At 44.9% G+C, this 235,222-nt stretch overlaps 3 protein-coding genes, 1 long non-coding RNA gene and 1 other non-coding gene across 10 annotated transcripts; 2 read left to right on the forward strand and 3 right to left on the reverse strand.

Annotated features, from left to right (window-relative positions):
* Positions 1 to 9,829: 9,829 nt before the first annotated feature.
* On the reverse strand, positions 9,830 to 18,084 carry LOC132685929 (uncharacterized). Its single transcript, XR_009613351.2, has 4 exons — positions 16,773 to 18,084; positions 14,901 to 15,027; positions 14,510 to 14,569; positions 9,830 to 10,237 (listed from the first exon to the last, which is right to left on the reverse strand). It is a non-coding gene; the product is annotated as an uncharacterized LOC132685929 (long non-coding RNA).
* Positions 18,085 to 18,249: 165 nt separating this feature from the next.
* Positions 18,250 to 97,161, forward strand: AHCTF1 (AT-hook containing transcription factor 1). Of its 6 annotated transcripts, none has more exons than XM_078440528.2 (37): positions 18,252 to 18,593; positions 21,734 to 21,833; positions 30,907 to 31,031; positions 32,841 to 33,094; positions 36,891 to 37,068; positions 41,878 to 42,085; positions 43,947 to 44,063; positions 48,812 to 48,896; positions 50,452 to 50,602; positions 51,956 to 52,088; positions 52,175 to 52,356; positions 53,014 to 53,075; positions 53,947 to 54,075; positions 56,912 to 57,002; positions 58,270 to 58,359; positions 60,580 to 60,720; positions 61,345 to 61,449; positions 62,346 to 62,439; positions 63,792 to 63,915; positions 64,054 to 64,110; positions 64,919 to 65,065; positions 65,609 to 65,796; positions 69,772 to 69,916; positions 69,993 to 70,124; positions 71,033 to 71,183; positions 71,679 to 71,829; positions 72,655 to 72,753; positions 75,219 to 75,411; positions 77,730 to 77,933; positions 78,563 to 78,977; positions 80,253 to 80,376; positions 82,285 to 82,370; positions 85,056 to 85,264; positions 87,037 to 89,032; positions 93,563 to 93,696; positions 95,796 to 95,878; positions 96,697 to 97,161. In XM_078440528.2, the coding sequence occupies exons 3-37, from the start codon at positions 30,914 to 30,916 to the stop codon at positions 96,884 to 96,886; spliced, it is 6,966 nt and encodes a 2,321-aa protein (XP_078296654.2). In that variant the 5' UTR covers positions 18,252 to 18,593; positions 21,734 to 21,833; positions 30,907 to 30,913; the 3' UTR covers positions 96,887 to 97,161. The 6 variants fall into 6 exon arrangements, 5 of the variants coding, with proteins under 5 accessions (XP_060499311.3, XP_078296654.2, XP_078296657.2 ...); XM_078440531.2 differs by having other exon boundaries at positions 50,452 to 50,590; XR_009613350.3 differs by lacking the exons at positions 95,796 to 95,878; positions 96,697 to 97,161 and adding an exon at positions 91,255 to 91,387 and having other exon boundaries at positions 18,250 to 18,593.
* A 128-nt stretch (positions 97,162 to 97,289) lies between these two features.
* Positions 97,290 to 178,835, forward strand: LOC132686905 (kinesin-like protein KIF28P). The gene is made up of 24 exons (XM_078440532.2): positions 97,290 to 98,236; positions 100,986 to 101,180; positions 114,704 to 114,907; positions 119,471 to 119,506; positions 125,033 to 125,257; positions 139,970 to 140,124; positions 150,561 to 150,672; positions 152,307 to 152,374; positions 154,552 to 154,661; positions 156,169 to 156,266; positions 157,588 to 157,678; positions 159,105 to 159,159; positions 160,601 to 160,724; positions 162,083 to 162,227; positions 163,332 to 163,450; positions 163,957 to 164,064; positions 167,078 to 167,352; positions 168,510 to 168,644; positions 169,602 to 169,768; positions 170,240 to 170,348; positions 170,591 to 170,739; positions 171,234 to 171,424; positions 176,282 to 176,410; positions 178,017 to 178,835. The coding sequence occupies exons 1-24, from the start codon at positions 98,153 to 98,155 to the stop codon at positions 178,128 to 178,130; spliced, it is 3,198 nt and encodes a 1,065-aa protein (XP_078296658.2). The 5' UTR covers positions 97,290 to 98,152; the 3' UTR covers positions 178,131 to 178,835.
* Positions 178,836 to 179,138: 303 nt separating this feature from the next.
* SCCPDH (saccharopine dehydrogenase (putative)) lies at positions 179,139 to 205,993 on the reverse strand. The gene is made up of 12 exons (XM_060643329.3): positions 205,644 to 205,993; positions 203,693 to 203,805; positions 197,980 to 198,060; positions 196,225 to 196,354; positions 191,689 to 191,738; positions 185,394 to 185,524; positions 184,425 to 184,542; positions 183,538 to 183,657; positions 183,379 to 183,435; positions 182,375 to 182,486; positions 181,287 to 181,368; positions 179,139 to 179,762 (listed from the first exon to the last, which is right to left on the reverse strand). Exons 1-12 carry the CDS (start codon positions 205,831 to 205,833, stop codon positions 179,657 to 179,659), a joined length of 1,290 nt encoding a protein of 429 aa, XP_060499312.1. The 5' UTR covers positions 205,834 to 205,993; the 3' UTR covers positions 179,139 to 179,656.
* Positions 195,298 to 195,401, reverse strand: LOC132687021 (U6 spliceosomal RNA). The gene has a single exon (XR_009613962.2). It is a non-coding gene; the product is annotated as a U6 spliceosomal RNA (small nuclear RNA).
* Positions 205,994 to 235,222: the final 29,229 nt, after the last annotated feature.

Below are 235,222 nucleotides of genomic sequence, written 5' to 3' on the forward strand. Positions count from 1 at the left end.
AGGAGATCAGCAATGCTGAGCAGAGGGACAATTCTGGAGTTTAGAGTGCACCAAGCATTGTGTAAAGAGGTTCTTCGCTTCTAATTAAATAAAATTACATGTATGCATTTTGTCACTTAATACTGGCTAGTTTTGGCATTCTCAGTTATTATCTTTCTAACTATTTAATAAGCAAGGAGCCCACATCACAACAGAGACGGTGAGGCTCACAGGGGTCAGGGTTCCTCGAGGTCATCTGATCCAGGCTCTGCACTCTGACAGATGATCTCATCAGTGACCCTTGCCGAGGGATTGGCTTGACCATGAGGCTCTAGATACACTTGGTTTCTATGCACAGAAGCCCAATTCCGAAGTCCTGCAATTAGATAAGATTGTCGGCATCTTCTCTTCCCAGGATCTATGCTCCTCATCTTCCAGTTACGTGAATTTTTCTGACTGTCCTGTGACGGCTGAACCGGGAGGGTAACCTCGGGGTGACGGTGACTGCCAGTCTGGAGATTGGTCTTACGCCACCAGAAGGGTGGGCAGACTTCTCCGGCAAGATGGGCTGAATGTAAACAAAGTTGAGTGTTAGATCATTTTGGAGCCTTTCCCCTGGAACAGCTGACGACAGGCATTGCCTGTTTCTGCCTTTGGCTTAAGCTGCCAGGCCATGTGGTAGGGGAGCGTGTGCCATATTGGGGGATTTCATTCTCCCTGTTTAACGGTTCTTAATGCTGTTGGCTCTCAGGGAAATTCAGGACAAGTTCCTTCTGTGGCTTCAGGGTTAGCCTGATTGGCAAGGGAGTCTGTCTGGCCGAGCACAAACTGAAGCCATTTGTTCTTTTGTGTGCTAGTAACCTTGTATTCAAGCACAGTTGTTCTAAGGATGGCAAAATGGAGGACTTCAGAATTTCTCATAATGTTGAACGGCTCTCCTCTTGGGACTCCTTAGGGTCTTAGCGGAGTCCCGTGTGCCACACTTACCCCCAGTTTTAGGCTTCTTTGTTTTTATCAGTGAGGATATTATGCAGGTTTTCTTAAAATGCACAACGAGCTTCTAGATCCAAACTTACAATTTTTGATGGCCTTCCAGAATTTGTGAATGAATAGAACAGCAGTTAACAATGTCACTCACATTAACCCATTTACATCTACTGGAATCTGCCAACCTTCTCTTATGCTCCTGTCCAACGGAGGCCTGGCATGTGAGCATATGATGAGGAAACATTTAGTACAGCAGAGCAAAGCCAGTACTGAACCAAGATTCCAGGAATGTGATAAAACCTGGCTATTGGGGACTGCGGGGCTTCCAGTGGGGACATGCCCCTTCTTGTATGGCCCCGGCCTGGCCAGATCCTTTCGTTGGGTTTCCTTCAGCATGGCTGAGAAAGGCAGTACTTTCCAAAAAAGAAGTTACTGAATACTGGGGGGAGGGCAGGAGCGGGGAAGGTGAATTACACACAGAGAATATCGTAATATCATTTATCCAATGATTCATTCAAAAAATGTTCAGGGGCACCTGGGTGGCTCAGTCGGTTAAGCATCCAACTTTTGATTTCAGCTCAGGTCATGATCTCACCATTCATGGGTTCGAGCCCCACGTCGAGTTCTGTGCTGACAGCTCAGAGCCTGCTTGGGAGTCTCTCTCTCCTTCTCTCGCTGCCCCTCCCCTGCCCTCTCTCTCTCTCAAAATAAATAAACTTAAAAAAATATTCATCAAGAATCTAGTATACACTGAAGACACAAACGGTGAATGACACTTTAAAGAGAGCTTGAGTCCCCACCACCAGCCCCTTAAGCTTATAGTTTTTAATACCCTTTGCTGATTTAAAAGACAAAAACTGGGGCACCTGGGTGGCTCAGTCGGTTGAGCGTCCAGCTTCAGCTTGGGTCATGATCTCAGGGTCCGTGAGTTCAAGCTCCACGTCGGGCTCTGTGCTGACAGCTCAGAGCCTGGAGCCTGATTCAGATTCTGTGTCTCCCTCTCTCTCTGCCCCTCCCCTGCTCTGTCTCTGTCTCTGTCTCTGTCCCTCTCTCGCAAAAATAAATAAACATTAAAAATTTTTTAAAAAATATAAAACTATGTGCAAAATACAGGGAGACACAAAAAACTAATTTTTTTTACAATCACCTGTGTACAATTACAGGGGGGCACAAAAGAACGCTTGAAAAATATTCCTTGTGGTCCCTGTTCTCGTGGAGTTTCCGTTCTAGTTGTAGAAGCTGTTCTTGGGAAGTTAGACAGGAAACAAATAAAGGTGACGTGTGTCGGCTGGTGCCATGAAGACAGGGCAGGTAAGAGGACAGAGGGAGGGAGGGTGAACTCTAGGCAGGGGGTGGGGGGTGGGTCAGGGAACACCTCCCTAAGAAGGCCCGCCAACCTCATTCTATCTCTTTCTAGTCCCAAAGGGCTGGCTCAACTTTGCAACACCTCGCTTCCCAGGCTCAAGCATCCCCAAGCGATGGACCCGCTTCATGGAGGCTGGTTTTGCAGACAACTTGGATTCCTACAGCGAAGGGCTGGCTCTTCTCTTCGATTGACCGGAGACTTGCCTGTTGGTTCTACTTTCCGGTCTAGGAGCCTGTATTATGCCCACAAACTGAAACTTACTCTCTCCCCATCATGGAGGCTAGACGTCCAAAATCACCGTGTCACAAACAGCATCATGCCTGTTCTGAAGCCTTCCGTAGAAGATCCTCACTTGTCTCTTCCAGCTTCTCGCGGCCCCAGGAGTCATTCCAGTCTCTGCCTCTGTCTTCACATGGACATCTTCCCTCCATGTCTACGTCTCTTCTCTTCCTCAAGGACACCAGTCATGTTGATTAAGGGTCCATCCTACTACAGTATGACAAGGAATTATATCTTCAATGACCCTTTTTCCAAATAGGGTCACACTCTCAAGTACTGGGGTTAGGACTTCACCACAGCTTAAAAAATTTTTTTTTATGATTTAAGTACGGTTGACATACAATGTTACATTGGTTTTTGCACAACATGGTGGCTCAAGAATTCTTTTGTTTTTTTCTTATGAAGGCTCCATGCCCAATGTGAGACTAGAACTCCCAACCCTGAGATCAAGAGTTGGACACTCAACCAACTGAGCCACCCAGGTGCCACTGTGACTCAGCACTCTATACATCACTCAGTGCTCACACAAGAAGTATAGTCACCATCTGTCACCATCCAACATTAGGGCAAAGCTTTGACTATATCCCCTATGCTGTGCTTTTCATCTCCATGACTTACTGATTTTATAGCTGGAAGTTTATACCTCTTAATCCCTTTCACCCATTTTGCCCATCCAACCCCTCCCCTGGGGCAACCACCAGAGTCTGTTTATGAGTCTTTTTCTCTTTTTGCTTGTTTGTTTTGTTTTTTACAGTCCACATATAAGCGAAAGTATATGCTATTTGTCTTTCTCTGACTGACTTATTTCACTTAGCATCATACCTTCTAGGTCCATCCATGTTGTTGCAAATGGCAAGAGTTCATTCCTTTTTATGGCTGAGTAATATTCCACTGGGTGTGTGTATATACAGCACATTTTTATCCATTCATTTACTGATGGCCACTTGAGTTGCTTCCCAATCTTGGCCATTGTAAATAATGCTGCAATAAACATGGGGGTGTGAGTTGTAGAAGTTCTTTATATATTTTGAATATTCACCCCTTATCAGATAAATCATTTGCAAATATCTCCTCTCTCGTGTTCAATAGGTTGCCTTTTCATTTTGTTAGTGGCTTCCTTTGTTTTGCAGAAACTTTTTACTTTGGTGCAGCCCTTACAGTTTATTTTTGCTTTTGTTTCCCTTGCCTGAGGACATATATCTCAAGTATGTTGCTAAGGCTGATGTCCAAGAGATAATAATGCCTGTTTTCTTCTAGGAGTCTCGTGGTTTCACGTCTCACATTCACATCTTCAATCGATTTTGAATTCACTTTTGTAAATGGTGTAGGAAAGCAGTCTAGTGCCATTCTTTGGCATGTGGCTGTCCAGGTTTCTGCACACCATTTGTTGAAGAGACCACCTTTTCCCCTTTGTATACTCCTGCCTCATTTGTCATAGATGAGTTAACCATATATGCATGTGTTTATGTCTGGACTCTCTGTCCTGTTCCATTGATCTGTATCAACATATCTTTTAGGGAGGACACAATTCAACCAAAAACAGAGACCAAGGATGCAGCCCTTCTTTTCTTCCCAAAACAAGTGACTGGGTCAGGAGTGACTGACATCGTGATAAATGAGCACACACACTGAGAATTTCTTTGTGCCTCCATAGGAGGCTGGTTGTATGGCAAGCCTTTGTGTGGGAAGCACGATATTCCTATAATCTGAGCAACACCATTCAGTCATGGGAGAACGATGAAGGTCAAACTCTTGGTTTATTACTAACTACGTGTTGATTGGTAGTATACAAGGGAATGTCGATCTGAAGAAACTAGAGACTTCTTGTTTCATTTTCTTAAATTTATAGTGATCGTAAGAATAACTAAACACTTCCTGAGCACGTTAGGGGCCAAGTACAGCTGACCCTGGAGCAACATGTGGGTTAGGAGAGGAACCTTCTACAATAGTCAAAAATCCACGTGTAACTTTCGACTCCCCCCAGACTCAACTACAAATAGACTACTCATGACCAGAAGCCTTACTGATGACGTATATAGCCGATAGACACATATGTTGCATGTTATACGTATTTTTTCCCATATTCTTACAATAATACTAGAGAAAAGCAAATGTTTTTAAGAAAATAATAAGAGAAAATACATGTACTGTACTGTGGCACATTTATTTTTAAAAATCTGCATATAAGTGGACACGTGCAGTTCACACCCAAGTTCAAGGGACGACTGTACTATTCCAAAGTGTTTTATACAGGTTAAGCATTTCATTTCCCAGAGAGCACTACAGCATAAAGCTACCGTCTTTTTGTATATTGCAAACGAGGAAACAGAGGCAAGGAGTGGTTACGTAACTTGCTCCAAGCTGTGTGGGGCAATAACACGTAGACAACTTTGCAAATCCCTATAACTTTTTTCTGCTTTTGTACCAGAAGCATTATTTTAATTTTTTTTAATGTTTATTTATTTTTGAGAGAGAGAGAGAGAGAGACAGAGCATGAGCAGGGGAGGGGCAGAGAGAGGGAGACACAGAATCGGAAGCAGGCTCCAGCTCTGAGGTGTCAGCACAGAGCCAGACACGGGGCTCGAACTCACGAACCTCAAGATCATGAGCCGAAGTCAGACACTTAGCCGACTGAGCCACCCAGGTGCCCCGTATAGGGTTGTGTATAATCACAAAGGGTAACAAATCTGAACCTCTTCGGTAATTATTTTTAAACCACTCAGGACAGGGGTCCATCTTAGGTATACGTTCATTCTCCTGATTGTAAGCAAACACCAGTTAATAAAATTAAGCAAAAGCAGGAGGTGACTAGATAAAGGTGGTGAGCGCAGAGCCTTTCACGTTGCATTATGTGAACATCTCCTTCGCTCACCTGGATTCCAGTAACTGAAACCTGGTCTGTGACTTTACCACAATAACTTAATTTTTTTTTTTTTTTTGTAAATGGAGAACACAGCCACTTAACAATAAAACACAAATGCCCTCCCTTCTTGTGGCATGAGATAAAGAAACATGACTTACATGATAAATTTTAAAGCCGAATTGCTTCGACTCACACGTTTATCTGTCATAAAATGTACTGTCTCTATATTTATGTTAAGAGACACGTACACGGTTGTTACTGTTTACTGATGGTTGCGGTATATAATAGAGCAGTAATGGGTCTTTTCCATGACTTTGTAATTTGGAAAAGGTATCAGCAGTCACACTGACCACATACTCAATGTCAAGAAGGCAGGCAGAGGTGAAGGACCTTTGAGGAGGGAGGGATCAGTCAGTCTGGGGACATGTAAGAAGAACATTCAGGGGGCGCCTGTGTGGCTCAGTTGGTTAAGTGTCCCACTCTTGGTCAGGTCATGACTCACGGCTCGTGAGATCGAGCCCTGTGCCGGGCCCTGCGCTAATAGCCTAGAACCTGCTTGGGATTCTCTCTCTCCTTCTCTCTCCGCCCCTCCCCGAGCTCATGCTCACTCTTTTCTCTAAATAAATAAATAAATAAATAAATAAATAAATAAATAAAAGAAGGAGAACATTCAGCTCAGTCAGAAAGGAAAGCCCACAGTTCAAGGGAGAGAGCTTTACCGAAGACAGTCATCTCACGCTTCCAGCACGGCCATATTGAGCCAGCCAAAGTTCAAGTTCACCTGCTTCTCGCAGCATTAAGTTAGAGAAAAACACCACAATAATGGTATGCCGATTTTCATTCTTACGAGCAGTGTCCTTCCACTTTGTTCCTATCTTGGACTGTTTTTTTCTTTCTTGAGTTCCGGAGTTACTGTCACCTTTGGAAAACTTCTGCGTGTGGTTGTTTCTCTGAATATTGCGCTACTATTCATGAAAGCATCTACAAAGCCAGTCAAAACGAAGGAGGAAAACTAGCATTTATTAGACCCCTCTGACGTGTTTGGCACTATTCTGAGTGTGTTACTCGGGCTGTGAACTTTAGGCCCCAATAACAACTCGGTGTGTGTGGGGGGGACCCTATTATCATCCCAGTGTCCAGATGAAGGAGTAGATGATGAGAAAGAGGCGCTCTGGGGTCTGCAGAGTCGTGAGGTGAATGGCAGTTTGTAAATCCTCGGCCTCTCCGTTCTCTTCCCCTCTGTGAGCCTATTGCTGCATTACCCTTGCTAGAAAATTCTGCTGTCAGTGCTAAGCTACAATAATAACAGAATAAAATAACACAACAGACAACTATGCATTGTACTCCTGGCATGGATCTTCATTTTTTTAAATCAATTCTTTGAATTTTATTTAATTAATGAATTTATTTTTTTATTATTATGTTTAAGTTTTTATTTTGATAGAGACAGAGCATGAGCGGGGGAGGGGCAGAGAGAGAGGGAGACAGAGGATCCCAAGTGGGCTCCGTACTGTCAGCACAGAGCCTGACGCAGGGCTGAGATCACGACCCGAGCCGAAATCAAGTCTCGGACGCGTAACTGTCTGAGCCGTCCAGGCACCCCTAATCATGGATCATCATTAAGTGTGCCCCTAGAATAGCAGCTCTACCAGCCTCCGCGGTGTGTTCTCTGTCCTGTTCCTTGCCACAGTTTGACAGTAAATATGTTACACTAGAACAGGTGCTTTCGTAAAGGAGCTGTTAGAATTTTGGAAGAGTGTGATATCGGTACATAGTAATTCGTGGAAGAGAGAGCAAGATATCCCCCAAGAAGATAAAGGAAATCAAATTGTCTCCTTTGAGGCTCAGTCTGTTAAGTGTTTGACTTCGGCTCAGGTTGTGATCTCATGGTTCGTGAGTTCGAGCCCCACATCAGGCTCCATGCTGACAGCATGGAGCCTGCTTGGGGTTCTTTCTCTCACCCTCTCTCTCTGTCCCTCCCCCACTCATGCTCGCACTGTCTCTCTCAAAAATAAGTTAATTAACTATTAAAAATATTTTTAAAAAATAAAAAAATTGTTCTTTCAGGGCGCCTGGGTGGCTCCGTCGGTTAAGGTCTTCTTTATCCGGCTTCGGCTCAGCTCATGATCTCATGGTCTGTGAATTCGAGCCCCCCGTCGGGCTCTGTGCTGACAGCTCAGAGTCCAAAGCCTGCGTCCGATTCTGTGTCTCCCTCTCTCTCTGCCCCCTCCCTCACTTGCACTCTGTCTCTCTCTCTCTCAAAAATAAACATTAAACACATTTTTTAAAATTATCCTTTGAATGACAAAGGAATGAAATTCACCCATGTCATGGGTAGACTTGACCATCGGTGGGAGTGAACTGACAGACCGTGCATCGAGAAGTTGGAAACACCCATGTATCGCTCGCAGTGACCCGGAAGCAATCTCAAGAGAGCCAGCCTGGTTGTAGTTTCACCAACAAAAACCCAGTCTGCTGTGCTGGGCCCTGCCTGGACTGACCTTGCGCTCCAATTGGCAGCCATGAAACTTTTCTCCCTGGGAAAGGAATTCAGGGACAGGGAGCCCGCAGTGTTTGTCTCACACAGACTGTCCTGTTGTGAGGCAACTGTGAGCCATCAGGCGTCTCAGGCTTGGATGAAATCTCTCTTCAAACAATTCCCGCCCTTCAAACTTCGACTTAGTGTTCATCAAGCAGTCTTTTGGTCATTCCATTTCCCAGATACCTCAGCCTCGGAAAAGGGGGTGCTCTGGATAGGAGTCACGGGGATCCTAGCAAAAGCAAGGAAATGTCCAGGACTGTAAGTCAATACATTAGAATTGAGGTTTGTGTCTATAAACTTTTTACGAATGTGCTTCCTACAAGTTAGTCTCCTGGAGACGGATGAGCGCTGGGGTCCTGGCACGGCTCAGTTTCTGGACTAAGACTACAGCCAGGTTCATGGTGCTGTCACCCTGAGCGTGTCTGAGGGGCTGCCGGCCAGATGCCTTTGCTCTCAACGCTTTTCTTTCCAACCTTCAAAAACAAGCCCAATGGTTGGCCACGTAAATGTCAGGAAACAAGTAAAAAGTCCGAGAAGGTAAGCAAACTTCTCAGAAGGCTAAAAGTGAATCTGATGGCACACGACTTGAGAGAATAATAGGAACCACATAATTCAGAGAAGTGACAAAGAGGGGGGCGCCTGGGTGGCTCAGTCGGTGGAGCGTCCGACTTCGGCTCAGGTCATGATCTCACGGTTCATGAGTTCGAGCCCCAAGTCGGGCTCCGTGTGGACAGCTCGGAGCCTGGAGCCTGCTTTGGATTCTGTGTCTCCCTCTCTCTCTGCCCCTCCCCCGTTTGTGCTCTGTCTCTCTCTCTCTCTCTCTGTCTCTCTCTCCAAAATAAATAAACATTAAAAAAAAAGTATTCAGAAGACAGCGTCAGAGAGATGTTGTAACGCACAGCCTGAATACCTTTGGGTTTCAAGGCGGCCGGCTTCTCAACCAGTGCGAATAGCACCATTGCTCATTCGCGCCCCTTATCTGGAGAGTCCCTTCCATTAACTTGCTGCAAACACATGAGATAATGGCAGCAATTATGGGGGAAGGTATTTTTTATTCAGGTTCATGAAGCTGGAAACGCTTTGTTTCTCTTTCATGTCGCAACTGTGTTTTGTTTCCTGTCTAATCACCCATGTTGATGTTTTAAAGTGGCCAGGAGAATAGGTTTTCCTTATTCTGCTCGCAGTTGTGTCATAAAGGGTAATTAATTCCCTTCGGGTTGAAGTGGATGGGACACAGGAACTCGGGAACCCCGCGGGCTGTTTAGGTTTGCCAACACAAGATGTCACTTTGAGGAAAAATCCCGTGGAAACACGCTGGATTAGGTCATTTCGAAGGGCCCTCTGACTTTGGTAATCTGTGATTTATATATGAAATTATATAGTAGATGGGTTAATATTAAAAAGTTAATGACTAGCTGGGGCACCTGGGTGGCTCAGTCGGGTAAGCGTCCGAAGTTCAGTTTCGGCTCGGGTTGTGATCTCATGGTTTCGTGAATTCGAGCCTGGCATCGGGCTCTGCGCTGACGGTGCAGAGCCTGCTTGGGGTTCTCTCTCCCTCTCTCTCTCTCCCCCTTCCCTACTCACACTGTCTCTGTCTCTCTCAAAATAAATAAACTTAAAAAAAAAATCAACGACCAGCAACTTAAAAGAAAAATCTTACTGCAATGACGGACCGTAGCCCGATATTCACGTAGAACAATGCATCCAAAACGATAGAGAAACATGTTCCGTGCTATCACTCATTGTTCTTATCTACCCAGCTTAAATAAGTCATCTGATGTCCAACAAAACATAGGCAATAGCAAACACTTGGTAGAAGTTTGAAGTTTACTACATATTTTTACACATAGTCCTCACAACAGATGGAGAAACTGAGGCTTGGACAGTCTGAGGTCTTTTTGCACTGATACCAAAGGTAGCCCAGTCATCAGGATTCACATGTACATCTGCTTCCTGTGAATTCAGTGCTTTTGTGTTTCAACACGCCGCTTCCCAAAGTGTTTCACACATTTGAGGAAAGTCTCAGAATGCCGCCTTCAACCACATGCTGTAGATACCTGCCCTCCCTTGTGTGTGCGTTGAGGCTGGTCTAGAGTAGGATATGACTTGGGCTGACCTGGCCTGTGGGCCTGATGGTCTGGGGGGACTTGAAGGATGACCTAAAGTTGGGAGTTCCAGATCTCCTCTTCTCCAGGAGGCTGAGAATATGCAGGTTTGAAGTCTGCCAGCAAAAATAGCAAAGGAAAGAAAGGATTCTAATTAAATACCATTAACAAAGCCAGTGGGTTCTTAAGGACCCTGCCTGCAACTGTCTTTGAATGGCTTATGGAGATTTATTCTACGTAACAGATGGTTTCCAGTTCAGCTGGACTCACACCCAAGTCGACCAAGGTTGGTTTCCGTGCATCTCTTTGTCCTTCGTGGTTCTGCCTCATGACTCCACCCAAGTCTTAGGGTGTCAGTGGGACTGTAATTACTTCTTTGAAACCTTCATGGTCTATATTTATTATTTTGGGGTGAGGAGGGGGAGAAATCTGCATGATGTTTAAACTGAGAGACTCTTGATTTTCCAATCTTTGGGTTTTTTAAATTTATTATTTTTAATTTTTTTTATGTTTATTTATTTTTGAGAGAGAGACAGAGACAGAGAGAGACAGAGTGTGAGCAGGGGAGGGGCAGAGAGAGAGGAAGACACAGAATCTGAAGCAGACTCCGGGCTCTGAGCTGTCAGCACAGAGCCCAACTCGGGACTTGAACTCACAAACTGTGAGATCATGCCCTGAGCTGAAGTCGGATGCTTAACTGACTGAGCCACCCAGGCACCCTTCCAATCTTTGAACACTAACTCAAAAAGACAGAATCTTGGGGTGCCTGGGTGGCTCAGTCGGTTAAGCAACCAACTCTTGATTTCTGCTAGGGTCATGATCTCACAGTTTGTGAGTTCGAGCCCTGCGTCAGGCTCTGTGCTGACAGCATGGAGCCTGCTTGGGATTCTATCTCCCTTTCCCTCTGCCCCTCCACCCCCTCAAAAATAAATAAATAAACATTAAAAAATATTTTTTAAAAATTAAAAAGACAGGGATTCTTACACTATGGCTCTGCTGGCTCTCTCCTCGCCCTCTTCTTTTTAGAGTTAAGGTTTCCACTGTCTACCCTGCCGAGGAGACACTACCAGCTTTATTTACTAAAGATTTTTCAAGTGTCTGTTTCCCGAAAGTTGCCCCATTGAAGAGGCAACACATGCTTGTCTTAGATGGGATTAAAAGAGCCAACGAGTGTTGTGCACGTCCCCCAGAAAACGTAAAAACCTCCCAACCATACAAAAACATAAGTGCTGTGGGAACGGTGTAGGGTAAGGGGGTGTTTTCTATTTGTACTTTAACCAAAGTCGTCGACTATATTTAACACCTGAAATTTGCCAAGTGTATTAAACCCTCATGTCCACCATCTGTGGCAAAGGTAAGGAAGGGTAGTCATCTAACTTTAAATAAAGAGAATTTATTAAATTCTCTCTTAAAATAAGAGAATGTAGGGGCGCCTGGGTGGCTCAGTCGGTTAAGCGTCCGACTTCGGCTCAGGTCATGATCTCGCGGTCCGTGAGTTCAAGCCCCGCGTCGGGCTCTGGGCTGACCGTTCAGAGCCTGGAGCCTGTTTCAGATTCTGTGTCTCCCTCTCCCTCTGACCCTCCCCCGTTCATGCTCTGTCTCTCTCTGTCTCAAAAATAAATAAACATTAAAAAAAAATTAAAATAAGAGAATGTAGAATCGTACAAACAAAAGAAATCTGAGAGATTTCTATTATTCAAAAACAGCCAAACATAAAAGTGGCAGGCCTTCCTTAAAAGTGCCTTTTGCCCACCTGGTGGGAAATGAGTCTGTGATCCAACCCATTCTTTTGAATACATGGCTTGACCAAAACCAGAATGGGAGGCTAGAATATTCCCACGACTGGCTAGGGCACTGAGTGTTCATTATAATTATCAGTAACATATTTGAGAAAGAGTTGTAGCTCTCTTTGATTTGAAAGGAGGTTTTATAAAAAAAAAAAAATATTTCAAACGAAAGTTAATTTTTCCTTTCATTCTGTTCTCCTGATTGCATTGCTGAAGGACACAGGTACTGGTCTTATCAAGCTTTGTATCCCCAGTGCCTTGAGTAACAACCAGCCTATTGAAAACACTCAAATAATATTTGCTGGAATGAACAAATGAATGAACGAATGACGGAGAACAGGAACAAAACTATACTGAAAAATTCGATTTGACAATTATGATTTAGAATCTTAAGGATGTGGGGCGCCTGGGTGGCTCAGTCGGTTAAGCCTCCGACTCGGTTTTGGCTCCGGTCATGATCTCACACTTTGTGAGTTTAAGCCCCACATCAGACTGTGCGCTACCAGCCCAGAGCCTGCTTGGGATTCTCTCTCCCCCCCCCCACCCCCCACCCCCCGCCTCTGCCCCTCCCCCACTCACACTCTCTGTCTCTCTCAAAATAAATAAATAAACGTAAAAAAAAATTTCTGTGTTTTCTTCACTAAGCAGAAATTATGTGGTCTACTAATAATTCACTTCTGAACCCTAAAGGTCTTCTACGTTGAAACTTATCTTCAGGAGGAGACTGCCTTAGGCTATGCTGAACTTTATTCTGGACATTCCATTGCGGCTCTATACATAGGGCATCCTGGTGAACATCTTGCTTTGATTTTCCCAGACACTTCATGGTGAAAAACTGATCCATGTCACCTACACCTTTCTCCAATCAAATCCAACAAGTCTATTTATTAAAAAACCAGACAGAGGACCCCAGGAGGAGTAGAAGAAGCAAAAGGGAAAACAAATCCACAGTTTTTCATCTAAACCATGCAGAGATATTGTTTTGACTAACGATTTAAAACACTTCAAAAACTGAAAGTACCATGCAAATGCCACGGTTGATAAAGGACACGTGCGCCCAATGGGATTAAAATACGTTTATGAGAAAGAGAGGCTGAGGATCTAATGAACCAGGCACGAAGCAATTGCTAAAACGGGTGACCTCTTCCCTCAATGGAATATCAGATTTGGCCGTGCTCATTTCCATGACTTCTCAGCTCTGCAGAGCCGACTTCTCTGAGCTGGGTTTCCTTAGAGGCCAGGAGCTTCAGACAAGTGAGGGATCTGTGACTTCAGAGCAGTATTTGCAACACCACTGACTAAAAGCAGCTTGTTAACTATTACGTGCCCTCTGGAATCTGGTATAACAGCGCTCTAAGGCAATCGCGAGTCTTGAAAAGACAAAGGTTGAAAACAAAAATGCAGTGATATGTGCGTGGCAGAATTTCAAGATCTGTCATTAATGGTGTTTGCTCAGGGGGGGGGTGTGGGGGCGGGATTAAGGAACAGAGAAATCAGAACCTTGACAGTTTAAGTTAAAATGTATAGATTTGGGGGCACCTGGGGGGCTCAGTCGTTGAGCGGCCGACTTCAGCTCAGGTCATGATCTCGCGGTTTGTGGGTTCAAGCCCTGCATTGGGCTCTGTGCTGACAGCTCGGAGCCTGGAGCCTGCTTCCGATTCTGTGGCTCCCTCTCTCTCTGCCCCTCTCCCACTCATGCTCTGTTTCTCTTGCTCACAAAAATAAATAAACATAAAAAAATTATTCTTAAATGCATAGATTTTAAGAAGTAATATTGGGAGAGGAGAATGTGAAAGAAAGGGAGAGGCAGAAAGGGAAATAATTTTTAAGAAGAGATTAATTATGATATCATGTTTATGACAAATACTATCATTGTTTAGAGAAAGAAAGAAAATATGTGGCTTTTTTGGGTATCACTCATTTAAAACATTTTTCAGGTGCATAAACACTATTTTAATGACAGAAATATATTACTTTTCTTCTTTAAAAACTGTAGATTTGATTTAATGTCTTTTTTATTTTTTTTAATGTTTATTTTTGAGAAAGAGAGAGCGTGAGTAGGGGAAGAGCAGAGAGAGAGAGGGAGACAGAATCCGAAGCAGGTTCCAGGCTCCGAGGTGTCAGCACAGAGCCCGACGTGGGGCTCGAACTCACCAACCATGAGATCAGGACCTGAGCCCAAGTTGGAGGCTTAATCGAATGAGCCACACAGGCGCCCCTGATGGGGAGTGGGAGGGTGGGTGATGGGCATTGAGGAGGGCACCTGTTGGGATGAGCACTGGGTGTTGTACGGAAACAAATTTGACAATAAATTTCATATTAAAAAAAAATAATATCTTTTTTTATAAGGAAAACAAATAAAATCCATCCCAAAGTATTTGTGGAAAATCATTTGACCATCCGTTTCCCCATCTATAAAATGAGTTGTTTGGCCTAACTATCTCTAGGGTCCTTTTTAATCTAATATTGCATATTTTGCTTCGAATGGTGAAATTGATAAAGACATACTAATTCACTAAACAATTATCTTATTTACATGTTGGCATTATACCATCTCTGGAGATGTCATGCGGAACAAGAAAACTAAGATTCTTCACTCACCAAGCTGATTGTCAATTGGAGAAATCCAGGCTGGGCCCTGCTGGTTATAACCCATAATCTCTACAAAAATGATGAAAATGTAACTGTTCAGGGCAAATGATCGCCTCTCTTTCAGCCTGGAAAGCTCTACTCGTTGTTGTTAAAGTAGCAAAGCTCCCTGCCCCCACCCATTTCTTTGTAAAACAAACCAAAATCTAAATCACAATACTTCAACGAGATTCTAAAAGTCCCTGAAATCAGATGGTCGTTGGTGGCTCCCAGGATGCTGGGCTAGTATTGAAATATTGCCTTTTAAATAAAACATTCCAAATGGAAGCGGGAGGGGCCATGTCATTATCATTTTCTAGGCTTTCTACCGAAAGAAACCCCCTGAAAAAAACAAAAAACCAACCTGTTGACCATTACAGGTAAAGAGGGAATGAAGTTCTGAGCCAGGCGCATACTTCTCCTTAATCTCTGCAACAGCCCCGCAAAGGAAGTGAGCAACATCATCCTTTCTCCCCAGATGAGAAAACAGGCTCAGAGAGCGAAGAAATTCAGTTAAAGTCATGTTGCCAGAGAGTAGCGAAAAGGATTAAAAACCCAAGTTTTTCTGGCTCCAAATGACCATAGTCTTTTCACTACACAATGCTTCCTCCAATAAGGGAAAGCTTTGAAGCTGCCTTTACTAAGGTCCATTCTGGGGAACACTAATGAGGCAAGATGATCCAGGAGGGAGCCTAGATGGAATCCACGGTCACGTAACTCCGGGAAATGCCAAGCACATTAAAGGCAGTAAAATACTACATGAAGGAAATGTGTGATTTTGTTTAATCAGCTTTTCCCCAAACTCATTTGACTACCAAGCCCAGATTGTTTTTTCCATTTAATACACCTTGTTTGAGGAAAGCATCCTCGAGACTTTTGACTAGAAAGCTAGGGCTTTTGGTGAATGTGCCAAGCTCTGCCTCTAGACTTCTTCCCAGCCTGCTCTTAACCTGCAGGTTAACCTCCAGCCCAGCCATCCCTGCTGCAGACTGGCATCCCCCATGGCCACATCCTTCTATCCTGGCCGTTTCTCCCATCTAATGGCGTTTTGTGAAAATACGAGTTTTTCATAAACATTCATTTATATAGACTTGAGTCAACCAGGAGATTGTTGTAGGAGGAAACCAAGGACCTCCCTTCAGTCAACAGGTTTTCACTCTGATTCCAACCCAAAGTTTCATGCATCTTCCTAGTTTACTACTCACTAAATGTGTGAGTGCCTTCACCCATTCATTATTCTGCATTCTTAAAGTCCTAATTTAGCTTTACACCTCTAACAAGGTGAAACTACCAGTCAATAAAATAAGAAATAACCATGAAAAAAAAATACATGTTATTAGTTCTTGAAGCTAACAAATAATTTGGCATATGCTTAGTTCAATGAAAAGAGGGAAAACGATTGAATGAGAGCTTTGAAGTGAAAATTCTGTTTTCAAATGAAATTAAAATAAACAACTAGCAGTTATAAGGGAAGCACTTAAAAAAATGTATAAGATTGGGGCACCCAGATGCCTCAGTCGGTTGAGCAATCGACTCTTGATTTAGGCTCAGATCATGATGTCACCGTTCATGGGTTCGAGCCCCGGATAGGGCTCTTCACTGTCAGCTCAGAGACTGCTTGGGACTCTCTCCCTCTCTCTCTGTCCCTCCCCCCCCCCCCCCCAATAAACTTTAAAAAAGTAAGCCATCTCTCAAAAATAAATAAACATTAAAAAAATGTAAGGTACATTCTGCTTTCATGGTAGCTGGGTGACAGGGGTGGTGGATGGATGGACAGAGTTGGAGGCAGATAGGGAAACAGACATAAAATAATACAATTAGCATATTTTCACTGCCAGTTCTTAATAATTCATGCGGGCTGACCCTGAAGGGAGACTCAGCCTCGGGAGAGAGAAAAAGGGACGAGGGAGAGAGAAAAAAGGCTCGAGCTGGGCCCTGAAGGATATTGAGGTTTAGACAGGCGGGGAGGCTGGGGGACAGTGAAAGGCAAAGATACGTTTGGGGGAGAGTCGATATGGGATCATACAGGGTTTTCTACCCTATGGAGGTGGAGGTGACTAGGGCTCCAGGAGATTGAGTCCAAGGTTCCTGGAGGTCTGTTATTAAGATTGTGTTTTCCTTGTAAATCATTAAGACAGTTACAAACCGTAGCGGAGTTTCAAGCCCTACATGACTGTGATCTTTATCGGTCGACCATTCGTTCTTCCTTTGCTTCGTTCTTAGCGGTTACTGGTACCTGATGAATCCCCCCTCAAGGGGGTGGGTTGTGCAGTGTCAGGGCCCGCTTTGCCCTCAGTTTGCCTTTTGGAGGCTCCCATCAGAGTGAAGAAAGGATCCTCACAGCTACAGAGGGAAATCAGGAAGGACAGGTAGGGTTGGTCCAGATTTTAGATAGCCATACAGAAACCATCCTGCTGGTAAGGACGGAAGGAAAGGTTAAAATCTGACTTAGGAAGTCCATTAAACTGCATAGTAAGTAGGAGGAGATAGATTTTTGAATTTTACAACTGGCAGGGCCCTTAGAGAAAAGCTAACAGATGTCTGTGTAACCCATCAGTCAATCCTCTAATCCAGTCCCCCTTACTCTACACATCTGATAACTGAAGCCCAGAGAGGTCACTCGATTTTCCTAACGTCACAAAGCTTCGGGAGCAGGAAACCATTGTTTAGAACTCCTGTCTTCCGACTACCAAGACGTTTAGTAAGTCATGAATGTAGGTGCCAAAGAAAGGAAGTGTAGGACAGGGGCAAGGCCCCGACACAGGCACATTTGCCAAAGGGGTGGTTTCTGTTTGAAAAAGTCTGTTTAAAATAATTAAGACAAACAACCAAAGACCCCTTTTAACTGCTCCGCCACAACTTAGCCCAGCACCTTTGCAAACAAATACGTGATGTTCAGAGGCTGCTGTCAGTAAAGACACCAAAATTACAGAAAAAAGGAAATTATATTTCTACAAGGCAGCATATCTCAAAAGACATACGGGAAAGAGTAACAGAAAAGGATAAACTTTCCTGATTAAAAAAAAGCGGCCTGCTAGGATCTTCCCTTTACGCCACGTTATGATCCTTTTATTGTTTACGATTAGGGACATACTAGGCATCTAATCGCTTGAAACGTGTTTGGGCACGAAAACCACCACAAGCTGAGGCGCCTCCCATGGGGGCAAAGACGGTCACGCGGCCGCTAGCAAGCGGGGCCACCTGCTAACGTGGCGACGACTCTCCCGCCACAGCGGCGCTCCCTCCCCCCGCCCGCGGGGCGGTGAGGAGGGCGGGTCCCGGCCGGCGCCGCGGACCGCGGGCAAAAAGACTACCACTCCCGACTCCGCGCGGGCCCGCGCGCCCGGCTGCCGCAGGCGTGTGGCGCGCAAGGCATGGCGGGACTCGTAGTTTCCATACACACACCCCCCGCCCCCGCCTGGACCCCCGACTCCGTCAGAGCTTTGGAGGCGGGGAGATCCCGTTTTATGTAAATGACCGGCCCTTCCCCAGCCGGCTTCCCTTTCCTCCCTTACCCTCCCCCCACCTCCTCCTCCGAGAGTTTGAAAATTCCCGCGGAGCAGGCGCCGAGGCCTCTACGCTCGCGAGAACTCAGGCCTCCGCGCCGCCATCTCCTTCCCCCGCCGCCCTCCCTCCGCGCCCCGCGCCCCGGCACCCCGCCCCTGCCCCCTGCCCCCCCAACCCGGGTCCCGCCCCGCCCCTCCCCTCCCCTCCCGGGTATATAGGACTCGGTCGGTCGGCCCAGGGTAATGCTCAGAACAGGGCTGGCGGCGTCGGGGACGCGGAGTCGCGGGGAGGAGGACCCGGAACCGCAGCGGCGTTTGAGTCGCTGAACGGCGCGCCGGCCTGCAGCCGGCGGAGGCGCCCGCAGGGCTGTGGGGCTGCCGCGGCCGGCGAGGTCGCGGGCGGAGGCTGGAGGTTCGGTGCGGCGGCGGCGGCGAGCGCGCCCTGCCCGTGGCGGCGGCCGTGTCTCCCGGGAGATGCTGTGACGGCCCCGCGCGGGAGGAGCTCGCGCCCGGCCTCGCGCCCCCTGCACTCGGCCGTCCGCCCTGCGCAGGTAGGGGAAGGGCGGGAGGGGCCGGGCCGGCGCGCGAGGGCGGGTCCGCGCGGCCTGGGCCGCAGGGCCGCGGGCCTCCCCGCGCGCGGCCGGGGCGGCGGCCGGCGGGCGGACGCGGTTGGCGGCGGGGGGCGGTGCGTTCCGGGTCGGGGGGGGGGGGGGCCTCCGGCAGCGGGTTACATAACCACCTCCCGGCAGAGCGGCAGCACATGGCGGCGGAGAGGCGTTGCGGGGTCCACCCCCCACGACTTCGCCGCCGGCGTCCCGCCCGCGCCGTTCTCCGGGGCGGTGGAGACCTTGGCCGGCCTGTCCCCGGCCGGGCCTGCGGGGCCGTGGGGCCGCTCCTGCGCCGGCGTGCGCTCCACATGCTCCTGGGCCTGGCTCGGGTGAGTGGGGCCGCGGGGAGTGGAAAAGTGCGGCGTGGAACCGCAGGACATCTTGGAGCGGCTGTTAATCTGCCTTCCGTGTCCCCCCTGCCAACCTGAGGACCGTCACTTTGTTACTAGTTGACTTCTGCGGGGCGGTGGGGGCGTCGGTGTGTGTGCTCAGCGCCAACGGGGTCCATGCTCGCTGTTACCTTTTTTCAAATTGGCAGTTTGAGAAGTGTTTGGAGGAACCCGGGTCCTTTAGGATAAAACCCAGGTCTCTCGGCAACTCTGAACTTCAGTTGATTCTCAAAATATGCTAAAGAACCAGCAGATTTTAAGAAGCTCTCGTGAGCTTTGACTGTCTGGGTCCGTGACCGGGGGATGTCAAGCCCAGCTCAAGTTAATGCCCGCGGGATGCTCTAAGTGCGTTAAACGCCACCGGAGAAGTCTGCGTTCTCTCCATCCTGTAATTTTTGACCCCTTGTTTTTCCCCACAACCTACTACCGAAGTGTTCCCAGGTCGCAAGTCGGCAATAATTAAAATGCATTTAAAAAATATTGTTCTTGGGGGATAGACTCCTCTTGATTAAAGAGGAAATAAACATTGTCTTCTGACCATGAAGATGTTCAGGGACTCCTCATTTTTCTTGAGAAGGAAGACTGACTTCCCCAGGTTAGGTCAGCGGTCTCTAGAGTATACGTCTGTTCTGTCCAGACTCAACTGTGCTTCAGCTCTTCCAGAAAGCTCCCCCACTGCTGGGCCCATTTTCTTGGAAATGTATTTCTTGCTCTTTTGCTTGGAGCCTTGGGCGCGGTACCTGCTTTCTTTCAAGTTCTCAAATTTCACACCTTCCTCAGCTTAAATGCCATCTTTTCTAGGGACTTTTTCATTTCCCCTTCTCCCACATCATTTATCTTCTCTTGTAGCATTTATTTGTGTCTAATATTCTGTCCTTGATTATGTATCTCCTAGAACGCAACTCTTTGAGGTCAGGAAGCGGGTCATCTCTCTGCCCTTGCATTCCCTTCCCGGCACAACTTTTTAAAAGTGCTTGGAGCTTCAAAAATGTTTGAGTTAACTTTGAAAGAGCAGCCACTACAAGGCTGGGGATTTCAGAGTCCACTGGCAGCTTCTATGTGCATCATAATTCTTAGTCTTTACTGAAAAGAGCCAAAAAAAGTAAAAATGCATACAAAATGTTCTGTAGATGTTTGTTCAGTATATGTTACACTAGAATTACTGAATTTTTTGGTGGAATTCAGCTGCTTTCGAGCATATGTATGTTTTCTACAGAACTGATTTGTGGTATTCTGTTGCTAATAAAATCTTTCCTAGTAATTTTGTGAATTTTGTTTTGCTTCTTAATGTGGAGACAACATGTGTTTAAAAATACTTAAAAATAAGTTGGATCCAGCACTGGAACCCAATATTGAGCCTTTTCTTTTTAAAGTCATTTTTTTTTTTAAGTTTATTTTTATTTTGAGAGAGACAGAGACAGCGCAGGTGGAGGAGGGGCAGAGAGGGAGGCAGAGAATCCCAAGCTGGCTCAGCGCTGAGAGTGCAGGGCTCAAACGCACAAAACCATGAGATCATGACCTGAGCCGATACCAAGAGCTGGACGCTTAACCGACTGACCCACCCAGGTGCCCCGTGAGCTTTTTCTTTTTAATAGACTTCATTTTTTAGAGCCGTTCTGCTCACAGAATTGAGTGGTAGGTACAGGGAGTTCGGTACACTTTCCCCCATTAGCAACATCCCCCGCTAGCGTAGAACACTTGTTACCGTTGATGAACCCACATAGACACGTCATTGTCACCCAAGTCCATAGTTTGTATTAGGGTTCACTCTTGGTGGTGTGTGTTCTGTGGGTTTGGGACAGGTGTATAATGACATAGATCCACCATGCTAGGAGCATTCAGAGTAGTTTTTACTGTTCTAGAAATTCTGTGTGCTCTGCCTCGTCCTCTGCTCACTGCTAACCCCTGGCGACCACTGCTTTTTTTTTTTTTTTTTTTTTTTTTCCGTCTCCATAGTTTTGCTTTTTCCAGAATTGTCATGTAGTTGGAATCATGCAGCGCAGTATGAGCCCTTTCAGGTTGCCTTTTTTCACTTAGTAAGAATTCATTTGCGTTTCCTCCATGTCCTTTCATGGCTTGATAGCTCATTTCTTTTTCCAAGTTTTAGTTGTTTGGTTTTTTTTTTATTTATTTTTGGGACAGAGAGAGACAGAGCATGAACCGGGGAGGGGCAGAGAGAGAGGGAGACACAGAATCGGAAACAGGCTCCAGGCTCCGAGCCATCAGCCCAGAGCCTGACGCGGGGCTCGAACTCACGGACCGCGAGATCGTGACCTGGCTGAAGTCGGACGCTTAACCGACTGCGCCACCCAGGCGCCCCAGTTGTTTGGTTTTTAAGTAATCTCTGTGCCCAATGCGGGGCTCCCAACTCAGGACCCTGAGATCAAGAGTTGCATGCTCTACTAACCGAGCCAGCAAGGCACCGTGCTCATTTCTTTTTAGTACTGAACAAATTCCATTGTCTAGATGTTCCACCATTTAGTCAACCCTTCATTCATTCTGAAGGACATTCAAAAGGACACCTTAGTCCTTAGTCCTCATACCTGTGAGGAAAGCTGTTTTAACACCTTTGTGTCGTCTCTTGTGTGGACATAAGTTTTCACCTCCTTTGAGTAAATGCCAAGAAGTATGATGGCTGGATCGTATGGTAAGAATATGTTTAGTTCTGAAAGAAACTGCCAAATTATCTTCCAGAGTGGCCGTTTCCACCAGCGGTGAAGGAGAGTTCCCGTTGCTCCACACCCTCACCAGCATTTGGTGGTGTCAGTGTTCCGGATTTGGGCCCTTCTAAAAGGTGTGCGGTGGTATCTCATTGTTTCAATACGCATTTCTCTGATGACATATGCTGTGGAGCTTCTTTTCATGTGTTTGCTATCCGCGTATCTTCATTAGTGAAGTGTCTGGTAAGGCCTTTGGCCTTTTTAAAAAAATTTTTTGTTCTTGTAAGGTTTGTTTATTTTTGAGAGAGAGCGAGTGAGCGCGCACGGGCGAGCAGGGGAGGGGCAGAGAGAGGGACACACAGAATCTGAACAGGCTCCAGGCTCTGAGCCGGCAGCACAGAGCTCTGTGGGGCTCGAACTCACAAACTGAGATCAGGACCTGAGCTGAAGTCAGACGCTTAACTGAGCCACAGGTGCCTCTGGCCATTTTTTTAATTGGGTTGTTTTCCTGTTGGTTTTTCAGAATATTGAGTTTTTAAAAATTGATTTTATTGTTCAACATGTCTATTTCTGTTCCCTGCTAGTATCTGGCTGTCCTAACCGTGTTTTAGGTCTGTTAGTTGCAAGGCATTGTGACTGTCTGGAATTCACAGGAACAAGATATGCTTTTTGACGTGTAGGAATTCATATGATGATGGGGAAGACCGGCAAACATAAGTAATGAATTTCAAAAATAATATTTATGATTGCTTACCTAAAGGTGGAAAGGAGCGAGCTCAGAGATCCGATTAAGTGGGAAAGGATGGGTCTATCCAGACCACGCTGGGAATTTAGCGTTTGAGTGGTGGACAGGGTCTTGGCAGATGGAGATGGAAAGGGTTCAGCATAAAAGAGGGAAAGTACAAGGCTGTAGCAAACTGATGATGGTTTGGGGAGGCAACACTAAAGATAGTCTGGGGCTGCCAGCTTGTAGAGGACCTTCATTGCCTGAGGCTGAGGGTGTCGGTTTTTATTTTTTTTTAATTAAAAAAAAATTTTTTTTAATCTTTATTTATTTTTGAGAGACAGAGTGTGAGTAGGGGAGAAGCAGAGAGAGAGGGAGACACAGAATGCGAAGCAGGCTCCGGGCTCCAAGCTGTCAGCACAGAGCTGGACACGGGGCTCAAACTCACGAACTGTGAGGTCATGACCTGAGCCGAAGTCTGACGCTCAGCCGCCTGAGCCACCCAGGAGCCCCGAGGCTGTTGGTTTTTGTATACGTAGTAGGGAATCATTGGAGGCTTTGGAGAAGGGAGTGACATAACCCATCTGTGCTTTATCAAAAAGATGAACAATATCTTTAGCTCATTGGCAGCCAGCACCACGTCATGCTCTGCCTACCTGGCCCTTGAGAAGGTGTTTAAACTTTCTAAATTCCCTTTCAGAGGCTGCCAGTGCTGGCATGTCACGAAGGCCGGGATTCTACTTAATCTTGTACGATACTGAGCTTGGCGGCTGAATGTGTGTTTGTGAACATGCATGTCTATATGGGATGTTCTTTCTAATTGTATAATTTTTAGAAGTTCTCTTCACTGTGCTTAAAATGTTAAAGTTCACACTAAATTTGGGATTCGAAAGGGCTTGCTTGAAACCAGTTTTTCCCCTGTAGATTCAAAGGCTAACTTGTAAATTTGAACAACTTTCTCTTTCATTCACTGAACACCTTTTCGAACTCCTTCCACATCGGGCACTATGATAAGCTAAGAGTTGGAGAGAGAAGTATTCACCTTTTCTAGAAGCTTGGGTGTGACATGAAGACCGTATAGAAGTGCAGCATTGCATGCACCAGTGAGTGGTAGGACTTGGACTTAAAGCCATTCGAATTCAAAGTTCCTGCCTTTTCTAGTACTCTGCATGGAACCTGTGATTATCGTTCACCTTGCTACTTCTCCTTGAGAAGCACCTTGAGAGCTTTGAGAAATTCTTTTTACTCTTGAGACAGGCATCAGTGTAGGGTGGAAGTTTGAGAACCCTGCTCTAATTCCGGACTAAAGGCTTAAATTCCTGTAGGTAGGTAGAAGCTAAGTGTAATTAACTTGCAGGACCAAGAAGTGGATTTTAATTGTTACCTTAATCCTGAGAAACAATTGAATAAAGAGGGGACATGGTGAGATGAAGATAGAAAAAGACTTAGGAGGAAGCTAGGATTTCAGCATTTCATTTTTGTGCATTTTAGCATATGGTAAGCATTTAGTCTCGGTTGAATGAATTAAGGAATAGATTCAGAATCGATAAACTGATTATCCCTTGAGTGTGGGGGGTTAAATAGGATCACTAAAGAAGTTAGCACCTTCAAGAATTCAAAGTTCTAGAGTCTTCACATTTAATTTCAAGTTTCTAAGGATAACACTAACCTAACATTGTTATACTGTTAACCTTTTGTGGAAATTTCTGGGCCGTAGGACAGATCTACAGTGTATTTGGGATTGCTGTAAAGGAGCACCTGTTGGGTGTGCTTGGATGTATGGTGTTGAAGTGGCTGTAGGCTGTCTTGTTACCAGCCTGAGTTGAAAGGCGTTCGGTTAGAGCAAAAGTGGCAGAGCTTTGGAGAAGTATGGCTGCACCCTGGATGTACCTTTACAGAAATCTGTCCGCATTATGCACTTGTGACTGGGCCCAGCAGAGAGAACATCATAGATCAATTTGAGAGAAGTACTTTTACAGAAAAGCTGGACCGCGAGTGTGCCTGAGAACCGGTGTGGCAGGCCTCTCCCCATGAAGACCAACACAACCCCACCACCCCCACCCCCTCACGCTCCACCCCCATGTGCCACGTCTACTGACAAGAGTGTTGCAAAGCTTCAGCTCTAGTGGAAACAGCATCAGGTCTCTCTTCGCAGGCAGACCAGAGTGGACCCTAGTTGAAACTCGCCACACTGTGACCAAGGTCCAAACACTCCCCACTCAGGCGAGGAGAAATTCTGCAGAGGACTGATTTGAGAGAGCAGCCAAAACACAGCAGCCAAGTGCACACAGCATACACCAGAGACGCTTCCTGAAGTGCCAGGCCTTGGATAGTATATGACCTCTTCTTAGGATAGGCATTACTCTAAGGAGCGGTGTGTTAGGCTTTCCTAACACAGAGAAGACAGAGCCCTAAGACAAAATGTCAAGATGGAGGAATTCATCTCAAAAGAAAGCAAGAAAAGGTCATGGCCAGGGATCTGATCGAAACAGATACAAGTAATATGCCTGATCCAGAATTTAAAACAATCTCAAGGATACTAGCTGGGCTTGAGAAAAGCATAGGAGACACCAGGGAGTCCCTTACCCCAGAGATAAAAGGTGTAAAAACTAGTCAGACTGAAATAAAAAATATTGTAACAAAGATGTGAAACCAATTGGATGTGATGGAAGAAGATGAAGAATGAATCGGTGATACAGAAGATACAATTATGGAAAGTAAGCTGAAAAGAAGAGGGAAAGAAAAAATACTGGATCACGAATGTAGACTTAGGGAACTCAGTGACTCCATAAAGCATAATAACATTCATATCATAGAAGTCTCAGAAGAATACAGGGAAAAGGGGGCAAAGGTTTATTTGAAGAAATCATTGCTGAAAACGTAAGTAATCTGGAGAAGGAAATATATCCAAATCCAGGAGGCACAGAGAACTCCCAATAAGATCAACAAAAGCAGGTCAACAACAAGACATATCACAGTTAAATTTGCACAATGAGATAAAGAAAAAAATTTATTTTTGTCGTAAGTGAAATAGTTCCGTCTCTGGTCTCTCACTTTTGTTAATCTATTTCTTTATGTTGGTAGTTTTTTTGTTTTTTTGTTTTTTTGTTTTTTAATTCTTAGCAACCAGCTTTTGATTTCATTTCTTTTTCTTTTTATTATTATGATTTTTCTGTTTCATTAAATTCAACTCTTTTATTCCTTCTGCTGATGCTGGGTTTAATTTGTTCCTATTTGTCTAGTTTCTAAAGGTGGAAGCTTAGGTTACTGATCTGAAATCTTACAGAGGTTTGGTGCTATCACTTTCCCTCTAAGTACTGCTTTATACTGCATCACACAAATTTTGATACGTCATGTTTTCATTTTCATTCAGTTCAAAGTACTTTCATTTCCCTTTTGATCTCTTTGATCCATGGCTCATTTAGAAGTGTGTTATTTAGTATCCAGATATTTGTAAATTTTCCAGATGTTTTACTGCTTTTTAGTTTCCTTGTGAGCAGAGGAAAGGCTTTGTATGATTTGAATCCTTGTAAATTTGAGATTTCATGGCTCAGGATATAGTCTATCTTGGTAAGTCATTTGTGTGTGTTTGAAAAGAGTGTGTAGTCTTTTGTTCTTGGGTAGAATCATCTATAAAAATCAATCAGGTTGGCCAGATGTGTTTAGGTCTTTTGTGTCCTTACTGCTCTTCTGTTTAGTTGTTCTATCACTTGTGGAGAGAGACGTGATGAAATCTCCAATTACAGCTGTGGGTTTTTATGTTTCTCCTTTCAGCTCCTAGTTTTTGCCTTATTTATTTTGAAGCTCTATTCAATATAAATGTTCAGGATTGTTAATGTTCACTTGGTGAGTTAAACACTGTATCATAATGAAATGAACCTTTTTATCCCTGGTAATATTCTTTGCTCTGAATTCTACTTTGATATTCATATGGCTGTTCTACCCTTTTTTTTTTTTTTTTTAAATTTTTTTTTCAACGTTTTTTATTTATTTTTGGGACAGAGAGAGACAGAGCATGAACGGGAGAGGGGCAGAGAGAGAGGGAGACACAGAATCGGAAACAGGCTCCAGGCTCCGAGCCATCAGCCCAGAGCCTGACGCGGGGCTCGAACTCACGGACCGCGAGATCGTGACCTGGCTGAAGTTGGACACTTAACCGACTGCGCCACCCAGGCGCCCCTACCCTTTTTTTTTTTTTTAATCAGTGGTAGCGTGATCTAGCTTCCATTTTTACTTTCAACCTAGCTAGCCTTTTTACTTAAACTCTTGCTTTAAAAAAAAAAAAATTCAATCTGACAGTCTGCTTTTTAATTGGAACGTTAAAGTCATTTCATTAATGTGGATGTAATATGGCTAGGTTTAAATCTACCATCTTCCAATTTTTTTTTTTTTTGTCCCATCTGTTCTTTCATTTTCCCTCTTTTTGTGCCATCTGTTGGATTAAGTTTTTATGGTGATATTTTATCTCTTTCATTGGTAAATTAGCGATGTAGTTCAGTGCATGTGTGTGTTCAGTGGTTGTTCAAAGGTTTACTGTGTACATCTTTAAATTATTGCCGTCTGCCTTCAAACAGCATTAGAGCATTTGACATACAGTATAAGAACTTTGTAACTGTGCTTCCATTTCTCCTCTCAAAGCCTTGTGTTATTGTCATTTGTTTAACTTGTAAATATGTTATAAATTACATATATTACTGTCATTTTTGCTTCAAATAGATAATTGTCTTCTAAGGAGATAATTGCCAGTTTTGGGTGGTCTGTATTCTTTTGTGTAGATCTAGATTTCCATTTAGTATCATTTTCTTTCGTCCTGAAGGAATTTCTTTAACATTCCTTATAGTGCAGATCTACTTTATTTTACCTTTTTTTTTTAAATGTATTTTCAAGTTAGCTAACATACAGTGTAGTCTTGGCTTCAGGAATAGATGCCAGTGATTCATGACTTGTATATAACACTCAGTGCTCATCCCAACAAGTGCCTTCCTTAATGCCCATCACCTTTCCCCTCCCACCCCCATCAACCCTCATTTTGTTTTCTGTATTTAAGTGATGTTTTCACTGGATGTAGAATTCTAGCCTGACAGCTTTTTTTTTTCAGTTCCATTGTTTTCTTTCAGTTATTGTTCCATTGTCTTCTGGCTTGCATCATTTTCCACAAGAAGTCTCCTGTCATTATTACCTTTTTCTTCTTTGCAGTGTGACACTTTTAAGATTTTGTCCCTTGATGAGGATGTATTGGGGGGGAGTTTCTTCGTGTTTCTGGTGCTTGAGGTTTAGCGACCTTTTTGATGGTGGGTTTATAGTTTTCATCAAATTTGGAAAATGTTGGCCAATAGTTTTGAAATATGCCTATTCTCTCTTTTTGGAGATTGCTTTTGCATATATTAGGGTACTTAATATTGTCCCACAGCCCACTGATGCTCTGTTCTTGCCCTTTCTGCCCCAGCCTTTTTTCTCTTGGTGCTTCATTTTAGATCATTTCTATTGTGGATGTTAACATTCAGTAATACTTTCTGTGTCTGTCTATGAATCTCTTTCAGCATATTTCTCATCTCTAGAAGTTTGACTTAGTCTTTTTAAATATCTTCTGAGTCTGAGTCTTTCCTTGATGTGCTTATGCTTTCCTCTGTCTTCTTGGACATGGGGATTATAGCTAGAATAACTGATTTCGAGTCCTCATCTGGTAATTCCAACTTCTGTGTCACTTCCTGGTCTGTTTCTATTGGTTAGGCCCCCGCCCCCCCCCCCCCCCCCTTATTATAGGTCATATTTTCCCACTTCTTTTGCATGCCTGACAATTTTTGACTGGCTGCCAGATACTGTGAATTTCACTTTCTTGAGTACTGAATATTTTTTTGCATTCCTTTATATATTCTTGAGGCTTCCTTGTTCTAGGGTGCAGCTTAGTTATTTGGAAACAGTTTGATTCTTTTGAGGCTTGCTTTTGTTTATACAGGACCAGAATGAGTATTAGACAAGGGCTAATTTCACCCCCCCCCCCCCCCCCCCCCGCCCCCACTGAAGCAATCAACACCATTCCAAGTACTCTACTCAGTCCTCATGTATTATAAGGCTTTTCCATTCTGGAGCTATTCCTGGCCTTCTGTAAGCTTTAGGGACTGTTTCCCTTCTGTTTTTCCAGTGATCCATTCCTTGGCCTCTGGTGGTTTCCTTACATGCTTACGCTGATCATATAAAGATTCAGGGAACCCACTGCAGATATCTGCATCTCTTTGCATCTCAGATCTTTTATCGGATCACCATTCTACCTGAAGCCTTCTATAGATAATCTTTTCAAACTCTCGTTAAGGGAGAGTTTATTTGTGGTGAACTCTGTTTTTCTAAAAACGTGTTTCATATCTAACGATAACTTCAGTGATCTATAATTATATGTTGACAGCTATTTTTGCTTAGAATTTTGAAGATATTCCAGACTTCTGGCTTTCACTGTTGTTGAAAAGTCATTTCTTTTTATTTATTCTGTATAGGATTCACTGGTCCTCCTGATTCCAAAGAATTGGTGTGTCCAAGTCTGAGAAGTATCTTTCAGAATATTGCTTCTACCTTATCATTTAATGTTATATTCTGAGGGATTTGGAATAAACATATGTTGGCCCTTCTCCCTCTCTCGTTTCTAACTTTTTTAAGACTTTATTTTTAAGTAATCTCTACCCAATTGGGGGCTCAAACTCCCAGTCCCAAGATCAGGAGTTGGATGCTTCACCGACTGAGCCAGCCAGGCGCCCGTCTTGGCTATAACTTCCAACTGCTCATTTCTTTTTCTCTGTCTTAGGTTCTGCAAGAGTTTTGGGGCTCTCTTTCTAGTATGCGATGTTACTTATTTTTTGATTTGGTTTTTGTTGACTTTAGGTACAAAAGGACTATTTGCTGAGTGGATATGACAAAGAATATTTGTAAGTTACAAAGAATCTTGGTGCAGTGAATACGTGTCTGCTCACCGTGGGGTTTTAGAGAAAGAACATTACTTTGGAGTCCTTGCGTTCCTGTCCCTTTCCCTCTTAAACTACTGTTGGGTTTTTGTGTTTATGGTTTCCTTGTTTTATTCATAGTTTTGCTATACATGTTTGTATTCTTAGGTATTATTTTGCTTAGTTTCACAGCCTTTTTAACTCTATGTAAATGTAATCATTCTGCGTGTATTTTCTCCTTTTATTGTTTAGTGTCGTACTCTGGCGTTTTTCCATCTTGTTGCATATGCCACAGTTCTTATAACTCCATTGAGGTTTTTTCTCCGTTGACTTCTCAATTTTACTTAATTTTTTATTCCATAAGTTCTCTAGTTTTTGTCAAATCTGCTTGACTACTTTTCATTATTTTTGTGAAGTTTCTTCCTCATTAGCAAGCTAGAACTTTGATTTCTTTAAACCTATTAAACGTAATTTCTGTTCTCTGATCGTTTTCAACATCTGAAGCTGATTCTGCTGGCTGTTGATCATGGTATCCTTGTTACAGTTTGTTATTTGACAGTGAGCTCATTTTCTTGGAATTTCATCTTTGAGATTCTGGAGACTGTTTGGTGGTTTCTGTGGATTGTGTGGAGCATTACCAACCTGAGAAAAATTGATAAGAAATCCTTCCCTGGGTGTTTTCAGATAACGTAGCTTGAATTCTGGCCACCAATTTGTGTGAAGGGAAATTTTCTGAATAGAGACTCACAGTCATGGTCAAAACGGGCAGCATTATTGCTCCCGTCTTGCACACTGGGTGCTTTTCTCGCTGGCCTTGGTGCCGATGATACAGCCTGTGGAGTTCAGTGGGGGGGCTCTTAGCTTGCCTTGGCTCTGCCAGCCCTTGGCTTTACCTTCTGCCTCCGTGGATCTCAAGAGTCTCAGAAGAAGATCACAGTCACCGGCAGTGGATTTGGTAGCTAATTTCCAAAATTCCTGCCGTCTCTTCGTGTTTGACGTTGCCGATTTCATTCAACAAGTGGTATTTTAACCATTATTTTTGGTCGTTGACAATAGAAGGGTCATTCCAGCAATCTGATCTTCTATACGTTGGAAGTGAAAGATAATTTTCAGTTTTTTTTCTATCCAGTTAAAGATCTGTCCCAAACTCAATTCCTGAGATTATTGTGTATTTGGACTCTTTTTGGGGACTTTCTCCCCCTTTCCCGTAGCAGTAGTTTTTGTAAAATTCATCAGCTTTTCCTGTTTGTGTGTGAAGTGTTCTTTCAGAGTAAGTCAGGCAATAAGATTAATTGCACAGAACCAGGCTTCAAACAGTCTGGGGAATCATGTATATCCTTAGGCCATCTGGCTTAATAAATCTTCACTCCAAAAGCCGTTGGGAAACATTTTATTAGGAGGGAGTACCTCAGACCCAGAAGCACATAAAATGTGTTTTATGATCAGATTTTAGTTTTAGTTTATTTACTCTCGTGTGGTGGCTGTTTCTTTTTTTCTTCTGGCTTAGGCATATTGTAGTACGAATATAATGTTATCTCTTACAAATACTTACAGTGAAAGCATGCGCGGCCTAACAGCACAGGTGACGGCTCTCCTGCGCTTGCCAGAGGTGACCGTGCAAGCCTTTGCGGAAGATGGAGTGACGTCAGAATGTGTGCTTCATGGCAAGCTCACTCCAGGTAAAATAACGTTACTGAAAATTTACTGATGTGATTGATTTGTAAGAGAATAATAAGCACGTATTGTAATTTCCTTTAACGTGGGAGAAAACCGCGACACCCAGTTGTAGTCGTCTTACGTAAACATCTAGCAGCTACAGCTGCATGTGTGATAACACCCGAATACTCGAGAACACATTTCCGGTGAACCTTGGGTGGGTTTTTCCTTATTAAAAATGCTGTGCGTTTTTTATCTCTACACTACGTATATGCTATATCTTTTAGTATTGAATGTTTAATATCGAGTGTTCATATTTAGAAGGCAGAAATAATACACAGCTGTTATTTCTTTATAATCAGTAAGTTTTATTGGTGATGAATTTGGATTAGAATCTGAATAGTCTTAGAGTAGAAAAATCTGATTGTAGGGCCCCGAGTAGTATCCAGAAAGTCTTACTTATTAATTCCATTAACTTGAACAAGATATTAATAGATAGTTTTGGTCATATAATAGAGCAGAAAATCATACCGGAGTAGCCATCAAATTGTGGATTTCAGTCTAGCGAAAGATGCTGCAGGCGCCTTTTCTGAAAATGAATTTCACAGCCATCCATCCTGGCGGGTAGACAGTAAGACATATGGGTCACGTGGCTATTTACAGTGCCAACCTCTTGAATATTGACAGTAGTGACGGTACTTACTGTCGTGCCAGGCACTGTAACAACTTCAACTGAGATATTAGACTCTTCTAAGTAGACACTCTTCTGTGCAGCTAAGAATCCAATAGGTTAAGTCACCTGCTCCCAGTTGGGCCGATAGCAAGTGGTGAAAATTATCTCTGAATCCATGTGTTCTGGGTGCCCGTTGTGCCACGCTGTTTCCTTAAACCGTAGAGGCTCCCATAGCTGTAACCTGGCTTATCCAGCTGTGTACTTGGATGCGTGGTAGACCTCACAGATTTACAAGTTACCATTGACCCAGCTGCTCAAGGGAAAATTCGAGTCTGTTCTTGATTCTTGTTTTACTTCCTCCCCATATCTTCATCAGCAAGCACAGCCTTTTAGTCCTGTCTCTAAGATGAATCTCTAGTCAGTCCATTTTTTTTCATTCACGGTCGCCGACCAGGCATAGGGTGTCGTCTCCGCACCTGTGTCCTGTGCTCCTTCTTGTCCCTTTTCTGCTTAGCAGCGAGGGTAACATTTGAAAACAGGAATCAGATAGGTTAAAAAGCTCCGATTACTTTACATTGTGTACATGATAAGATCCAAACATGGCTGGCGAGGGGTTCAGAAGGGCTCCTGGCATTTCCTATTGTTATACTGGTTATGTCTTGTCTTCTCAGTTAGATTTTGAACTCTTCGGGGATAGACTCATGGGTTACGTTGTATGAGCCTCGGAGCGCCTCGTTTAACTCTTGAGGTATAACGTATTGAAAGTGTGAGCTGTGGAGTTAGGCTTGTGATGCACTTCTGGCCGCGGTATTTGTAGCCATATGGCTGGGGACACGTTAGTTAACCGTGTGAGAGTCCAGGTGCTTTTTCTCTGTATTGGGGTGTGACAAGGACTAAATGAGATGGTCTGTTTTAGCATATAGCGTGGTGCCTTTACCCAAATGTTCACTTTATCATTGAGATAATAGTTGTCTAATACATTTTACTCATCTTTGGACCACTGTGTTCTATAAATGGTTAGATTTCACTTTAGAGATAATGCGTCAAGTTATACATAATGAGCTACGTGTCATATGTGTAAAACATCTAACTTCTGTCTAGTTACGCGGTGTACCTCGAAATAAGCAATGTTTTTGCTGTTTTCTTCTTCTTCTTCTAGGGAGAAACGCACTTGCTTGCCTGGCTTGTGGTCCACAACTTGAGGTAGTAAACTTTCTCACAGGAGCGCGGTTGTCTGCATATCGATTCAATGGAGTGAGTCAGCAGCCTCCCGTCGTCCTGGCTATGAAGGAGTTCTCTTGGCAGAAGAGAACCGGGTTGTTAATCGGACTAGAGGAAGCAGAAGGGAGTGTTCTCTGCCTTTATGACCTTGGTGTGTCCAGAGTGGTTAAAGCCGTTGTTCTTCCTGGAAGGGTAGGTATTGTTTTTTGTTTTTAATAATTTTTTTTTTAACGCTAATTTATTATTGAGAGAACATGAGCATAGGAGGGGCAGAGAGAGGGGGAGACACACAGTCCAAAGCAGGCTCCAGGCTCTGAGCTGTCAGCACAGAGCCCAGTGCGGGGCTCGAGTTCACAAACCGTGAGATCATGACCTGAGCCGAAGTCAGACGCTTAACCGACTGAGCCACCCAGGAGCCCCGGGTAGGTACTGCTTAAGATTCATGAGCATTCTGCTTTCAGAACTAAGCCCCTGCTGGTCACACAGGTGTGTTCGCTTTGTGAAAATTCATTGAGCTATACATTTTTATAATTCATTTACTTTTGTGGAATCGTTGTTTTTCATTAAAAGTTCAAAATACAGAGGTTAAAGGCAGTATGTTATCGAAAGAACATTAATTTCTTGGGGCGCCTGGGGGGCTCAGTCGGTGGGGCGTCCGACTTCGCCTCAGGTCATGATCTCACGGTTCGTGGGTTCGAGCCCCACGTCGGGCTCTGTGCTGACAGCTCAGAGCGTGAAGCCTGCTTCGGATTCTGTCTCCCTCGCTCTGCCCTTCTCCTGCTCACGTTCTGCCTCTCTCTCAAAAATAAATAAATATTAAAAAAAAAATTTAATAATGCTGTGGACTAGATGTCTAGATTATCATGGAGCCATTCAGTAATTTATGCAATTACTTCATGCAATAATACAAAAATTGATAATAATATAAATTCCAACATTTGAGGTATTCTTTTAAATTTCCCCTGACTACTCAATATATGTCATTCATTTACTTTTTTATCAATAATAAAAATTAAATTTCTCTACAAAAAAAAAAATTTAAGAAAGAACGTTAAGTTCTTTTCGATAACAAGTAACAAATAGAACTTTTTATACTTGGTTAGAAAATTGCAAAGTGAAAATAGGGATGACCTAGTTGTTCTGATGCTCTTTTGTATGAAGAGGGTCATCTGTGTCTTGTCGTCTTCACTTGTGTTTTACGAGGACACTGGAAGTTTATATTAAAATATTCATTACTATAGTGTTTTTTCGGTTTGTTTTTTCTTTTTAATTTGAGACTGTAGCCTTGGAGCAGTGGGGGAAATATGTCTTTACTGTTGTTTAAGAGTTGAATGTTTGTTGTTGCTTTTTTAAGAGTCAAATGATATTTAAATAATGGATTCATTTAAAAAAATTTTGGGGGGCACCTGGGTGGCCCAGTCGGTTAAGCGTCCGACTTCGGCTCAGTTCATGATCTCGCGATTCGTGAGTTCGAGCCCTGCCTCGGGCTCTGTGCTGACAGCTCGGAGCCTGGAGCCTGCTTCGGATTCTGGGTCTCCCTCTCTCTCTCTCTCTCTCTGCCCCTCCCTTGCTTACGCACTCTCGCACTGTTTCTCTGTCTCAAGAATAAATACTAAAAGAAAAAGAAAAAGAAATTTTTTTTAACATTTATTCATTTTTGACAGAATGTGAGCAGGGGAGGGGCAGAGAGAGGGAGACACAGACTCCAAAGCAGGCTCCAGGCTCCGAGCTGTCAACACAGAGCCCGAGGCGGGGCTCGAACTCACAGACAGGGAGATCGTGACCTGAGCCAAAGTCAGTCCCTTAACTGAATGACCCAGGCGCCCCTAGAATAGAATTTTTAAAGTTAAAAGGGAGGTAAATGTCAAAATACTCTGTTTTCACAGTTTGAGGAAACTGATGCAGTGGGCAGTGTTGGGGTCTGAAGTGGTCATAGCCTGGTATCTTAAATGTACTTACTTGCCAGTGTTGATTTTAAAGTCAGAATTAATTTAGCAGTTTATTGAGTGCTTACTGTCAGTCAAGCTGTGTCCTAAATTTTGGAGATAAATAGAACTTGGTCTATGCTGTTGAAAAAGCTAGTCATCTAGTGGGAAAAGACAGGTAATAAGATTACAGCCTAAATCCAGTAAGTATTTTGTTTGATAAACTCAAGCACATGGAACATGGAAACACCTGGATGATTTCTGCTTATAGAGGTTGGACATTTTAGACAAAGAGACCAGCATGTAAAAAGTCCTAGTATGTGGAACATTTAGGAACTGGGCTTATTTAGAATGGCTGCGGGAGGGGACAGAGGAGGTGGGGTCTAGGAATGGTGAGGGTTGAGAGAGTGAATGGACGTGTTGCAGTTAGTGACCTCCACCTGAAGTCTTTGGTGAAGTCATTTTAAGTGCAAAGCAGAACTCTAGTATCAAAAGCTCGTTGGATCGGAGTAGTTCAGGTAGCTGATGATAAGGAACCGGACAGGGAAATGACCGTGGATGTGGAGAGGACGGCACAGAAGTAGAGTACACTCAGGAGGTAACACGGACCGGCCCTGCCGATCACTTGGATGAGAGCACTTGAGAAGGAACAAGCAGTGGGTAGGTTCCTGGTGGCTCCCTTGCGTGGATGCTTGGTGTCCCATAGAAGAGGGAATACAGAAGGGAAAGATTGGGAGGGGAGTGATAGATACCTTCAGAAGCATTTGGTCAACTAGTTGATTTGGGGCCAGGGCACAGTATCCCCTCTTAAATTTGTTTGCTTTTAAGTGTCTCATTTTAAAATTAATTAAGGTACCATTATCAGTTAATTCACATGGTATTTGTATGAGGAACGCAAACTGAGTTGGATTTCTTGACCATTCTGAGAGGATTGAAGAGACTGGGCTTTAGTATTTGTCGACATTATTACCAGAAGTTAGACGAGAAAGACAATCCGTGAAATCACAGCTTTCAGAGTTAGAAACTCTGTAGAATGTTCTGTATACCAATGAGCTACAGACAGCCAGGCTTTTTCTGTAATAATAAGTTACAGCCTGAAACAAACTTTTCACTCTGACATGAATGCATAACCCATTGATAGTAAATTTCCTCTTTTCTTTCTAGGACATTCATCAGCGTTACAATAGAAATCACTAAGTACTCAGTTTTCATATGTCATACCCAATTTTTGTGAATTAATAGGAAACTGAAAGGAAGTGAACTAGCAAATAAAATACAGACTATTAGGTACAGACATTTAAAATTTGACCATGAGGGGCACCTGGGCGGCTCAGTCAGTCGAGTGTCTGACTTCGGCTCAGGTCATGATCTCACGGTTCGTGCGTTCGAGCCCTGCTCGCTCAGAGTCTGGAGTCTGCTTCAGATTCTGTGTCCCTCTCTCACTCTGTCCCTCCCCTGCTCATGTTCTATCTCTTCTGTCTCTCTCAAGAATAAATAAACATTAAAAAATGTTTAAAAAAATAAATAAAAATAAAGGTTAGACCTCTTCAGGCTTTAAGGCATAAACAGGACTTTTATTTTTAAAGAGTAAACCCGTAAATTTTTCTTGATCAAGATTTCTTTTTACTCTTCCTCAGGAGAACAGGCTATATGATGAAGGAGTAGCTGGTTGACAGTTTTAAAGAGAAAAATCTAGGTTGGAGTTTAAATAACCCAAGTTAAACTTTCTAGGCTTCAGGGTGCTTCATCTTTAACAGGTACAATTATGCAGAATCCAATATCCAGGGTTACCGTGAGTGTTACGTGAACCAGTTAGTACAAGGCCTGGCCTGTAAGTTTTCATAAACGTCGACTATTATTCCAGCTGTACATTTTATATGGTGAAATGATGGCGTCATTTCTATTGTACCTGGAGTTTTCATTATGTTACTCAGGTCCACAAGTCAAATACAAATTTATAATTCTCTGTTAGAAAATGTTTAAATCTATTATAGCTAGTAACCTGCTCCAACCTCCAGATTTTTCTGTTGTTTCATTGTATTTTTTCACTTTCTGCTTCCAAGGTAACTGCCATCGAGCCTGTTATTAACCACGGTGGAGCCAGCGCGAGCACTCAGCATTTGCACCCTGGCCTGCGGTGGCTCTTCGGTGTGGCGGCTGTGGTGACGGACGTCGGACGGGTCCTCCTCATTGACTTGTGTTTGGATGACTCGTGCGGCCAGAATGAAGTGGATGCGTCAGGTAATTATTTGGAACCTCGGACTGAGCGCCTGCATATTCTGATGCAACGGACCGGTTTTCCTTTTTCTTTTTTGTTTTTAATGTTTATTTACTTTTGAGAGAGAGAGGGACAGAGTGCCAGCGGGGGAGGTGCAGAGAGAGAAGGAGACACAGAATACAAGGCAGGCTCCAGGCTCCGAGCTGTCAGCACAGGACCCGACGCAGGGCTCGAACCCACGAACCGCGAGATCAGGACCTGAGCCGAAGTCGGAAGCTTCGGACCCAGGCACCCCTCACGGACCGGTTTTTCTTAAACAGTGAAAAATATTTATATAGAAGCTTCTGTGTACCTTTGTTTCTTTCACGGCTTGGACCTATTGTATTAGTGTTTTGGGGCACTGTGGAGACTTTTGCGTGAGTTACTCTGTTTATTGGTGAGCTACTAAAGTAGGTCTTGAAAGAGATTGAGGTCCAGATTTGCTTTAGATACACACTTGAACAATAGGTGTTATTACGTATACGCCAGGAGGAGGGCTGAAGGTATAGAATCTTGATTGTAATCAGACAGTATAAAATTATCCAGTGTGTCGGATCTAGCACACTGTTTTTGGCACACTGATTACGTGTCTGCGGTAAGACCAAGGCAGAAATAAAGCGATATAATAGGAAATAACACGGTAATTGAAGGTTTTCTTTCACAGAATGACATCCTAAAATAGAATTAATGCTACTCAGATTTTTAAAAAGTGAGGAGAGACAATTTTTCTCCTTTAATACTAATGTTTTTCTTTTATAAATCTCTTCTTTATCAAGTGCTTTCAGTTTTTTTATTTTTTTATTTTTTTAATGTTTATTTATTTTTGAGAGAGGAAGAGAGACAAAGCATGAGTGGGGAAGGGGCAGAGAGAGAGACACACACAGAATCCAAAGCAGGCACCAGGCTCTGGGATGAGAGCAGAGAGCCTGATGCGGGGCTCGAACCCACAAACTGTGAGATCATGATCTGAGCCGAAGTTGGACGCTTGACCGACCGAGCCACCCAGGCACCCCTCTTTGTCTTTTTCTGGAGCTTTTATAAGATTGGTTTATGCAGGGAGGAGAGCTAATCTAAAAGCCTTTTAAAAATGTATGTATTATAAAGTTTCATGAAAGGACCATTTAATCTTGAGAACATTCTTGATTTTTAAAGCAGTCCTGTATTAGGGCAGATCTCTGTCTATGGATCAGCTAAGAAAGATACAAACGATCATTTTTTTTTTTTAACTTTTTTTAATGTTTTATTTATTTTTCTGAGAGAGAGAGACAGAGCATGAGGCAGTGAGGGGCAGAGTGAGTGAAGGACATAGAATCCAAAGCAGGCTCCAGGCTCTGAGCTGTCAGCACAGCGCCCAATGCAAGGCTCAAACCCACAAGCCGCGAGATCATGACCTGAGCCGAAGTCAGATGCTTAACCAACTCAGCCACCCAGGTGCCCCGAGGTCTAATCTTCTTTAAAAGGACTTACTACTACAAACGATCATTGTTTTATCCCAATTTATAATGAGCATAACTAATAAAAATTGTCAGTGTGTAGTAAAACTGATTGTAACTGCAAGTAGTAAAAATTATATTTAACCAGAAATTTAAAAGCCAAATCAGATTTCTGAACATTTTAAATTTTACCAATTTATGTAGTATGACTTAAAAATACTTGATTTGGCAGAAATAATGGCTACATGTACACTTAAAAAAAATAACCCTGGGGGTGCCTGGGTGGCTCGGTTGGTTAAGCATCCAACTTCAGCTCAGGTCATGATCTCATGGTTCATGAGTTCAAGCCCCACATCGGGCTCTGTGCTGACAGCTCAGAGCTTGGAGCCTGCTTCAGATTCTCTCTCTCTCTCTCTCTCTCTCTCTCTCTCTCTATCTCTCTCTCTCTGCCCCTACCCTTCTTGCACTCTGTCTCTCTCTCTCAAAAATAAATAAACATTAAAAAATTTAAAAACCTCACAATGATAAAAACTGTATCTGTAATTTTGATATGTACAAAGATCTGATAAACTCTGGGTAAAGTTAATGAAAAGAATTGACTCGCAGAAATCATAGTAACTGAAAGTGAATTTATAGAATATTAGAAATGCTTAAACTGCTCTTTACAGAAAATTGGTAGAGAAGTTAAATGGTCTTGATGGGGTTTTGTTTCAGAGTTTTGTAGATAACATCCTTCTAGATGTGAGGCTAATCAATATGATTGTATTCATAATTAAAGCTCTCTTCAGACCAAAATAGTAAAGTTAGAACATCCTTTATTTCAGAAGTCCACAACCAGTAGTGGAATTCAGGGCAAGGATAGTTTTTATAATGGAATTCTTTGGATCGTGATCAGAGATCGGAATCATTTCTCAGTTACAAGAATTATAAAGCCATTGAATAAAAAATTGGGGTTTAATGCAAAATTGTTTTTTTTGCTTATGAAAGATAAATAGTTATGATTATAACTATTTGGACTTCATTGTATACACGTAACATAGAAAATGAAATTCCTGATGTTTATTATACTATAAATACTGTTTTATAATATTTTCAACCTTAATGGTATTGTACATCTTTCCACATCAGTACAGTAGAGTCTATCTTACTCTCTTGAGTAAGAGTAAGTTTACATTATTCCATTGTATGAGCTATTTATTTTGGCAAAATTTAGTCACTTGCTCTTTGGAAAAATAATCAGAAGTGGAAGGGATCAGGAGGGTAATCGTTCAAGTACAATACGTGATTTTTCCCCTCTTCATAACAACAGCATGAGGGAATCTGCCCTTGCACAAGGGTTATATCACTACATGGGCCTGAGTATTTTTCCTTTTTATGAAAGATTTCAGACATCTTCTGGTAGATAGAAGAATATAAGAATTTCCACGTCCGTCAACCTAAATTCAAGTTTGATTTCAGAACTTACCATGAGTGTCTTTTTTTTCTTTTCCTTCTCCCCTACCTTTGCTTCTGAATTAATTTAAAGCAGATAATGGCTGTTTCACTGTATAGTCACAATGCCATTACCAGTCCAGACTACATTAATAATAACTCCTTGGTGTAGTCTAGTAACTAATCCGTAAGTCAGATTGCTATGATGGCCTCTAGGGCAACTTTTTGCATTTGTATTGTTTGAGTCTGGATCTAAACAAGGTCCATGCATCACATGTGAGTTACGTCTCGTATCTCCTTGAACATAGAGTGGTCCTCCCTCTTGCCTCTCCTTTTCTATTTGTAGTACCACTGCCTTGCTGAAGAAGTTAATCTGGTAGGATGCCCTACATTGTTGAATTATCGGAGTGTTTACACGTGGTGTCATTTACATTTTGCATTTTCTGCAAACGTAAGTTAGTTCTGACTAGAGTGAGATGTGACATCTGGCAGGGATACCTCAGAAGTGCTGGGTGTTTCATACTGTGTCCCGTCAGGAGGCACGTCGTGTCTCGTTTCACCTTTAGTGATCAGTAGGTCCAGGGGATGACCGCATGATTCTCCTTGGTAGAGTTTCCCCTCAACCTTTGTACCGGTGATTCTCAACCAGGGGTGACGTTTGCCCTTTAGGGGATCTTTGATGATGTCTCAGGACATTTTTGGTTGTTGCTCCTGGAGGGAGATGGTGTTAGTGACATCAGGTAGACAGAGGCCCGGGATGCAGTTTACCATCCCACAGCGCATAGGACCGTTCCTCAGCAAAGACTGATCTGATCCCGAGCGTCAGTAGAGCCAGTGTTGAAAACCCTACTTAAATTCATTGTTTCATCCATTTATAGAGCGTGTTTTGTTTTGTTTTAATTTCTTAATGTTTATTTTTGAGAGAGAAACAGAGTGCAAGCTGGGGAGGGGCAGAGAGAGACAAGGAGACACAGAAACTGAAGCAGGCTCCAGGCTCTGAGCTTTCAGCACAGAGCTTGACGTGGGACTCGAACTCACAGGACTGCGAGATCATGACCCGAGCCGAAGTCGGACACTCAGCTGACTGAGCCACCCAGACAGCCCTCATCCATGGAGATTGTTACCTCAATCTCTTCATTCATTAGGGGATACAAAAATGATGATTTTGAAATTCTGTTAATCTAAGGAAGAAGTTTCTCATTAACCAGGGCTGTTTGTTTACCCTGAAATACAGTTTGTACAGAAAAGGCAGGATAAATGCTTACTATTTCTTTAAGTACTAATTTTCAGAGTAAGGAGCTGGTACTCAGGGACTTAAAATGGTTTATAGTAAGGTCTTTTGTAGGTGAGCAGGATAGGAACTCATGAAGTTTTATGAGTGTGTGTTTACTTAATGTGTTTCGTTCATTCATTTTCATTGTTTTTTTGATGTTCAAAATGTTATTTTTTACTAATGAAAACCCCTTCATTTAGTCTGACAAATCCCCTTTAGACTATGATAGCTTCCTCTGTTTCCGGCACGAGATGAACTAGGCTCATCTTACGTATTTCCTGCCCCAGACCTGGAACCGGCCACTGCTCCAAAGGGAATATTTAGGTTCTTAGTTCTAAATTTAAATAAAGAAACCATCAGCTTTGTTTCTGATTAGTAAGGAAATCGTTTAATACTTTAAAAAGAAGAGCATACTTTTGAGAATATTTGAAAACGTACCATGAGATTTTTTAAAAAAATTACACAACTAAATGTATTTTGAAAATCGTAGCGTTTGAACAGATACAGGTGGCTGTCGTATAGTTCAGCCTGCTTTGTCATCATGGATCTTGTCGTAATTGACCACAGTGGTCTTCAGCTGAAGCTTGCCTAGCAGGTGACCCGTTCGCTTTTGTGCTCTTTACGATTTGTTAATCTTACTCCCTTTGTGTCTCCAGACCTTGAAGTCGTCACCGGCATCCCAGCTGAGGTGCCGCACATCAGAGAGACCGTGATGCGGGCAGGGCGCCATCTGGGCCTCCAGCTCGCAAGCCCGTCCGGGACAGCTGCGTCGGCGCTCTGTTACATCGGCAGGACTAACCAGCTGGCCGTGGGCTTTTCCGATGGCTATCTAGCTCTGTGGAATATGAAAAGCATGAAAAGAGAGTAAGTACAACTTTTTTCTCGTTTGTTCATTGGTAGCTGCTTTCTGAATATAGCTTGTACTCAGGTATTACTATTTTAAAATTAGCGTAAAGAGAAAAAGGTAGGATAGGTGACCAGTTGAGTGTGAATAATTTCTTACTGCATGAAATCACAGCTTGATATAAAGGAATGATTTAGCACGTGAATTTAGGTCGAGTCTTTTGGTGTATATTTAAAAGACATTTCAGTTATTGTGTGCCATTTGCTAGTAAAACACCACTCTGTAAAGGTAAACGATATATTTACGGGGTGCGAATTCTGTCCAGAGTACTTTCCTTATAACCACACGTGTAAAGCTAATGGTAGAAGTTCTTGGTTGACAGAAAAACAGAGTTTGTTTTTTTTTTTTTAATTTTTTTTTTTTTTTAAGTTTATTTATTTTTGGGACAGAGAGAGACAGAGCATGAATGGGGGAGGGTCAGAGAGAGAAGGAGACACAGAATCCGAAACAGGCTCCAGGCTCCGAGCTGTCAGCACAGAGCCCGATGCGGGGCTCGAACTCAGGGACCGCGAGATCATGACCTGAGCCGAAGTCGGCCGCTAAACCGACTGAGCACCCAGGCGCCCCAACAGAGACTTTTTTAAAATCAACGTTAAAAGATACCATGTTTTGAAATTTTTATCCTGTTTAAATTTCCCTCAGTTGTATCGATACTTTTTAAATTGGTATTTTTGGCGTTCAGATTGTTGAAGGCACGTGGCTGGCTCAGGCAGTAGGGCGTGCAGCTCTTAATCTTGAGGTTGTGAGTTTGAGCCCCACGTTGGGTGTGGAGATTATTTAAAAAAAAAAAAAATTCATAAAAAGTCCTTAAAATGCTGTGGAATTGACCCTTTTTTGAGGGAAGTAGCCCTTTACTGAGGAAGGTAGCAAATAGGCATTACAGACTTCTAGTCTGTATAGAGAGTTAAGTGGATGCCCATTTTTCTCCCAAGTTGTTAATTTGGTATTTTTTCATTTTTTTTCAAGGCCTATTGGAATATTTTCTTGAGTAATTTATCTTGCCAAAAAGTCAACAGTAGTCACTCTTCCAAACTTTCTGTTCCGTTATTCTCACCAAGAAATTGGTACCTACCGGGCTCTTCTTGGTAATCAGTGTATGCCCTATGCCACGTTTGAAGCGGACGAGAAAAGAGAGGAGGAAACTAACGAGGTTCTCTCATCTCAAACCAGGCCCTTTGCTCACTGTTGCGTTCTTTGATAATATCAGAGAATGACAAGCCCTTGAAGTAACTTCCGTCCTTGAACCTCCTCAGAGCCCTTTCTTTTGGTCTGGGTTTTGCAAGGTACCCGTGATGAGGCGGTGGTGCTGTCGCCTGGTGGCCCCCGCGGGAAGGCCACCTTGGCTCTCTGCGCGGAGAACCTTTTCCCAGCTCTTGTCTTTGAATTGCTCCCGAGAGCCTGGAGGATCGGCCTCTCTGGCTCTTCCCCAGCGCCGGCCAGCCTCTCGGGGGTGATTTCTAGGTGCTTTACGGGAGCCCCTCGGGCTCTCGCCGCCCCGGTGTCGCGATGGGGAAACTGGCCCGGGGCGAGCAGCCGAGGTGACGCGCTGTGTCGGGGTTTCAGCGCCCACGGCTGCCTCCCTGGGGAGCAGCACACGGTGGCACTCGTGGGGCTGGAAGGTGCCCTTGTAGTGGTTTTAGCCCTTCCAGCGCCGCGCCCACGGTCGGCCGTGACCTGGTACGCCCTGTGTATCTTTGAAGATGAGACGATTGCGTGAGCGGCAGTTGCTCTAACCCGAGATTGTCCCAAGACCCCTGATTCTTTCTTCAGGAAACCACCGGTTAACAGTATGACGCAGACCACTTTTTGTGCCTGTTGTAGGTACTACACTCAGTTGGAAGGTGGACGAGTTCCCGTGTACGCACTTACTTTTCAAGAGCCGGAGAACGACCCTCGTAATTGCTGTTACCTGTGGGCTGTTCAGTCTACACAGGACAGGTAAGCGTGAGACGTGTTTTTAAAAACATTTGCCAGCGATGCGGCAGCAGTTAATTTCTATTGGAAAGTTTCGTAGTACGTTGTCTCCGTTCGGTGCAAACGACATAGTTCAGTGGATTAGCAAGTGGTGGTTGAAATGATCTTGAAGGTGAAGGGATTGTTTCCAGGTGGTTGAGTGAGTTCTGAGGTGGCGGTAAGGACACTGTGCTCGTCTGTCTGCCTGCCGTACCCGGGAGTGAGCCAGTGCGCTGAGTAGGCAATGGCCTCGCTGCCTTACACCGGGGTTTGCGGCCTCCCGTGTTCTCACGTCCCACCATCTTTCTCTGTTGTGTGTGCCTCTCGTTTTTATCGACCCCGACTCTGTTCTCTGGTCCTCCTGTTTGCCTGGCCCAGTGTACTCCTAGCATTCATTTGGTTAGTTTTCACTCTGTCACAGGGTCTAACTTTGTCCCAAGTATAGCTCATGAGAAACCTTGCAGCTGTATTCCATCCGTTCAGCTTGCTCATTTCCAGGGTTAGAGTGGCAGAAGTATTGATTTCTTTGTCTTTTTCCTTGATGTTTCATTCCTTCTTGGATGATCGATGAAACAGTCAAGCTTGTGGGATAAAGCCCATGACGGTGGTGACCCGTTGTTCCCGGTACTTTCTCCCAAGTCCATCCCACCTTGGGCTCTAGGTACCTGAATTGGGGTCTCTTGGGGTTTTTGTATTAGACATCCCCACTTCGTGGTTTTGTCTTACCTTCTTACTCTGTGGTAAGTGATGGAAACGAAGAATTAATTTGCCACTTTTGTAATTTGTCCATCCTGAAAAAATAGTGAAATGAAAATACAGAGACCGCTATTGGGCTCTCCCTCACGGGGTCCGGTCCGTGTTTCCATCCATCTGAGTGCAGTGGGGGCGGCAGCAGTTTGATGGGCTCACAGTCTTCTGGGCTGTTCAAGCAGGGCTCTGGGGGATGGGGAATGCAAGGGGACTGTCATCTAAATGATCGTTGTATTTATTTTTTCCTCCTAGGATTGTCTCTTAGGATGAGTTTGGTTATTATTCTTTAAAAATTTTTTTAACATTCATTTTTGGGAGAGAAAGAGAGAGCATGAGTGAGTGGGGAGGGGCAGAGAGAGAGGGAGACACAGAATCTGAAGCAGGCTCCAGGCTCTGAGCTGTCAGTACAGAGCCCAACGCAGGGCTCGAATTCACAGACCAAGAGATCATGATCCAAGCTGAAGTTGGATGCTTAACCAACTGAGCCACCCAGGCACCCTGACTTATTATTCTTTATGTGGATTTTTTTATTTTGCTTTTTCTGAATTTCCCACACTAAGGTCTAGAGTGTTTTCCTCTTATTTTGGAACTTGGTGAATAAGTCTGCGTTCTTTTTTACCATACCACTCTTGATTCTTGTAGTATTATCAGTAGGTGATGCCCCCTCTGTTCTTATAATCAGGAAGCTGTGTGAATATTCTCTGCTCCTGATTTTCTTGTGTAAAATCCTCATGAACTGTATGCACTTCCCTGAGTCCTTTTTTGACGTAGTTTTCAGACCTCTATAGTTGACTCTTCTACTCACCCCCACCCCACCCCCACCGTCAAAAATCCACCTATAACTTTTGACTCCCCCAGAACTACACTACTAATAGCTTACTGTTGACCAGAAGCCTTACTGATAATATCAACAGTCAATTAGCACATATTTTGTGTGTTATATGTGTTACATACTGTATTCTGGTACCAGTGTCTAATTTTTGGCTTAATTTTTCCAGTATACCTATGCTGTGTGGTTCATCTACGTTTTTTTCAAATTGTCACAGATCTCCAAAAAATCTCCCTTTGTATTTATTGAAAACAATCTGTGTGCAGATTGAAAACAATCTGTGTGCAATCTGCACAGTTCAAACCCATGTTGTTAGAGGGTCAACTGCATTTGCACTTGAAGCACAAATGAATCACAGTTTAAAATGTGGGCAGAATATACTGTTTTCTGTTTCTCTTAGGGTGATGCCCTGCATTTACTTACCTTGATTACCCACAACACACTGAGTAACACATGGGAATAACTCTCTAGTGACTTTTAAACCACTGTCTAGTAGTCTGTTCCTTTAATAGGACAGGGTTAATTTATTTGGTAATTTGGATTATTTGTTCCTACATGATTTACTTTGCATTTGTCAGTATTACTGATGTGAGATATTTTTGAGAATGGTATTTTTGTGGTCTTCTGGTCTTTGACTTAATCGGTCGTGGGCCTCTTTGAGAATCTGGTGAAGGCTGTGATATATATTCGTATGTGTGTGTGATATGACTTAAAGCAGGATTCCTGACCTGAGGTCTGTGGGGAGACAAAGAGCAGTCTGTGAGCTCCCGTTGTAAACAGGATTATTTACATTTGTTTATGCGTGTATGAGTATTACATACGCTCTGTGTGTAGAGGTGTTGTTTGTACGTGTGTGATTTGTGTACGTATACGTGTACCATTTATATGTGTGTACATGTGTGTCTTTTTTCTGTATTGTTCACATACACGTATAAACAGATAGAAATAATCTTGTTTACAACTCATGGGAGCTCACAGACTGCTCGTCGTCTCCCCGCAGACCTCAGGTCAGGAATCCTGCTTTAAGCCATTCTTAGGCTACTCTCTCACTTTACGAAGGTGTGTGATTAATTTAACAAAGGCTCTTCTTCCATCCCCTGGTCATGGACTTTACCAACATCTTACTGGTATTATAAGTAGATGAAAATAATACAAATTTAGATTGAAAGTCTAAATCGAAAGGACAGATGGTATGGTCCTTCCTTTTTGCCCCCAGAGTGATTACTTAAACAGGGTAAAAAAGGGAAGAGAAGAATCACTGTGGAGTGACTGTGCCACCATGGGATGACACGGGCGTAGGTCTTAGCTGTTGCCACAGAGCTCATCGATTATGATAAAAGCCACGTTAATTTTGTAATATGGAAAATTGAATGGAAAAACTGTGCGGTGTCCCTTTAATGGTGGTTGTATCCAGTTTATCCTGTTTAGTATTTGGTCTTTTCGAGGTTATTTGTCTTTGTTTCACGTCTGCGTGTTTATTCATTCAACATAATTATCGAGCATTTACTATGTGCTGGTGACAGTTGGAGATATGTAGCGATGCATAACCAATAAATCTCTGTTCTTCTAGATGTTATATTTCAGTGAGTATATTTCGTAAGTATATGAGTGCGCATATTTAACATAATTTCAGGTAGTGATGTTAAATACAGAAAAATAAAGCTGGGAGAGGAAATACAGAATGTGTGTGATGTAGGGAACTGCTATTTCAGATTGTGTAGTTAGGGAGATGTGGACGAAGTGGGTTGGGACAGGGAGAGAGGAGAGCCATGGGAAGATCTGCGGGAAAGATTGCAAAGACCTTAGAAAAACGTCACAAGGAAAAGCAACAAGAGCAGGAAAGGGTAGAACGCAGAGCCGTCACGGGCGAGGTCAGAAAAGTAGAACTGGTCTCTAAAGGGCCATGGAGGTCAGGATAATGGGACTATTTGAGTTTGGTCTGGCTGTACCAGACCAATGAAATCTCTTTCTGGTGGTAGGGTCTATCTAAGCATTAGTAGTTTTTCAAAACTCCTCTGGTGATTCTAATAATAAGCAACCAAGGTAGAGAACCACTAGCCCAGAGTGAGACTAGCTAGAGAAAAGAAGAAGCTGGGAAGCCTTCTGCGCTCAGAGATGATTGAAGGTTGGGAAGCAGGGGGCAGAACCGCCGGCAGAGGACTACGGGTAGTGTAGTGTGGGGACCATTAAGACAGTGTGGTATCCTTGGAAGCCAGGTAAAGTAGGCGTTCTAAGAAAGATGGGCCCGAGAGAAGAAGAATTCAAATTCAGACAGTATGGAAGTCTGTGCTCTTAACATTTACCGCGTGCTGTACTTGAGCAGTGCACAGCTGGTTCGGTATCTGCTTTATGTCCTTACCGTGTAGCCCTCCTGCTGTGGTACAGGGCAACCCCGTCATTTCAGACAGAAGCCTCCCAGGATGGAGGGAGAGACCAGGAAGGAGGAGCAGAGGACGTGCTGTCCCGTGCCGAGGGCTTTCTGTGGTTGCCGTGGGATAGTTCTGTTTACATCTGTTGCCTGGAACTTGGGCCTTCTGCACCCAGCCGCAAAGGAGGCTGGGAAATGTGGCATATTTTAAGCAGCCATGTGCCTAACGAACACTTCCCTATGAAAGAAGGGCAGAGGGAATGTTGACCCAACAGCTGTAGTCTCCACCACGTAAGGGGTCACCTAAAGTTTGCAAATCACATCAGTTTGAGCTAATTAGAATTAGTTAAAAATAAAAATCGGGCGCCTGGGTCGTTCAGTCAGTTAAGCGTCCCACTTAGGCTCAGGTCATGATCTCGCGGTTCGTGAGTTCGAGCCCCACGTCGGGCTCTGTGCTGACTGCTCGGAGCCCGGAGCCTGCTTCGGATTCTGTGTCTCCCTCTCTTCTCTCTGCTCTGCTCTCCGCCACTCACTCTATCCTCCTCCGCTCACGCTCTGTCTCTCTCAAAAGTAAATAAAAGATTTAAAAAAATTTTTTCTAATAAAAATAAAAATCAGTTATTGTTTCAGAGGACTGCATTTTGTGAAAACGACCAAGTAAAAGTAAGTTCTTCACATTGACCTTAGTTTTGTCACGTGCAGCGTTGCATACTGGACAGTAAGAGATGCTTAATGTTTGAATGTGATATTTAGCGTTTCTTCTCAGTTAATCTCTGTTTCTTCCAGTGAAGGGGACGTTTTGAGTTTACACCTGCTTCAGCTGGCCTTTGGTGATAGAAAGTGTTTGGCATCGGGACAAATCTTGTATGAGGTAAATGGTACTGGGGATACGGGTTCGTTATTACCGCTTTGTCACCGTTTTGCCTTTTTTAGTCTTTGTCTAAAGATATTAACATATCGAAAAGTTATTCTTCTATTCAAGTGAATAATGTATTCATAATATAACAGAAAGAGTGTTAGAGTAGGGATCACAAGACTAGCTGTTTTACCCGGGTAGCACTCTTAACTTGCCCAGGTATCGCTGTCCCCTAAAATGAGATTAGACAAGACTCATCTTGTGACCTGATTGGTACCAGAGAAAAACAGCTCCCCCATGTTGCACTAATACCAAAGCAGTAAGCCATGAGGTGACTTTATAAACGGTCTCAGGGCGCCGGCCTGGCTCAATTAGTAGAGCACGCGACTCTTGATCTCGGGGTTGTGAGTTCAGGCCCCACGTTGGGTGTAGAGATTACCTAAAAATAAAATCTTAAAAAAAATAAATAAAATTTTTTTTAAATGTTTATTCTGGAGAGAGAGAGCAAGTGAGGAGGGGATGGGGGTGGAGAGAGAGGGGGACAGAGGATCCAAAGTGGGCTCTGCGCTGGTAGCAGCCAGCCCGATGCGGGGCTCGAACTCAGACCGTGAGATCGTGACCCGAAGTTGGACGCTCAACTGACTCGGCCACCCGGGCGCCCCAAAATTAAAAACAAATTTTTTTTTAAACGGTCTTGCCACTTAACAATTGTAAACGCGGGTAAACGCATTGGACTTTCAGATGACTGTTTTTCCAGTTGAGTTCTAGAGGAAGAAGGGCCGTGCTGCCGACGGCAGTGTGGTCAACCCTCGCGTTCCTTTCTGTGGAACAGGCTTTCTTAACCTCGTGTTTGAGGATACGTGGACGGGCTTTAAAGAATCCACGAAGTCTCTGAAATCTGTGTGACATTTTTGTCATCAGTGGATGTTTCTGGGGAGAAAGTCTCATAGCTTTTGTTAGATTCTTACAGACATTGACGGGCAAAAACAAAGTGAAGAGCTGCTCTAGAGCGAGAATTGCACTGAGAACACAGGAACACGTTTGCCGGCCTGGAGCGTGTCTGTGTGTAATTCTGATGGTTAGTCCAGTTTACGCTGCAGCCCAAAGTACAGGGTTCCCACGTTTGGTAACGGCTTTAGATTTGTTGGTGACTATTTTCGAGACACTAAATTTAGCCTCGTGTGTCGTGTGCTATATAAAATTTCAGAGCCCTTTTCAGTGATTTGTTCTCTCTATTCTTTAACTTTTTGTGTTTCCTTCGTATTGTGTGAAAAATGTTTCAATTTGGAGAACGTTTATTTTTTATTTTTTAAAGTTTATTCTGAGAAACAGTGGGAGGGGCAGAGAGAGAGGGAGAAAGAGAGAATCCCAAGCAGACTCCGTACCGTCAGCACGGAGCCTGATGTGGGGCTTGAACTCACGGACCGTGAGAGCATGACCTGAGCCAAACCAAGAGTCGGCTGCTTAACTGACCGAACCACCCAGGCGTCCCAGATTTGGAGAATTCTTAACTTCTGGATGACTTTTTGCCTAGAATTCTATTAAGGTTTGCGTACGTTTTATCTTTCAGGGGCTAGAGTACTGTGAAGAGAGATACACACTGGACCTCACGGGTGGCATGTTTCCTTTGAGGGGACAGACTAGTAATACCAAGCTGTTGGGCTGCCAGAGTATAGAGAAATTTCGATATCATGGCGACAGAGAGGAAGGTATGAGTGAAGGTCAGTTAAAAAGTGCTCTTAATATATATCATGTGCAATGCCTGATTTTAAGATTTATCTTGACGTAAGATTTATGACAGTTACTGCTTTTTAGAGTTCATACTCCTGGCAGTTAACAAATTGAGATACTAATTATGGAAATTTATTTAGGTCTGTCTGAGCTCCTAGGTGTTTCTTACTCTCCACATTGCCGTACGGAACTCAAGAATGGAGTAGATTCGGAGACCCTTAATGAAGGAGCCTTGTATTTTCGTCCACCTCTCTCTAAATGGACAAAAATGGCCTCTGGTTCTGACCAGAATGAAGAGGCTGTGAATAATGCTTCCCTCTGTGTATTTTTGAGACCTGCCTTGGATGCCTTTAATTTTTCCGTTTCCTTTCGTGTCCTCCCTTCTTCCTGGTAAACAAGCCTTGCTTAGTCACGGTTGCAGAGGGTTTAGAATCCAGCGCGGATTCGGATCCCAGCTGTGTCACTAGTTGTGACCTTTGACAAATTATGTAACATTTCTGAGCCTCCCTCTCCCCATCCGTGAGTGGAATAATACAGTTGTACGTTCTGCAGCAGGCAGTCGGGAGGATTGATTGGGACCGTGGGAGGGGTTCGTGCAGTCCCGGGAATTGCACTAGGGCCGTATTTGTGTCGGCGGTCTTACTGGGGTTCATCCTCAGGGGCACTTCATCTGTCCTGAGCGTGTCTTCTTTTCTTGTCCCATGTCTGTAGGGGGTCCAGTCATCACATCGAGCTACAAATGCCCCAAGCAGAGCTCTCCACCTCTTCTCACTGTCCCCGCCCCTCTTCCGCTTTGTTTCCTGTTTGTTGGGTCTCAGACGTTGGCTTCTTTCTCTCCTGTTGTTTTCTCTCACTTTGTTTCTGACTTTCCATCCCACAGCTACCATCCAAGTCCTTGTCTTTCCTCCCGTTACCGTACGGCTGGCTCAGTCCTTCTCAGCTAGAATTCCTCTGAGGAATTAAGCCCAGCGCCTAGGCCGCCCGTCGTGGCTATTGAGATTCTCTGGTACTGTGTTCCGTTGTTGGGACAATACTCATCCAAGTCATTTTCTGCTTTCTACCTCCACTGCATCAAAGTTGCCAAAGCGTTAAGCGAGAATAAGCCAGGATAGAACTTTTCTGATGCGTACTTCTTAATAAGATCTTCTTGAAATAGAAAAACAGTTAAGATACAAGTGAATGTCACTCTCCTTACAGAATGAACGATAGAAGTGTGCTCTGGTATATCAAATAGCAGTTGAGACTCCTTAATTTGTGAGAAAACGTTGCTGAAATTTTATTCGGGCTAATCTTACTTTGCAATGATTTATTCCATTTTTTAAAACTACGTGCTTTTCTTTCAGCGCTGTCTCCTGACACCAGTGTTTCAGTCTTTACCTGGCAGGTGAACGTATATGGACAAGGGAAGCCTTCTGTGTACCTGGGGCTTTTTGACATAAATCGTTGGTATCATGCGCAAATGCCAGACTCGCTAAGGTATGGTTTCTCTCTCTTTTTCTCTTTCTCGTATTTGTATGTGTAGCCGCTCGGTGACTTAATGGTTTTGTAAAATTTTCTTGTAGATCAGGAGAGTATCTGCATAGTTGCTCCTATTTTGCATTGTGGTCACTGGATTCTGTCGTGAGTAAGGCTTCCCCACACTACATCTTGGATGTGCTGGTGCACGAGAGAAGCTTGAGTCGAGGAGTGCCTCCCTCGTTCCCGCCTCCTGAGCAGTTTTTTAGCCCAAGTACTTACAATTTTGGTATGTATTTCCTTAACATGACCTTTCAAGAAAAATCACACGTGTCTGCGTGTTGGTGCGAAATACGTATATGTATAGTACGCGTGTGCATATACATATGGTACATATACAGTGTGTGGTATGCACGTGTATGTAATTACCTGCTCATGTCTCATTACCGATAGTTAATATATGGGCAGCTGAGGAAATTCATTTGATACGTACATGAGAAATTTAATACTTAGATGTTTTATAAAGAAAGTATCACTATTTTGAATTTGTTAGAAAAGATAACTATTACTTACGGTGCGGCTTGGTATCTTGCCAGGATAGGAGAATTATTTTATTTATTTATTTTTTAAAGTTTATTTATTTTGTGAGAGTATGCATATGCAGTCAGGGGAGGGGCAGAGAGAGGGAGAGAGAGAATACCAGGCAGGCTCCGTGCTGCTAAGAGCCCAACGTGGCCCACGGACCGCGAGATCATGACCGGAGCCGAAATCGAGAGTCAGACACTTAACCAATTGAGCCACCCGGGCGCCCCGTTTTTAAATTTATTATATGCAATGATTTTGATAACCTTGCCTACCAGCCTCTTGTTAGGATAAATTTTGTTGTATTAGTGCCATCTAAAAATCTAATATGTGAGCGGATATTTTTTCATCTTTTTTTTTTTAGATGCCACTTGTTTATTAAACTCAGGAATTGTTCGTATAACTTGTAATGGCTTTCACAAGGAGGTAGGTGGCAACTAACACTGGACAGAGTGTGTCTGATCGGGCTAAAGTCCGGTCGTGGATGTCAGCTGCATTTAGTGTTAATTGTACAGACTGTCGTTTCAGCTCAAGTGGTAGGTCCTGCTAGGTTTGTGATGTTGGCAGCTAGTGCCATTAGTTACCGACAGCCTGTTCTGGCAATGTGCCAGAAGAGGTGTTGGGTTGTTTTTAGCAGCTTTGTGTGGATGTCAGCCACTTGAACCTTAAGGAGAATAGCGAAGTAGGTCAGTGCCTTAACCACATCCCTTTTTGTCCATCCTCTTAATTCTCCTCTTTCTCCTCAGGAAGCTTATGAATAAATGAAGTAACGCAAAGAAGGTACCTAGGACAGTGCCTGGCAGAGTGGGCGATAACTGATGTTGAAAAATACTTTTCTGGGGAAACACAAAATGGCAGATTTTTAAATGGATAATCAGCTAGATGTGCATGAATGCCGTATTTATACTTGATATTTGATCCTTTTACATCAGATCAGGAGGAACAAACTGCCGGGGGCAGTGAGGGGGCCTGGGCGGGGGGGTGTTCATTTAGATCTGTCACCAAGTCTGTCAGCTTTAGGGAAGGAATAGGGTTATCTTTCATAAAAAGAAAAAGTGACCTACAATGCCCTCATCAGTAATATTATTTATAACTAATAAGCATTGGTTTAGCTCAAGAACCTTATAAACCCTGTTCCTTGCCAGAAGTGTAAAAATGGAGTCTTTTGCAATTTCCATTCAGCGTCTTTTAGTCTTATTCAGAATATTAAGTGTAAACTAAGGTGATTAGCTTATTAATTATTCTTAAATTTGATTAAGTTGTGTATTTTTTGACGTTTATTAATCGATCTTTACAGACTTTGACTTTTTTAAAGAAATCAGGACCATCTCTCAGTGAATTCATACCTGATGGTTATAATCGATGTCTTATGGCTGGCCTTCTGTCACCAAGACTTGTTGATATTCAGCCTTCCAACTTAACTCAGGTGAGGTGATTTCTAACTCTTGTTTATTTTGGGTCATAGATTATTAGCTTCTATTGTAATAAAAGTCTACTAGATCATTTCTGCGAAGGTAGGTTAGGTGATGTAACGCTCACGCTGCATGATCAGTGGCTGTGGTCTTGGCTGTGGCTTACGTCACATACTCCCAGGACTCATTAGCCGTAACTCGGCCCCGGGTTCACTTAGCTGTATAGGAGGACACGGGACAGGAGGCACCCCATGGCGGCCTCAGGCTTGTCCTGAGGGGAAGCTGTTAAAACAGACTGGGGGCCATTTTCTGGCCCCTGTGAGAACAGCACTGGTGCAAGAGCGTGAGCCCAGGTGAGTCAGGGATTGAAACTGCCTTTCCCTGCCAAATGCTCCAGCTTGGTGATAGCAGAGAGCTGTTCGTCATCCTCAAGGACTTGGGTGCTCTAAGTGCTCCATTTAACCCTTTTACTTTAGGAAACTTCATACTGATTATTTTTTTTCTAGTTATATACTGTCAAATTAAGGCAATAATATCTTAAAACTTTGACATGAGATGAGGTGCCTGGGGGGCTCAGTCGGTTAAGCATCCGACTTCAGCTCAGGTCATGATCTCTCACAGTCTGTGAGTTCGAGCCCCATGTCATGCTCTGTGCTGGAGATGGTAGGGGGAGGTGGGACTTGCTTCTGATCAGGGAGGAGGAGAGGGAGGTTTCCAGGAGGCTGGCAGTCGCCTCCGTCTAGATCCGGGTCATGGTCTGGGTCATCATCTGTTTGTGTATATGGTTATGAGGACTTTTTAACTTGTAGCCTTTTCTTCGTATATCTCTTTACATATCCTTTAGTATACATGCAGTATACAAATTGCATGATGTGTATGCAATTTCATATTATTGGCTGATCATTAGTTACATATTTATAGGTTTTACCGTTTTTTACTGTGCTGTCTATAGAAATTCTTTATGAAATACACATTTACCCTTTTTGTCAGAAATTTTACAGGTATTTCCCCTGCTGTTTTCTTCTCGATTGTCTTACAGTGTCTTTTGCTACATACAAATTAATATTTTTGTGGTCAAATGTATTTTATAGCTCTGGCTTAAAAAAAAAATCTTCCTAACACTTAAAATGTCTCTTTAACATTTAAAGCTTTAATTCATCTTTGTGTATCAAATCACAAAGATAGGATTTTTTTCTTTTTTCCCAGATGTTGTTTAGTCTAGCTGTCCTATACCACTTATGAAACAGAACACAGAATGTCCTTTTCGCATGCTACTGAAATACCACATTTATTTGATTTCCTATGTCTGCATGTACTGGGTTTTGTTTCTGGGTTTTAATTTTGTCCTATTCATTTCATTTATTTCTATGCCATTTTAATATACTGCTTTAATACTTGCTAATGCAGCCCTTTTTTTTTCTGTAATTTTTGGTCAATTCATAGGCAGTTTTTTGTATTAGTTATAAGATGATTTTATCCAGTACCTCCATTGGAATTCTTTTTGGAAATTTATTATATTCGCATACTAAATTTAGAGAGAATTGACATCTTTATCAGATCCAAGTCTAAATGGTGCATCTTCCCATTTATCCACGGTTTGTTTTACATCTATGAGCAAGAGTTTATGGTTATTTTCCTACGGACTTCTTTCTGTTTTCATCCATAAGTGTTCTCTAGTTTTGCTCATTGTGAGTAGAACCTTTTTCCTATATTCATTTCCAAATGGTTGTTGCTAGCACATAAAAATGCAATTGACTTTTGTGTCTTCACTTAATAACTACTTAACTGAATTAGAATCTCTTAGATTTTCAAGGTACACAGTCGGCAGCAAATCTAGACTCCATTTCTTTTCCCACTCTTGTTTATTTTCTCATACTTGGTAGAACCTCCACAGACTGGGAAAATAATGGTACCAGCAGACATTCTTGTTTTGTCCCTGATTGTAACGTAAATGCTTTAGTGAGTCTCCTTTTAGAATTGTGCTTTTCTTCATTTGGGGGAACCTTTATCATATCGTAGCCCCCTGTATTCCTGTGTAACTCATCTGTTTATTCATGCAATTCGTTGTTAAAAGAACGGATGAATGAAATTCATCGAGTTCTTTGATCTTAAACGTGACTTACGATATTTTAAGTAACAGATTTATTAAGACATAACGCCTATACTTTACGTCACCTGTTTAAAGTGGCTAATTCAGTGGTTTTGAATAAATTCCTGGAATTGTGCGCCCGGCCCCACATTCGGTTTTAGAACATTTTTGTCGCCTCCACAAAAACCCCCATACTGTTTCCTTGCCCTCCGTCCCCCAGCCTTTGATAACCGTTGATCCGCTTTCTGTCTTTGCAGACTTACTTATTCTAGAAACTTCACATTTGTATGAATTTCAGGTTCACTGTGTGGTAGCAGACACCAGTACTTCGTCCTGTTTGATGTCTGTACAGGATTGTGCCACATTTTGTCCATCCATTCTTTAGTCGGTGGGCATTTGGCTTGTTTTCAGTGTGGGACTATGACGAGTACCGTGTCGTGTACACTTTTGGTGTGGGCGTGCGTCTTCATTTCTCTTGGGTGTGCAATTGCCGGGTCGCGAGGTGACTCCGTATTTACGACTGTTTCCCAAAGTGGCTTTTACCGTGTTACATCCCCGCCACCGGTGTGGGTGAGGATGGTAGTTAGTTCACGTCACCAGCTGTGTGTTCTTGTCTGGCTTTTTGTTTAGAGCCACCTAGTGAGTTAGGAGTTTTTAAGCCTTTATCCGTTTGTATTATTGAACTTGCTATCTCTGAGTCTGCGGTCAGTGGTCCTTTATCTTCATTTCTTCTTTCTCTTCTTTTAACGTGTGTGGTTTAGGAAGAACAGTTAGAAGCTATACTGTCAGCAGCAATCCATACGAGTTCGCTGGGACTTTTGACTGGATGTATCAAAAAGTGGATAGCAGAAGGTAAGATTGCAGTTTTTAACAAACAGAAAATTCCTTTTGTATTTTAAAATTTTTAAATTATTCAGTTTGGGGAGGGGTGAAGCTTTATTTTGAGATAATCGCACATTGACATTGTAGCTTTAAGACATTATGTAGAGGGCCCATGTACCCTTTCGGCACCACCTTCCCCCGGCAGGGTCTGGGAGACCTCTGGTACAGCGCCTCAGTCGGGACCCCCACGTTGCCCTTTTCAGAGCCTCGCCTGCCTCCCCCGATCCCCATCCCTAACCCCTGGCAGCCACCAATCTGTTCTCTACTTCCATAATTTTGTCATTTCAAAAATGTTCATGGGGCGCCTGGGTGGCTCAGTCGGTGAAGTGTCTGACTTTGGCTCAGGTCGTGATCTCAACGGTCTGTGAGTTCGAGCCCCGCATCGGGCTCTGTGCGGACAGCTCGGAGCCTGGAGCCTGCTTCGGATTCTGTGTCTCCCTCTTCTGTCTCCCCACTCGTGTACTCTCTCTCTCAAAAATAAACATTTTAAAAAAAGTTCATAAATGTAATTATATAGTACATAATCTTTGGGATTGACTCTTTCACTCAGCAAAATTATCTGGAAATTTCTTCCCAGTTGCATGTATCCCCCTTTTTACGAGCATATACGCCACATACACATTATTTTTGTTCTGAATCATTTGAGAATAAGTTGAGGACATCATGTTTCTTTACTTGTGAGTAACATTTCAGTATTATTTCCAGAAACAAGAACTTTGATTACCAAACCACTTTGTACTTCTAAAAATCAGGAACACCTTGATACGTGCGATTATCCGATCTCCAGACCTTACTGGGATCTTGTCAGTCATGTCAGTCACGTCCTTTGTAGCACTTAAAGGGGTAGGGAATCCAGAATATACTCTGTGTTTAGGTTTTGTGTCTTTTTGTTTTCTCTTTATCTTGTATAATTAATTCCTAGGCCTTTATCTTTGAAGAAAAGACTTTGACTTCTTTAAAAAATAGAAGCCTGTTATTTCATAGACAGCCTCCCAATGTGTATTTGTTCATCGTTCCCCAGGATTAGATTCAGGCTCACATGTTTCGCAGCAGCACTCCATAAATTGACGCTCTCCTTGCCGTTTCATGAGGGTGTGGCGCCACTTTGTCTCTGTTGCTGTTGAACTTAACCTTGCTCGCTTGGTCAGGGTGGCTGCTCTCTTTTCCCACTGAAGTTACTAATTCTTTGTTTGTAATTAATAATTCTTTATTTTTTCCGTTGATATTTGCAACTAAGAACAACCAAATTCTGCTGCTAATCTGCGCTTTGTGCTCGAATGGACATGGAATAAAGTGATTTTCACAAAAGAGGAATTTGACAGACTATGTAAGTATTACATTAAAAAATTAACCTTGGTTTATGTGTTAAGTACCTGACAACTTTTCATCAGTTTGAAGTTGTGAACTTTTTAAAGAACTGTCTGAAGAATAGTATTTCTTTTTAAATTGGGGTGACAATTACTGTTTTTGTTTGATTTTTAAAGATTTTTGGGGGGGGTGGCGCCTGGGTGGCTCAGTCAGTTGAGCTTCCAACTCTTGATTTCGGCTCAGGTCACGATCCCAGGGTTGTGGGTTCGAGCCCCGTGGCAGGCTCCACGCTGACCATGGAGCCTGCTTAGGATTCTCTCTCTGTCTCCTCTGCCCCCTCCCCCACTTGCACTCTCTCTCCCTAAAACAAAAATGTTTTGAAAATTAAAAAAGCTCTTATTTTTAATTTCCACACCCAACGTGGGGCTCAATCTCACAACCTCCAGATCAAGAGTCACACGCTTGCCCCAACCATGTCGGGCTCTGTGCCGTGAGCTCGGAGCCTAGAGCCTGCTTGGGTTTCTGTGTCTCCCTCCCTCCCTCTCTCTCTCTCTCTCTCTCTCTCTCTCTGCCCCTCCCCCACTCACACTCTGTCTCTGTCAAAAAATGAATAAACGTTAAAAAAGAAAAAGAGAGAGGGTCACACGCTCCATCACCACTGCACCAGCCAGGTACCCCGACAGAATTCTTTTTGAGCAAGATTTTGCAACACATTGTCAAACTGGCAGCACGTTAGTATGTGTACGGTACCAAGTTTCAGGATTATATCTCATTTTTGATCTTACAAGATTAATTTATAAAACATGCTGATGATGGAGTTAGAATATGCCAGGTAACTTCAGAAGCTCCTCTGTTTTTTCATTTTCCATGTAAATATATTTATGACTATAAAAAGGCTGAATAGGAGGGCAAAGAACTCCTCTGTCTTCTACGAGCAGATGTTTTTATCAGTCGTTCAAAGTCCTTTTTCTTAACAGTTTTGCGTATTCACTGTACACTGAGTTGTGAGGTGTCCTGTGAATATCAAACGCTGCTATACCTAATTAGTGCAAAAATAATGGAATAATGTGATTGCCCTGTATATGAAAGTAAAATTTAAGTTTTAGATGTATATGTCTTTGTTATTTGTATCATCGTGTTAGTGATGAATGAACAAATGGACTTCTTAAGTAAATCACTCTTCGTAGAAGATTTTTAAGTTTTTTCGGAAGACGTGAGGTTCTATAGTATTTTTAGGGCATATTTAATGAAATAACAAACATGAAATAATTTTAAATAATTTGGCAATCACTTAGTATAGTTGAAATGAGGGACAAACACTGGATAATCCAGAGTCAGGGTAAATGTACTTTTTTGAAAGGAAAATGTTTTTAGAACTCATTATGGTTATGTAATTCATGTAAAAAAATTTCAAATCAGTTCACAAATTGTATGCCTTCATTATACTTAGAGTATAATGTGGTGCTTCAGGCTTGAACTTGGTAACTCAGCCATTATTGCTGCCTTCAACTTCCGTTATTGGTTTAATGGGTTGTTTTTTTTTTTTTAAACCTAATGTAATTAAAATACAAAACATAATATTTTAAACATTGGAAGTAGAGCGTATCATTTGAGGAAGGGTTTCTGCTTAAGATACTTGTTGCGTGGTTAGTCACCCATGAAATATTAACGAGATAAATTTTATCTAAAAGATGTGACCAGTCGCAACTAAAATACCCATTTTTTCCCCAAAAAATGAATTTATAAACTCCATCTTGAGTTTGAAATGAAAAGACAGCCAAATCTACAACGAATTGTAACAAGCGTGCAATTTATCGTCATAAGTCTTCATCTGAGGCTCCAGTTCGCTGTCTCGCTTCTGAAGACTGGAGGTGGAAGGAGTGCTCTTACAAAATACTAGTCACAAAACAACGCTGTACGTAAAAGATCTGCTATAAAGGACTTACTTGAAGGAGAAGTGTTTAATGAACTAATTTCCAGTGAATCTGAAGTTGACTCTAGATCACCTTCCCCTCTTCACATATTGCTTATTACCCCGTTCTGCCTCTTAAAAAAATAGTAATTTGGATTTGTCTTTTCTGGGGTTCTTGAGGTCGTGTGCTGTTTCAACCTTGTGTTTGGCGAATCTCACAATGTACAGACTAAGTCTGTGGCCGATACGAGTTTGAGAAACCTTGCATTTGCGATTTTAATTCATACTTATTGTGTCAAAACGCATCTTGTATTTTATCCTTGGAAGGTACACCATTATTTGATGGCTCGTGTCGCTTCATCGATTCGCAAACCATACAGTCCCTCCAGCAGTGCCGTTTGCTTCTTAGCAACCTTAATTCGGTCTTAAACTGTTTCACGAGAGAGGCCCAAGACATCACCGAGAGAGGTGTGCGCTTTATCTTTTGTAAATGAATTTTTATTTCAATTTTACTTCTTGGCTTCGAGAAAGAATAAACCTCCGTGTCTTAGATACATCATTGTGCAGAGGCTCTTGTTTTGTAACAAAAACTACAGAATGTTATTCGACGTGCCGTGAGCTCCTGCTTAAATAAGCTTGGGAAATTTGGGTTAAACTTTCTGATTGTTGAGGCAGAGTACATACTGACGGTAGAGTTTCGAATTCTTATTTTTATTCACAGAGGTCATTGTAAATTTTTTGTCTCTGTTTTGCCATTTAAACAAAACACGCAGTTTCATTTTAAAGGCCTGGTTTGAGCAGCCTATGTTAATATTACTGTACTAGTTTGTATTAATGTCTAAATTTGGCTTCTGAAACTAGGTAGATGGAAGCATAGCTAAGGTGGAGGCATTTCCCTAAAATGTCTGCTTAGTTAGTTACTTATTTTAGCATTTTGGAGATTACTCGTTCAAGCGAAGTGTGTTCAGAAATACACATACACCGTTAAAAGTCTCCGAATCATTAGTTTTTGAGAACCGTCGAGTGTCTTGATTTTTCGTTTGTGATTGACAAATTGCAAGTTGCACATCTGGTGTTCGACCTCCCCTGCAGGCCTTCTGGACCTCCACAGGAAGTGCCTGGTCACCCGGCTCATCTGCCGGTACACACAAGTGGTGCTTTGGTTCTGCCGCTCCGGGCTGCTACCAGAGGGCTTAGGTAAAAGATTTACGTAACCCGTGGATGGGCGTGGACGCGGTCTTAAATCCTTATAACTTGCTTGTTCTGGGGTTTCAGATTTCCTTTCTCCCACCACCTCACTTACGTTTTCTCCTGTTCTCACCTCCGAACGTTCTTCCTCACTTTGTGTCTGGAGAGCCTCGCCCTGTGCCGTTCCCAGGCGTCCACACACTATTTATTGGGCTGAATGACACGAAACTTGGCTTCCGAAAAAGGGTCCAGCGATATCACCAGCTCTGTTTAGATCCATTCACCCGTGGGTTTTCTATTCTAATTTGCTGATCTTTTCCTCCTTAAGAGTTCTTTTAATATGGTTATTAACCAGTATTATTTGCCATCTGTTCAATGTCTCCTTTTAGCTAATAATTTATGCCAGTACCAAGAATTTGAGGATTTGACTTTTGCCATGTTTGTCTAGAGCACTTCCAAAGCCTCTAACTTCTTGCACGTCCGGGGCACACGTTAGATTCTGTTTAGAAGTGCTTCTGTCCTGTGCGTAATTGCTTTGATCTTACTCTTTCTTTATGCTCTTTGATTTTTACTTAAATAGTCGCCGTTGCTGGCTTTCAGATGATCATTTGTGATTAAGGGAGTAGAATCATTTTCTGGAATAGCTTTTCCAGAGTTTTAAGCCAGCACCCTTGTTTTTACAGACTGTCACGAGAGACTCTGTTTTCTCATTTGTGTATCTGCTAATTTATTTACTTCATTTAAGTAAATTTATTACTTAAATTGAGGAAACCTGCAGATTAAACAACATCATATGATTTTAGTAAAACATTAATGTGTGTAACCTTAAGTATCGTTGGGAAGTTTTGGAAATCTTACCGGCCTTTCCCCCCCCACCCCCCGCCCCCCGCTTAACCAATATTTAGATGATGCCGTGCACCTGCCCCGCTTATGCTATAACTACCCCGTCATCCAGAACTACTACACCAGCCGTCGACAGAAGTGTGAGCGTCTGTCCAGGTACAGTATATCCGGAACCTTCCAGAACATTTTAAGAATCGCTTTTGTAAGAAGTCTCCCTACCTCGGAACAGAATTAGTCACGCTACAAAAGCTGAAATCGTGGGATTCTTAAGTATGGTGACAGGATTTGTTGCCAGCCTTGTTATTTTAGTTGTAACGTTTGCTTGTCTGCCTTGACCTAAGGGTTACCACCTTTACTCTATAACTCAGTATTTCCTAATCTAAAGTAGTTCCCACAATTGGTTTATCAGAGGAGATTCTGTAGTGTAAGCGTGTACTTTTCCTGAGAATTCGTATTCAGGAAAAGACTAGAAGCTCCGAGTCCTCAAAACATAAAACATACCACCAGTTAGGCATGTTATGTTATTTCCACTAACAGCTGTGGTTCGACACTTCACCCACTTTTTTCTGTTTTTCTTATTTCCTCATTTCTTTTGAAAACACGTGACTGTTCGCCTCATTGGTTCCTTTGAAATAAAGGAGTAGAAGTACTAGAAGCAAGAGCAGCGAGTGAGCCTCGGTTCTGCCTCTGGACTTAGAGCGCCTTCTCCCTTGGGCCAGAGCGGCTCCGTGGTAGCATAGCCCGCAGCACTGACCGCGCTGGCTCACGCAGGCACAGGCGCAAGGTCACGGTCGCCCAGAGATCAGTGCCTTCGGTGCGTGGCAAGTGTGGAGTCCGGTGCTTAAGAACTAATCTTGGAGACGAGCGCGGACTTGGGAGACTCACTAGGCATATCTGAAAATTCTGGATCTGTTATTGCTAAGAGTGTGTGTCCCTGAGCGGGTTTGCTAAGCTTTCTGGTCCTGTTTGTCACAAAGTTACGCAGTCAGTATGGCTGCAGACTGAGCAGCTGCCCGCCCCCAGGAGCAGTGTTGTTTGAGGAGGAGGCAGGCACTGTGTCTGCCTTTCGCCTCGTAGGCGCACAGCGAGGCAGTGGTGAAGAGATCGCTGGGGCCAGAACCCCCTGGGTGATGAAACTGAGGGCCTGGCTTTTTGACCCTGAACTGCAGCACATTTTCACCAATGGGCTGCCGTGCTCTCTCTCGGGCTGTAAAACCCAGAATCGCTTCAGGCACCTGGCGGGCGGGACCCGGTTCTCTTCGGGACCTGACCTTCACGCACTGGCTTGCTGGTGCCCCAGCCAGAGGCGTCTTCGGGGTCTCGCTGGTTCTTGATGACTAGAGCTCACCTGGTGCTAAACGGGGCCCTGTTGTCGACTCTCTGGATTGTTGGGATCGTGATGCTTATTGTTCTGATAATACTAAGTAATTATTTAGATAAAACTAAATTATTTAGAAAATACTAAATAAGTTAATACTAAATAATCGTGAATGTTGCCCTTCTTGCAGAGGGAAGTGGAATCCTGATTACTTGATGATTGACGGAATGGTTTCTCAGTTAGGAGATGGCGTGGAGAAGCTGTGGAAACGGGATGAAGGAGGCACAGGAAAATACCCCCCCACCAGTCTACACGTAAGTGCCCGACAACAGAGTTGTGGGGGAGGGTGGTCGTGCTTAGCCCTATATTGCACACCCGGCACAGGCTCGGGAAACCAAGGAGCCTGAGTGAACGAATATATAAAGCTCATCGGATGTTTTATCCTTTTGTAGGCACTGCTGGACATATACCTCCTAGACGACGTTACCGAAGCGAGCAAACACGCTGTCGTATCCTTTAAGCGCTGTCAAGTAATTCACGCGTTACCCGAATCCTCAGATTTGAGAGTGGTGGGAACCTCGCACATCTAAAACCAGTCTCCGGTTCACATCTGAAACTTCTCTAAAGGAAGGTTTCCTAACCCAGGGTCCGTTGGTTGGGTTCAGAGGGTCCGTTGCGGACCTGAAACCATGCAGAACTGTGTTTGGTGTTCAGTTTTCTAGGGATAGCGTCCACAGCTCTCCTCGACTGGACCATGTGTCCCAGACGTTCCCAGAGTTAGAACAACGGCTCCAAAACATGGCCGGCCAGATGCTCTTTCTTAGTGAGGTCAACTTCTGTGTTCAGTACGAATACATGAGAAGTTAGCTTAATATTACCTTAGGTATTGGCTGGCTTGGAGCCCGGTGGTCTTTGCAGTAATATTTTTGTGCTAACGTCAGTTTCTTTATCTAAAAACGTGTAGTTCCATTTGTGATTTATAACAGATGATGCGCTTGCTTAAGCTGCTGGGTTTTGCTGCCTAACTGGAATTTTGTCTGTGGCTCTGCTTCTTCAGTTTGCCCGTAAGCCACTGGCTTCCTTAAGCAAGGGTGCTTTAGTTCATCTCCTTCGTGGTGGTACTTGCTGTTGAGAACGAGTGAGGTCGGTTGTAGGACTGGCTACACCCACGTTTCATAAAACTGCCACGGTTGGTTATCCGCCCGGGCTTTCCGAATGCCAGATGCAGCCCCTTCGAGCCTGTTTGCTGTTGCTGCCTAACGCAATTAGACGTGTGGGAGTTTTCTTCTTTATTGCCCTTAATCCTCTTTTTTAAAGACCATTTATTTGTTACTCGATATCATGTATTCCTTCCCCAACAAAACAGATGCTTGCATCGAATCATTTCCGACGGCCTTTGCCATTTCTTGGGGCCAGGTCAAACTTATCCAAGGGTTTTGGCTGATAGATCATAATGACTATGGGGTAAGTCTGTTCACTTAGAATGTCAACGTTCGTAAACTATTAGGATTTGAGAAAGAAATACATAGCTGGATTAAATGTGATGTTACAGATACGATACAGTCTGCTTTTAGAGGTAATTTAAGGACTCCGTTCAATCAGTGCCTTTACCAAGCACTATTTATCCAGTGAGGATACAAAGATAAAACAGTTTCGAACCCCAGGTTCCGTACTATCCAAAGAAGGAAAGAAATAATAAGCGATGGCTAGTAGCGCAAATACGGCGCTTGTTCCGTCGGAGATAAGCTAGGTGTGTTGCTGTAGGAGGCAGACTTCGGCATTGATGCGTGACGGTGGTGGTGGGAAGCTTTTTATAATAGCTTAAATGAGGCCTCAAAAGAATGAAGCTTTTACTTAAAACACACCATGTGTTCAAGTAGACCTTTACAGGTTGCATTTAAACGCTTTTTGTGGCTGTAGCGTTGCCTGTCTTTGTAAAGGTCGGCTACCTTGTCTAAATGCAGCGCGTCACGTTTGTATTTACCGACTGTCATGTCCTCTTTGCAGAGCGGCTTGGATCTTCTGTTTCACCCAAGTACTGCAAAACCTGTGTCGTGGCAGCATTCAAAGATTATTCAAGCCTTCATGAGCCAGGGGGAGCACAGACAAGCCCTCAGGTACATTCAGACCATGAAGCCGACGGTGTCCAGCGGCGATGACGTCATCCTTCACCTCACTGTTCTGCTTTCTAACAGGTGAGTCTGCATTTTGAAACTGCAGTCAGACTCTGGATTATACGTCAGTAAATCAGCAGTATATAATCTCGCTTTGGTCGCATCACGTCATATTCATTCTCAGGGTTCTTCATCTCTTGGCGTTAGGAAGAAATGTGAAAAAACCTTTTGTCATAGGAAAGGATGAATAAGGAGTAACGGGAAACGAAGCTGAGGTTTAAAGTAGCATCTGTTGCCGGGGGGCGCCTGGGTGGCTCAGTCAGGTCGTGATCTCACGGTGCTCCATGTCGAGCTCGCCACTGTCAGTGCGGAGCCTGCTGGGGAGTCTCTCTCTCCCTCGCTCTCTGCCCCTCCCCCACTCACATGCATGCGCTCTCTCACACTTGAAAAAATACTTGACTAAAAAAAATTATATCTGTTGCTAATTGGCTGTATTGGCAGTCGGCCACATGGACGGTTGGGGTTTGAGTAGCTGAAGAGGGGCCTAAAATAGAGAGGAAGGATGAAGTCATCCTGAGTTGTAAAATCAGGTTGGGTAATCTTACGTACTTGAACCAGATTTGAGCACGTGATATCTTTGCATTGCCTCTTCCCTTTGCCTTATTTTAACGTTCTCTAATCAGTGTGGTATTTGCCGTTTATATTACAGCAATATATGTATATATTGCTGCAGTTATTTGATCTGTCACATTTGTAACAACAACAAGTTAAATGGCATGATTGGGAAATACAACGATCTCATTGGGTTTCCTTGTTAACCAAATTAGTTGGGCGAGTTGCTGGGAGCTCATGTTTCTTACTTGGTTGTAACTGTTTTACACAGCTCTTTTTTTTTATTTTCCAGTTCTATCGATTGGCCGCTTTTATGTTTTTAGAAAATGGTCACTTCACTCACCACAAATTGTCCTTAATGAACCAAACACCACTTCAGTGCCAGCACTCTGAAAGTTAATGTTTTCTTTGTTCTCTTGGGTTAAACAATGCATCTCTGAGAGGAGAGGGTTGAATCTCTGCATCTCAGATAGAAGACAAGTTCGGTAGCGTAATCGTGGGTTGGTTAGACAGGTAGAAACTGCCAGTATCCTCAAAAGTAATGAATTAGGAAGTACTTGTTGAAATGAAATAACTTGGGTTAGCCGGAAGCATTTGGCTGGCTGAATAAATGTGGAGTGAACATTAGAACAAAAAGAAAGGGTTGCCTGGGGGCTCAGTCAGTTAAGCGTCAGGCTTTGGCTCAGGTCGTGATCCCACGATTTTGTGGGTTCGAACCCCACGATGGGCTCCGTGCTGACAGCTCAGAACCTGGAGCCTGCTTCGGAATCTGTGTCTCACTCTCTCTCTCTGCCCCTTCCCTGCTTGTGCTCTCTCTCTCAAAAGTAAACTTTAAAAAAATTTTTTTAAAAAAGAAAAAAATTTTAAAAAGCTAACGGTGATAAATGTTTATTCAATAAATGGGTTCATTATATGCTGACAAGTGCTTTTCAAAAGGGGGGGGGGGGAGGGCTTAAGTAGGGGTGGGAAGAAACAGATACGTGTTTGCTTGTGTGTGTCCAGAACTTCTTAGGAAGGATACATGAGAAATTGTTAGTGATGATTGGGCACCAAGAAGCAGCTTAGGAGGCTGGGAGTCCACTGTGTATCCTTTTGAACCTTGTCAAAGCATGTAAATATCTTACTGTTGAAAAACAAAAAGCCCCATATTCTCATGACCCTCCCTCCACATGGCTTCGAGCTGCCGGGACACAGGCTCCCCACGTGCCCTCACTCTCCTCCGCAATTTTACTGAAGAGTTTGGCCTTCACTGTGACAGGCTGTTTCAGGAGCTTTCCCTTCCCCCGGAACCTTGTAGCAGTCCTGTCACTGCAGCAGTGAAGGGGGCCGCTCCAGGCTTCTGTTGGGCAGTGTGGACCCATTGAACACCCCCCACCCCCTTTAAAAATACAAGTGGCCTACTATACGTCTTTCTGCAACATACTTTTATCACCTAGGTCATTTGGAACTTATTTCAGAATAGTACAAAAAGAGCTTCCTTATTTTTGTTGCATAGTAATTCGGTGTGATGGACCAGTATTTATTTAATTTCCTCCCCTTAGTGAACACTTACGTGTTTTGCCATTTTAAACATTGCTACGAGTAACTGCACGTTTTGCACAAGCACAGATGCAGCTTGTGAGGTGTAAAATCCTGCAAGTGGGCTTGCTTGGTGAAAGGACATTTGCAGTTACAATTTTGGGAGATGTGGCACGTTGCCCTCCGTGAGGGTTAGGCTGCTTTACCCCACGTCACCTTACCCTGTGTCCTTTAGTTTTAAGGGGGATGAAGTTTTAAGAAAATTATTTGCTTGACAGTCATATTCCTGTGTCCTTGCCGTGTTTTTATTCTGCCCGCCTCCCCCCACTCCAGTCCTGAAAGCCACCAGCCCCTCCAAAAATTCCAAGTGCTGGATTAATTACTGTCAGATTTAGTGCGGATCTTTCAAGACGTTTTGTTATCTTAGTAAGTACGAAATAAGTCTGTAAACGTTTATAGGCTTTGTTCATTGGTTAATTTTTTTAAATAATTAATGTTCATACTGTTGTAAGCTTGCTTTTTTTTTTTTTTTTTTTTCACTTAACAGTATATCATGGGAAACACTGCTTATCCAATGGTCTTACTGCCCTTGGAAGGACAGCCTCATGACCCCCACATGATGTCCAAAACTGCCTAGTTGAACCCATGTTCTCTAATCAGATCTTTATCGATCAGTCACAATATTTTTTTACTGAGCGAAGCAAGCCCATCACCGGCCCATAAACACTGTTCCATGGTCCCACTGCTCTCATGCTGGGTGTCTGTTCCACGGGAGCCAGCTTTTTTCTGCCACACCACACTACTCTTCTTCTGTCCAGACCACATTAGCTTATGTCTTCTGACTCCTGTGTACTTACTTAGCTTTTTTATTTTACACGTAAGTAATGGTCCAGAACAGCATCACGTGAACCCTTCTCGTTGATATTAGCAAACTTCATTATATAATGATCAATTTTTTTTTTATTAACTTGTTTTATTTTTTATTTTTTTAAATTTACATCCAAATTAGTTAGCATATCGTGCAGCAGTGATTTCAGGAGTAGATTCCTTAGTGCCCCTTACCCATTTAGCCCAGCCCCCCTCCCACTACCCCTCCCGTAACCCAGTTTGTTCTCCATATTTATGAGTCTCTTCTGTTTTGTCCCCCTTCCTGTTTTTATATATATTTTTTGTTTCCCTTCCCTTACGCTCATCTGTTTTGTCTCTTAAGGTCCTCCTATGAGTGAAGTCTTATGATTTTTGTTTTTCTCTGACAAATTTCACTTAGCATAATACCCTCCAGTTCCATCTACGTAGTTGCAAATGGCAAGATTTCACTCATTTTGATTGCCGAGTAAAACTGCATTGTATATATATCCCACCTCTTCTTTATCCTCATCCATCGATGGACATTCGGGCTCTTTCCATCCTTTGGCTCTTGTCGATAGTGCTGCTATATAAACATAGGGGTGCACGTGTCCCTTCGAAACAGCACCCCTGTATCCCGTGGAGAAACGCCCAGTAGTGCCATTGCTGGGTCGTAGGGTGGTTCTCTTTTTAGTTTTTTTGAGGAACCTCCATACTGTTTTCCAGAGTGGCTGCACCAGCTTGCGTTCCCTTCTTTTTTTTATGAGAGACCAGGAGGGTGAGCAGGGGAGAGGCAGAGAGGGGGCAGAGAATCCCAAGCAGGCCCTCTGCTGTCAGTGCAGTGCCCATTGCAGGGCTCAAGCTCACGAACGGGGAGATCGTGACCGGAGCCGAAACCAAGAATCTGACTCTTCACCGACTCGGCCACCCAGGTGCCCACCGTGATGAGTATTTCCTAAAAGCTTAAAGTACTTGCAAATTATACACACAGAGCGTGATGAGGTTCTGTGGGTGGAGCGCTTATTTTGAATACCTCACACAGCTTTTCTAACACGGAATCGTGCTGAACGCCGGTTTCAGGTACGTGGTGGAGGCCTGGACTTTCCTGCGGCAGCACTCCGCCGGCCTTAACGTGGAGGAGCTCCTCAGGCACGCGTACGAGGTCTGCCAGGACGCAGGCCTGATGGAGGATTTGCTGCAGCTGCCTTTCACCGACACAGAGCAGGTGATGACCCCCAGCAGCAGCTCGGCAGAAGTTCCGGATATGCTGGCGGCTCACGACTGTGTTTGGTTCTTCCTAGGAGTGCTTGGTGAGATTTTTGCAGTCCAGCGCCAGTGTTCGAAATCAGGAGTTCCTTCTAGTTCACTACCTGCAGCGTGCCAATTACGCCTCTGCCCTGAGGCTGAACCAAACTCTGAAGGCCAATCTCACGGTATGGTTCAACTTGTTTCATCATGGGGGACAAGAGAAGAAGGAAGACTGGTGACTTTGTTGTATAAGAGTTTGTACTTTGGGGGCGCCTGCGTGGCTCAGTCAGTGAGGCGTCCGACTTGGGCTCAGGTCACGGTCTCGCGGTTCGTGAGTTCGAGCCCCGCGTGGGACTCTGTGCTGACAGCCTGGAGCCTGCTTTGGATTCTGTGTCTCCCACTCAGTCTGCTCCTCCCCTGCTCACACTCTGTCCCTCTCTGTCTCTCAAAAATGAATAAATGTTAAAAAACAACAGAGTTTATACTTTGGTAACCACTGGGGTTTTTATATAACCTTGAGCTTGGAGAATTCCTCTTGTTACTTCTGTAGCAGATTGGGAGCGGGGAATTAGTACTTACCTGATTCTCTAATAAGTACGTCGTTTCTCTTTGGCTAACTACCCACACTTCTTGCGAGACTAACCACCCCACTCAGAGAATAGGAGGCAGAGGTGGAGGGGCAGTAGGAGTTAAAACCGTGCAAAGAGCATGGGCCTTGGGGTCCGATTGATTCTTCTTTGTGCTCTGTGCTTGAAACACATTCTCTGAGCCTTGGTTCCTTACCTGTAAAATGTGAAGGTCTCTTCGTGGGGATGCGCAGAGGTGTGTCTGAAGGGACATGGTGCCTGACCCACGTAGACCCTTGGTGAATGATAACCATTGTTTTAGTAGTTGGGAAGGATCGAGGCCAGTGGACAGGGACTGCTCATGCAGTTAGGTGTGTGTCAGAGGTCCTGGGTTGGGAAGAACGGATATGACGGGAGGAGGAAGATACTCTTAGGTATGCAGAATTTATTTTAAATGCTAAATACGTAAACGTAACACTTAATGTTTTTGAATTTTAAATTTTTACCAATTACGGCATATTCAATAGAATGATCGGGATCCTCTTTTGCGGGAGAGATCAGAGGTTCGGAATGCTATAATAGACCAATATGGGAAAGTCCTTCCTAAAATCCAGCGAAAATTAGCCTTTGAGCAAGCCAAGCCTTACCATCTGTCCACATCACCAGTTCTTCAAGAAGGTAAGATTTCATTGAAAACTATCAGAAAGTATCAGGTGAGAAAGGATATCAAATGATTACCTTCTGAACCATTGTTAGCTTCTGTTTAGCTCACTTTTGCTTTGATTCGTTACAGTAGTTTTTTTTTGTTTTTTGTTTTGGTTTTTTTTTTTTTTACTGGCCACTCGAGCTGCCCCCCCTGCTCCCCATGCCCCAACATAAAAGTTTTCTTGGAAGTTTGTATAGTTTATTTAGCAGTGTAGTACAGAGTAAAAGAACTCGTTTTATTTCATTTGGACACTCCTATCCAACTTTAAGAGAACATGTCAGATAATATTTTTACTGCCTCCTAAAAGCCCAAGTTGTTGAATCTCGCTGCATAGATGTTGTTAAACTAAGTATAACCCTGAACTACTCTTCTCTCATGACCCCTGTTTTCCAGTCACTCTTTCATTATTAGTCAAGTAAAATCCTGGCATCAGAGATGAAATTGACCTTGCGTTCTTTGTTTCACAGTTTCTAGACCCAAACCATTATCGACTGTCACAAAGCAGACCGGAACAGGGACTGTGTTAACAAGATCTACTTTCATCAGTAGCGTGTTGTCTAAAATTGGAGAGGTTTGGGCAAACAGCGACCCTAAAGACGGCACATCAGCCTGCAGCAGGTACTCTCTCCTCACGCCCCGTGACAGCCTGGCTTCTTGTTAATCCTCCCTGGATGTCAGAAGCTGTCATCAGCAGTCCAGCCTTAGCGTTTATTAGTGTGTTTAAAAAGGAGAAACTTGGGGCGCCTGGGTGGCTCAGTCGGCTAAGCGTCCGACTTCAGCTCAGGTCACGATCTCACAGTTCGTGGGTTCGAGCCCTGCGTCGGGCTCTGTGCTGACAGCTCAGAGCCTGGAGCCTGTTTCAGATTCTGTGTCTCCCTCTCTCTCTGACCCTCCCCCGTTCATGCTCTATCTCTCTCTGTCTCAAAAATAAATAAACGTTAAAAAAAAAAAAAAATTTTTAAAAAAAAAAAGGAGAAACTTGTATGTTGACTATTTTTATTGTAAGAAGAATTCTTTTTGTCTTTAAATTGAAAGGCATTTATATTTATTATTATTTGTAACTGAACGGAAACGTACAGAGTAAAAAGCAAAAGCCCTCCTTTCCTATCTAATCCCCTCTTGTTTTTTTTTTTGAGTTTATTTATTTTGAGACCGAGAGAATGCGTGCAAGCATGGGAAGAGAGAGAATGTGTGCAAGCGTGGGAGGGGCAGAGAGAGAGGGAGAGAGAGAATCCCAGGCAGGCTCCGCGCTGTCAGCACAGAGCCCGACACGGAGCTCTGTCCCATGAACCGTGAGGTCATGACCTGAGCCAAAATCAAGAGTCGAATGCTCAACCGACTGAGCCACCCAGGAGCCCCTAATCCTACCTTCTTAAAGCATATTTTTAATGTAATACTCTTTGTAATACATAATCCAAAGTTAAATTTTTATTTTCTTTGTAGTCCTAAAACAGAAGGACCATCTCCTCCTCTCCCACATGCAAAAATGCCTGAGGCATTTGTTGGAACACCAATTTTAAAAGCGTCACAAAAAGTTTCTAGGTAAGACTTAACTGAATCATTTTTAAGTCACAATGTTAGACAATAATTGCACTGTAATTTTTAATTAACTTTAAAACTTTACATGATTTTAAATTCTTGAATGAGTTTTTGTGCATGCTTCTAATTTTTTTCTAACTTGGTAAGTTGTGTAGTAATTTTAGGAAACTTTACACCAGCTGCTATGCTAGCCTACTTAGAAATTGTGCTGAATGACATCAGACTGCTTAAAGAAGCAAACTTTGTTTTATTACAATCATGAGCTAAGTAAACTGTTAACTTGCTTTCTTTAATATAAGTTCCTGATTGATCTGTGACTCAAAGTCGTTATTATAATTTGTGACTAATTCGGTTGGCTCATTGAAACTTTCTCCTGTATAGCAGAGCCCACTAAAATGCCTTACGTGGCTTCAGATGCAATCATATTTGTACATCTTCACCTGTGGTATTAGGAAAGTAAATAGTTAAGTTGAAGTTTTGCATCCAAGATGAAATTGCGATTGTATTTCATTGAAAATGTTGGATTGTTGGAAAAAGTATTCATGTCCTCAAGAGTGGAGAACAAACAGGTGTCTCTTAATGTTTGATTCTTTGTCTTTAATACACCATGCTCATGATTGTTGCAAATTTCTGATCGTTTACATTTTATCAGGAATAGAATTACATTATTTTAGGAGAATAAAATGATCTGAATTTAAGGTACTCAGAAGAAGTTAGTAATTTACAAACGGGGCCTAAGCTATTTATAATAAAGTGGGCATATTTTCAAAGCTTGACCAGGGTTTTCTGTTTTGGGGGGTTAGATTTAATTAGGTGGAGGTGGTGGTCTTTTAATTACCGGGAAGGTTATCTCAAATAAAAGTCATTATTATTGTCATTCTGTTTTCCTATCAGTAGTTCCACTTTTTCCCCCACAAGTCAACTTTTTCTCAGCCCCTTTGTACTTTAATAGATCTGGGGTTCAAGAAGGGAGCAGTAATAAAGGTTTTCAGACTCATGACTAATGGCCTAACGACCTAAAGAAAAAGAAGTATTGAGACTCCTTCAAAGCTATGATTAACTCAGAAGGAAGAAAGTCAATTGAGGTGTGAATACTTATTTTTATAGAAACCATTCCATTCCCTAATTCTGTGTTTCAAACTGGTTTGCATTAGTGGGTAGTGAGTAAATTTAACAGATTGTGACTAGCATTTCTTTCAACGAAACAGAAGAGGTCATATCAGTGGGCACTGCATATAGCGAGGCTAAGTGCTAGTCTATGTAATTTATGTTTTGTGTGTGTGTGACCTGAAATGCATTACTTATTTGTATCATGGTAAAAAATTGTGGAAATCCTAAGAACTACATTTTTAAAGAAAATATCATAATCAAAAAATGCTTTTTTTTGATAACTGTTTTAGTAGAATTTCAATATATTTGGTCTTACACTTATTAGTATAAGAATTTTGTATTTACTCAGTAGGTAACTTTGTTGCACAGGCTGTGTTTTTGAGAATCATTCATAAACAGGCACCTCGAACATAAATATTGACACAGTGCAAAGGCACATAGCAAAAGATCTATGTGGGATAGTTCAGCATAAAAGTGAGCAAACAGTTTACAAATAAAGATTTTGAATACAAATGAGGCAGAGAAGGAAAAGAAGAATTAGGAGAGGCAAGAAAATGTCTAGTGGCCTGACTGGGCATTTTTGATTTGGTGGAAATCTCAAGGCTGTGCTTATTAGTAAGCATTATTTATTAAGCTAATACTTCCGAATCCAACAAATGTTTCCCACAACAGGTTGGGTCTTAAAGCCCCATCTGTGAACTATGTTCATCTACCATCACAGTCATGAAAGTCTCACTTGAATGTAGAGGACAGAAGGGCAAGGACGGGGGTGGGTAATTCCTGGGCACCAGACAGGCACTACCTTTCCAGTTCTTCTCAGCTGAACCACAGAGTCCTTTGGGGGAATTAAAAATGTTTTCTTTTTATTGCTACAAAATATAACCATCAAATAGACTGTTGACGAGGAAATTGGGGAAGGAGTGGCTGATGCAAATAAATGGTCTATCAGAATTTGTAACCTGAATTTTCACTTTTGAATTTAAAGTCTTTATCTGTAAATTAAGTTTTTAAGCTGTTGGGACTATGCGTGCTTAATACAAATTCTTGGTGAGATTAGCTTTATCATTTGTATAAACTATGTCCAGGACATCACAGAAAATGATTCAGCAGAATCTTGAGATTCCATTTTGTCACTGCCCTCATTAATTTGAAAAAATAAGGTTTTTGTGTGTGTTGGTGATCATTCTTGCGTTGCAATAAAAACCAAAAAGGTCAAGCAAACCAGTGTTCATTATGTAGGTCATATGTAGAGAAAAGGAATTTTTACGTGTTCATAAAAATGAATTCTAGCAAATGGATCTGTCTGCAAGTTAGTTATCCGGATCTTTCTGTGTACTGTGTGTGTGCTGTGATTACAGACCACCGGATTCGGTCGTTCGTCCCGTGCCCCAGCCGTCTCAACATTTGGGATTTATTCAGCAAACCCCCACAAGGTCTCCTTTATACCGAGCATCCAGTTCATTGCCAGTAAGGTCACAACAGAAAGGATCGAGTCACAGCTCTCCCAGGGCTTCAGAATTCCGCATACTTGAAACTCCCTTTGTAGTGAAGGTGAGTGTTAGGTACCTCGCATTTGCATTTGCGGGGAAGCTGGGAAGCTTTCACCATCCAAGTAGAAGGGAGAAGGAAGCTGTTTATAACTGGTATCTCTGGGTAATTGACAGCTTTAAATCTTTTGGGGGGAGTTACCTTTCCAAATTATTATATTTTTACATCTCAAACAGACTTTTACTAAATTTACCTTGTGCGCTTAATTGAGGTTAACAATTACATTGTTGTTCCGAGAGTAACGCAAGTCTCTGTGGTTATTAAAAGTTGAAACCTGTAAGTTAAAACCTCTGAAAAAGGTTTCACGTTGTTGGGTTTGCTCCCCCCACCCCCGCCCCCTCCACTCCTTCTCTGCTACTGTTTGCTCTTTTTCCTTATATCAGATGCTTTTAGTTCTTAGGTTTGTTTTTATTTATTTACATTCTCTCCTTTGGTGAAACTGTAAATTGTTACTCCTTGCTAGTGGCATATCTGCCTTAAATTCCTTTTCCCCCACATCTCTGTTAAGTCATGAGTTGGGAAACCACAACAGTAGACCTGCGGTGGCAGGGAACGGGCACCTGCTTCCGTCCCGCTGTCACAGTGGTCAGCTGTGTGCTGGCACCTAGCCCATCATCCTGCCGAGTCCCACAGGCTCCCTGCCTTTGTTTTTGTCAGTTGTTTCTGGATATTCCACATTGAGAGTAAAGCCAGGGGATTCTTAAGTTTCAAAGTGAATAAAATAGTTCAATAAATGCCAGTCCAAAAATAGTTATTAAAAGCAGTTGAAAAGAAGGTGGATAAGCTAATTAAGTTCCTGACATTTAATCTGTAGGATACTGTGATTCTTGTTTTCTTTCTTTCTTTCTTTCTTTCTTTCTTTCTTTCTTTCTTTCTTTCTCTCTTTTCCTTTTCTTTTTTCTTTTCTTTCAATGTTTATTCTGGGAGAGAGAGAGCGTGCACACACGAAGTGGGTGAGTGGGGTGGGTGGGGGTGGCAGAAGGAGGGAAGAGAGAGAATCTTAAGCAGGCTCCACGTGGAGCCCCCCCTTGGGACAAACCTGAGACCATGATCTGAGCCAAAATCAAGATTCCAACGCTCAACTGAGCCACTCAGGTGGCGCCCCCCCCCCCCCTTTGTTCCCTTAAACTTGTTTTTGTTACTTTGTTTTTATCCATAAAAAAAATCACATTTTGGGGCACCCGGGTGGCTCAGTTGGTCAAGTGTCTGACTTCGGCTCAGGTCACAATCTCATGGCTCATTAGTTCAAGCCCTGCGTTGGGCTCTGTGCTGACAGCTCAGAGCCTGGAGCCTGCTTCGGATTCTGTCTCTTTCTCTCTGTCCCTCCACTCATGCTCGCTCTCTCTCTTGGTCTTGCTCTCGCTCTCAAACATTAAAAAAATTTTTGTTAAAAATCACATTCCATATTCTATCATGTAGTTATTTTGTGCCTGCTACCGAAAATAATCTAGGAAAAAAAATCTATGTAATAATTGAAATAGATCTGATGGAATTCAGTAATCTAATGGGATACAACAGTTTGCTAGTCCTTTAGAGGAGAAGTTAAGTGAAGGAATTATTTCTGCTAAACAGTTTCTGTGCTAATTATTTTTATTGATTATAGTAAATCCTCAGAGGATTCTCAGAAGTAATCAGTTACTGTTGGATTCATGTGATGAAATTATATTTTTCGTGAAACAGTCTTAAAGTCAGGCTCATCTGTATTAACTTGCTGTAATCAAACCTGGTTCTTTTCATTGCACGCTGTCATTTCTCTTCGCCTAGCTAATGTTTTGTAAGCAACCACTAAATAATTTATCTCTACGCTGTATTTTTGTTTTTAAGTTTATTTATTTTGAGAGAGAGAGAGCACGTGCATGCGGGGGAGGGGGAGAGAAGGAAGGAGAGAGAGAGCAAGGGAGCGGGAGTAGAGAGAGAATCCCAAGCAGACTCCACACCGTCAGCGTAGAGCCTGATATGGGGCTTGAACTCACAGACCGTGAGATCGTGACCTGAGCTGGAATCGAGAGTCGGACACCTAATCGACTGAACCAGCCAGGCACCCCTACACTGTATTTTTTAAGTGTAACTTAAACTGGGAATAACCAAGGCCTTTAGAATGATTGTGGATGCAGTTTTATGTCTTGTAGCCTTATGTATAGAAACCTCTGAGTAGAATTTTGTATTTTCTTCCCAGTAATCCATAATAAAAGTTTTCATTGATGTATTTATTGGAGATGAGCATATATAGCCACTGCTGTGACTTGGTTGACCCTGTCTGTCCTTCTGTAAGTGTCTTTTACAAATACTAACGGTGGAATCCCATTTGTTTCTTGTCACAGAAAGCTAAAACTCTGGCCATGTCAGTCGCTTCCTCTGGATTTGCCGAGTTCACTCCTCAGTCCATCCTAAGGTCTGGTCTTCGAACATCACCTTTACCGTCTCCGTCTCTGTCGCCTGGAAGGTCCCTTTCCCCTCCTCTGCGACTTAAAGAAACTAGAATTTCATTCATGGAAGAAGGCGTGGCCACAAAACGGACTGCTGAAGTAAGCCTGTTAATAGTTGGAACAAAAAAGACTTAATAAGAATGTATTAGCTTTTACAAGTAAAACGATAAATCCATTTAAATAATACCACTCCAGAGTTTTGTATGCACTCTCGCAGAGTGTCATGAAATCAGAAAACATTAGTTCAGAAAGAAACTCATGGTATTGGCCGAGCCAAACCCATCATTTACAAGTGAAGAAAATACAGCCCAGAAGCACCAAGTAAATTGCCTAGAATCAAATAGCTATTTGGCGGCAGAAACCTCCTAATTCTTAGTCCATGTTTTGTTTCTTACCTTATTCATCCTCTCTCTTACTGAGACCTTAATTGGTTGTTTAGGCGGGTATGTTGTCAGACTTCCACTGTGGCTGATAGGACACCATTTGGCGGCAGTGGGCCATCTTGCCTCCTGTGTTTACTAGTCTTTTGGAAAAACTGCCTTGTTACCAGTTAGGGAAACTTTCACAGCCACGTATCTGTATCTGGAAAGATGGATTTAGAGCGAGTGTTGACTGAGGAGAGAATCTAGACAAATACCAAAATTGGAGAGCGTGGCGAGCTGAGACTCGACTGCGACTTCTTTTTACTAGTCAATATTTTCTTTTTTCCAAAACCTCTTACTTGACAGGGGGCAGACGAGAGCAGAATAAGACTATCTTTTACGTCACCTTTCCATAAATGTGGAGTTCCGGCAGAAAACAGACGGCTGAAGAGCGAAGACAGGACAGCAGCCTTTTCCCCGAATAGTCCCGAAAAGGACCATCGAGAAATGGACGTGAGTTTGGAGGACACGGCCTCACAGAGTTTGGAGAAACTGGACACGAGCAAAGAAAGTAGCGGTACCTCAACCAGGTCGGACCAGACCACCTTGGAGTACCAGGACGCGCCATCCCCAGGAGACTTGGAAGATCTTTTTGTGGCCTCAAAGCCAGTGAGCCCTCCTACAGAATTAATTGCTAATTTGACTGAACAGACAGAGAAGGACAGTGATCCAGACGTTCTTGAATCAGAAATAACTCCTCCAGACCTGGAGAAACAAACGGGTAAGAGCTCATTTCCCGATATTCACAAGATTTGTAATAGAATTCTTCCATTGTAAGAAAAGCATCGGGATTGAACAGTCACATGATCACAGCGGACTAGCTTGTAGGCACAACGCACACAGGTGACGTCAGGCCCTCTTACGGCTCTGAGAAGTGACAATACGAACTCTGCAGACTAGATTGGTACGGTTTTTAACTTGTCCAGCACCCTCAACTTTCTAGAAAGCTGCTCAGAAACCAGGTCGTTCGCTCGTGCTCTTCACTGTCCCCACTGCCAAAATAATCTCTGGGCCCATGAATTTATAGCTTTATGTTTATCCATCGGAAAGATTTTGAGCCCCTAACGCATGTGCAGCAGGTGGGCTCTTTCTGTGTGGGCTCATTGCTGAGAGTCAGATAGTGAGGCAGACATGGCCCTGCCCATCGGTAACTTAGAGCCTAGTGGACTATAGATAAATGAACAAGCACTTAGACTTTTGTTTGATACATGCTATCGTAGGTGGCATGGAAGGGGCCGGGGGAGAGAGGAGACAGACTTGGCTTAAGATTGCATCAGAAATTTAGCCCATTTTTGTATGTTTCGACCCCCTGCGCATTTAAAGGTAACTCCTGACTTTAAAACTGTTAATCTAAATACTTCTATAGAAATCTGTGTCCTAGTGGTTTCTTTGGGGCTCTGATGTCTGTTTCACAAACACAGGCATTGGCAATTGCTCTAAGGGCCTAGGGCTGTCCCCGTGAATAGCATCTGTCACTTTGGATGTGCTCGGTTCCACTAAAATATCTGAATGATAAAACATGAAGATGTTCATGGCAGTATCTTCATCGATGATTCCTGAAAAGATCAGGCAGTCTCAAATAGAAACTTCTGTTCTCATGGGGGATCATGAGGCACAAACTGTAGAGTAAAACTGACTACATTGGAATCTCGGCTCCTTACTAGGCCTGGGATAAGATGTGACCTCATGCCTTTGTTTCCTTCTCTGTGAAGTGGGGGGACAGTTCGACCACTTTGCTGAGGACTAAGTGCGTCGATCTGTGTACAACACTTGCACTTTAAGCCAGAAGTGAGAGGTGTGGATTAAGGGGGCTCTTGGACTGGGCTCAGAGAACTCGAAGGATCTGTGGCATTCTGATGCCGGGGAGTAAACCTAACGGTATAAAAAAGCGGAGCCACCAAACGTGTTCAAAAGTAATCGTCCAGGAAGGACTGTGAGGGATCGCTAAACATTTGGCATAAATCATTGTAAGTGTTCTCCACCGTGTGATTTCCAGGCCCTTTGGAAGAGGCGGAGACACAGGACCTCTTAGTCGCAGAGGCGGAACTTTCCGAGTTCAGTCACTTGAGCCCCGTTCAAGGAGTCGAAGCTTCCCTCGGTGTACCAGCGGCCCACGAAGGGTAAGTTAGTGGAGAAAAGTTCCCGTGTTAACAAAGTGTAATAAAACGGTGAACCGGTCGTTTAATATTCGTGCGTAGATGAGCTTTTATTTTAGATCTTGGACATTCCCATTTCAGTAACGGTTTCTGTTAGGAACGACGTTCTTTGGGTCCAGTGTGTGCTACTGGGTAGTTACCGTGAATCTTAGAATGAGACTCCACGTTACCTGAATTTATGAAGTCATGATGAATTGAGGCAGATCTCCTCTTACATGCTTTGGTGATCCCATTTTTGTTGAGGACCAGAGTTGGATTTCCAGCCGTGCGTTCCTCCACACCCTCCCATTTCTGGTGGCTTCAGGCCGATGAGGTGCGTCTGCTGTAGCACAGGATGGAGTGTAGGAGAGGCAGTGCTGTTTTTGTCGTCCGGTGAATCCGAGACTCCGCCGGCCGAGTTTCTGGTTTTGAATGACTGCCTGAACCACCGTGCCCCCCCACCAGTTTTGTTCGGCGTTTGCACATTTGGGCAGCGTTCCTAGATGGTGTCGGGGAGGGTGGGGCGGTGTCCTAGATGGTGTTGGGCAGTGGTGCTCAGTGTGCTCCAACAGACTGACGCCGGTTCCCAGTCGGTTCACGGTCTGTGACGAGACAGACAGGCAGCTTGTATGAGAATATCGGTCAGTGCACCACGTCCCTTCTTGGACGTCACCGAACTGACCAGTGAAGTGATTGATTGACCTGGCAGAAGCTCTTCATCGGGTCGCAAGGCGGACACCTTGCACATCAGGTCCCTGAGCAACACTGTTACAGAAGAAACAGAAAAGTGGCAGCTTTGATCTCGAAGTCGTAAGGGTGAATTAGCGTGCACACAGTGTGATTATGTCATGCTGTCCATGGTTCATCGCCCTGTCGGGCCTGTTAGAGTTCACAGAGCACCCACGAAAATCAGTATCATGAAGGTCGCGTCTCCTACGTGACCTCAGTCGCGTGCTGCCCTTCTGAGAAGAGAAATCCTGATTAGCTGGAATCTTTGCCAGGCTTTCATAGAAAAATGGGAGGACATAAGATGAAAGGATTATCTAGATTGTCTCATTTCATTCTCATGTTTCTTGAGTTTTAATGAAAATATTTATTGCAGTGGGTTAGATGGTTAATCGCAACAGTTACAAAGCAAAGCGCAGTCACGTGACAAGAAACTTTGTGGTCGCCGTGGGTAATAATCTGGGCGGATAGTCCCCATCGTGACAAGCTGTGTCCTTTTTAAATACAAATTTATCAGCCGTTGGTTCTTGGTTAGCTTAACGTTGTGAGATGAGTCTTAAAAATACACCTATGAAATAAATATATATAATATTCCAAATGCATGCTTTTTCTTGCATTTATTTTTTAATTTTATTTGTCCCCTCTTACAAAGGCAGCATGCTTTAGTTGGGTTTGGGGGAAAGGCCAGCTCAGCATAGGAAGGGATCACTGTCCCCATATTTCCAGAATTAACTTTCATCAAGTGATACAGGTCCCATCGGTCTCCCACTGTTTTATCCTCCTCTTTTTAGATGACACTAAAATACCGAACCTGACTTTACTGAGTATATAGGAGATACTCCATGATACCTGGTAGACTTATTTAAGGATGTGCCCACAGTAATTTAAAAACTGGCATAAGTGTAAATTTATATTGGTCGGCATGCCACTGTTGCCAGCAGAGTAAAATATTAGAAAACAGGAATACCGAATCCAGCACTGCTTGTTTCTGAATTCGCCTACAAATTTTACAGTGTTCTTCAAAATGAACTTGGGTGGTATTCAGTTCTCTGAACCTCAGTTTTCATTACCAAAATGACATGTGGCAGAGGGAGCAGGATTATTAACACAGGTAAGAGCAGGTGGGGGTCTTCGTACACGCTCATGGACGTACTTCTGTTTCTAAAGGAAAATCGTCGCCCTGAAATCCCGGGTACCGGTTCTAGACGAAGGGGTAGTGTCTGTCGCGGCCTGTTCCTCTTCACTCAGAGCAGGTAACAGTACACGTGTATATTTTCTTGCCTTCAGAATTCTTTTGTTTTCGTGTTTTAGGAGTGTCCTAGAACAAAGGAATCTGTTATCTAGATTTTCTTATCACAGTTCTTCCTTTTTGGTCAGATTCCGTAGCTAAGGGAAGTGAGTCTCTCTGAAGGCATTCTGTGGTCTGACAGTAGAAGTCTTAGAATGGTTTCTGTGGACATATTTTCCTTCAGAACATCAAAGAGAGGAAAATAAGTTCTCAATCCCCAGCCAGACTGCATATCTGCTTTTTGATCTCCTGGGACTGAGGTGTCTACACAGGGCAACTTCTGGTTTTGTGTTTGTAATAACTTAAGGCCACAATTGGCTTTTTACTATTAGAAAATAATCACAAACAACTGCGTTTACTCTAGGGAAGTTAACGAATATATAGACTTCATTTGATTTTTTTTTTAATCCAATGACTTTTTTTTTTTTAAGTGCCTCTTCTTAGACCCTGGTTGTATAGAGATGAGAGAGGAACATTTTCCTCAGCTTCCAGCTGGGTTTGGGGAAAGCAGGCATCTTGAATGGCGATGCCCAGAACTTAGCATTTTGCGTGATCACCTAACAGTACAATGTTATGATGTTGCTGCTGACTCTGGAGCCCATGCTGTTAACTATAATACCGCCTGCCCGTCTCATTATGAATAGGGATTAGGACAGACTTGAATAAACTTGTTTTTTTCCCCTCATTAAGAATGTAATATGTCTTCTTTTAAGTTTATTTTTGAGAGAGTGGGGGAGGGGCGGAGAGAGAGGGAATCCCAAGCAGGCTCCACACTGTCAGTGCAGAACCTGATATGGGACTCGATCCCACCATCCATGAGATCATGACCTGAGCTGAAACCAAGAGTCTGTCCCTTAACCAACTGAGCCCCCCCCAGGTGCCCCTAGGATGTAATATACTTTTATTGTAAAATAATGAGGAGAGCACAGCCAAGTAGAAATCCCCATAACCTGGTTATCTACTTTAAGGACCCATTATTGGCAGTTTAAAGTATCTTTCCTGGATTTGTGTGTGTGTGTGCATATTTTCCTGCGTATGTGGGAAGAAAAGGTAAATGTGGAGGCTTTGCTTGGATTCATAACCTAGTTCCGCACTTAATATGTAAAGGCTATGGGCTGTACCTCCCATTGCTTTGTCTATAAAATATCTATACCTTTAAGTGTTAATAAAAGCTCAGTTAAAAAATGAAGGCTCAATAAATGTTGTCTATAATTATAAATCATCACCAGTTTATTACCAAAACAACTTTCTTTTTCAGTTAGCACTAAACTTCTGATTTTTTCCTATGTCATTAATATAGATTAACCCTGTCCTTTTTAACAGTCGTGGTCGTGTTCCCTCGTATGGATGTTCTGTGGTGGGCTTAACTCGTGCTTATTGATGAACATTCGGGCTGATCGCCATTTCTGTTTTGCCATTTCATTTCTGCCTTGAATTTTTTTGTGTGTCCATATCTTGGCACATTTTGTGTCAGTGTTTCTCTTCAGTAGTTCCAAACCATGAGCTTCCCAGGCAGGTCAAGGATTATGCACAGATTTCTAGGATTTTCTCCAGGGAAGGTTATTCGCGCTTTCACACACCTACCGTTGGAAGGTAAAGTGCATGCTTCCCCCATTCCTCTGCCGGGTGGACAGGCAACAGCTGCCTTCATTTCGTTTTATAAGCTGTCTTTGCGTCTTTGGGGTACTGCTGGCCCCATTATCTATTAAAAGTGTGAAAATATTTTTTTTTTTTTTTAAACCTTTTTATTGATTTTCGTTAAATTCTAAAGGCTTTTAAGTTAGATACCCCCCCCCCCCCCCCCGCCCACCTGACGCAAAGTGTTTGGGATTTTGTGTCATTCACAAACCCAAATGGCATATAAATAATTATGAGTGCTAGTAAGTCTTTGGCAAAGATAAAGAGGATTTTTGTTTTGTTTTGTTTAGATGAGCTGTCGCCCTCCCTCAACTCCCCTCTAGCTTTTCTAAGTGGTAGAGTGTATTTGTGGTCATTTGGATGCTTTCTGCCAAAAGAGATCTAGTCTTTTTCCAGCGAGATAAAGCCCTGATTGCATGTCCCTCGCGTCATTCTGTAACCGCTCGGCGGGGATAGCTGGTTGCCACTAGTCACCTGACGAAGTTTCCAGGCTAATTGAATGGAGAACAAACATCTGAGCCCCTCAGAGCAGTCGTGTTCATACTGAAGTTTCAGAGTAAGAGCAAGAATTCTATCCAAGTTGAAAAGAACCCGGGCAGGGGCACCTGGGTGGTTCACTCGGTTGAGCGTCCGACTTCAGCTCAGGTCGTGATCTCACAGTTCCTGGGTTCCAGCCCCACGTCAGGCTGTGTGCTGACAGCTCGGAGCCTGGAACCTGCTTCGGATTCTGTGTCTCCCTCTCTCTCTGCTCCTCCCCACTCCCGCTGTCAAAGCAAGTCTGTGTTGTTTAAACCGAACGGATACCGAAGAGATGGGATTCACATGTAAACCCTCACTGGCTTTTCCCGTCAGATGTCAGAAGCCATGTGGCAATATGTCTGGTTTTCAAGGAAACAGTCTCCAGTGCAACACGGCCCTAACCTTTCTGTGGCTTCTCACATAGTGTGGTGTGTGTCTTTCTGGTTTTCTTTCCGTCTAAAACCTGGAGGATTAACTCTCGTTTGTCTTTCAGCTGCGTCTGACGTCCATGGTGACACTGGGGACCTGGGGCTTGTTGCCTCCGAAAGTCCCGTTACCTCTGGTCATAAGTCTGACCAAGAAATAGCACTGACCTTAAAAGAAGATCATGAAGTAGCAGCCGATGTGCTGAAAGCAAGTGTTGACTTTCCAGAAGAAAAGCCTCCTGTCTCTGACGGTCCTCCGGATACTCAAGAAATTCATGTAAAAACATTAATTTTTTACTTGTTAGTTGTGGTTTAGTTAGGTTTCAAACCGTAGTTTAAACCTAATGTATACGTTTACCTGACTGCTATCTAAAAGCCTCTTTATAATAACGTGCGTGGAAAAAAAAAAGCGTGACTGTTTTGTGGAATATAAAAGAATAAATCCTTTAAGTGAGAAATTGTTTTTCATGAAAACCAAAAGGCTATGTGAAGTCACAATTTTAACAATTTAAATTAAAAAAAGATTTTTTTTAATATTTATTTTTGAGAGAGAGAGTACGAGTGTGGGAGGGGCACAGAGAGGGAGACACAGAATCCGAAGCAGGCTCCAGGCTCCGAGCTGTCAGCACACAGCCTGACGTGGGCTCGAACTCATGAGCCATTGACATCATGTCCTGAGCCAAAGTCGGACGCTCAACCGACTGAGCCACCCAGGCACCCCTAACAGTTTAATTTTTGCTTAGTATCTGGTTCAAATGAAAGGTCTTTTAGCCATGAGAAAACAGACCCTGGCTTCTCCAGAGACATATGGCATCAAAACTACTCAGAGCCTATATTTGAAAATAATTGAATACAGTTAAATAGAACTTTTTCCCCCATGCATACTTGTAGGAGAATGATAACCAATTGGCTGGGGTTTAACCTCTATACCCTTGAGAAAGGATTTCTTTTTTTTTTTTTTTAATTCTTTTTTTTTTTTTTTTTTTTTGGTATTTAATACGACTTGCTTTCTAAAAATTCCGTCACGTTTCTTTTACAATCAATGGGCAACCTTTGTACGATAAATGAATTTAAGGTGAAGCAAGAACACCTCTAATTTATAGAAATGTGACTGGGTCGTATTTGGGAAGTTTCTTAACTCACAATAGTGTGGTGCTTATCCGTATTCGTATTCGTGAGTATTCTCACTGTAACATAGGTGGCCATAGTTCCCATTCTGTCAGCTGGGAAGCTAATAAAACTGGGTGTGGTGTGAGTGGGAGCCCGCGTCTCTGGGTACTTGCAGTCTCTCCTCGCTGAATGTTTGGGGAGTGGGAAAATGTCATTGTCTAGGTGGGTGGGAATGTTCTACCTTCTTGGTCAGGAGATCTCTCTGTTACTTTCTACCTCCTCCTTTTTCTCCCCTTCCCTTACCAAAAGGTAAATGCAAGGACCATTCCTTCTTCCACCAAACCCTTGCAAGAGAGGTACTGAACTTGAAAGCCTTAGGAATTTCATGGTTTATGCAGCCCCAGCAAAGGCAAGAGGATTGAGTCTAGCCCAAGGGAGCTTATGTAGGTGAACTCTTCTTCAACCTTATGGGGATCGTGCTGTTTAGAAAAAGTGTGGCTAGTTAGGTAATGTGGGGATTCCCATTAAAATGCGATTTGGGGGTTGTTTCTTTCTCTCTAGTTAATTTTTTTTTTCCTTGGGTGAGAACAGAATAAGTCCTTTAAATTCTTCTCACAGCTGTTGTTAGCATCGTGATAATTTTCAAGGTTTTATAAAGACTGTCTTTTTTTAGCTAGGGAAATGTGGGATTTCTATTTTAATTCCATTCAGAATCTCAAAATCTTTTTTTGTCTAGTTATTTTGACTGAGTAATAATGTCTGATGGCTTAAATGGACGTTTTATAAAATAAACCCATAAGCATAGGCCAGATTAAATGTAGTTTATGTTTAACAGCTCATAAACCAAGGGTGAGATGATTATTTAAAACCTTTGTGCTTTAGCTTCAAATAAATGCGTGAAAATCCTTTAACCCTTCTCTTATCTTTAATTCATTTTAGGTGATTGAACATGAAAAGCTTGGAGTTCAAGATTCGGGACACGAGGCTAACGATCTTTCATTTAATGAGTTGTATCCCTCAGGGGCCCTTAAGCTCCAGTATAACTTTGATACCATTGAGCGGCAGTTCTGTGACTTGCCTGATAATAAAGACTCCGCTGAGTGTGACGTTGCCGAAGTAGATGGGGAACTTTTTGGGGCGCAGAGCAACTTTACCTTGATACTGGAAGGTGAAGAAGGAGAGCTTGAGACAGGTGATTCTGCCGCATCTAACGTGTTAGCTACAGCGGCGAACACGGCAGCGGAGGAAAAACCCGCGTGCGGCGGGGAGAATGGTGGTCGCGGACACGCCGCAGATTTCGTGTCTGTCACCGCGAGTGACCGGGAGTCCCAGAAGCTGGAGACATTACCATATGTGCCTGAACCCATTAAAGTAGCCATTGCAGAAAATTTATTAGATGTGATTAAAGACACAAGAAGTAAAGAAATTACTTCAGATACAGTGGAACCACCGTCCATTCACGACAACTTACCTTTAATAAGCCAGAAGGTAATGTGTCCCGGCAAGGTAGTCAGATCTACGCCGAAGACTGTGCAGGAAACCAGTACACTGACCGTAAGCGTGAGCCAGACGCAGGACATGATTTCCTCTAGAACGCGCACGAGAGGACAGCGCGTCCAAAACCTGAGTGTCAGACCAGCTCAGCAGGAGGAGTCCGCGGATGTCGCCACCCCTGGCACCCCGGGGCTTTCGGGCGGGAGGAGAGCGAGGAGAGCGAAGGGCCTCTCTGGGGCTTCCGAAAGTGCCTGTTCTGACGTCAGAGGAGCGTCTCCGAACCAGCAAGTACCCCAAAATTCTGTTACTCCTCGGAGAGGACGGAAAAGAAAAGATCACCGAGACACTTCAGAAAGTGATCATCCTATGGCACGGGAGCCACCGGCCACTCCGGGTGGCTCACTCGGGAGGTTAAAATCCTCTCCGCTGCTGGAGCCGGCAGCTGAGGAAGTTAAGGTTTCATCTGTCACCAAAAAGACCCCTAGAAGAGTTAAAAAAGCGGTGGAGAATGACGACAGTGTTGAAATGGTAGATCTAGGTGTAAAAGTTAGTAAAGTAGCACGTTCTGGCGGAAGCACCAGAAAACTGAGAAGTGCTAAACTAGGGGCTTCTGAAACCACGGGATATAAGCAAGATGGAGAAAGTAAGCTTTCACCTGTTACAAAAAAGACTCCTAGAGGCATTAAAAAAGCAGTAGAAAATGCCGACGGTGTTGAAATGGCCGATAAAGATGTAAAAGTCAGTAAAGGAGCACGTTCTGGCGGAAGCACCAGAAAACTGAGAAGTGCTAATGTCAGCTCTTCCAGAAGTGTAGGATACAAACCAGATCCCATGTGCATTGAAGAGGCACTGCCTGTTGAGCACAACAGCAGGGCCAAAAAGAGAGAAGTCAGCACGCCGGATGTTCTGGAAGACTGTCAACGTGACACATCCCAGCTGGCTCTTGAAACCGAATCGGATCTGCCTAGGAAACGGGGTAGGCCGAGAAAAAAACCACCTGAAGATGTGGGATCTAAGGCCGCTAAGGAAGTGAGGAGTCCCAAGAAGACGCAGACTCCCAGCCGCCAAAGGAGGTCCGCCAGGAGCACCCCAGCCAGAGGTGGCAAGGCTGATGCCGGGAAGACAGCTTTAGAAAAGTCCGTTTCCGTGCCAGCGGAGGAACTCGCCACAGTGACCAGCGCAAAGAGGAAGCTTACAAAAAGGACCGAAAATCAAAGCCAGACACGTGCATTACGCTTAATATCGGAAAAATGCACGGGCGAAGACCCAAAGGAACCAGGTGACCCAGAAGCCAAAGTGCCCGCCGCGGTGGCCGTGACCCAGTCCGCGCGCGGCAGGAGGACTAGGGCCAGCAAGGCCGTCTCACTGCTGGACGCTTCGGAACCAGAAACGGAGTTTGTCTTTTCTCCTCCTGTGTCAAAGGCTCCAAGGAAAGAGAAAGGTACTTTTACTTGTGTTCAAAGCACAATTTTCATCTCACACAACGTCTTCTATTTTCAGCACAGTTCAATTCAAGACTGTAATTGGTTATTTCTCCTGAAAATGATTAGTAGTTATAGAGAAGTCCTCCCTGTTCCAAAGAAGAAAACAGTCTTGATCTTTTAATAGTAAAATTTAAAGATTTTCTATTTCAGGGTTTATCTTAGATTCAAGAACTTTCTGGTCCAGTAGGACTCTTTAAATCCTATAATGCACTTGTCATGGGTTTTATCTTCTGGAATAGTATCCTCTCGTCATTCTGCCGTCAGTGACTTAATTTCTCCCCCCATAGAATCAGCATTTTTCATCTAAGTGCAGCCGTGTTTGGCTCGTGACCCAGCTGATATCTGTAACTTCAGATTGTTTGGAGGGAGGGGAAGGAAGGAGTGGTAACATTTTGTCATTTAGGACGCAGATTACCTAAATGCGTGCTCCCGGTAGCCACCCCCCCAGTTGGCTCGGCTGCCTGTCCAGCCTGCCTCATTGCGCCGATGAGGCACTGTTGGGTTGGTACAGGGCACACCTTCCCAAAGGGGTGATGAGAACCTCTTACTATTTAGGTCTAAAGCATAGGTCTACATAGAATAACAAAGAGATTACCACGTCTCTGTGCTGTTAAGATTTGGAGGGGGATTTTTCAGTAAAGCGGGCAATCAAGAAAAAGGATCTAAAAGGTGCTGTGGCCCGACAGACCGGGTGCGGGAGTTCTTTGCAAATGTGATAGAAGCGGTTGTTTACCTAAGGTTTAAGATGTTAATTTCAGCAAAGCAGCTCAGGGACTTGTGAGTGAAGTAGGTGACTGTGTTGTTGTATTTATTTAAACCTTTTCATACAAACACAGTGAGGAACGACCCATATTGTTAGACGCCTCCTGACTCGAGGAAGGCCACGGGGAGATAAGCCATTTAAAAATCTGCAAACTGAAATTTTCTATATTCAGCATTCACTGCACAAGCACTTCTTTAATTTCCATATTTATGCAGTAATCCATTATATTAACATAGCTTGAGCCCAGGAAAGGGCGCTTGTCCTCATTTTTTAAAAATAATTTGAGGGGTGCCTGGGTGGCTGTCTCTGTTAAGCGATCGACTCTTGACTTTGGCTCAGGTCACGATCTCATGGTTCGTGAGATCGAGCCCCGCATTTGGCTCTCTGCTGACAGCATGGAGCCTGCTTGGGATTTTCTCTCTCTCTCTCTCTCTCTCTCTCTCCCCCTCTCCCCCCTCTCTCAAAATAAAGAAACTTAAAAAAAAACATAAAAATAATTTGTGGTTGGGGCGCCTGGGTGGCTCATTCTGTTAAGCATCTGACTGGCTTGGGTCATGATCTCACGGTTTCTGAGTTGAAGCCTCACATTGGGCCCTCCACTGTCAGCATGGAGCCCGCTTCGGATCCTCATCTCCCTCTCTCTGCCCTTCCTCCTCTTTCTCTCTCTCTCTCAAAAATAAATAGACATTAAAAAAAATAATAGTTTGTGGTTGTAAGAGGTCTCCTCTGCCCCCTCCCAGTGTTTTAAAGTCAGATCTTTGATTTTGCGGTCCTGTGTAATTCAGTTCTTCCTGGTGTTAGGAAAGGTGGGCCACACCCATACTCTGCCCAGAACAGAACCGAACGCTCATTGCAGCTCACGTTACTAAGCTGCTCTGTTAGAGCTCAAATTACTGAAAGGCAGCAGTGTGGGAAGCAGAAGGTCATTAACACAAGTCTTTTCTGCTTTCCTCGTGACTTAGAACAGTGCAGCCAACACCGAAGTTGTGTGTTGTTCTGGTACAGACGGCAGACATCTCAGGAATTCTGAGTTTTGTCACCTTTGCAGAGTCATCCTCCCTCCATGTGCCCATTAACTGTAACTTTTTCTGTAATAAATTCATGCCTGCCATAGAAAATCAGAAAAGTCATCTAGAGGACCAATAACCAGTGTTCGCAGTCTCTTCCCGTTGTAGGTATAGTTTGTTTTTAAATGCTTATTTATATTTGAGAGAGAGAGGGCAAGTGGGGGAAGGACTGACAGAATCCGAAGCAGGTTCCAGGTTCTGAGCTGTCAGCACAGAGCCCAATGCGGGGCTTGAACTCACGAACCATGAGATCATGACCTAAGCCGAAGTCGGACCCTTAACCGATGGAGTCCCCCAGGTGCCCCTGTAGTTTGTTTTTTTAAAACCCAACAGCCTGATGTGTGTACAGCTGTGTATTCTGCTTCCCCCCTCGCTCGCTGAGTATCTTCAGATGCTTGTGTGTTTTGTCACTCACACACTGAGGGCTCCTGGGTGGCGTCGCATCCCGCTGACGGGCCACAGGCTGCTCACGATTTCTCCTGGTAGGTATTTGAATGGTTTTCAGATTTTCTAGTAGTAAAAAGAGACCCCTTCTGGTGAGAAGTGATGAGAAATGGGGGGGGGGGGGGTGCAAGATGTCATTTCTGCCACTTTACTAGCTGGGCGGGTGGGGGGGAGGGGGCCGCATAGCCCTCCTGAACCTGCTTTTCCTCCGTGTGCAGTGAAGATGCCAGCGCCCCGCTCTGTCGCTCCTTCACTGGGGTGGCCACCCCCCACGGAGGCTCTGTCCATCCTTCTGCCCTCTCACTGCGCCTCTGTCCCCAATGCTGACTTAAGTTGTATTTTGAAAGCTCTTCGGGGAGGGGTTGGAAGTGCAGGGAGCAGATGCAGAAAGTCCTCTAATCGAAACCCATCAAAGAAACCACCGCTCCGAATGTAGTCAGAAGTGTTTCACTGGTCGGAAGAACGCGAAGCGTGGCGTTTCAGTGGACTTTGTGTAATTTCTGTTGCTAGCAACAGTTACTGAAGAGGGGCACGCCGTCTGCCTGAGGCCGGAGTGGGTGTATGTTCGCCGGCTGATCTGACTCTCCGCAGCCCGGGGAAGGGTGCTGTTGTCTGCGGTGGGAGACGGAAGTTCAGGGACACAGAGCTTCCCCCCACCCCCCCAGGATAAGTGTCCGTGGAGCCAACTCCTGCTGGCTGCTCACAGTTGTTAAAGCTGCTTACCAGTACGTTCCTGGCTCTGAAGCCAGGACTTTGGAACTCCTCAAGCCTTAAGTAGCGCTGGAGAGAGATGGGTGAGGAATTCACATGCCGACAGGTAGAACAAAGTCTTGTCTGGCTGATACAAGCGCGTGGAAGGCGTGGTGGAGGCCGGATTCTTTGGCACGTGGTAGTGTAGGTTTCTAGTTCCTGATCGCCCTCTGCAGTGCAGGGGGAACCGGAGGTGAGAGCGTGAGCTGGTCTTTGAAAAGGCAGAGCCGCTGCAGAGAACCGAATGTTTTCATTTCCTAAAAAGAATATAGATACATTTCTTTTTAACATCAGAAGGGGAAGGGCACTACCAGCAACCCCAGCTGTTGCCATTTCTGCCCGTTATCAGCAGGCAGCAGAGAGGACTTTTGGTTCTGACCTCACCTCTGTTTTCTTTTTAAGAATCCTAGGCTTTAAAAAGCAGAATTTGACGTCTTACAGAAGTTTTGATTGTCCCGGTCGGTGAAGTAACGTTGAACCAGACTTTGAGAATCTTATTTTATGATTTGTAAATTCTGAAAGTCATGATTCCGTGACCAGTGCAGACCTCCACAAAGCACTTGCTGGGCGCCCCACTCTTGTAACCCTGTAATCTTCACGGCGACTCCGTAGGTCCCGATACAGTGATCCCATTTTATAGACACTGAGGCAGAGAGAGTTTTATCTGATTTGCCTTTGGCCCCACAAGTAGAGGATCCAGAAGCTGGAATCTAACCTGTGGCAGACTGGTTTGGCTGCACCTGCCACGTCCATCGTGACTTTGCTAATTGCCTTTGATACGGAGACCCGATGGTGAATGTAAATCTGAGAGAACGCCTATGATGTTTTTAGTTATATGTTCTGGGCCAGTTCTTAATTAAACCATTTTTATTTATCTATGGAATATCTTCCAATCAATCAGCCTGTTTTTTCCTGTACTAGTTACCTTCAACTGCTTCCATTTTCCCTTTATGACATGAACTTTTCTGTTGTTCCTTTGGCCAGAACCACTAGTTCAGAATGATCTGGAAAGAAAAAAGTTTTGAGTCTCTTTGAAGATAAAATTACTTTTATAAATAAAAACGTCATCTTTGGAATAGTAGGGATTATGAAGCAAACTAGCTCAGGTTATATAGAAGATTGATGTTTTCCTTCCCCAGAATGTATGAGGAGCAGTGACGGTTAACACTCCTAGAAAAATAGTTCCGGGTTTGATTCTTTAATTTTTATGTCGTAGCACTATTTAGTTTGGGGCATTAAATGTTCTGCACGCCGGATTTACCCAAATGGTGTTGAGATTTTCCCCTGCGTTTGTCTCTCCTCAAGTGGCCACCGTGTCCCCGTTAGTGTTTCCAGGCTTGGAAATGTTCATGTCTTTCCAGCGTGCATCCTCTGTTGCAAGCTTTTAGAAAAAATAGATCTGGAGATACATATACATAGACCTGGATTACAATGTGTGTTTGTTCTTTCCTACCTTTCTTCAGCTAAAAAAATAGAGGCTCCAGCACAATTGCAAGAACTAGTTTCAGATTTATCTTCTCAGTTTGTCTTCTCACCGCCTACTTTACGGACCAGGCAGAAAAACACATCCAATACATCCAGACTTGGAGATGAACTGGTAAGAAGTGTGTTTTATTCCTTTGTATGCTTGTTTAAACATGCTCTTGGGGTGCCTGGGGGGCTCAGTGGGTGGAGCATCCGACTCTTGATTTCGGCTCAGGGCATGATCCCAGGGTCGTGGGATCGGGCCCTGCATCGGGCTCCGTGCTGAGCATGGAGCCTGCTTAAGATTCATTCTTTCTGTCTCTCTGTCTCTGTCTCTTCCTGTCTCTCCCTCTGCCCCTCTCCCCCAACTCACTCTCTCTTCAAAAAAAAAAAAAAAAAAAAAGTGCTCTTTACTTTTTTAAGCAACATTTCCTAAATAAACCTCTTTTAGAAGAGCAGACATTTGGGGCACCTGGGTGGCTCCGTCGGTTAAGCGACTCTTCACTTTGGCTCAGGTCATGATCTCACAGTTCGTGAGTTCAAACCCCGCATCCAGCTCTGTACCGACAGCACAGAGCCTACTTGGGATTCTGTCTCCCACTCTCTCTCTGCCCCTCCCTTGCTCTCTCTCTCAAAAAATAAAATAAACTTTAAGGGGCGCCTGGGTGGCGCAGTCGGTTAAGCGTCCGACTTCAGCCAGGTCACGATCTCACGGTCCATGAGTTCGAGCCCCGAGTCAGGCTCTGGGCTGATGGCTCGGAACCTGGAGCCTGTTTTCGATTCTGTGTCTCCCTCTCTCTCTGCCCCTCCCCCGTTCATGCTATGTCTCTCTCTGTCCCAAAAATAAATAAAAAACGTTGAAAAAAAAAATTAAAAAAAAAAATAAAATAAAAAAAAAATAAATAAACTTTAAAAATATTTACAAGAGCAGACATTTATACTGAAAGCCCTGGGGCGCCTGGGTGGCGCAGTCGGTTGGGCGTCCAACTTCAGCCAGGTCACGATCTCGCGGTCCGTGAGTTCGAGCCCCGCGTCAGGCTCTGGGCTGATGGCTCAGAGCCTGGAGCCTGTTTCCGATTCTGTGTCTCCCTCTCTCTCTGCCCCTCCCCCGTTCATGCTCTGTCTCTCTCTGTCCCAAAAAATAAATAAATGTTGAAAAAAAAAAAAAAAAAAATTTTATACTGAAAGCCCTAAATTGCCTTCTCTGCACTTTGGGGCGCCCTCCCTCTGACACGTCTGTGACGTGTCGCTGATGGTGTATTACTGGCAGCTGAGGTTTAGATTACCTATTGGGGAAGAGGTTTTTAACTTTTAGCATCTCATCAGAATTCTCTGGATGTGTTTATCTAAAATAGAGGTCCCTGAATGAACTCCCGGGGTGTCACCCGTAGACCACACTTGGACAGTGTTTCAGAGTTGTGCAATCACCTGACTGCGCATAACCCTAAAATGAAAACAGCTCATGGATTGAACTAGTTAGCAACATTAATTCAAAAGCGTTTCTTGAATTATCTGCTATGACCAGTCACTATGCGAGGGCAGAGACGCCCATGGAAATCACTTGGGCAAACGCCTTGTCTTTCAGGAGCTCAGTTTAAAGAGGCTAAACCACACGTAATTATTTCACAGCCTGGTAAGAATCATTTATACCCAAGTAGCCCTCTAGATAGAAGGTGAAGGAAGCAGGCCTTCCTGGAAGGGAAGACTGTGGACTGCAGAGACCCAGAATGTGGCCGTGCAGGGGGCGGGGGCTCCTTACATACTGCTGCCCAGCCACGTGCATATTGAAGGAAGGATGAAATGAATTCTGGGGAGGAAAAGTAGTCCCTGGTGACCTGTTCCTTCATGAGGTGAGGAGAGCTTGGATTTGGACAGAGGGCAGCGGACAAGGAAACGTGTGCCTTGGAGACACATTGAACGTATGGATGGGGATGAAGAGTGCCCCTGAATGACCAGAGTTCCTACTGAAATCTGTGGGTTGGAGCCCCGCGTCGGGCTCTGTGCTGTCGGTGCAGAGTCTGGAGCCTGCTTCGGATCCTGTGTTTCCCTCTGTGCCCCTTCCTTGCTTTCTCTCAAAAATAAACACACATTAAAAAAAAGTCCATCTGGGACTTGTTGCATCTGAATTCATTAGCACCGTTTGGCGGTATTCCTTGACTCAGGATAGAATTCAGTTTACGTTGCGGATATGTAATTACTGAAGATTTCTCTCTCCAAACTTGTAACCCATAGAAAGATGACACTCAATCAACAGAAACTGTGAGAAAGCAAAAAGTGAAAACCACCAGGACTGCAAAGACCAGACAAGCAAGCAGGTCTGACCTTTTTTGTGCGGTAATTTTTATCCATTTTGTTTTGTGAATTAGATTTGATAAAGAGTCTTGTCTTAGAGAAATCAAGCTCTTCAGAAAAGGGTAATTCTTAGGAGAATCTGTGCGTACCGGCTCCTGGTGATCGCTGGATTTCACGGCGGGAGGACGAGGCGGGTCTCCACAGGGCGGTGAGAGCCCATTCAGCCTTCAAAGCTGGGCTGTGGGGGCGGGGCGGGGCCCACTGGGTCCTTCTGTTCTGGCAGCAGGGGTGGGGGCTCGGCGGCGGGATGTGTCATCCTCTCCTTAGTAAAGGTAGGTAACAGTTAGTAAAAATAATTACAAACTTGGCAGTAAAACTTCATTCGTGGGGAAAGTTCCTCCAGGTTTATTTGTGCTTAGGCATGGTTGAATTTCATAAAAGCATAAAGTAATCCATTTCATCTTACTTTAAAAAACGACTTAATGTGTCTTTCGACCGTAGATAATAACACCATTTATATGCATCAGTTGGCTTTGTGACCTATGTGGGGCACTTGCACATTATGGAAGTATGCACAGAATTGCGAACTGTGCGGTTTGAGGGTTGCCGTTTCTCTCCAGTTCACGGGCCTGCCGGGCTCTCAGCCCATCCAGGTCACGTGGGCCTTTATTCTGCCTCCAGTTACCTTCATGACATAAAGCTCCTTCGCTTCTCTTATAAAATCAGAGCACCAGGAAAGGGTACCCGCTCCTTGAGGCTCTTTTCCGAATACAGTGGGAAAGTGGATTCTGTTTTATATTACAGTGTGTTTATTCTTACTTGAATTGTTTTTGGTTTTCAGAAACAAAGAAGACGACCCCTGGTCCCCTCCTCCAGTGAAGATCAGGCTGATTTCTCCTTTGGGAAGCCCGGTTGACGATGTAAAGAACAAGCCTAGAAAAGCTACTGCGGTACCGACGAGAGGTCTGGGAAGGAGCAAGAAGAAACTGTCTTCCTTTCCAAAGCAAGTTTTACGGAGAAAAATGCTGTAATTTTTTTTTCAAGTTTTTAATGTACACCAATTTGTAGAGTCATCAGAATTGTGTGGATTATTAAAAATCATCTAATTTGGAAGAAAATGATTTGTATAAATTACTGTAAATTTTTGTAGACAGAAGCTCTTCAATAAGCAAAGTAACTCCATAAGGAGTGTGATTCTTTTAGTCCAGGCAGTTTTTTCTATTTTATATTAAGACTTCATACATTTATACAGTATGTAAATATGGCTTATTATTGGAATGTTAAATAAAGTGTATACTTCACAGTAGTTTGTGTCTGTTAGATTTTTGAGAGGGGATTTCTGTTTTAATCATGACTTTCTAATGCTAGTAGGCACTGGCCCCATTTCTTTCTCTGCAGTTAATGGTGTTAGGCCAGTCTTAAAACGAGGATGACTGAATAACTGTTGATTCTTTTTCAAAGTTGCTATTTTATAATTTATGCACTTTGCTTCTATGATTGAGATTTCTAATCAAAAAATGTATTTTTTTTTTTTTTTTTTTTGCTTGTTATTACTATGTTGAAATCAAATTATGGGCATGTAATTTTGCCGCGTTTTGTAGTCTAACACATTTTGTATATTCTACCTCAAATGAGTGATTTTCCAAGTAATGCATTGGTTAAATATAACGTTGGCATTCCTTGTTCAGCAAGCATAAAGGCTATTTGTCCTTACGGTCTCTTCATTATTCAGAGACTAATCATCCAGGTTAGATTGACCGGTTCACTGCTCACTAGCAACTTCTTGGAAAGGTTTGAGAAGGGGGAATGTGAAACAAGTCCGTTTCGTGACTGTTCGGCACACCTTGTATGTGTGCCTGCTGTCGACGGAATGACGAGTCTGAACAAATTTTTATAATACTCTTGCTGTGAAGGAGCTTGCTATCAAATTACAGAAATCCCTTAACATTCAGGTTTTAAAACTGACACATTTTCATAGGACCTCAGGCACAGACTATCAAGGATGGGCCAAGAGTGTGAGTAGAAGTGGGGAAGGGAAAAGGGAAAAGAACAGGACTCTGTCCTCCGCAGTATGACTGTGTGCAATGAAGCGGAGATACTTGATGTGGGCTGTAAAACTCATCAATAAGTAAGTGTTGCAAAATAATTTATAACAGGTCATTGATAGTGTGTAACGAATGGACCGTGAATAATTGATTGTCTAGAAACAAACTGCTTTTGTTGGCTAAGCTTTTAATGTTTTAGTGTGAAGCATAAGCAGCGCACTTTCTACCTTATTTTTCTACCAAATAAATAACATGAGTGACGGGAAAATGGTGAAGATGCCTATGCCACGTGTGGACAGTGTGACAGTCGCGGTGCGCGTGCGGCCTTTCAGTCAGGTCAGTGATGAATGTTACATCGCCTTGTTGAAATTTTGACTATGACTCATTTTATTAACTTTTTAACGATAGTGATCAAATGTGTAAGCTGCTTGTCATTTATGGAATATTTAAATGAACTTGTTAAATGAGTAACTTAAAGATCTGAACATAATTTAGTAAACACGTAATTTCATTCCTTTGCACAAGTAGCTCAATAAAAAAATTGATGAGAGAAACGTACGTACTGTCAAGTTAATAATTTTTTAAACCAGTGCGGTTTGGTCAATGTAGACGTGTTGTTTTTAGTAAATGTACTTCTCCCCTCCTCAGTAATAGCAGATCATAAGCAAATAAGTTGCCGGTTCGGGATGAATTCTGTAGATTTTAAGTGCATTTACGCATACACATATTTATGTAACTACCGCTGGTCATTCAACTGTGTTGCTACAACACTAAGATACAGATTATACTTGTTCTGGGACCCTGCATGCTGATTATCAGTGCAGTAGTTAGGTTTTAAGAGAATTCTGAACAGTTGGCCCATTCGGCACACTTTTGGCTGCTCTGGATCAAACACCACTAAAGCGTGCAGTCCTGTGTGAGTAAATGGTAGTAGTTTGTATCGCCATGGTAAGGCAAGCAATGTGGCCCCCCAGAGACAGATTGGGTCTAGTGAAAACTCCTGGAGATAGAAGCATTCAGGATGACCCAAAGAACAAGATTTGGACAAGGGTATGCTAGAGGGAGCAAACACGCAAAGGGCGTACCGGACGGTAATAACTGGTCCGCAGCGGCAGACGACGAACGTGACGGAGACCTTACAGGAGGTCTTGTTTTCCTGCTTGGACCTTGTACAACCCGATGCTTTTCCTCTCTTGTCCCATCAGTGTTCAGTATTGTCCTGCACGTTTTCAGTTTGTGTCCATTGTTTCCCATCTCTTAGCATTCATCTGTGTCACAGAAAATATTTTAGCAGCCAGGCAGATATGTAATTAGACGGCTTTAGGGAGAGAGAGAGCAGTGACCGAGGCAGTGTGATACTGGCATGATGACAGACCTGCAGGTTAATGTGTAGAAACAAATCTTCCCAGGCCTTCACGGCCAACTGATTTTCAACAAGGCTGCCAAGCGGTCCTGGAAAAACTTGGTAGCTACATGCAAAAAATGAACTTGGGGGTGCCTGGGTGGCTCGGTCGGTTGAGCATCCGACTTCAGCTTAGGTCATGATCTTGCGGTTTGTGAGTTCAAGCCCCGCGTCAGGCTCTGTGCTGACAGCTCTGAGCCTAGAGCCTGCTTAGGATTCTGTCTCCCTATCTCTCTGCTCCTTCCCTGTTCACGCTCTGTCTCTCTCAAAAATAAACATTTAAGAAAAAAAGAAAAAAGAACTTGGACCCTTACCTCACACCATGTACGAAAATTAACACAAAATGGACCAAAGACCCAAATATAAGAGCTAGAAGTACAAAAAAACACATAGTAAATATTCGTGACTTTGGATTCTCCGATTCCTTTAAAAGGAACCGTTTCTGAGATCAGTGGCATATTTTTCATGACTCCAGGTGGGTTCATCCCAGCTGTCTTACTTCCCAGCACTCCCTGCACCCCCACCACTTCTGCAAACTAGAAGGCCTATAATTTAACCATTATCAAGACAGACCTCCTCCCCATCGCCTTTCATCACACCCTCTTCTGAGTGTGCCATTACGGCCCACTTCTGTAAGAGAGGAAATCAAGCCACCTTTGAGAAGAGAGGAGTTGCTATACCCCTAGGCAGCGTGTCTAACGCTGCGCTCTGCGTCTGGAGGTGGGAACAAGCAGCTTCCGTTTTGGAAGCCCCAGCACGTGAGGAATGTGGGACAGCAGTCTGAGATCCTCAGCTGATCCCCACCCCTGGCATGGGATCACCACCTCGGGCCGAGGCAAGGACAGCCAGCACCCTTGTATTCTCAGCATGACATAACAAAGTGGAGCCTCCCTGCATGCGTGGGCACTGGGTGCAAGAAGGCATCCCACCTCTCACCAAGACCCTCCCCGCACTTAGCCTCCGCAACAGGCAGATGGGGGCAGGACGTGAAATGCTGATATCCTGCTCCTGCCGGGAAGAAAGCCCTGCGACTGGAATCTGGGGGGAGAGGGAGCCTTGTGGCCGGGGCTCCAGCAGTCTGGAGCAGAGTCTCCACCTGGCTCAGCCGGCAGGGGGAAGAAGGCATGGTCTCGCTTCACACACCAGACTCCACCTTAACAATTTTGATACAATTCCTTTGAATAGATGTTTTGTCACTGGCTGTTTGCCCTTAGGCCCATTACCAGAGTCTTGAAATGGTTGTTTTTCCATTTTCATTTTTTCTTTAATGATTTTCACCAGTCTCACTGGGGCGTGAAACAGGGAAGAAGCTCTCTGTTGCTATCGTTATCGCCATTAGTATAGTTGGGTGTTAGGCTACTCTCAGAAAATTAACATGACTAGAGATAAGACTCAAAAATTCTGAGTGAAAGAGTCACTATTTGTCATAACGGCTGCTAAGAATAACACTAAAAACAACCCCTTTCTCAAAATTAGGATTGTGAACTTATTTAAATACACAAGTTCAAATGGCACTTATAACAAAACACTTCACCAATGTTAAAACACACACACAGAGAACAAAATGAATCGATGGTAAGTTCCTGCCTTAATTTTTTACAAGGTGTGTATAAAGACTTGCAAAACAGCTTGGAAGACAAAGAAATACTACAATGATTGACCGAATTTGTAATTTGACTGTAGAGAGAGAAGAATTCTGGGAGCAAATGTGTGATTTCCATGCATTCCAGAACCACCACAACCATACAAGACCCTAAGAATCCAGAACATAGGAAGACGTTTACTTTTGACCTGGCCTATTGGTCTCACGATGGATTTCAAAAGGATAAAGATGGTGTGTTTATTTCAACTGATCCTAGCAGTAAATTTGCAAGCCAGGTAAATTGCTTTAAAACACAACTTCAAAGGAAGTTTGTTTTTAAATAAAATGTTAATAGGACAGTACAATTTTGTAATACAAGCATGGTACGATATATACTTCCATTTGAGAGTTGATTTTAAATTTATTCCTTTTTCATGCTAAACATGGGGTCCAAAAGTGCAGCTATTGTCTAAATAATTTTTAGGCACTCAAATCAATGGATTTCCCGACATATTGGCATATTTTGAAAAAGAAGCATCAGTTATATTTTGCCTGAGATAAAATAAGCAAAATATGTGATGCACTCAGCATTTAAGAACACTTGTTTTATCAAGTATTTATCATGTGCTTTGCATTATTCCATAATAAAGTTGCCCACAACTTGGTATGGGGAGACTTATGGTGCATTAAAAAATGTTACATGTTCTGTGATAGGAATATGGGTTATGATGGGGTACAATGGAGAGGTGGTCATTTCAATCTGGACAAAGCTCATTAAGTTTCTTGGATCTGGGTGTGTATAGTTTCATTCAAATTTGGAACACTTTCAACTATCATTTTTTCAAATCTTTTTTGCCCCCCTGCCGCCCACCTTATTCCTTCTGTGATTCTGATCGCCCTTGCCCCACAGGTCACTGAGACTCTGTTTATTTCCCCCAAAACTTTTCTCTCCATTCTTTTTTTTTTTTTTTTTTTTAACGTTTATTTATTTTTGAGACAGAGAGAGACAGAGCATGAACGGGGGAGGGTCACAGAGAGAGGGAGACACAGAATCTGAAACAGGCTCCAGGCTCTGAGCTGTCGGCACAGAGCCTGACGCGGGGCTCGAACTCATGGACCGCGAGATCGTGACCTGAGCCGAAGTCGGACGCTTAACCGACCAAGCCACCCAGGCGCCCCTCCATTCTTGTCTGCCTAGTTGTCTTTCAAAGACAGCTGAAAGCTTGCAGATTTATTAAACCGCTCCTAAAAATAGCCTCTATCAAGTAGCTCTGACTTCACAAACTCACTGAAAGGGCCTCATGGCCCCTCAAATGCACTTTGAGAACCACCATCCTAGATAAATCAGTAAAAATCAATTAAAAAATCAAACGGAATTACAACTAATCAGTCAGTTGTGGGGAAATGGGATCATGAAGCTTTCAAAACAGGGCAGGAAAAGTGGGGAAAAGTTAAAAGGAGATGGGATAAGTAGAATACAAATAGCAAGACGGTAGACTTAATGCCAGCCATATTAGTTATTACACCAAATGTAAATAAACATGCCAACTAAAAGTCAGATGATCAGATTTGATAGGAAAAACGAGATCCAACTACATCTGTCTGTCGAAACCCAACTTAAAAATAGATACTACCATGTAAACACTATGAAAAGAACACTACAGAGAAAACTACTCTATCACATAAAGTAGACTTCGAACAAGAAACATTCTATAATGATAATTCATTAAGAAGACATTCCATTATGGGGTGCCTGGGTGGCTCAGTTGGTTAAGCGTCCCACTATTGATTTTAGGCTCAGGTCATCATCTCACAGTCCATGAATTTGAACCCCACATCGGGTTCTGTGCTGACAGCATGGAGCCTACTTGGGATTCTCTGTCTCTCTCTCCACCCTTCCCTGCTCACATGCTCTCCCTCAAAAACAAACATTAAAAAAAAGTTTTTAAAATAATTCATAGATCAAGGAATAAACCACAAATTAGTAAATACTTCGAATAAAAATTTAAGGGGTGACTGGGTGGCTCAGTCGGTTGAGTGTCCGACTTTGGCTCAGGTCTGGTCTTACCATTTGTGAGTTCAAGCCCCTCAATGGGGCTCTGTGCTGACAGCTCAGAACCCGGAGCTCACTTTGGATTCTGTGTCCCCCTCTCTCTGCCCCTCCCCACTCGCACTCTGTGTCTCTCTTTCTCAAAAATAAATAAACATTTTAAAAACTGAATAAAAATTTAAAAATTTATCAAAGTTAGTGGAACACAGCTACCACAGGGCTTAGAAAAATTTTATAGCATTAAGTTATTAGAGCAGCACAATCTTGAGTCTTCCACCTAAGAATTTACAAAAAGAAGAGCAAATTAAACACAAAGCAAGCAGAGGAAGAAATAAGGATAAAAACAGTAATTAATGCAAAACATTAAAATAATAGGAAAAGTCTATGAACTTTGTCAAAGCTAATTCTTTCAAAAGATGAATAAGGGGCGCCTGGGTGGCTCAGTCGGTTAAGTGTCCGACTTCGGCTCGGGTCATGATCTCACGGTTCGTGAGTTCAAGCCCCGCGTCAGGCTCTGTGCTGATGGCTCAAAGCCTGGAGCCTGTTTCAGATTCTGTGTCTTCCTCTCTCTCTGACCCTCCCCCATTCATGCTCTGTCTCTCTGTCTCAAAAATAAATAAACGTTAAAAAAAAATTTTTTTAAAAAGATGAATAAAATGGAACCTCTACCCCAATTGGTTAAGAAAAAAACATAACAGTACCAAGATGAGAAATGAAAGAGAGTCATCACAACAAATTTTACAGACATTTAAAAAAATGGGACTACTGTGAAAAACTTATTGCTAATACATTCAACAAGTTAGATGAAATGATACAAGCCACCAAAGGTCACACAAAAACAGATAATTCAAATAACCCTCAAGAAACTGAATTTATGGTTAAAACCTTCTAACAAAGAAAATTCTAGGCCAAGATGCCTTTCCTGTGAATTCTACCAAAGGAAGAAATAATGAGAAATCTTTAAAAAAAAATCTTAGAGCTGACAGAAGATGGAACATTCATTTTTTTGAAGACAATATTACACCAAAAACAGCCAAAGATTACAAAAACACTGCAATGTCTATCATGAAGACAGACACAAAAATTCACAAAATTTCAGTGAATAGAATCCAACAAAAGATTTAAAAAACTATATATATATATAATATATATATATATAATATATAAATATATATATATAATATATATAACTATATATATATTATATATATATATATATGGTGCAAAAGTACAAAGGGTGTATCTATATATAAAATCAATCAAGTGGGACTTTTCCTGGTAATTTAAGACTGGCTTAACATTTGAATAGCAAGGTAATTCATCATAAGAACACAATACGGGGGGGGGGGGGGGGGGAATATATGGTCAGATGCAGAAAAAGCATTTGACAAAATTCAACACCCAATCAGAATTAAAACTCTCAGTAAACTTAAAATAGGAGAGAACTTCCTGGAAATAAAACTTCCCTGAAGAGAGGGTAAAGATGGCGGAGGATTAGGGTGACCCTAAACTTGCTTCCTCCCCCGATCAGCTAGATAAATATCAAATCGTTCTAAACACCCAAGAAATCGATCAGAAGTCTTAGAGAACAAGGTTGCACATCTACAAACAGAAAAAAAGTACAAACAAAAAAAGTGCAAACAAAAAAGGTACAAACAAAAAGTACAAAAGTCTACAAACAAAAAAAACCGTAGGAACTGTGGAGAGTTGATTTGTGGGAGAAAAGAGCCGGTGGGTGCTGCAGGGGTAAGGATCCCTGATGACAGAGAGCTGAGTTAAGAGTGAAGAAAAAAAAAAAAAAAAAAAAGAATGAATGAAAACAGGCACAGGGAATTCCATAAGAAAACTCCCCCAAAGCCATTGGTGGGGAAAAAGGAGAGGGTTTCTATACCACCAGTTTTCTATAAACAGTGGAACACAGAGTCTGAAGTTTCAGAGGTCAGTGCTTGGCAGTACTCCAGAGAGGTAGCAGGGCAGAGACAGGGGAGTGGGCAGCATCATCTGATGATCCCCTGGGTCACCCAGGGAGAAGCAGTTCCACTGCTTGGTGTGCATTTGGTAGAGGCCATAGGGCCTCTCCATAGGCAAGACCAGGTGGGCACAATCAAGCTGCCCCATTCACCAGTATACAAAGACTCCAGCTAAGGGCAGCAAACCTGGCACCTTACCATAAACTCTGAGCCACTGCCACTGTGCGGTCACGCGACTATTTCCTGGGACAAGGTGGTACGCACCATGGTATGGCAAGACCCACCCCTAGAGGATTAGCATGGGCCCAAGTAGAGGCGGCGGGGGGGGGGGGGGGTGTCTCTGAAGTGTGGGGTTTTGAAATATAGCCATGCCTGAGATAAAACTCTGGAGGGAGGCACCATCTGGTAGGTGGACAGCTAGGACACAGAGAAGGGGAAGGCAGGGAGCTGATGGAAGTGGGAGACACAGGTGGGGTGATGGATCGTGCATGTCTACAAGGGTGTGAACTTCCCAGTCTGGAGACTAGATACCAGAGTGAAGCCACTTTCACTCCTAGCTCACTCACACAGATCCACCCCAGTGAGCTAAACAGCGCCACCAAATGGAGAATGGAGCCATTTCACCTAGCCCTACCCCCTGCGCCCTCCAAACACATCTCCACTAGGGCAAGTTGACCTGAGAATCAGAACAGCAGCCCCCCAACCAACCACACAGAAGACCAGCACAAACCCCTTCCACACCCTAAGTCTACTGACTGTAGACTACTGCAAAGCTTCAACTCTAGAGGAAACAGGATCTAGCTTCCTTTGGGATTTTTTTTGTTTTTGCTTCTGGTTTTGTTTTTTCTTGGATACAGAAAGCAAATTTTTCCAAAAAAATTTTTTTTATCTTTGTTTTATTTTTTTCTATCAAGTTTCTCTTACCATGCAGCCCAAAACACACCTACGACCTATCTTCCTTTATTATTTTTAAAAATTTTTTTAATTTAAATTTTATTTTATTATTTTTTTTTCTTTTTTCCCTCCAAAATGAAAGCCAGCAATTTAATTAATACAGATATAAGTAAGATGTCTGAACTAGAATTTAGAACAACAATTATAAGGATTCTAGCTGGGCTTGAGAAAAAGCATAGAAGACATTACAGAATCCTTTAGAGATAAAAGACCTAAAATCTTGTCAGGCTGAAATTAAAAATGCTATAACCAAGATGCAAACCCGAATGGATACCATAACAGCGAGGATGGATGAAGCAGAGGAACAAATTAGTGATACAGAAGATAAAATTATGGAAAATAATGAAGCTAAAAAGAAGCGGGAAACAAAGGTAATGGATCACAATGGGAACTCAGTGACTTATTAAAACAGAATAACATTTGAATCATAGGAGTCCAAGAAGATGAAGAGAGAGAAAAAGGGGCAGAAGGTTTATGTGAGTAAATCATAGCTGAAAACTTCCCTAACCTGAGGAAGGACAACGACATCAAAATCCACAAAGCACAGATAACTCCCATTAAATTCAACAAAAGCCAGCCAACACCAAGGCATATCATAGTCAATTTTACAAAATACACAGACAAGGAAAGAATCCTGAAAGCATCAAGGGGGAAAAAAGTCCTTAACCTACAAAGGAAGACAGATCAGGTTCGCAGCAGATCTGTCCACAGAAACTTGGCAGGCCAGAAGGGAATGGCAGGATATATTCAATGTGCTGAAAGGGAAAAATATGAAGTCAATAATACATTATCCAGCAAGGCTGTCATTCAGAATAAAAGGAGAGATAAACAGTCTCTCAGCCAAATAAAAACTAATGGAGTTCATAACCACTAAACCAGCCCTGCAAGAAATATTAAGGGGGACTCTCTGATTGGGGGGGGGGGGGGGGGGAGGTAAAGGCCAAAAACAACAAAGACTAGAAATAAATAGAGAACATCACTAGAAACACCAGCTTTATAGGTAACACAATGGCACTAAACTCATATCTTTCAATAATCACCCTGTATGTAAATGGACAAAATGCTCCAGTCAAAAGACATAGGGTGTCAAGACCCATCTATGTGCTGCCTACAGGAGACTCATTTTAGACCCAAAGACATTAGCAAACTGAAAGTGAGGGGATGGAGAACCATCTATCATGCTAATGGGTGCCAAAAGAAAGCCAAACTAGATTTTTTTTTAAAAAAGACAGTAACAAGAAATAAAGAAAGGCCCTATCTCACAATAAAGGGGTCTATCCAACGAGAAGATCTTACAATTGTAAATATTTACACCCCCAACGGGGGCATATTTGTGCCCCCAAATATATAAATCAATTACTAACAAACATAAAGAAACTCATTGATAATAATACAATAATAGTAGGGGACTTTAACATCCCACTTACAACAATGGGCAGATCATCTGAGCAGAAAATCAACAAGGAAACAATGGCTTTGAATGACACACTGTACCAGATGGACTTAACAGATATATTCAGAACATTCCAACCTAAAGCAGCAGAATATACATTCTTTTCGAGTGTACACAGAACATTCTCCAGAACAGATCACATACTGGGTCACAAACCAACCTTCAACAAGGACAAAAAGACTGAGATCATACCATGCATATTTTCAGACCAAAACACTATAAAACTTGAAGTCAACCACAAGAAAAAACACTTGGAAAGAACACAAATACATGAAGGTTAAAGAACATCCTACTAAATTGGGGTGTCAATTTTGGTGTCAAAAATTAATGATAAAGAATCTAAACAACAGCAAGAGAAAAGCAAATGGTTATATACAAGGGAAACCCCCATAAGCCTATCAGCTGATTTTTCAGCAGAAACTTGGCAGGACAGAAGTGAGTGGCAGAAAGGAAAGTGCAGAAAGAAAAAAAAAACCTACAACCAAGAATACTCTACCTGGGAAGATTATCATTTAGAACTGAAGAAGAGATAGTTTTCCAGGCAAAAATTAAAAATTAAAAAAGTTCATCAGCACTTAACCAGCCTTATAAGAAATGTTAAGAAGACTTCTTTAAGTGGAAAAGAAAAGGCCATATATAGAAGAAAATTATGAAAGGAAAATTTTCACTGGTAAAAGCAAATGTATAATAAAGGTAGTAGATCAATTACTTGTAAGGCCCGTATAAAAGTTAAAAAACAAAAGTGGCTGGGGCGTCGGTTGAGCGACTGACTTTGGCTCAGGTCTTGATCTCATGGTTTGTGAGTTCGGGCCCCGCATTGGGCTCTGTGCTGACAGCTCAGAGCCTGGAGCCTGCTTCTGATTCTGTGTCTCCCTCTCTCTCTGCCCCTCCCCCACCTGCGCTTGATTTTTGGCTCAGGTCATGATCTCATAGTTTGTGAGTTCAAGCCCTGTGTCAGGCTCCACAGTGACTGTGGAAACTGCTTGGGATTCTGTCTCTCCCTCTCCCTCTGTTCCTCCCCCACTTGTGTACTCATTCTCTCTCTCAAAATAAATAAATAAGCATTAAAAAAATAATTACTTTAAATGTAAATGGACTAAATGTTCCAATCAAAAGACATAGGATGACTGGGTGAAAAAACAAGACCCATGTATATATTGCCTACAAGAGACTCCACTTTAGGCCCAAGGACACAAAGAGACTGAAAACAAAAAGATGGAAAAAATATGCCATGCAAATGGAAGTGGGAAAAAAAAGTCAAAGTAACAATATTTATATCAGACAAAATAGACTTTAAAACAAATACTCTAAGAAGAGACAAAGAAAGTCATTCTATAATGATAAAACAAACAATCCAACAAGAGGCTATAACAGTTGTAAATCTGTCTGCACCCAACATAGGCGCACCTAAATATATAAAGACAATATTAACAGACATAAAGGAAGAAATTGACAGGAATACAATAATAGGAGGGGACTTTAACACCCCACTTATGTCAGTGGATAGGTCATCCAGACAGAAATCAACAAGGAAACAGTGGCTTTGAGTGACACATGGGATCAGATGAATCTCACAGATGCATACAGAACATCCCATCCAAGAACAGCAGAATACAAATTCTTTTTGGGTGTACATGGAATCTTCCCCAGGGTAGAGTGCATGTTAGGCCACAAAACAAACATCAATAAACTTAAGGAGTTTGAAATCACATCAAGCATCTTTTCTCACCACAAGGGTACGAAACTAGAAATCAATTACAAGAATAAAACTGGAGAAAACACCAACATGTGGACACTAAACAACCAATGGGTCAAAACAAAGGACAGCAAAGAGGCAATTAAAAAATACATGGTAAGAAATCAAAATGGAAACACAATGGTTCAAAATCTTTGGGATGCAGCAAAAGCAGTTCTAAGAGGAATTTAGGGGCACCTGGGTGGCTCAGTCAGTTGAGCATCTGACTTCAGCTTAGGTCATGATCTCATGGTTTGTGGGCTCGAGTCCCACATCGGGCTCTGTGCTTACATCTAGGAGTCTGGAGCCTGTTTCAGATTCTGTGTCTCCCTCTATGCCCCTCCCCCATGTGTGTGTGTGTGTGTGTGTGTGCACGCGCGCTCTCTCAAATAAATAAACATTAAAAAAAAAAACTTAGGGGCACCTGGGTGGCACAGTGGGTTGAGCGTCTGACTTTGGTTCAGGTCATGGTCTCGTGCTAATGGGTTCAAGCCCCACATCAGGCTCTGTGCTGATAGCTGAGTGCTTGGATCCTGCTCTGGATTCTGTATCTCTTTTCTCTCTCTGCCCCTCCCCTGCTCATGCTCTGTTTCTCTCTCAAAAAATAAAACATTTAAAATTTTTTTTAAAAAAGAGGGAAGTTTATTATTGTAATAGTGATAGAGGCCTGCCTCATGAGACAAGAAAAATCTTCAACAACCTAACCTTACTCCTAAAGGAATTATAAATAGAAAAAACAAAAGCCAAATTTAGTAGAAGGGAGAAAACAAAGATCAGAGCCAAAATAAATGAAATAGATCCTTATAAAATAGAAAATATCTATGAAACTAAGAGCTGCTTCTTTGAAAAGATAAAAAAATTGATAGATCTTTAGCCAGACTCAACAAGAAAAAAAAGAGAGAGAATTCAAATGCATAAAATCAGAAATGAAAGAGAAGTTACAACAAACATTATGGAATTACAAAGGATTATAAGAGACTAGTAGAAGAATTATAGGTTAACAAATCGGATGACCTATAAGAAACGAATAAATCTCAAGAAACATACAACCAACCAGGACTGAACCAAGAAAGAAATAAAAAATCTACACAGACTGATCACTAGTAACAAAATTGAATTAGTAATCAAAGAATTCCCAACGAACAAAAGTGCACAACCTAATGGCTTTCTAGGTAAACTCTACCAAATATTTAAAGAAGAGTTAATATCCATCCTCCTCAAATGAAAAATACACAAAGATCAATGGCACAGAATAGACAGCCCAGAAATAAACCTATGCTTATATGGTCAGTTAATCTACAACAAAGGAGGCAAGACTATATAATGGGGAAAACAGTCTTTTCCATAAATGGTGCTAGGAAACTGGACAGCTGCTTGCAAAAGAATGAAACTGAACCACTTTCTTATACCATACAGAAAAATTAAGTTGAAATGGGTTAAAGACCTAAAAATGATAATAAGCTATAAAAATTCCCAAAAGGAAACATAGGCAGTAAACTCTTAGACAATGGTCTTAGCAATATTTTTATGGATCTGTCCCCTCAGACAAGGAAAACCAAAGCACAAACAATTGGAACTACATCAAACTAAAAAGCTTTTGCACAGCAAAGGAAACCGTCGACAAAATCGAAAGGCAACCTACTGAATGGGAAAAGATATTTGCAAATGATATATCTAATAAGCGGTTAATATCCAAAGTACATAAATAATTTATACAGCTCAACACCAAAATGAAACCAAAACCAACAAAATCTCAAATTACCTGATTTTTAAAATGGAGAGAGAACTTGAATAGACGTGTTCCAAAGAAGACATACAGATGGCCAACACACGCATGAAAAGGTGTTCAACGTCACTAATCATCAGAAAAATGCAAGTCAAAATGAGATCTCACTTCACACCAGTCAGAATGGTTAATGTCAAAAAAAGACAAGAAACAACAAGTGTTGGTAGGGGAGTGGATAAAAAAGGAACCTTCATGCACTGTTTGTGGGAATGTAACCTGCTACAGCCACTATGGAAAACAATACACAGGCCCCTCAAAATGAAAAACAGAAATCCCACTTCTGGGTATTTACTCAAAGAAAATGAAAACAATAATTAAAGGAGATATATACATCACTGTGTTTAATGCACCATTATTTACAGTAGCCAAGATATGGAAGCAACCCAAATGTCCATCGATAGATGAATGGATAAAGATGTGTATATGCTCAATATTACTGAATATTACTCAGCTATATAAAAAAAAAGAATGAAATCTTGCCATTCTCAACACCAGTTTGAGTTAGAGGATATTATGCTAAATGAAGTATCAGAGAAAGACAAATACCAAATGACTTCACTTGCATGTGGAATCAAACAAAACAAATGAACAAACAAAATACAAAGAGATTCATAAATACAGAGAACTATATGTGGTTGCCAGAAGGGAGGGGGTACAGGATGGGTGAAATATGTATAGGAAATTAAGAGGTACAAACTTCTAGTTACAAAATAAGTAAGTCACAGGGATGAAAAGTATAGCAAAAGAAATATAGTCAATAATATTGTAATCACTTTGCTTGGTGACAGATGTTAACTACACGTGTCACGGTGAGCATTTCGTAACATACAGAATTGTAGAATCACTATGTTGTACACCTGAAACTAATATAATATTGTATATCAACTTCAATAAAGAACATGAATTTTTTTTGAAAAATGTTATTTTTTTGAAAAACTTGTATTTATTTTGAGAGAGAGAATGAGAGCATGTGTGCACACATGGCAGGGGCAGAGAGAGAGAGAGAAAGAGAGGGAATCCCAAGCAAGCTCTACACTATCAGCACACAGCCTGATGCAGGGTTCGAACTCATGAACCATGAGATCATGATGTGAGCTGAAATCAAGAGTTGGATGCTTAACCAACTGAGCCACCCACGTGCCCCTAAAATGGCATATTTTAAATGGATGAATATAATGTGTGTCAATTCTGTTTTGAGTTTTTTCCAAAAACAATAAGATACCAAGTAATACATTTAACAAAGGAGGTAAAAGACCTGTACATAATACGTACCTGTACATAAAATGATGACACTGATGAAAGAAATTGAAGAAGACACAAATAAATGAAAAGATATTCTGTGCTCATGGCTTGAAAGAATTAATATTGTTAAATTTCCACACTATCCATAGCAATCTACAGATTCAATGCAATCCTCATCAAAATTCCAGTGGCATTTTTCACAGAAATAGAATAAACAATCCTAAAATATGTGTGAAACCACAAAATCTCCAAATAGAGCAGCCTTGAGAAAGAAGGACAAAGCAGGAGGCATTACACTCCCTGATTCAAACTATATTACAGAGCTATGGCAATCAAAACAGTATGGCACTGGCATAAAACCACATAAAGATCAGTGGAATGGAACAGAGAGCCCAGAAATAAACCCCTGTGTATATAGTCAATTAATCTATGACAAAGGAGCCAAACATAGACGACGGGGGAAAGGACAGTGTTTTCAATAAATGGTTTGGGGAAAACTGGACAGTCACATGCAAAAGAATGAAACTGGACCCCCACATCACACCATTCACAAAAATTAACTTGAAATGTATTAAAAACTTGAACATAAGGGCAAAACCCATAAAACTTCTCGAAGGCAACATAGGTGGTAAGCTTCTACATATCAGTCTTGGAAATGATGTTTTGGATTTAATAACAAAAACAAAAGTAAGTAAGTGGGACTATGTCAGACCAAAAAGGCTTCTGTACATAAGGAAATCATCAGCAAAATGAAAGGGCAACATACAAAATGGAAGAAAATATTTGCACATCATATATCTGGTTCATATCCAAAATAGATAAAGAACTTATACAAGTCAATAGCAAATAACAACAACAACAACAACAACAACAACAACAAACAACCCAATTAAAAAATGGGCAGAGGAAATGAACAGTTTCTCCAAAGAAGATATGCAAATAGCCAACAGGTACAAGAAAAGATGCTTAATGTCACTCATCATCAGGAAATGCAAATCAAAACCACGGCGAGACATCTCCTCACACCAGGTAGAATGGCTATTATCAAGAAGACTAATTCTGGTAATCAGTTCACAATATGTACAAATATCATATGTTGTTCACCTGAACCTAATATAATGTTATATATCAATTACATCTCAATTTTTGAAAAGATAGTTTTAAAAGACTGCAGGAATTGTGCTGTAAAGAATTCACGTGGGGATGAGGACCACCATCGAGCTTTTTTGACCACCTGTTACGAGATCGCAGAATTACTGTTTCACACACCGTAGTGTAGGACAATGCTTCGTATATTTGATGATAGGATGGTGGGTAGGAAGAAATTAGAAATGTAATTCTAACTCCAAAACTAGTTACTTTACTAAGCCTAGTAGGTGCTCCTTAGGTTTAGCTAATCGCTCTTAAGGTATAGAGTAGATACCCTTTGTAAGAACACATTTCTCTGGGAAAAGTATAATTACGACAATTTCAGAAACCACTGGCCAAATTCTACATCTTAGGCCTGAAGCTCCCCTAAACGTTGTAGTGTAATAATTTGTATTCCTTTCTTATGAGAAATGAACAGTATGAGAAAATCGGTTCCTGTCTATTGTCCACATATAAATCATACTATGTTGGTATGTGCATCTTTCCCAGACGTAAAAATTATATAAATTATACAAAGGTACCTACTGCAATGGAGGGATCATGTAAAGCTTACTATTTTTTTGTTTGTTTGTTTGAGAGAGAGAGAGTGCACATCCATGTGTGCATTAGCAGGGTAGGGGCAGAGGAAGAGAGAGAATCCCAAACAGGCCCCACACTCAGCACGGAGCCGGACACGGGGTTTGATCCCATGACTTGGGATCATAACCCCAGCTGACAACAAGAGTCGGATGCTCAACCAACTGAGCCTCCCAGGCACTCCAAGCTTACTTATTATTTTATTGATATTAGAGATCAGAGAAGAATGTGCTTTTTGAAACAGCCTCAAATAAGAGAATATTGCTGGCTGTGGTCATGGCCCAGATAACGAAGGAGCCAGACCACATCTTCTCTTTCAAGCAGTTGTGGGCACAGGCATCTGTGTCTCCCACTTAAAAAAGGGAGTGTGTGCCCATATGTATGTATGGCACGTATGTATGTGTGTTGTAGAAATGCTCCAGAACCACTGGGTCTTGTGGCCACACACACACACACACACACACACACACACACACACACAAAAGAGCTCAGCAGCAGAGGACTAAAATCAGTGCAGGGATTTTGTGATGTTACTGTTTGGAGTCAAGAACAAAGAGAAAGTAGGAGACACTTTGACTAGTCTCTGACACCTTGAAATTTTTGTCTGATTGCTGAATTTTAATGACCTAGCAAGGCTAGGTTTTGGCAAGGCTGTGAGAAGCACAGATTTGCTATTGACGGACACCAGCTAGTTGAAGATTCACGATCATCAGTGTTTTCCAAATGGCCAAATCTCATTTTTGGTTTCCAGCTTTATTTTATTGGTTCTAAGAGAGCATCAGAATTTTATTTCAAGTAGGTCATAGGGTACTAATTAAGCAAGTCATCAAAACCAGAATATTTATGTTTTGAGAGTATTGTGAAAAGCCCGAGCTGAACACTGTGCCTGTGATCTTCTTTGCAGAAAGATGTTTTCCATGATCTTGGCAGGGGAATTCTGGACAGCGCTTGGCAAGGCTATAATGCCACCCTCCTAGCCTATGGCCAAACTGGCTCTGGAAAGAGCTATTCCATGGTTGGGCTTGGCGCAAACAAGGGTATCATTCCAAATGTATGTGAAGAGCTCTTTCAAGCAATTGAGGAGCGGGAGAGAAATCAGGAATACCAGGTGTGTACTCTCCTAAAATCCCTTCTTGGAGGGATTTCTTCTCTCATTTTGGAAATCCCTGGCCCCGAATTATCAGCATCTCTATTGGGGGATAATGTTAATTTTCCATAGCAAAATGTTTTCAGGATCACAAAATCAAGTTGCAGATAACGAGAATGTAGAATTTTTCTGGTCCTGAGGCAAACCCAAGGAAATATTTTTTTAAGGCATTTTGAATATCCTAGAAGCAGCTGTCTTAAAAGCTAACACTCCAAGGGATCGATCATTGTTGGGGTTGCTCGACAAGACCGCCACTGACTCTCCTACAGTCACCTTTACTCCCCTCTTCTGCTAAGACTGTGGCTGTGTCTTCATCTTCATTTATGTATTTTTATTTCTTTACAAAAATTTTTTTTAACGTTTATTCATTTTTTGAGAGACAGAAAGAGACAGAGCATGAGCAGGGGAGGGGCAGAGAGAGGGGGAGACACAGAATCTGAAGCAGGCTCCAGGCTCCGAGCTGTCAGCACAGAGCCCGACGTGGGACTCAAACTCCTGAACCATGAGATCATGACCTGAGCTGAAGTCAGACGCCCAACCGACTGAGCCACCCACGTGCCCCTATGGATTTTTATTTCTAAATAAGGACTTTTATTTTCTTTCTCAGTTTCCCCAGCAGAGTTTCTTACTTGCCCCAACATAGAAGGCCCACACTAAATTTTAAATTCACTGAAGGTGGGCAACATCACCACAATGGACAGCAACCATTAACAAATGTCTTTAAAACATGACGGTAAATTATCTACAAATACCTGTAAGCAGAGCTTGTGTTTGTTTCCTCTAAGTGACAGGTGAAATTTATGTCATGAAAATTCGACAATGCATCACCTTTTTTTAATCTCAATTTTCCTCCTGATTTAAAAAGCAATGTGCTCAAGGCAGAGAACAGAAACTGCTCACAATCTCATCACTTAAATACTGTCAACATTATAGTATATTAGTAATTTTGTAATTAATTTTTTTTTCAAAGTAATACAAGCATAGTTTAAGAACCCAAATTACCTAAGGGAAAGGAAGGCCTATGTCCACATAAAAAACATATACATGAATGTTGCACAGCGACGTATTTGTGAAGGTCAAAAAGTGGAAACAAGCCAAGTGGCCATCAAGTGATGAATGGATGAATGGAAGGCGGTATGGCCACACAATGGAATATACTCAGCAGTAAGAGGAACTGTAGCATCTGGCACCTGCTACAACATGGATGAAACTTGGGGCACCTGGGTGGTTCTGTTGGTTGAACGACTGACTCTTGATCAGTTCAGGTCATGATCCCAGGGTTGTGGGATTGAGCCCCTCATCAGGCTCTGCACAGGGCATGGAGCCTGCTTGGGATTCTCTCTCTCTCTCTCTCTCTCTCTCTCTCTCTCTCTCTCTCTCTCTCTCCCTCTCTCTGCCCTGCCCCCACTCACATGTGCTCACTCTCTAAAATAAAGTAAAACAAACAAAGCAATATTTAAAAATGGATGAACCTTGAAAACATTATGCTGAGTGAAAAAAAGCCACACAGGAAAGATACCATACCGTTTGATTCTCTTCACATAAAATGGCCAGAATAGGAAAAGTCTATATAGACAAAAAGTGGGTTGGTGGTTGCCTAGGGTTGGGGCGGAGCACAGAGGAACAGAGAAGGTCGAGTGGAGAGTGACTGCTAATGGGGTTCTTTTTGGAGGGGACAAAACATTCTTAACTTAGGTTGTGGGGGTAGCTACACAGCTCTGTGAATATACTCAAGACCATTGGGTTGTACACTTTTTTTTAAAAATGTTTATTTTTGAGAGAGAGAGGAAGAGAGAGAATCCCAAGCAGGCTCCATGCTCAGTGCAGAGCCCAATGTGGGGCTTGATCTCACGAACTGTGAGATCACGATCTCAGCCAAAACCAAGAGTTGGATGCTCAACTGACCGACTGAGCCACCCAGGCGCCCCAGATCATACATGTGAAATGGAAGGATGGTACAGAATTGCACTGACAGCCTTGTTGGAAGCCACCAGTGTCTTGCTGTCCTTCCTCCCCTCCTTGCCCATCGTGGCCCAAAGGTTACCATCTTCCAAGCTTCGCCATTTGCCCTGGTATCCATCTGCATGTTTTCAAACAATGCTGGTTTTTCTCCTCTTAGTAAAAATGTCTGAAATTGCTGTTGACCTTCTTGCCACAGTAAAAGAATTTATCCCCATCACACCCACACCATACACCACGATGCTTTCTTGCCCACATAACCCCTGCGTTATCGTAAAATTTGGTTAAATCAGTGGTGTTTAGCATTTTAGCTCTGCAACTATTAGTCACTGCTGAACCAAGGAATACATAAACACCTTTCTACACTGTTTTTCTTCAAGTATTTTTTAATTTTTTAATTTTAAAATTTGTGGGGCTTGTTTTTCTTTGAATTTTTAATTGCCTTGTAGGTGTGTATGTGTATGGTATTCTATAAATCCCTCTGCGGGTTTTTTCTCAATGCACTGTCACCTACCTATTAATCCTATTTCCAATACATTCAAGACTTATCAGCTCCATTAGTCAGGGGTGGAGGTCTCCTTCAGCAAGAGTCTTCCATTTTCCTGCTGTGATTTGGAGCAGTATTTCTCCAAGGCCACTGCAAAGTGTCATTTTAGAACTCTATTGCTACATCCTTCTCTGCTGCCTCCTCAGACTACTAAATGCAACATGTTTCTGTTTCTTAGTTTACACTCTCCTTTTGCTGCAATTTCCTCAGGATAGGTGGATCGGGTATACTTTGCATCTTTGCATCACTGAAAATACCTTTTCCTCCTCCCACATTGATCGAAGTGTATCCAGAACAGAATTCCAGATTTCTGAGAATAATTGGCAACATTATTCATTTTCTTTTGATTTCCAACTTTGCAGCTGAGAAGTCTGGTACCAGTCTGGTTCCCAATTCTTTCTATGTGAACTTTTTTTTTTTTTTTTTTTTTTTTTTTACTTTTAGCTTCTCTCTCAGCTTTTAGGATCTTATTTTCACCCCTGATGGTCTGGTGTGTCTTAGTGTAAGCATTTTTCATTCATCGTGCTGGACACTTGGGGGAACCTTTTCAATCTGGCAATCTTTGTCTTCAGTTCTGAGTAGCTTTTCTTATGTTATTTCTTTTATAATTGTTCTCCCTTCTAGAACTCCTCTTAATTGGATTTTGGACCTCTTGTGCTAATGTTCTAATTGTATAATGTTTTACTTCTTGCTTTCCACTTCTTGGTCTTTTTTCCCCCTTCATTCTAGAAGATTTCCTCAACTATATCTTATAACTCTTCCACTATACTGTCACTTTGGCTATCTTTCCTCAAGTTTAATGTACAAACATTCTTACTCTCTTTTTCCTTTGTAATAGCATCCTGTTTTTTCATGGATAGAATTCTTTCTCTCTCTGATGCTAGGAATTATAGGACTTTTTTAAAATATATTTTTTAATGTTTATTTATTTTTGAGAAAGAGGGAGACACAGTGTGAGCAGGGGAGGGGTAGAGAGAAAGGGAGACACAGAATCCAAAGCAGACTCCAGGTTCTGAGTTGTCAGCACAGAGGCCAACATAGGACTCAAATTCACGAACCATGAGATCATGACCTGAGCCAAAGTTGGACACTTAACCGACTGAACCACCCAGGTGCCCCTATAGGACTTTTAAAAGTGTTCTCTTCTACTCCGTGCATTGTCTGCTTTCTTGGAGTTCCTTTTTTCTACAGTTTGTTTGCTCTCTCATATTGGAGGCTTTCCTGGTCTGCTAATCCTAGGCCATTTGTTTAAAACATGTGACACTCAAGTTAGTTGGAAGCTCTGGGGACAGGAGACATGACTGGCAAGACCCACGATGGGGTAATGAAATGCACAAGCCAGCCTTCCCCTTGGTAGAGGGGTGGTGGCAAATGTCAGTATCTTGGGGTCTTTTCTTTATGCTAGAGCCATTCAGAGCCCTCCAGTCTCCCGCTTAAGGGGTGCTGGCTTGTCCAGCAATATTCCAAAAGCACAGTAGGGTAAAAACCACCCTTTTTCTGTACATATGTTCAGAGTGGGGGTGAGCAATAAAGAATAACCTTTTTCTAGCACACCTGGGTGGCTCAGTCGGTTAAGCATCTGACTTTGGCTCAGGTCATGGTCTCACAGTTCGTGGGTTCAAGCCCCACGTCAGGCTCTGTGCTGCTTCAGATTCTGTGTCTCCCTCTCTCTCTGCCCTTCCCCCACCTGTGCTCTCTCTCACAAAGAAAAACATTAAAATTTTTTTAAAATAATCTTTTTCTGTTTCCAATTGAGATTGAAAGACACACAAACACACACACACACACACACACACACACACACACACAGAGGTGTATATCTGTTTTTCATTTATATTAATAACTTCCTCCAGATCATTAAAATTATGCAAGAATCTCTTACGACATGTGAAATAGAGCACTGGTATATTTAATAGCCTTTCCCTTTGTGGGAAATTTTTGTTGTTCCTACATTACTTTTTTTTTTCCCCAAAGATGACTTTCCAAAGAATATTTACTTTATGTTCTTTTCTGTACAGGTTACATTCAGTATGCTGGAAATTTACAACGAGCAGGTAACAGCGATTCTATTCTCTGACACACAAATCTGGGTGACTCTGCAGCTTAATCAATATCAGCTTAATCAATATTAATAATATCAATATCAATCAATATCCCCCGCACTACAGATACAGTCAGAACTCTGTGGCCTGGCATTGGCTAGTCAGCTTTGACCCACCTCTCCGGCTCTACGTCTTGTCCCGTTATCTCCACACACCCTATGCTTCAGCCGCATAGACTTCTCCTTCCTTTTCAGAACACGTCATTCCGTCCTGCATCTCCTGTTCTCTCCCTGGAACGGCCCCCTGCTTTCTCCGCCCTTGAAGAAAGCACTGCCTTTGGAGGTACAGCTCCGGGCTCAGGGCTCCCACACATCCTGCAGCAGTTGACCTCAGTCAGCATGTGGGGTAGAGGAGGTGGCAGCAAATTTATTTTCAAAGGGCCAGTCTCTGCTGCAACTACTCACTTCTGCCCTCGTAGAGCAAACAGTATATGCGTGAACAGGCACAGCTGTGTACCCATAAAATTTGATTCCTGGACACTGAAACTTAAATTTCACATAAATCTTGATGTGGGGCCGTGAGCCAACAGTCAAGAAAGAATTCTTGAGATATTTTCGGTGCAAAAAGGTGCTTTTATTATAGCACGGGGACAGTACCCATGGGCAGAAGGGGCTGCATTGGGATCATGAGGAGTGACTGATGATATATTTTTTAGTTAGCGGGAGTTAGCGATAGCGGAGGTCTCTAAGGAATTTGTGCACGTTAGAAGCCCCCTGGGGGGGCAACCTATTGTTCAGATAAGGCCGCTTTTAGTCTTTGATGAAATATCAACATTAAGGCGGCCGTGAATTCCTTGAGGAAGGTCATGCTCTGCACATCTCAGGGATTTATCAGTGGGCTGTGGGGTGTAAGGAGACTTAATTTTAGCTACATTTCTCTTGCATTTGTTCTTCTCATCAATTTTCACATACCACAAAATACCTTTTGATTTTTTTTTCAATCATTTAAAAATGTGGAAAACGGTCTTATGTCAAGGATCATACAAAAACACGTGGTAGGCTAAATTTAGCCCCCAGGCCATGGTTCGCCTGTCCCTAAAGGAAGGGCATGGTCTCAGACCCCAGCTCTCTCATGGACTAGCCATGTGACTTTGGAAAATCACTTTAACTCAGAACTCAGTCTTCTCACTTATAAAGTAGAGAATTTCTAATAAGACAGTACCCATTGAGATGTACTGTGGTCTCACTGCCCTTTCCCCATGAACTGGTCATATTATACTGTGAACTTTAATTAAATATTTGTATCTCCCAAACAGACCATTTCTTTGTGAACACCCTTCTACAGGAAATACCGTCTCAATAGCCAATACACTTTTAGGCCTAAAAGGGGTGCTCCTGAATATTTACAGATGGTCCCCTCTGGTAACTATCAGTTTATTCTCTGTAGTTAAGAGTCTGTTTCTTGGTTTATCTCTTTTTTTTTTCCCCTTGGCTCATTTGTTTTGTCTCTTAAGTTCCACATATGAGTGAAATCATAAGGTGTTTGTACTTCTCTGAATGACTTATTGCACTTAGCAGAATACACTCTAGCTCTATCCATGGTGTCATAAATGGCAAGGTTTCCATTCTTTTTTTATGGCTGAGTAATATTCCAGTGTGTGTGTGTGTGTGTGTGTGTGTGTGTGTGTGTGTGTGTATACATCTTTTTTATCTTTTTATCAGTCAATGGGCACTTAGGCTGCTTCCATAATTTGGCTATTGCAAATAATGCTGCTATAAATATTGGGTGCATGTATCCCTTTGAATTAGTATTTTTGTATTTTTTTTTTAGTAGGCTTCATGCTCCGCATGGAGCCCAGTGTGGGCCTCAAACTCACGACTGTGAGATCATGATCTGAGCTGAGATCAAGAGTCAGATGCTTAACCGACTGAGCCACCCAGGCAGGCCAGTATTTTTGTATTCGTTGGGTAAATACTTAGTAGTGCAATTACTGGGTCATAGGGTAGTTATGTTTTTAACTTTTTGAGGAGCCTCCATACTTTTCCACAGTGGCTGCACCACTTTGCATTCCCATCAATAGTGCAAGAGGGTTTCCTTTTCTCCACATCCTTACCAACACCTGTCGTTCCTTGTGTTGTTAATTTTAGCCATCCTGACAGGTGTGAGGTGGCATCTCATTGCGGTTTTGCTTTGCATTTCCCCGATGATGAATGATGTTGAGCATCTTTTCAAGTGTCTGTTGGCCGTCTGTATGTCTTCTTTGGAGAAATGTCTGTTCATGTCTTCAGTCCTTTTTAAAATGGATTATTTGGTTTTTGGGTGTTGAGTTTGATAAGTTCTTTATAGATTTTGGATACTATCCTTTTGATGTGTCGTTTGCAAATATCTTTTCCCATTCCATGGGTTGCTTTTTAATTTTGTTTATTGTTTCCTTTGCTGTGCAGAAAACTTTTACTTTGGTAAAGTCCCAATAATTTATTTTTGCTTTTGTTTCTCTTGCCTCAGGAGACATATTTAGAAAGAAGTTGCTAGGGCTGATGCCAAAGAGGTTATTGCCTGCGTTCTCCTGTAGGATTTTGATGGTTTCCTGTCTCACGTTTAGGTCTTTACCCATTTTGAATCTATTTCTGTGCATGGTGTAAGAAAGTGGTCCAGTGTCATTTTTTTTTTAATTTTTTTTTAACGTTTATTTATTTTTGAAAGAGAGAGAGACACAGCATGAACGGGGGAGGGGCAGAGAGAGAGGGAGACACAGAATCAGAAGCAAGCTCCAGGCTCTGAGCCATCAGCCCAGAGCCCGACGCGGGGCTCGAACTCACAGACTGCGAGATCGTGACCTGAGCTGAAGTCGGACGCTTAACCGACTGAGCCACCCAGGCGCCCCTCATTCTTTTGCATGTTGCTGTCCAGTTTTCCCAACACGATTTGTTGAAGAGACTGTCTTTTTCCCATGGGATATCTTTTCTGCTTTGCCAAAGATTGACTGACCATATAGTTGTGGATTCCAAATGGGTTCTCATGTCAAGGTCACTGGTGAAGTTTCTATTTCTTTCAAGTTGCTAAGACTTGGAAGATAGTATGGCTCCTTTACCTTACACCAATAACTTTAGGAAGACAATTTAATTTCCTTTATTACCAACTTCTGGTGGGCATCTCATTGTGGTCTCCCTACTGATATCTGTTTATGATGATACGCTGTCTAGAATTCTGTCTTCTTGTCTCTAAAATGAGAACACAGGACATCTTAGGAACATTTCCGTTTCTCATATTCCATGAGCCTCTGGTATTTTTCCTCTAGGTACTTAAAGTGAAGTTTATTAGGTACCTGTGATGTTTCAGACATCATACCAGACTCTGAGGACGAGTGAGTCCCGGGACTTAACTCCCGCCATGGAGGAGTCTGGTGGGAGCTTAAAACACCTCTCCAGACAGTGATGCCTTACATGTGCGGCATGAAAAGTAAAGCGCAAGGGGCAGAGAGGAGGGAATGTGTGACTGCCTGGCATGTTTGGCAACATCGGTCAACGCTGGACTCAGACTGGGCCTCGAGAGACGTGTATGAGCTTGGCGAGGCTGCGGGAAGCCTCGGGGCACAGATAGGGGCACTTTGGGCCACGATTAGTTTTCACCAGTCGAAAAATACCGGAAAGCGCATGGCACTGAAGGGAGCAGTGAGTAAGTACTCTGGGTAGCCGGAGTTGGATGCACGGTGGGGACGTCAGGAGATGAAGCCAAAGATAGGCCCTGCCTGAGAGCGAGGGGCCTTTGTCCTGCAGGCAGTGGAGAAGCCCAGTGGAGGATCTTACAGGGAAATCGGATAATCGGACTGGGATTCTGGGAGCGTTCTCTAGCAGCAGAGGCAAGTTGGATTTGAAGGCGTGCCAAATAGAGGCAGCGTTAGGGGAGTCCCGGGAAAGCCCAGGTGAGTGAAGAAGGTCTTATGAGAGTCACCCAATTCTGATCTCCAGAAACTCCCTGGAGGGCGCTGGCACCAGGATCTGCCCCTGTCTCTGGCACCTTATGTCCACTGTCTTAGTTTGGCTTGCCTGAGCTTCCCTCTGCGATCTTGCCTTGGTTCTAGGACGCAGAGCTGTGGAGCAACAGACCTGGGGGAGATCTCAGAGATCGTTTAATCCGCCCCCTCCTATTATGAACCCTAGGAAAATAAGAGATTTTCCAAAGCACTCCCAGGCCGGAAGCAAAACAAGGACTGAGAACCCAGGTCTTCAGGCTCCCAGCCCAGACGTCTCGGTACCATAAGACACCGAACCACCCCTCTGGGGGCCTCTGCCTCTACCAGACTCCCACAGCAGGACCTACTTGGCCTTGTCCGAAGTGGCTTTTCTTGGGTGAGAGGCAACAGGGGCTTGCACCCGAGGCCGTGGTCTAGGTGTGACAGCTCACGAATCTCCGACAAGAAGATTCAAAGAATCACCCTCATTCTCTTGTTAGACTTGACTGGCGCAAGTACCGTCGGGATTGAATCAGTTTCTCTTGAAAGTAGGGTTCGGGGTGGTGGCATTTGGGGACGATGATCCCCCCCCCCCCCAGGTGCATCAGGCCTTCTGGTGACCTTGGGTACTCAGCACGCTAGTCTCTGCTATTTATTTTTATTTTTAGTTGTCACTGTTTTCAGTAAAATGTCATCACTTTGTAATAGAGACTCTGTGGTAATTCAGACCGGGGCTAGGATGGTGTGTTTCTATGTTATCCCCAAAGGAGTTGCTAATCAAATAAAACGGTTAACAAGGCTCCTGGGAGAACGTTCATGGCAATAAGAGAATAAGGGTTTCAAGCATAAATGTTTTAGAAGCACCTGTTGAAAGCCAGACGCCCGTGCACACCCACTCCAATATTTCGTCATGCTGTAGAAGTGGTTCCAGACGCTTCTAATGCACAACATACAGTGTGTTAAACATTATTCGTTAGCCTCGCTCTGATTACACCGTCCCGTGAAAAAGCATTCACGGAGTGCCTCTCCTATGTCAGGAACTATGTCAGGATCTACTGGTTCCACAGGAAGGGAGTTCACAGGCCGGATGGGCTGCCTGAGGTACTAGAAAATACTGGAACTGAGTTTCAGAAAACTAGGCTTACGCCAGCAGTTACAACAGATTTCCCTCGTGTTGGCTGTTCCCCTATTGCTTACTTACCTAAATTATGAGAGTGTCCAGTACCTACCGAAATTTAGCATCTATTCGTTCAATAAATATTTATTTATTTTTAATGTTTATTTATTTTTGAGAGAGAGAGAGAGAGAGAGAGAGAGCGAGCGCACGAGCAGGAGAGGGGCAGAGAGAGAGGGAGACACAGACTCCAAAGCGGGCTCCGGGCTGTCCGCCCAGAGCCCCCTACACGGGGCTCGAACTCACGAACCGTGAGATCATGTCCTGAGCTGAAGTCGGACGCTTCACCAACGGAGCCACCCAGGGGCCCTGATAAGTTTTTTTTTAATTTAATATAGCCTAGGCAGAGGCGTAAGAGCGACGTAAATGGAAATCCCTGGCTTCCTGAAGTTTATACTCTTTTTTTCTGCAGATACGAGACCTGCTGTCTAGAACCAAGCAACCCGGAGGACTAAAAGTAAGGGAGGATCAACACCTGGGCTTTTATGTGGACGGCCTGAAGTCAGTGCCCTGTGGGAACTACGCGCAGATTGAAAGGCTGATGGAGCAAGGGACGAAAATAAGGACCACGGCCTCGACCAACATGAACGCCAGCAGCAGCCGGTCTCATATGGTTATCACCATTCAGTTCAGGCAGGTGAGATGTGCGGGAAGGCAGCCGTCCCGCTTCCCCACCAGGCGTGGGGTCTGCGGGGAGGGTTCCCGAGGGCACGAGGAGCTGGTGGGCGTTCCGGAATCCTTTCAGATTTGACCTGTGGATTACGGTGGCTGCTTCCAACCAGGGGCTCCGGGGTCAGGAACAGGAGGAAGGGAGGCACCTTGCCTCTCTCCACCCTGGCTCCCCAGTACGATGGTGACCAGCTTTCAGATCCCTGAGCCTGGAGGACACCAGATACTCAACTACCTTTCCGATTCATGCAAGTTGCAAGATAAAGCCTTCGAAACTAGCTCACCCATGTAACTCTCCACTAACTGGCATCTCTGATAAAACCGAGCACATTTTTCCCCTCCGTACTCCTCGGTAGATATCAGAGAGTGAACTCTAGATGGTCACCGGCCGGATTCAGAAACAGTTATTTACAAAGCCTGGGCAATCGGTGCAGGGAGCTGGGATTTCACCATCTCTGTTCCCTACGCCACAGCCCGAGTCACAGACAGAATGGGAATAAATGAAGGTTGCCCTGCTCTGATCAGGAATAGTGGGACAACACTGGACTATACCTGACCCTTTGTTTACCGGCTTTGAAACTTCGGGAAATAACTTCCTTGCCCTCAGTCTCCGTTTCCTATTCTGTAAAATGCGATCCTGCAGGAATGCTGGGAAGCTTAAATAAGAGCCTGCATCTTTTTTTTTTTTAATTGTTTTTTTAATGTTTATTTATTTTTGAGACAGAGAGAGACAGAGCATGAATGAGGGAGGGTCAGAGAGAGAGGGAGACACAGAATCTGAAGCAGGCTCCAGGCTCTGAGCTATCAGCACAGAGCCTGACGCAGGGCTTGAACTCATGGACTGTGAGATCATGACCTGAGCTGAAGTCGGTCGCTTAACCGACTGAGCCACCCAGGCGCCCCAGAGCCTACATCTTAAAGAAGTTTGAGGGCAGACTGTGAAGATGGCGGAGAGGGACCTGAGCTCATTTCCTCCTCCTCACACACAGAGGCAATGACTACGCATGATCCAGCTCACTATGGAAATGACTCGAAGACCAGCAGAACAGCTCTTCCACAGCTAAAGACACGGAAAGGTAACCCCATTGAGAAGGGTAGGAGGGGTGGAGACCTAGCTGGAAAGCAAAGCCCAAGCATAATGACGCCCAAGCGAGAAGGATATCCCAGGCACCAAGATTTTCCCTCACGAGCGAGGGTATCAGACTTTACCTCGGGCACCCCCTGCTCTGGAGACCTGCATCGGAAAGACAAGCCTTGTCACACCTGGCTTTGAAAATCAGTGGACTTAACTCTGGGAGAGGCAAAGCGCCATAAGAATCCAAGAGTCAGGGCCACCTGGGTGGCTCAGTCGATTAAGCACCTGACTCTTGGTTTTGGCCCAGGTCAGGATCTCACCGTTCGTGGGATCGAGCCCAGCATTGGGCTCTGCGCTGACAGCTCAGAGCCTACTTAGGAGTCTCGCTCCCTCACTCTCTCTCTCTATCTCTGACCCCCCCCCCCACTCACTCTCTCTCTCTCAAAATAAACAAACTTAAAAATATATCAATTAAAGAATCCGAGAGTCCACTCTTAAAGGGCCAGCACAGAAGCAGTGATTTTAAGACATGTGTGAGAGGATCAGAGATCTGTAGGAGCTTTCTCAGGGAACGAGAGTGCTGAAGGTGCTGTTTTCCTTGACCTCCTTCAGCCTAGCTGGTCAGTCCTTGTGGGAGTCAGTTCTGATGCTCTCCATCCACCACCTGCCTGTCCTGACCCTGTGTTCCACCCACCCATCCATCCAAAAAGACTCCTGCCCCAGAGGAGGGGAGCCAGCCTTGACCACCGGCACACCCACAGCTGCCACGGCCAGTCACACAGGAGGGAGCACGCAGCCCACACAACTGACCTCCCTGGAGTTCCTGGTTCTGCTGACCAGGGGGGATTGTGCTGCTGGGCCCCACGGGACACCTCTACATAAGGCCACTGCCGTCATCACCAGGAGACATAGCTGACCTAATACACAGAAACAGATGAAGGCTCAGACAAAATGAGAAGACAGAAAAATATATTCCACGCAAAAGAACAGGACGAAACCTCAGTAAAAGAACTAAGCAAAACGGAGATAAGCAATCTGCCTGATAAAGAGTTCAAAGCGATCATCAGGTGCTACACAGACTGGAGAGAAGGGAGGATGAGCTCAGTGAGACCTTCAACCAAAGAGACAGAAATATAGTGGCTGAGTGGCTTAAGAGTCTGACTCTTGATTTTAGCTCAGGTTGTGATCTCATCGCTCTTGGGTTCGAGCCCAGTGTCAGGTTCTGTACTGTCAGTGCTTGGGATTCTCTCTCTCCGCCCCTCCCTGACTCACCTTTTCTCTCTCTCCAAAATAAATAAACGAACAACAAAGAGGAATTTCCTACTCTGTTTAAAGAAAAAAACAAAAAGAACTAATCACAACTGAAGAATATACTGAAATGAAAAATACACTAGAGGGAATCAACAGCAGATTGGAGGATGCAGAACAAAGGATCAGCAATCTGAAAAACAGGGTGATGGAAGGCAGCCAGCTGAACAGCAATTTAAAAAAAAAAAAAAAAGAATTTTTTAAATGAGCATAGCTTGTACTAACATTTGGATTAGAGGGGTTCCAGACAGAGGAGAGAGAGAAAGGGGCAGAAAAGTTATTTGAAGAAATAACAGTTGAAAACTTCCCTAACCTTGGGAAGAAAACAGACATCCAGGTCCAGGAAAAACAGAGAACCCTAAACAAGATGAATCCAAGGAGGTCCACACTAAGACACATAAAAATTTAAGTGTCAAAAATGAATAACAAAGGGAGAGTCTAGAGAACAGCAAGAGAGAAGCAAATAATTGCATACAAGAGAAACCCCATAAGGCTATCAGCTGATTTTTCAGCAGAAACTTGGCAGGCCAGAAGGGAGTGGCACGATATAATCAAAGTACAGAAAGGAAAAGCCTACAATCATGAATTCTCTACCCATCAAGGTTATGATCCAGAATTGAAGGAGAGATAAAGAGTTTCCAGGACAGGGGTGCCTGGGTGGCTCAGTCAGTTGAGCATCTGACTCTTGATTTCAGCTCAGATTATGACTCCAGGATTGTGGGATTGAGCCTGGCACCTGCTTAAGATTCTCTCTCTCCCCTGCTCAAGTGCTCTCTCCCACTCTGAATGAATGAATGAACGAATGAATGAATGAATAGCTGGCTAGCTGGCTAGCTAGTTAGCTTCCAGGACAAACAAAAGTCGAAGGAGACCATTACCACGAAACTGGCCTTACAAAAAATGTTAAAACAACTTCTTTAAATGGAAAAGAAAAGGCTATAACTAGAATTAAGAAAATTACGCAAGGAGAGGCACTTGGGTGGCTCAGTCAAGCATCTAACTCCTGGTTTCCGCTCAGGTCATGATCTCACAGTTGGTGAGTTCAAGCTCCACACTGGGCTCCACACTGACAGTGCAGAACCTGCCTGGGATTCTCTCTCACTCCTCCCTCTGCCCCTCCCTCGCTCGTGTGTGTGCACGCCATCTCTCAAAATGAATAAACTTTTTTTTTTTAAGAAAATTATGCAAGGAAAAAATGTCACTGGTAAAACCAGACATAAAGGTGATAAATCAATCACTACTAAAGCTAGTATGAAGGTTACAAGGCAAAGGTAGTAAAATTATATATACAAAAGTCAGTTAAAGGATACATAAAATTTTTAAATGTAAAGTATGACACCATATACATAAAATGTAGAGGGGAAGGAAAAAGGTAGAGCGTTTAGAATGTGTTTCAACTTAAGCAATCATCAACGTAAAATAGACTATTATTTACACTGAATTTACATGTGAACCTCATGGTGACCACAAACCCAAAACCCATAAGATACACAAAAAATAAAGGGAAAGGATTCCAAGCACAACAATAAAGAAAGTTATCAAATCACAAAGGACAAGAGCAATAAATTTTGTTTACTAACAAAATAACGAGAACTATATACTTATCAATAATTACTTTAAATGTAAATGGACTACCAGCATTTTTCACACAGCTAGAACAAACAATCCTGAAATTTCTATGCAACCGCTAAAGACCCTGAATAGCGAAAGCAATCCTGAAAAAGAAACGAAAAGCTGGAGGCATCACAATTCCAGACTTCAAGCTGTATTACAAAACTGTAGTCATCAAGACAGTATGGTACTTGTACAGGAACAGACACACAGATCAATGGAACAGAATAGAAAACCCAGAAATGGACCCACAACTATATGGTCAACTAATCTTTGACAAAGTAGGAAAGACTATCCAATGGAAAAAAAGATGGTCTCTGACAAATGGTGTTGGGAAAACTGGACACCAGCATGCAGAAGAATGAAACTGGACCACTTTCTTACACCACACACAAAAATAAATTCAAAATGGACAAAGACCTAAATGTGAGACAGGAAATCACCAAAATCCTAGAGGAGAACATAGGTAGCAACCTCTTTGACCTTGGCCGGAACAACTTCTTACTAGACACATTGCCAAAGCAAAAAGGAACTATTGGGACCTCATCAAGATAAAAAGCTTCTGCACAGCAAAGGAAACAATCAACAAAACTAAAAGGCAGCCAATGGAATGGGAGAAGATATTTGCAAATGACATATCTGATAAGGGGTTAGTATTCAAAATCTATAAAGAACTCACCAAACTCAATATCCAAAAAAACAAATAATCTGGTCAAGAAATGGGCAGAAGATATGAATAGACATTTCTCCGAAGAAGACACCAGATGGCTAACGGACACATAAGATGCTCAACATCACTCATCATCAGGGAAATACAAATCCAAACTATGATGAGATATTACCTCACACCAGCAGGAATGGCTAATATTAACAACACATGAAACAAGAGATGTTGAGGAGGATGTGAGAAAGGAGAACATTTTGCACTGTTGGTGGGAATGAAAACTGGTGCAGCTGCTCTGGAAAACAGTATGGGGGTTCCCCCAAAAGTTAAAGATAGAACTACCCTATGATCCAGCAATCGCACTACTAAGTATTTACCAAAAGGATCAAAAAATAGATTCAGAGGGGTGCATGTGCCCTGATGTCTAAAGCAGCACTATCAACAATAGCCAAAGTATGGAAAGAGCCCCAATGTCTATCAACTGATGAATGGATAAAGAAGATGTGGTATGTATGTACACACACACACACACACACACACACACACACACACACAATGCAATACTACCCAGCCATCACAAAGAATAAAACCTTCCCATTTGCGACAACGTGGATGGAGCTAGAGTGTATTATGTTAAACAAAATAAGTCAGTCAGAGAAAAGACAAATACCATATGATTTCACTCATAGGTGGAATTTAAGAAACAAAACAGATGAACATACGGTAAGGGGGGGACAAAGAAAAGGAAGCAAGCCATAAGAGACCCTTAACGACAGAGAACAAACTGAGGATTGCTGAAGGGAGGTGGTGGGGGATGGGTTAGGTGGGGGATGGGTATTAATGAGGGCACTTGTTGGGATGAGCACTGGATGTTGTATGTAAGTGATGAATCACTGAGTTCTCCTGAAACCAATAATAACCTGTATGTTAACTGATTAGAATTTATTTATTTATTTATTTATTTATTTATTTATTTATTTATTTATTTATTTTAAGACAGAGTGAGAGTGCCTGAACAGGGGAGGGACAGAGAGAGAGGGAGAGAGAGAATCCCAAGGAGGCTCCGCGCTGTCAGCATGGAGCCCGATGTGGGGCTCAAATTCACTAACTGGGAGATCATGACCTGAGCCCAAACCAAGAGTCAGACGCTCAACTGACTGAGCCACCCAAGCGCCCCTAACTAGAATTTAAACCAAAACTTCGAAAAAATGAACGTAAATGGACTACATGTTCCAATCAAAAGAACATAAGGTGACTGAATGGAATAAACAAAGAAACAAACAAGACCCAACTGCAGACCTAAGGATACATACAGACTGAGAGTGAAAAGATGGCAAAAGATATTCCACGCATGTGGAAGCAAAAAACAAATGCTAGGGTAGACAAAATTGACTTTAAAACAAAGACTGTAACAAGAGACATCATTACATAATGATAAAGGGATCACTCTAACAAGAGGCTATAACAGTTGTAAATCTGTCTGCACCCAACATAGGAGCACCTAAATATATAAAGACAATATTAACAGACATAAAGGGAGAAATTGACAGTAATACAACAATAGGAGGGGACTTCAACACCCCACTTAAGTCAGTGGACAGATCGTCCAGACAGAAAGTCAACAAGGAAACAGTGGCTTTGGGTGACACATGAGACCAGATGGATCGCACAGATACATATCCCATCCAAGAACAGCAGAATACAAATTCTTTTCAAGTGTACATGAAACATTCTCCAGGGTAGATTTCATGCTAGGCCACAAAATACACCTCAAGAAACTTAAGGAGTTTGAAATCACATCAGGCTCTGCACTGGGATTGGAGCCTGCTGGGGATTCTCTCTCTCCCTCTGGCCCTCCCCCACGTGCACACACTCTCTCTCTACAAAGACTACTACAAAAGATTATACACCAGCAAATTGGACAAATGGATAGAAGAAATGGATAAATTCCTAGAAATGCACAAGTCCAAGTCTGAATTGGGAAGAAATAGAAAATCTGACCAGACCAATAACCAGGAACAACACTGAATTGGCATTCAAAGAGCTCCCAGCAAACAAAATCGCAGGACCACATGGCTTCACAGACGAAGTCTACCAAACATTTAAAGAAGCGTTAATACCTATTCTTTTCAAACTATTCCAAAAAATAGGAAAGAAACCTTCCAAATTTTTCACAGTAGGAGGCCAGCATCATCTTGATGCAAATTAAAAAATGTTAAAGATTAATATCCTTGATGAACATACATGCAAAAATCTACAAACCAAATTCAACAATACACGAAAAGCATCATTCCCCACAATCAAGTAGGATTTATTTCAGGGACGCAAGGGTAGCTCAAGATTTGCAAATCAATCAACGTAATGTACCACATTAACAAATGAAGGACAAAAATCATATGATTCACAGATGCAGAAAAGAACATTTGACAAAACTTAACATGGGTTCATCAGGAAAACTCTCAATAAAGTGGATTTAAGGGGAACATAACTCAATGTACATAATAAAGTCCACATGTGAAAAACCCACAGCTAGCATTATACTCAGTGGTAAAAAAACTAAAGGCGTTTCCTCAAAGATCAGGAACAAGACAGGATGTGCACACTTTTATTCAACATGTGGAAGTCCTGAAAAAAAAAAAATTAAAATTAAAAAAAAAAACTTAGAAAAATAGGGGCGCCTGGATGGCTTAGTCGGTTGAGCATCCGACTTCAGCTCAGGTCATGATCTCACGGTTCGTGAGTTCGGGCCCCATGTCGGGCTCTGTGCTGACAGCTCAGAGCCTGGAGCCTGTTTCGGATTCTGTGTCTCCCTCTCTCTCTGACCCTCCCCCGTTCATGCTCTGTCTCTCTCTGTCTCAAAAATAAATAAACGTTAAAAAAAATGTCTTTTAAAATAAATATTTTAAAAAAATTAAAAAAAAAAAATAAAACAAACATGTGGAAGTCCTAGCCACAGCAATCAGATGATCAGACATGAAAAAGAATATAAGGTATCCAAATAAGTAAGAAAGAAGTAAAATTTTTCACTATTTGCAGGCGACATGATACTATACATGGAATAACCTAAAGTCTACCAAAAAACTACTAGAATTAATAAATGAATTCAGTAAAGTTTCAGGATACAAAATAGGTATACAGAAGTCTACAGATTCCTATTTCTACACATTAATAACAAACTAGTGGAAAGAGAAATTAAGAAAACAATCCTATTTATAATTCTAGCAGAAAGAATAAAATACCCAGGAATGAATTTAACCAAGGAGATAAAAAGAAATGTCCTCTGAAAGCTATACGACATCGATCAAAGACATTGGAGAAGACACACATAATTTTTTTTAACGTTTATTTATTTTTGAGAGAGAGAGAAGGAATGAGAGTGCATGCGTGCAAGCAAGGAGGGGGTGGGCAGAGAGCGAGGGGGACAGAGGCTCCAAAGCAACTCTGTGCTGACACATGATCACGAGATCATCACCTGAGCTGAAGTCGGACGCTCAACTGACTGAGCCACCCAGGCGCCCCAAAGAAGACACAAAGAAATGGAAAGACATTCCATGTTCAAGGGTTGGAAGAACAAATACTGTTAAAACGTCTACACTACCCAAAGCAAGCTACAGATCCCATGCAATCCCCAACAAAATACCAGTACTGTTGCTTTTTTTTTTTTAATAGAACTACAACAAATAATCCTAAAATTTGTACAGAACCACAAAAGAGCCCAAATAACCAAAGCAGTCTTGAGAAAGAGGAGTAAAGCTGGGGGAATTAGAATCCCAGATTTCAAAGTATACTACAAAGCTATAGCAATCAACAGTATGGTACAGCCACAGAAGCAGATACATCGATCAATGGAGCACAACAGAGAGGCCAGAGATAAACACACACTTTTATGGGCAATTAATCTACAACAAAGGAGGAGAGAACATGCAACGGGAGAAAAGACAGTCTCTTCAATAAACCATGTTGGGAAAACTGGCGAGCTGTGTGCAAAATAATGAAACTGGACTGCTTTCTTTTAAAAAAAAAATTGTTAATGTTTTTATTTATTTTTGAGACAGAGAGAGACAGAGCATGAGCAGGGGAGGGGCAGAGAGAGGGGGAGACACAGAATCTGAAGCAGGCTCCAGGTTCTGAGCTGTCAGCACAGAGCCCGATGTGGGGCTTGAACTCACGAGCCGTGAGATCATGACCTGAGCTGATGTCGGACGCTTAACCGACTGAGCCACCCAGGCACCCCGAAACTGGACTGCTTTCTAACACCATACACAATAAACTCAAGATGGATTAAAGACCTAAAAGTGATAACTGAATGTAGTAAATAAAAAAATAAATAATAAATTAAATTAAAAAAAAAGAGGAGCGCCTGGGTGCTCAGTCGGTTGAATGCCCAACTTCGGCTCAGGTCATGATCTCACAGCTCATGGGTTTGAGTCCCGCGTTGGGCTCTGTGCTGACAGCTCGGAGCCTGGAGCCTGCTTCGGATTCTGTGTCTCCCTCTCTCTCTGCCCCTCCCCCACTCTTACTCTCTCTTTCTCTCAAAAATAAACAAACATTTAAAAAGTGGTTTAAAAGGTCTATTTAAAGAAAGAAAGGAAACATAGGCTATAAATGCTCAGATAACAGTCTTAATATTTTTCTGGTTTTGTCTCTTCAGACAATAGCAACAAAAGCAAAAATAAACAGTTGGGACACATCAAAATAAAAAGGTTTGCAGAGCAAAGGAAACCATCAACAAAATGAAAAGGCAACACACTGAATGGGAGAAGATAAATGCAAATGGTATATTCAATAAGGGGTTAGTGTCCAAAATACATAAAGAATTCATACAACTCAATATCAAAAAAAAAAACAAAAAAAAAACCACCTCAAATAATCTGATTTAAAAATTGGGCAGAGGGCCTGAGTAGGCATGTTCCAAGTGTGGCCACTGTGGAAAAGTGTGGAGTTTCTTCAAAAAATTAAAAATATAAGTACCATATGATCCAGCAATCCCACTCCTGGGTACTCACCCAAAGAAAATGAAAACACTAGTTCAAAAGATATACATACATCTACATTTATTGCAGCATTGTTTACAACAGCCAAGATATGGAAACAACCCAAGCATCGGTCAATACCACGTGGTATATATCCTCAATAGAATATTACTCAGCTATAAAAAAGAATGAAATCTTGCCTTTCGGGACAATGTCAATGGACATAGAGGGCATTGTGCTACGTGAAATGAGTCAGAGAAAGAAAAATACCACAGGATTTCAGTTATATGTGGAATCTTAAAAAACAAGACAAATGAACAAACACACAAATAGAAACAGACTTAATAAATACAGAGAGCTAGCGGTCACCAGTGGGGAGGGTTTGGAGGGATGGGTGACATAGGTGAAGGAAATGAAGAGGTACAAACTTGTAAAATGAGTAAGTCACAGGAATGAAAAGTACAGCATAGGGACTAGTCAATAATATTGTAATAACAGTGTATGGTGACAGACAGAGACTACACTCCCCGTGGGGAGCATTTTGTAACATACGTAATTGTCAAATCACTATGCTGCCCACCTGAAACTAATATAATGTCGAGCCCCAACTGTACTTCAATTAAAAGTAAAATAAGGAACTTTGTAGGCTTTTAAGGACTATTCAGATATTTTCCAATTGTTAATAAACTTTATATAGGTTTGCGCTATTTTTGTAACTTGATGTTTTATTTTAGTTGTTTTGTGTTTTCTTCCATTGTTGTTTTTTTTTGTTTTGTTTTCTTGGGCGGGGTGGGGGGCGAGACAGAGGATCTGAAGCAGGCTCTGTGTGGAAAGCAGAGAGCCCGACGTGGGGCTTAAACTCACAAATCCTGAGATCTTGACCTGAGCCAAAGGCAGACCCCTAACTGACTGAGCCACCCAGGTGCCCCTTAATTTGATATTTTAGAGTCAAGCGAAGAAATCCACTGAAAAATATATGTGTAGAAACCGAGCATTACGCTCTGCTTATTGGTGTCAGTAATAATATTAACACCTGTTACTGTATGCCAGGCATTGTTAGAACCAGTATTTCTTTTATCTGTTGCCCTCCTAACACCTAATATGCTATTATCCCTGATTTCCAACTCAGACAGTTGAAATTCTGACAAGCTATTTCTCACATTCATGTAACCAGCAAGGTGAACTACCATATTCTAAAATCTATGTTCTCATCCCTTCCGTGCATGACCACACCATCCTGAACGCTTACTCATTTTGTAGATTTCCCAGTATCTTCTATTTAAAATATTTGATCCAATAATAAGAGAATATTATGAGCAATTATATGCCAACAAAATGGACAATCTGGAAGAAATGGACAAATTCCTAGAAACATATATCCTACCAAAACTGAAACAGGAAGAAATAGAAAATTTGAACAGACCCATAACCAGTAAGGAAATTGAATTAGTAATCAAAAATCTGCCAAAAAACAAGAGTCCAGGGCCAGATGGCTTTCCAGGGGGATTCTACCAAACATTTAAGGAAGAGTTAACACCTATTCTCTTGAAACTGTTCCAAAAAATAGAAATGGAAGGAAAACTTCCAAACTCTTTCTATGAAGCCAGCATTATCCTGATTCCAAAACCAGACAGAGACCCCACTAAAAAGGAGAACTACAGACCAATTTCCCTGATGAACATGGATGCAAAAATCCTCAACAAGATATTAGCCAACCGGATCCAATGAAACATTAAAAAAATTATTCACCACCACCAAGTGGGATTTATACATGGGATGCAGGGCTGGTTCAATATCCGCAAAACAATTAACGTGATTCATCACATCAATAAAAGAAAGGACAAGAACCATATGATCCTCTCAATAGATGTAGAGAAAGCATTTGACAAAATACAGCATCCTTTCTTGATAAAAACCCTGAAGAAAGTAGGGATAGAAGGATCATACCTCGAGATTACAAAAACCATATACGAGTGACCCAACACTAATATCACCCCCAATGGGGAAAAACTGACAGCTTTCCCCATAAGGTCAGGAACGAGACAGGGATGTCCACTCTCGCCACTGTTATTCAACATAGTATTGGAATCTTAGCCTCTGTAATCAGACAACACAAAGAAATAAAAGGCATCCAAATCAGCCAGAAGGAGGTCAAACTTTCACTCTTTTCAGATGACATGATACTCTATATGGAAAACCCAAAAGATTCCACCAAAAAACTGCTAGAACTGATTCATGAATTCAGCAAAGTTGTAGGATATAAAATCAATGCACAGAAATCAGTTGCATTTCTATACACCAACAATGAAGTGACAGAAAGAGAAATCAAGGAATCGATCCCATTTACAGTTGCACCAAAAACCATAAAATACCTAGGAATATATCTAACCAAAGAGGTGAACAATCTATACACTGAAAACTATAGAAAGCTGATGAAAGAAATTTAAGGCACAAAGAAATGGAAAAAGATTCCATGCTCCTGGATAAGAAGAACAAATATGGTTAAAATGTCGATACTACCCAAAGCAATCTACATATTCAATGCAATCCCTATCAAAGTAATATGAGCATTCTTCACAGAGCTAGAACAAATAATCCTAAAATTTGTATGGAGCCAGAAAAGACTCCGAATAGCCAAAGCAATCCTGAAAAAGAAAACCAAAGCAGGAGGCATCACAATCCCAGACTTCAAGCTATACTACAAAGCTGTAATCATCAAGACAGTATGGTACTGGCACAAGAACAGACACTCAGATCAATGGAATAGAATAGAGAACCCAGAAATGGACCCACAAACATATGGGCAACTAATCTTTGACAAAACAGGAAAGAATATCCAATGGAATAAAGACAGTCTCTTCAGCAAGTGGTGCTGGGAAAACTGGACAGGGACATGCAGAAGAATGAACCTGGACCACTTTCTTACACCAGACACAAAAATAAACTCAAAGTGGATGAAAGACCTCAATGTAAGACAAGAAGCCATCAAAATCCTTGAGGAGAAAGCAGGCAAAAACCTCTTTGGTCTTGCCTGCAGCAATTTCTTACTCAACACGTCTCTGGAGGCAAGGGAAACAAAAGCAAAAATGAACTACTGGGACCTCATCAAAATAAAAAGCTTCTGCACAGCGAAGGAAACAATCAGCAAAATTAAAAGGCAACTGACGGAATGGGAGAAGATATTTGCAAATGACATATCAGATAAAGGGTTAGTATCCAAAATCTACAAAGAACTTATCAAACTCAACACCCAAAAAACAAATAATCCAGTGAAGAAATGGGCTAAAGACATGAATAGACACTTCTCCAAAGAAGACATCCAGATGGCCAACCAACACATGAAAAAATGCTCCACCTCACTCATCATCAGGGAAATACAAATCAAAACCACAATGATATACCACCTTACACCTGTCAGACTAATGTTAACAATTCAGGCAACAACAGACGTTGGCGAGGATGCGGAGAAAGAGGATCTCTTTTGCATTGTTGGTGGGAATGCAAGCTGGCACAGCCACTCTGGAAAACAGTATGGAGGTTCCTCAAAAAACTAAAAAGAGAACTACCCTACGACCCAGTAATTGCACTACTAGGCATGTATCCAAGGGATACAGGTGTGTTGTTTCGAAGGGACAGATGCACCCCCATGTTTATAGCAGCACTATCGACAAGAGCCAAAGTATGGAAAGAGTCCAAATGTCCACTGATGGATGAATGGATAAAGAAGATGTGGGGGGTGTGTGTGTGTGTGTGTGTATATATATATATATATATATATATATATATATATATATATATATATATATATGATGGAGTATTACTCAGCAATCAAAAAGAATGAAATCTTGCCATTTGCAACTACATGGATAGGACTGGAGGGTATTATGCTAAGTGAAATTAGTCAGAGAAAGACAAAAATCCTATGACTTCACTCATATGAGGACTTTAAGAGACAAAACAGATGAACATAAGGGAAGGGAAACAAAAATAATATAAAAACAGAAAGGGGGACAAAAGAGACTCATAAATATGGAGAACAAACTGAGGGTTGCTGGAGGGGTTGTGGGAAGGGGGATGGGCTAAATGGGTAAGGGGCATTAAGGAATCTACTGAAATCATTGCTTCACTATACACTAATTTGGATGTAAATTTTAAAAAATAAAAAATAAAGTTAAATAAAAAAAATAAAAATAAAAATAAAAAAATAAAAATAAAATAAAATAAAATAAAATAAAATAAAATAAAATAAAATAAAATAAAATAAAATAAAATAGTTTGATCATCGGGGCACCCGGGTGGCTCAGTCGGTTAAGCATCTGACTTCAGCTGTGTGTCTCTGTCTCTCAATAAATAAACGTTAAAAAAAATTTAAAATGTTTGACCATCAAAATACTTGAGAGCAGCAATTGGTATCTAATAGATCACTGGGAATAGCTCTGCAAAATTGAGAGGGAGTAACAGAGATATTTGGGCCTGGTGGTGTATTATTGTAAAATGCCATTGTAAAAAAGATGGCTTTTTCATTTTCATTATATGTTTTAATATTTTATATGTTTTAAATTTATAATATTAATTTTTATTTATAATATATATTATATATTAATTTGTTTTAAATTTAGTTTTAAATTTATATTTTTTATTTATAATATATATTACATACATTATATATTACATATTAATGTGTAATATGTTTTTTTTTAATTTAATGTTTATTTACATTTGAGAGAGAGACAGAGTGTGAGCGGAAGAGGGGCAGAGAGAGAGGGAGACACAGAATCCGAAGCAGGCTCCAGGCTCCGAGCTGTCAGCACAGAGCCCGATATGGGGCTCAAACCCACGAACCGGGAGATCATGACCTGAGCCCAAGTCGGTCACCTAACCAACTGAGGCACCCAGGCGCCCCAGTAATATTAAATGTTTTAAATTTTATTATATGCTTTTGAGTGTGAAGTACAAATAGAAAAAAATGTTTTAAAATGTGAACTGGACTGACTTCATCTGTAGCCTGCTACCACTCTGATAACATGACTGTGGTGCTCTCCCACACAGGTTTTCCTGGACAGAGACCTCACCAAGCAATCCACGATTAATTTGGTGGATTTAGCAGGAAGTGAAAGGCAGAAATCTTCAGGATCTGAAGGAGACAGACTGAGGGAAGGATCACAAGTTAACTTAAGTTTAACCAATTTAGGAAATGTTATCAGGTAAATAACCTGTGCATGGGTATTCATTTCTATCGTAAAAATGACCCCAGATATCAAAAATTAGATTAATCATAACCCTTGAGTCATGACCCACTGTCACCATTGGTTCATACCTGGTCCTCCTATTTATTTTAAATGAATTGCTTTTTAATAAAATTAAAAACACTAATAAAGCCACCACCCAACCCAAGAAATCGTTGGTATTTCTCTACTGTGCTCCCCTTGGAGGTAACCGCCATCTTGAATTTTGTTTACCCCTCTCTGTCCCTCCCTCCCTTTCTTCTTTCATCCTTTCTTGTTTTTATCACATGTGAATATTATTAGTTAGTGGCACTCATTTTTGAAATGTTTACAAAGGGTATAAAATATTACATTGTTTTCTGGATCCTGTTCTTAAGTGATTAAAATATAAACTACAAAAAGTGTGCAAATCTTAAATGTTCAGGTCAATGAATTTTTATACATATATATCTGTGTAATTACCACCCAGCTCAAGATATAGAACATTTCCAAAACCCAGAAACCTCCCTTGTACTTCCCTCCTAGCTTTCACTTCCACCAGAAGAAATTGACCTTTGCCACTACAAATTGGTTTTGCCTAACTGTATAGATTTTCATATAAATGTGACCATTTATAAGAGGCCATTGTTTTTTGTATTTGGCTTCATTCACTAAGGACTGTGTCTAGGAGACTAGGCCATGTTTCTCACGTAGCAATTATTAGTTCTTTTTCATTGCTATGTAGCATTCCATTGTGGGAATGTGCCACAATCATTTATCCATTCTCCTATTGATGGACGTTTCCTTTGCATCCAGGTTTTGAGTATTCTAAATAAGGTTGCTATGAACATTCTTGTATGTGTGGTTTGGGGAAAATAATTTCTCCTTCCTCTCAAGTACACGCCCAGGAGTAGAATTGTCGGGATTGGCTTTTAGATCCAACATTATTAACAGTATGTGTCCATGCTTTCCGTGGCTATAGTTAATTTACCTTCTGTTCTGTCACTAAACATTGTGCCTATGAGATTCCTTTTTTTGTAGAAGTTGTTACTTCTTTTTCCTTATGATGTAGTATTCCATGGTGGGAACATGCCATAACTTCTTCATTGGTTCTCCTGTTGATTGGCATTTTGGTTGTTCCCAGGTTTTGGTTTTTTTGCTATTACAAACGGCGCTATTATGAACATTCTTGTACAAATCACAGGGTATCAATATATTAAAGTTTCTTTTGAATATAGAAAAAGGACTGAAATTGTTGGATTATATATAAGTTGTGTACAATACCTAAGTTTTGAGGGTGGTGACAAGTTATTTTCCAAAATGGTGGGGCCAATTTACACTCCCAACAGCAATGGATAAAATATCCCATTGATCCACATCTTTTCTAAGGCTTGGTATTATCACACTTCTTGATATTTACTAATTAAATGGGTATGAAGATACCTTACCGTGGTCTTGATACTCTTGGTTTTTAGCAAGTTTGAGCATCATGTGATATGTTTACCGGCAATATGTCTCCTCTCAAAACGTTCTGTTTTTCCCATTATTCTATCCAGTTACTGTCTTTTTATTGATTCATAGGCATCCTTTACGTATTTTTATTACTCTTTTCTCAGGTATATAAGCACCTTCACCCAGCACACAGCGTGTCTTTTCAATGTAAGGTGTCTATTGATGAGTAGAAATCATGGTAGTGGTTTTTGTTTAGCATTTCCTGAGTCTTGTTTAAGAAAAGTAGCGTCTGAAAGCCATCTCCCTAAATTTCATTTAATTTCCTGTCCATCTGGACTTGATTTCTGTGTGTAGTATAAGGTAGGCGTCCTTTTCATTATTTTTACCTTATAGATTGCAATTTTTCAGTTACACTGTTGAATAGTTCCTCCTCTCCTCAGGGGATCTTCTATGCTATCTCTGTCATAGATCAAAATTGAATATACGCTTAACCGTTACTTGCCTTTTTAATCTGATTGGCCAAAGTCTGAACAATAGTGAATGCTTTATCCTCTTCCTGAATACTACAAGGATCTCCATCCTCCATATGTAATTTTGATATGTATTTTAATTCTATTCTTCTTTAACCCCAAAATACATTATTATTTGTTTGACAGTGTTCGTTTTTTAAATTCTTCACTTTTCCCTCTCGAAATCCTCTTTCTTCATTAGTGCTATTGATATACTAGATTTCTTTCTGTCTCTGAATTCATTTTTTTATTAATTTTATTCATTTATTTTTAAATTTACATCCAAGTTAGTTAGCATATGCAATAATGATTTCAGAAGTAGATTCCAGTGATTCATATCCTATGTATAACACCCAGTGCTCATCCCAACAAGTGTTTTCCTTAATGACCCTTACCCATTCAGCCAATTCCCCCTCCCAGGACCCCTCCAGCAGCCCTCAGTTTGTTCTCTGTATTTAAGAGTCTTTTATGTTTTGTCCCCCTTCTTGTTTTTATATTATTTTCGCTTCCCTTCCCTTATGTTCATCTGTTTTGTATCTTAAATTCCATATGAGTGAAGTCATGTGATATCTGTCTTTCTCTAATTTTGCTTAGTAAAATACCCTCTAGTTCTGTCCATGTAGTTGCAAATCGCAAGATTTCATTCTTTTTGATTGCTGAGTAATACTCCACTTTATATATATATACGTATACATATATATATATATATATATATATATATATATATATATATACCACATCTTCTTTATCCATTCATCTGTTGATGGACATTTGGACTCTTTCCATACTTTGGCTATTGTCAATAGTGCTGCTATAAACATTGAGGGTGCACGTGCCCCTTTGAAACAGCTCACCTGTATCCCTTGGATAAATACCTAGAAGTGCAATTACTGGGTCCTTGGGTAGTTCTATTTTTAACTTTTTGAGGAAGCTTCATACTGTTTTCCAAAATGGCTTCATCAGTTTGCATTCCCACCAGCAGTGCAAAAGAGATCCTCTTTCTCCACACCTTTGCCAACATTGGTTGTTTCCCAAGTTGTTAATTTTAGCCATTCTGACTGGTGTGAGGTGATATCTCACTGTGGTTTTAATTTGTATTTCCCTGATGATGAGTGATGTTGAACATTTTTTCAGATGTCTGTTAGCCATCTGGATGTCTTGTTTGGAAAAATGTCTATTCATGTCTTTTCCCATTTCTTCACTGAATTATTTGCTTCTTGGGTGTTGAGTTTGATAAATTCTTTATAGATTTTGGATAGTAACCCTTCATCTGATATATCATTTGCAAATATCTTCTCCCATTCTGTTGGTTGCCTTTTAGTTTTGCTGATTGTTTCCTTCGCTGTGCAGAAGGTTTTATTTTGATGAGGTCCCAGTAGTTCATTTTTGCTTTTGTTTCCCTTGCCTCCAGAGACGTGTTGAGTAAAAAGTTGCTGCAGGCGAGGTCAAAAAGTTTTTGCTTGCTTTCTCCTCGAGGATTTTGATGACTTTCTGTCTTATGTTTAGGTCTTTCATCCATTTTGAGTTTGTTTTTGTGTCTGGTGTAAGAAAGTGGTCCAGGTTCATTCTTCTGCATGTCCCTGTCCAGTTTTCCCAGCACCATTTGCAAAGAGACTGCCTTTATTCCATTGGATATTCTTTCCTGTTTTGTCAAAGATTAGTTGGTCATATGTTTGTGGGTCCATTTCTGGGTTCTCTATTCTTTTCCATTGGTCTAAGTGTCTGCTCTTGTGCCAGTACCATAGTGTCTTGATGATGACAGCTTTGCAATACAGCTTGAAGGTCTTGAATTGTGATGCCTCCAGCTTTGGTTTTCTTTTTCAGGATTGCTTTGACTATTCAGGGTCTTTTCTGGTTCCACAAATTTTGGGATTGTTTGTTCTAGCTCTGTGAAAAATGCTGGTGCTATTTTGATAGGGATTGCATTGAATATGTAGATTGCTTTGAGTAGTATAGACATTAATTTTATTTTTAAAAATTTTGTTAATGTTTTATTTTTGAGAGAGCGAGTGAGAGCGAGCGAGCACACAAGTGGGGGAGGGGCAGAGAGGGAGACACGGAATCTGAAGCAGGTTCCAGGCTCTGAGCTGTCACACAGAGCCCAACATGGGGCTCAAACTCACGAGCTGTGAGATCATGACCTGAGCTGAAGTCAAACGCTTAACCAACTGAGCCACTCAGGTGCCCCAGGTAGTATCAGCATTTTAACAATATTCGTTCTTCTAATTCAGGAGCACAGAATATTTTTCCACTTTTTTGTGTCTTCAATTTCTTTCATAAGCTTTCTATGGTTTTCAGTATATAGATTTTACATTTTTGGTTAGGTTTATTCCTAGTTATTTTATGGGTTTTGGTGCAATCATAAATGAGATTGATTCCTTGATTTATCTGTTGCTTCATTATTGGTGTAAGAAATGCAACTGATTTCTGTGCATTGATTTTACATCCTGAGACTTTGCTGAATTCATGGATCAGTTGTAGCAGTGTTCTGGTGGAATCTTTTGTGTTTTCCATATAGAGTATCATGTCGTCTGCAAAGAGTGAAAGTTTGACTTCCTACTGGCCAATTTGGATGCTTTTTATTCCTTTGTGTTGTCTGACTGCTGAGGCTAGGACTTCCAATAGTATGTTGAATAACAGTGGTGAGAGTGGACATACCTGTCGTGTTCCTGACCTTTGGGGGAAAGCTCCCAATTCTTCCCCGTTGAGGATAATATCAGCGGTGGGTCTTTCATATATGGCTTTCATGATCTTGAGGTATGCTCCATCTAGCCCTACTTTATTGAGGTTTTTTTTTTTTTTATCAATAAAGGATGCTGTATTTTGTCAAATGCTTTCTCTGGATCTATTGAGAGAACCATGTGGTTCTTCTCCTTTCTTTTATTGATGTGATAAATCACATTGTTTGTTTTGCAGATATTGAACCAGCCCTGCATCCCAGGTATAAATCCTACTTGGTAGCGGTGAATAATTCTTTTAATGTATTGTTGGATCCGGTTGGCTAGTATCTTGTTAAGGATTTTTGAAAGCATGTTCATCAGGGAAATTGGTCTGTAGTTCTCCTTTTAGTGGGGTCATTGTCTGGTTTTGCAACCAGTGTAATTCTGGCTTCACAGAATGAGTTTGGAAGTTTTACTTCCATTTCTATTTTTCTGGAACAGCTTAGAAAGAATAGGTGTTAACTCTTCTTTAAATGTTTGGTAGAATTCCCCTGGAAAGCCATCTGGCCCTGGACTCTTGTTTTTTGGCAGATTTTTGATTACTAATTCAATTTCCTTACTGGTTATGGGTCTGTTCAAATTTTCTATTTCTTCCTGTTTCAGTTTTGGTAGGGTATGTGTTTCTAGGAATTTGTCTATTTCTTCCAGATTGCCCCATTTATTGGCATATAATTGCTCTTAATATTCTCTTATTGTTTCTATTTCTGTGGTGTTGGTTGTGATCTCTTTCATTCTTGATTTTATTTGGGTCCTTTCCTTTTTCTCTTTGATCAAACTGGATAGGGGTATCAATTTTATTAATTCTTTCAAAGAACCAGCTCCTGGCTTCATTGATCTGTTGTTTTTTATTTGTTTCGATAGCATTGATTTCTGCTCTAATCTTTATTATTTCCTGTCTTCTGCTGGTTTTGGGTTTTATTTGCTGTTCTTTTTCCAGCTCCTTAAGGTGTAAGTTTAGGTTGTGTATCTGAGAACTTTCTTCCTTCTTTAAGAAGGCCTGGATTGTTATATACTTCCCTCTTATGACCACCTTTGCTGTGTCCCAGAGGTTTTGGGCTGTCATGTTATCATTTTCATTGGCTTCCACATACTTTTTAATTTCCTCTTTAACTTCTCGGTTAGCCCATTCATTCTTTAGTAGGAAGTTCTTTAGTCTCCAAGTATTTGTCTTTCCAATTTTTTTCTTGTGGTCGATTTCAAGTTTCATAGCATTGTAGTCTGAAGATATTCACGGTATGATCTTTTTTGAACTTGTTGAAGGCTGATTTGTGTCCCAGTATGTGATCTATTCTGGAGGATGTTCCATGTGCACTCGAGAAGAATGTGTATTCTGCTGCTTTAGGATGAAATGTTCTGAATATATCTGTTAAGTCCATCCAGTCCACTGTGTCATTCAAAGTCATTGTTTCCTTGCTGATTTTCTGATTAGATGATCTGTCCATTGCTGTAAGCGGGGTGTTGAAGTCCCCTACTATGATGGTATTAATACCAGTGAGTTTCTGTATGTTTGTGATTGATTTATATATTTGGGTGTTTTGCATTGGGGGCATAAATGTTTAGATCTTCTTGGTGGATAGACTCCTTAATTATGATATAATGCCCTTCTTCATCTCTTGTTGCAGTCTTTATTTTAAAATCTAGATTGTCTGATATAAGTATCACTACTCCAGCTTCCTTTTGTTGACCATTAGCATGATAGATGGTTCTCCCACCCCCTTACTTTCAATCTGAAGGTGTCTTTAGGTCTAAAATGGGTCTCTTGTAAACAGCATATAGACGGATCTTGTTTTCTTATCCATTCTGTTACCCTATGTCTTTTGATTGGAACATTTAGTCCATTGACATTTAGAGTGAGTACTGAAAGATACGAATTTATTGCCATTGTGTTGCCTGTAGAGTTGGGAGTTTCTGGTGGTGTTCTCTGGTCCTTTCTAGTCTTTGTAGCTTTTGGTATTTTTTGTTTTGTTTCATCTTTTCTCCCCTCAGAGAGTCCCCCTTAAAATTTCTTATAGGGGTGGTTTAGTGGTCACGAACTCCTTTAGTTTTTGTTTTTGTTTGGGAAACTTTTTATCTCTCCCTCTATTTTGAATGCAGCCTTGCTGGATAAAGAATTTGTGGCTGCATATTTTTCCAATTCAGCACATTGACTATATCCTGCCACTCCTCTCTTGCCTGTCAAGTTTCTGTGGATAGGTCTGCTGCACACCATATCTGTCTTCCCTTGTAGGTTAAGGACTTTTTTCCCCTTGCTGCTTTCATGATTCTTTCCTTGTCTGTGTATTTTGTGAAGTTGACTATGATATGCCTTACTGATGGTCAGTTTTTGTTGAATCTAATGGGAGTTCTCTGTGCTTCCTGGATTTTGATGTCTCTGTCTTTTCCCAGGTTAGGAAAGTTTTTTGCTATGATTTGCTTACATAAAACTTCTACCCCTTTTTCTCTCTTCATCTTCAGGGACCCTTATGGTTTGGATATTATTCCTTTTTAATGAGTCACTGAGTTATCTAATTCTTATATCATGCTCTTTTGCCTTAGTTTCTCTCTTTTTTTATGCTTCATTATTCTCCATAAGTTTGTCTTCTATATCGCTGATTCCCTGCTCTGTTTCATCCATCCTTGCTGCCGTGGCATCCATTCAAGATTGCATCTCAGTTATAGCATTTTTAATTTCGTCCTGACTAGATTTTACTTCTTTTATCTCTGCAGAAAGGGATTTTATGCTTTTTTCAACCCCAGCTAGTATTCTTCTTATTGTGATTCTAAATTCTGGTTCACACATCTTGCTCCATTCTCCACTAGATAGGCACTTAGTTTACTGGGGTGGATCATTGTGGTGAGTGTACATGTGTATGTGCATATGTGGGAGAGGTGAAAATGGCATCACCCAGCTACCCAGTCTCTAGTATCAGAACTCTGTGCTCTTGCCAACTGGCAATCAATCACCCCTCCCTTGTCTCCAGCTCCAGTCCACTCCCTGCTTTTACACTTTCCATGACCAAGCCATCAGGCTGCCAGGTGTCACCTCCCTCCCGAGTTTTATCTCAGATGGGGTTGTGTTTCCAAACCCTTCACCTCTGAGGGACCTGCAGCTTTGACCCACTTAGACTGTCTGGGGGAAGGTGTTGCCAAGCAACGGCTGGGTGCCAGCCCACAGCCAGGAACATTCACATGACTGCACTGCTGCAGATGCCCAGAGACTGTAGCCAGGTGCCAGCCCACCCCAGAAAAAGTTCACTCAATCATGTAGCAGCAGTGTTTCAAGAATTATGGTAAATCACAACACACATCTGGTGCCAGGCTTCACCACCCCTTAACATCCTTGTTCCAACACCAGCAAATGTGGCTGTTCTCTGGGGTCCACTGAGACCTTTGCCTGTGGGAAGGCCACATAGCCTCTGCCAAATGTCCTCTCAGCAGAGGAACTGCCTCTTCCTGTGTGGCCCGAGGACCCCTCAGACCTCACTGTCTGCTCCTGGGGATTCACTCTTCCCACCAGAGCTCTGCCAGGTATAGAGCTGTGGAGTTTCAGACTGTGACCCCTGTTTATAGACTCTCAATGGTATTTAAACCCTCTTTTTTCTCCTTTCTCCCCTTCTTGTTAAGTCCCTTATGGGTGTTTCCACTCTTTCTCTTTCTCTCCAGCTGCTTTCGGGGGGAGTGCTTTTCCTGTACTCTCCCCCATCTCCATCCTCTTTCCGCAAGTAAAAACACCTCTCTACCCTCTGTGGCTTCTCTCTCCCCTAGTTCACCTCTCCACACTGCTTATCTGCTGAGTTCTGTGGTTCAAGTTGTGCATACTGTTGTGTTAACCTTCATATCAATTTTTTAGGTTGGCAAGATAGTTTGGTGTTGATCTAGCTGCATTTCAGGGATGAGAGAAGCAAAAAGCTTCCATGCTGCTCTGCCATCTTGACCCCTCCCCTTCACTTCTTTTTTCAAATGTTTACTTTGAGAGAGAGAGGAGCAGAGATAGAGGGAAAGAGACAGAACCCTAAGCAGGATCCATGCCATCAGTGCAGAGCCTGAATCAGGGCTCAATCTCACCAACTGTGAGATTGTAACCTGAGCCAAAATCAAGAGTTGGACACTTAACCAACTGAGCCACCCAGGCGCCTCAATTATTTACTCAGAGTTGTATCTAAGATCAGTTTCCTCCTGGTGGAAGTATATTCTGTAGAATTTCCTTCAGTGATCACGTGCTGATGACAAATTCTGTTTTTGTTTGGTTGAAATGTCTTTATTTCACCTCATCCTTGGAAGATAATTGTGCTGGGGATAGAATTCCAGAAATGTAGTATTTTCTTTCAGCTCACGAAGGATACAGTCTCCTGTTTTCTGCTGGTGGCCTAATTGCTATTTCCTTGAAGTCAATCAGTCTTTGCCCCCTGGCTGCTTTTGAGCTCTTCTGTTTTGATGTTCTCCAATTCGGTTATGTTACATTTGAGTGTGAATTTATTTTTATTTACTCTGCTTGGAATTCCCTGGTCCCTATAGTTCTGTAGATTAGTGATTTTCACCAGTACTGGAAAATTCCCAGCCATTACTTCTCATGTACCATCTGTGCCCACTTGTTTTCTTTCTCTTCTGGAACTTCAATTTAGATTATTTAAATCTCACTCTGTCCTCCATGTCTCATAACCTTCCTGGCTTGTTTTCCATCTCCATGTCTCCAGGCTGCAATCTGATTAATCTCTTTTGACATATCTATTTCACTAATTCCAATAATAGCAGTGTCTAGTTTGCTGTTAAACCTGTGCAGTGTGTTTTTAAAAAAAAAATTTAAGTTTATTTTGAGTAGAGAGCAAGCGAGCAGGTGGGGGGCGGGGTGCAAGGGAGAAAAGGGGAGGGAGGGAAGGAGGGAGGAAGAAAGAGAGAATTCCAAGCAGGTTACATGCTGTCAGCACAGAGCCCAATGCAGGGCTCGATTCCATGAACAGCAAAATCATGACCTCAGCTGAAATCAAGAGTTGTACACTTAACCAACTGAGCCACCCAGGCACCCCTGTCTTGTGTGTTTTTAATTTCAATTACTGTATTTCTTTCTAGCAGCTCCTTTAGTTTCTTTTCCAAATCAGCTAGAATACCTTTATAAATTCCTTTTCACTTTTTGTGATCATAATTTCTCATAGATAGGCTTGCCTCCCTCCTCCCCCCTGCTCTCATCAATGACAATGCTGTGATCTTTGCAGACCCTGGAGTTGGTGGGGAGGGGTGGCACATTTACTTCTCACGTACAGCTTCTGTGCTGCATTGTTATATGGGGTCCTACCTTTACGGGTTGCTCTGAAGGAAGTTGGGGTCCTACCTTTATGGGTTGCTCTGAAGGAAGTACGGAAGAAAAACAAGAAGAGGAATTAACCCCCTCCCCACACTGGCCGGCACACTGCTCGTGGGGCCACCCTCTTCCTCGGGTTGAAACTCTTCTCTATACACAGATTTACAATAGCCTGCAGGCTCTTTGGGTTTTCCTTACAGGGTTTAGGGTGTTAGAGCCTCAGATCCGGACTTCCCTCTGTCTGTCATGGTGTCTCCAGGGTTGATTTCAGAGAGGGAGCCACTGGCTCATGTGGTTAGCTGTCTTGCTTCCGCATCTTCGTCCGGCAGATGTCTCAACTCTTGGATATCATTAGAGTCATGTCTCAGGTTTATGGGGTCAAAGAGGAGACATGAAGGGTATTTCTGACTTATCCCCCGGGAGGCAGATTTCTTCTTGGCATATATATTTTTTTAAATCTGATGTTTCTTTTTCATCCAGTGCTCTGGCTGATGCAGCCACGGGGAAGAAAGTCTTGCACATTCCCTACAGAGATTCTGTCCTGACCAAACTTCTCCAGCCAGCTCTGGGCGGGAACAGCAGAACCACTTTGGTAAAGTGACTTTCTTACAACACAGCAGACTGATTTAGCTATTGTGTTGTTGTCACTGTTATTATTAAAATCACGCTCACTGTATGTACCACGATGCCACATTTTGCATTCACGTCACACATTCTTACGTACGTCAAGACTCCTGAGACTCTTTCCGCTACAGTGTTCAAATACCGCCAATTTTAATTTTTTATTCATTTCTGTAGGTTTCAGATTCTTATTTATTTTTTTTTTAATTTTTTTTTCAACGTTTTTTTATTTTTATTTTTGGGACAGAGAGAGACAGAGCATGAACGGGGGAGGGGCAGAGAGAGAGGGAGACACAGAATCGGAAACAGGCTCCAGGCTCCGAGCCATCAGCCCAGAGCCTGACGCGGGGCTCGAACTCACGGACAGCGAGATCGTGACCTGGCTGAAGTCGGACGCTTAACCGACTGCGCCACCCAGGCGCCCCTCAGATTCTTTATAAGGAACGTACACCACTATTATTGCCAGGAAAAAATTAGTACACATTTTAAAATAACACTGATAACGTCGTACTATTCTAAATCGGTGGTCATTTCGTGGCAAGACTGGAAATCAATTTGACCATGTGAGACACCAGGCAGCTGTTGAACCTGGAGAGTAGCTAAATCGTGTCATCTCAGCAAAGACTCCAGACTCTTAGTATCGCATATTTGCCAAGGGGGTACAATGTGGGATGTGTTAAAATCGGGACTCTCTGCTCTTCAGCTCCAGGTGCGAAAAGGAACAGACTGGCACATTCTGCCGGCAGGTTCATACGGGCCTCCGGCCTGCTGTCCCGGTTAGGAGAAAACTGCTCACCGCTGGGCCTGCTCTGTGCACTCTTTCCCAAATTCACAACAAAACACAATCTTTACTCTTTACTATTTAATCTTGCCTAAGAATCTACAAATATTTCATTTTGAAGCTGGCCTGTTGGCCTCATGGGACCTTCCCTGCTCCCCCTGAGGACCTGGGATAAAAGAAGGCCCATTAGATGCTCTGAATGTAAGACTACAAAATCAGATGTAACAGGTCTGAGCAGGGGTGTGCCTGTGAGAGAGGAGCCTTTCAGGCCTGCAGGCTAACGTCCCGCCTGGGGCACTACCACGCTTTAACAGAAAAATATGTGGTGGAGAGGAGGTTAGGGGGCGGGGGGCGGAGTCACTGGTCCTCTCAGAAAGCAGAAAGAAGAGAGAATCTGCAAGGCCAACATTCAACTGTCACTTGAATCCCCATGCATCTTCTGGGGACTTACTCCTGAGGACAAGGGCCTGAGAGTAAGTCAGGCCCGGCTCCAGGCCCAGCTCTGCCAGCGATTATCAGACAGATCTGGAACACATGGTTTTTCTCCGGGCCTCAGTGTGTGTGTGTGTGTGTGTGTGTGTGTGTGTGTGTGTTGTGAAATTGTGGTGTCTGTGTCCTGAATCTGCGGTGTCTGTGCGCTGCAGAGGTCACGTGTGTATGTGGCACACATGGGGTGAGCACGTGCTATCAATGTGTGTCTGCGCCTTCTGAGTTGTAAAGTTCGAACAATACCGTAAATGACAAGAAATGCTATGAACCTTAGCGTATCCGCAACGACAAATCCGTCTAAAATTACAAAATCTGAAAGGGATGTTCTTTTACAGATAGCGGCCATAAGTCCCGCTGACATCTGCTACGAGGAAACTTTATCCACGTTAAGATACGCCGAAAGGTACGTTTGTGGATACGTAGTATCCCTAGGGGTTCTAAGTCAGATTCTTCTGGTCCCACTCTACCCAATGGGCTGGCAGTTGGGGGGAGAGGTCAGGAGAAGGCAGAACAGAATGTGAGAGAGAGGTGGGAGGAAATAAACAAAAGGAGACAGAACTGGGGACTCAGGCCCTAATGTCACCCCTATTCTGCATGGGAGAGGCCCCGTGGGTTCCCATCGATGGGGGAAGCCTGGGGGCCGATCCCATGCTTGGAATCCTTCTTCCTGTATTTTCCTGCCACATAGCTGCCCATTCACGTGTTTCTCCCTTGTCACATGGCACACGGGTGGTGTGCGGGGGCAGGCAGGGGACGTTTATGCCAATAGGTGAAGACATGCACATGTGAGGCACTTCCCTGGGCTGTCACCCAGCCTCCGGCTCCACACTTTCCTCGGCTTTGGTCTCCTTTGCACAGCCCCCGTGCACACGGGTTCTACTCTTGGGGTGGCCTGACGGTCTAGGCTCCTCTTTCCGGGGGCGGGGAGGGCTCTCCCCGCCAGCTTCCTTCCGTCCAGGGGGCCAGGGAGGCGAGCCTGCATACTCAGCCCCGGCACGAGGCTGCCGCCGGGACACGTTCCAGGCATCTGGATCCTGCTTCTCCTGACCCTTTTTAAAAATTTTTTTAACTGTTTATTTATTATTTTTGAGAAAGAGACAGAGCACAAGCGGGGGAGAGGCAGAGAGAGAGAGAGAGAGAGGGAGACACAGAATCCGAAGCAGGCTCGGGGCTCCGAGCTGTCAGCACAGAGCCCGACGTGGGGCTCGAACCCACGAATCGCGAGACCATGACCCGAGCCAAAGTCGGATGCTTAACTGACTGAGCCACTCAGGTGCCTCTCTCCTGACCCTTTTGAAAAAGATAAGGGTGCAGGCAGAGGGGACCTCTAAGCAGGGTAAAAGCCACATGCTGCCACCACCCTTTCCCTTCGCGTGGCAGAGTCCGGAATCCACCCTGAGGCCCACCCGCCGGGTTCGGACAGGAACCTGGAATCCTCGGGCCTGGTCCCAGGAAGCTGGAGCTGGCGTGTGAAATGAAACTGCCACCTACCGTGACACGTCCCTGGTCAGGTCTACGGGCTTGCGTGTGGGTCAGAATCTGGCCCCACCAGCCGTGTGACCTTGGGCGACACGCCGTACCTCCCTAGCCCTCAGCTCTGTCCCATGTCGAGGGAGGTGATTTCTCATCAGAGTTGGGGGGGGGAAGAACACAACAGATCCTGCACGAGCCCGTTCCCGGCAAGGTTCTGACACGTGCTGAACGCTCCGAGATGGTGGCTGTCACTGCACCACCGAGCAGTGGGCTTCCCTTTGGCCCTGTCCCTGGCAGGGAGCCCTGGCATTTTAGGGACACGTGCCAGCAGGCTCTGCAACGGTGCAGCCTCCGTATCGTTTTACACCGTTAGATGTTTCTTTCAGCATCTGCAGCGCGAGCTCGGATCTTTCCGTCAGTTCGGTCTCTCTGCTTATCAGACGCAAATCTGTCGCGAGCAGATTTCCCGTTGAGAGACTAGGGCTGCAGAGGAAGGAGAAAACAGTAGCCCAGAGTCCCGGGCTCTGAGCCCGGAGCTGCCACGGGCTGTGTGACCCCGGGGCAAGCCCTGAAAACCCCGTTTCCTCAACGAAAGGAGTAAGGCGGCCGCAGTTAGCAGACACAAAACACAGGCTCCGGGTTAAACCTGAATAGCAGGCGAAGAGCAAGTAAATAATGCGTGGGCAGAAGTATGCCCCGTGCAGTGCTCGGGGGCATCTCGTATTTTCTCTGGGACACTAGAAGGCAGGGAAACAGGTGACCCCTAGGTGCCCTTTCCAGCCCGGAACACCCGCTGACAGCCTCCAGGGTGGGGTTACGCCTGTCAGCAACGACGCATAGATGTTTCCACTAGCGGAGTCGGCCGATGGGCGAGTGGGTTCAGGGCCCGGGTCGCGTCGGGGCCAGGCTGTGGGTCCGGCGGGGCTGGTCGTGTTTATTTCAACCGTGGACATCACTAAAGTCCCTTTCGGCCTTCACCGTTCACTGGCGCCCAGCCTGCTGGCATCTGGAGTCGCCTGGACCGAAAGGTCCCACTTGGCTGGTTTCTGGCCTGTGCTCCCCAAAGGGGTCCGGGACTCAGTGCGTGTTCATCTTTGCACATGGAAGGGCTAAAAAGATCCGGAACAGAGCCGTGGTCAACACCTCGACGCTGATGAGAGAGTCAAAGGCAGAGAACGACAGAGTGCTGCTCGCACGCGGGAATTCCGGAATGGCAGGTAAACTGAGTCAGGAGCAATGCCGGTCCAGGCCAGCAGCAGGAAGGCCGGGAGTGGGATGGAGGGAGGGACCGGCTGCAGGCTCAGCCTGGGGCTCGGCGGGGAGGTGGGGAACCCCTGCTTGGAATCGCCGGAGTCTGGCACAGGCCAGGGGCACCCTCTGGGGACATTTAGGCCCCGGCCTCGGGAGAAAATACTTCATTTGGAGACAAATGCAGATTCGCTTGCAGTTAAGTGGCCCTGCCCGTTTTGAATGATCATTTTAGTCTCATTTTTATCGCCATTTTTACTTTGAAGCCGTCGTTTCTGCGGAGGCGGAGGCCACTCCGTCCTTCCCAGGTTTGCACGGTGGCCATTTTGACGTTCGCTGGGCTGATGGCCTCACGCAGTTGCATGATGCTTGAATCTCCAGAGGCCTCAGAGGCAGCACATCACAGTCACCTGGTGAGCGTCACCAGGCCCACTGACCGTGACTTCTGGGGGCAGCGCCCCGGCTGACTCCACGGTGCCCCAGAACCACTGCTTTGAAGGAAGGCCTAGGATTTCAGTTTGGCAGCATGGAGGGAGGTGCCTACAACTTGGCACCCGTTAATAACTTAAAACGGGATGAACAAGAAAAGGGCAAATTGTAAAAGTGTCGAAGTAAAACTGGAGGAAGTGGTTTAAAGCGAAAAGAACAATGCCAGGAGGTCCAAACCTCTGGCGCTCAGGGCTGGTTCAGGGAGCGTGAGCTCCAGTCACCAAGCGGCCCGGCCCCCGTGCCCCCCGCCAGCTGGGCTCCCTCGTTCCAGAGGGGCTCTCGGGTACTGGCAGCATGTCCCGCCCCAAACCAGGCTGCCCGGTGGGGGGACAGAGGCTCTGTGGGCACCCCTGCAGGCTCCCGCATCCCAACTCGCTGGGACTTCACGACAAAGCCCTTCCCATGTTAGAGGCAGCGCCTGCGGCCCGTCCAGGTATGGTGGCCTCGCTTAGCCCCAAAGTTCGTGTCGTCGCGAGCTGGACGGATGTAAGCATCGAATGCCCGCCGTGCGTAATAAGCGCAGACACAAAATATGTTCATGAGCCTGCGATGCTGTGAGTCCCCTGGCCTTGTAGGAATGACCAGTAACCAGGGTATAAAACAGAACACTCTCACGTGCCCGCACAACGAAACAGAAAGTACGGAGCGTCGTGCCTCCTCCCCTAAAAGGCCTTCTTGCTCTACGTTCTGAGGCATTAAAACGACAGCACCCTCTGTAGAAACGACCGGTGACTTCTTCACCCGTGAGCGCAGCTCAGTTTCCCGCTCCGCCCAGCATCCCTGGCTTCGGCTGAGAACAGAGTCAACCTGACTCTTCTATCATAGTTATTCTATAGTCTTCTATAGAATTCTATGGTTATTCTATAGAAGACTATAGTTATTCTGTAATCTTCTATTATAGTTATTCTATAGTCTTCTATTATAGTCATTCTGCTCCTCACCCTCGACACAGCAGATCCGCTGCTTAAGCCCCCTCCCTCCTTCCAGAGCAGCCGGCCCGCCCGCTGGCAGAAGCCGGGCCCTGGGCGCGCCAGCTGGAGCAGGCTCGGGAAGAGTGGCGACGGCACCACGTGGCCGTGGCCAAGGTGAGCTTCCTTCCGTCCACCTGCCGAGGCCCACACCTGGCAGGGAGCCTCACACTCTTCCCACGTGCGCACGGCCGCCTGGGCTGGCGTCCGGTGGATCATCGGGGTGGCTCCCCTCCCCAGCCCCCCCCCCCCCCCCCCAGCGAATGGGTAACACATGAGATGTGGCATGTGATTAAGTGACAAATGACTTCTGCCGATGCCGCTGGTGGCGCTAGGGGAGAGGAGGGCGGGGCGTGAGGCAGAAGGAAGTCGAGAGGCCTCGATGAGTCAAGGCTGCTGATAATTACAGTTTGGGGAGAATTCGAGGACTGTGCACCGTCTTCCGGGGACCGTACGGCGTGACCCTGAACCGTAGTATCTGCCGGAGCATACGTGGGCTGTGATGCGAGTTTTATACTCGGGTCGGGGAGATGCCCTCTGGGCCCCCCATCCACAGCGTCCTCCCGCCATGACCTGACTCCCCAAAGCCACAGCTCTGCACAGACCCCAAGTCGTGGGCCAGCCTTGGAGCACTTCCGGAGTGGCGGCAGAGACCCAGACTGGCTCCCGAAAGGCTCGGGAAGCCTGAGATGGAAGTGAGCCTCGGGCGGGGGGAGCGCAGTGGGGCCGGGGGCCTGTGACACCAGGAGGCCAGGACGCGTTAGGGTCCAGGGATTCTAGAAGTAAGGACAGGAGCAATGGAAAAGACTCTTATCCCCCTTACTCGTTATCAGAATTTCAAGACTGAAAAGCTTTCTTGTGCCTGAACAATTTACTCCAGTTCTGATTGGCCGTCAATCCTCTATAAGTTCAAGACCACCAATACCGGGTTGAGGGATGAGACACACTCGGGTAACCCGGACAGGGTATATGGCACATGCCACATTTGATCACCAACATCGGGTCACCAGTGAGCTAGCCTGCAGGACCTGAGTTAGTGAGCTAGTCTGGGGGAGCCTGCGATGTAGGGTAGCGGGTTTAGTGGGAAGGGGGACCCAGGTGAGGCACCCGATGGGGCACCAGGACGGCTGGGACGCGGGGGGACCTGAAGAAAATAGTGGGGTAGAAGTCAGGGTAGAAGGGGGGACAGAGACGGAAACTGGCCACGCTTTGCAACAGTCCCGTCCAGATGAGCTCAGGCCCCTCGGCTGACCCGCCGCGGGTGGGGTCTCACCCACACTGTGAGCAGGGCCTCCCATCCCAGTCCCACTGGGCTTTCCTGAACGATCTGACAGGACGCACAGACAAGTGGCTTTGGTAGGACATGGATAGGAAAGGAATGCTACCGCCTTGAACGTGCTGGCCCTGTGTGGTGACAGGACTCCCGTCTCTCCCCCAGGAGCAGTGGATAATGAAGACCCTCCCTCACCTTCTCAACGTCAACGAGGACCCGCAGCTCACGGGGGTCCTCAAGTATTTCATTCAGGCTGGTACTCACCCCTCCCGACCCACGCTGGACCTGCTCAGGCTTCTTGCCTTGTGTTTCTTTCTCTTTTGAATCTTTCTTTTTGCGGTAAATAGGTGGAACATAAAATTCACCATCCTAGCTTTTTAAAAAAAATTTTTTTTAAATCTTTATTCGTCCCTGAGAGAGACAGACAGAGCATGAGCAGGGGAGGGGCAGAAAGCGAGGGAGACACAGAACCCGAAGCAGGCTCCAGGCTCCGAGCTGTCAGCCCAGAGTCCGACATGGGGCTCGAACTCACAGACTGTGAGATCGTGACCTGAGCCGAAGACAGATGCTCAGCCGGCTGAGCCACCCAGGCACCCCACCATGCCAGCTATTTTTAAGTAGACGGCTCAGGGCCATCAGCACATTCACACCGTGGCGCCACCATCACCCCCACCCAATCCCAGAACCTTTCTTTCTTCCCAAACCGACATCCGTCCCCATTCAACACCAGCTCCCCCAGCCCCAGGCACCCTCCGTTCTACTTCTGTCCTACCTCCTATCTCTACAAATGTAACTACTCTAGGCGCCCCGCATCATTGGAGTCACACGGTATTTGTCCTTCTGTGACTAGCATATCTCACTCAGCATAGTATCCTCAAGGCCCATCTACGTTGTCAGCAGGTGTCAGAATATCCTTCTTATTTCAAGTTTATTTTATTCGAGAGAGAGTGAGCGAGCACAAGTGGAGCAGAGAGAGGGAGAGAGAGAAAATCCCAAGCAGGTTCCGCCCTCTAAGCACAGAGCCTGACGTGAGACTTGAGCCCATCAACTGTGACATCATGACCTGAGCCGAAACCAAGAGCTGGACGCTTAACTGACAGAGCCACCCAGGCACCCCAGAATTTCCTTCCTCTTTAAGGCTGAATAATATTCCGTTATATAGGTATACCACATTTTGTTTATCTATTCAGCCGTTGGAAAACAGCATCGGTACTGTAGTAACACGAGGCTTTCTGCACCCCGGCCCTGGGCACACCCGGACGGGAGAGGGCTTGCACTCGATGGAGGTAGGGCCCGGGTGTGGGGCGGCCCCCGGAGGGAGCCGACGTGGTGCTCTCGGTGCTGTCTGGGTCCGTCACTGCACAGACCAGGACCTTCCCTGTGGCCGGGCTGCAGCACATCTCCTAAGCCCCAGACTCGACAGTTTCTTCCTCCAGAATCCCCACGAGTAAGGTGGAACTGGTAAAAAGTTAGGCAGCCCACAAAAAAAGGGCAGAAAGTAAAACAACCATCCGTAAGGGCGGGCGGTGTCCAGGTACTTACGACTGAAAATCCCAGCAGCAAAATCCCTTCACACGATCCTCTTGGAGAGGCAACGGCCCTACCCAAGCATCAGACACGTTCGCTTGTTAAGGTCGAATCCTGACAAAGTTTGAAAAGAAATTATCCTAATTCTTTTCAAGGCTCATGTGATGCCGGTCGGGCCGCTTCAAATGCCATCCGCCTTCAAGGTTTGGGGTAAGTTGACGTGAACCGTCTTCGTCCACGAATTGTGACCACTCATTCCGCGGGAGGTTCTCAACATTTGTCTGGGCCTCGCCGGGTGGGGCCACAAACCCTGCAGGACAAATTCCCAGGCCATCCTCAGGGACCCGCTCGGGGCTTCTGGAAGGAAGGGCTTTCCTGCTCCCGCTGAAATCCTTCCCACCGCACTCACTTTGCTTCCTGGGCTCTGACGTCGGGAGGAAGGGAAGGCCCGTTGCTAGAGCCCCGTATAGTGACTCGGCACAAGGAGACACACAAGTGGACGAGGCCAGCAAATGAAGACAGTGAAGAGAGAGCCCACCACAAGGCGCCCACGTCCTTCGTGGTCTTAACCACCAAAAGCAATAGCATCCTCAGATCTCCGCCCTCAGAGCCCTCACCAACTGGACGAAGGGAAGGCCCAGGCTTTGGGTGACCCCTTCTGCGAGAGGAGGCCCTGTGGCACCCTATGGCGGTTCTCACGAACTCACAGCCGTCTCCTACCTCCGTGGCCTCTCTGCTCTTCTCCCCAGTTCCAGGGTGTCCTGACCGCCCACAGATTTCCAGCCCGCAGGCTCAATCAGCTTGCCGACCAGTCCCCCTGACGTACCTCAGCCCTCCTGCGCCAAAGCACAGGGACGGGAGGGGAGGGGGCCTGCGCTGACCGGGGGGCCAGCTGACATGGCTTCCCCCTGCACCGCCAGCCTCTGGGCCCCTTCTCCTGACTCTTCCTGGGAATTCCCCTCATCTCCCTTTCCAGACACTTCCAGTGGGGACCTGTAGACGGCCGAACTCCAGATGAGCTGAGGGTATAGCCTTTCCCACGGCATCCCTGGGCCCCACGCACACAAGGGATATGGACGGACAAGTGTCTCAACACCCAGAGCCTTCCACAGCAGCCAAGGAGTCTAGGAACATTCTAGAACAGTTAGGAAGCTGGTCACTCAGGGCAGCCGGATGATGTCTAGGGGGCCGCCAATCTGACACTTCTGACATCTGTCCCCCAGTCTTTAGCATATAAAGTCTGCCGTTGTATCATGGAGACCCAGACACCGCTCTGACCTTCTCTGTGGCATGTACGTTATTATCTGTCAGCACTGGTCACCTGTCCCAGCATCCCTCTGAAACATCTTTCTTTCCATTTCCCCACCACTCAGTCTTGCGGCCCGTGAGTCTTGGAGGACCCCAGCGATGACCCTGCCTATGCGGGCTCCTTGTAGCTGTCGGCCCTCAGCGGGTGCTGGTACTGTGGCTACGAGAATCGCTTTGTTGTCCTTCTCCGGCTCCTATCTACCCCGACCCCCTTGAGCCGCTTCCGGCCACCCCGCAGCATCCATAGGTCTTACTTACGCGTGCGAGTGGGGAGCAACCACCAAAACCGTGTGCGCTACGGTCACGATTATTTTGGCTACTAGACGACCTCTTGTCTTTTTAGAATTTCAGATAAACACGCTTCCTTCACAAATTCGGATGGGAAGGTGACGGTCACGCCACACAGCAAATGCAAAGTTGTCGTTAACGGGGTGCCCATCGTGACCAAGACAAAGCTGCAGCATTTGGTAAGCTTTCCTGCCTGGCCGCAGAATTTCCGCAGTCCCGCCGGAGAGCTAGGAGAGGGGGTTCCCGTGAGGTGCCCCAGGCCTCCACGCCGTGGCAAGCACCGGGCAGGGTGGGGGCGCCAGCCACCCCATGTCCCCCTGCTACGACCGACATGGGTCAGAGCTTGGGGTCGGGAGATCTGATATGAACCCGCTGTGTGTTCCTGGGCAAAAGCCACTTCACTCCTCGGGAATTCATCTATACATTGCTTTTAAGTTTATTTATCTTGAGAGAGTGAGAAAGAGGGCAAGCAAGCAGGGGAGAGGCAGAGAGAGAGAAGCAGAGGGAGAATCCCAAGTAGCCTCTGGGCTGTCAGCACAGAGCCCGACGTGGGGCTCAAACCCACAAACCGAGAGACCACGACCTGAGCCGAGATCAAGAGTAGGACACTTAACCAACTGAGCCCCCCAGGTCCCCCATCGGCACTTAATAAAACAGAGATGAGTGAACTAGAAGTTCACCAACACCCTTTCCAGCTCTGACATTTCATGATATCTTAGACTTCTTAAAAGATCTGCCATTGGGAGGGACCACGCAGCACCTGGCAAACACTAGGCTCTCTGTCTCCTCCACACACCCCAGCCTGGTTGCCCATGACCACAGGGGCTCCCGCCAGCCTCCCTGCTGCCCAAGCCCCTCTTCAACCCATTCTCCACACTGTAACCACAGAGAGCCTTCTAGACCAGCTATTTGGATTAGGCCACGCCCTCCTGGAAATCCTCAGTGGCCACCCTTTCAGGGCCCCCGTGTGAGCTGCCTCATCTCCCCGCCACCTCCCGCCTCACTGCTCTGCACGAAGGTCACACGGACCTTCTCCTGATTGTTCAAAACACCCCTGGCTCTGTTCGGCAGCCCTCTCTGCCTTGCCGAAACTGACCACCTTTGAAGTCGTAAACAGCGCACCTTGAGAGAGGACCGCTCTGATCCCCAGTGCAAGTGAGGCACCTGTATTGTACCTTCTGCAGAAGCACCCCCATTTCATTCAAGCATCTCTCTCAAGCTATTGCACTGTCTATAAAGTCCTAGAGGGGAGGGCCCGGGTCTGTTTGGTGCCCACTGGGATCCGCAATGTCTGATGGAGAGTCGAAGCTCCGTGTGGGATAAAGGAAGAAATAAATGAAAGCATGCACACAAAAGCAAAACGTCAATCTCTTCCTCTGCATTCAGGGGTCTCTTCCCTCTCTGGGGACCTCGTGCAGGGTTTGTGATTTACCACAGCTGGACTGCCCATGGGGACTTGGTCCCCCCTGGAGCAGGCTGGTGCCACACCCCTGCTGAGGGCAGCGTGCTCCCGCTGAACCTCCCGTCTCCTCCCTAGGACCGCATTATCCTGGGATCCAACAGCGCCTACCTCTACATTGGGTTTCCGTCAGAGCGAGGCAGTGAAGACCTGACCAGGTTCGACTATGACTTCTTCCAGCTGGAGAGAGCAGCTGCGGAGGGAGTGAGTGTGGACAAGCTGGGTGAGCAGCTCAGGGCCCTGCCTTCCAGCATTTTCCACATGCTGATCTAAAAGCAACTGCTTTCACTGTGTGCTCTCCTACTTTCCCTAAGAAAATAACATCTTGTTTCAAAGGGAAATGTTTAGAAAGTTAAATTAGGATTTCCATATTGTAGAGTGAGCACATGTCAAAGATTTATTAAACTATTTTGTTAATAAACGGAGAAGAAGGCAATAGATACAGTTGACCCTTGGACAACATGGGTTTGAACTGTGTGGGTCCACTTGTGGTGGTCTTTTGTTTGTTTTTTATAAACACAGCAGAGTCCTATAAATATATTTTTTTCTTTCTTATGACTTTAACATTTTCTTTTCTCTAGCTTACTTTATTATAAGTATATAACACATAGAACATACAAAATATATGTTAATCATCTGCTTATTGGTAAGTCTTTGGACCAACAGAAGGCTATTAGTTGTTATGTTTTGGGGGACTCAAAAGTTGAATGGATTTTTGACCGTATGGGGCATCAGGGTCCTAACCCCTGCATTTCCCAAGGTTCAACAGTAAAGCACAAGAGGGAAGAACAGTGAAATAAGACTGAGTTAGACAAAGCCGGTTGATGGTTTTGGGGGCAATAATCTTCTACTGGACAAAAGTCATTTTAAATTGCGAATCTTCTACAAATCATCTCACAGCTCAGAGTCCAGGCTCCAATCAATAGCTGAATGAATGCACACGGGTACATCCTCCTAGGGAACCAGAATCCCTACATGGGACTCTGCTAGGACCTTTAATTTTTTTAACGTTTGTTGATTTTTGAGAAAGAGACAGAACAGGAGCTGGGGAGGGGCAGAGAGAGAGGGAGACACAGAATCCAAAGCAGGCTCCAGGCTCTGAGCTGTCGGCACAGAGCCCGACGGGGGGCTCGAAACCATGAACCGTGAGATCATGACCTGAGCCGAAGTCAGATGCTCAACCAACCGAGCCACCCAGGAGCCCCATGTGGACATTTGGTGAACCATCAAATAACTGAGTACATAAGCATATAAATAAACCCCTTCGTGGCTGACAAGTCTCCCAGAACCAGTGACCGACCTTCACTGGGACCCTGCTGGTTTCCAGGGGCTGCGAGCCACGGCGATGGGAAAGCGGACCCCGGCATGCTGGCAGTGTTCCAGGACTACGTCAGACTGATGCCCCTGGTGGCAGAAGCCAATCAAATGGGTGAAGAGCTGAAGAAGGTAAGGGCTGGAAGACGGAGTAACGCTGGGTCCGGAAGGACCTCAGGGAACAGGGTCCACGGCCCCTCACCCCCACCGCCCCAGCCAGCTTTGCCGTACCGGCGAGGGCACGGGGCCTGGAGAGGTGAGGGGCTCCACCCAGGACCCCGCAGTGAGCCAGTGACAGAACCCAGGCCAACCCCCAGGCCTCAGCAGTCCCAGCCGCCAGCGTCATGCCTACCAAGGCCCCCACGGCCCCCACGGCCCTCCAGGCTCCCAGACCGATGCTTGCTTGCCAGGCCACCCCTCCCAGGTTGCCCTCCAGAAAGGGCTTCCCCGGGTCCAGGACCCTGAAGCCTTCTAGCCACAGAGAAGACCCGAGCAGGGGGTGGCCCCCCCGGTGACCCAGGATCCGATCCCCAGGACACGTTCAAGACACTTCTGCGTGTTGGGAAGGTGCGAGGAGGAGAAGGAAATGGCGAGGGCGGTGTGGGCTGTGTGCTCAGCGAGAAGGGTCCCCCTTACAGGGACTCAGAATGGAACTGAAGGTGAAGAATTTAGCGGCTTCAGACTCCAGGGGCCACGAGCTACAGAAGGAGGTCATGGTGAAGGTGACCAACCAAAGGACCCGCGAGGTGAGGATGCCTCTGGGGACGGGGTTTCTGAGGGCTCTCACGGGGACAGACTGTCCTGTGGAGACCCCGTGAAGGCACTGCGTGTTCCCAGTGTGAGCTGGGCTCTGGGGACAGACTCTGGGATGGACCCCCCGCCTCCCCCACGTTTCTCTCCTGGTCCTCTCTCCCACATGGCACCAACCCTGGGATCGCTCCCAACCACCACTCTCCATTTATTTATTTATATTTTTTTAATGTTTATTTGAAAGAGAGAGAGAGACAGGTTGAGCATGTGCGAGCCAGGGAGGAGCAGAGAGAGGAGGCCGCAGAGGATCCCAAGCAGGCTCCGCACTGTCCGTGCAGAGCCCGACGCGGGGCTCGAACTCAAGAACCGTGAGATCATGCCCTGAGCCGGGGTCGGACACTCAACTGACTGAGCCACCCGGGCGCCCCTCCCTTTCTGCCTGGTCTCTTCCTCTGACCGGTGCCGAGGTGGCCTCCCGTGTGTCCCCTGGCGTGGGGTGAAAGGGCAGAGGGGTCTCAGTTCCTTCGTGTTGCTACGGCAACACCACAGCTTGGAGGCTGGGAGCAGAGGTCGTGGCACAGGCACATTTGGTATCCGGTGAAGGACACCTTCTCGCCGGGTCCTCACGTGGCGCTAGGGGCCGGGGAGCACTGAGGCCTCTTTCATGAGGGCAATGAGTGCATTCGTGAGGCGTCCACCCTCACGGCCCCGCCTCCTCGTCGTCCCGGCGCACTGAGGGTCAGGCTTCAACGTACGGTTTGGGGGGACACATCTTGTGACTCAGGAGGGTCTCCTGGGAGACCCCCACCCTGGGAAGTCGACCTTGACTTCTGCGCGTGTCCCACGAGGCCTTTGGAGCTGAATCCTCAATGCGTGTGTGACCGTGATTTTGTCTTTTGCGTTTTCTGGAAGGAGCCATCAGGACAAAGGAGCTCTGGTGACCCAGTACTTTGCCTCTGGGGCCAGGCGCCCCGCCAGGGTTCGGTTTGGCCATTTCCTACTGTCTTGTCAGACCTCGTTTTAAGGAGATTTCATGTTCCTCTGTATTTCGTTGCTCATTATAGTTTAAGGTGAATTGAAAAGGATCTCGTTCAGCCTTTCCTATGATTAGCAGAAACCAGGTTCTCTTTTCAGGGGCTGCGCGGTAATTGCTTTTACGGTGATGTCGCTCGCTTTCCTCTTTCCTCGGGCAGAGACTAAGCTTACTGATCCGTCATCTCCAAGGCTGTCCGTTTTTACCTTCCGAGTGGATCAGTGGCCTCTCCCCGGATGAAGTTACGCCTTCCCCGGGGGCCTCGGAGATGCTGGCAGTCCCTCGGCCCTTCCTGGGAGGTTTCGTGTGTGAGGCTGGGAAGGGCGAACAGCAGCCTCGGCACTTTTGTGGCGGTCCGCCTCGCAGATGTTCGCCCTAGACCGCTGGACCGTGCGCGCACAGGGCGGAGACGGGACCCCCCCCAGGCCACTTCACGTGACCGACGAGAGACACGTCGGGGGCGATTCGGGAGCAAGCCGGGGCTTGTGAGGACAGGGAGGGTCTCAGCCCTGACTTCTCAGCGGTGTCTGTGCAACAGGCTTCCGGCCTGGGAGTCTCCGTGCTCGGCTGAGGCCCCGCGGGGGACGGGAGGGTCAGCAGAGACCCCTGCCGGTCCCGCAGAGCCCCGCTGAGCTGTCACAGGGCCCAGGGCCCGCCGTCCGCCAGGAAGGATGCAGCGGACTGAGGACGCCGATTCCCCCCGTCTTGGTGCCCCAGCCTCAGGGCTTGAAAAACCCACCTGCTGGAGCTCGTGCTGTGCTCTGCCAGGGTCAGGTTCACACGCAGTCTTTACCCCGCCTCTCGGGGGAGAGGACGGGTTTCACTCGAGGCAAAGGAGGAAAGAAGGAAGTCTTTGTAGTGTCTGGAGGGGGATCTTTTTCTTTGAAGGCACGTAACACTCAGAGGGACAGCGACACATCGGTTGGCTCCTTGTGCCCCCATCACCTCACCGTATGTCCTCTCAGCAGCCCTGTCCCTCACTCAGGGACAGACAGGGGCAGGTTCTCGGGGGGGGGGGGGGGCGTGAGCGCACACATTGTCACCTTACGGCCCCGCCCGGGCCTCCCTGTGCCACAAGCGAGGTGCTGGCACAGCTTTCCTTTCTGGGGGCCTGAGGGTCTGAGAAGCTGTTTCCTTGCTTCTTGAAGCTTCCAGAGGCCCCCGCTTTCCTGGGCTCCATTGTGCTCCATTTCCAAAGTCAGCCACTTGGCGTCTCCCTGACTCCCCTTCCGTCGCCGTCTGACCGTCTCTTCTGCCTCCCCCTTCCACAGTTAAGGTCCATGTGGGGGCGCCTGGGTGGCTCAGTCGGTTGAGCCTCCGACTTCGGCTCAGGTCACGATCTCATGGTTTGTGAGTCCGAGCCCCGCGTCGGGCTCTGTGCTGACAGCTCGGAGCCTGGAGCCCGCCTCGGATTCTGTGTCTCCTTCTCTCTCTGCCCCTCCCCCACTTGTGCTCTGACTCTCTCTACCTCTCAAAAATAAATGTAAAAAACTATTAAAAAAAAAAAAAGGTCCACGTGTACACTGGACCCACCTAGACAGTGTGAGCAAATCTCCCCATTTTAAGGTCAGCTGATAAGCGAACTTCATTCCACCTACAATCTTAATTCCCTTTTCCACATAAGGTAACATGTTGGCAGGTTCCAGAGAGTGGGACACAGACATCTTCGAGGGCCACTCTTCTGTGTTCCCTGAGTCCCAAACCGTCATCTCTCCTGGGACAGTGTATTGTTTGATCCCTTCGTTATCTCCTCTAAGTTATTAGGCCCCAGCAGCCCAAGAAATGCTGGAGCCGTGGGTCAGGAACGAATGTGGACTCCTGGAGGACCTCACCGCAAAGCTAGGCTTGACGAGAGTGTTAGGGGGTCCTGGGTGCCCCAAAGCCGGCCCATCTGGGGAAGCATGCTGGGAAAAGTCATGGGAACGAACTGTGAACAGGTGAAATCCAATCCCGGTGACCTATCTTTGTGCTTGTAGGTGTGGATTTGGTCAAAAGCCAAGTTTATCAACAGGAAATTTCTCATGGAGGAACTTTACCGGCGCTTTCTGGATGGAGAAGACAGCCACGTGGCTCAGGAAGATGACCCCTTCTGGGATCCTGTCGAGGTTGTCCACTTGGGCTCAGCCCACATCTGGCTCCAGTCGCTGGCCTACTCCATGAAGCTGGAGGAGCAGGTGGAGTTCATGAACTGCGAGGGGGAGGAAGAGGCCGTGGTGCACGTCTGCGTGACTCCCTGCTCCCCGGCGGGACGGTGGGTGTCCCCTCTCTACCCGCCCCCCCCAGCCCGGCCCGGTCCTGGCAGAAAACTCCCAGCACGCCTGCGCTCTCCTGGATGAGCTGGTCAGCACGGTGTTCCCGAAGAGCTCATTCAGTCACGATTTGGCCCCAGCAAATCTGATTTTTGCCACGGCGACCAAATCGGCGGGCCCGGAATATCTCAGGTCCTCGCTGATGCGGCCCGAGGGCTGGAAGAAAGCAGAGTTTCCAGCTCGTCCCTTCTCCATCCGTGGTGTAGGCTCCCATCGGTTTTCTGTCCCTTCCCTCAAGGCAGGGACTGAGGTGTCTTCGTCCCCTGACGTGGCCTCCTTCTGAGTTTTTTGCCGACCTTCTGTGGGGACGGGCGTTGCCATAACTCTGCTACACTGCCCTTCACCGTCCTCTCAGGGACCCCCTCTCTTCCCTCTCTCTAGGCCATGGGCAGTCCACAGCGTTTTCACAAAAGCCCAGGTCTCTCAGCAATTCTAAGCAAAGAGGTGGGCAGGCGGGGGTCTGGTCTGGGTGCAAGGTGCTCTTAGGCACCCGGGACGGCCTCCCTGTCTTTCTGAAGAGGGAACCAGCTCAGGGCCGCGGGGTCCTGGCACCCAGAGACCAAGCCGACCATCGACTCACTGTCTTTACTGGGAGTCTCAGCAACTTTCTGGTCACTTGGCCACCTCGGGCTTCTCGGCTGCCGGACGGTTTCTCTCTCGTTGCAAACTCCTAAGGCACATTCTAGCTTATAGGCTCGATGCGAGGTTGACGTGACAGACGCCCCCTGTTGGAAAGCTGTCCAAACTGGTTCGCGAACCTGTAGGCCTGGAGTTGATTCTGGACTGTGCAGAGCTCACCAAGGAAAGGGTCGCCATGAGAGGCCGCATCCTCTACCCCACTGGGAACCCGCCCGGGGCTCCAGGGCTGGGTCGCGTATTACACGAGGCGGTTACGTTGCGGCCTCTTCCTCCAGGAGGCTGGGAGCTCCTTGAATGCCTGTTGCGTGAACGCGCTCCACGGCTGGCAATGCTCCTCGTCTTTTCTTCAGAGAAGCTGGCCATATCTTGAGGAGTCTCAGGAGTGCCCTTTGACGACACGACCCTCACCTGCTCGGGCCCCGGCTGACCTGTGATCTGCCCTGTCCTCCTCTGTTCGCAGAGCGTGCGGCGAGGAGGACGTGGTTATCGACCCGTCGGAGCTGCTGGGCAAGAGGATGGACTTCCAGGTTGGCCTCGTGCGGTGCCTTGGGGTCAAGTGGCTGAAGGAGGACACAGGGCGAGGCATTCAGATGGGGTACCGGCTGCGCACACACCCCCCCCCTCGCGGGCCTTGGCGGGCGGGAGTCTCTCCTGGCGCTTGAAAAACGAGTTCATCACGAAATTTTCATACGTCTCTCTGCTTGTTCAACCCCAAAATGCCTATTTCCCCATCGGTTAATAGAAGTCCCACATCCTTCTAGGTTGCTGGACTGAAAGCCACGTTTATTGATCCTCAGTGATTGAAGCAGTGGTCAGAGATTCTAATTATCTGATAGAATATCAAGGGAAGCTGTACTCTCTACATAGAATCATGGTTTTTTTGTTGTGTTTTTTGTTTTTTGTCTTTTTGAGTTGGAAATGAAAGGACTGTTATCACAATATGGAAGAAACACCAGATAGGCTTAGTCAGGCTAAGAGACGGTAAGAGAGAAAGCAATAAAGCAAGGGAAACTTTGAAGGACAAAACCCAAAACACCACCTCACGTGGAATATTAACAATTTTAGGGGCGCCTGGGTGGCTCAGTCGGTTAAGTGTCCGACTTGGGCTCAGGTCACGATCTCACAGTTCGTGGGTTCGAGCCCCGCATCGGGCTCCGTGCTGACAGCTCAGAGCCTGGAGCCTGCTTCGGATTCTGGGTCTCCCCCTCTCTCTGCCCCTCCTCTGCTCACACTCTGTCTCTCTCTCTCTCTCTGTCTCAAAAATAAACATTAAAAAAATATAAATAAATAAAATTAACAATTTTAGATGATCAAAGTAGAACGTATTTCTCAAAATCCATTTCCTTTTTGCTAGACATTTAATACTGTCCATGTAGTGGTGCTACTCGTGTTAAATAGCAGAGACGTTGGGGGGTGGCAAGCACGAGGATCAATTTCAGGTCGTCTCGTATCAAGTAACCAAGCCAAGCCATCATTCTTTGGCTCATCTGATCCATTTCTTTGTAAATGTGTCCCTTCTGGCATGCAATGCTGTTTTATGTTCTTTTCTCAGGTACAGAATTTATGACCTTTCAAGCACTTTATATACCAAGCCTGTATGGAAAATGGTGAATCCCCAAATAGAAGAAACTGTCCAATTTACGGCCTTAAATGCATCTCAGGAGTTTCTGAATTATTTACAAACAGACGCTCTCATTGTTGATTTATGGGGTCTTCAAGGTACCACGTTTGCTTCCTCTTTGGCACGATGCATTCTTCAATCAGATATCACGTCAATATATCTAGGGTTGCCAAGGATGTGGAGGAGGGAGGGGGTCAGGGTCTTAATAGCCCAGAGCGGTCTTCTCCTGGGTCCCTGGGCTCTAGTCCACAGGGGATTAAATGGCTTAAACCTCTTCATGTAGGGGCGCCTGGGTGGCTCAGTTGGTTAAGTGTCTGACTCTTGATTTCGGCTCAGGTCACGATCTCACGGTTCGTGAGTTCGAGCCCTGCGTGGGGCTCTGCGCTGACCGTGCAGAGCCTGCTGGGGATTCTCTCTCTCCCTCTCTCTCTCTCTGCCCCTCCCTTGCTGGTATTCTGTCTCTAAATAAATAAATAAACAAAGGAACATACATTTAAAAAAAAATCTCTTCACACAACACTGGGCCTGGAGGTGTTTCTTTCCTTGATGGTGTCTCCCTCACATTACAGAAGGCTGCACCCAGCTGGACTGCTCTCAGTCGGACCTCATGGTCACAAGTGAAGGCCACGTCATGGTGGACACCAAGAAAATGTCCACTCTGATGGATCCAGGCCAGGTGTGCCCATTTATGTGACATTCAAACGGGCATCGCACGTGACAGCTGCTTAGGGATCATCGGTGTTCCTTCCACTTAACAAATGTTTTCCTTATTTACTCCTGTGTTCCCCCAGGGGCTTCAACCCTGCTCACCACACCCTCACCCCCACCCCATCTAGGGGGTTAAAACTGCCAGTCCCAAAGGGTATGCAGATAACCCCGCGAAAGGCTAACCTGACATGTTTTTTGTAGACGCCATCAAGTCAGATATCGGAACTCTACATGAAGCTGCTCAAGTTAGAGCAGGAGACAGAGCTGCTCAGAGACACCAACAGAGCCCTGAGAGAAGAAAACGTGTTTCTCAAACAATCACTTGAGAAGGTCGGTTCTACTCAACAAGGTGAGAGGCTATGTAAGTCTTGCTTGTTAAGTTTCTCTCTAAACTCCTACGTTTGAGACGTATATTTATATATATATATATTTTTTTTTTTTTAATTTTTTATGTTTATTTTTGAGAGAGAGAGAAAGAGAGATCAGGGGAGGGTCAGAGAGAGAGGGAGACACAGAATCTGCAGCAGGCTCTAGGCTCCAAGCTGTCAGCACAGAGCCCAAAGCGGGGCTTGAACTCACGAACTGTGAGATCGTAACCTGAGCTAAGGTTGGATGCTTAACCAACTCAGCTCTGAGATGTGTATTTGTATTTCAAAGAAATTTACTTTTTAATGAGTTGATCTATATCTTGTTTCATAAAAAAAAAAAATCTGAGAATTTTTTCCCCTTCTGCCTGGATGTGTCTCAACCTGTGCTTGATAAATGCTGGTGTAGATTGCCACCAAAATAAATATGTACATAGAGACTTGGGAGAGCAGATGTTGAAATAAATGTTCTGTCTCCTCACCGCCTCAGCACAAAAGCCTTCCAACACCCTGAAGCTAACTTGGACGGCAGCACACCCTCCAGCAGCCAGAGAGATGAACCAAATGTACACTCGGCCAGCCAGCTCCGACAGAGAATTTGCCAAAGCCCTTAAGCTGTTCTACCACAGCATGAACCAGGCAAGAGGGCAGCTTCTCCGACTGAGACAAGAGAAACCTCCTGTAAGTAACCGGAATCCTGGGAGCAACGGGGTTCTTCTCCCATTAGATTTAGGCATTGGAAAGAACTGCATTTCTTTTTAATTTTTTAATATTTATTTTTGAGAGAGAGAGAGAGAGACAGAGCATGAGTGGGGGAGGGGCAGAGAAAGAGGGAGACACAGAATCCGAAGTGGGCTCCGGGCTCCGAGCCATCAGCACAGAGCCCGATGCGGGGCTTGAACGCATGAACCATGAGATCATGACCTGAGCCGAAGTCGGTCGCTCCACCGACTGAGCCCCCCAGGCACCCTGGAAAGAACCGCATTTCTTGAGCTGGGGGATGTGTGTGTTCAACAAAAGAGGAGGCGGAGGCCTGAACAGTGTGTCCGCTGCTCTCCTGGGCATCCGTCTCTGCTCTTGCTTTTTTATTCAAGTGCGCTGCTGGCTGTTTCCAGGTAGTGATATTCATTGACTTTATGACTTACACAGTATCCCAGAAACACAGATTTGGCTTACTGTTATAAACCAAATAAATACAATTCATCACACTAAAATGCTAGAGGAGGTGTCCCGGGTGGCTCCGTCCGTTAAGCACCCAACTCTCGATTTGGGCTCAGGTCACACATGATCTTGCACACCGTTTGCGGGTTCAAGGCCCGCTTGGGATTCTCTCTCTGCCCCTCCCCTGCTCACGTGCTCGCTCTCTCTCTTAAAATAAATAAGCATTTTTTTAAAAAAGGATAGGAGAAAAATCAAGGTTACTTCAACAGATTCAGAAAAAGCAGGTGACAAAATTCAGCATCTTGCCATGATAAAAACTCTTAGCATATTAGGAATAGAATGGACATCCCTCAATCTGAGGAAGGCAGACTTAAGCACAGAGCAAGCATGATCCCTAATGGTGTAGCGCTGGATGCTTTTTTCCTTTTACATCAGGAAGAAGTCCGGGATGCTAGCCAACTTGACTTCTGTGTGACACTGTACTTGAGCACGAAATACAGGAATAAAGTTGAAAACGGGAAAAAGTAACAGCAAGAATAGCATATGTTTATACAACACTTACTAAGTGCTTTACAGTTACTCACTTCTCACAGCCCGATGTCGTCGGTACCATCATTAGCCTTATTTTACAAATGACGGGTCTAAGGCACAAGACAGGTTAAGTAACTTGGGTGAGGACACAACCAGTTGACTAGCAGGACCAACCTCCAAACCCAGCAAGGGTCCCTCCACAGTCTATGTTCTCTCCTACTACCCCCATGCTGCCTCTGTTATTATTCTCAGATGACCTGTGTATGCAAATTAAAACTCCAGAAGAATTTATAAATTAACTACTAGAATGACAAAGTTGCCGGAAAGAAAATCATATATACACACACACACACACACACACACACACACATATTTGTTTTGTTTTGAGAGAGAGAGAGCGTGCACGGGAGGGGCAGAGAGAGAGGTAGAGAGAGAATCCCAAGCAGGCTCTGCACTGTGAGCGCAGAGCCCGATGTGGGGCTCGAACTCACAAACCGCAAGATCGTGACCTGAGCCAAAGCTGGACGCTTAACTGACTGAGCCACCCAGGCGCCCCAAGAAAATCAATATTTAAACATTAACTGGGGCGCCTGGGTGGCTCGGTCGGTTAAGCATCTGACTTCGGCTCAGGTCATGATCTCACGGTCCGTGAGTTCGAGCCCCGCGTTGGGCTCTGTGCTGACCGCTCAGAGCCTGGAGCCTGTTTCAGATTCTGTGTCTCCCTCTCTCTCTGCCCCTCCCCTGTTCATGCTCCGTCTATCTCTTCCTCAAAAATAAACGTTAAAATTTAAAAAAAAAAAAAACATTAACTGCATTTGAGGGGTGCCCGGGTGGCTCACTTGGTTGAGTGTCTTACTCTTGATTTTGGCACAGGTCGTGCTCTCATGGTCCGTGGGCTCAAGCCCCGTGACAGGCTCTGGGCTGACAGTGCAGAGCCTGCTTGGGATTCTCTGTCTCACTCTCTGCCCCTCCCCTGTCTCACAATAAATAAGCGAACGTCAAAAAAAAAATTAACTGCATTTGAATATAACAGCATCCAACAGCACTGCCTTGTGTAAAAGATGTCATTTATCATTGCATCAAATCCGTGAAGTACTTAGGCCTATAGCTAACATAAAACTGTGCTATAAAGCCCGTAAAACTATGGCCTGGTATGGAGAAAATGTTAAACTTCGCTTGAGCGATGTTAACGAAGATCTAAATAAATGGTGAAACGTGCTAGGTGTCCACAGTTTGGAAGATTTGCAATTGCAACTCTTTCGAGTCCCCCTGAGAGTCACTGTAACCCAACCAAACGTAAGGGGATCTGACGAGATGATGCTATACTTGAGATGGGATTGCGAAAGCAAAGAACAGCCAAGACCCAACACAAGCGTAGGAAGCCTCGCCCTACCTGATGCCAAGGCTTACTTTAATGCTATGGTAACAGACAGCAAAGTATCAGCCCAGTGTGGATAAGGTAACCAAAGGAGAAAGACAGAAGGCCCGGAAATAGATTCACCCAGGACCAGAGACACGCTATGTGACCGATGAGGGACTGCGGTGACGGCAGCAAGGGTGGATTTTACAACAAACGGTGATAGAATTAAGAATACATACTGGGGCGCCTGGGTGGCTCAGTCGGTTAAGCGTCAGACTCTTGATCTCAGCTCAGGTCACGATCTCACAGTTTTGTGAGTTCGAGCCCCGTGCTGGGTTCTGTGATGACACTGTGGAGCCTGCCTGCAATCCCCTCTCTCTTCCTCCCACTCTCTCTCTCAAAATAAATACATAAACTTTAAAAATTAAAAAAAAAATGCATACAAATGCATTCCAAAATGAAATTGGAATCTTACCTAAGACTATAGCCAGAAACCAATTTCAGGTGACAACTAAGGACTCAACCGCAAAAGGTAAAAGCCTAGAGATGATCGTGACCATGCGGTGACAGGACAGGACAAAACACCCGGCTGTCAAGGGAAACACCGATAGATGCACCCGCACTAAATGGTACACTTTGGCCCAGATACCAAAATAAAGGCAAAAGAGGCCAGGAAAGGTTATTTACACACAACACGTTTAACATGTAATGAACTAAGATCCAAAGCAAAGAACTACACAAACCAAAAAGAAAAACAGCCCAACAGAAAAAAAAAATAAAAAAAAAAAAAGAAAAGGCCAATAGACACATCAAAGGGTGCTTAACCTCTTGAGTAGTTCGGGAAACACTAATTGAAACCACAGTGAAACGGTATTATAAACCCACCATGCTGGCAAAACTTAAAGGTCTAAAAATACCCAGCTGTGATGACGGGATGAAGCAACAGAAACCCACGCATTGCCGGGAGGAGTTTAAATTGGTTCGACCACTTAGAAAAAAAAATTTTTTGCCACTTACCTAATAAAAGTGGGAAAATGCATCAACCCTAGAAGCCTGCGACTCAGCTCTTCGCAGAGTCAGCTGGTTCTGCAGAGGATTCGGCCCCAAGGCCCCCAAGCAGTGGTTCTCAGAGGGTGGTCCCCCTGCCTAGCAGCTCCAGAATCATCTGGGGTCTTAGAGGTCCAAACCCCAGGGCCCCTGCCAGACCTGCTAAACCAGAGCCCTGGAGTGAGGCCCAGGAGTCCGTGCTTTAACGAGCCCTCCAGGTGATTCTGCCTGGGAACTGAAGTCCGAGAACCACCTCACTAGGCTCTCAATGCACGGATTTGTCTCCCACGTACTGGGATGATTCTAGTTATACACCATTCTTGAGAGAATTGAGAAAATAGCCCCTCGGATCATTTCCTATTCTGTGGTTCAGATGAGGGACCGGCTGAAAAATTCTGCAGAAACCCACGCGTGTATGCCCCAGCTGCTCTTAATCCCCCCTCCTCCATAACAACCGGCACCGGAAAACCCCAGCGGAAGAGAGGTCAGGGAAGCACCCCCCACCCCCCGGACCGGGGAACCCTAGCCACATGCCAGTCGATGAATCTCAGCACCACCCGTCAGCGCTGACTTCCAAGTCCACCAAAGATACCATCCAGTAGGATTCCGTAAATGGACAGGAAATGGGCAAAATATACGGTTCAGGCTGCATTCCAGGTGGCACAAGAAAATGATGATCACGGAAGTCAGGCTAGTAGTGGTTGTTCCTGGGGGAGAGAGGGTGTGACCTGCGGAGGTCTGTGTTGCGCAGGTGTATTCCCTTCAACACATTAAGGGTTCTCGTGTGCGCCTGTCTCTCACAATTGCAGAGAAAGAAAAACTGATGAGGGGAAAGACACTGTAAACAAGGCTAAAAAAAAAAAAAAGCCACACCCCATTTGTATTGTTTTTCATCACAGAGTAGTATTCAGAAAATATAAATGACGACGTTTAAGAGAAAACCAGGATGGAAAACACACTGGAAGCAATGGCCTAAGTATCCCAGCTGCCATCTCACTAGTGATCCGGGAACCACCTACAGGGACGCTCGGTGCCCTCTGCCGGCTCCCGACTCGTGAGCGCGGTCACCCTCCGCTCCACTGTCGCACGCGGGCACTCGGGCCCACCCGTGCCCCTGCACCTGCCTCCCCGGGGTGGGGCCCGCAGCAGGCAGCCCACACTCCGCTACCGACGGGCGCACCCCCACCCCCACCCCCGCGCGGTCCTTGGCAAACCCCAGAACTCCCCCCGGTATTAAAGGCATCCGGGTCATTCCGATCTGAATGAGCCCTTCTCTCCAGCAGCGGCAGCCGAAGGCCGGGCCGGCGGCCTTCCCCACGCTGGACAGGCCGCCAGGGGACTCACCACCTCTGCCGGCAACTTTCCCACGAAGCTCGTCGGCAGAACTTCCGGGCACCCCCCTGAGGCTGCTATCCTTTCCCCCGTTCCTTCATTTCCAGGAGGAAGATGAAATGCTTCGACCGTTCGTACAGCAACAGGCACAGAAGTTAAAGGACTTTGGAGACGTGCTGGAGTCCAGCTTGCGGAGGCTGAAAAACGATGTCGCCGTCATCGTGAAAAAGAAGAGAGCGAGTTTGCCGCACGCAGAATAGCGCGGACGCAGCTGCTGACAACCCCTGAGCTCTGGGCGAAGCTCCCCCGCGCAGCCGGATTAACTCGGCCACCAGAGCTGCGCTGTGGGCGCAACGCACTCCAGTCATTTCTTGTGCCGCTTCTGTCCTTCAGTTTGATTTACAGTCACGTAGAGATGAATCCACACCCAGGGCGAAGGTGGGCTGGGAGACAGGAGGTCTTGGGGGTGGGCGGTTCGCAGTCTGCGCGCTGGCCCTGGACTGTCTGGGGCTCAGTCCTCTCATCTGTCACTTCCCGACTGTAGCTGGAGGCAAACGCCCCCTGCCCCCCTCCAGCCTTTGTTCCCTGTTAGGTGGAAATGAGAGCAGCACTAACTGCAGATGGGTAACGGATGCAAAGCACCTGTAAAGCACTTAGCACAGCACCCTGGGCTGGGAAAAGCACTTAGAATAGCACCCGGGGCTGGAAGCACTCAGCACAGCACCCTGGGCTGAGAAAAGCACTTAGCTCAGCACCCGGGGCTGGGAAGCACTTAGCACAGCACCCCACAAACCAAAGCAGCTGATAAGCATCTGCCATTGATATTTTGATGGTAAACAGTTTGAAAGTTCAAATAAAGCTGTTGTGATGAATTTCTTGCTGTCAGACCTGGAGACTTAACAGTTATTTCAAGCCTCTCCTTTGTTATCCTTGCTCTGAAAACATCCACTTATTTTGCTGCCTTCATGAGTTTATCTGAAAATGGTTCAGTGCTGTATCGTGCACCCATGCAATGCGGGTCCGCGGGGCCAAGGTTGAGACCTTCGGGAAGATCTCCCGACAGGTAGTCAATCTCAGGTGACCCTGGTTCTGCAAAGAACTGCCGGGTGGGTCTCCACCGCCGAGGGCTGACGCGCTGGGCGCTCCGGCGGGGGTGGGGAGGGCTGTAGAGAGACCTCCTGTGGCCAGAGAGCCCCTACTGGTAACAGCAGCACTAAGGATACTGAGACTCCGTGAGCATGTACGTGTGCCGGGCACCAAGCTACGTGCTCAACGCGTTAGCCCATTTCACTCATTACCATCCTATGAGTTTGGCACAGTTATCTCCCCCGTTTTGAGGTTTTAAATAAGCAAGGCCTGTGCGCCTCTGAGTGAGCAGAAGTCTGCAGGTGGCGTTCTGGACCACCTGTGGCCTGTGCACAACTGTCCCAGGTTGGGGCGGCGGGAGGGAAGCTGGGCTGATTTGTGTAAGAAACCAGGACGGAGGAAATAGACGTGACAGCCCCAATCCTTGCCCCCTAAAGTATGAAGTTAGGGCGATCAAACAGGATGAAACAAACTCTATGGCAGGACAGCTATCAAGGCCTCCAAGAGGAGCCTCCAAAAAGCAGGGAGTCTGGGCTGGTGATTTCTGCTTAATACTAGGGACCAGGGGCTAATCGAGGAGGCCTGGGCGGGGAACCAGGGGCTCTGGGGCAGGACCAGTATATGCACACCAACTAAAAAGTAACCTGAAACAGTGAAGCCCAAGTGTGGAGCTCTGCGTGCTGATGGCCGCAGGGACCGGGTCTGAAAAGCAGCAGGGAATCCTGGAAAGCCTGGCAGAGAGGCCGAGGGAAGCAGGAATGGCTAATACCTCGTGGACTGAGCCCCGGCGTTCTTCGCCAGTTTGCAGAAATAATTGCAGAAGGAACAGGCTTTCTGCAAAAGGGTGGCGGGAGGAGCCTCAAGGTTTAAAAGGATACTCTGGGGGTGCCTGGGGGGGGGCTTAGTCAGTTAAGCATCTGACTTCGGCTCAGGTCATGATCTCACAGTGCGTGAGTTCGAGCCCCACATTGGGCTCTGTGCTGACAGCTCAGAGCCTGGAGCCTGCTTCGAATTCTGTCTCCCTCTCTCTCTGCTCCTCCCCGACTTGCACTCTGTTTCTGTCTCTCAAAAACAAATAAACGTTAAAAATTTTTATTTAGATAATCTGTATGAGACACACTTGTATCTCAGGCTGGAGGAGGCCCACGCAGGTTGTGCGCACCGGCATCCACCTCAGAGCAGGACACGGCCCACACACCACGAAGCTGGAGAGAACACCTAACAACGTGCGGCCTCACCCAGCGGCTCCCAGATGCACATCTAACCCGGATCAGTCGGCTCCAACCTGCAGACCCCCTGAATGCAAACTGCTGGGGGCCGCCGCGGACCCCAGTGTCGTTCTAGGATTCTGGCACGTGGCCACTCTGTTGCTCCCGAACACCTTCCTGATTTGGGAGAAGATAAGAACTTAGTTCAAGGTCCCCCAAATTAGGGCAGAGCTGAGGGCAGAGGATGGGCAATACCCACACCGCCAGCATGAATCTCCGTGTTCACTTAGACGCCCTCTTCTGTACAGGTAGCACAGAAGGGCTGCTCAACACCATTAATACTCCTCTCAATACCACGCTTCTCCCTGCAGAGCAGAAGCTTCATGAAGGCAGCGGCTGCCCTCTTCGTGGCACAGAGCCCCAGGTATGTGTTTATTTTACGCTTATTACAAAAGGAAAAGTCTCTGCCTTATTTTAGGGCTTCAGAGGACAACCTGGTTAAATACGAAAAATCCTGGTTAGGCGGTGAAAGTGGGTGGAAACTTACCAGCTATACCCATGAAACCAATCACAGGTTGGGAAGCAGAGAAAGCTGCGGCACAGGCGAGACCACTTGGGGGGGCGTGTCTGCCACCACCTCAAATACTTAGGTCCAAGCACAAAACCACCGTTCCATTGACAACCCTTTATTATTCAACTTAGGTAATAGTCAAAAACTCAGTTAGTGTGGATGGGCGAGAAACTAGGCTACCACAGCAAAAAGTGCGTTTCCTTTGGCAAAGGCCCAAACAATATGTAGAGTCACTCATCAGAAGGGGAGATCCCACTCAAAATCAAGGTGAGGAAGACAGCAGTTACTGCCTTACAGGAACACCAGCCCGAGTGCCTCATCGGGAGTCTGTCAGCAACACGGATCAAGACACCCCCCCACCCTCTAGGCCGCCAGCTGACTTACAAGCATCGACGATGAACTCTTCGATGGAGAAGTCAAATATCGGTTCTGTTCCACGAGCAATAAAATCACAAAATCAACAAAGATTTGAAATTTAGGGCAAGCTAGTACAACTTCCTGCTTTTAATGGGCACGTATTTTAGAGCTGACAACTTTTTCACGTGTAGCATTTCAAATTTCAAACAAAAAAGCCATGAATTCATGCATGTCCTGCCTTCAGTCAATTCTTCCAATGTCTAGACTTCAGAGCTGCTGATGACGCTAAATTCGATGCCACGTTGGTTGAGTCTGTCAATCAACTTTGTTCTGAAGAAGGCGGCTCCTGGGGTGAAGACCCCGCCCCTGTAAGACAGAACAAGGAAAACGGTGCCCGAGGCTGCTCTCCAGGCCTCCCCTCTGCTAGCATGACCCGCCACCGGAGAAGCAGCTATTGAGCCAGCAGAACTCCTGAAACCCTTGTTCCCTCATGGACACGTCTGGGTTCCATTCTGAAAATGAGCCAACGAACAAAGGAGCTACAAAATCGGGACGAAGCTAGCAGCCCCAGCAAACCCGTCCAGACTGGCCCAGCCCCCAGGACACGGCTGTGTGCTCGAGGGGCAGTGAGGGCCGTCAACCCAAGGGACTCCTGCTGCTCATAAAGCCAGTCCTCGGAGTCAGGAGGATAGAAAAAGGACCTGAGTGAAATAAACTTAGGCAATAAATTATTATGAAAGCATAAATAAGGCTTAAACTGGACGGAAGAAGTTTCTTTAACTATAATGACTAACATTTTAAAAAATATGTTAAATGTTTTCAAAGGGTATAGAGTTGACGCTTGAATAACATGGGTTTGAACTGCGTGGGTCCACTTACACGTGATTTTTTTACAGTGTGGTACTATAAATGTACTTTGTCTTATGATTTTCTTAACATTTTCTTTTCTCTAGCTTGCTTGGTTGTAAGAATGTAGTATAATATATGTCAACAGTAAGCTATTAGTTAAGTTTGGGATGAGTAGTTAAAAGTTACACATGAATGGGGTGCCTGGGTGGCTCAGCTGGTTGAGCGTCCGACTTCGCCTCAGGTCACAATCTCACGGTTTGTGAGTTCGAGCCCCACGTTGGGCTCTGTGCCGACAGCTCGGCGCCTAGAGCCTGCTTCGGATTCCGTGTCCCCCTCTCTCTCTGCCCCTCCCCCACTCACACTCTGCCTCTCTCTCAAAAATAAACGAACATTAGAAAAAAATTTTTAAAGTTATACATGGATTTTCGACTGCCCGGGGGGGGGTCAACTGTAGAATTATTTGAAAAAAATCTAATGAGACTTCGCTTTATACACTGTTTATGTCTGTCACTTAATACCGTTTCGGGTCATATCTACATTTATTTGTTTCTGAGTCTGCGGGCCGATGGCTCATTTGTAAAGCTGGCCTACTTCTACAGGAACAGTTAAAGGCTCCGGTGACAGAGCCCAGTCGATAATCATCTAGCCAAGCTGCCATGAATGAATCCACACATGATATCGGGGCCGCCCATGGCCAGCTGGGTATCATCAGCACTGACTAGAGGCTCCTGATAATACTATTTAACAACGAGGGCCTTTATAGCGTAGCTGACTCCAGACCTGAGCCGTTTTTACAAGGAACTAAAGTCAACTTACGTGACTCTCACACTTCCTGTCTCCTCTCATTTATCTATCTCTGCGCTGTTCTCAGAGGCCACTAAGACACGGTCCTTCTTACAAATTTAATTTACCTCTATCTTTGGTTCAAAGGGCACGTGCATGCTTATGTGCAGACCCACTGCCTGAAAACAGCATCAAAAGAAGCGAAAATATAACACGGATGACAAAGGCCTCTTCGAATTAGAAGAAAACCAGACTTACATGCTAGGAAGATCAGAGGCGTCATTTAGAAGAGTCATAGCTGCCTGGACCATGGCTATGGGGGTAGCCACATAGCCAGGCTCTGCGGAAGACAGATGATTGAAGAAAGATGTTAATGCATTCGGCAACACTCAAAAATCAAATGGGAGGTTTTATTCTGACACTTGATTTTGGCTCAGGTCAGGATCGCACAGTTTATGGGTTCAAGCCCCACATCGGGGCCCGCGATGACAACGCGGCACTGGCTTAGGATTCTTTTTCTCCCCCTCCCCCACTAAAGCTCACGCTGTGTCTCTCAAAATCAATAAACTTAGAAAAAAAAAAGATTCGATTTCTTAAAGAAAAACAACTGAGTAACTTTAAAAAAAGTTTCTAAGCAAGGGGAACCTCAGTGTTTACAGTTCGGTCAAATAATAAAAATACAGTCAATTTATCTTAAGAAGCCTGGTGGGAATTTGAAAAGAGGGCAAGACACAACGATATCTTTGCCATCTGGCTTGACTGAAACTGCAAAGCAGACCCCCTTTGATCTACCAGAGGTGCTGGTAATTACACTTATAATTAGGCTGTAATTCACAAGCAGAAGTGTCTCCGCACCGCTCTGTAAAATTGACAGCGAAAGTTCTTGAGCTTTTTTGGGTGACAGACCCTTTTAGCCACCCATCAAAAGCCTGCATCCTCCCCAGGAAAACGCACATAGCACACACATTTTACAAACAATGTAGGGCTGTTCAAAGACTGCAAAGAAACCTTGGCCCACAGCTTTATATTACAATTATACTGCTTTAAAATGACCCTTGAGTAGGAGAATATATATCAACCAGCCCCTTTTCTTATCAATATTAAAATATGCTGTTCAGAAAATTATTAAATAATACTAAAAAAGAAAACCAGGGGGAGGGATACACTAAGACAATTAGATTATAACAATTTCAATCCTTCCTTTAACAGAATAATTTATATTGTTACTTAAATAACTTGTGCAATTTATTTCTAAATAATTAAGCTCTAAGAAAAAAATATAATACTGCTTTATACCTTAGGACAACGTAAAACGCCCCAGCACTCTTATGTCATATGTGAAATACCTGGTCCTTTCACCTGAGTACAAATTCTCGTATTTGGTTTGCCCTTCTCGGGATCAAAGCCTTGGCTGTATCCTTGACCAAAGAATCTCAATGTAAACGATGAGCCATCCATCTGAGGAAAAAGCAAAGGCCTTATTTACTAAAGATGTCATCTCCTTCCTAAACACAGTAAACATTCTATTTCGTATGAGACATTTTCAGCAGGTGAAAACATCAGTATTCTGCCAGAAGACCCTATCATCCTTTAAGCATGGGGCAAAAATCAGTTCTTTGAAGACACAAGTTTTGATGACGGGTGTGTTGCCAGGGGAGGGAGGTGGTGAGGAACTTGGGTGCGGTACAGACGGTTCGGTTCCTAGGCTGTGGCCTAGACAAGGACGGCACCACTGAAATAGTCGTTTCAGAGGACAAGCTGGAGGCAGTTTTTATTTTAGGACGGGGGTAACGGCAGAACGTGGTAATCTGGTTTCACATAGCTGTTTGAGGAGACAAGACAAAAACAGCCAACAAGTAGGGGCACCTGGGTGGCTCAGTAGGTTGAGCATCTGACTTTTGACCTTGGCTCAAGTCATGATCTCATGGTTGTGAGATTAAGCCCCGCGTTGGGCTCCACACTGGGCATGAAGCCTGCTTAAGATTCTCTCTCTCTCTCTCTCTCTCTCTTTCTCAAAAAAAGAACAACTAGCCAACAAGTAATGGAAATACAGGCCAGACAGAATTGCCCCCCTTGGAGATATAAAAACCTGATTCAAAAAATTAAATTCTGCAAGGTTCTTGGCCCCTGTGCCTCAGTTTCCTCATTTGTAAAGTGGAGATAATACCTACCTTAAGGGGTGTCTGAAAAGACTAAGTGATCTAACTTATGAAAAGAACATAAAAGCACTTGTCAACATGGTAAGTGCCCCATCAAGTCTTATCTGTTATTGTAAATGCACTGAGGAAAAGTAAAAACAAATTAAGGAAAATTACTATTTTGAAGACCTGTATACAAAAGGAAGGGTTACCTGTTTTTGTGTTGGGCCTTGTTTTGAAAAATAACCAAAGGAGAAGAGCCATGGGAACTAAGGGGAAAAAAAAAAAAAAACAAAAAACGCTCAGTGACATTTTTTTAAAACTCACGGAAAATACTACTAAAGACCTTATTTCGTTAAAATATTACTTACCTTTATGAGAAGTTGCCTTCCAATGCCAAACCTCACAAAGAATAAAAAGAAAAGTCCCGCAAACATCAGCTTAATAACAGAGGTGATGCCTCCCATGTTTATATAAGCAGCGTACTGAACCTAGGAGAGGGACAAAGTCAGAATGTCAACCCTACGTCTGCACACTCAGTAACACAAGCGTGTCGGCTACTTGTAACTTACTCTGTCCTCAAAAATGCTGAGCAAAAGCACTCTCCGCTTTATGAACGTGTTACGTTCTAAAAGCTTGTTCAGAAAGCAGACATTGGGAGCATATTTTTTAAAGAAATTGTAGCTTCCTCTGCCTGAACACAAAAGTCCACAAGAACGTAGCTACATTCAGTGATGACACATTATAGGATGTAGATATGTGAATGCTACTTACAACCCCTCCCACGAGAAAATAATCCTTTAACTTGAGATTCACTGTCTCCTTCAAGTCTCAAAAGTGGGAGCAGCTCCCTCACCAAAAGGAGTAAGACGATACCCCGGGGTGGGGGGGGGGGTGGCAGTGAGGCCAGAAGAGCCCAGACGCGTCCACAGGCAGGGGAGACTCCCTCCCAGCAGCTAAGACTCTAGACAGGGTTGGTGGGGGTTCGTGACCCCAGCGTTTCTGGACTAAATCTGCTGCTGTTCTGTTGCACTGACAAGGTACTCGGCGGGCCAGGTCTGAACTGTGGGGAGGCTACCTCCACTCCCACAATGCAAAGTGCTCTCCGCGCCCCATTCCGTGCACTTCCAGAAACTGAGGCGCGCCTTGGCTGGCCTTCCTGTTTTGCTTTACACACCTAAAGCTCCTACGTTAAACAGCGAGGGGGGCTGGAACGGACGCAGTGCTCTTTGTCAGGAGTTAAATCGGGCACACTTACGGGAGACTGCTCCAAGTTCTCGTGCAGGTAGCGCTGGGTCCGCCTCACGACAGACACATCCGCTCCCAGGAAAGGGACCGAGTAGCTGCTGAGTTCTCTGCAGTAGGAAAGTGGCCACCTGCAAGGCAGACCCGTGACCGCGGTGCGTTTTCTCCACTTATGGCTAACTTGGTGACTTTGTGAACCAAACAGTCAACTTTTCTTGAAGCAGGAACAACCGTGAAGATGGCAGACCTGTCCTTCATTAAAATGTCCGCGTTCCCCACTACACCAAACAAGTGACAGGTGGGACAGCATTCCGAGGGCGCGGAACACAGTGCAGCTACGTTTGAGCCCACCAGTTTCCCTAGACGACACTCCTTTCAACAGCCAAACTCTACGGCCAGTTTAGAGTTCTCACATACAAAGTTTTCACAGAAGAGTGCTATTAACAGATAATCTCCACAAGATCATCACCCTTTAAAATGGAGGTTTTGGGGCGCCCGGCTGGCTCAGTCGGTTGGGCGGCTGACTTCGGCTCAGGTCATGATCTGGCGGTCCGTGAGTTCGAGCCCCGCGTCGGGCTCTGTGCTGACCGCTCAGAGCCTGGAGCCTGTTTCGGATTCTGTGTCTCCCTCTCTCTGACCCTCCCCCATTCATGCTCTGTCTCTCTCTATCTCAAAAATAAACGTTAAAAAAAAAAAAAAATTAAAATGGAGGTTTTACTGCATAAAATTTAGCTGATGTTTGATTTTGATATGGAAAAGTCACAACATTCAAAAAATTTTTCCCCGAGTCCAAATCTATTAATATCAAAGTACTTAAGCTTAGAATAATGCATTAATTGTATTTTATGTAGCTATGAAGACAATCCTGAACTTACTATAGAACAGTCTCAGGATTTTCTAGTAGCATACTTTATTAATAATCAGATCAATGACAATATACTGAGACCAGATGTACCAAAGAACAGATTTTGAGTCAATATACCTTCTTTTCAATTTCGGACCAATAATTGGGACGGGTTTCAGATTTGCTTCATTTCGTAGTTTTTTCAAATTACTCTGATCTCCAAAACCGTAAACTGCTGACTTCCAGGTACCATCGTGAATACACAACCCCTGAAAAAATAATTCAAGAGTTAAAGAAACACGTCTTAATACCCGACTCCCTTTCGGCTCAGGTCACGATCTCACGGTTCTTGAGATTGAGCCCCACGTGTCAGTGCAGAGCCTGCTTGGGATTCTCTCCCTCTCTGCCCCTCCCCCATGCTCGCTCTCTCCCTCTCTCTCTCAGAACAGATGAACATTAAAAAAAAAATTCTGTTCTCTAAAAAAAGAAAGAAATAAACACATCTTAAGGGACAATTACTAATATGTAAAACCAAGGAACTTATAAGTATTTACAGAGAACATTTCACCTCTATTTGAGCAAGCCATAATCCCTTATTTAACAATCTTGAGATGAATTTTCAGGCAGCATGAACACTCATTAGCTTGATCATATTGGATATTTACACCAACACGTGCTCTTTTTGCCTTCCTACCATCACTTATGCTCTTTTTAATATGCCACCGAGTTTCACTTCATTTTCACTCAACCAGCTGGCCATATTCTTTCAAAATTAGCCCTAATTCATGGGGCGCCTGGGTGGCTCAGTGGGTTAAGTGTCCAACTTTGGCTCAGGTCATGATCTCACAGTTCCTGGGTTCGAGCCCCGTGTCAGGCTCTGTGCTGACAGCTCGGAGCCTGGAGCCTGCTTCATATTCCGTGTCTCCCTCTCTCCCTGACCCTCCCCCTCTTGTGCTCTGTTTCTTTCTGTCTCTCAAAAATAAACATTTTTTTAAACAAAAGGAAAAAAAAAAAACAAAAGGAAAGAAATGCCCAGGGTGCCTGGGTGGCTCAGTCAGTTAAGCATCTGACTTCGCCTCAGGTCATGATCTCATGGTTCAGGGGTTCAAGCCCCACATTGAGCTCTGGGCTCTGTGCTGACAGTGTGGAGCCTGCTTGGGATTCTCTCTCTCCCTCTCTCTCTGCCCCTCCCCTGCTCACTCTCTCTCTCTCCCTTTCAAAAATAAAAAATAAACATTAAAAATTTTTTTTAAAAAAAGAATTAATACTGATCCTTTGCAAAAATCTCTTCCCGAAAGACCAGTATTAATTACCCTGATACTAAAACCAGACAAAGACATCATGAGAAAACTACAGACCAACATTCCTTATGAGTATAGATGCAAACCCATCAACAAAATACTAGCAAACTAAATCCAGCAATACATAAAAAGGATTATATACTATGATCAAGTGGGATTTACCCCGGCAATGTAAGGTTGGCTCCACATAGGAAAATCAATCTTAAGTGATGCAGTGTAAGAAGATAATAAAAAACAAAACCACGTGATCGTCTCCATAAATGCAGAAAAAGCATTTGATAAAGTATAACTCTTCACGTTAAAAACACTCAACACACCAGGAAAAGAAGGAAATTTCCTCAACCTGACAGAGGGCATCCATAAAAACGCACAGCTAATATCATACTTAGTGGCAAGAGTCTGAAAGATTTCTAAGATCAGGAACAAGACAAGGATGTCTGTTCTCGCCACTTCTGCTCCCCAGTGTCCTGGCCTGGAGAGTCTAGCCAAGGCAATCAGGTGAAAAAAAGAATTTTTCCAGTAGGTGATGAAACTCATTTACTAATTCTAGTAATACTACCTGCAGATTTCCTTTGAATTTCCTACATTCACAATTACATCATCTGCTGAAAATAGTTTCGTTTCTTCCTTTCTAACCTCTATACAGTTTCTTTCTTTTTTCGTGTGTTACTGCTCTGGCTAGAATCTGGCTGGAGTAATGACAGAGGGCTCCCGAGTCATTCCTGAACTCAGAGCAAAAGTTTTCAATGTTAAACACTGGGTATCATATTTGGTATAGCTTTTTTAAAAAAGATCATCTTCCCTTCCACTCCTAGCTTGCTGCAAGTTTTAATCATGAATAGACACATTTTATCAAATGCTGTTTCTCTATTTATTGAGATGATCCTATGACCGTCCTCCTTTAACCTGTTGGTGGAGTGAATCAAAGTGACTATATAATGTTAAACCTCACATTTCGTATGTAAAATTAACTTGGTCAAAATGCGCTATTTGTCTTATGTATTACTGCTTTTATTTTTTTTTAATTTTTTTTTTTAACGTTTATTTATTTTTGAGACAGAGAGAGACAGAGCATGAACGGGGGAGGGTCAGAGAGAGGGAGACACAGAATCTGAAACAGGCTCCAGGCTCTGAGCTGTCAGCACAGAGCCCGACGCGAGGCTCGAACTCACGGACCGCGAGATCATGACCCGAGCTGAAGTCGGCCGCTTAACCAACTGAGCCACCTAGGCGCCCCTGTATTACTGCTTTTAATCTGCTAGTATTTTATTTAGGATTTTTACCTCTACATTCCTTTGAAACCGGACTACACTTTTACATTCTGGAATTACTCCCACAGAGTTTTGGAATGAAGGTTAAGTTAGCCTCGTCCACTCAAGTCAGCCAAAAAACACTTACTGAGCTCCTACTACGTGACCAGCACTGTTCTAGGTGCTTGGTGAATTAACAGCCAAGGATCCTTTTTTGTGGTGCTCACATTCCAGGGAGAGTGATAAACTCAATAAAAAATACGATATATGAGGGCGCCTGGGTGGCTCAGTCGGTTGAACGTCAGATTCCTGGTTTCAGCTCAGGTCATGATCTCACCGGTTTAGTGAGTTCAAGCCCTGCAAGGGGCTCTGCTTGGGATTCTCTGTCTCCCTCTCTCTGCCCCTCGCCCACTCATGCTGTCTCTGTCTCTCTCAAAATAAATAAATAAACTTTAAAAAAAAAAAAACAAATAAATGAAGAAGAATGAATGAGGGGCGTTCTGTAAGAGAGGAGGTTGGAGACTAACCAGGGCCAGATCAGTTATCACTAACCGGAAGGACGTTTGGCTTGCACTCCAGATGCAGTAAGGAGCCACTAAAGAATTATGAGCTGAGGAGTACGTGATCGAGTTATGTCTGGAAAGGACCAGCCAGGATGTTGTGTCGAGGGAGGACTGTACAGGAACAGGTGGTAGCCAGAACGGGGTCGTAGGAAGAGACATGGTGAAAAGTGATCGGATTCTGACAGATCTCAAAGGCAGAATCAACAGGGTTTCCTGACAGACCGGACTTGGGGTTCAGGAGACAGAGATAGCAACGATCCTACCATCTGAGCTGAATACGTGGACGGACGCATCGCGACCAGCTGAAATTGATACAAATAAGCTGAGGTTGGCGCCCGTTTGGAAAGGAAAAGAGGGAGGTCAGCTATGCACAAAAAAGTACAGTTTGCGGTATCTATCAAACGTTCAAGTATAGATGTCAATTAGTGATGGGACGTTTTAAGTCTGAGTTTAGAAGAAAGCTCTGGGTTGATGACATAAATTTAAAATACATTTCATAATACCCAAATGCACAGGGCTTTCCACCTCTTCATTGTCCTCTATCGAGGGGAAACATAAGATAAGGAGGGGCACGAGAACAGCTAAGTGACTCGGGGTGCACGGAATCTCCCCGTCCCTGTAAAAGTCAGGCTGTGGACTCTGCCTCGGGGGAGCGAGAGGGGGCTGCACTGATATGGATGCTTCAACTCTGCTGTCCTGAGTGAAGCCCCAACTTCAAGTTCTAACAACATTAATAAAAATAATACTTACTGACACTAGTTGAGGGATTTGCCAGCTGCCAACCACGGCTCTGATGTACATTCGCTGAGTAAGTTAACCCTCGTAACGACCGTATGGAGCAGATACGACGATCGTCTCCTTTAGAGATGAGGGGAAGTACGGCCTGCTTGGCCACGGGCACGTCACTGGTAAGTGGCAGAGCCAGAATTCAAGCCCACGCAACCCAGTTTCGAAATCTGTATGTCCTAGGAGGGATTCCTGACTCGACTCCTAAGAACCATCCACTCAGGGGCTCCTGTATTCCTCACGGGAAGGGAAGACGCCTTCTTCACATCCACCTCGCCTTTCCCATCCCATCTCCCGCTGCTCTGTCAAAAGAAGCCTCTTGTCCGACTCTCCCAGTCAGCAGCTCCCTGCAATCCTCGGCTTCTGAAAGCCTCCTTCCCATCCGGAAGTCGTTCCATGTGGTGCAGAAGAGACTGACTCCAAGGGTCTCCCTCCAGGGGCCCGTGACCACCTGGGCAATCTGCCTACTCATGACACCGGTCACGCTGACTGGCTCAAGAACAGCCAGATGGCCCACTGCTTCCCGGTCACGTGATACATCGGCTCTGCTAGCTGTTCCCCGGAAGTCAGGAACATTAAGACAATGTGCACCCAGGACTGCCAGCACCTTCTCGGGCACGCTGAGAGCCTACGCAGACGAGTCCAGAAGAGATGGAAGAGACAGAAACAGAGGATATGGGGGGCTGGGGGGGGCGGAGAATAACCATCCGAACATCCAGATCCAGCCATACTACTTACTTGCAGTCATTTGGTTACACGAACCTGTAAATTCATGTTTCGTTCTGCCGGTTTCAGCCGGTTGAGTTGGGTTTCCACACCCGCTCCCCACAGATCCAGGCACGTCCTTCATGCTTGTTCCTGACCTTCCACAGGCTACCGACTCTTCAAGGCTGAACTCGGTGAGGCCTCTAGGAGGCCTTCCCAGTTCCCCAGGCCCACTACCCCTTCCCTTTATTCTGATACCCTGTGGACATCCTCTTTACCCACGAATTTTAGCATGTTTATGTAATTCTTTGCGTGTATTAATCTGAACCCAAGATCCAGATGACTGCAGCCATTATCCTACCTGACAGGCCCTGTACCGTCCCACAGCCATGTCCTGACTCTACTGCTCCCTCTCCCTCATCCAGGCTCCACAGCATCGACCTCTAGAAATTCAGTCCACGTCACGGCCTCTAAAAGCTCTTATCTCCGGGGGCGCCTGGTTGGCTCAGTCAGTTAAGCATCTGACTCTTGATTTCAGCTCGGGTCACGATCTCACCGTTTGCGAGCTCGAGCCCCGCGTGGGGCTCTGCGCTGACCGTGTGGCACCTGCTTGGGATTCCCTCCCTCTGCCCCTCCCCTTCTCATACTGCCTCTGTAGCTCGCAAAATAAATAAATACACATTGAAAAACAAATATAAAAAATAAATAACTAAAAGTTCTTATCTCTGGCCTCCCAGCTAGATTTACTCTCTGTTCTCAGAATCCGATGGTATTTCATCTCATCTTTTAATTTTTTTTTAATTTTTAATGTTTATTCATTTTGAGAGAGAGACAGGAGCGCAAGTGGGGGAGGGGCAGAGAGAGAGGGAGACACAGAATCCCAAGCAGGCTCCAGGCTCTGAGCTGTCACCACGGAGCCCCACGTGGGGCTCAAACTCACAGACGGCGAGATCATGACCCGACTTGAAGTCGGACACTTAACCGACTGAGCCACCCAGACGCCCCTCAAGCTAAATTTTTATGTCTTTAAGGACAGGTTTGCATCTGATTCATTTATGTGTCACACTACACAGTGTTTGTTGAACGAATGTGTTTTAAAGACAACAATATTTATGAAGCCTCAAGTGTAGACCCGGCAATAAAAGTGCTATCAAAAAGCATGGTCCCCCCCAGAAACACAACTGTCTTAGGTTCCCAAATAAACTATAAATTCAGTAATTACATCATGTATTTTTTTACGGCCACAACAGCACCTAACTCCAAGTGAAGCAGATAACAGAAGTGCCCTGACTTGCACTAAGGTGACAATCGTCTTGGCTGACAACATTTATTGCACAACAACAATATATAATTTGGTGTTCGGATGCTGGTAACTCATTCTAACAGAATGGGCTATGCAGTTGTTTTTAACAAAATTCTATTTTAAGTCTAAGTAATTCCCAGCAATCTACCATACACTTTTAAAAATTAAACACAGTGGGGGCACCTGGGTGGCTCAGTCGGTTAAGCACCTGACTTCAGTTCAGGTCATGATCTCACGGCCGTGGGTTCAAGCCCCGCATCGGGCTCTGTGCTGATGGCTCAGAGCCTGGAGCCTGCTTTGGATTCTGTGTCTCCCTCTCTCTCTACCCCTCCCTAGCTTGCACTGTGTCTCTCTCTTCTTCAAAACTAAATAAATATTTTCTAAAAATTAAACATAGTAACTTTCATATACTAAAAATTACAAATAGATATAAAATTTTATTAATCTAAATATTTTTTAGGAGGCATTTTATCATTTCCAAAATGCTTTTTAACTATAAAAATCACCTGACAAACAGAAACTAACCTCAGGTCCAGAATGTATAGTCAGGAAACTTTCCACAGCCGTCAGCATACCTAAAAGAGTAGAATAGCAAAAGTAAATCGAGTAAGATCTATGTAACCAAGACGTGTAGTAATAAACTATTCCTATTCCATTAGGGACCACTTTTACTAAGCCTATAGCCGATACAGTCAGAAAATCAATACTGGTAACAGTTCTAGTATGTTACTGGAAACAGACTTAAGAAGCAACTGAAGCCAAGGAAATTGTCAGAAAGAATCATTTAGAATAAACTCCAAGTGCTAGTACTAATAAGATCTTTTCTAGTATTCAGACTGAAAACACTAAAAATCTCTTCCAACAAGGCAACAAGTTCACTCACTCTGAAGGCAACAAGGCAACAAGTTCACTCACTCTGAACACCCATTGGGACACAGTTCTCAAAATTACATCTGTGGGATTAATTCTGTTTTCCAGTATGACTGCTTTCAAGAAGGCTTGTTTGTACTGCTTTACCATGAATAAATGCACAGAAAGCCTATCAAAATGGCCTGTGTGATGGCTTATAAAATACTTAAAGCTGTTAAAATGAAATAAATAAATAAGCATAAATAATAACAGAAAACCAAAGCTAGAAAAAGAGGGAGAAATCATGTAACCATGGGGACTAATATATAGGCATAGTAGTTACATAATTGTTGAATTTCTCAAGAGCAGTAAGACAAGAGAAAAACGTAATGCGCAAATTCTGAAAATCTGATCATACGAAATATATCAAGGGGCGCCTGGGTGGCTCAGTTGGTTAAGTGTCCGACTCTCGATTTGGGCTCAGGTCAAGATCTCGCAGTTCATGACTTGGAGCCCTGCGTTGGGCTCTCCACTGACAGTGCAGAGCCTGCTTAGGATTCTCTCTCTCTCTCCCTCCCTCTCTCTCTCTCCCCTCTTTCTGCAACTCCTGTGCGTGCATGTGCTCTAAGTAAACTTAAAAAAAAAAAAAAGAAGTATATCAATTTCTTAAGAGGACAGTTTTCCTTGTTTTAATTCCAAGAGAGGACCAAATTACGGGGCCCTAGAAAGCTGACAAAGAAAGATAATGAATAACCACGTCATCCAGACTGATGAGAACTATAGCCATATAAATATCGCTAGGGGGCCACTGACAAAGCCCAAAACAGATCATTACAGTACAAGTCACTGAGAGGATTCTGCGGGTTGCTAAGAGAACGCAGTCGGGATTTATGGCTCTGTGATCTAACCTATCCACAGAAAGAACATGGACCACCGAAGGCAATATGCAATAAAATGCAGCCCGCTGTATCAAACAATCAGCTGGGACACTTGTTAAAACACTGACTCAGGTTTCAGTATCTGAGAACAAAGTGTTTTTGTTTTTTTTTTTAACATTTATTTTTGAGAGACAGAGAGAGACAGAGCAGGAGTGGGGGAGGAGCAGAGAGAGAGAGGGAGGCCTAGAATCCAAAGCAGACTCTAGACTCTGAGCTGTCAGCACAGAGTCTGACAAGGGGCTCAAACCCACAAACCCTGAGATCATGAAAACAAAGTTTTTAAACAAGGTGTAATGTTTTCCCTTAAAAGGAAAAAAGACCTATTCAAAATAACAGAAACTATTAAATATTTAAAAACAAGTTTAGTAAGAAATATGCAAAACTATCACGAAGATGTCTAAACTGTATAGATTTAAAAGAAGATTTTTGAGAAATGAAGACCAGGTTCATGATTGCAAGACTGAATGCTTTAAAGATGTTCAATTCATGTTCTTCTTTTTATCAGGAACAGTTCTAGTGTTTCATCACCGAGTATGATACTGGCTATTGCCTTCCGACATTTTTATGTTAATAAAATATTCTATTCCTAAATTCCTAAAAATCGGAATCAGCACATGGCAAGAATTTTCAGATGATTTATTGAGATGGTCATACAGCTTTTCATCTTCGATATTCTGATGTAATGATCACATAACTTCCTAAAAAACCTTGGTGTTGATATATGATTCTCTTAAAATGCCATTGAATATTTACTAAAATTTTATTTAGCATTTTTTTACTACTAATTTCACTAAGCAAGACTGCTTTGGAGCCTTTTTTTTTGGTGCTATCTTTTTAAGTGCTATCTGTCTGGGGCTTTGGTTTCAGAGTTACGTTAACTTTTTTTTTTAATGTTTATTCTTGAAAGAGAGAGAGAGAGAGACAGAGGATGAGTGGGGGGAGGGGGAACGGGCAGAGCGAGAGAGGGACACAGAATCCGAAGCAGGCTCCAGGCTCTGAGCTATCAGCACAGAACCCGACGCAGGGCTCAAACTCATGAGCTGTGAGATCATGACCTGAGCTGAAGTCAGATGCTTAACCGACTGAGCCACCCAGGCACCCAGAGTTACGTTAACTATTTAATATAAACTGAAACACTTTCCACCTGGTCAAGCTCTAGAACAGTTTATAGGACATTGGAGTTACCTATTTCATGTCATTTTCTAAATGGACCCTTTTAAAATAAGCGTGGCATTAGTAACTTCCTGTTTACCATAATATTTATTTTTCTCATTTTTTTAAATAAAGGGTTTTTAATTCTAAGCTGCTATTATTTGCATCAAAAAGCTTTCAAGAGCATAACTGTTAAGGCATAGAACTTTGTTCATTTCTCAGTGGAAAGTAGAGCTGGCATTTCTAGTCGACTTTGGAAGGTCAGTAACCTGCATTTTTTACTTGTGTATCTATTGCTGTCATCCATTTCTTTTTTTTTTTTTTCAGGTTTTTATGTTAATCACCCAGCACTCATCACAAGTGCACCCCTGAATCCCCATCACCTATTCAACCCATTCCCCATCCACCTCCCTGACCATCATTGTGTTCTCTATAGTTAAGAGTCTGCTAGGGCGCCTGGGGGCTGTCAGTTAAGCGTCCGACTTCGGCTCAGGTCATGATCTCCCGGGTCATGGGTTCAAGCCCCACGTCAGGCTCTGTGCCGACAGCTTGGAGCCTGCTTCGGCTTCTGTGTCTCCCTCTTTCTCTGTCCCTCCCCTGCTCTCATTCTGTCTCTCTCTGTTTCTCTCAAAAATAAATAGACGCTAAAAAAAAAAAAAAAAAGAGTTCAATTCTTAATTTGTCTCTTTTTTTACCTTTGCTTGTTTCATAAATTCCACATACGAGTGAAATCACGTAGTATTTGTCTTTCTCTGACTTACATCTCTTAGCATCATACTCTCTAGCTCCATCCATGTCATTGCAAATGGCAAGATTTCATTCTTTTTTACGGCTGAATAATATTCCAGTGTGTGTGCGTGTGTATGCACACACACAGATATGGATATATGTGTGTATACACCATATCTTCTTTACCCATCAATCAGTGGACACGGGGGCTGCTTCCACATCTTGGCTGCTGTAACTAGTGCTGTAATAAACAGAGGGGTGCACGTATCCCTTGGAATTGGTTGGGGTTTTCGTACTATTTGGGTAAATTCCTGGGGGTGTAATTGCTGAATTGCAGGGTAGCTCTGTTTTTAACTTTTTGAGGAAGCTCCCTACTGTTTCCCACGGTGGCTGCACCAGTTTGCATTCCCACCAACAGTGCACAGGGCTCCTTTTTCTCCACATCCTCGCCAACACCTCTTGTCTTAAAAATATGGAACGCTTCACATATCTGCGTGTGTCATCTTCCCGCAGGGACGTGCTCATCTTCTCCGTATTATTCCAATTTTAGTATTTAAAAAAAATTTTTTTTAACATTTATTATTGAGAGAGAGAGACAGAGCATGAGCAGGGGAGGGGCAGAGAGAGAGGGGGAGACACAGAATCCGAAGCAGGCTCCAGGCTCCGAGCTGTCAGCACAGAGCCCAACAGCACAGAGCCCGACGCGGGGCTCGAACTCACAAACTGCGAGATCATAACCTGCACCGAAGTCGGTCGCTCAACCAACTGAGCCACCCAGGCGCCCCCAATTTTAGTATTATGTGCTGCCCAAGTCAACATGATTTTTTCCACTCTTAAATTATTGGTTCCTTTTACAAATGGGGTGAAATAGAAACCAAAAAATTTGTTCAATACTTTTCAGCTTTGTTGATTAAAAATTTTAAAACTTCAATTATAATAGCTATATAAATCATATTCTTAAAGGTATTAATTCTGAAACCAAGCAAGTTTGAATTTACAATGACTGTCAGAAATTCTATTTCCGGAAATGTTACAGCTCTAACCGTAACTAAATTGAGACAATGGATAATTCCTCACTTTAGAACATGCATCTCAAAAAATAGCGTCAGTAGTATTTTTTTTTTTTAAGTAGGCTTCATGCCTAGTACAAAGCCCAACATGAGGCCTGAACCCACGACCCTGGGATCAAGACCTGAGCTGAGATCAAGAGTCAGATGCTTAACCGCCTGAGCCACCCAGGTGCCCCGTCACATTTTATAACAATTACCGCTATATTACAAACAAAGCATCTGTGTTCACATTACCCACAGAAATAGTTCTGCTTCTCTTCCACACTACAAACATGAAGCCTTTCTATTGTAAATCCACTTATTGCTTCTTGATTGATAATTACCATTCATCTTGTTTTTGGTATATATCACTCCCAGGTCTGCTGGAATGGAATCAAAGCCACTGCTTCCAATGATATAAGCTCCCTTTTCTGCAGCTTTCTCGTGATACTTCCAATACATTAGTTCCAGAAACTAAAAAATCCAGGACAAAAATGTGAATCAGAGCTATTTAAATCAGAAACATTTACATCAGTATTCGATGAGAGACCTTAAAAGACAGAGCAATTGCATTTTGAAAATGCTAACCGGTATGGCTTTGTAGTGAAATATTAAGTGTCGAAATGTTTTTCATTTATTCAGCAAGTATTGACTGGATATCTACCCGATGCCAACTAGTGCAGGAGATAAGCTGGCCTGACTTAACGACACTATTAATTTTTTCAAAATGCCTTTTAAGTGTCAGAGTCACATGTATTATGAAAAATTAAATTAATATACAAAAAAAATACAAAAAAAAAAAAAAAAAAGCAAGAAAGCCTAACCCAAACCTATTACTCAGACGGACACGATTACGGACATGTATCTGTGCATATATACAGTTAGAGTAAAACAAGTGGAGGGAAGGAGAGATGGAAGAGGAGAATAATGTCTGTTCAAATCCTCTGCCTGGGTTTAACAATTACTTCCAGAACAGTGTCGGATTTACAGAAAATTTGAGTAGCGGAGAGTTCCCATGCACCCCGACCCAGTTTCTCCCGTCGTGACAGCTTGGACACGAACATTTGTTACAATTAAGGAACCAATGGTGGTAACGTTATCATTAGCTACAGTCCATCCTTATCCATCCTTTTTCTCTGCCAGGATCCCACATGACATTTAGCGGTCATGTCTCCTTAGGCTCCTCCTGGCTATGACGGTCTCTCAGAGTCTCGTTTCTGAGGACCTTGACAGTTTTGAGGGCTTCTGATGAGGTACTTTGTAGACTGCCCCTCTACTGGAATTCTTCTCAAGACTAGACTGGGGTGACGGGTTTGGGGTGGAAGACCACAGGGGTAAAGTGTCACCTCACGACATTCTATCAAGGGTACATTGGTGACGGTGATCAGCAGAGACTACAGGGACATGAGGTACAGTTTAAAGGGAGGCAGCCGAGCTCGGTGCTCACTAACACTCCACTTCCCACAATCGGGCAAACCTCAGTTCGAGTCCTCGTCCTTCTACTTACTAGTTGCATGACTTTGAGCTGCCTGACTTAACCTTCCTAAGCTTCGATTTCCTCATCCACAAAAGAGGAAAGAGGATACCTACGGCGCAGGAAGGTTGAAAATTCATATGGCGTAAAATGCTTAATTAGCATAGCGCCAGTGTGGTAATAAGCACTCAACAAGCGGCAATATCTAACATCTTTAGGCGGAGAGGACTTCGCACGTACTCTCCTTCAATGTTGTAAAGGTGTCTGCTCACAAAAAGGGAGTTTGTTACGAAAAAGTGCCAAAAGCGCGATTCCAAAACTCTGCGCGCGCCCCACCGCTTCAGTTCATTCCATTCACGGCATGCCGGACCTATAAAAATCAGCACAGCCTACCTACAAGAGACCTGAAATCAACGAGGTGGTAAGGAAGAAAAAAATTCGAGAAAACGGAAGAAGAGACCTTCCCATCGGGCTCTCCTGTGAGCCGTCCACAGAACACCATCTGTCACCACGAGGGAGGGGGACATCGAATTCTAAAATAGGTCTGCGAAACTGCACTAAGTATCGTCCACGCTAACAGAGAGTTGTGTCGCTAATTCCATTCTTTCCTTTGCATTTTACGTACCTGAGGTTCTCCACAGATGTCAATACAGCTCGTTCCATTTTCAACACACGCTTTTACTACAGGTTCTCCGTAAAATCGATACTGGGGGGGAAGGATAAAGAAAGCCAGCAGTTAACTCGTACTTAGCAAGCTTAAATGAATGAAATGCCACTGAGTTTTATAAGTACAGTCTTGGTTACCATGACTGAAATATTAAGGGGCGCCTGGGTGGCTCAGTCGGTTAAGTGTCCAACCCTTGATTTCAGCTCAGGTCGTGATCTCACAGTTTGTGAATTCAAGCCCTGCCTTGGGCTCTGTGCCGACAGCTCAGAGCCTAGAGCCTGCTTTGGATTGTGTGTCTCCCCCTCTCTCTCTCTCTGCCCCTCCCCCACTCATGCTCTGTCTCTCTCTCTCTCTCCTTCAAAAATAAATAAAATATTTTTTAAAAAATCTTTTAATTTAAATATACATAAAATAGAAATACAAATTAAAATGAAAGAGGTCAAGCCCAAGTTGGGGCTTAAACTCACAACCCTGAGATTGGGACATGAGCTGAGATCAAGAGTCAGGGCCTTAACTGACTGAGCCCCCAGGTGCCCCAAAGCTCTTTTTTCCTCTTGGGTAGTCCTTAAGATTTACACACATCCACTTTGAAACTCATTTGGAGCCTCTTTTGGCCTTTCTCTTGGTTATCTTCTCCCAAAGTTTCTCAAGTTGGCCAGGTGTCCACCTGTGTTAAAGTCACCTAGGTGACTCGTTAAGTATGTTAAGTATGGATGGTGACTCCATCCCACCCCAGAGGCCCCCTAAATCAGAGTTTCTGGGGATGGAGCCCAGTAACACGCATGTCAACAGGCAGGGTAGACTCCAGTGACATTCCTCATGGGTGATTCTTCTGCACGCCAGGGCTGCCGAATCTCCCCGGAAAATTTCTACCTTCCTGATGTCACCTACAACAGGTATCCTGATGACATTCAACGTCTATCTCCAGAACTAACAGACGCTTCCGTATCTTTGGTTTCTGTTAGAAAGTTCAGGACCAGCAAGAGCACAGGACACAGGGCATGATTCGTGCGTAAAACTGATTTTACTTTGGCTTCGTTGTCCCTCCCCTATTTTCTCTTCACCCTGATTTCCTCACTTATTAAAAAAATAATAATTCGACTGTATTTTATGTATTTCCTGTCTTAATTCCAGAATGCTCAGGGGCATGGCGGGGGGCGTTGCCAGGGTGGCTTAGTCGGTTGAACATCGATCGGACTCTTATTCTTGGCTCATATCTTGATCTCATGGATCGTGGGTTCGAGCCCCGCATTAGGCTCTGCACTGGCAGCACGGAGCCTGCCTGGAATTTTCTCTCCCTCTCTCTCTGCCCCTCCCCTGCTCACGCTGTGTCTCTCTCAAAATAAATAAATAAAACATTAAAAAAAAAAAAAAAAAAAAGAATACTGAGCAGACAACCCAAATTCAAATCCATCATCTTTCTTACAAACCTGTTTTCCTCCTCTACTTCGTAACAGAGGTGACTAGGGTGTATTGATTAGAAGCGTAGGTGGTGGCTCAGACCGCCTGGGCCCCACTCGCCATTCCTGTCCTGACCTGTTGCAGGTAGGGACCTTGAGGAGACAGAACTGTGCAAACGGCCGACCAGCAGCCCGTCTAGGGCACAGGTCACAGGCTTTACGGTCGGGCCTGACTGAGTCCATTCTGTGCACCCACCGGCTGTGCGAACTTGGGCGCGTACTTCACCTTCTAAGCTTCGATTTCTTCATCAAAAGAGATGAATAATCACAGCACCTATGTCTCAGGGCTGTAGTCAGGACGAAATAAGACGACACAAGCAGCTTAGCACAGAGCACGCAGTAGAACCCACCCTTGGGTGTCATGATTAACCGCATCCTCAAGTGAGAAACCCAGAAGCTGTCTCTGACTCCATCAACCCTGGAAGGTACCACGTTTCATCAAATCAGTCCCCTCCCCTCCACGCCTCCGAATGCGAGGTCACGCCTTTGCCCCCTCTCATGCAGTTTACTACAGCGACTGGTTTCGCTGCAGCCAAACCCACCCCATCGCCAAAGAAACACCAAATCGTTATTCTAGAATAAAAAGCTGAGGTCACGTGTGCTCCTTCTCACACACACATGCATCACTAGCTCTCAGTGCCTGTATCTCCAGACTTCTTAGCATGTCACACCACCAGCCCTTAGTCCCCATGTCGCAGAAGTTCGAAACACCTCGTAGTTTCCTAAACCTGCTATTGCTTCACCCTCCCCTGCTCGCGGCTGCCAGGCTGGCTCCAGCCCCAGCCTTCCGGGTTAGGTAACCGCAGCTCCTTCCAGAAACAGCACGCCCACCCCCCTTCAGCGCAGCGCCCCCGGCCTCACACTGCACTCTGGCACAAGTGCTACGAAGGCCTGTGCACTGACACCCCTGGATTCGTGTGTTCTGAGGGTGTTCTCTACCGTCTACCCTTGGGCTTGTAGGAGATAATGGACAAACGGCAAGGATCCTTGATCTCAGAGGAGGCATTTCTCCCCAGAGAAGCCAGCGCGCTTCCGGATCGAAACCACAATCCCGCTCTGAGCGCCCCACCTTCCGACCCAGTGGTCCCCAAGTAGGCATGCTGACCTCAAGGCGTCCACAGAACCATCCCTCAGCTGTGGAGAGAGCAATCTGTGTATTCATGCTAACGTTTATGGGAAGCACAGAGAAAAAAATGAGGTCTTATTAGTGGTTAATACATGAACTGACTTCGGCCTGCTTCCCTGGGTCCCACGCAGTGGTCACACGTCGAACAGAAGACACAAAAGGTATCCTGAGGGTAGCTTGTGGAGGAAGAGCTCCACCAGCAAAGGGGGCCATGGTGACACCCTCTTTTGTCCCTTTTCACTGTATTTCGGCCCCACGCCCGTTTACACATGCCTAAGTAGTTTTACAGGTATCGCTTGTTTTTTTTTATTTTTTTTTTTAATTTGTTTTTAACGTTTATTTATTTTTGAGACAGAGAGAGACAGAGCATGAACGGGGGAGGGGCAGAGAGAGAGGGAGACACAGAATCTGAAACAGGCTCCAGGCTCTGAGCCGTCAGCACAGAGCCTGACGCGGGGCTTGAACTCACGAACCGCGAGATCATGACCTGAGCCGAAGTCGGACGCTTAACCGACTGAGCCACCCAGGCGCCCCTAAAGCCCTGGCGTTCAAAATTTTTTGGCCACAACCCACGCTAAGAAATTCACTTCACATAGCAGCCCCCACACAATGTATCTAACTGAAACAAGTTTCATGAACCCTTACTTATCCATATCATGTGTCATTCACCTTGTGTTCTATTCCAGGCTACCCGATTTTTCTCTTCTTACTGCTGAGCCTCAACTCACTAACCTGATTAGCACTACACGGTTATAAAGTACTGGCCCAATTAGGAAAGTAGGAAACACCAAAGATCTCTCTTTAAAAAAAAACAAAAACAAAAACTGGGGACACCCGGTGGCTCAGTCGAGCATCTGGCTCTTGATTTCGGCTCAGGTCATAATCCCAGGGTCATGGGATAGACCTCGATGTCGGTGGAGCCTGTTTGTGATTCTCTCTCCCCCCCCCCCCCAGCCCTCCCCAGCCCTTGCCCAGGCATGCTCTCTCTTGCTCTCTCAAAACAAACTTAAAAAAACAAAAAAACAAAAACTGACCCAGTTAGAGTTTCTGTTGGGACGATGACGAGTTTTGGAGATAAGATGGTGATGATCACGCAGCACTGCCAATGCACTTCGTGCCATCGAATTGCAAACTTAAAAATGGCTAGAGGCACCTGGGCGGCTCAGCCATTTAAGTGTCCGACTTTGGCTCAGGTCACGATCTCGCGGTTCCTGGGTTGGAGCCCAGTGTCAGGCTCTGACAGCTCCTGAAGGCTGCTTCAGATCCTGGTCTCCCTCTTTTTCTGCCCCTCCCCTGCTCACGCTCTGTCTCTCTCTTAAAAAAAGGGTGCAGGATTTCTAAGGCGCTGAGGCCCCCACATGAGGTTTGTAACCACGTATTTAAAGTAGGACCGTCAGCAAGGGTGTCTCCAGACCCTCGGGGTTACTGGATTACTGGATAATCGGGTTGAGGGCTCACGGGTTGAGCAAGCGGGGCTGGAATAACCAGGTTTGGATTTTTCCAGAATTCTGGGGAGGGAAGGGCAAGGAAGCTGGCTAAGGACGTGTCTGAGAGAGTGATGGGAGCAGCAGAGCACAGAATCCAAGCCAGTCAGAAGTGAGGTTAATCTAAATAAACAACTCACCTACAGTTTTACCTGATAATCAAAAACACCTTCCTGCTTTCAATGAAAACATGATCGTCAACCTTCGAGATGCTTAGTTTTCAAATGTTTTGCCACCTGGGATGGCTTCTTCAGATCAGTAAACGTCACCAACTTTTGCCTGCTGCACAGGCCAAGGGTGCCTCCTTCACGTCCAGAACAGTACCAAAAAGCTGTGGATCTCTTGAAGTACACTCTGACCCTACCCACTTCCCACCATATCCTGTGCTTGGCTTGCCGCGATCATCCCCCTGTCGGTCCCCATCACCTCTTCTTCCTCTCAGAAGCCAAAGAAGTTCAAAACTGGAAAGCAGATCGTGCTATTGCTTTCAACCATTCAAACCCTGACCTTGCCCATCACCCTCTGACCTAATTCACGGGCTCCTCTCCAACCTAACTTCCACCTCGGTCCTGCCCGGGCCCCGCCGCACTGCCCTCTCTCACATGCCTCAGTCTTGCCAAACACAGGCTCGCCTCGGGACCTTTGTATGTGCTTTTCCCTGGAACACCCTTCTCAAACGCTCCCGTAGCTTACCCCCTTCACTTCATTCAGGTCTCTACACAAATGTCAGGTCCTCACGGAGACCTTCCGTGACCACCCTTCTAACTAGCAGTTTAACTCCTTACCCTGCCTTATTTTTCTTCAAAGGACTTATCATTACCTACTATTAGAACCCTCCTTTTCTGTCACCCCTGCCAGGCCATAAGCCCCATGAGGGATTTTCAGTTTTGTTCACCATTCTGTCCCAGGTACCTTCACTAGTGCAGTTTACATGTAATAAACATTCAATAAATATTCATTGAGTAAATGAACGAATCCTCTTTTAGTCTATTTTTGTACATGTTTTTAACATACATATTGGTACAGTAACAGAGGAATATCATTTACAAGCAAGGTAAAAACATGTATCGGGGGTACACGCTCAAACATTTTTTTTCACTTACGAAGCACACAGTAAGGGGAGCACCTGGGTGGCTCGGTTGGTTAAGACTGATTTCAGCTCAGGTCACGATCTCACAGTTCACGGGATCAAGTCTGGAGTCAGGGTCTGCACTGACAGTGCACAGCCTGCTTGGGATTCTCTCTCTCCCTGCCCCTCCCCCACCCAAGTGCGGCCCTCTCTCTCTCAAAATAAATAAATACACTTAAAAAAAAAAGCGTACGGTAAGAAAAAAAAAAATGGCAATTATAGCCGTAACCAGTAACCAAACTAGCACACGTTCCTGGAGTATGGTGTCCCAGAGGGCCTGGTCTCTCTCTTGGGACACTTTGGTCACACCCATTTGCTCTCACTGGAAGTGAAAACTCCCCCAGATGGGGTTAAGGCCCTGAACCAATTCTTCTGCACCCTTTCCTTATGTTCCTCTAGAATATAAAATACCAGATTCTGTTAGAAATGAATAGACTGTTTGTTCTGATACAAACAAGGGCTGATTACTTACGGGTCCTACACAGTTGAGGACAATTGCCGCCTGCTTAGCCATTTCATCAAGTGAGGCGGGATTAGTGACATCACAAATTATTATTCCAACTTCGGAGGACAGTGTCGGTCTTCCTAAAGTAAGACATAAATCGTTTTCAACAAATCTGATACAGTGTTAGATCTTCCAGATCTTCTCTTTATACTAATCAGTGATGGTAATTTCAGGAAAAGCACCGAAAAAAGATAAGAACTTTTTAAACCAGGCGATATAAAAAAGAAAAAGCTATGAGGAAAATGGAGTTAATACTAAGAATTGCTACAAAAATACAATACTAACCTTAAAAAAAAAAAAAAAACTAACTTAAGCACTGTGTAAATGATAACCCTGTGTAAGATGACAATTTTACGATTGTTTAGGTACTGAGTAGATCGCTGTCCTGATTTCCTCTCTGCCAGGAATTCCATGATGAAGTTTCTCATCAACTACTAACCAACTACATATGATAAAATATGGGGGTAAAAAGGGGTTGTTAAGATCATCATCACGAGAACAAAAAAAGGACTCTGGGGTAGAAGGCACAGTCTAGGTAAGAACGCTCATGATAGGGGGCACCTGGGCCGCTCAGTCGGTTAAGAGTCCAAATTCGTTGGACTCAGGTCATGATCCTGTGGTTTGTGGGTTCGAGCCCCACACCGGGCTCTGTGCTGACAGCTCAGAGCCTGGAGTCTGTTTCAGATTCTGTGTCTCCCTGTCTGACCCTCCCCCATGCACGCACCTGCACTCTCTCTCCCAAAAATAAATAAATATTTAAAAATTAAAAAAAAAAAGGACACTCATGATGGGCTTATAAGTAAATAACTGGAATTAACAAAATCAAGTAATGCAGGTTCTGGTGGTGCAAGGTGCATCCCTCACAATAATTCAATCTAGGCATTACAAACGATAATCAGACTGTGCCTGCACAGTCTTGTTGAGCAGGAAAAAGAAATGGAAGAATATATTTTAATAGTGAAATTATTTCTTTTGGAAAACTAAAACAGACAACACCAACAAGCTCTTTGGTCAAGACTGTAGATTGGCAGTGGCTAGCGGGAGAAAGAGTTGTAGAACTGAGCCTACGTGAGATCTTCTGCACATAATCACAAACAAAACAGAGTCTACACCTCCCACCACACGCAGGCTCAGGGTGGAATTAGAAGGAAGCGTGGGATGAAGGTTAAACACAAGAACACAGTACACCCCGAACTCTAACAGGCGCTGTGGGTCTGTATGAGGGGAGACCAGGCGGCAAGAATCCTCAGTTAGATGCCTCCCCCGATCCTGAGGGCAGGGTCCCTGTGTGTGCTGTCACATCTGTACCCCCAGCTCTCGGAACAGGACCTGGCACAGAAAAGACCACGCAGTAAAAATATGTTGAATGAGTGCTAAAAGAATAAGTAAACGCCCAAACCAGAAATACGAACGCGGGAGGGTGGAGAGAGCGTAAGAAAGAGGATTCTTAACAGGCAAAAAATAAATTAAGAAACGAAAGCCACAACATCGTTATCAAAAAAACTGTTAGGCTTTCCCCGCACACTTCCAGAAAGGCAGGGCGAGGGGGGAGGACAGAACACCCGAAGGGAGCAAAGCCCTACTTTGCCATCCGACCAAATCCGGGGAGACCTGCAGCCCCACCGGGTGCCCCTGCTCAGCGGGGCGCAGACAGGAGGAGCTGGCGTCCCCGTCTTCGCGGCCAGTGGGACTCGCCAAACTGGAGGAGGAGGAATTCCACGGAGGAGAAACGTTATTTATTTCTGTATTTCGTTCAGGGAGTGGAACAAAGCCGTGCTATCCTCCAGCCTCGCCTCCTCCTCCGGCCGTGCGGCTGGGCCCGGGGAGCCCCAGGGGCGCCCCCCTGCAGGACAAACGCTCGCGGCGGGCGACCCCAACCCTGCGGCCCCGGAAGCGGCCCCCCCCCCCGCCCCTTTACCCAGCTTCAGAGCAGCCCTCTCCAGCACTCGCTGCAGCTTCTCCCGGGAGCGGCCCGCCACGGCCCAGGGCAGGCTGGAGCTGTGCCCCGAGGCCACCTGCTCCCGGGCCACCTCCTCGGCCACGAACTGGCCGGTGAAGCCTGAGGCGCCAAACACCACCAGGTGGTACGGCCTCTGGTTGGTCTCCATGACGAGCCCACAGCGAGCCGAGGGCCGGGGCGGGCGAAGTCCACCGCGTCTGCGCCTCGGGCAGCGATCCCAGTACCGGGCGCAGCAACAACCGCCTCTGGGGTGGACGCCGCCGCCGCCGCCGCAGCCAGCCGGTGCCCCGAGCGCGGCGACGCGCTCAGAGCCACGCCCACAGCCACGCCCACAGCCACGCCCCCGCCACCCCCTCCCAGTCCCATTGCGCAGCCGCCGCGCCCACGGTCATGACTACGCCCCTTTCACTTCGCGGCGGATCCCAACGCCCTGCGGCCGCGCCGCCTCCGCGCTGCTGCGGGTCCCAAGTAGCTCTGATCACCCAAGGCGTCGTCTCCCCTCCTGGGGGCTGAGGGCGGCTGCGACCTCCATTATTCTTGTTGCACCAGGGCGTTGCGCAAGGGAAGAGACGGAAGAAATTTCCGATGACTGGACAGACTGCTCGCTCCAGGAACTATTTTCCAAGCACGCTGGCCAAGGGATGTTCGCGAAGCCAGGGCGGGTGGAGAGTGAACGGACGGGTTCTGGGCCCCCAGGGAGCCCCCGAGCTCTCCGGGGCCCCCGTTCGCAGTGCCCTGTGCCGCATGCCCCTGACTCCACCGCCCTGGTGCCCATCCCCCCCCAGACCCCCCCCCCCCCCATCACGGTCGAGACACCGTTACTGCCCTGAGGCTCCCTGGGGAAATAACTCCAGGCGCTAATCTGCCTTTGAGCTGGGAGGTTAGGGAGAGCCTCAAGATGCAAAAGAAGGTTCTTGAGCTGTGTTATTCATATATGTCTAGAAACATTTTAATATAAATAAACGAGGGAGAAGAGACAACTCTCCCAGTACATAATTCCAAATTATGTAATAATTCCTCCAGCAGAGGAGCCTAGTGACTTGTGTTAATCTTAAAAATAATCCCGCCAGCTATTTCACCAGCAAAAAAAAAATGGGTTTATTCAGGGATAGCAGAGAATTGCAATACTGGACAAACGAGCTATGGCAAAACCGTATGCAAGTCCCCAGAACAAAGGAGGAGAACCCTTATTTATAGAAGAGAAGGGGAGATTGGAAAGGATTTTATAAACAAAAAGTCCATTGGAATAAGGCGGGAGCTCAGAGTGTAGTAGCTTCCCGTTGGCTGAGCTGTGACAGTCTGTCATCGGCTGCGCTTTGCAGCGAGGGGAGGGGTGGAGGAGGAACCCTTTCTTCCTCCTCCTGGAATGGCGTCCACCTGCAAGGTCCTTCTGTCCCTGTTGGGTCTTGGCAGTGGACAAGAGTGGAGGGAAGCGAGAGCTCCCCCTGCTGGCCTCCGCACTCCATTCTAAATAAATCTTAATTTTCACACTCCCTTCCAAAGAATAGACTATGGAAAGAGGGGGAGGGGATAGCTCTACAATGGGAAAACCTGGTCAACATTACCTCAGCCAAATGATCATCATCAATGATAAGTCATGTTCACGGCACAGAGTTTTGATATGATGTGATAAGAATGATACTTTATCTCTGTGAGCTGTCTCCCCCAAACCCATAACCTCAGTCCAAGCATGATGAATATTCTACAAACATTCTCCAAAAGCATCCAAAGGCCATCAAAAACAAGGACCATCTGAGAAAACACCACAGACTAAAGGAGCCTAGATATGACAAAATGTAATGTATCCTCAATGGGACCCTGAGGCAGAAAAAGGACATCAGAGAAAAGCTAGTGAAATCCCAATAAAGTGGGGCATTTCATCAATAACAATGTACCAACAATGTACCAATATTTCTCAGTTGTGACAAATGTACCAAAGTAGTATAAGACGTTAACAATGGGGAAAACCAGGGTAAAGCGGGTAAAGGGGAATACTCTGTACTATGTTTTCACCTTTTCTGTGAATCTAAAACTATTCAAAAATAAAAACATAGCTTAAAAACCATTTGTATACCTTTGTATTGGACACATGGAAATATATCGTTTCATTTAATGCTGTTTAAGCATTTCCAGTGAACCTGCTATGTGTGAACCTTCAACTAGACACAGTGATTAATAAGACAAGGCCCTCCCTAACTGGAAGAGAAACAGGTTATTTTCATTTAAACGATTTTTTTAATGTTTATTACTTTTGAGAGAGCAAGTGAAGGAGGGGCAGAGAGAGGGAGACAGAGGATCCAAAGCAGACTCCAAACTGACAGCAGAAAGCCAGATGTGGGGCTCAAACTCACAAACCACGAGATTGTGACCTACACCAGTCTGATGCCCAACCGACTGAGCCACCCAGGCGCCCAGGGAGATCACTAGTTTAATTGCAGAACGTGTGGTAAATGAGGAAAGAAACTCTCTGGGGCACAAGAAATAAGAAAAGACTCTTGTCCTTGGTTATAGCCATTGGTGATGCCCAACACTATGGCAGGGACCCTGAAGAGGGCATCTTCAAGAGGAACTTGGCCTTGACTCACATTAATAGGGCTTAGATGTAGAAAGATCGAGAGATGGGTATTCATGTGTTCATCCAATAAACGTTTATCGGGTGTGTCATATTTACCAGGTGCAGAAACCAGGGCCAGATTTTGAAGTAAAGTGGTATTTTAATAAAACACCAAGAAGTCACTTGATTAGATTTAACGTGCGGTCTTGATTTGTTTTAACGCTCATTAAAATAAGAATAGAATAATGCTTTTTAAAATTATGAAATATGTCAGTCATAAAAAAAAAAGTAAAGCCAGTAACAAATATGCACTCACCACACAACGTAAGAAAATTCCGGGTAGTGAAACTTTGGGCACCCATCCCTGCGCATTTCTTTTCCTATGCTCAATGTAGCCACTAGCTTAAACCGGGCGTTTGTCATTCTAGTTCGTATCTTTCTATTTCTGTTGTATATGTATGCATTTCTAAACATTATGGTATTGTTTTATGTATTTTGAGTTTTTATAAATGCTAATCCTTCTGCAACTTTCTCATTTTTTTTTTTCAACGTTTTTTATTTATTTTTGGGACAGAGAGAGACAGAGCATGAACGGGGGAGGGGCAGAGAGAGAGGGAGACACAGAATCAGAAACAGGCTCCAGGCTCCGAGCCATCAGCCCAGAGCCTGACGCGGGGCTCGAACTCACGGACCGCGAGATCGTGACCTGGCTGAAGTCGGACGCTTAACCGACTGCGCCACCCAGGCGCCCTCTCATTTTTTTTTTTTTAAGTTTCATTTATTTTGAGAGAGAGAAAGCAGGAGGGGCAGAGAGAGGTGGAGAGAGAGAAATCCCAAGCAGGCTCTGCACTGTCAGTGTCAAGTCCGATGCGGGGCTCGAACTCACGAACCGAGAGAGCCAAAATCAAGAGACTGACACGTAACCAACTGAGATACCAAGGCGCTCCTGCAGCTTGCTTACTTAATCATGATGTACTCAGCTTATTTTCAAATGGTTCAGAGCAAAAAATAATGGGTGGTATGCGTGTGTCGTGGGAGAGTAATACAATGTTACAATGCTTTTGGATTATTTTATACAATTTTGTGCATTGCTTTTGTACAATACAAAGAGTGCTATATTAGAATTCCTGTACAGGTCTCCTTGAGCACACGTGCAAGAGTAGAGCTTAATATATACTTAGGAAGGAAAATGGTTAGTCCTAGAGTATACACATATGAGATGTTGTCAGTGTGCTTTCCAAAGCAAAATACTGATTTACACTCTCAGCAGGATATGAGGATTCAGTTGCTTCACATCCTTGCCAGCACTTGGTATTATCAGTCTCCTAATATTTGACCGTCTGATGGGTGTACAATGGTAAGTGGTCAAGTATTTATTGAGCACTTACTATATGCCTGGCTCTAGGAATAAAATACCAGGGATACTGAAATAAACAAACCAAAGCCGCTGCCCACATTAAAATTTACATTCTAATGCAGTAGAAAAATCAACACCAACAAAATAACCTTACGGATATGTACAAGTTTGCAGGAACATTTATGCAAGAATGTTCATCAGAACATTCTTTGTAATAAAAGACTAGAAACAACTAAAATGTCTTTCATCGGAGAACCTGTTCGATAAAGTATGGTATCCTATCCATTCAATATTGACCATGCAAGTTAAGATAAAGGAGGCATATGTATCGTGGCATGGCAACTGTCCAAGATACATTGTAAGTAAAAAGAACAAGTTTACTCACAATATGAGAGCTTAAGTCCTTTATTTAAGATGCAAAGGGTATGTGTATATTTTATAAAACATCGGGAAGAACACATGACAAACCTCAGCAAAACAATAGCTGTAAGATGCTTGGGAACATATGTTTTCTTTTTTAATGTTTATTTCTTTTCGAGAGAGAGAGAGAGAGAGAGAGAGAGAGAGAGAGAGCATGAATGGGGGAGGGGCAGAGAGGGAGACACAGAAGCCGAAGCAGGCTCCAGGCTCCGAGGTGTCAGCACAGAGCCTGACGTGGGGCTCGAACTCACGAACCATGAGATCATGACCTGAGCTGAAGTTGGATGCTTCACCAACTGAGCCACCCAGGCGCCCCTTCCGAACATATGTTACACATAGTAATTGCTCAATAAATGTGAGCTATTGGTAGCAATAATAGTGACTGTTACTGGGAAGTGGATTTGTATGAATTATGTAAGTAGAAAGAGACTTGTACTTTAAATTTTTTACCTTTCTGTTGCGTTAAAACTTTTGGGCTTCTAAAACAGGCACGTGTTACCTTTATCATCATAATTTTTATGAAGGAGCAGAGGCTGGTTTCGCGCCCGGGGGCAGAGGGGAAGCTGTGGGAATGACCCTCACCACCTGCAGTCCTTCCACTGAGTCCTGCTGGCAACGGGGCACATTGTTTGGCCCGTGTTAACACACAACAATATGCATAAATCTCACAAATGCTAATCCGAGCAAAGAAAATCGGGCCAAGAAAGAGTAAATCTGGGCAAGTCCCTTTATTTAAAAACAGACAACACCGGTCTTTGGTGACAGGCGCCTTGGAAGAATTCGGTTTTGCACTGAGCAGTCCCAGGTGGTCGGGCTCTCTTCAAGGAATCCTCTGTCTGAAAGATCGCCCAGGGATTCGCCCTCCGCAGGGAGCAGCACAGGGGCTCATTTCCGCTCTAAGGGCTGCACCGAGAAGCAAAGACCCCTGTTTCTACAAGAGAGGACAAGGTTGGCTTGCGGGCAAGGCTGCTGGCCACCGGCTTCGTGAAGTCAGAGACCCAGCCCTCTGTGACTTGGGGCCTGAAGAGAGAGGAGAACTCCTAGAATATCAGCTGTGAACGTCCGCCAGGGGACACAGCTTCTCTCCTTGAGCCGACTCGGGCCAGGCTCCTGCGAGCCCTCTCCTCCACGAGGCCCTCCGTCTTGGCCTATAAAGACTTGAACGAACTCCATCATAACTTCTAAGAGCTCAAGGCCACACTCCTAGGATAACACTGGACTCCCTTAAAGTGCCTGCCTGAAAAAACTCAAGGCTGACCAAGGAATTTACTGTTCATTCCAACCAACCCTGCCTCCCAGCTCTGCAGGAGGGGAGTAAGCTCTAACTAGCAAACCCAGATGAGTTTCACATAGACCAACCCCTTCTTCCCACTTTTTGTCATTTTTCACTTCCCTGACTCCATGGAGGCCCCGCTCACCCCCTCCCTATTCCCTTATTTTCTCTTTAAAATATCCACGCTTTGAGTTCAGTTCACATTGGACTCTTTCCCTAGTGAGATAAGGTGTTAATGATTAAAATCTGTCCATTTTAACTAGTGTCGGGCTTTGTTTTTCTTTTTTCTTTGTTTTTCTTTTTTCTTTTTTTTATTTTTTTAAATAACCTCTACACCCATCATGGGGCTTGAACTCAAGACCCAGAGATCAAGAGTTTCATGCTCTACTGACCGAGCCAGCTTTGTGTATCGTTGCCATAGCAAATCAGAGAGAACTAACAGAACACAGAGGTGGTGCTTGGGCTCCAGGAATCTGGGCCCCGTAGGCAGAAAGCAGACGTGGGCATGACCCACTGTTAGGAGCTGGTATGAAGCTATCGCTAAATGAGAAGAGAAGAAAATGGGAAGTCACCTCACAAGGAAATAATTGCCAGATTATTTGCTGATCTCTAGCGGATAACGCCATGCCTCTACATGTAAACAGAAGGCAGGAAAGTAGCCGATATAAGTCAGAAATTCCCTTGTGTGCTGCCACATTTCAGAACCCAGGCCCATTCTTTCTACCAACCTCTGTCCATCATGCTAAAATGACTCTGCAAAGAAATTAGTCTGGGCTGATGTTTTAGGAAAGCAGCAGCCACTAAGTCCTTCTTTGGGGCAATTAGGTAGCTATTTCTACCCTTTTCCTGCCCTTTTACATATCATTTTCTCCTTTTTTCTAACTAAAAATCTGTTAAAGTTCTCTATTCAAATCCTTAGAAATTTATGCTTTATTTTTTAATGTTTTTATTTTATTTTTTTTATTTGAGAGAGGGAAGGAGAGCGTGTGCATTTGTGTGTGCATTTGAGCAAGGGGAGGGAAGGGGGAGAGAGAGGGAGAGAGAGGGAGAGAAAGGGAGAGAGAGAGAGAGAGAGAGAGAGAGAGAGAGAATCTTAAGCAGGCCACATGCCCAGTGCAGAGCCCGATGTGGGGTTCGATCCCATGACTCTGGGATCATGACCTGAGGCGAAATCAAGAGTCAGAGGCTCAACCAACTGAGCCACCCAGGCACCCCTTTAATGTTTTTATTTTTAAAAAACTAGGTACCCAACGGCCCAAGGAAGCCATTCATACTGGCTCACGAGAGCCGATTGTTAAATTTCCAGAAAGTTTATTAGGCCGTTGAAGTCACACTGGTAATTGAAATCTGCCCTGGTGGGCGTATTTAGTGGTGCAGACCCCCCAGGTTAAGGGCTCAGGCTACAAGCCTGGGGCCATCCATACTTTTTGACCCACTGGCTATAAACCCTCCCCTCTGTTCAATGATTTGCTGGAAAGGCCTCAGAACTCAGGGAAACATTTCACTTACCACTGCAGGTTTATTATGAAGGATATTATAAAGGCTACGAAGGAACATCCAGATGAAGAGGGATGTGGAACGAAGTCCGGAAGGGTCCCAAGGTCGGGAGCTTCTATTCCTGTGGAGCTGGGCTGTCTTCAATAAATACCATCACCAACCCGCCTGGAAGCAGGACGGATCACATCGCTGGCCGTTGGCAGGGAGATGAAAATTCCCACCCTCTGGCGACGTGGTTGTCTCTGGCAAGCGACCCCGCCCAGCAGCTCTCCAGCTGCCAGGAGTCACCTCACTAGCGTGAATGCAGGTATTTAAGGTTATTAGGATTAACAGAAGACGCTCTTCTCATTTCTTTCACTCCGGAAATTACAAGAGTTTTAGGGCCTCTGGGCCAGGGACCAGGGATGGAGATCAATTATTATTTCTCATTGTATCAAAAGATCACAGGGGTGCTTGGGTGTCAGTCAGTTAGGCGTCAGATTTCAGCTCCGGTCATGATCTCACCATTCATGGGTTCGAGCCCCACACCGGGCTCTGCCCACTGACAGCCTGGAGCCTGCTTCCGATCCTCTGTCCCCCCTCTCTCTGCCCCCAACCCCCCCTCGCACATGCACTCTCTCTCCAAAATAAATAAACATTAAAAATCACATGTCAAAGGCACTTTTCAAAGTGCCAAGGCCAGGACCAAGGGGCCTCTCTGTTAAATGTGTAATATTTAAGGAGCCATCAAAAAAACACTCAATAATCAAGATAAATTAAAAAAAAACACATATATATTCATATCAAAGCAGGGGCACCTGGCTGACTCAGTCGGTAGAGCATGGGACTCTTGATCTTCAGGTCGGGAGTTCAAGCTCCATGTTGAGCATAGAGTTTACTTCAATAAATAAATAAGGGCACCCAGGTGGCTCAATCAGTTAAGTATCTGACTTCGGCTCAGGTCACGATCTTATGGGTCATGGGTTTGAGCCCCGCGTTGGGCTCTGTGCTGACAGCTCAGAACCTGGAGCCTGCTTCGGATTCTGTGTCTCCCTCTCTCTCTCCCCCACCCCCAGCTTGTGCTCTCTCTCTCTCTCTCTCTCTCAAAAATGAACAAATATTTTTTTAATAAATAAATAAATCATTTTAAAAATCAAGGCAAGATATCCATGATGAACAAAACAAGAGCTTTTCAAATAAAAATAAGACCAGCGTTACTGATTTTGACTTTGGTCTCAGACTCCAGCTGGCTCGGCACAGCTTTGTTGCTGATGTGAGAGTCCAAAACGTACCTGATGACACTATTGTCACGGCTTTGATCCCCCTACAGATGGCCTGTCTGCCTGCTCTCATTTTCTCAGCACTTCCTCATGGAGACCCTGTTCTGTGCCAGACGCTGCTCTGGGCACCCACGATACAGCAGTAGGAGGGAAAAAAAGAGAAAATTCTCTGCCCTCACGCAGCTCACGTTCTAGTAAGGAAGACATACCAACTAAATGGAGTATACAGAATGCTAAGTGGTTTGTGGAGGAAAGAAACATGGAGAGGAGATGTGAATAGTCAGGGTGGGGTCGTGTGTGAACCTCTAGATGGAATGGCCAGGGTAGGCATCACTCAGAAGGCAGCTTTGAGAGAAGACATCTGGGAGAACATTCCAGACCAAGTAACGCAACAAGGGCCTAGGGTGGGAGCACACTGGGCATATCAGAGGATCCACAAGAAGACTAATTTGCCGGGGCCCCTGGGTGGCTCAGTCCGTTAAGTGTCCAACGTCGGCTCAGGTCGTGATCTCACGGTTCGTGGGTTCAAGCCCCGTGTGGGGCTTCGTGCTGACAGCCCAGAGCCTGGAGCCTGCTTCGGATCCTGGGTCTCCCTCTCTCCCTGACCCTCCCCCACTTACACACTCCGTCTCTCAAAAATAAATAAACAACAACAAAAAAAAAGACTGTAGTTTGACCAGATGGATGACCGACAGGAGGATATATGCCATCAGAAAGCTGACCGACCGGAGGGCACAGCATGCGGGAGCTTGGAGGGCACAGTAAGGAGCCAGACTTTCACTCTGAGTGAAACAGGAGTCACTCTTGAGCAGAAGAGGCACACTCTTTCTCTTTTTTCCCAACATCCACTCTTGAACACCTGTTCTGACTTCTTTGTTGGGAACAGACTACACAGAGACCAAGTGCACTTTCTGGGAAATGTCAGGAGGCTTTGCGATAACCTAGGCGAGAGGCGATGGTAGGGAAGGAATTACAGCATCGGGCGTAAACACAGGTTGGTGGATAGGTCTAACGAGCTCATGAAAACTCCCGTTGGATTCCCTGACTTTTTGCAGTGATGTCGGAAGCCGAGCCCCAGGGTCTCACCACGGTTAATGTTACCAATAATCCCTTACCATGATGTCATATCCAGTCCATGTTCAAATGTCATGAATGCCGCACGTTGCCTTTTTATACTCCTCCAAACAATATACATTTTAAATCAGCCTCCAAACAATATACATTATTTGTTGATAAGCCTTGTAAGTCTCTTTAATCTATTCCTTCTACCCTTATTTATTTATTTATTATTTTTTAATGTTTATTTATTTTTGAGAGAGAGAGAGAGAGAGAGCACGAGGAGGGAAGGGTCAGAGAGAGAGGGAGACACAGACTCTGAAGCAGGCTCCAGGCTCCGAGCTGTCAGTGCAGAGCCCGACATGGGGCTCGAGCCCACGAACTGTGAGATCATGACCTGAGCCGAAGTCAGACGCGTAACCAACTGAGCCACCCAGGCGCCCCTAAAATTCTCATTTTTTAGAGATATGTAGTGAATTTTTTTACAGACAAAATGGTATAATGTCTGGGCTGGTTTCAAAATAATCCAGGATGCATATTGACATCAAAAGTCAAAACAGTTTTGTACCGCTACCTGTAATGGTCATTTCTTCTAATCTGGATACATTTGTCGTGAGAATTACAATATTCTCAAGATGAGTAAGGAAGGTTATTTAGCCATGTGCTGACTCCAGCTAATTGCATGCCCACACGCAGGTGTCAGGCACGCCCTTGTAGGTGCTGGGGAGGGGGCTGTCTGCACCCGAGGGGTGCCCATCTCCAAGCAGGAGGTGACCAGAGTCATCAGGGAGGCTGCGTTCAGCTGCTAGACGATGCTTCTCATGTCTGCTTTCCAGGAATATCAGCAGACACATGAGGAATCCAGGTTTGCTCTCTCCCAGACCCAGGCTTGCCTTGTTCCGTGGGACATCCGTTTAGACTTCCTGACCCTTGTAAATATTCCAGGACATGGTGGGGTTCGCTGATTTCTGGCTTTGCTTTGTCTTATTCCTTGTGTCTTTGGGCTTGCTCTCTTCTCCCCAACCCCCACCCCACGCAGGTGTTCAAACACGCGCCCAAGCATAAACTTCATTTCCAACATAGTTTTTATTAATTATTTTAATCCAACCTAATTTAAATCAATAATTAGATTAACTATTAATTACTAAATATTTATTTATTACATTTTCTCTGAACCTAATAACATTGTTTTGCACAAGATTTCCCCTAAATTCTAGTAGGAAATCCCCCCCCCCGACAATTATTGCAGATGGAACGTTTCAAATAATAAATATTCTGGAATCACAAAGGTGATATGATATATCGAACCAACTGATCAATACCCGGGCACATGGCTGGGGTTCCTAAATTAATGAAGATTAGTTAGTTGCTACTTTTGTTATATGAACACAAAACAGCCCAGAGAAAAAGACAATACCTCATGTAATTATGAAACAGCCTCGTGGAATGGATCCTCTGACCTCTGCTGACCATTGGCACTCTTTTATTTCCAAGGCCTTGGGTTTCCTTCTGGCCCTGACCTGCTGTGGGAAGGGGGTCCGATTTCTCACGGGAGTTTCTCCAGAAACAGGACTGGCAGCGGCCGCTAGGTGGCGCTCTTCCGTTCTCCTTGGCCGAAGGCTGCGTGTTTTGATCGGCCTGCGCGCTCCCATGAAAACATCCCTGGGCATCCTCGGCCGACGCTTTCCGTTTTGGCTATAAATAGTGGCACTCACACCGCGGTGCCCGTAGCCTAAGCCAGGCTTTAATCCTGTGGGATTCACTCAGGAGTCAATCCAAATCTCTGTTCCAGTCTCTTCCGGAGACCATCCTCCTGCACGTAAAAATCAACATTTTTAGACCAGCAGAAATACCAAATGTGAGTCCCATGAGCCTTTGCCACGTTTTTAAGCATGCTGCCATATAAGGAACACTAAATGGTGGGGCGCCTGGGTGGCTCAGTCGGTTAAGCGTCTGACTTTGGCTCAGATCATGATCTCCCAGTTCGTGAGTTCGAGCCCCATGTTGGGCTCTGTGCTGACAGCTCAGAGCCTGGAGCCTGCTTTAGATTCTGTGTCTCCCTCTCTCTTTGCCCCTCCCCTGCTTACGCTCTGTCTCTCTCAAAAATAAATAAACATTAAAAATAAAATAAAAAGAGAAAAAGAAACACTAAATGGGATGGGGGGAATACCGTGCAAGCTGCCATTTTGGTTATATGTTGGTTGTATGTCACTTCATGCGTGTGAGGCAGGAGATGCCTGCCCTTTCCTCACCCCAGCAGGAAGGGGGTCTCCTCGCATCGCAGACATCATAAAAACACCGAGGAATATCTAGCAAACCCAAAGTACTGAGGGTCAGGGTAGCAGAGAAGTGGCCTCCAGAATGGCCGGGTTGCAGGTGGCCGTGGGAGGCGAAGCAGGAAGGGTAGAGGGGGAGAGACTAGAAAAGAAAGAGGGGGATTCAAGGTACACCTCCACCCTTGCCCCAGTGGTCCTCTTAGCATCTAAAGGGTGGACGGTCACCTAAGAAGAATAATAGATAAGTAACTGGGTGTGTCTTTGGTCATCAGCGGGTAGGAACGAGTTCTGAATGCCTTGCCAGGAGTATAGGGAGTCAGTAGTAATGGGGTGTGCCTGCCATTTTCTTTGGCTGACACCATTCTAACAGACCTGTTTCTTTCCAATTCTTTCTCTCTCCAGCCACACTCCGCAGAATCAAGGCAGAGAGGGGGCGCCTGGCTGGCTCAGTCAGTTAAGCATCTGACTCGATCTTGGCTAAAGTCATGATCTCACTGTTTGTGAGTTCAAGCTCTGTGTGGGACTTTGAGCTGACAGTGTAGATAGAGCCTGTTTGAGATTCCCTCTCTCTCCCTCTCTCTCTGCCCCCCTCAAAATAAATAAATTAATTAAAAAAAACAGTCAAAGCAGAGAAACTGAGATTAGTGGCAAGATCTAGGTAAGCCACCATCAGACATATCTACTCCTTATCTTGAGACCCCATCATCCAAATTAGACTGAAAGCATCATTTGTCTCTATGAATTAAATAAGAATAAGAATAAATGAAGAACAGTGTCATCATCAAGATGGAGTTGTTCACGACTTCGGTCCGTCTCACAAAGAAGACCAACTGGAAACTAACCACAGGCGAGACATCGTTTTTAAAATCCCAGAACACAGGGATGAGGCTGAGGCAGCCCCCGGACCACAGAACAAGAAGGACCACATTAGAAGAGTAAGAGGGACAGTTCCATCTGGATCACATCATTCCTTCCCCCGGACAACGCGACGCAGCACCGAGGGCCTCCTCGGCCTGCCATTTCTCCAGAGGGAAAAAGAGAGCCTGAGGTGGACACCCAGCTCTCCCAATGTTGTGGGACGCTCCTGGGGGAGCCCACTGGGTCTCACCTCATGGAGGTCACTAGGGGAAGCCATGGGGCTCGACCACTAGGGGTCGGAGACAGAAGGACCAGGAGGCGGGGCTTGCAGCAACCAGTGCTTACATCTTGAAGGACTACATTCCTGCTGGGAGCAGTGCCCATCTGCAGAGCTGAGCCGGTGTGGCCCCTTCTGGCCAGGGACCTCGGTTGGCATCTCTGCTTGATTTGGAGCCCAGTCAACTGGGCTGAACCGGATATGGGGCACATTCTACCTCCCTGCCTGGGTGGGGAAGCAAATTCAGCATCCTACCCACCTGCTCACCGTAGCTTCCGGTCTTGCCCTTCTGGAAGGCGTGGCCACAGATGCCTGGAAGCCTTGGAGGACATTCTGTGGCCCTCCAGGGCAGGGAGCCAAGCCAGCAGCCCTGCCCAACTGTTGAGCATAGCCTCTGGCCCCGCTTGACCAGGAAGCCCAGATGGTGACCCTAATTGACTGCTGAGCATAGTCTCCAGCACCCCCCTCCCTCCCGCAACTGTGAGGTAAAGTTGGAGGTTCTGCCAGACCAGGGAGCCTGGCCAGGAACGTCATTTAATAGCGGAGCACAGCCAGGGGCCGACCTGATGGCAAAGCCCAGCTTATGGGTCCCCCCTCCCACCCAGCGTGAACGTAGAGCCCAGCCCGCAGCATCGTCCAGTCGGGGAGCACAGTCTGAGACCCCACCCAAGCAGGAGCTACTGTCCACAGCCCTGCCCTCCGGTAGTCAGTAGCACTGCTTTACCAGGGAACACAGCCTGGGACTCTGCCCAACCACAGGTGGTTACAGAGCCTAGCTGGTGGCTCCACATGGCCCTGGAGCCCAGCCGGCAGCCACGTCGGGTCAGGGAGCCCACCTGGGGCCCCACTTGAACACGGAGCCCAGCCAGTGGCCTTGCGCCAACTACAGACCCCTAACAGCAAGTCCCAGCGGCCTGTGAGTGTTACCAGCTGACCCACACAGTACACGGAGCTGAGCTGCCTGGGGGAGGCCTTTCCCTGCCGAAACACACCCGTAGAAGCCTGGAAGAGGTGCTCAAAACCACAGACTCCAGCACATGGATGCAGGGATCGCAAAGAGGCAAGTAAACACGACCCCACCCAAGGAAACTAACAAAGCTCCATGAACCGGCCCTAAAGAAACAGAGATCTATGAACTGTCTGACAAATAATTAAGAATAATCCTCAGGGCGCCTGGGTGGCTCAGTCGGCTGAGCGGCCGGCTTCGGCTCAGGCCATGATCTCACGGTTCGAACCGCACACCGCCATCAGCACAGAGACCGCTTCGGATCCTCTGTCCCCCTCTCCCTGCCCCTCCCCCACTCTCTCTTTCCCGCAGAAATTAAATAAACATTTTTTTTAAAAAAGAATAATCCTCTTAAAGAAGGTCAGCAGCTGCAAGAACACACAGACAGCTATGCAAACTTAGGAAAACAGTGCATGCATGAAATGGGAAGTTCAGCAAAGAAATAGAAACCATTAAACACACGCACATGCACACACACACACAGAAATCCTAGAGTTGAAGACAATGAGATGAAGAATTCGATAGAGAGAGGGGCTTTGGGGCTGCGTCACAAAGGGGCTTCCCCATAGAACTTCTGTGTTCCCCCGTGTCCTTGGGAAGAGGGCGGCCTCTTTCTGCTTGGCCACGTGCTCACCTCCGACCGCAGGGCCCTGCTCTGCTGTCCCTGAGCCTTCCCAGTCCTCACCCCGGGGCTGCCTCCTCCTCTCTCATTCCTGAAGGGAGAGGAGCAGGTGAGGCTGGGCAGGTTCATGGGGAAATGAACCTGGTCGTTGCCGCACATGTGCCCGGATCCACCTTTACGTAATTTGGGTGACAACTGTAGGGGGTTGTCCTCATCTCACGCCATCAGCTAAAGAAAGTGACTCATCCATCGGCTAAGTTAATTTCCCGGTTGTGTAGTCTCCATCTGGACTTTTCACAGGATTCTCCACATTAGCATGGGTCCTAGGAAAACCTTTCTTGTTCAATTGTCAGCATTATTTTCCTCCGGTGAGGCTGGGCCCCTCCATGAAGTATATGGGGAAATAGACAAGACCCTAGGACCCCAGGAGAGGTTTGCAAAGCAGCAGGCACCGCTCGTTGAGTGGGGGACCCACCCCCTGCCCCCTCCCTCCCCAGGGGCTCCCCGGCCGGCGCCTCCGGGCCCAACCCGATGAAGTTCCTTTTGGAAGCCAGGAGGTGGCGCTCCTGAGCACCAAGGCCCGAATGGAGTCGCCCACTTCCTCGAAGTAGGCAGCACCTCCCCCCACCTGGCTGGCTGTTAGTGCTCTGGATTGTTCGCTGCTTTTACCATCCCTTCAAGCAAACATTTACTGAGTCTACTAGGAGTCAAGGAATGGAAACTGGTACCAATTCACAGTGGTGCATTAGCTGACCATTTATAAACGCTTCCTCAGGAGCTACCAGGCCCACAGGTGCAGCTGGGGAGGCTGGGGAGACCAGACCTTGAGGACTCAGTGGGAATAGAGGGGGCTTGTGGGTGAGAGGGCCCAAGGCAAAGGGTGGGAGAGCGAGGACAGTGGACTGGAATGAGCCTCCCAGGGCCTCAGCGTCCTCACTGCCCCCCCTCCCCCCTCCAGCGACCCCCCCCCCTCCCCGCCCAGGGCCTCAGCGACCTCACCACCCCCCCACCCTGGGCCTCACCGTCTTCACCGCCCCTCAGGCCTCAGCGACCTCACCCCCCAACACCCCCAGGAAGCCCAGTGGGCACCTCACCAAATTGAGGGCAGCCAAGAGGCCTGATTCTTCGGATGTGTCACTCTTGTTTGCTCTAATCCAGAAAAATGAAATTCCCCGGAACAGGCTGCCAGGTGTGAAAGGAGTGCCCTAGACCATGAGGTAGAGCGACCCGTGTTCAAATCCCAGCTCAGCCAGCTACTGTTGAGGTGACCGTGGACGAGTCACTTAACTTCTCTGAACTCCAGCTTCACAGGGAGGGCGGTCTCCTTCTGGGTGTAAGAGCCAGGAGGCCCGGGTTCAAGTCTGGCTCAGCCACTCGCTAATTGTGTATCCTGGGGAGGTCACTGAAACTCAGTTTCTTCACCTTTACGATGGGGATATAAGATCTGCCTCCTGGGATGCGTGCAAACTGAAATAAGGTGATGCTTTTAATCCAGGGCCTGGAAGATGGGTGTTTGCATAGCCACCCTTCTGCCAGAAAACCCGTTTAGCCATATACTGCTCCAAATGTCATGTTTGTTGGCCTTGTCTCCACAACAACATCCTAAACTTCGTGAGGTCATGGATCACGTTGCCTAGCACCGTGCACACAGTAAGCACAGAATAAACAAGTCTCTGTGCCAAATAGCAATGCCAGCATACTCAGACCTTGGCCCTTTCATTGATCCGCCACCGTTTGAGGAACTGCTACGTTCAGGCTTATAAATTCTGGAACTTTTCCTTTTAAGGACTTGAACCTTCTTTATAACAAAGTTCTATCACGTCACTTGCTCCCAGGACCACAGAGGAATTCTGTGGCTACGACGACTGCTGTCACTACTTTATTAAACGTCTACTGAGGGGGTGCCTGGGTGGCTCAGTTGGTTAAGCGTCCGACTTCAGCTCAGGTCATGATCTCGACCTTGTGGGTTCGAGCCCCACGTTGTGCTCTGTGCTGCTGGCTCGGAGCCTGGAGCCTGCTTCGGATTCCGTGTCTCCTCTCTCTGCCCATCCCCTGCTCACACTGTCTTTCTGTCTCTCTCTCTCTCTCTCTCTCAAAAATAAGTAAAGAGAAAAATAAAAAAATAAAATAAATAAATAAATGTCTACTGAGGACCAGACAATGTGGTTTATGTGAATTTGCTTGGTTAATCCCCGTAACGACCTTATGGGGTGGTTTATTATTATTCCCATTTACAGATAAGGGACCGGAGGCGGAGGAAGGGTAAGGAACAAGCTGAGGTCTACACAGCTAGCCAGTAAGTAGGAGGACTGAGGATTACATCCGGGTCTTTCTGATGACAGAGCTCTTGCCTGAGGCTACTCTGCCATACTGTCTCCCGGGGAAGCTGGCAAGCACCTCCCAGAGCATCTGGCACCAAACGGGTCCTCCGTAAAGGTTGGCTGTCCCCCTTCAATCAAGAAGTCTGTCTACCGAGTCTAGGCTGAAACAGCTCCGGTGGTAAATCTGGTGGGTGTAAGACCTTCTCTCTCCCCTCAGGTGATACACAAGCCCGTCACAGGTTGAGGCTGGGGGGGGGGGGGGGACAGGATGTGAGAAGGGGACATTGCAGCTCCCCTCCAAGCACATGGTGCCTCCTGCAATGATGTGGTTGTTAGGCACGACTTTCCCGGGAGGTCCGCTCCCCAGGGGAGCACACAGGAAGGCAAGGGGAAGGCAGAAGGGCCACGCGAGGATGTGGGAGTTGAACTTGGCGTTCCTGAGAGACAGATGCCTCCATGTCCTCCGTCCCAAGCCCGAAACCCACGGCCCATGACCCAGATACTGGCCTTTGGAATCTCTTGTTTGGAAAAAAATAACGTGAGCCTGCCCTGGAAACTTATTTATGAAACAAACGCACGGAGCTATTTTGAGCAACTGTGCCCAAGAATCATTATCCTGCTTGTCTAACTGGAACGAGGTCCCCAAGTCACCTCGCCAGGGTCGGAAGATGTGCATCTGGGAGGGAGGACACAGACTCAGGAAGGTGGGAGGGAGCCCTTCCTCGGCCTCCTGCTAATCCATCCACATTACTGGAGGCAACAGAAGATGTAAGAGAGACAGGAGTTAAGCGGACTGAGCGTTTTCCTTTAAAATTGATGACAATCTGGGGCGCCTGGGTGGCTGAGTCGCTTAAGCATCCGACTTTGGCTCAGGTCATGATCCCACAGTTCGTGACTTCAAACACCACATTGGGCTCTGCTCTCTCAGCACAGAGCCCGCTTCAGATCTTCTGTCTCCCTATCTCTCTGCCCTCCCTCACTCATGTGCTCACTTTCTCTCTCAAAAATAAATAAACATTTTAAAATAATAATAAAATAGGGGCACTTGGGTGGCTCAGTCGGTTAAGCGTCTGACCTTTGGCTCAGGTCATGATCTCCCGGTTCATGGGTTCAAGCCCCGCATCGGGCTCGGTGCAGACAGCTCAGAGCCTGGAGCCTGCTTTGGATTCTGTGTCTCCCTCTCTCTCTGTTATTCCCCTGCTCATGTCCTCTCTCTATCTCTCAAAAGTAAATAAACATTAAAAAAAATTTTTTTTTAATTTTTAAGGGTTTATTTATTTTTGAAGGAGAGAGAGACAGTGAGCAGGAGAGGAGCAGAGAGAGAGGGAGACACGGAATTTAAAGCAGGCTCCAGGCTCTGAGCTGTCAGCACAGAGCCGGATGCGGGGCTCAAACTCACAAATGGTGAGATAATGACCTGACCCGAAGTCGGATGCTCAACCAACTGAGCCACCCAGACCCCCCCCCCAATTTTTTTAAATAAAAAAATTTTTAAATAATAAATTGGCAATGATCTGACCACAAAATAAAGGTAAACCATCTAGTCCTCTGGGTTTTGTGTTGGTATTATCATAGCTGCTGAGGGTAGTCATGGAAACCAGACGTGGCGTCAAATCCTAGCACCCACAGCTTTGTGAAGAGTGCCTGAAGTTACTCTGATGGGAGCTATTTTTTAATATGGAAACTATCTTGAGGCGCCTGGGTGGCGCAGTCGGTTAAGCGTCCGACTTCAGCCAGGTCACGATCTCGCGGTCCGTGAGTTCGAGCCCCGCGTCAGGCTCTGGGCTGATGGCTCGGAGCCTGGAGCCTGTTTCCGATTCTGTGTCTCCCTCTCTCTCTGCCCCGCCCCCGTTCATGCTCTGTCTCTCTCTGTCCCAACAATAAATAAAAAACGTTGAAAAAAATTTTTTTAAAAAATAAAATAAAATGGAAACTATCTTGAACCTGGATGAACAGGCCTAGAAGTTTCCCCTCTGCCTCGCTAGAAATGTTGTTTCTGTTTCTCTTTTCTGGTGACACAGACTCTAAAAATGCAGCAAGAGGAATGTTGCATGAGCTCTTTTTAATGGCCAGAGGCTTAAACCTAAGTCAACCTAGGCTCTGTAAGGAAAATTGGGGGAGAGGCGAGGTTCATTAGCTTGTATGGCGGGAGGGCAAAAGTGGTCTTAAAAATCATTCAGGGGGTGCGCCTGGGGGGCTCAGTCGGTTAAGCGGCCGACTTCGGCTCAGGTCATGATCTCACGGTCCGTGAGTTCAAGCCCCGCGTCAGGCTCTGTGCTGACAGCTCAGAGCCTGGAGCCTGTTTCAGATTCTGTGTCTCCCTCTCTCTGACCCTCCCCCGTTCATGCTCTGTCTCTCTCTGTCTCAAAAATAAATAAACGTTAAAAAAAATAAATAAAAAAAAAATCATTCAGGGGCCCAAAAATGGCATTAAGGGTATCTCTGTTTTGCTGTCTGTTACCCTGGTGTCCATCTGTGGGCAGACCTCATTCTAGGCTCTTCCTGGGCAAAGATGTGCTCACTAGCGGTTCTGAAGTCGTATCTTCCCATTCTTTCTATTTCGGTTCAAGGGAGAGACACTGGCTTCAGGATAAAACAACCCTCCCAGTTGGGTTTGACGGGCTCAGGCTGGGCTCGCCTGCTCTCGCCTGCTCTCGGGCCAGTTGCCGTGAGGGAAGCACGTGAGGCAGGACCATGCACCTTGGGGTAAGGATAAGATAAGGAAGGATAAGGTAAGGATAAAAATAAGGAAGAGGAACAGCCCCCCAAAACCGTGTAGCTGGAGTGGGGAAGGGCTAGTCCCTGCCCAGGGCCCATCAACTTCTTGGTCAAGCTTTCTGCCAGGTGGCTAGGTGTCGTAAAGGATCTAAAAAACTAATTCTGCGTAGGGTGTGTGTACAGATGATGGCGAAATACATTGTTCCTTCTCGAGGAGCCCACCTGGATCAGTCTGGGCCCAACCAGAGAGAAAGCATGGTGATGTAAACAGGGGATGTTTGATAGAAAGCTACTAACTTTAACAGGGGAGTGCAGATAGAAGAACCAGCCACTACCCCATCTGGCCTAGAGAGAGCTCTCGGGGAGGAGCCCCCACTCCCATTACAGACTGAGATCCAGACTCACCACACAGCAGGGAGGTAATGGTGGTGCCACCCGGTGATCGTTTGGGGGAAGTCTGCCTTCTGGGGTGTGGAGGAAAGGTGCTCGCCAGGACTGCCTGGAGAACCTCGAGGCACTCCGCTGCAGGAGCACAAGGTGTGGGGGTACCCAGCACGGGGTGGGGGCGACGTCGCCTGTGGGGTGCTCCTGGCCGCTGTGCAGGGCGGGGGCTGCATGCGGGAGGTGCTGTGAGCCTTGCACAAGAGGACCCCCCCCCCCCCACACTCACCCACCCACCCACACACCCACACACTCAGGAACCTCAGATTGTGCACACTCCAGCCAGGAAGCAAACACACGGCTCTTCCTTCTGCAGTGTCTCTCTGGCGCCCTCTGTTGACAAACTTCAGTGCCAGCTCCACGGAAAAATAAGGGCCCAGATCCGTTTTTCACTCTGTAATCCAAAAGGGTGACTAATTCGGAGCCCAGTCAGTATATCGATAAATGGTGCAATACCTAAGATAATGACGCCCTGTTAGACAAACACTTATTTCGATTGGTTTTGATTTCAATTTAAAAGCCATAAAGCAACCAATAGGTATTTAGCGTCTTTTATGTGCCATGTTTAGATTTGAATCAGGTGGAGATAAGGTGCGTGGCCATTTCTGAGCAGCGTTGTGATAATGGTGTGTGTAGTTCAACCACATTAGACCACAAGACTATGTTGAGATACTGAAAATCACTGTGTGGGCAAGTTTGCTTCTTCCCCAGTAATTAATTTTTGAAAATGAAATTTACTATCACTGCACTATTTTACACCTACTGGCAAAAATAAAAGCGGTAATGAAATGTAGTGCTGGTCAGGTGTTGATACAGACAGGTGCAAACGCCACTATATAGCACCTTGAGTTCATTGAAGAGCTTCCGATTCCTGGAAGAATACCCCAAAGAGCCTTAAAAGAATCTCATCCCTTTATTCAGTAATCAAATGCATCTTAATATAATATGTTCCTAAGGAAATGATTCCATTTTTTTAATATTATATTTATTTTTGAGAGAGAGAAAGAGCACAAGCAGGGGAGGGGCAGAGAGAGAGGGAGACACGGAATCCGAAGCAGGCTCCAGGCTCCGAGCTGTGAGCACAGAACCCGATGAGGGGCTCGAACTCAGGAACCATGAGATCATGACTCGAGCCAAAGTCAGACACTTAACTGACTGAGCCACCCAGGCGCCCCCCGCTAAGGAAATGATTCAAAATAAAGATGTATCTGTGCAATAATGTTTTTGGTGGTATTATTATAATTAATAATTTTATAATGTATTGTATATTTAAATTATCTGTTATAATAACTGCTATAATATAATAATATATGATAACATATTATAATAATTAATATGATTAATAATTATGATACATTAAAAAGTAAAAAGCCCAAGTGTCCAATGAATAGAAAATGGTTATGTAAGTGAAAGTATATTGATATGATGGACTATTATCTCCCCAATTTAAAATAAATGTGACAACTATATAGAAACACAGAAATATGAGGATAGGGGGACCCTGGCTGGCTCAGTCAGAAGATCATGCAACTCTTGATTTCTGGGTTGTGTGTTTGAGCCTCCCATTGGGTGTAGAGATTACTTAAAAGTAAAATCTTTAGGGGCACCTGGGTGGCTCAGTCAGTTGTGTCTGACTTCAGCTCAGGTCACGATGTCACTGCTCATGGGTTCGAGCCCTGCATCAGGCTCTGGGCTGACAGCTCAGAGCCTGGAGCCTGCTTCGGACTCTGTGTCTCCCTCTCTCTCTGCTCCTCCCTTGCTCATGCTCTGCCTCTTTCTCTCTGTCTCAAAAGTAAATAAACATTAAGCATTTTTAAATAAAATCTTTCTAAAAATACGAGGATAAAATTAGGCAAAATGAAGAATATAGAGCAGAAAGATGTTTACATATCATGATTACAACTATGGGTGAAATTTTATACATAAGAGTAAATGAATGTACTAAAAAAACGCTGAATTGTGTACTTTAAATGATTAATGATAAGTGAATTTTCCTTGATTAAAAAAATGTTAAACGAGGCTCTGGAGATGTGTAAGCCATCTCTGTGGTAAGGTAAGGAGATGTTTGTGCTTATGTTTTTCTCCAAAGTGTTAAAATGTGAATCTTTTTCTAAGTTAAAAAAAAAAAAAAACGGTTTGTTCGGTCAGTCTCTGCCCCTCGTTTGTCTTGTGGGAGGTCGAGGACACCCTCGTCGGGGTCACTCTGAGCTGAGAGGAGCCAGGGGCGAATGCTGAGCCCAGATCCCGGCTGATGGAAAGTGTTGCCCAAGCCTGAGTTAGGCACCCGGATGGGCAGTGGCTCTTGGGATCATCTCACAGCCGGGCATGTCCACCAGGTGCAGCGAAGAGCCGGGAACTCATGCTAGGGGGGGGGCTGTCACCACACCTAGAGGGCTGTGCCCACTGACCCCGCACAGCACCCAACCCAGGGGCGCCCATCCGTGCGCACCACAGGCGGGCAGGTGCGCCTACACAGACCCTCTGGACACTGGACACGCCGGGCTGCATTTACTGTCCCTGGAAGGACAGTCCCTTCCGCACGAGCCCCCATCTGCAGTGCACCTGCTTCCCTGTGGAAGGAAGGGGAGAGGGTAAACAAGGCAGAGCTGTGAATTTGCAGGAGAAAAGCCATTCTGCGCGTTCAGTATTTAGGGACAGCGTCCCGCTCTTATTTCAGTTCCCCAGGCGACTGGTGAGCTTTCAGGAGGCCCCGGAGGGTGGTTTCTGGGCTCACCAACTGCCCTAACCACAGGCTTGAAGCATTTCCACTTCCCAGTAAACACTCACTTCCTTTCTGCCAGGCCCTTGGACCCACTGGTGGGGCATCTCAGTTCACAGCGGCTGTCCTGGGATAATTACACCAGCTCCTAAGTGTCCTGGTTTGCGGGCCACGTGGTGGGTCGTCCTACCCATTCCTGGTATCTGTGTTTCACGATAAGCCTGCTCTGCATTGGTTAAGGAGGCTCGTTACACTATCCCAGCCACAGCTGACCCTAGAGAAGGACCCTCTGGGGACCCCAAGGTGGAGGGGTTAACATTTGAGGTCGCCTGCAGGGGTGGGAGGGAAGGAAGCCAGGGGGTGCGGCCTTGGGAAATGGAGCCGGTGCCTACTTCCTAGGAAGACAGATGAAAACCTTGTAAGTCTGTCACTAGGACAGCTCATCTGTGCAGAGGGCCCTCACCATTAGTAATAAACACCCACTGGAGGGGGAGGCAGAGAGCAGGCTACAGCCAGGTTCCCAGATCCCAGGACACTCCTGATTTAGTAGAGGAGACATACAAGGATAAACAACAGAGCACAATTGTATGTGTCGGGTCCGTGCGGGCACATGTTTATCGAATCGTTTATTCATTCAACCAACATGAATTGAAATCGCCCAGGCTAGGTGCTCGGGATGAATAGTCTAGTGCAATATCTCCTCACACAGCAGGTGCCATATGCCCGTGGTGGTGGGGCTGCGGTAGGCTTTTGGTTCTTCTTCCAAAATTGCCTCTCAAAGTTCTCTGAGGTCTTCTGCCTGGGCATTGGCTCCTCCTGGAGAGGAAAACCAGCCTGGCCTGCAGGGCGGTGCTGCAAAGTGGCGGCCAATGCGGTCCAGGGGCCAAAGCCACGTGTTGTCATATCCTGAATGCTGGCTGGGGCAGCGGTCACGGTCTCCGTGCTGAGTCAAACGTCTCCCTTGAGATGCCCAGCCTCAGAGGAAGGCAGAGCTTGATGAGAGATGACACCCTGAATAAAAAGATCTTCTCCAAGCGGTTGAGATAGAAGCGACAGTGAGTCTTTGTCCCAATTAAAATGCTGATTAATGAGTCCCTGAGCTGACCAGTGAGTGGACACGATTTGAAGACCCAGGGTGCTCCCTGGGGAAGTGGCCTTTCTCCAGATCACGAATTTGCACAGCTAGGATTTGGAAGGATTTGAGGGCTTTGAGGGTCCTCTGAGCCACCTCTGGTAGACTCCCCACATTCCATCTACTCATTACCCCTGGTGGAGAAGATCTAAAGTGCCCCAGGCATCCTCTCACCTTTCCTCTCCCTCCTCTTGCTCTCACCTCTCTTCTCTGCCGGAGTTGAGTTGACGAAGTTGATGCTCCTCCTGCACCCTTGGCCCTTTCTCTCCCTCCTTCCTCCCTCCCCTTCGCTCCAAGCCCTCCTCCCCACACACCTTCTCTTACCCCAGTCTTCTCTGGATACTGCTACTCCCTCCAAGAGCCTCCTCTTTCTTGTCAATCCCAAGCTTTATTTTTTACTGCTTAAAATGTGTTACTTGTTTGTTGGAAAAATTTGGAAAACGCACAAAGGTATCCAGAGGAAAAAAGTGACTGATTATTCCACTACCATAAGACCACCAGTTTTTTTTTAAATTTTTTTTTAAAGTTTATTTTTGAGACAGAGACAGACAGAGCGTGAGCAGGGGAGGGTCAGAGAGAGAGGGAGACACAGAGTCCGAAGCAGGCTCCAGGCTCCGAGCTGTCGGCACAGAGCCCGACGCGGGGCTCGAACTCACGAACTATGAGATCATGACCTGAGCCAAAGTCGGAGGCTCAACCAACTGAGCCACACAGGCGCTCCATAAGACAACCAGTTTTAAATTCATTATCGGTTCTTTTAATGCCTAAACTTGCGTATGTGTGTTTGTGTGTGTACACAATATATATCTTCATAAAATTGTGACAGGGGGCGCCTGGTTGGAGCAGTCGGTTAAGCATCCGACTTCAGCTCAGGTCATGATCTCACAGCTTGTGAGTTCAAGCCCCACGTCGGGCTCTGTTCCGACAGCTCGGAGCCTGGAGCCTGCTTCAGATTCTGTGTCTCCCTCTCTCTCTGCCCCTCCCCTGCTCATGCTCTGTCTGTCCTGTCTCAAAAATAAATAAACAAGAAAAATTTTTTTAAATTGGTGACAAATTGCATTTAATACTTTATAATATAATTTCCCAGTTAATAAATCATGGACATTTTGTCATAAGATGCTTCCAAAATGTATATTTTAATGATTGCATAGTAGTATCTCAAAATTATCTTAACCAATCATTATTGATATTTACTGTTTTTTATATAAATCTTTCTTTATAAGAATACATTCCTAGGGGCACCTGGGTGGCTCATTCGGTTAAGCTTCCGACTTCGGCTCAGGTCATGATCTCACGGTTGGTGAGTTCAAGCCCCACATCGGACTCTGTGCTGGCAGCCTGGAGCCTGGAGCCTGCTTTGGATTCTCTGTGTGTGTGTCCCTCTCTCTGCCTCTACCCAACTCACACTCTGTCTGCCTTTCTCTCTCTCAAAAGTGAACCTTAAAAAAAAGTTTAAAAAAAGAATAAATTCCTGGAAATATAATTACTGGGTCAGGAGTATGTGACCATTTTTAAGGCTTTTGATATTTTATCAAATTATTAGCCAGAGGATTCGTGCAAACTTATCTTCACCCAGTTGTGGATGTGTTTGCCTTTTCTGAGCACCCCCTGGGGACACGCTAGCCCAAACTGGGTGTTATTGGTTTATTTTGTTGTTGTTGTCGTTTATTTATTTATTTTTGAGAGAGACAGAGTGTGAGTTGGGTAGAGTGTGAGTGGGGGAGGGGCAGAGAGAGAGGGAGACCAAGGATCTCTGTGCGCTGTCGGCACAGAGCCTGATGCAGGGCTTGATCTCATGAACCATGAGATCATGACCTGAGGCCGAAGCCAGATGCTTAACTGGCTGAGCCACCCTGGCACCTTGGGATATTATTGTTTTAAAAAACAAGTTGTAAATCTAGTTCTGTCCCCATATCCTCACCTTCTATTGTTCTATCGCTTCTAAACTGACTTCTGATCTCACAGCTTTCCTAATTCAAAACTCTTCAGTGCTGCTTGTTCTTGTCCTCTGATTTGCTTTATTTTGTTGAGCCCAGGATGCTCTCCACTCCAGCCCTGGAGCCCTGAAGCCAGAATCCTGGGGCAGATTCTAACACACCCCACATCTGGATGGATAAATGAATGAAAAATCTGTGTCCTCTGCTCTCTCGCTGGCTTTTCCTACTCGCTCTACATCCCTGCTCTGACTACATACGCACCTGTGCCCACCACCATCCACAGCCCGCCCCTCCTCTGCCCCACTTGGGGGCTCCCATCTCTGGAGCTGGCTCCCAAGTCCACTCAGACCTGAGACCTGGACCATTTCCATGTCTGCTGAGCATCTCCGTCTGGGGGTCTGGCCACCCATCAGTTCTGTCAACAACTCTGACGTCAAGTTCAAGGTTTCCCTCTCCCTCTGAGCCCCTCATTCCTTTACTCTTTCTGGTTAAAGTAGCCATTACATATTGGACTCCTTTACCACTCTTGCTTTCTACCAGCAATCGTGCTCCAAGTCCCACAGGAGGACATCTTCCTGGTAGGTTTCTTTATCCACAGCCCTCCTGCCAGCTTCACCGTCACTGCCTTAGGTCCTCATTGGTCTCCTCTGGGCGGTTTTATCTGCTTCCTTCCTACTGGTCACCTTCCCCTAACCTCTCCCGTCTCCGATTCAGCTCTTCTCCTAGTGGTTACTGAAGTCTGTAGCTGACCATCCCCTTGAAGCATTTCTGACTATCTCATGTATCAGCCTAAGACCTCTCCACACTCTCCCAGTGACTACTGAATCCCAACCTCAACCTCTCCAGACTATCTTATAAAGACACTTTGGATTGTAACACTGATGGTCTCTTCTAGACTTAATGCCCACTGCACGTCTGCAAAGATCCCACTTTCCATCCCTGTGAGGGCACCTGCCTGTTATTCAAACGTGCCTCCTTCTTCCTCATCTACATATCTTCAGGTCACTCTTTCCACTTGGATTGGCTATCCTTCAGGAACCAGGTCAAATCTTACATCTTCCACCACAGTATTCCTTATTCTTAAAAAAAAAAAAAAAAAAATTAATAGTGATCCTCTCTCCTTCTGGATCCTCATGTCCCTTACATGTAACATTCTTTAACATCCTCACATAGGTTTGTCGGGCCCTAGGGGTGGAGGGGGGTGTCCTGAGATGGATGAGGGGAAATCGGGATGAGTCTGTCACCACATCCTTATGGCACTTGCCACAAAATGCCTTAATAATGGCTAACATTTCCCACCTAGTGACACGAGAAAGCATGGTGCATGCATTACCTCACTCAATTTTCAGTGTAGAAGGCAAATTGGTAGCTCAAAGATTTCAATACAGGAGAATCTTCATCTAATTGGAAGAGGGAGATACGAGTGCCAAGTGAAGGTGAAGGTGCTGATTTCACTTAGATTTCATACTCATTCAAGGTGGCTTTGGAGGATGCTGGTGGCTGTCACGGAGGATGGACAAAAGCTTCCCCGAGCCACCGCTTGGGGATGCCAATGGATACGGTGTTATTATTGTCCTCATTGTGCAAATGAGGACACTGAGTCCTAGAGAGGGTGACTGACGAGTCCAAGGTCACACAGCTGACACAGGATGGAGCTGGGTCTTGAGTCCAGGCCTTGTCGTGACAAAGCCCATGCTTTATGGCATCATCGTTACTGAAAGCTTATGGGATTTGGGTTTTTACCAGGTTGTTTTTCCCAAGTCCATGAGCACATCTTTCCATGTAGTTGGAACCCAATCAATATTGTTTGAATGGATGAATAAATGAATATTGAGTGAATACAAGAGGTAAAGCCATCATAGTAGCCTTTTGTTCCCCCTGTACTCAGTTACTATCCCCAGAAAAATCCAGCTATCTCTATTATCTCTAGAAATTCCCCTTGTGCCTTAGGTATGGAGTCCATGTTTGTGTGTGAATATACGTTGGTGTAAACGTGTGTGTGTGCCCTGGCTTTTCCGGCCAATATTCAAATTACCTGGATTAAGTAGGGTGGATATGATGATATTCACAGCTACTAGACTTAGGAAGGAAGCATTATTTTTAAAAGGCTACCAACTAACTACTTATTAAAAATTCTGTAACTGTATGGATTACTCCTTTATTTTTTTAAAAATTTTTTAATGTTTATTTTTGAGAGAGACAGAGACAGAGCACGAGTCAGGGAGGGGCAGAGAGAGAGGAAGACACAGAATCCGAAGCAGGCTGCAAGCTCTTGAGCTGTCGGCACAGAGCCCGACGCGGGGCTCGAACCCATGGACCGTGGGATCATGACCTGAGCTGAAACCGGACGCTTAACCGACTGAGCCACCCAGGCGCCCCAGGATTACTCCTTTAAACATAACCTTGGCCAACCCTGTCTTATGTAGTTAAATATTGACTTTGGTCTTTTATAGTAAGACTGGGCTGGATGTATGCTCATGGGTGCTCTATATCTGGGATACAATAAAACCTTGGGATATTGTTATGGCTGAATAGTGGCCCCTCAAAATTCTTATGTTGGAGTCCTAAGCCCTACTACCTCAGAATTTGACTATATTTAGAAATAGGGCCTTTAAACCTGTAAATAAGGTAAAGTAAGGTCATCTGGCTGGGCCCTAACCCATTATGACTGGTGTCCTTAGGGAAGAGATTAGGGTACAGACACAGAGGGAGGACCACCTGAAGATAGGGAGAACACAGCCAAGGAGAGAGGCCACCAAAGAAGCCAAACCTGCTGACACCTTGATCATGGACTTCTAACTTTCAGCATTGTGAGAAAAATGCATTTCTGTTGCATTTTGTACCCTGTCTGCTGTGTTTTGTCATGGCAGCTTCAGCGAACTGCTACATATATCAAGGCGTTGGTGTAGGAAGGGACTCTGGAGGACATCCGGTCAATCCACCCTTAGTATTCTTTTTTTTTTTAATGTTTGCTTATTTATTTTGAGAGAGAGAGAGAGAGAGTGTGTGCAAGTGGGGGAGGGGCAGAGAGAGAGGGAGAGAGAGAATCCCAAGCAGGCTCCATGCTGTCAGTGCAGGGCCCGACACAGGGCTCAATCTCACAAACCATGAGATCATGACCTGAGCCCAAATGAAGTCTCAACTGAGAGAGCCACCCAGGTGCCCCGGACACTTAGTATTCTTGATGTCCCTCCTTTGCCTATCCCTCACCTTTCCAGTAGCATTTTTGTCTGAACATCTGTCTCCTCTTTGGAGATCTCATCTTCATGGGATGCCTCTTTCATTTCGGGCAGCTTTGAGTGGTAGAAACCTCCGTAGATTGAACAGAATCTTTGTCCAGATTCTGAAGGCGGCTCTGTACATGTGATAGAACGAGTAAGGAGCAGAGGACGGGCACGACGTCTTTGCAGGCTAGCTCCCTGGGAAGTGGACTCTGAAGTAATACCGTGCAGGATGGTTATAAAGGAGTGTCCTTAAGACCAACGCCTGTGGGAGAGAAGGGACCAAAGCAGGAGTGAGCAGGAGAGGTGGATCTCCAGCACAGACTCCAGGCTGGCCGTGGCCAGCCTGCAGGGATCTCGAGCTAGATGCTCTCCAGAGCATTTGGGCCGAGGTGGCCAGCTGTTCATACCCTGGCTTTGATCCATCGTCATATGTGGGCCACTTTGAGTAGGGCTGGGGTCTTGGAGAGGCAGCTCTCGGAGGCCGAGGCAATTCCCAAAGCCTCTAACCAGGAGGCGGAAAAACAAGTGCTCAGTCAAGGCCCACCTCGTCTTTGGAATCTTTTACTGGGGAAAGACGCGAGCTTGCCACT

The sequence above is a fragment of the Panthera onca genome, chromosome F1 (assembly GCF_046562875.1).
Source record: "Panthera onca isolate mPanOnc1 chromosome F1, mPanOnc1 haplotype 2, whole genome shotgun sequence".
Lineage (NCBI taxonomy): Eukaryota > Metazoa > Chordata > Mammalia > Carnivora > Felidae > Panthera > Panthera onca.

Excerpts from the sequence above, each read along its gene's own strand:
- AHCTF1 (XM_078440528.2), top strand. The coding sequence starts at position 30,914 with ATGCGCGGCCTAACAGCACAGGTGACGGCTCTCCTGCGCTTGCCAGAG. Across the intron at positions 75,412-77,729 it reads AAACTCCCTTTGTAGTGAAG|AAAGCTAAAACTCTGGCCAT; the intron begins GTGAGTGTTAGG and ends TTCTTGTCACAG. Across the intron at positions 80,377-82,284 it reads GTACCAGCGGCCCACGAAGG|GAAAATCGTCGCCCTGAAAT; the intron begins GTAAGTTAGTGG and ends CTGTTTCTAAAG.
- LOC132686905 (XM_078440532.2), top strand. The coding sequence starts at position 98,153 with ATGAGTGACGGGAAAATGGTGAAGATGCCTATGCCACGTGTGGACAGT. Across the intron at positions 169,769-170,239 it reads TGATTTATGGGGTCTTCAAG|AAGGCTGCACCCAGCTGGAC; the intron begins GTACCACGTTTG and ends CTCACATTACAG. Across the intron at positions 170,740-171,233 it reads TCAACAAGGTGAGAGGCTAT|CACAAAAGCCTTCCAACACC; the intron begins GTAAGTCTTGCT and ends TCACCGCCTCAG.
- SCCPDH (XM_060643329.3), bottom strand. The coding sequence starts at position 205,833 with ATGGAGACCAACCAGAGGCCGTACCACCTGGTGGTGTTTGGCGCCTCA. Across the intron at positions 203,806-205,643 it reads GAGGGCTGCTCTGAAGCTGG|GAAGACCGACACTGTCCTCC; the intron begins GTAAAGGGGCGG and ends GTCTTACTTTAG. Across the intron at positions 196,355-197,979 it reads ACATCTGTGGAGAACCTCAG|TTTCTGGAACTAATGTATTG; the intron begins GTACGTAAAATG and ends TGGATTTTTTAG.